The 287,062-nt window shown below is 44.8% G+C and overlaps 8 protein-coding genes across 28 annotated transcripts in view; 2 read left to right on the top strand and 6 right to left on the bottom strand.

The window, feature by feature from the left end:
• Map7d1 (MAP7 domain containing 1) overlaps positions 1-9,626 on the bottom strand; it is a 24,423-nt gene extending 14,797 nt beyond the window's left edge. For 3 of the 8 annotated variants that reach the window (XM_021160761.3, XM_021160762.3, XM_021160765.3), the window contains exon 1: positions 9,307-9,626. In XM_021160761.3, the coding sequence (XP_021016420.1) occupies positions 9,307-9,352 (46 nt within the window). In that variant the 5' untranslated portion in view covers positions 9,353-9,626. The remainder of the gene's footprint in view (positions 1-9,306) is intronic. The other 5 variants (XM_021160763.3, XM_021160764.3, XM_085838953.1 and 2 more) reach the window with 2 other exon arrangements.
• Positions 9,627-15,669: 6,043 nt separating this feature from the next.
• Positions 15,670-29,542, top strand: Trappc3 (trafficking protein particle complex subunit 3). Its single transcript, XM_021160279.3, has 5 exons — positions 15,670-15,854; positions 26,803-26,900; positions 27,084-27,183; positions 27,998-28,180; positions 28,812-29,542. Exons 1-5 carry the CDS (start codon positions 15,813-15,815, stop codon positions 28,929-28,931), a joined length of 543 nt encoding a protein of 180 aa, XP_021015938.1. The 5' UTR covers positions 15,670-15,812; the 3' UTR covers positions 28,932-29,542.
• Positions 29,543-48,768: 19,226 nt separating this feature from the next.
• On the top strand, positions 48,769-76,854 carry Col8a2 (collagen type VIII alpha 2 chain). Its single transcript, XM_021161162.2, has 4 exons — positions 48,769-48,897; positions 58,355-58,400; positions 71,397-71,599; positions 72,178-76,854. The coding sequence occupies exons 3-4, from the start codon at positions 71,413-71,415 to the stop codon at positions 74,094-74,096; spliced, it is 2,106 nt and encodes a 701-aa protein (XP_021016821.1). The 5' UTR covers positions 48,769-48,897; positions 58,355-58,400; positions 71,397-71,412; the 3' UTR covers positions 74,097-76,854.
• A 1,223-nt stretch (positions 76,855-78,077) lies between these two features.
• On the bottom strand, positions 78,078-84,074 carry Adprs (ADP-ribosylserine hydrolase). 2 transcript variants are annotated; one of them, XM_021160007.2, is made up of 6 exons: positions 83,827-84,074; positions 80,449-80,545; positions 79,992-80,199; positions 79,733-79,917; positions 79,333-79,433; positions 78,078-78,897 (listed from the first exon to the last, which is right to left on the bottom strand). In XM_021160007.2, exons 1-6 carry the CDS (start codon positions 84,050-84,052, stop codon positions 78,605-78,607), a joined length of 1,110 nt encoding a protein of 369 aa, XP_021015666.1. In that variant the 5' UTR covers positions 84,053-84,074; the 3' UTR covers positions 78,078-78,604. The 2 variants fall into 2 exon arrangements, with proteins under 2 accessions (XP_021015666.1, XP_085695078.1); XM_085838952.1 differs by having other exon boundaries at positions 79,733-79,851.
• Positions 84,075-84,488: 414 nt separating this feature from the next.
• Positions 84,489-87,962, bottom strand: Tekt2 (tektin 2). Of its 3 annotated transcripts, none has more exons than XM_021160682.2 (11): positions 87,918-87,962; positions 87,418-87,487; positions 87,087-87,292; positions 86,878-87,003; positions 86,516-86,721; positions 85,961-86,104; positions 85,707-85,821; positions 85,475-85,582; positions 85,175-85,318; positions 84,927-85,006; positions 84,489-84,774 (listed from the first exon to the last, which is right to left on the bottom strand). In XM_021160682.2, the coding sequence occupies exons 3-11, from the start codon at positions 87,240-87,242 to the stop codon at positions 84,561-84,563; spliced, it is 1,293 nt and encodes a 430-aa protein (XP_021016341.1). In that variant the 5' UTR covers positions 87,243-87,292; positions 87,418-87,487; positions 87,918-87,962; the 3' UTR covers positions 84,489-84,560. The 3 variants fall into 3 exon arrangements, with proteins under 3 accessions (XP_021016341.1, XP_021016343.1, XP_021016342.1); XM_021160684.3 differs by lacking the exon at positions 87,918-87,962 and adding an exon at positions 87,856-87,875; XM_021160683.3 differs by lacking the exon at positions 87,918-87,962 and adding an exon at positions 87,570-87,643.
• A 15,979-nt stretch (positions 87,963-103,941) lies between these two features.
• Positions 103,942-184,360, bottom strand: LOC110293760 (protein argonaute-3). 5 transcript variants are annotated; one of them, XM_029475685.2, is made up of 19 exons: positions 184,094-184,360; positions 171,890-172,061; positions 163,139-163,259; positions 159,096-159,304; positions 158,050-158,186; positions 138,409-138,543; positions 133,082-133,169; positions 132,810-132,957; positions 131,606-131,725; positions 129,718-129,840; positions 128,555-128,688; positions 126,467-126,651; positions 118,028-118,187; positions 116,515-116,605; positions 113,694-113,888; positions 113,006-113,140; positions 110,723-110,824; positions 109,567-109,766; positions 103,942-108,506 (listed from the first exon to the last, which is right to left on the bottom strand). In XM_029475685.2, the coding sequence occupies exons 1-19, from the start codon at positions 184,110-184,112 to the stop codon at positions 108,398-108,400; spliced, it is 2,583 nt and encodes an 860-aa protein (XP_029331545.1). In that variant the 5' UTR covers positions 184,113-184,360; the 3' UTR covers positions 103,942-108,397. The 5 variants fall into 5 exon arrangements, 4 of the variants coding, with proteins under 4 accessions (XP_029331545.1, XP_029331544.1, XP_029331546.1 ...); XM_029475684.2 differs by having other exon boundaries at positions 109,567-109,708; XR_015047315.1 differs by lacking the exon at positions 103,942-108,506 and adding an exon at positions 110,359-110,580 and having other exon boundaries at positions 109,621-109,708.
• Positions 184,361-189,816: 5,456 nt separating this feature from the next.
• LOC110292125 (protein argonaute-1) lies at positions 189,817-223,168 on the bottom strand. Of its 4 annotated transcripts, none has more exons than XM_029475688.2 (19): positions 222,925-223,168; positions 218,121-218,304; positions 216,135-216,255; positions 215,356-215,537; positions 214,817-214,953; positions 214,453-214,587; positions 214,233-214,320; positions 213,575-213,722; positions 208,855-208,974; positions 208,369-208,500; positions 208,110-208,243; positions 203,533-203,717; positions 197,853-198,012; positions 197,587-197,677; positions 196,702-196,896; positions 195,989-196,123; positions 195,153-195,254; positions 194,633-194,832; positions 189,817-194,402 (listed from the first exon to the last, which is right to left on the bottom strand). In XM_029475688.2, exons 1-19 carry the CDS (start codon positions 222,947-222,949, stop codon positions 194,294-194,296), a joined length of 2,583 nt encoding a protein of 860 aa, XP_029331548.1. In that variant the 5' UTR covers positions 222,950-223,168; the 3' UTR covers positions 189,817-194,293. The 4 variants fall into 4 exon arrangements, with proteins under 4 accessions (XP_029331548.1, XP_021014899.2, XP_085695077.1 ...); XM_021159240.3 differs by having other exon boundaries at positions 208,378-208,500; positions 222,925-223,166; XM_085838951.1 differs by lacking the exons at positions 216,135-216,255; positions 218,121-218,304; positions 222,925-223,168 and having other exon boundaries at positions 214,817-215,035; positions 215,356-215,404.
• Positions 223,169-240,456: 17,288 nt separating this feature from the next.
• Positions 240,457-285,211, bottom strand: LOC110292285 (protein argonaute-4). Of its 4 annotated transcripts, none has more exons than XM_029476146.2 (18): positions 285,140-285,211; positions 276,539-276,704; positions 271,392-271,512; positions 268,568-268,749; positions 268,266-268,402; positions 268,033-268,167; positions 267,101-267,188; positions 264,162-264,309; positions 263,658-263,777; positions 263,388-263,516; positions 263,062-263,195; positions 261,588-261,772; positions 259,981-260,140; positions 255,529-255,844; positions 255,262-255,396; positions 245,640-245,741; positions 245,178-245,377; positions 240,457-241,612 (listed from the first exon to the last, which is right to left on the bottom strand). In XM_029476146.2, exons 3-18 carry the CDS (start codon positions 271,494-271,496, stop codon positions 241,504-241,506), a joined length of 2,385 nt encoding a protein of 794 aa, XP_029332006.1. In that variant the 5' UTR covers positions 271,497-271,512; positions 276,539-276,704; positions 285,140-285,211; the 3' UTR covers positions 240,457-241,503. The 4 variants fall into 4 exon arrangements, with proteins under 4 accessions (XP_029332006.1, XP_021015184.1, XP_085695075.1 ...); XM_021159525.3 differs by lacking the exon at positions 285,140-285,211 and adding an exon at positions 284,497-284,765; XM_085838949.1 differs by lacking the exon at positions 285,140-285,211 and adding an exon at positions 284,274-284,453.
• Positions 285,212-287,062: the final 1,851 nt, after the last annotated feature.

The following is a 287,062-nucleotide window of genomic DNA, read 5'->3' as shown; positions in this document are numbered from 1 at the left end:
TACCTTTTCTGTCCCCACACTCTGAGGTGATGTCATCCAACATCATCCCTGTGCTGACAGCAACCAAATTTGTTTCTCCAGCCCAGACATCTCCCCGGAGGGAGGACCAGTTTCAGTCCTGGAACTCCCTACCCAACACCCGGGATGTTTCAGACACCCCACATGTAACCACTCCCCCACTTCAGGTCTCCCCAGCGCAGCTACGGCAGCTCCTCAGATCTGAGTCATTTCACACTGTCTAATTCCAGCAAATCTTTTGGGCTTGTATTTTCAGAATGTACCCCAAGTTCCATCACTTTTCACAGCCTCCCATTCTATCGCCTTGGCCCAGCCCTGTTCCATTCCTGGCTCCACCCCCTAGCTCCTGTCTCAACACAACAGCAGGGGAGATGGATTAACAGTAAGTCAGATCACATCACCATTTCCCTGAAATCCCCAGAACACACCCCATCTCATGAAGATGAGAACCCCAAGGGGCCACCCCATTCTGTGGCTCTCCAGGATGCCCTCTCCCTCGGAAGCCTGTTACTTCTTGGACACCTTTCTCCCTCTCCCCCGGAGTTCAGTCCCTCCAGTCACAGTCCCTTCTGCCCCTCTCTGCCTTGGGCTGCAACTTGCAAGTCTTCAGTAGGAAAGACTGCCTCCAGATGCAACTCATTCCCTAACCCCCACCTGTCTCAGGTCTCAGTGAGGTCTGCCTTGATTTAACTACAAGCGGAGGGCCAGTGAGATAGCTCAGTGGGTAAACACACTTGCTGAACAAGCCTGGTAGGTAACTTGAGTTTCACCCCTGAATCCCATAGAATGTCAGTGTATGCACACACATCATACACATATAATAATAAACTATGCTCTACATAAGCATTAAGGACATTTTTTCTCAGTACTTGGGCTTGAACCCGAAGCCGCTGACACTCTGAGCAAGCACGCTACCACTGTGCTGTGTCCTCAGATTTTGTGACTTTTATCTTGAGACAGTGCTTCACTAACTTGCCCAGCCTGACTTTTGAACTCATTCTAGAGCCCAGACGGGCCTTGAAATTTTGATAGCTCTGCTGCTCCAGACAGCTGAGTAACTGGGGTTCCAAGCCTGGGTCAGCAAGCTTCCCTATTTCCTTTTAGTGATTTTTTAAAAATTTGTGTGTGTGTGTGTGTGTGAGAGAGAGAGAGAGAGAGAGAGAGAGACAGACAGACAGACATATGCCCATGCAGGCCCTAAGAGATCCCTGGATGCCCTGGAGTCCCCACAGTTGTGTGCCAGCTGACAAGGGTGCTGGGACCAGCTCTGATCCTCTAGGAGAATTTCCCACAGAGCCATCTCTTCAGTCCCCTGTTTTCTTCATTCACATTTGTCTTATTATTTTATGGTAAAAATCATTTTATTCCGAGGCATGAGAGCGGGAAGGGGCAGAGATCAGTGAGCTCTGATGTCCCTGGCAAAGCAGGATCTTCTAGAACTGGTCACCACAGAAAGCCTCTTCTTTGGTGCAGGGTCCTGCATCATATGTGGCCTAGGCTGCTGGTGTCCACCTCGGGAGTTCCAGCCACCCTCCTGAAAACCTGGGACAACAGCAGTGCATTTACACATTTGGCTCACAAACCCCATCTTAACAACATCCCCACTACCGACCTATGATCCCCCAGGGAGACAACTGTCTCATCTTATCTCTAGCACCAACAGATCTGGGGACCTATATGCCCTATAAACACTTGGTAAGTGACGGAGCCCCACCCTGGCAGAAAGCATGGCCAGTTCTTACCTGGAGGAGCTCAGAGCCCTGCTCTACCTCACCCACCCCTACTCTGCTCCCCACTGAACTCTCGCAACCTCAATGGTGTCCCACTGTTCTGAGGATACAGGTGAGATGCTGGAGCTGAGTCCCCAAGTCTGGCAAAGTCTTAAAAGCCAGCTCCCCTATCCCTTTAAATCCCTGCTTGCCCACTGAACTCTCTACCTAAAGACCTCTCTTTAAAGTCTGACAACCATCCAAGCTCCTTCTTGCCACAGGGTGTTTGCTCCGTCCCTTCTTTCCATTGTTAACTCTTGCTTCTCCTCTGGTTTAGTCGCCATTTCCTCCGAGAGGCCTTCCCTGGCTTCTCTGAGTGGCACAATGTCCTTTACTACACACAGCTGTGGCTTCCCAGCATCTCTTTGGAGTGCTGTCAGACTGTCAGAACCCACATCTGCTTAGCTCACTGCTCCAGCAGCAGCAGCAGCTACAACAATGCCATGTTTAAGGAGCCGTTCACAAAGAGCTTTGAATGACAATGAAATGCCACACCAGGAGGCCACCCTAGCCTAGAGCAGGTGCCTGAGAAGGAAACACAAAGAACAGATCTGCTGGATGTGGTGGCAGACGCCTTTCATTTCAGCACTCCTCTGTGAGTTCGAGGCCAGCCTGGTTTACACGGTCAATTCCAGGATAGCCAGGAGGGACTACAAAGCAAGTTCATGACAGCCAGAGCTATATAATAGAGAGACCCCGTCAAAAGAAAGAGAAGCAAACAAACAAACAAACGAAAACCAAACAGATATGTGGCTATGGATTTTGAAATGATAAACATCGAAAGGAAGAAAAGACCCCCATCATAACAGAGTTTGGGCGGCTCCCTGGACAAAGGCACTCAGGTAGACTTTCACAGAAATAATGAATGTTTACTCCAGCAGCTGAACAAGAAAAACTTCTCAAGAGGCAAACAGGACGCTTGGAACTACTTTTGTGACCTGGCAGGCTACTGACCCTGAATACAGATATTCCCTCAGAATTCTGCCAACCCTGACAAAATGTCACCGGGATGGCATTATCTGGAACGGCCTGTGTTAAGCCAAATTAATTCCTGGGTTAATTATCTATACAATATGGTTGATTCTTTTCTGATTATTCACCTCAATCAAATATGATCTTAGGTTACTTAACTTTATCTTGCCTTTGGACTGTGCCAGGCTGGGAGGTTTCAGCCACTGCCAGTTTCCCTCTGCTGTGTTGATATCCACCAGAAGTATTTGCTAAGAACTGGATAAGCAGTAGATAATTTGTATTTATTTCTTGGCACAAAAAAACATTTGCAGGGCAAAGGTGCAGGATCCGGTTGTATGGTGATGTCAGAAGGCCCCTTCTTTCCAGGAGCCCCTAAATGGACTTCTGACATCATTGGGGTCTGCTGAGAGATGGGGGTCAAGTCCCCAGTGGATCTGCTGCATGTGTGGGGGGCTACCCACTCGCAGTCCTTTCAGACAGGTTTCTGCTGCCCTAACTCCGACTGGGCTAATGGTCCTTCACAGCTCTGATCTTAGCCTCACTTTTCTGCCTGCCTGCCTGCCATCTGCAGCCCATCAGTGGAAAAACTCATTGAGAGGCTGAGCCTTAGTCCTCTCTGTAGTACATGCAGGGCATGCCCGACATACATAGGAACCCTGGGTTCGATCAGTGAACACCTACATACATGGATGGATGGATGGATGGATGGACGGATGGAAGAATGGATGGACAGACCTATGGTGGGAAACTACCTATACAATGTGTAGTCACCCAGGGATGGTAGCATATGCCTATAGTCCCAGTACTTGGTAGGTGAAGGCAGGAGACTCAAGTGTTCAAAGCTAGCCTCAGCTACAAGAATCCCTGTCTTAAAAGACAAAGCAAATGCAGAGCAGTGGTGGCGCACGCCCTTTCATCCCAGCACTTAGGAGACAGAGGCAGGGGGATCTCTGAGTTTGAGGCCAGCCTGGTCTACAGAGCAATTTCTAGGACAGCCAAAATGACACAGAGAAACCCTGTCTCAAAAAAAAAAAAAAACCAAAACCAAAACAACCAACCAAACAAACAATAACCCAAAACAAGACAAACAATCAAAAAGCGAAAGAGTAGAGAGTAGAGAGTAGGACCTCCAAGGTGCTTCTGGGCAGGGATGTCTCTCTAAACCCTAAATGTCAGGACTGTATGAAGGCCCTGCTGTCCTCTGCCAAGTCCTAGGCTATGTTCTCTTATGTCACTCGATTCTCGTGACTATCCTAAAGGGAAAGTACTAAAGATCCCCTACTCCTTCACAGGTAAGTTAACTGTTAGTCATACTGACTAGCGTGGCTGTGTCAGGGGTAGGGTTTGAACCCCGTGTTACCTGATGACAAAATCTTATGTCATGCTGTTCCTGCCTGGTGTCATGGCATCCTTTCCCCAGGCTCCTGTCTGCTCCCTAAGAAGGAAGTGACTGGCTGGCTCCCCCAGGGAGGTTCCCCCACAAAAGTGAAGGGTACAGATGGGGCAGGCAGGCCCTGAGCTAAGAGCTCAGGAATGCAGGGTAGGCAGGCTCCTGCCCAGGCTGGCCAACAGGAGGCAGGGAGTGAGGCCCCAGACCAAGGAGTGGAAGGGAGGTCCACTTCCACTGCGGCAGAGCAGAGCAGTCTGTCAAGTGAGAGCTGAGGGAAGCAGCACGTTCATCCTGGGAGGGAGGGGATGCAAAGGAGGCAGGACAGACAGCTAAGTACCTCCAGGTCGTGCAATGGCTTCTGAGGTGTCAACATTAGACCTGATAGATGAGGACAGGAGGACAGGCAGGGAGAGAGCAAAGACAAACAGAGAAAGACAGTTATACACATCAGAGACAGACAGACAGACAGACAAAGACAAAGAGAGACACACACACAGAGACAGGAGAGAGACAGAGAGAGAGAGCACAAGGCACAGAGACAGAGAGAACCCAAGAGAGAAAGCAGACCACATAGACAAGGGCGCACACAATGATGGGCAAGCCACTCTTGTGTCTCTCTCAGATAAGAGACACGGGATTCAGAACTTCACAGGCACAGAAATGTACACAAGGCTTGTGCCACGTCCAGCTAAGTATATAACTCCATTAGTTCATCCTGTCTTTGTTTCCATCCTTAGGGGGTATACTATTACCCCACTTTACACACCAGAGAAGCAGATTCTGAGAATTAAGACACTTGCTAGGGCCACACAGTTGGTGAAGGATAAAGGTGGGCTTTGCAGTCAGGTTAACTGTCCCCATCTGCTCTCACTGCGATGGGATGGGGTGAGGGGTGTCCCCAGGTCTCTCCTCCTGGAAAGATCTGGGCTGGGAGAAGGGGATGGCTGGGAAGGACAACGCCTTGGGAAGGGGGATGCCTGGATGCTGGGCCAGGACAGGTGTTCCTAAAGAGCAGCATAGCCTGGCCTGGAGGAACTAGGCAGTTTTGTAAGCAGTACACTGGGAAAGGCCAGCCTCCCCCCAGAGGTAGGAGGCAGGGTCCTGAAGCTAGGCTGAAGCTTCTGCAGCCTTAGTGAGACAGAGGCTCTGAAGGAGCGCCCTGGCAGGCCGGGCGGCCATTGTTCCCTAGCCTCCAATCAGGAGCACCCACTTCCTGTTATTTTAGGCAGCAGGAAATGACCCCATCCAGCGGCCCAGGCCGAGTCCCTCCCTCAGCCCCAGCCCATAGCCTGGAGAACTTTAGCTAGAGCTAGGCTATCATTCACCACTAAAGTTCAATTTATTCAGTCTCCATCCTGACAGGATTCACAGGGAACCCATGAGCGAGCGACCAGCGTCTGCAAGGAGAAACGACAGGGGGCACCAGGGACCACAAGGCCCACAGAAGGACATTCTGGAAGAGACGTGGCCAGACCCTGTCGCTGGCTTGCTTGGTCACGATGATTCTGTATTCAGATTTGATGCTGAAACGTCAACTCCTGAGGCTGCCAGTTCCTAGCTATGTATGTGGCTTTGGGCGAGCACCCTTACCTCTCTGGGTCTCATCTATAAAATGGGGAGAAAATGAGTCCCTCCTCATGGGAATGTCATGAGGAACGAAGGAGAGAGGACACTGCCCTGGCACAGTGAAGGTCGTGAACAAATGGTGGGTGACGGGGACAGGAACAAGAAATGGGGGTTTGGAGAGCAAAGGAATCACCTCCCTCCCTAGGTCCACGTCTCCCCTGACAACTCAGGAGGAACAGCAATATCATGTTCCCTACTTCAAGCTCCCCATTTCCCTTGGGGGAAGAGCTGCAGCTGAGAGGTGATGGAGAAAACACTGGAGGCTGTGCCCCCGGGTGCCAGGCAGAGCTACCACCAGCCAACAAAGCTACATTATCTAAGCCTGCCTCGCTCACGGACTCCCTCCCTGGCCCAGAGAGGACCCAAGGATATGACTCCCATGCTTATGGCTGGCCTCCGTTCAAGCTCAGTCAGACTTGAGACTAACTGTACTAACTGCTCTGAGGGCCTCCACGCTGGTCTGGGCCCTGCTTTTGGCTTCCGGCTCTCTTGCTCACCTCTGCCCCACTAGTAGCCAGTGGCCATCTGCAGGGCTCCAGAAGGGCTAAGCTGGCCTATGTCCTTATTCCTCATTTGCATATGCGTGACTTCACATTAGAGGCTCGTTAAAGGCCTCACACTGAGCCCACCAGTCCAGTGAGGGGGACTGTCCGGCAGTGGGAGGCGTCAACCATGTTGGCTGTTGCATGGATATCTGCAGTCCATTGGGCCGGTCTTCCCAACTTCTGAGGGGTGTGCCACAAAGCCCATGCTCTGCGGCACCACATTGGCAGGCAACCATGGTGCTTGCCCTTCTTCAGAGAACACATCTGTTCCCCATCTAAGTCAGAATAGGTTCTGACTGACTGCATTCACCACCTCAGCGCAACCAGCACCCGGCTGTCACATGGTGGGGCCACAGGACAATGTGCAGAGACCCGAGTCCTGTTTTCTCTCCTCCTGCCAAGGCCCTACATCGGGGACAGCACAACTTCTCTCTTGTCCAGGTGCCCTCCAGCTCCTCACATCAGTCTAGGTGTCCCTCGCCTGGAATTCTGCCCTATTTACACCGACCCCTCCCCCTTTCAATTCTCATGGTGGTCCATCTGAGGTCCTCAGACCTCTGACCGAATTAGAAATGGTATCAATAAAACACAAGCCTATGCTGGCATTGACCGAGTACTAATTGTGTGCCAGGGGCTAAGTTAAAGAGCCTGGTGCCCCTGAGGGGTCATTTCTAGCACTATTCTTACTTTCTAGATGGAAAAACTTAAGACTCGGGTTAAGAAACACCCCCTGCCCCCATCGCCCAGTGGAGGTTATGACGTGGAACTCATCGATTCTAGCGTCTACACTCTGAGCTGCTTCCCAATCCCCGCCCTCCCCCACAGTTCACGCCTCCCCACTGGCACCAGTTGTAATGAGCCTAACCACAATAATGGTAATCACACTTTACCGAGGGTGTCTGGTGCCTGCATGCCAGCTTCCTTCAGGTTCATCATCGCCCATCGACCACAAGAGGCTCACAGCGCAAACCCTGATCCATGTTTTCCCCGGGGGAACAGAATCCCTGGGTCCAGGGCAGTAGTCAGGAAACAGCTGTCTGGGATTTCCATCCAGGCCTTCGGACTCTAAAGGGGATGCCACCCTTGTCCCCCTACCCCATGCTGTCTGTTACAGCTCGGTGTTCAACTAAGCATCTGAAGAAAGCAGGGTCACGTCACCAACACTCAGAGCCCTAGACCACTGCCCCATACTCTCCCCGGTGCATGCTATGGGCCTGTCATTTACTCTCAGGAAGCCTTGGCTTTGGTCACTTTCAGATTCTCAATGTGTAAAGAGACAAGCCATGATCCTGACCCAACCTGTCCTGTAACTCCATCTAGATCCCTGTGAATAGAACAGTTTTCTCATCCAGACCTCTGCATGTGGCCCTCAGCACTCACCTAGGCCCTCAAGTATTGCCAAGCATCCCACCCCTGCCCCCATACACAGTCTGGGCCACTCATCCAAGTGCCCTAATTATAAACCAGCCCGGGCTAAGGCTGTGTCCCTGCCCTCATTTGGGCTCTCGTGCCGAGAACTCTCAGGTGCAAAGTACCAGTAAGCAGATGGCTAGACCAGGCTGGGCCTCCCTAGGTGTCCCCTCTCAGGCTCCGTGGAATCAAGACAAACTGGACCACCCTCGTTGCCAACACAGTCTGTAAACCTCCAGAAGCCCACCACTTTCCACTTACATGTCATAGATCCCCACCAAGCACCCACACGGACACAGGGAGGAGCCCATCCACAGCCAAGCAGCCCCACCTCATCCTGGGTGCTCTCCACCCCTATAGATATGCTCAATCCGGGGCTCCACACCCCAGGGGGCAGGGAGGTGACAGGATTAGGCTGGGAACTCTCTGGGAATGTGGGGATGACTGTGTGAGTGGATCAGGTCTTGGGTCCTCAGTAATCGTGCTTTTCCCTCCCCTTCCAGGAAGAAAGAGTCCTCCCTCCAACGCGGGGCCCAACCAGAATTCTGTCCCCACCCCCTCGTCAGCTGCTCCCAGATAGAATGGGGTTTGCAGAAGTCCAGGACACTGGTGGTTGGTGGGGTGAGGGGTGGAAGGGAGAGCTTTGGTGGTCTAGGGCATTGAGACTGTGTGTGTGTGTGTGTGTGTGTGTGTGTGTGTGTGTGTGTAAAGCATCCAAAAACCTCAGTCTGAGGGAATGATGTGGCATGTAGGGAGTGCCATCCTTGAGCGGTCACCTCATTCTACAGAGTCCGGCCCAAAGAAGTGACGTGGTGCCGGCAGACCTCTGTCACTCCTGTCCCAAATCAGACTGGGTGGGCTCTGAAGTAGGCCTGGCTTTTGGGAAGGCGGCCCACTCCCCAGCTCCCACCCGCGCCCCAAACAATACCGCCTCCCCCTCCCCCTCGCCTTTATCCGGCGGGTTACTTGGCAGCCACCGCTAAAGACCTCCCCCTCGTCTCCCTCCCCTCCTGGTCGGCCCACAACAGCAACAGGCCCTTTGCGCGGCAGCTGGACGGATGGGGTGGGGGCGAGGTCTGGGCCAGGGCCTGGGCGTGGGGGTACGAGGGCCTAGCTTCGGTATGCATAGTTCCAGACCTGAGAATCTGGTCCCCTAACACACATATTAAGGCTAAGGTCACACGTGTCCTGGGAGGATGGAGAAGACAGTAGCTCCAGCTCAGTAAAAGAGGATCTTCAGAGTCTGGGGTGGATCTCGAAGGAGAGTGGGGGTGGGGAAGAGAGGATGGCACCAGGCTGCGGCAGAAGGGTCACCCCATCGAATCCCTAACCGGGTTCCCACGGATCCCGATGCCCCGTGCTTCCCGGCGCGGAGGTTGGGGGAGGAGGCAGCTGTCAGAAGATGCGTCCGTGGCCCCGAGCCTCGGCAGCCGCCGCAGCCTTTATTTTTAAACTTCTAAGTGGTCAGAGGGCGCGGCGGGGGAGGGGTCCCCGCCCAGCCGCCAGCCTCATCCTCGGCCTCCCTGCAGCTACTCGGTCTCCCTCCGGGCTCGCTCTCGTGTGGCTCCCGGCTTACCTGCGGGTGCGCCCGGGCCGGGCTCCACTCGCGGGCCACTCTCCATGGCTGCGGCGTCACTGGAGGTTTTGGGGGAGGGTCTCAGCCGCGGCGGCGGCGACGGCCGGAGGCCAGGACCAGGGTCCCGCGGCGCATCCCGCCTGGCCCGCCCAGCGGGCAAAGACCCAGAGGCGGCCGCGCTCGGAGTGGGAGAGGTAGAGGCCGGTGGCTAACGAAGCTCTGAGTAGCCAGCTACCCGAGGTCGGTCCTCCGCGACCGCGATTCTGCTCCTTTGCCCCGCGCCGGCCCAGTCCTGGTCGCGGCCCAACCCTATTGTACCGCCCGGGCTGGGCCTGGCCTCTCCGAATGTACCAAGTGCGCGGGGGACGACCGCCCCCGCAGTGATGGAGTACGGAGCCACCACGGGCACAACCAGAGGGCTCTGACACCGCCCTGCGATGCAGCTCTCGGAACCTCACGATGCTCCTTCTGTGATCGCCGCAGGGCGGACGCCGAGCTGGGGGCACGCTGCCGGCCACACTGTGTCCCCCTGCAGCCGCGCGTTGGTACGTGCCGCGCGCCTGAAGACTATGTAGGGAGCTCTCGGGTGACTCACCCGCCGCTGGGACTGGGGGAGTGGGGTGCTGGGTTGGGATCCCCTATTCTCACTCTGGATGCTAGAGGCTCTAGCGTGCAGTCTAAATTCTCTCCCAAGCCTGCCTCAGACAAAAATCTTTCTGGGGGGACGTTGCAACGCCTGAAGAACGGTCTCATGGAGACTCCTAAAAGGGCTATCCTTTCTCTTTTCTGGTGATGGCTGCGAAGGCGCTTTTCCTCTTGCACCCTAGGGTTGGTGTCTTCTCTGTTTCTCTGGGAGTAATTACAACCCTGTAAGGCGCTTTACTCAGGTCTCTAATCTGCTGGGGCCCTCCCTGATCCAAACTGGGTGGTCCTATCCTTGAACCTCCCCTACCTTCATCCGAAGACCCCCATCCCCCGCCCCCACATCTCTCCAGAAGGATTTTTCTTTCCTATGGCTCGTCGCGATAAAGAGTAGTAAGCCTCACTTCACCCTCCTCCCCGAAAGTATTCGGGGCTCTGGAGTGGGCTCTCCTATCTCCTGTTTCAATGCCCGCCCGCTGAGGTGAGGGCCTCGAGCCAAGTCAGGCTTGGCTTGGGACGGGGTGCAGGGAGCTTGCTGGGAAGGTGGATCGATAATAGAGATACTGGTGCAGATAGGACCAGACTGGAGGGAGGAAGGAGGGGCCGCTGGGCTCTGCCTATCCTAGCCCTGCTCTTTGTCCTGACCTGGAGGTCAGTTCTCTAGTTGTACACAGATTAGGGCCAGGGAGGCACTGTCTCTCCTTCCCCTTCCTAACCACTGGACCCTCCTTCCTTAGAGCACCTCCACAGAACAGTCATTCCAAGGGAGAAGGCAGGGAGTACGATTCAGGGAAAGGGAGAGGTTTTAAGGCAACCTAGCAGCAGTCTCTATCCCAGTAAGTGTAGTAAGTAACTGGCGCTTTGAACCCTGGTTTTTGGGGGGGGGGCGGGTTGGGGAAGATTCGCCCGAGATGGAGGCTGAGTGACTTTAGAAAAGGATGGCGCTAAAGGCCAGCAATGAGAGTGACAAGTCTCTTGAAACTCTAAAGTTGATAAACAGCAGTAGTGGATGTTGGGGTGCAGTGCAGCCCACAGTGGCTGCCTAGCGTGCACTAAGCCCTGGGCTCGATTTCCAGCACTACATCAAGCAGGTGTAATGGCACAGGCAGGCAATCTCGGCACTTGGAAGGTGGAGGCTGGAGGATCAGACTTCAAGACAGGCTTCAGGGGGGAAAACGGCTAAAGGTGCTTTCAGCCAAACCTGATGATCTGAGTTGGATTCCTGGAACCCACATGGTAGAAGAGAACCAATTTCTGCAAGTTGCTCTCTGATCTCTGCACTCCTATGTAGAATTAAGAATATAATTCATCCCGGGAGGCAGATTTCTGAGTTCAAGGCTAACCTGGTCTGCGGCTTGAGTTCCAAGACAGCCACTGCCAGGGCTACACAGAGAAACCAACACACACACACACACACACACACACACACACACCAAAAAACAAAACAAAATAAACGAAAGAAAAAAATATATTTAGATTGGGACTCACTGTGTAGCCCTGGCTGGCCTGTAACTCACCCAGTATACCAGAATGGCCTCCAATTCACAGAGATCCATCTTCTTTCTCCCTGGTGCTGGAATTAAAGGCACATGCCACCAATTTTTAGAAGTAAGGAATATAATAAAACTCCCTTTAAATAGTATTATAATAATAAATAAAAACCCCTGGTTATGGGGCAATTTTGAGGGCAACTGGGATGTATGAGGTGTGCATCACAATAAATAAAAAAAAAAATTAAATGGTGCCATGAAGTATTTTGAGGGTCATTGTAAAGATTAAGTAAGATAATGCAAATGGAGTACTTAGCACAGGGCCTGGTATATAGGAAATGCTGAGTACATATGATGATGACGATGATGGGAACTCAGATATAAAAGAGGATTAAGATGACCTTCCATATTTGCTGTTAGTCATCCCATCTGCAGGATGAGGTGGTCACATGGATACTAGAGTCCATGACTGTCTCTTGTGAATCCAGAGGTCTAAGGTTTACATTGTCCAGAGCTGGACATAGGCTCATACTGAGCCCTGCAGAGAACCCAACAAGGGGCCAGCTGTCTGGGCTGGTTTTCCTCCTACCTCCCAGTCCTGGGATAAAGATGGGAGTGGTGAGATTCCCACAGTGGGGAGAGTTCAGGAATAAAGAGGGACAGTGGATTTAAAGGAGCCTAGGAGCAAGAGATTCCAAGCTGGGGAAGATAAAAACTGGAAATCTGCACTTGTATCTGATCATCTAGGACTGGCTTTGGGGAGTTCTCTGAACCAGGCAGGGGTAGCTCAGGTGTGTGGTGGTCGGTCGGCTGCATCTACAGTCCTCCACCAAAGGCATGTTTGCATTCACACAGACACTTTCTCTGGGGGGCATTTTGGTCAGTGTTTAAGGACACTTTGGTTGTTACAACGGAGGGTGCTATTGGCAGCCAGTGAATGTGAGACAAGAATATGGCTTTAACAATCCTACAACCCTGTCACAACAGAAAATTCACGGACACAGAATGCCTGAGGTACCAAAGTTGAGGAACCCTTGCCTCAGCCTTTAGTACTGCAGAGCAGCTGGGTATCTGAGAGGTAGCCAATGGGAGGGGCAGGTTTCCTGGCCAGCAACAGCTAGAGCGTTCTGGCACAGCTGAAGGGCCTATATGGAGCCTGGGAGGATGCCTTTTGGGGAGCCAGGGCAGTGCTATGGCCCTATAATGCGTTTGGGGTAGGCAGGCGGGGTAGGCACTTCTCTTTTCTCCCTGTAACTGACCAGGAGCTCCAGCCCAGCAATTGATGATTAACAGATTTATTTATTTGTTTGCTATTTATTTATTTAGAAGAGATTGGTGCCTTTATGTTTAAGGGTATAAGGGGGCTCCACATGCCTTCTCAAAGAAAGTGCAATCATGGGTACGTGTAACATCTGGGGCTGAAGCCCCAAGAGGATATCCTGCCCATTCAGCTCGAGGCAGGGAACTTTGTCGGCCTCAGCTGCCCGGGGCAGTCTCCTCCCCCTCCACGGAAATAGACAAGAGCGAGTGAATCGTTAGTTTCTCCACCAGGCTGGGCTAGGGTTGGGGAAATTCCCTGAGTGGAGATCAGGATGATGTCCCCTTGCAAATCGTCCTAGAAGGAAGGCTGGAGCCAAAGCGCTCCCAATCGCCTAGTTTTGATGGGGCAGAGCCCAGGATGAACCCACCCAGTACCGAAGAAAACGGTTAGGATATTTAACTCAGATACAAATCTCAGGACTAGGGCCTGGGATGCTGCCTCCACCCCCACAAAGTAGGAAGTGGGAGGAGCCTTTTGGGGGGCAGCGGAAAGTGCAGCCACCAGATTCTCACTCCCGCTCCACCCCCACCGCACAGCACAAAGAAGAGGAGGGGCTGTGACTTAGACTGCCTCTTAGCCTCTAGGGCCCGCCGCTTGAGACTGGGACTGGGAAAAGTCCTTCAGGGTAGTAGTGACCAGCTGCCTCTTTCTCCCCCTACAGCTCTTGAGGAGGAAGGGAAGAGCAGAAGTTCCTAGGCAGGAGGAACTAAAAAATCTGTACTACAGAGGTCAAGCCTTTGGGTGTCTTGGAGGAAGTCTTTTTTCAAGCTTCTACTAGGGATGAGAAACAACTGGTCCTGGGGTCTCTTCTCCAATTTCCTTTTTTTTTCTTTTCTTTTTTCTTTCTTTCCTTTCTTTCCTTCCTTCCTTCCTTCCTTCCTTCCTTTCTTTCTTTCTTTCTTTCTTTCTTTCTTTCTTTCTTTCTTTCTTTCTTTCTTTCTTTCTTTCTTTGAGACCGGGCTTTTTGTAGCCCAGACTGGACTTGTACACGCTGTGTGACTAAGAATGACCTTGAATTTCTTACGTTCCACTCTAACTGCCTTCTTTTCTAGGGAACAGGAGATGAGGGTCCGGAGGGATATCTGGTTTCCTAAAAGTCTTACTCCCTACAGGTGGTAGAGAGGGAGAGGGAGGGGTTGGAGTTCAAAATTGAAGGGAGAAGTTCAAGAACTTGGGGCCTGCTGTGTAGGGAGTTCTGTCTTGTTTGTGCTGGAGATGAGACCCAGGGCCTTGCCCATACAAAGCATGTGCTCTACTCCTGAGCCTTGACAGCCACCCCAAGGAGTTTTCAGGTTGCAGTCTGAGCAAGGATGAGACCTTACAGATCAATACATGTGCCCCGCCCCCACCCTTAATTCAAAACTGATGACTCGGAGAACTGTCCCAAAGAGAAGGCAGGGCCAAGTTCGGGAATCAGAGGCGGGGGGGGGGGGGGGGGGATAATCAGTCCGTGAGAAGTCAAGGAGAGGCTCCACCTCCAGTCTGTCCAGAACCGCCCTGCTTGACAGCAGGCTGGGTGGGGTCAGGCGGCTGCCTGTGACTGTGACTCAGGTTTCTGTGGGCAGCCAAGGCAGCCGGCAGGGAGGAGCCCAGACCGACTGACAGGCTGGCCAACTGCTGTTTTCACCTCAGCTGTCCCCTCTCCTGGGAATGAAGGAGGCTCTGGACTAGCCTCACTGCTACTCTCCCAAGGCTACAGACCTCTGTCTTTCTCTTCTGCTCCCTTCTACAGACCCTCATGCAGCCTCCTGAGGTCGTGCCACAGGATGGAGAATCGGGGATCTCTGCCTCTAGGGAGGCCCCGGAATGTCTGTGCTACAGGGAGAAGGCTATAATAATGATTGGTCCTATACCCTCAGGGAAAGACTGGGAGAAACCCTTGCCCCCCTCCAGCCTTCTCCTAGCCTAGCTGGCTCAAAATCTGGACTTGTCATGGTGAAGGCCAGGTGGTACAGAATAGTATATAGTTGCTGCAGAGACAGGCAAGCAGGCTGAAGCGAGGAGACCTGAATTCCAAGCACAGTGCCCACAGGGCTGACCACTAAGGAGAGACGGCAGGAGCCAAATCCAGAGGGCTGTGGTCAGTGATGACAGGGCTTTGCCTTGGTGAAGGGTAAGAAGGGTTTGGTCAGCTAGCACATTCCTCAACGATTGTTGGGCTGTGTTTGGATTTGTTGGACTGTCTTGATAGTGTAGCTCGAAGGGAATCACATTTCCTCTGTGCCTTTTCTGTGCCCACGATCTGTGCTCATGTCTCATTAATATTTACAGCAACTGAAAGAACTTCAGCATCTGGCCTCAGATGGCAAGCCTGGGATTAGAACTCGGCACTGAGTGCCACCACAGCTGGCATCTTGGTTTTTCTGGGAACTAGGCAGGGTAGCTGTTCTAGAAAAGGGACGGTAAGTGATTTGGATTTGTTTAAAAGCCCCAGGTGTAAGGATGCAGGGCTTGGCTGTATTTGGGGTTTGAGAACAGATGGCAGTTGGAAGAGAAAGCCGTTAACTATCTTGACACAGAGTATGTGGTCATTCAAACTTTTTATAATGAACTTTAAACCTCTGTGTGAGCCATCGCTAGTTTTCCAGGACATCCTGGGCGCTTCTGGAGCTGATCTGCAGCAACAGAAAACAGTTCGAAATAGGGACTTTCCAAGACCAGTCTGGGAGAGAGAAGAATTTGCAGAACATCACAGTGCCAGTCGTGGGGGAGGAAAATAAGGACACTCTGTGGACAATGTAGGACAAGGTGCGGATGCCACCTAGCGGCCATAATGGTGCAGCCACCCCGGCGCTGGTAGCATTCCGGAGCTGCAGCTCGCGCCGAAATACGGGTGGGACTTCCGGGTAGAACTGCCGGATGCTGTAGTCTGACTTTGGTCGGCCGAACCACAAGTCCCGGGGTCCTCTGCGCCACACGGCGCAGGCGCAGTGAGGAGGGGCCGGTCAGTCCTAGACGCTGAGGGGCCGCGGCTGGGTTGAATCGGCGACTCCCGGGGTCTGGGATCTGGGTTGTGAGGAGGTGAGGTGAGGCGGCACTGAACGGTGGGCACCATGTCGAGGCAGGCGAACCGTGGCACGGAGAGCAAGAAAATGGTAACTGAGCGCGTGACCCGGCGGGCCGGGCGGAATCGAAGCTTCCTGGGAAGGGGCCTGGTGCTGGCGCTCCAAGTGATTGTCAAATGAGCCCTGCTGTGAGCTGTGGGATGGGGAAGTCCCAGTGTGGGTCATTCCCCAGGCGTCCGGCGCTGGGGCAGCTTGGGGGACCCCTGAGTTGCCCCTCCGCCCGCTACACCCAGGTCTCTCGGGGTCGAGTGTATCTCTGTGCTAGACCAACAACAGCGACGGTAATCAATAACAGTACCAACCATTTACTGATCTTTTACTGTGTGTTTGGTGCTAGGCTATTGCTTCCATTATGTCATTATCACAAGGTAACCCCTTCTAGGTGGATAATGTTATGGCGTTTTACAGCTCAGGGAAGCTTATGGGACATCCAGATTTACACTTCGGAAGAGTTAGGATTTAAGCCCACGCCCCTCCATTTCCACAGTGAATATTTCAGCTTTTCACTATGCTTTGGGCGTTGTGAGACTTAGACAGTGGTCTTGTCAGAAGGGGACTTGCCATGTAACATTAAGGAGTGAGCCGGCCTAAGTATTCAGTGGCCCCTGTAATATCAATTTTCTCCAAATCCCAAGGAAAGAGACTTTCTTGTCAAGTGTTTTTTGTTTGTTTGTTTGTTTGTTTTTAGTGTATTCTTTGCAGAACTGCCCATGCTGTGCCTTTGTTTTGGAGTTTCAAACTGAACATCTGGGAGCGGAGCTGTAGCTCCAGTTGGTAGAGTGTCTGCTTAGCATGCACAAGGCCCTGCGTTGAATTCCCAGCACCACATAAACTAAGCTTGCTCATGCATGCCTGAAATCCCAGCCCTCCGATGATGAGGAAAAGGGTCAGGAATCCAGAGTTGTCCTTAGCCAGAGATAAGATGGAGGCCAGCGTAGGCTACTTGAAGCTTCTACTTGAAACCATTTTTAACACACAGAGAGTGTTGGGGGTGTGGGGTGTGGGGCTCACATCAGGTTTGGGAGGTAACTCAATGGCAGGACACATATGCAGGATACTCTGAATTCAGACTTCAAAAAACAGCGGGACCAATCCGAGGTTGCCTGCCTGCTGACTAGATCTGGAAACCTATGTACCCCACTCTGGACAGTATGATTCAGTATGATTAGACTTTGTGTCTTATACCAGGAACAGCCAGCACAGATGGAATCCCTGTTATTCCAGGCTAGTTCTTCCCCACCCCACCCCACCCCACCCCCAGAGCTGAGGCTCTAACCCAGAGCCTTGTGCTTGCTAGGCAAGCGCTCTACCACTGACCTAAATCCCCAAGTCTCTAGGCTGGTTCTTTATAACCCTCGGACCACTTTCAAGACACGATGACAGCAATGATTCATCTCTACACAAATATTAAATTACACAAACACGAACTCAGTGATCAGAGCTGAGTTGGACCCTAGCACCCACCGCAAAGACAAAATGCAAAAACCCGACATCATATACACACATTTCATATACACACATTTGTTTGTATTTTCCAGGGATTTGTGGGCCTCAGTGTACGCTGGGGATGGTAAGAATCAGTTTCAGGGGACCGAGCATGTGACTGAGAAGTATACACATGCACAGCGCACACACACACACACACACACACACGCACACACGATGGGGGAGATTTCTGGAAGAAATAACAATAGTTAAGAGTTTTGTGCTAGAAAACAATGTCATCTAGAAGAAAATATATACACGTTCCTTGGCATTTTCAAGTGATTATTAGTTTCTTTAGTTACAAAATGGGGGCTGTGGTACCCAAGACTAGAGGAAAGAGTGTTAAATTTAAGGGGATGGTGTTTCCTTGGTGATAGGAGCAGACACTTATTCCTTAGTCTCTGTATCCCGTTATCAGTATTTGTTTGATTTCTCCTGGACTCAGTATTGATGTGGTTTGTTTGAGCCAGGGTCTCTCTACATAGCTCTGGCTGACCTTAAACTTGCTATGTAGACCAGGCTAACCTGCTCCTTTTGTTTTCAGTGTGTCCTATGAGAATGGGAATTCAAGCAGGGCAAGGGTCTGCTCCAGTCCTAGTGTCTAGAACAGTGCCTGCCACTGGGAGTCCATCCGGCGAGTGAATGAAGTTAGGGACTGCATTTTCTTACTTGGTTCCTGCTGATTCTACTCCGGGCTTGCCGCATGCTCCCTCTGGCTACCTGTGTGTGTTTGAGACAAGGTTTTTCTGATGATCCAGGCTCGCTTCCAACTCCTGTTTCTCCTGCCTCTTATTTCCGCAGTTCCGGGGTTACAGGCATACCTAGCTCACCTTTTTTTTTCTTACATAGATTTACTTATTTATTCGGGGGTGGGGAGGGGGCATATGTTAGGGTTACTACTGCTGTGATGAGACACCATGATCAAAAGCAACTTGGGGAGGAAAGGTTTATTTCATTCACAGTTCATCATCAAAAGCACTGTGGGCAGGAAAGACCTGGAAGCTGGCCCTGACACAGAGGCCATGGAGGGGGCTGCTCACTGGCTTGCTCATCATAGCTCACACAGCCTGCCTTATAGAACCCATGATCACCAGATGAGAAATGGCACTGCCTACAATGGGAGGGGCTCTCCATCAATCATTAATCAAGAAAATGCCCTACAGTCTTATGGGGACATTTTCTCAATTAAGATTCCTTCCTTTTAGATGACGATAGCTTGTATCAAGTTGATAGAAAATTAGCTAGTACAGGTAGGATATGCCACAGTATGTGTGGAGGTCAGAGGACAACTTGGAGGGGTCCCTTCCCTCTACCCACCATGTGGATTCTGGGATCTAACTTAGGTTATCAGGCACAGCAACTGGTGCCTCTGCCTATGAGCCAAAGTACCTGGTTCTGACATGTCCTTCTTTGGGGACAATACCCCTCTAGTGGCCCTCTTCCAGGTAGTCCAGCCTTGAGCACACAATTACTGTATTTCACATAAACCTTCCAAGACCTAAAGGGTTAATGTGCCCAGGTTATCTGATGTCTACTTTTTTTTAGTCCCTGATAACCAAAACAGTCCATCTGTCCACCAAACTCTACCTGAGCACCAACTGTGAGCAGAGCTCCTTGGTGTTCCAGCCTACCTGCGATGGTAAATGCAGAGATGAAGTCCTAGACTCTAACTGTTCCCAACAACAGGGATATTGTACTGGCTGGGACTGGGTCCTGTTTTATTGCTTATTTGCTGACACCTCCTCTCACCAATGCTGGGGATTGAACTCAGGGCCTAGGCACATGCAGGGCTAGTGGCCACCACTGAGCCCTATCTTCAGTTTCTTCATTGTTTCAAACACCAGCCAGCTTCAGCATCTTTTGAAATTTTCCTGACCTTAGGATGGTAGCAGTGGTAGATATGACATTGTAGGGCTGTGGGAGAGTAACTAAAAATGTATGTAAAGCTGTCAGCATACTGGTGACACTGTCAGCTGGCCTTCTTAGCGTTATTAGTCCTTCCCTACATTCAGGTCTTCACACTACACCACCTTAGTGAGCCTTCCCTGATGTTTGTTTTTTGTATTGTTTTGGGTTTGTTTGTTTGTTTGTTTGTTTGAGACAGGGTTTCTCTGTATAGCCCTGGCTGTCCTGGAACTCAGTCTGTAGACCAGGCTGGCCTCGAACTCAGAAATCTGCCTGCCTCTGTCTCCCGAGTGCTGGGATTAAAGGCGTGCATCACCACACCGGGCCCTGTTTTTTGTTTTTAACTGTCTCATAGCTCCACTTCTATTTTATTTATTTTATGTGTGTGAGTGTTTTGCCAGCATATTTGTCTGTATACCATGTGTGTGTCTGGAGGAGGCCAGAAGAGGGCATTGGTTCCCATGGGCCTGGAGTTATAGACAGTTGTGAGCCTTGAAGCCTTCATGTGGGAACTGAACCCAGGGCCTCTGGGATAGCCACCAGTGTTCTTAACCACTGAGCCATCTCACCAGCCCCACACCACTTCTATTTTAAAAGTATAGACCTTTAAGTTATATATTCAAATTGAGCATTGTTCTACATAGGCTAGGTTCATATCTGAGGCTGGAGGCAGACTTGCATATTAATAGAAAATGTGGGTAACCGGAGTCAGGAGCCCCCCATTCCCAGACTCCAGGCATGTCTCCTTTGTGGCCGTGAGCACAGCTGTCCAGGACTCTGCCGTTTCTCATTGGTGAACCGGGGGGGGGGGGGGGGGGGGGGGGGAGCTGCGTGTGTAAGGAGTGTGCTAACATTGTAATTTGCATATAATTTGGCAGTCATGGTGGGCGGAGGCTCTTGGAGTCTTCATCTAAGGACTCATTAATAATGGAAGGAGACTCTCCTGATTTAGCCTCTCGTGCCAGCTCTCAGGACTGGTAACTGCTGGATTGTCTCCATCCATTCATGCTCAGGCCTTTCCAGTGCCAAACCCCTGACTTTACTAAAAACCGACTCCCTCCCTAATAGCCTCCTTTCAGTCGGCGTATCTGGCAAATGGTCTCTTGGAGACACCCCGCTCTGACTGTTTTAGTTGAGTTCAGAGAGCTTCCTGCGCCCAACATTGATTTTCTTTGACTCTAGTGCAGCTAAGATTTGTTTTAATTGAGGGGGCTTATTAATATTGCAGTTATGGGGTAGAGTGGACACACTGAACACTGCCTGGGAAGCATTTGGATTTTGTCCCCCAGATTACTTTTTCAGTTCGTAGTTGTTTAACTTTGAGCTGATGACTCCTCAGTCCGGTCTCAGCGTCCCTTCTGGGTTGTTGCCTTTCCTTTACTGAGGTTTTATGAGAGGCAAAAATGAGATAATGAAATGGCCTGTTCTGGCCAGGCATGGGGGGTGGGGGGAACTTTTAATCCTAGCACTTAGGAGGCAGAAGAGGTGGCTCTCTGTGATGTGACTTCAAGGCATGCCTGATCTACAGAACAAATTTCAGGTCAGTCAGGACTGCATAATGAGACTGTCTAAAAAAGAGAGAGAGAGGGAGATGGAGGGAGGGAGGGAGGGAGAGAGAGAGAAGAAAGAAGGAAAAACAGAGGATTGTTCTTGCAGTAACCCCACCACAAGGCACGTGATGTGGGAGAACACAGAGTTATAAGGTCCTAGGCCTTAATGCTTTGGATTTTTTTTTTCTTGGAAGTCTTGCACAAGCCTCTATTCAGAAAGGAGTAGCTCAGGGGCAGGGAGTAGCTCAAAGACAATCTTGATCAATGGCTCACAACCACCTATAACTCCAACTACAGGGGGATCCAAGACCTCTGGCCTCCTTGGGCACCTACACTCACATGGACATATCTACCAAAGACGGACACACATACACATAATTTAGGAAGGGGTGGGAGGAGAAGCCTGCCAGGACCGGGTAGTTTACTGCAGTCCATGAGTACTGAGCTTGCTCCACAATATCACGCACACACACCATAAAAACAGAAAAATGGGCCAGGCGTGGTAGTGCACGCCTTTAATTCTAGCACTCGGGAGGCAGAGGCAGGCAGATTTCTGAGTTCGAGGCCAGCCTGGTCTACAGAGTGAGTTCCAGGACAGCCAGGGCCACACAGAGAAACCCTGTCTCAAAAAAACTAAAATAAATAAATAAATAAATAAATAAATAAATAAATAAATAAATAAAAATAAAATTAAAAAAAGAAAAGAAAAGAAAAAGAAAGAAAGAAAGAAAAAAAATAGAAAAATGGAGCCAGCAAAATGGCCCAGAGGGTAAAGGTAAGCGCCCTTGCCAACAAGCCTGATGATCTGAATTTGATCCTTTGGCTCCACATGGTGGAAAGAAAGAATGAATCCTGCAAACTATCCTCGGACTCTTCAGCAAGCACCATGGCATATGTACGTGCACATAAGTTAAATAAATAAGTAAATAAATAACTGTGAAACACACACACATACCAGACATGAAATGGAAGTGTGTGAGAGGAGCTGCAGATACTAAGATACTAAGACCAAGAATAAAAATACCAAGTCGGCTGGCAGTCGAAAAGGCACTATTGGAGTTGAACTGAGAAATGTGTTTGTGATGCTGAGGATCGAACCCAGGGTGTTGGCCGCGCCTGGCAAATGCTCTGCCACTGAGGTACATCCCAGCCCTGGAAACAAACACATTAACAACACATTCAGACCAGTGGATTCCCTCAGAAATAGCCCATTTAATAAGCTCCTGCATAAAGACACAGACCTGTATTTTTTTGGTTTTTGTTTTTTGTTTCTTCGAGACAGGGTTTCTCTGTGTAGCCCTGGCTGTCCTGGAACTCACTCTGTAGACCAGGCTGGCCTCGAACTCAGAAATCTGCCTGCCTCTGTTATTTTTATTAACAAGCTGCGTGCACTAAGCTGGGCAGGCTCGGAACTATTCTAAGCCGTAAGCCTGCCCAGTTCCCAGCCACATGGTCCTTTACCTTTAACCTGAGTCTTGCCCTGGGTCACCCTGGTCTGTGTGTATCCTCATGGCTGCTCTCTCATTGCGAATCCTGGTCCCTCCACATGGTCTCTCCACACCTTCTCCTTCTCGTGGTCTTTCTCTACCTTCTGTGGTCTCTCTGGAACCTCCTCACTGGGATCGGAAGTCCTGTCCCATTCTCTTTTGCTCAGCTAATTGGGTGATCAGCTCTTTATTAAACCAATTAGGACAGAGAAGAATTTTACATAACTCTGAGACAGGTGATGCTTCATAAAAATAACAATACCAAAATCTGGCCTGTCCTCAAGTTTCCATCCAGAAATCAGCATTTGAATAATGCAGAGGCAACCTTTACACAATGCACAAACCTTCCCCCAACATTTCCTCCTTTTAGTCCAATAAAAGATTCTTTCTCAGCCGGGCGTGGTGGCGCACGCCTTTAATCCCAGCACTCGGGAGGCAGAGGCAGGCGGATTTCTGAGTTCGAGGCCAGCCTGGTCTACAAAGTGAGTTCCAGGACAGCCAGGGCTACACAGAGAAACCCTGTCTCGAAAAAACAAAAAACAAAAAAAAAAAAAGAAATTTGGAAAAAAAAAGATTCTTTCTCTTATATTAATAAACTATATATAATAGTAACAATTATGAAAACTTGTCAATTAAATTACATTCACAATGTCTAGTCCATTTGTATTTGGTAACCTTAGAAAAAGGACTCTATTTTCTATCCATCTTGGTGAGTTTAGAATTCTGTATTTAAAACATTTTCTATCAAAACTTGTACATATAAACCTATGAATAACTTGTTAGACCCTAAAACATTTTCTCAAATCCAAAACAATTTAAGCTTAGTTATAAGACTATTTAGCCTTCAACTCCGTCAGAGACCTGAGAAAGAATAAATACCGAGTATGCAGGAAATGCAGAGCAAGCTGCTTCCAAAACTAAGGGAATGACAGAGATAGCTGGCTGCCTGGACAGTCACCCACATTCTTTTCTTTGTCGTTGGAGCATCTATCTTCGGCCTTCTGGCCCAGAATATGACAGACTTTTTTGTAAAGCAGTAATATTAAAGGGCTTGCCCACCTTGCCCTTGCTAAGTTCAGCAGTCGATTTCCCTGCCTTTCTGTCCAGTTTGGACAGCATTCTGTGTACAAGCAAGGGCAGTGTCTTGCCCAATGTCTAGCTGACCACATCTGGAACAGACTCATAAGGGGGTTCTTAATGCCCATCATCATCATCTTCGAAGTAGAATGGGGGTACTTCCAGGGACAGACATGTCACTGTCATGAGAAGCCTTTTATTAAAACATCTCTAAATGCCATATTCTGTAGATCTCTGAGGTTTTTGAAGACCATCTGTCTGTCTATGGTATGTCTGAATTGTTTCTAGCAATCTACTGTCTGCTTAACTTTGAAAACATCTATAGCAAGCTAAATGAAACTTATTTCCATAATTAACTGAACTAGTATCTAACATGACCATAAGTTTGATTGACTATTAACTTTCATTTCTTATTTATCCTAAACAGTTTGTAAAGTAGCTTTCAAAGGGATTAGAATTTAACATTGCATTTTTAAGAAATAGGTACAACACCTAAAACAAGAGTGGAGACATATATACATAGTATGTTGTAACAAGATATAACCTTAAATCTGTATCAATATACAAAGTCTGTACCAAATATAAAATATTTGGCTTATTAATGGTTTTTGGTCTAAGAGTAGATTCAGTAGCCGGGCGTGGTGGCGCACGCCTTTAATCCCAGCACTCGGGAGGCAGAGGCAGGCGGATTTCTGAGTTCGAGGCCAGCCTGGTCTACAGAGTGAGTTCCAGGACAGCCAGGGCTATACAGAGAAACCCTGACTCGAAAAACCAAAAAAAAGTAAATTCAGTAATCTATGCTTTTGCCAAGCCTGGCCTGCTGGATCCACTCTTCCAGCCCCGGAATCAGCATTTGAATAACACAAAGACAGCCTTTACATGGTGCACAAATCCATCCCCCAACAAACCTCTGTGAGTTTTAACTTGGTAGGTCTGTCATAGCAGTGCCCGACTCCCGGAACTGACTCACTGGCCTAGTTTGCTTTGTACTGATGGGATAAAGACCCTGGGTTAAAGCATTTTGGGGAGGAAATGGTTTATTTGTCTTGCATGATCCAATCAGAGTCCAACATTTAGGGTAGTAAGGGAAGGAACATGGAGGCAGGCACTGAAGCCCAGACCAAAGAGGACGGAATGCTGTTTCCTGGCTTGCTCTTTCTATCAGCCCAGGGCCACCTGCTCAGTGTCACCACTGACGGTAGGCTAGCCCCCTCCCACGTCAGTCATTGATTAATGACTAATTAATAATGATTAGTGCTAGAGTGCTCAGTGGTGACCAGGGTTCAGTTCTCAGCTCCCATACAGTGGTCCACAGCTATCCCTAACTCCAGTTCTAGGGTTAGCATTTGCCCTCTTTTGTCCCCCATGGGTACCAGGTATGCGTACAGCATCACATACTTACATGCAAGCAGTCACCCATACATACAAATGTTCTTAAAATGTTAAAAGTCATTAATCAAGAACATATCCCACCTGTTTACCTACAGACAGTCTGATGGAGGATTTTTCTCAGTTGAGGTTCCCTCTTCTCATATGACCCTAGTTTGTGTCAAGTTGACAAAAAACCTAACCAACACAGTAATAGAAACCAGTTTGGAGCAGCCTTGTGTTCCAGGTATATGAAATGTGTGTTCTTGGACTGCTGAGATGGATTAGTGAGTAAGGTGCTTGCTGCTAAGTCTGACAGCTTGAATTTGATCTCTGGGACCCACATAATAGAAGGAAAGAACTTACTTTCTTTTTTTTTCCAAAAAAAAAATAAGATTTTATTGTCTTAGATGCAAATATAGTTTTAAAAATGCATTGTAGTGTTGGGTACAGCTGGTGGAAAACGTGCTTGTCGACAGCAGGCTTCAAGAGGACCAGGCTCAGGCGAGCAGCCCCAGGGATCTCTTGTATAAATGAAAGCCACCCTACCCCAGGTATAGCTACCTCCTCAAAGGAGCTCCAGACCATCACCAAAGCGTACAACATACACTTTTTTTTTATTACGTATTTTTCTCAATTACATTTCCAATGCTATCCCAAAAGTCCCCCATACCCTCCCCCCCACTTCCCTACCCACCCATTCCCATTTTTTGGCCCTGGCATTCCCCTGTACTGGGGAATATAAAGTTTGCATGTCCAATGGGCCTCTTTCCAGTGATGGCCAACTAGGCCATCTTCTGATACATATGCAGCTAGAGTCAAGAGCTCCGGGGTACTGGTTAGTTCATAATGTTGTTGCACCTACAGGGTTGCAGATATCTTTAGCTCCTTGGATACTTTCTCTAGCTCCTCCATTGGGGGCCCTGTGATCCATCCAATAGCTGACTGTGAGCATCCACTTCTGTGTTTGCTAGGCCCCCACAACATACACTTAAAGAACTTACTTTCAAAAGTTGTCTTCCGACCTCCATACACAATCCTGGTAAGGACGTGTGTGTGCACATACACACGAACACACACACACACACACACAAATGTGATTAAATTTTATTTTTATTATTTTATTTTAACTTTTTTTAGTTTTCTAAGACAGTTTCTCTTTGTAGTTGTGGCTATCCTGGAATTTGCTCTGTAGACCAGGTAGACTCACATTGCCTGCTTCTGCCTTCTAAGTGCTGGGTTTAAAGACTTATGCCCTATTGCCTGGCTTTATTGTTTTATTTTTAAAGATTATTTAATATCTTGTATATGTGCCTGCATGAGTCTATGTGTACCATGTGTCTGCAGGTGCCTGCTAAGGCAAGAGGGTGTTGGACCCCCTGGAAAGGGAGTCATAGGTGGCTGTGAACCACCAGATGTGGGTTCTAGGAACTAAACTCAGTCGCTCTGGAAAAGCAATAGGAACCCTTAACCAATGAACTACCTGCCCCCCAATATTGTATCCTTAGATTTGCCCAATTTTTATACATATACCAATGTTTCAAAGGATCATTAATTCCCCCCACCCCCACCCCACATTGTTGACTTTGAGGAGAAGTTGCCCTTAGGGTAATTGGCTCTCGGGATCTTCCTTCTCTGCCAACTCAGGTTCTCCCATGAGCAGCAGAGATCCCAAGCCTTGGGAGTACAGCCCAAGTCCGTGTCAGGACCCTCTCTAAGGTGAGGGGAAATCAGCCATTGGTCACACCTGCCCTGAAACAGAGGCAGGTGCTTTGGCTCTGTCTTTCACTGACTCCAGTGAGTGGCTGTTCCTTCCACTCCAGGTTCAGGTGACCCAAACTGGCAGCTGTGGCAGAGACCAGGTTAGCAGGGGCTGCTGCTGTCTTAGAAGATGACTGTGAAGTGCCTGATGTGCCATCTATGGCCAGTTCACAGTGGGTGTGGCTGCAGTCCTGTGGTGCTGGCCACTCCTCAGGGGTGATGTCTCCAGACAGAGGCATCCAGGTGGCTTTCCCTGGAATCCCAGTGGTTGTAGCCAGGCTGGTCCAGACACTCCCTGAACCTTTTGTGCTGCTTGGTCCCAGTTGCCTTGTGCATTTCTTTCAGAGTTCTGAGCTGTTCACGCTGACCTATGGAGCGCTTGTCACCCAGCTGTGCAAGGACTATGAAAACGACGAAGACGTGAACAAGCAGCTGGACAGAATGTGAGTGAGCGTTTCTCACAAGAGGCAGCCGTGGCTCTGGCACGCTGCATCTGGTCGGTTCTGTGAAGCTAGCACAGGGTGTGGGGGTGTTATCCCATCTCCTTCTTTAGCCGACATCAGCATCGTGCTTAAATATAAGGTGTTCTGACCTTGTAATGACCTGTTCTCTGATTTCCTTCCAAGGGGCTACAACATTGGAGTCCGACTGATTGAAGATTTTTTGGCACGGTCAAATGTTGGAAGATGTCATGACTTTCGGGAAACTGCAGATGTTATTGCTAAGGTCGTTTCCCTGGGCCACCTGTCCCCCTGAAGCTTGCCATTGCGGACCCCTCTCACTGTCTTCCTTAGTCTCCCAAAAGATGGATTCGACTAGGCAGCTCTTTGGACCAAAGCAACCTTCTTGGTCCTTCTTGGTGGTTTGGGAATAACCACCAGCCAAGAGTGGCTGGGCTCTTACTTGTGTGTTGCGGTCTCGGTGTAGCTGTGTGTAATGGCGTGTGCCTGTGATCCCATACACGGGAGGCAAACTGCAGAGTTACAGCAAGTCTGTGTTTGGTCTGCCCTGTATGTGAGTTCTAGGTCAGCCATGGCTACACAGCAAGATCCTACCTACAAACAGACAAAGCTAGCACGTGTGTGTGCCTCACTGAAATTAAAACTCAATTTCATCCCCTGTGAAAGTGGAGCCGAGTGCCGTGGAGGTTTGAGAGTGTGCATTTTGGGCAGATGATGTGACTCAGGCCTATAATTCCATCACTCTGAAGACAACCGTAGGACAGTTGCGGCAAATTCTAGGCCAGTGTAGACTGTGTAGTCAGCTCTGGGCCAGCCTGAGCTATAGAAAAAAGTAAAGCAAAGATAGCCGACCTCAGTGAGACTTCACTTCAAGGCAGCAGCCTTCCGGTGGGGCAGGCAGGCAGGCAGTGAGTCAGTGCTTTGCTGTATGGTGCCTGAAGGAGAAAGAGGGAGTGCTTGTGGGCGCTTCTCTTTCCCCAGATCTCTAAAGATTCAGAGGCCATGGCTTTGTCCTCTGACCCCTTCCCAATGGCATAGTTGTCACTGTTCCCCATTGTGCTGTTGTGTGTCCCCGACAGGTGGCGTTCAAGATGTACCTGGGCATCACTCCAAGCATCACCAACTGGAGCCCAGCTGGAGATGAATTCTCCCTCATCCTGGAAAACAACCCGCTGGTGGACTTTGTGGAGCTTCCCGATAACCACTCAGCCCTCATTTACTCCAACCTCCTGTGTGGGGTATTGCGGGGAGCCCTGGAGATGGTGAGTAGAACATCTCAACCTCCCACAGCATCTGAGCTCGCTGGCTGTTTGGTAGCTGCATGGCTGAGAGAGGAGAGAAAGGGTTTTGGCTTACCCAGCCTCCAAGGGAATCGCGCTGCCGAGACAAGATCCAAATCAGACACCTCTGCCTAGTCACTCCCTCCTTCCTGACACTCCCGAGACGGTGCTGCTCCCTGCAAACATGGACGGTAGCCCTGTCTTCCCCTGGTTACCTGGGCCACAGTCTAAGTGGCTTGAGGGCTCTTGCTTGCTTGCTTGCTTGCTTGCTTGCTTGCTTGCTTGAGGTCACTGTCTTTGGTGTTAGAGTATTGGGGCTGGCAATCCTGTCTCTGTGGGAATCACTCCCTTTAAAAAAAAGTTTGGAAGTTTTATACATTTATATGGTGAATTTTAGCCTCTCTCCTCTCCTCTCTCTCTCTCTCTCTCTCTCTCTCTCTCTCTCTCTCTCTCTCTCTCCCTCCCTCCCTCCCTCCCCCCTCCCTCCTCCCCTCCCTCCCTCTCTCCTTCCCTCCCTCCCCTCCCTTGCTCCCTCCATGGGCATTTCTGATCTAGCCTCACTGAGGGGTTCCCCACAGGCTATGGTTTGGCATCTGTCCATTCTATTCCTCAGGTCCAGATGGCTGTGGAGGCCAAGTTTGTCCAGGACACTCTGAAGGGAGATGGCGTGACAGAAATCAGGATGAGGTTCGTCAGGCGGATTGAAGACAACCTCCCAGCTGGAGAAGAGTAAGCATGTCTAGGACGAGGATGCCTGCTGGGGTGAGAGAGGCAGGCGCTCGCTCACTTCCTCTGCCCCTGGAGCTCAGTGACTTTTAAACCGATGTTATATATTCTTCTAACCTTATTTCCATCCTCCATGCTAATAAAGAGCAGACTGATTGTCTGCCCCACAAGTATGCACCTCAGAAGGGGGTTCTTTGCTCCATTTCCCTTCAGAAGGGCAGGAGGTACTTGCCCTTGGTTGGACTAAGAGAGCTCAAACCATTTTACATTCCTGTGAATTTTCCAAAGCAAAGCCCACTTTGACCCCATTAAGGGACGAGCCTGATGCATCTGTTCCCGCGCCTTCATGACGCCATTGGCAAATGGCTGTAGGGAATCTTGGGTTGTGGAGGGGAGGGAGAACGCTGGGAAGGGGTGGGTAAGAATTGTTGGCTGTAGTGACACTGTAGTCTGCCAGGCCACGGAAGCCAGTCCTGCCGGAAACACCGGCTTCTGGGAAGCCGCCCAGGTCTCATTCCTCCCTGCTGTTTGGAGGCAACATCTCCTCTTTTTACGGAGGGTCCATCCTTTTTTCTTACAAATTCTTCAATAAAGACACATTCTTGAGTGAAGTCCCAATCCTGTCCTGTTTTCCTTCTGCTCAGCATGTGGAGTTGGACTAGAAATGAGTGTGGGAGCCGTGGGGCCTGCGAGCTGTGGGGCCGGGCCCTGCCTACAGCACACAGCAGATGCTGGATTGATTCTATCTGGTCGATGATTCTATTTTCATTGGTGAAAGCCAAGGTCCAGCCGCCTGAGGTCGTAAAGCTGTCAAGTGGAGGGAGCCCGCAGGCTTTGAAGGACACACAATCCCTGTTCTTGACTGAAGTTCTGATGGCTTACTAGCTCTTAGGGTCACTCTCCAGCCTTGGGGCTTAGGATAGCTTTACCATGAGTGCAGAGGATTAAATGTAGGTCTCAAACAAGCCAGGCAAGCGCTCTGCACTGCTCATCCCCAGGTCCCCACACATACACCTTTGCAAGCATCTGGCGCACACCTTTAGTCCCAGCACTCCAGAGGCAGAGGCAGGCAGATTTCCGAGTTCAAGGTCAGCCTGGTCTACAAAGTAAGTTCCAGGACAGTCAGGGGTACACAGAGAAACCCTGTCTTGAAAACAACAAACAAAAACTTAAGAAACGAAACAATAAAAGCTCCCACTTGTTTACAATAGGATTTAAGTTGTCTAGGCTGGTCTTGAATTTGTAAGCCTCCTGCTGACTGGATATAAATCCTTTTCACCAGAGCTAGATAGATGGTTAAAATGATACTTTCTGTCTATGTGTGTGTGTGTGTGTGTGTGTGTGTGTGTGCGCTTGTGTGGGCTCTCATATGCCCACATACTGTGGCCTGCTGTGGAAATTAGAAATTAGAAGATAACCTTTGAGACTTGGCTTCTGTCACCCCATGTTCTGAGGTTCAAACTCAGGTTGTCGAGTGTGGCAGCAGGTGCCTTTATCCCAAGCCTTCTTGCTGACTAACAGTTAGTCGTTTTTGTTTGTTTGGTTTTTTACAGGGTTTCTCTGTGTAGCCCGGCCTTTTTTTTTTTTTTAATGTTATAAAATTAATTTATGTGTATGGATGTTTTGTCTGTGTGTGAGCTACTCTGTGGGTTCTGGGAATGGAATTGCAGGCCCTGGAAGAGCACCCAACTGTCTTAACCACTAAGCCCTCTCTCCAGACTCCAGGTAACTCTTAAAGGGAGGGGCAGAGGTTGTCTCAGGCCTGTTCTTTGGAGCAACCTAGGGCACAAATTTTGGCCAGGTTATTGGGAAACTGGACTGAGGCTTGCCCTGGTTAACACGCCCGAGAAGAGCGTGGCAGGTGCACCATGCTGGGAACATGGCTTGGTTCATGAGGATCAGACCAGGGTTCTGAGGCCTCAGGGACAAGGTGGTTTGCACAAGACTTCCCTCAGCTGTGGTAGGCCACTGGGGAATGACATCACATTTATCCCCCCCCCCCGCCCCTGTAGAGGGAGGGTGACCCTCTAGGATCCCATCCTTGGAGCCTCTTTCTCTCTTCCTGCAGATACAGTTGGGGGCTCCATGGCAGACCCTTTGTGTTGGTCAGATGGAGTTGGTTGGGGCTCAGCATAATGCCATAATCCTGTCATACCAGATGTGAATGAATGAATGAAGGGGTGAGGAGATTGGGATTCACAGGAAAAGCTCTGTGTAGTTTGTGTGGACACTGTAAAAACCCAGCTCCTGCCCTGTTCTTTGGATGGCGGCTCGTCCTTCTTGTTTCCTCTATGGGTGCCACATTCTGCTTCACAGCAGCCATTTTGGCATGAGGTTTTGGATATCTCCTTTCCCAGAAATACCTTAAACATCATGGGAGTTGCAAACCATGGAAACAGGACCTCTGTAGTTGGTTTTTCCCACCTACATCCCCACAATTGAGCTGTATACACGGAGGGGGGTGCGGGGGAAGGGTACTAAAGGGTAGAGAGGGGCTGCCCCAGCATCCTAACTTCCTATCCCCCCCACCTTGTGTTCACCCCTGTAGTTAATGAAATGTAGTTCAAGCACCCCTCAACCCTCCCTGTTATACCATCCACTCTGTTCCAGCAAGATGAGGCAGGATGGAAATGCCTGACTAGTGAGGAGCTATTCTGGGGAGCCTTAACCTCTAGCCATGCTTTGCAGCTCGTAGCCACCAGAGGTCACCAGAGCATCCCGGAAAGTGACTGTTGGGACTCCAGGGTTTGGTTTGGTTTTGTTAATTTGCTCAAAGATGCACCTGGTGGGGTAAATCTTAGAGGCTTGTCAAAGAGTCGAGTCTCCTTCTCTAATTACCCTCCATGAGACCCAACAGCAAAGCTCAAGGGGCCACCAGGCTAAGCGTCTGCCTGCTACACTCAAGGCATTGGAAGAATCTATTGGCCAAGGCTCTCTGGCAGCACACACTCAGACTGGCCTCCTGAACTGTATGAGCTAGCGCAGAGCCCTCCCTCAACCCTTCCTGAGTGGAGTCCAGAGCCCCAGCCCCAGGACTGGACCCTGATGTAACTGTGTAAGGAGCCGTCCTCACATTCGCCATTATAAGATGGCACTGACACCTGTGTTCTAAGTAGTAAACAAACCATCTGCACATGCGCTGGGGTAGTTTCCCACCCCATGTGCTCTGCCTTTCCCGTGATGACAACTCTGGCTGATGGGCTGCAGCCAATCAGGGAGTGACACTCCGAGGCGGAGGACAGTCCTCCATAAAAGGGAGGGGGCTCCGCCATCTGTGGCTCTCTCTCTGTCTCCTTTCTCCACTGGCTCCTGATGGGGTAAGCAATAAAGTTTGTACTGCAAAGGATTCCGGTTGCCCTGAGCGTGTTCTTACCAGGGGGACACACAAAAGCGGCGGGCAACAAATGGTGCCGGAACCCGCGAACTACTGCATCACGGGGAAGGAGCGGTTAATGAAGTGTTCCCACAAAACAGACTGTTGAGAAGGATCCGGCATGGGTTCAGAACTCTTCAGCTGGGGAACGGAGCAGAACCAGAACTGCTGGGATGGGACGCGTGTTACAGCTTTACAAGGTATGTCTAGTCTTGAACTTTCTCTAGTGTTAAAAGCCCTTTTATTTCTTTTCACATGTCAACAAGTGGTTAAGGCAGGGTGGAGAATTCTGGACGAAATTCAAGACAGTCTATCAGAAGTAAAGTGGGGAGAGATTAGAAGGAAAGAGGAGAGAAAACAAAGGAAAAAAGAAAAGTTAATGTCAGGGAAAAATACCTGGGGAGAGATTGGAAGGAAAGAGGAGAAAAGAGATGAGTTTAAGGAGCCAGTTCTTAATAGCTGTGAATCAGATGAAGAAATTAGCCCTTCTGAGGAAACAGACTTGGAGGAGGAAGCAGCTTGTTATGAGAGAGAAATGCGAGCTTATAGGTCAAGAAAAAAGCCAAAAGCGACTGGCAAAGGCCAGCTTGCTGCTTGGCCTCAGGGCAGTCAGCTTCAGGGTCATAGTGCACCTCCGCCCTATGCGGAGCCCCCGCCCTGCGTAGTGCGTCAGCCCTGCGCAGAGAGGCAGTGCGCAGACTCGTTCATTCCAAGAGAGGAACAAAGGAAGATGCAACAGGCATTTCCGGTCTTTGAAGGAGCCGAGGGTGGGCGTGTTCACGCTCCGGTAGACTATACACAGATTAAAGAGCTTGCCGAATCGGTCCGTAAATATGGAGCCAATGCTAATTTTACCTTGGTGCAGTTAGACAGGCTTGCCGGCATGGCACTAACTCCTGCCGACTGGCAAATGATTGCAAAAGCCGCTCTCCCCAGTATGGGCAAATATATGGAATGGAGAGCACTATGGCAAGAGGCTGCACAAACTCAGGCCCGAGCAAATGCTGCCGCTTTGACTCCAGAGCAGAGAGATTGGACCTTTGACCTGTTAACGGGTCAGGGAGCTTATACCGCTGATCAAACAAATTATCACTGGGGAGCTTATGCCCAAATTTCCTCCGCGGCTATTAAGGCCTGGAAGGCGCTCTCCCGAACAGGTGAAGCCACTGGACAATTAACCAAGATCATCCAGGGACCCCAGGAGTCCTTCTCAGACTTTGTGGCCAGAATGACAGAGGCAGCAGAGCGTATTTTTGGAGATTCAGAGCAAGCCGCACCTCTGATAGAACAGCTCATTTATGAGCAAGCCACACAGGAGTGTCGAACGGCCATAGCCCCAAGAAAGAATAAAGGCTTACAGGATTGGCTCAGGGTTTGTCGAGAGCTCGGGGGACCTCTCACCAATGCAGGCTTAGCGGCTGCCATCCTCCAATCCCAAAAACGCTTCATAGGCAGAAATGATTGGAGGACATGTTTTAACTGTGGGAGGCCTGGGCATTTTAAGAAAGATTGTAGAGCTCCAGACAAAAAGGGGGGGACCCTCACTCTTTGCTCTAAGTGTGGCAAGGGCTATCATAGAGCCGACCAGTGTCGCTCTGTGAGGGATATAAAGGGCAGATTCCTTCCCCCACCTGATAATCAATCAGCTGATGTGTCAAAAAAACGGGCTATCGGGCCCTCGGTCCCAGGGCCCTCAAAGATATGGGAACCGGTTTGTCAGGACCCAGGAAGCAGTCAGAGAGGCGACCCAGGAAGACCCACAAGGGTGGACCTGCGCGCCACCTCCGATTTCCTACTAATGCCTCAAATGAGTATTCAGCCGGTGCCGGTGGAGCCTATACCATCTTTGCCCCCTGGAACCATGGGCCTTATTCTCGGCCGGGGTTCACTCACCTTGCAGGGCTTAGTAGTCCACCCTGGAGTTATGGATTGTCAACATTCCCCTGAAATACAGGTCCTGTGTTCAAGCCCTAAGGGCGTTTTTTCTATTAGTAAAGGAGATAGGATAGCTCAGCTGCTACTCCTCCCTGATAATACCAGGGAGAAATCTGCAGGACCTGAGACAAAGAAAATGGGCTCCTCTGAAAATGATTCTGCCTATTTGGCTGTATCTTTGAATGATAGACCTAAGCCCCGCCTTAAGATCAGCGGAAAAGAGTTTGAAGGCATCCTTGATACCGGAGCAGATAAAAGTATAATCTCTACACATTGGTGGCCCAAAGCATGGCCCACCACAGAGTCATCTCATTCATTACAGGGCCTAGGATATCAATCATGTCCCACTATAAGCTCTGTTGCCTTGACATGGGAATCTTCCGAGGGGCAGCGAGGGAAATTCATACCTTATGTGCTCCCACTCCCGGTTAACCTCTGGGGGAGGGATATTATGCAGCATTTGGGCCTTGTTTTGTCCAATGAGAATGCCCCGTCGGGAGGGTGTTCGGTTAAAGTAAGAAATATCATGGCAAAGATGGGTTATAAAGAGGGAAAAGGGTTAGGAAATGAACAATTAAAACTGGGCCATATTGAACCATCTACCTCACCTTGGAATACTCCAATTTTTGTAATTAAGAAAAAGTCAGGAAAGTGGAGACTGCTCCATGACCTCAGAGCCATTAATGAGCAAATGAACTTATTTGGCCCCGTACAGAGAGGTCTCCCTGTACTTTCCGCCTTACCACGTGGCTGGAATTTAATTATTATAGATATTAAAGATTGTTTCTTTTCTATACCTTTGTGTCCAAGGGATAGGCCCAGATTTGCCTTTACCATCCCCTCTATTAATCACATGGAACCTGATAAGAGGTATCAATGGAAGGTCTTACCACAGGGAATGTCCAATAGTCCTACAATGTGCCAACTTTATGTGCAGGAAGCTCTTTTGCCAGTGAGGGAACAATTCCCCTCTTTAATTTTGCTTCTTTACATGGATGACATCCTTCTATGCCATAAAAACCTTACCATACTACAAAAGGCATATCCTTTTCTACTTAAGACTTTAAGTCAGTGGGGTTTACAGATAGCCACAGAAAAGGTCCAAATTTCTGATACAGGACAATTTTTGGGCTCTGTGGTGTCCCCAAATAAAATTGTGCCCCAAAAGGTAGAGATAAGAAGAGATCACCTCCATACCTTAAATGACTTTCAGAAGCTGTTAGGGGATATTAACTGGCTCAGACCTTTTTTGAAGATTCCTTCCGCTGAGTTAAGGCCTTTGTTTGATATTTTAGAAGGAGATTCTCATATCTCCTCCCCTAGGGCTCTTACTCTAGCTGCTAGCCAGGCCTTACAAAAGGTGGAAGATGCCTTACAGAATGCACAATTACAACGTATTGAGGATTCGCAGCCTTTTAGTTTATGTGTCTTTAAGACAGCACAATTGCCAACCGCAGTTTTGTGGCAGAATGGGCCATTGTTGTGGATCCATCCAAATGTATCTCCAGCTAAAATAATAAATTGGTATCCTGATGCAATTGCACAGCTCGCCCTTAAAGGCCTAAAAGCAGCGATCACCCATTTTGGACGAAATCCCTATCTTTTAATTGTACCTTATACCGCTGCACAGGTTCAGACCTTGGCAGCCACATCTAATGATTGGGCAGTTTTAGTTACCTCCTTTTCAGGACAAATAGATAACCATTATCCAAAACATCCAATTTTACAGTTCGCCCAAAATCAATCTGTTGTGTTTCCACAAATAACAGTAAGAAACCCACTTAAAAATGGGGTTGTGGTATATACTGATGGATCAAAAACTGGCATAGGTGCCTATGTGGCTAATGGTGAAGTAGTATCCAAACAATATAATGAAAATTCACCTCAAGTGGTAGAATGTTTAGTGGTTTTAGAAGTTTTAAAAACCTTTTTAGAACCCCTCAATTTTTTAGAAGTGGCTGGAGTGATTAAGCCTTCCAGTAAAGTTGCCAATATTTTTCAGCAGATACAATTAGTTTTGTTATCTAGAAGATTTCCTGTTTATATTACTCATGTTAGAGCCCATTCAGGCCTACCTGGCCCCATGGCTCTGGGGAATGATCTGGCAGATAAAGCCACTAAAGTGGTGGCTGCTGCCCTAACATCCCCGATAGAGGCTGCAAGAAATTTTCATAACAATTTTCATGTGACGGCTGAAACATTACGCCGCCGTTTCTCCTTGACGAGAAAAGAAGCCCATGACATTGTTACTCAATGTCAAAGCTGCTATGAGTTCTTGCCAGTTCCTCAGGTGGGAATTAACCCACGCGGTATTCGACCTCTACAGGTCTGGCAAATGGATGTTACACATGTTTCTTCCTTTGGAAAACTTCAATATCTCCATGTGTCCATTGACACATACTCTGGCATCATGTTTGCCTCTCCTTTAACCGGAGAAAAGGCCTCACATGTGATTCAACATTGTCTTGAGGCATGGAGTGCTTGGGGAAAACCCAAACTCCTTAAGACTGATAATGGACCAGCTTATACATCTCAAAAATTCCAACAGTTCTGCCGTCAGATGGACGTGACCCACCTGACTGGACTTCCATCTAATAAAACAGAAAGAGGAGGCTCTACCCCGAGTACCAAGAGTGTCTGTGTCTACAGCACTTTTACACTCAATTTTTTAAATCTTGATTCTCATGGCCATACCGCGGCTGAACGACATTGTTCAGAGCCAGATAGGCCCAAAGAGATGGTTAAATGGAAAGATGTTTTAAATAACAAATGGAAAGGCCCGGATCCTATTTTGATAAGATCCAGGGGAGCTGTTTGTGTTTTTCCACAGAATGAAGACAACCCATACCAGAAAGACTCACCCGAAAAATCCAGACTGACCAAGGGAATACTGATGTCCCTCGTCTTGGTGATGTCCAGTGCGACAACAACAAAGGGAAAGCAGCGTTGGGAGATACAGAATTGGACGGCTAAATTTGAACAGACCCTTTGAAAATTAAGACTTGCCCCATGCACTTGGACCTGTCCCTGACCTAAGGACTATCTTTTCAACATTTTCCTTCTTTAAAGAATGGGTGGGGGTGGAATTATTTGGAGCTGTTCTTTGCTGTGGATTAGTGTTGCTTCTTTGATTGGTCTGTAAGCTTAAGGCCCAAATTAGGAGAGACATGGTGGTTATTTCCCAGGCGCTTGCAGCACTAGAACATGGTGCTTCCCCTGATATATGGTTATCTATGCTTAAGCAATAGGTCGCTGGCCACTCAGCTCTTGCACCCCACGAGGCTAGTCTCATTGCACGGGATAGAGTGAGTGTGCTTCAGCAGCCCGAGAGAGTTGCACGGCTAAGCACTGCAGTAGAAGGGCTCTGTGGCATTTATGAGCCTATTCTAGGGAGACATGTCATCTTTCAAGAAGGTTGAGTGTCCAAATGTCCTTCCCCCAGGAAAAACGACACGGGACCAGACCAGGACCCCTCCGGGTGATGAGCCTGGGAGGAGGTTTTGTGTACGGCTCCTTTACCTGCACACTGGGGATTTGACCTCTATCTCCACTCTCATTATTATGGGTGGCCTATTGCTCTTAAATAAAAGAAAAGGGGGAGATGTAAGGAGCCGTCCTCACATTCGCCATTATAAGATGGCACTGACACCTGTGTTCTAAGTAGTAAACAAACCATCTGCACATGCGCTGGGGTAGTTTCCCACCCCATGTGCTCTGCCTTTCCCGTGATGACAACTCTGGCTGATGGGCTGCAGCCAATCAGGGAGTGACACTCCGAGGCGGAGGACAGTCCTCCATAAAAGGGAGGGGGCTCCGCCATCTGTGGCTCTCTCTCTGTCTCCTTTCTCCACTGGCTCCTGATGGGGTAAGCAATAAAGTTTGTACTGCAAAGGATTCCGGTTGCCCTGAGCGTGTTCTTACCAGGGGGACACACAAAAGCGGCGGGCAACATAACTGTCCTCTTCCTGCCCCAGACCCCACCTTACTGAGGTCTCCACATCCAGACTGCACCTCCTGGGAGGTTGGCCTTCCTCACTGGGCATCCGAGTCGGTCCAAGAAGTGACGGCAGCAGAGGCCTGAGGAGCTGAAATCGCATTAAGTAAAATTAAAATAGTCTCCTAACAAGTGGTTCATTGTGGCGTGTGAGAGGTGGGGTGTAGGAAAGCATCCTCCGTCCTCCTGGAGCTTAAGTGCTACCATGTGCTGTTCCTTGGAAACCAATGCTAGTGGGAGGGGAGGGTGGCGGCAGGCGGAGACACGTAGTTACCATTACCGCTCCTGAGCCTTTGATGTAAGGCCAGGCCTGACCCCAGGACAGCCGCTGGCCATTGCAAGGGGAGCTGTGGGGTTCAGCACATTCCTGGGGGCAATTTACACTCTGGCAGGAGTAGAGGAAAGTTTCTACTGTGGAGAAGGGAAGGGGGCTACTGCAGTAGAGCTTGGGGGGAAAGTGTTGTAAGGAACGGTGGAGGGAGCCAAGGCACAGGGCTCCCTTGTACCTGGCTTGGGTGGAGGCCCCTGTTGGTGCTTAAAGCACCTTCTTACCGCACTGGCTAGCCCAAGTTAGCCCAGGGGATGCTGGGAAGCAGCTGTTCTTTTCCTGATGCTTCTGGCTGGGACAGTCAGCTGAGCCAGCGACTCCAACTGAGCTGGACCAGAGGAGGGGCCGGGAGGAGAGATGTGCCGGGGCAAGAGAGCACATGTGAGCATGGACACACATGGTCTGGAACAAGCACTAATATTTATGGGGGAGCCGCTGTCTGCCAGTGCTGGGTGAGCTGCTGCCTCAGAGCATTACAACCTAATGTTCTGGGTTGCAAAAAGGAAGGGCTGAGGTACCTAGCCGGTACTTGGTACATGCCGCATGTGAACCCAAGTAATCAGGGTTCGAGCGTTTCCCTCTGTCTTGTGCATGTTGTGGACGCGTTTGTGTTTCCTTGTGCTTGTTTGTGTGGAAACCTTTTGACATTTTTATTTGTATTTTGCTGCAGCAGGGTTTCCTGTAGCCCAGAATGGCCTCAGGCCTCAAACTTATCTTGTCAAAGAGGATAACCCCAAAACTGATTCTCCGGCCTTTGTCTCTCTAGCGCTGGGATTGCAGACATGTGCCACCAGAGTTTGAATATTTTCTTTAATTAAAATGTAAGCTGGGTGGTGGTGGCACATACTTTTAATCCCATCACTCAGGAGGCAGAGGCAGGCAGATCTCCGAGTTTGAGGCCAGACTGGTCTACAGAGTGAGTTCCAGGGCAGCCAGGGCTACACAAAGAAACCCTGAACACACACACACACACACACACACACACACACACACACACAGAGAGAGAGAGAGAGAGAGAGAGAGAGAGAGACTGAGAAAAGGCCTGCAAAATAGCTTAGCGTGCAGAGACAGGCGTTACCAAGCCTGATAACCTGAGTTTCACCCCCTAGAACTTACATGCTAGGAGAGAATCAATTCCTGAAAGTGGTCCTCTGATCTCCCACATGTGCTGTGACACACGAGAGTGTGCGCACATATAATAAATGTAAAGACCAGAGGGCTGGAGAGATAGTTCAGTGGTGCAGAGCAGTGACCGCCCTTCAGAACACACGGAGGCTCACAATGAGCTCTAACTCATTTTTCAAGGAGACAGAAGCCCCCTTCTGGCCTGCACAGGCACCAGATGTGCACATGGTACACAGATTTACACGCAAGCAAAGCATCCACACATTAAAAGAGAAAATGTTTTGGCAGGGCAGTGGTGGCTCACACCTTTAATTCCAGCACTTGGGAAGCAGAGGCAGGTGGATCTCTGAGTTTGAGGCCAGCCTGGTCTACAGAGTGAGTTCCAGGACAGCCAGGGCTACACAGAGAAACCCTGTCTCAAACAAACAAACAATAAAAACAAAACAAAACAAACAAACAGATCTATACTTACTGGCCTAGACTCAACCGTATTTGCCAGCAGCTTCTGCCCATTGCTGTAAGCAGTGTAAGGGGAGGAGAAGCTGAAAGTGAGAGGTGAGTGGTCGCAGCTCTGCCCTCTGTGGCCGCTGGACATCTGTTGTGGATGCTGAGCCTGTGTTTTCAGGAAATGCCATTAAGAAAACACTTACTTGCTGTTTGAAAGGTGCGACAAAAGAAGGTCAGTGTGTCAACTTCTTAGCGTAGACAAAGTAATCCCTGATTGGCAGTTATGATTAATGTGGCTGTTAGCGGGGAACTGTCTTGCAAAGCCAGCATATGGATACATGAGTGTGTGAGGAGGGTTGTGGCAGGGTAGTCTTGTGAAGATGTCATGTCTGTGTTGCTCATTGCTGAACCCCCAAGCACCTAGCAGAGCTTTTCAGTACAAGGTATGCGCTCAGTAAATGTTCACTGAGTGCTGACTGTGTCAGAGGTGGAAAGGCTCTGAGGAAGAGGAAGATGTGGGTAAGTCTACAGGACCCCGTGCATAATCGGGGGACTCGGTACAAAGTGAAAATGTGGAGCCAGGGGGATGTGGCGGCAGGCAAGGTCCTCTCGTGTGCATGGAGAGTCCACACAAATCCAGACACAGTGGCACAGGCCTGATAGTCTGATGTAGGTAGTGGTAAACAGGAGACCCTGTCTGAAACAGGATGGAAGACAAGGGCTGACACCAAGTGGTTAGCGCTGGACTTCCACTTCCACACCATAGCATGTGCATACCCAAGCTCACACACACACACACAGAGAGAGAGAGAGAGAGAGACAGAGAGAGAGAGACAGAGAGAGAGAGAGAGAGAGAGAGACAGAGAGAGACAGAGACAGACAGAGACAGAGAGACAGAGAGACAGAGAGAAACAAAGAGAGACAGAGAGACAGAAACAGAGAGAGAAAGACAGACACAGACAGACAGAGACAGAGACACAGAATCCTTTGTTTAGAAATTATTTTGAGGGCTGGCAAGATGGCTCAGTGGTTAAGAGCGCCGACTGCTCTTCCGAAGGTCCCAAGTTCAAATCCCAGCAACCACATGGTGGCTCACAACCATCCGTAATGAAATCTGATGCCCTTTTCTGGAGTGTCTGAAGACAGCTACAGTGTACTTACATATAATAAATAAATAAATCAAAAAAAAAAAAGAAATTATTTTGAATTTCAAGATGATTAGCAGGGCTAGATGCCCACATTAGTGGGGAGCCCTGGGGGAACCTCCATAGTCAGCTCTTGACTCCACCTGTCTGTCTATAGAGCATCCTTATTCCTGGCCCTTCCCCTGGAACAATTGCCAACTTGTTGAGGAGAGTAGAGGGCCTGCCCCAGGGAGCATGAAGACAGGAAGGCTGCTCAGTGTAGGCAGGTCAGGAGACCACAGAAGACAGATCCAGTGGCCTTTAGATTCACACCCCCTGCCAGAAAGCCCCTCCAGTGCCTGAGAGCCTCTTTCTGTCTTCTAACCCCCAGAACTCACCTCCCACCTTCTAGCAGGCCACCGGGTGGTCTGGGCACATGTGGTCACATTTAGATGTTGATTGAAGCAAAATTGTTATAAGATTAGAATAGTTAAGGTAACTTTAATTTCCACTGCATTACTGGGATTTTTGAAGCTGGAGCTAAGAATCCCCTGGGGTGGAAACTGTACAAGGGGCGGAGGGCGTGGGGGTTGGGGAGAGAGGTGGGGGGGAGATCTCCATTTTCCTCAGCTGTGGAGAAACAGGCCCTTGACAACCAAAATGGCTGAAACCAGCGAGCTAGAGGAGAGAAGAGCTTCCTAGAATCTCAGAACCAGGAGTCCGGGTCGGTCGGTCCTCTAGCAGCTGTAAGAGTGGGGGGCGGGCCCTGGTGGAACAGGAATTTGCCAACGCCACCCCCCTCCCAGACTATTTGCGTGCCCCGGGCCACACATCTGTGCAAACATCCCTTCCCTCAGTTTGCCAGACAGAAGGGTGGCAAAGGGGGGTGTCTTATCCAGGGCCTCAGCGGGCTCCAACTGGAGCGGCTGGAGATGGAGGGGTGCACGCGCGCGCGGGGGGGCTGGGGGGTGCTTTACATTGGTATAACAAAACAAATTTAGGAATGGAGAACCGTGGTAATGGAAACGAGGATTAGTAACATGAATTGTTGTTAAATGTTGGTGATAAAGATTCCTGACATTTATTGTAAGTCAGCGCCTGATTTTGTCTGAGCCACTACTACTCCCCAGACTTTTATTAAGCCCTCTGTTATTATTCTCTCTCCCTCTGGCTCGAACAGTGTTCGTTTCTCACAGTTCTGAAGGTTGGAAGCCTAGGATCAGAGTGCCAGAATGGTCGGATTCTTGGTGAAGCCTTCCAGGCTTAGACTTACAGACAGACTTTTGTATCTTTAGGCGATTGGCACAGTTGCTGTATCTTCAAAGAGACCCTCTGGCACAGGGAGAGTCCCTGGGACGCCAACTCACTTCCTTCTCATCTGTGTGACCACCATGAGTAAGACAGTTAATCCCTCTAAGCCTCAGTTTCCCCACTTGCCAAGCGGAGACATTAATACCAATGACCTCAAAGTGTGCACCGAGTGCCACAGTCGTTAGGGACTGTCCCCCATAGTTCCCTCCTTTACAGAGAAGAAGCTTGAGGCTTTAAGAAATGAGGCTGCCACGCTGACACCATTGCATACACTAGCAAGATTGTGCTGATAGGACCCTGATATAGCTGTCTCTTGTGAGACTATGCCGGGGCTTAGCAAACACAGAAGTGGATGCTCACAGTCAGCTATTGGATGGATCACAGGGCCCCCAATGGAGGAGTTAGATAAAGTACCAAGGAGCTAAAGGGATCTGCAACCCTATAAGTGGAACAACAATATGAACTAACCAGTACCCTGGAGCTCTTGACTCTCGCTGCATATGTATCAAAAGATGGCCTAGTCGGCCATCACTGGAAAGAGAGGCCCATTGGACTTGCAAACTTTATATGGCCCTAGTACAGGGGAACGCCAGGGCCAAAAAGTGGGAATGGGTGGGTAGGGGATTCGGGGGGAGGGTATGGGGGACTTTGGGGATAGCATTGGAAATGTAATTGAGGAAAATACGTAATAAAAAAAAATATATATATAAAAAGAAATGAGGCTGCTTGCCCCCAATCACAGAGGTGGCACTGGACCGCAAACTAAGGCTGATCTCTGAACCAGGAGGCCCATGCCTGTCCTGTGCTGCGGGGGCTACATAAGGAAGGATATCTGCGTGGTCTGGTTCAGTGTAACCACCCATACACTTGGTACCTCAGCTCAGGACTACAGTAGTCTCTGAGTCCTCACCGGCCAGCCTACAATCCTCTTTCTTATTTATTTATTTATTTATTTATTTATTTATTTATCTTTGGTTTTTTGAGACAGGGTTTCTCTGTGTAGCCTTGGCTGTCCTGGAACTCACTCTGTAGACCAGGCTGGCCTCGAACTCAGAAATCCGACTGCCTCTGCCTCCAGAGTGCTGGGATTAAAGGCGTGTGCCACCACGCCTGGCCCTCTTTTTTTTTTAAAAAAAAAAAGATCTATTTTATTTTATGTGTGTGGGTGTCTTGCCTGCATGCACAGATATATGTACTACATGCACCCCGCCTGTCTCCAGCCCCCAGCCTAAATTCTAAAAACAAACAAACAAAAAACCCCCAAAAACCCAAAACTTAAAAAGTTATTTGTGGGGCTGGTGAGATGGCTCAGTGGGTAAGAGCACCTGACTGCTCTTCCAAAGGTCCAGAGTTCAAATCCCAGCAACCACATGGTGGCTCACAACCATCCGTAACGAGATCTGGCGCCCTCTTTTGGAGTGTCTGAAGACAGCTACAGTGTACTTACATATAATAAATAAATAAATCTTTAAAAAAAAAAAGTTATTTGTGTGATGTGTCTGTGTGTCTGTATGTGTATGTATGTGTATGTATGTGTATGAGTGTGTGTGTGTGTGTGTGTGTGTGTATGTATGTATATGTCTGTCTGTGTGTAGGTCAAAGGCACTGGTCTTCTCCCTCCACCTTGCTTTAAGGCAGAGTCTCTTGTTATGCTATGGTCTCAGGAGGGGTTGGTATTCATCTGTTTTGGGGGTAGAGGAGGGTTCTTTGACTTGTTTCTGTAGAAATTTCCAGAAATGTTGATGCACTCAAAGCACACAACTACCACCTTCCCACCAGTCGTGTCTGTGTGGTCACAGTGCCCGCCAGTCGCGTCTGCGTGGTCACAGTGCCCACCAGTCGTGTCTGTGTGGTCACAGTGCCCACCAGTCGTGTCTGTGTGGTCACAGTGCCCGCCAGTCGCGTCTGCGTGGTCAGTGCCCGCCAGTCGTGTCTGCGTGGTCACAGTGCCCGCCAGTCGCGTCTGCGTGGTCACAGTGCCCACCAGTCGTGTCTGTGTGGTCACAGTACCCACCAGTCGTGTCTGTGTGGTCACAGTGCCCGCCAGTCGCGTCTGCGTGGTCAGTGCCCACCAGTCGTGTCTGTGTGGTCACAGTGCCCGCCAGTTGGCCCAGAGAAATGGCTGAGGGGCACTAGAACCTGCCCCTCCACCAACTTTTTTTTTCCTTAAATGTGGGTTTCAGGAGTCAGACTTGGACTGTCAGTTTTGCAAGGGAAGACTTTTACCCACGGACCTATCTTGCCAGCCCAAGCTTCTGTTTTCTTTCTTTATTAAGCTTTTAAATATGTATGAATGTATGTATGTATGTATGTATGTATGTATGTATGTATGTATGATTTTATGTGTATGAGTGCTCTGTTGTGTGTATACTTGCAGGACAGAAGTGGGCAGCAGACAGAAGAGGGCATCAGATCCCATTATAGATGGTTGGGAGACACCATGTGGGTTGCTGGGAATTGAACTCACTCAGTGCCCTTAACTACTGAGTCATCTCTTTGGAGACCTCCAGCTTCTGGGTTTAAGACAGACTTTCTCTGTGTAGCCCTGGCTGTCCTGGAACTCACTCTGTAGACCAGGCTGGCCTAGAACTCACAGAGATCCAACTGCCTCTGCCTCCCTAATGCTGGATTAAAGGTGCATGCCATTACCACCTGGCAGTTTCTGATTCTTCTCTTAAGCTTCTGACTCAGAGAGGGCCAAGGAACAGGTTGCCAGAGGCAGAGCTGACCACAGTTGTCCAGATACGACCAGAGGGAGCAAAGATAGAATCGTCTAGCTGCTGAGCTGGGCAGACTGGTCAGGAGTCTGGCCTAGCCTAGCCTTGGAACTGTCCTCTGCCTCTGGCTCATCCAGGACTTTTATTTCTGGCCTTTTAGTTCTAATAGGAGACCATGACCATGAGGCAAGGCTGTCTCAATTTCTGGGCAGCAGGCTGGGGTCAGGTTGCTAGAGCCCACCGGGTATACAGGGCTCTTTATGCTTAGTGAGCTCTAGGAACACAGGACCTAACCATTCCTGGCTGGTTGCAGTACACTGGGCAAGGGAGGAGAAAGGGCCCATTAGGAGTGGTCTGTGGCACTGTGACCAGGTCTGAAGGGCTCGGGGGACATGGGAGGGCTATATCAGGAGACTCAGGGTTGGCATCCCCATGCAGGGCCAGCTGGGTTTGTAGCTCAGTGTGGGCTTGCATGTGTAATGAAGCCCATGGAAGCCAGAACTCGCAGCAGCTTAGCCCTTATCTGTCCGTATCACTCATACAACTGAGTGATCTATGTGCATTAAGACATGATGTGACCCTCGCAGCAGTCCCTGAGAGCTTTTGGAATGAGGAAACCGAGGCACAAGAAGCTAAGTGATTGGTTTCAATGGTCTGTAGCGATGTGTTGGCACTTGGATTTGAACCCTGGCAAGCTAATTCCAGAATCCATGGTATCATCTTCAATCCCTGTGGCTTAGTTAGCTCCAATCCCCTCTCTGAATGCTCAGCCCCAATCTGAGTCGCATCGAGGACTTGCTTTTCACACTAGTGATGGGGGGAAGGCCCCAGCTGTCCATCCCTGCCCTGTCCTCTTGGCTGCCCTGACATGGATTCCCCACCTACCCACCTCTTCCTCAAGCAAGGCTCCAGCTTAACTTTGCTGGGCTGTCTCAGGCCAGAAAGCAAGACCCAAAGACCTCCCTGGTAGCCCCCAATTTGAAGGATGGGATGGAGTACGCCCAGGCTTGGGGGTGGGTGGGGGTGAGAGGCGCCGCTGAATAGTGGTGGGGCTGCTGTGTACCTTGGCAGGGGGACAGCGAAGTGGGAGGCCCTTGGAGGGCAGGCAGGAGGGGAAAGGGGAGAGACTGAGACAGCCCTGGGCTCTCTCTGTTCCTTGTGGTGTCCTGTGGATCCCTCAGCTCCTTGCAGTTTAGAGACATAGCAACCCTCACCCAAACCTCTTGCTGCCTCGGTTCATCTAAACTCCTCTACTCTCGCCTCCACCTCTTTTCCTAGGATGGCTCTTCAGCCTCTGCAGCCTGGCTACCAACCCTGTCCCCGACTCTAACCACCTGCCTGTAGCTGAAAGGGCCACTTTTCTGTGAGTCCTGCCTGCTCCAGTGGGTCTCTTTAGCAGTCTAGAAAAACACTGGCTTTGGGACTGTTGTTCTCCTGGCTCTCGGTTTCCTGCCTCAGCCGCACCTCTCAGGGCTTTGCAAGTCCCTCTTCTGTCTGGGTGGATGCAGGTGACCTATGCTGTGTCCTGGGGTTGGGGGTGGGGTTGTTCCCCCAGCTTCTGCATGTCCCAACAAGCACTGGAAGCCCACAAGTTCTATTTCCCTTTTGGATCCTTGGAAGTGCCACAGACTCCCATTGCTCCCCAGATACTTTCCTGGGCTTTACCATTCCCAGGCCACTAACCAGAAACCCAGACACCTCCCTCCCTCCCTCCCTCCCTCCCTCCCTCCCTTCCTTCCTTCCTCTTTTTCTCTCTCTCTTTCTCTCTTTCTTTCTTTCTTTCTTTCTTTCTTTCTTTCTTTCTTTCTTTCTTTCTTTCTTTCTTTCTTTCTTTGATATGTTGCAGTGATGAAATACCATGACCAAAGCAACTTGGAGAGGGTTTATTTCAGTTTATATTTCTAGGTGACAGCCCATCACTCACTGAGGGAAGTCAAGGCTTGAAAACTAAAACAAGGCAGGAACCCAGAGACAGGAGCTGATACAGAAGCCATGGGGGGTGCTGCTTACTTTACTGGTTTGCTCTCTAAGGTTTGGTTTTGTTGTTGTTGTTTGGTTGGTTGGTTGGTTTTTCGAGACAGGGTTTCTCTGTATAGCTCTAGCTGTCCTGGAACTCACTCTGTAGACCAGGCTGGCCTTGAACTCAGAAATCTGCCTGCCTCTGCCTCCCAAGTGCTGGGATTAAAGGCGTGCGCCACCACTGCCCAGCCCCCGCTTCCTAAGGTTTGCTCATGCTGTTTTCTTTCCTTCTTTCTTTCTTTTTCTTTTCTCTTCTTCTTCTTCTTCTTCTTCTTCTTCTTCTTCTTCTTCTTCTTCTTCTTCTTCTTCTTCTTCTTCTTCCTCCTCCTCCTCCTCCTCCTCCTCCTCCTCCTCCTCCTCCTCTTGTATTTGTTTTACTAGACAGGGTTTCTCTGTGTAGTCCTGTCTATCTTGGAACTCTGTGGACCAGGCTGGCCTTGAACTCACAGAGATCTACCTGCTCCAGGCTCCTTAGTGCTGAGATTAAAGGCATGTGCCCAGTGCAGCCGCCGTTGCTGGTACCACCACCACCGGTTTCTGCCTGCTTTCTTATAGAACTCAGGACCACCAGCCCAGGGATGGTCTCCACTGACAATGGGTTGGGTCCGCCATCACCAATCACTAACTAAGAAAATGCCTTGCAGTTGGATTTTATGGAGGCATTTTCTCAATTGAGGTTCCCTCCTGTCACATAACTCTAGTTTGTGTCAAGTTGACATAAAACTAGCCAGCACACAAGATCTATGTTGTCTTGGCTTTCCTAGAACTCACTAATATAGACCATAGCTGGCTTAGAACTCAGAGATCTGCCTGCCTCTGCCTCCTGAGTGCTGGGATGAAAGGGATGAAAGGCATGTGTCTCTCCCTCCCCTCTTTTAAGACACCTCTCCCCAGCTCCCAAATCCTGTCTATTTCATTGCTGCAGCTCCTCTCTGGGATGACCTTCCTTCCAAACTGCATATCTAAATGTTTGGACCATCCCAAGACTCCCCGTGGCCCTGTCTGTTACCTGTGCAGCAGCGACCTGGCTCTTTCAAAGCACAGATCTGGTCACTCCAGAGTTCTCCATGGCTCCCCATTTCCCTGAAGGTAACATCTAACCAACTTCAGTAAGGCCCTTGCCTGCCTGTGTTCACTACACCAGCTCAGCTCACCAGACCCTCAAGACCTCCTTTCCTTCCCGCTGAGTCCTCCTAGCTCAACCTAGGTCACCGTGTCGGGGGAATCTTGAGTCTTATGTGGATTCCTTACGAATGGTGCCCCATGGACCACTCCGTGCGCCCCACCCTCTTTGCAGCGCTGTTGTCTCCTAGACCTGCAGCCGTCTAGGGCAGGGGTCCGCGGAGCTCCGAGGCTGCTAGCCCGCTGCGCTGCGGACGGGCGGGGCGCGCACCCTTGGCTGTGGCTGTGGAAAGAGCAGGGCGGAGGCCCCGCCCCACCGCGCCCCTCCCGCCGCCCGCCCACTCGGCCGGGGCGCGGGGCAGCGGGCAGAGCGACGCGGAGTTCTGGCGGTGCGGACCCCGACGACGCCCTGGCCCCGAGCCTGCGCCATCCGGGTCGCCCTCGAGCGCCGGAGCGCCGCCCGGAGGCCGCCCTGCAGGTAAAGGCGGGCAGCGTTGCGGGGGTTTTGGCTGGGCCCCCCCCCCCCCCCGAGGGCCGGATGCAGCCAGGTGTCCAGCCCCGACGGGACGCTGTGCCTCAGGCCCCAGTGCGAGGACAGGACCTGGAGGTGACTAGCGCTGGGGGTGGGCCGGAGGATGAGGGGGTGCTTACCCGTCCCCTGGACGGAACGAAGATAGAGCCCCCTGTTTCCTCCCTCTCCAACACTGGTCAGTGGCTCCGGGTATGTTACGTCGCTTCACCTGTAAAAAAAAAACGGGAATAGCAAAACTGCCTTCGAGGTGAGGTTGAGGAGAGAGGGGGAGGTGAAGGGAGACTCAACGTCTACCTTACCTTCTCTCCCCATCTTTCTGCCATTTCTGATTCTCTGGCGACCTCCAAGTTACTTGGTTTTCTGTCTCTACCCCCAAGTTCTTTCTATTTGGAGTAACCTGGCAACATCTACCGACACTGAAGCCTGAGGCTCTGAGGAATGTCCCTGCCAGAGGCTCTGCACCCCCACGCCCATTGAGACTTGTAGGGATTGAGGAGGTTGTGTCTGACCAAAGGTGGCTGGGGTCCCAGGTCCTTGGAATAGCTTTCCGGTGTCTCCACCACACGGAGCCCAGGAGGCTCCGAGGTAGAGAACAGCTATCAGCCAGAAGACCTCTGGAGTTGCACCCAGGACAGACGGATCTGAGTTTGCTTGGAGTGTGTGTGTGTGTGTACGGGCGCATATCTGCTAGAAACACTTTGTCCGGGAAAACAGCCTAGATTCCTCAAACAGAAATGCATCTGACCTTTCGGGGTACCCTGCCAGCCCAGAAGTCTTCCTTCACTTGCCTGCCATGGAAGCTGGGGGCGGGGAGGATGGAGATGCTGGAGGGTGGGCAGATGGGGTCTCTCCGTAGAGATAGTGGATCCTCTCTGGCCTGAGCAAAGGGATCCACCCCTGCCGGGGAGGAGTGTGTGTGTGTGTGTAGGGGGGTCACAAAGAGAGCTGGTGGTCTTGGTGGGGAGTCTGGCCTCCCCTTGATCTAATGAATACAGATGGAGACATGGATACACAGAGCCCTCTAAAAAGATAAGTCACATACAGCCGTGCTCGCTCCCTCCCACTGAGACTCACATATAATCACACACTGAGGAAAGACTCATTAGACACACAGGACCACACTCTTACCACAAACGCTAAAGCAATGACACGCATGTGCACACTCGGTCTCCAACAGACACACAGCAGCCCCCATGTGGTCCAGCCAGACATATTTCCACAGGATAGTTGTACACACACACCGGTTCACACTCTACATGCTCACTAGGGTCTCTCCGGTTTCACTTCGTCTACCCCTGTGCACATGAGCGGTTCCACTTTGGCCCAGAGGAAGGGAAAGAAAGGAGGGAAGGGAATGCGTCTCTTAGCTAGAGGGAGGGAAAAGATACCAAACCCGGCTGTCAGCCCAAGCCCCCAAACCCCACTGCTTCCCCTCTCTGGGCCCCAGCCAGACCAAAGGATGTGAGTCCAACTTCCCTGCCCTGCTGGCCCGAAGCTTACTCCAGAACCTCAGTGACAGGCATGGGCCTCTTTGTAGGGAAGTGGCGGCTCAGAGGAGCAGGTCCTGAGGCTCTTATAGAGTTGGGTGGATGAAACAGAGGCACCGACATCTCTCATATGGAGTGCACCTATGGGCTCTGGGGAGAGTTTCTTTCCATTGGGTCACACAGTAGGGAGTTGAGGGACCATACTGTTTTGAAGTCAGGGTTCTTAGGTTATTATCTAGAGACCCGGTGTGAGTTGCCTACTGGTACAGCCTGGGAGTGACTGACTGTTCCATGCTAAACATGAAGGAACCCATTCTTCTAGGCAGGGAGATCTTGGCGGAGGCCAGACAGTGTAAGGAGACAGGTAGCTAAGTAAGAGAAATGGTTGCCATGGGGATGAGAGGAGGCATTGATAAAGATGTACCCATCTTGGGGGGAAGGGGTGGTGGTGGCGCATGCCTTTAATCCCAGCACTTGGGAGGCAGAGGCAGGTGGATCTCTGTGAGTCCGAGGCCAGTTTGGTCTACAGAGCATGTTCCAGGACAGCCAGGGCTACCCAGAGAAACCCTGTCTCAAAAAGCCAAGGAAAGGAAAGGAAAGGAAAGGAAAGGAAAGGAAAGGAAAGGAAAGGAAAGGAAAGGAAAGGAAAGGAAAGGAAAGGAAAGGAAAGGAAAGGAAAGGAAAGGAAAGGAAAGGAAAGGAAAGGAAAGGAAAGGAAAAGGATATACTCATCTGATTATGGGATCAGCAGAGGCCAGGCTGGGCCCTGCACTACAGCACTGTGGCCTGTGCTCACAGGAGGCATGAGATTGGCTTCCTAAACTATAAGGATTGGGAACTGGAGCTGGGTATAGCCATGAGTTGGGGGTTGTCTCTAAAAGACACTGAGTGTGGACAGAAGCCAGGGGACATCTAAAAGTGCACACATACACACACATACACACACACACACACACACACACACACACACACACACGCACGCACACACGCACGCCCAAGGGAAGCCACGCTCTCTGAGAGAGAATTTTAGATCTCTCTGTTCTCTGATCATCTCTAGAGTAGGGAAGGTATAGACAGCAGATCTCCGGTGAAGAGATATGCAGGTTCAAGAGTTGGCCCTGGCACTGCCTGTCTCTGTGCCTCAGTTTCCCTATTGTCAAACTCCCTTTCTGGCACTATTTTTTTTTTTAACCTGCAGAAAAGTGAGGGAGGGGTGGTCCCAGGTACCTTTGTCATACAAGTAACTCCTAGAACTTTCTGAACAGTATGCCCGCCACCTCTGCCACCTCCCTGATTGGATCAGGAAGCATAGATGTACTGACCTCGTATCATGCAGATTCTTCGGGAGTTTTGACTGAGAGATTAAACATTCCCATGAGGATGGATGGGTGCGTCTGTTCTTAGAGAGTAGAAAGGCCTGGGGGGGGGCAGGGTGTCAGGGAGCTGGTGAATACCTTGCAGGGAGAGCCAGGCCAGCATTACTGGCCATCTAGGGATGGGATTAGAGCCTTAGGAGAGATCATTTGAGATCATTAGCAACCAGAGGCAGAAGTAAGAGACAGGGGAGGCCTGGGCTCAGGCCCTTCTCTCACAGGCTTATCAGGAACCTGGGGTGGAGGGAACCTCATCAAACTACCTTAAGCTCTCTCATTTTTCCCTTTATTTATATAAAAAGATTTTATCTATTGTATGGATTTTTGCCTGCATGTGTGTCTGTGCACCACATGCATGCGATCAATGCCCTTGGGAGCCAGAAGTGGATATTAGATCCCATGAAACTTGAGTTACAGACAGTAGCTACCGTGAGGTCCTAGGAATTGAACTCGGGTCCTCTGGAAGAGCAGCTAGTCCTTTTAACCACTGAGCCGTCTCTCCAGGCACCCTGTAATTTCAATTCCTCTTTCTGCCTTATTGAGAGAGTGTAACAGTGATGCGGATTTATTGTTTGTTAGGCCCCCTGTTGACATAGTTCTAATCCTGTAGAGATAGTACAAGGCAGGGATTGATGGCTCATCCAACAAAGCTGGGTAGGTCAGTAGTCAGCGCACTTGCTGAGCACAGGGCTGGACCTCCCAGCCAGGTCTGTGATGGCACCCACCTCTGGTTCCTTCTCCCTGGCCTGATTGTCTTCACTTTGGGAAAGGAGTGGACAAGGTTAGCATCTTCAGCATGCCCCACATCTCTGCAACACATTTTTGTTTTCCCCAGAGAGGAAACAATGAGTATCTGCAGGTCAGGCCCATGGAGAGAGTTTGGCACAGAGAGGGCTGGGCTGCTGTTTTTTAGTAACTGAGACCTCTCAGTGATGCCTGGCAGGGACACCTAATGGTAAGAGACGCTAGCTTCTTCAAACAAGGGCTCTGAGCCTAGGGTCTTGGCCTTACCTGTCATCCCTGTGAGACTTCAGTGGCTATGCTTCTGAGATGGGTCAGTGATGCTGGCCTGGCTCACCCTGGAAACTGAGAGGTGGGAAGCCATTTCTCCTCTGCAAGCTCCCAGAAGCCCACTCTCCCCCCCGCCCCCCGTCTCCCTATGTGGCTAGGGCTGGCCTGGAACTCTCTGTGTAGCCTAGGCTGACCATAAATTCACCATCCTCCTGCCCTAGCCTCTTGAGAGATAGAATTTCAGGCGTGAGCCACCACGCCTGGCTGAGGCCAACTTTTTGGCACCCACCCCTTCCAGGATCCCAGTCCTTAAGACCAGGAAATTCTCCCTTCTGTCTAGCCTCCTTCTCTCCCACTGTGCTGGCCGCTGCAAAGCCTGCGTGGGCCCTCCAGGCCACACTCCTGACGGGCGACCACGAGCTTATTAGTTCGTGGCAAACATTCTTTTCATAGTTCCTGGAGCTCAGCAAATCCGATGCTTAGCCCGGAATGCAGAGCCCCGCCCCGCCCCCCCCCCCCCCCCGCGGCAGCAGGGACTGGGGAGGGGGTGGAAACCCTGGGGGTTAGCCAAAGTGGGGATGAGTTGAAGGGATGTGGCAGACACCCCCCTCCAGGAACACTCCGGCCTCAGCTTGGGGGCAGGATGGAGGGTTCTCTTCAGCAGCTTTGGACTTAGCCAGCTTGGCTCCAAGTTCTGGGACCATCCTCTACCTTCCTGCTGATGAACTTGGGCAAGTGACCCATCTGTGCCTCAGTTTCTCATCTGTAAAGTGGGATTTAGAATACCTCACAGGTCTGCTGGGAGGTGTCATGGTGTTGAAATAAGTATAGTGGATGTGTAGGAACCTGAGACTGTTTCCGTATCACTGATGAAGGAGGCAAGGTGCTGGCTGGTGAGGTAAGAACACATTCAAGGGGGCTGGTGAGATGGCTCAGCAGGTGAGAGCACTGACTATTTTTCCGAAGGTCCTGAGTTCAAATCCCAGCAACCACATGGTGGCTCACAACCACTCGTAATGAGATCTGATGCCCTCCTCCGGTGCGTCTGAAGACAGCAACAGTGTACTTATGTATAATAAAAAAATAAATTAAAAAAAAAAAGAATATATTCAAGGTAAAGGTGTGTACTCTCAAGGCTGATGACCTGAGTTCATCACACAAGCCCCTCATGGTGGGAGAGGAGAACTGACTCCCCAAAGCTGTCCTCTGACCTCCACTCTAGCCTAAAGACACCAGGCACCTACAACCCTTTTCCCTCAATAAATAAATGAATTTAAAAAAATAATAAGGGTGTGTAATATAGTCGGGTATGGTGACACAGGAGGATTGTATTGCTCTCGACACACCTAGGGCTTCATAGCAAGACCATAACAAACAGTCAAAAAGGTCAGCTTCCCACTGCCTGGTTTGTCAGGCAGGAAGATTGGGAGTTCAAGGTCATCCTTGGATACAATTGAGTTGGAAGTCAACTGGGTTAAGGAGACCCTATCTCAAACTAAACAGAACAAAACCACATGTTTTGCTCTTGAGTGGTTCCTGAACCCATGATTTTTAAAAAACAAGTAAGACTCTTGGGTCTGGAGAGATGGCTCGGCGGCTAGGGGTGCTTGTTGCTCTTGCAGAGAACCTAGATTCTTCTTTTTTTTTTTTTTAAGATTTTATTTATTTTATGTATATGAATACACTGTAGCCATCTCCAGACACACCAGAAGAGGGCATCAAATTCCATTACAGATGGTTGTGAGCCGTCATGTAGTTGCTGGGATTTGAACTCAGGACCTCTGGAAGAGCAGTCAGTTCTCTTAACCGCTGAGGCATCTCTCCAGCCTGAAGACCTAGATTTTGTTCCGAGCACCAACATGGCTGCTCACACCAACCCATAACTCAGTTCCAGGCCTAAACTCCCTCTTGTGGCTTCTGTGGGCACCAGACGTGCAGGTGGTATGCACACATACCTCCAGGCAAAACATTCATACAGAAATAATAAATAAATCTAGGACAAAAATGTTTAGATTGGGACTGTAACCTCGACCTGCCCACAGTGGGACTAGCAGTGGACCCCTCTCCAGCAGCCGTCACCTTGCAAGGAGCTGAGTTTTCTTCCCAGGGCCCTTGGGACTCCTCAGGGCCTTGTGTTTGGAATGCTGTGGTGAGAGCTGGGCCTGACACCAGGCTAGCCCACTTAGGGACTTGGCAGCTCTCAGAAGCTTCATGGCAGGGATAAAGATTGTCCCTTCCCATATCTGGTGTGGAATTTACCCGTGCAGGGGAGAGATGTCACCAGAGGAGGGAGGAGAGAATTAGGGCATTGAGAACAGAACCACATTGAAGAAAGCTCAGGCAGCGCCCTAGTGTGACCATCCACCCCGCTCCCTACATTGTAGAATCTCTGGAGGGGGCTCCTGAGACCCTGAGTAGAGGCTGTCCACTCTGTGCCCAGTGTTGCCTGTCTAGAGCTGTGCTATCTGGGTTGAGGTGGAGGCTTGGGTAGGGTAGAGTGGATTTGGCAAACAGAATCCTAATCTGTAGAAAGCCTAGATACGGGGGCTGTGGCCACTTAAGGGCTGGCCAGACCTGCCTTCTTCAAGGTAGCCCTTGGAGAGTAGATAGGACTCCTCTGGGCCTCCGTGCTCCTCAAGGAAACTGGACAGGAGTTCCGGCCTCTCAGGGCCAGGGGAGGTGGCGAAGGTATGCTGAGGGTGGGTGTTAAGGGGAGGTGAAATGGCTTCGTGTGTCAAGGGGCTTTTCGCCAAGTCTGGGGACCTGAGTTTGAGCTCAAGACGCAGATGGTGTAAGGAGAGAAACGACTCTTGAAAATTATGTCTGATCACCAAGTGTGGTGGCCCACATCTTTCATCCCAGCACTCAGGCGGCACGGGCTGTCTTTTTTTTTTTTTTTTTTTTTTTCCGAGACAGGGTTTCTCTGTGTAGCCCTGGCTGTCCTGGAACTCACTTTGTAGACCAGGCTAGCCTTAAACTCAGAAATTCGCCTGCCTCTGCCTCCCAAGTGCTGGGATTAAAGGTGTGCGCCACTACGCCCGGCTCTTGTCTTTTTTAAAAAAGAAAAGGAATGAAAATTATTTTTGGCCTGCACACTCATGAGCTGAGGCATGCACAGCGCCCCTCCCCCCCCCAAATAATAAAAAAAAATGTTTTGAAAGTTATGCCTGGGTCATGGCCAGTGCTGCTCTGTACATAGTATGGGTTTAAGGTTTAGTATTTGTTTCATTGTGCGCGCTAGATGTTCTTGGGATTTAGACACTGTTATAAGATAAGCATGTGCAGTCAGCTTTGGGCTGGACCCAGGTCTCTGACCCTGATACTCAAAGCCTTCCTCAGCTGAGCCCAGGCTGCCCTTTCAGGCAAAGCCACCTATTCAAAGCCTGGGCCAGCAAAATGGTTCAGCAGGTGGTTCCAGCAGGTACAAATGGTCGCAGTACAAGCTCAGGGGCCTGAGTTTGACTCCCAGAACCCAGAGTGGAAGGAGAGAATCAATCCCTCCAAATTGCCCTTTGACCTCAAGCACACATGTGTACATGGGTTCATGGGCAAAGATTTAAAGGGAGGAGGTCGTTGGCTCAGTGGTTAAGACAACTTGACCTTGAACTACATATGTAGGCCCCGTCGCTGAAGATGACCTTGGGTTTCTGATCCTCTGGCTTCTACCGTTTAAGAACTGGGATTACAGATATGTGCTACCACACTGAACTTAAGTGGTGTGTGCAGTGTTGGGGATTGAGTTCAGCGCTTTTGAGTTAGGCAGACACTAACAACCAAACTGTACCCTCAGCACTAGTGTGTGTGTGTGTGTGTGTGTGTGTGTGTGTGTACGTGCATGTGTGGTACTGGGGATTGAACCCACCTGCCCACTGAGCACTATCCTATATTCCTGGATTTTTGTTTGTTTGTTTGTTTAAATCCCATTGTCCCTTGTATATGTTCAGGATTTTGCCACACACCATACCTTCAGTTCTCCCAGCCTGGATGGCCAGTCCTCACCTCCAAACAGTTCAATTCATGTTGATAGCCAAGACTCAGATCCACCTTGGATCCAATACCCCACCCCCACCCGCAGTGAGGAGGAGCTGGTGGGCAGGAGGCTGGTATGGAGAGGTACAGACTGCCCATCTGGACCCCAGCAGCCAGGCCAGGAGCTCAGAAAGTGGTCTCTGCTGGGGTTCTGGTGTTTACTGTAGCCAGGGTGTGGAGGGCTCAGCCAGGTGGAGAGACGGCCAGGAGCCTCAGGCTTTGGCATCAGACTGTTTGTGCAGCCGCAGAGAAGGCCAGGCTGTCAGAGTTTCCATGGGATAGGGCAGAGGCAAGCAAGCAGCTGGGGGAGAGAGTGACGCAGCCTCCTTCTTCCTGCCAGGTGGGCTGGCTGGGTGTCCCCTCGTTATCCACTCAGAAGTCATGTTTAGGTCTGGACAATGGCCCCCGACTCCTCTATCTACCTAGACAAGGGTTTTTACAAGAATTTTGAGACAAGGTCTCATGTAGCCCCTCAGCTGGCCTTGAACTCACGTTGTGGATGAAGATGACCTAATTCTACTGTTTCTGCCTCTCGAGTGCTGGGCTGACAGGCGGGTATCAGGCACCATGTCAGACTTATGCAGTACTGGGGATGGAACCAAGTGCCTTGTGGGTGTTAGGCAAGCACTCTCCCATCCATCTTCCATACTGAGCCCTGAACTAGGGCTATTGACAGAACATGGCACAATGTTCAGTTGAGACTCAAGGGAGCTGGGAGCTCCTCCATCCAAAGTTCTGGCTCTTCCCACCTCCCCACACCACTGCCTTAAATGGCTCCCTTTGATTTCTAGTGAAGGCAAGTGTGACTTCCAAAGCTTGTCTCTCTGATGGTATACTCCCAGGTCCTGCTGGTCTCCCACTCTAAAGACTTGTAGACCCTCCCAGAACCTCCCAAGAAGTTTCCTACAGCCTGAAATTCCTTTACTCCCGCCATCTGCTGCTCGGATTACTATTCATCTTTCAGAAGTCAGCTTGAATGTCCCTTCATCTTCCACAAAGCCTTTTAGGGGAGCTCACTGGGAATTGGAGGGACAGTGTGCTCTTCCCTGAGCTTCTACAGCCCAGGGATCTTACTTAGCCAATTGTGTGTGTTGGGGCTGGCCTCGAACTCACAGAGCACTGAGATTAAAGGGCCAATCCTTTTAATGGTGATGGCTTTTTGACTGATGCTCCCAGCTCCTACAGGGCAGGGGTGGAAACATCGGTATGAACGTCCCTAGATGACCACTTTCCCATCTTAGGGGCCCGTCTCCAGCCAGTCCTAATGGAGGGCCAGAACAGGGCACACAGAAGGGGTTTCCGCAGTGCCCCAACCCAGAACTGTCCCTAAGTGCATAGAATGAAAGAAGAGAGGTTGAGTGTGGCACTGCCTGGCAGTAGGGGTCCCGGGCAGAGGAGGAGGTCTGCTGGGCTCCTGGTCAGGTGGTGACTAGCTGGGGGTGGCTGGTTTCCTGCGATTACTCCAGGAATCCTCTCACTGCTCTTGTCCTTTATTCCCCCCAGGCTCTGCCTGTCGTAGGACGTTCGTGGCCCCGCCCACCTAAAAAAGGTAAGCTAGTTCTGGGGCTGGGTTTTCTGATACCCAAGGCTTGTTCGTCGCCCTGTAAACTCACTGGCTCCTGAGGCAGTAGCAGCCCCTCCCTCGCAGGCGCAGGGTGCCCTTGTCGCCGGCTTTTCCTGCAGGTGACCTCAGCTCCTTGTGCTGTAAAACCCCGGCCCAAGTCGGAAGCAGCTTTTTCTCATTTGTGAACTATCTCGCCGCGCTCCCTGGCGCGGCCTCGTTTGCTTGGCCCCGCCTGAGTGCATTGGCCTGGCCGCACTCCCGCCGGCTCCCTCCCTGCCCAACCCGGCCTCTCCCGTTGCCGCTGCCGCCACCACGCAGGGAAGCCGCGAGGCCCAGGAATCTTGGCCGGCTGGAGCGACAGCGGCCGAGGGTGGCGCTCCGGAAAAGGCTGCAAATGGGAACCAGAAGGCGAAGAGCTGGATGGAGACTGAGGCGGTCCGGACTGCCAGGCTGGTGGCTGGGTCTGGAGACCCTCCAGTCTGTTTTGGTCAGAGGCTCCCCAGAGCTCTGCTGGAAGCTAGCTCGGAATGGCACCCGCTGAGGCCGTAGCCCCACGATGGAAGGAGCCAGCTTTCTTGGCTACCTGCCTGAGGGCGCCGCGGCTGTGGGTCATCTGTCTCAGCCTGGACAATTCTTACCTCCCTGGTTGGAGGTTTGGTGGCAAGGAGATGCTTCTCCTGGGGCTGGCAGGTGTCTAGACTCAAGTGGGCAGAGGCCAGGGGCCTGGCATTAAATGTAGTCACCTGTAAGGAGGAAGGGCATTTGGGTTAGCTTTCTAGCATTTGGGAGGCCCGAGGAGTCAGGAAGAGCATCAGAGGCCAGTCCCTGATCAGACTCCCTAGGGCTGGGCCCCAGGTAGAGGGTAGCATGATCAGAGCCTGCCCTGGAGCCCCAGCTGCAGGCTTTCTTGAGTATTTGTTGAATTATATGCAAGAGAGGGCTGAGGTGGGGTATGAGAGGAGGAGGCTGGGAGGGCTGCTTGGAGGAAGAGGCACTCCGGAGGGGCTTGGGAGGGGCTTTGAATGTGAAGTTTGATTGGAAGAGAAAGGGAGAATGGGGGTTGGAGGCAGAGAGGGCCCTGTAGGCAACTATGGGAAGGTGGGCACCCAGGGCTGTGGAGGGCTTGTCTGATCCCAACGTGGATAAACCAGCTCTACCCACAGGTCCAGGCTTTCATCTGTAGATAGATCCCGTCTCCTAGATGCCTTTCGGAGACTGCAGAGCTGGTCCCCTTCTGGGTGAGACATGTGCTCTGCCCATAGTTTGCATCATTTCTGCCAACATATGACCCTGATGTCTCCCTCAAATCTCCTTCCAGGGCTGTCCCTAAGCTGCAGTCCCCTGTGCACTAGGTGTGGAACACTGGGGCCCTTGAGTAGAACTGTAGCCTGGTAGGACAGACACCACGAGCAGAGGTGTACTCTTGAGCTCACAGCCACCAGGTTGATGATTTGCCAGGGAGCGCCGAAGCTTTAGGACAGCCCTTACCCACACATTTAAATTAGGGTGGCTGAGCCAGAAAGATCCAGTAGACCCCCACCCCCAGTTTCTAGCCAGACCTCATCGCGGGAGTCAGACCCACAAACACACAAGCATGGCCTGTCCACACTGGCCTTGCAGAAGGACAGAGCTGTTACTCACTCAGGGAACAGACACCTCAGTTTGTCACAAGGGCATGGGAGAGGGTTGAGAGAGTCACTTGCATAGGCAGTGGAGATGGTGACAGAGACACACAGGGCTGAGTGGAAGGAGAGACAGATGCTGAGATGTGAGTGAAGAAGACATGGAAGAGGACTTAGATGGTTCTCAGGGCCCCTCCCCAGCCCTTAGACACGGAGTATGTTCCCACAGTGGGACCTCAGTGGCAGTTCACACAGCAATGGACCTTCTCTCTGCAGCCTCCTCCAGAAGCCACACGAAAGGCAGAACAACAGAGATGTAGCCTGGGAGTGCCAGGGAGCCATTAGAGAATTCACAGCCAGCAAGAGTCATGGGCAGAGCTGTGGTAACAGGCGGTCCACAGTCAGGACTCATCAGCCTAGCCTCGAAGCCTGGCAAGATGCAAGTGTTGGACCTACACTAGCCACATCCGTCCTGACAACCTGGTATAGGCTGTGGTTTGAGAAGTGTTGTTGAAGTCCCTGTAGAAAAGGTGGGGGATGGAGAGATGGCTCAGCGGTTAAGAGCCCCGACTGCTCTTCCAGAGGCCCTGAGTTCGATTCCCAGCAACCATATGGTGTTTCACAACCATCTGTAGTGGGATCAGATGCCCTCTTCTGGACAGCTATAGAACTCATATACATAAAATAAATAAAGAAATCTTAAAAAAAAAAAACCCAGAAAAGAAAAGAAAAGAAAAGAAAAGAAAAGAAAAGAAAAGAAAAGAAAATGTGGAGGATGACAGACAGGTTAAAAGTGGAGGTGAAGTGACAGGGTTCTGTGGCTGTCCTGTGGGCTTTAGCACACACATGTACACACACACACACATGCACACACACGCGCACACACACACACACGCGCGCGCACACACACATAGACACACACACATGTGCGCGCACGCACACACAATTTTTGGAGATAGGGTCTCATGTAAGTCAGCCTAGTCTCTTGAACTCACTATGTAATCAAGGATGACCTTGAACTTCAGAATCTCCTGTCTCCACTTCCCCAGTGCTGGAATCACAGGCGTTTGCCACCACACACCCAGGGTTTTGTGCATGCCAGACAAACCCACAGACAGCTGAGCTTCATCCCCCTGAGCCCTTGGCAAGGTCGTTTATCAAACCTTTGTGGGGTGGCTGGATTGTGCCAGCCTCTGGGCTGGTCTTATTTGTTTGTTTGGTTTGGTTTTGGTTTTTTGAGACAGTGTTTCTCTGTGTAGCCCTGGCTGTCCTGGAACTCACTCTGTAGACCAGGCTGGCCTTGAACTCAGAAATCCACCTGCCTCTGCCTCCCAAGTGCTGGGATTAAAGGCATGTGCCACCACTGCCTGGCTGGTCTGGTCTGGTCTGGTCTTGTTTGTTTGCTTCTTTGCTTTTCAAGACAAGAGTTTCTCTGTGTAGCCTTAGCTGTCCTGGAACTCACTCTGTAGACCAGGCTGCCCTAGAACTCAGAGATCTGCCTGCCTCTGCCTCCCAAGCACTGGGATTAAAGTTGTGTCAACCACCACCTGGCTGTGTATTTTGGAGTATAAGGTCTCTATCCTAGTGAGACTGTGGGGAAGGGGTAGAAGTCATAGGGAGGGATAGAGGAGACTGGACTCCATAGGGCTGAATCTGTGGTTTGATGAAAATGGGATGTTATGTGTAGTTGTGGCTATGTACAGGGTTAGTCTCTTCTAACCCTGCCAAGGCCTTGTAGGGGTGTAGAGTCTATATTACCATATAAGGAAGAAAGGGCCAGCGATGATGTTCAGACTTTTATCCTGGGCACCTGGGTTGCAGGGGGGAAAGGAAGTTGGGAGGAAATGACAGACATATGGGAAGGCGGGCATATGTGCGGGGGTGGGGGTGCGGGGGTGGAGACTGGAAACTGTGCCAGTACTCGGTGATGGAACAGGATCTGGGGACACAGGGAGACCTGAAACTACATGGACAGACTGGAGACCATGAGCCTGAGCCAGGTGGGGGAAGCCTGGCTCTGCAGGCGGGGGAGGAAGAGGGTGAAGAGACCCAGCCTGGGGTCAGGCAGGGATATGCCTGGACTGTGGACGCGTGGGGCAAGAGGCTGGCAGCTGCATAGGAGGTGTCCACAGCGAGACCCCTGAGGTGAAGTCTGGCTTTCACCACCTTCCTTTCGAGGACTCTGGAACAGGGAAGAGCCTGTGGTGGAGGCTGAAGGCCCCTGCTGCTGGGCTGCGGCTGGGTCATGTCCTCTGCTTACCCCTAGATCCTTAGCTCAGTTGTCATCAGCAGTCCCTACAGAGAAACCTGGCCAGTGTTCTCTCTCCCACTAACCAGGGAAAGGTCTAGAAGGGCAGAAAAAAGGACATTCAGACTTCATTCCTCAAGATCTTACGCTTTGGATGGGGGCAAGACACCACTTTGTATCCAGAAGGTATGTGGCTGGACTGAAGGAAGGAGTTCCTGGCCATGAAGGACAGGCTGAGGCAGCACATCTGGAGGGTCTGGGGACTCCCATGATCTCAGTTGATCTTTTTGCCGAGGACACTGGAGGTTCAGGAAGGTTAAGCTTGCCCATTAGTATCCTCCTGCCTAAGTAGCTGTGCTGGGAGACCAAGCTTGAGGAGGGTTAGGAACTGCACTCACCTGACAGGTGAGGGAAGACAGAGCTAGGAGACACCAGAGAGAGGGGAAGAGGCTGGGGAGTGGGGACCAGGCATCGGCCAGGGGCTCTGCAGAATGTCTGCACCACAGGAAGCGGCTCACAGCATACCTGTGGTTTGGCGGACCGGCCGCCGCGCCTCCCCGCCGCTGCTCGCGGAGCCGCCGTCTGGGGTGCTGGGGCCTGGATTCTGCTCGGGTCGGGTTCCACCCGTTCCCACCCCGGGGCGGGGTCACAGCAGCCTCACCCTGCGCCCTGTCTCCGGGCCCCTCCGCACCAGGGACCAGACGGCTCGGTCAGGGGTGGGGTGATGGAGCGGGAACACACCTGGGACGCGACCCTGGGGAGGGGTCCCGGAGGGGAGGGGTCGGCCAGCGCCTCCTCCCACCTGGGTCTGGACGCCCTGGGGCGCCCGCTCCCAGCCAGTCTCCTCTGCATCTGGGAGGAGGCCAGGCTGCCCCAAAACGCTGACTTGGACGAAATGGTGTTTTACGGCGATTTGTTGAAAAGGGGGGAAATCCCCGTTAAGGACTTGCAGCTGTCCAAACACCGCGTCTGCCCCGCCGCCGCCCGGGCGCAATCCCCTGAATCAGCGTCTCCTGAACGCGTCCCACCTCCGCCGAGGCTCCGCGCCTCTGCCATCCCTGACTTCGATCAGTCCACACCTCTGGACAGGTCACCAGAGACCCTGATGGCTTGCCTAAGCCTCACAGCCAGTCGTGGGCAGAGCTGGCTGGAGCCTTAGGATTCTCCTCCTGATCTTTTGACACACACGCACACCCCAGCTTGGCCAACCATCCCTGCTGGCAGATGAATTGTTCCCTTTGCTCCACATTTCTGGAGCAAGACTAGTCGGTCGGTGCAGAGACACTCTTCAAGTAGTCACCGGGGAAATGCTGGAGCGAGTTGTTGCTGTGTTCTTGATGATTGATGGATTGAGGTAGTCTGGTCTCAAACTTGCCAGACAGTCAAGGATGACCTAGACATTTCTGTGCTCTTCCTGCCTCTGCCTCCCTCCCCCCGCCCTGAGGCTACAAGTGTGTGCCACCGTATGCATCATGTCCTTTAAGTCTGACGGTGAATCGAGTTGGTCACTCATTGTGGAGCTTCGCTGTGTGCCAGCTTGGCCGTGTGGGGACAGGGCGAGCAAGAGTACTAAACCAGGACCTAAGAGCCAATCCTGGCTCCACACACCGAGGCTGTGTGAGGCAGCCAATGGCTGGGCGTCTCCAGTATGCCAGAGCAAGTGAGAGTTATCCAGGTGGAGACATACCAAGGCGGCCGAGGCCACAGAGTCCCCGGGCCTGGCACACCGGCCCACACAGTGCCACCTCTAGGTCATTGGCTCTTTTTTCATCCCTGAACAGGCTCAGCCTCCGCTCCCCAGCCCTATGCCCAGCTTGGCTGAAAGAAAGACTTTTTTTCCCTGCCATTCTCTGCTTCCCTGCCTGGCCTGACTCCTGGAATGTTCCAAGCTCTCATGGCAGGAAATCCTAGCGGTTACAGTTTTGGTTTGTCACAGGTCTCTGTCCTAGCCCTGTCATTGCTGTCCCCCAAGCTTTTGCAAGCATCACCATGCTTCTCTGAGCCTGTCTCCTCAGTTGCAGAAAGGCCCTGACATCACCTTCCTCATGGAAAAGGCCACAAAATGAGCAAAAACTTCTAGGCCAGTCGGGCAGTGGTGGCTCGTGCCTTTAATCCCAGCACTTGGGAGGCAGAGGCAGGCGGATTTCTGAGTTCGAGGCCAGCCTGGTCTACAAAGTGAGTTCCAGGACAGTCAGAGCTACATAAAAACCTGCCTCGAAAAGAAAAAAAAAATGTCTAGGCCATGCCGGACACAGCATTTATGGGTTATATCTTTCTTCACTCTCCAAACACACACCTAGCATCAGACCTGGTCCCTGACTTCATGGAGGGAGTCCTTCTCCCTCTGCCTCTTCTGCTCTCTCTCCCTTCTCTCCCCCCTCCCCCCCCCCCTTTCCCCCTACCTCACATACACACACCAGTGTTGGGTAGAAGACATTGGAATGAACATGCTAGGAGCTATGGGGGAGGAGGGAGGAAGTCCCTTCCTGTAAGACCCCATCCCAAGCAGAACTCAAGGTTGCATTAGCCCTGGGTGCTGGCCCTGCTCCTGGCTAGCACTGGGCCGTTTCCTTTGGTAGCATGCCTGCTTCAGTGCCTTCCCGGCTCTATCCTCCATTAGCACTAACCATGTATAAGAAACAGGTTGGGCCTTTCCAGAGCCAGGTCTGTCCCAGGTCTCCTTGTGATGGTGTCATGACCTTTAGGCTCTGGCCTTTAAAGTAAGCCAGGAGCCATCTTGGCTTCCTCTGATACCTGCTGTGCACTGGGTCCTCTTCACCTGCTCCCCAACCCCTGCCTACCCACCAGACGGTACACTCTGACTCTACACAGCTCTGTACAGCTCGCCCAGAGTGTTCCAGCTCAGACAGCCAACTCAAGAGGGCCCTGCCCTGTCTGCTCAGGAGAGGTGAAGAGGTAGTGGCAGGGACTGGGCTCCTCTGCCCAGGTTTAAAGTCTGCCTATAATCCTAGCACTTGGGAGGCAGAGGCAGGCAGATTTCTGAGTTCAAGGCCAGCCTGGTCTACAGAGTGAGTTCCAGGACAGCTAGGGTTATACAGAGAAACCCTGTCTCAAACAAACAAACAAACAAACAAACAAACATTTTGCCTGTAGCATTGTTAGTGAGGACTTAAGACCCATTTCCTCTTTCTAGACCACAGTAGTATCCCCATAGGCTTTAGTGAAGGTTATATGTGAACTGTCAAGATAATAACGCCAGACCTGGGTAGGCGGTGGTGGCGTACACCTGTAATCCCAGTGCTCAGGAGGGAAAGGCAGATGAATCTCTGAGTTTCAGGCCAACCTGGTCTACAGAATGAGTTCCAGGACAGCCAGAGCTACACAGAGAAACTCTGCCTTGAAACAAAGCAAAGCAAAGCAAAGCAAAGCAAAGCAAAGCAAAGCAAAGCAAAGCAAAGCAAAGCAAAGCAAAACAAACAAAACACATAGGGCTGGAGGGATGGCTCAGTGGTTAAGAGTCTGCTCTTCCAGAGGTTCTGAGTTCAAATCCCAGCCATGTGAGCCCACATGGTGGCTCACAACCATCTGTAATAGGATAGGATCTGGTGCCCTCTTCTGGCGTGCACATGTACATGCAGACACAAAACCACAAGAGAATAGAGCCAGCCCCTGTGCATTGTAGGTTCGCTGTGTCTTGGCATCAAGTCACAGTCATTAAGACAGGTGGCCTGTGCTGGGGAAGGTTCCTAACGAGGCCTCGGCTTCTGAGCAAGACTTTTATAGTCTAAGTAAGCATCTCTCCCCTCTCTCTACCTCTTCCCTTTCTCGGTTTTCCTCTCCCTCTTCCCTCTGCAAAGGATGGAACCCAGGGCTTCACACATGCTAGGGAACCCCTAACCCTGAACTGTACCCTAGCCTTAAGATCCTCTTTCCACCTCTATAGCTCAAGGGAGCTCAATATGACCTTTACATGAACTCACTGGGCTCCGTGAGAAGATCGGCTTGAGTTTGACACACACAGGGACCCTGTCAGGTCAAGGCTCAGGGAGAGTAGGGGTCCTTTGAGGTCACAGAGCTGGTAAGGAGTGGGGCTGAGATTTGAACCTGGGAGCTGGGTGTGGCTCCATGGACCTTCCCTGCAGCCTCTGCTGAGAGGGATGAGAGGGAAGAGAGCTGCAGCCTAGCCCCAGCACAGAGGGTTTGGCTTCCTCAGGCTCTGTGGAGCCCAGGGTAGGGATGGAAGGGAAGCGCTTCTTCCCTGGATCTGATCGGTGAGTTCCAGGACAGCCAGGGCCACAAAGAGATCTTGTTTCAAAAAACCAAAAGAACAAAACTAAAATAACCAAACCAAACAAACAAAAAACCAAAAAAAATGAAACCAACTCCCCCCCCCAAAAAACCCCCTCAAACCTCTCCCCTTAAAAAAATGACAGCCGGGGGCTGGTGAGATGGCTCAGTGGGTAAGGGTACCCGACTGCTCTTCCGAAGGTCCGGAGTTCAAATCCCAGCAACCACATGGTGGCTCACAACCATCCCTAACGAAATCTGACTCCCTTTTCTGGAGTGTCTGAAGACAGCAACAGTGTACTTACATTAAATAAATAAATAATAATAATAAAAAATGACAGCCTATTGATATGTAATTCATGTACCCATTTAAATGTACAGAACACAGAACAGGGTTGGATCTGTGGCGCAGTTGGTAGAAATGCTGCTTAGAATGTTAGAAATCCTGGATTTAGTCTCTGGTACTGACTAAGCTAAACTAGGCTCCGTGGCTCACACCTGTAGTCCCAGCACTCAGGAGGTGGAGCTGGGAGGATCAGAAGTTCAAGGCCATGCTCAGCTAGGTAGTGAGTTTAACGCCAGCTCAGGAACCCGAGACACTGTTTCAAAAGCAATTAGTGTACAGTGCAGTTTTTATTTTTAATTTAAGACAGTCTCACTAAATAGTCCTTACTGACCTGAAACTCACTATGTAAACCAGGCTGGCCTTGAACTCACAGAAATCAGCCTGTTTATGACTCCTGAGTGCTAGGATTAAAGATGCGTGCCACCCTGCCAAGTTTAAGTTTTAATTTAATTTAATTTTTTTATACATGGGTGTTTTTCTTACATGCATACTCATATTAGCACTGCCTGATACTAGCAGTGGCCAGAAGAGGGGGTTGGATCCCCTAGAACCAGAGTTACAAGTGTTTTCCAGCCAATGTGAGCCCTGAGTGGGCAGAGTCAAGCTTGTGTCCTCTGGAAGAGCAGCCCGAGCTGACCACTGAGCCATCCTGCTAGCCCTAGACCTTAGCTGTGATTACAGTTCATGCCACCAAACCATCAGTTTTCAAACATTTCATCACCCCTATGCAGAAGGCTGTATCTGTGAGACTCACTCCCCATTTTCCCTTCCTTCAGCCCTCAACAATCCCTGATCTACTTTCTGTCTCTATAGACCGCCTAGTCTAAGCATTTAAAGGAAATGGATCTAAGCTGGGATGTAACCCAGTTCGTAGAACTGCACGTGAAGCCCTGGGTTTGATCCTGAGCCCACACACTGGATGTCACCCGTGTCATTCATGCTTGTTAAAATTCAACATAGTTATTGAACAGAAAATATGTGCCACTTCCTTTTTAATTTGTGTATATTTGTGTGTGTGTGTGTGTGTGTATGTTTGTGTATGAGCACACATGCAGAGGCCAGAGGAGGTTGTCAGACATATAGCCATGGCTGACTTTAATTTATTTGTTTGTCTGTTTGTTTGTTTTTTGAGACAGGGTTACTCTGTGTAGCCCTACCTGTCCTGGAACTTCCTGCTTAGCTCAAGGTTGGCCTCAAACTCACAGAGATCCTCTTGCCTCTGCTTCCCCAGTGCTGGGATTAAAGATGTGCACCACCTTGCTTGGCCTGGCCACTTTTAAAAAAAAGTTTAAACATTAAAAAAAAAAATTTTTTTTTAAATTTCATGTGTTTGTGCACCATGTGTGTGCAGCGCCCACAGTGGCCAGAAGAGGGTATCAGATCCCCTGGAACTAGAGTTTCAGACAGTATGAGCCTCAGTGTAGGTGCGGGGAATGAACCTGGGTCCTGTGGAAGATCAGCCTGTGCTCCTAACTGCTGACTCGTCTCTCCAGCCCCTGCAGTCACCTTATTTATCTTCTGTTCCGAGAGAGTATCTTTGGGAAGAGTGTGTTTATATATTCTTTCCTGTTGCTGTTTCTGCTGGTAGCTGTTTTGTGACACAATGACTTCTCTTAAGGAAGATCACTCTTGGAAAAGATCACTTCTTTAGTCTGGGAATGTGTCTCAGCTGGTAAAGGCTAAGCTTGGCATGTGCAAAGCCCTGGGTACAATCCCTAGCACCCCCTAAAACTGAGTTTGGTGGGTCACACCTATCATCCCAATACCAGGCAGGTAGGGGCAGGGGTCAGGAGTTCTCAGTCATCCTTTGCTGTCTACCAAGCAGGGGAGGGGGAGGAAGAGGAAGAAGAGGAGTAGGAGCAGCCAGCCAAGTGTGGCATCATGCACCTGTAACCGGAGCAGGAAGAATCAGGAAGATCTAAGCATGCTTGAGGTCAGCCTGGTCTATGTGATTCTGGGCGAAATAGAACTACACAGCAAGACCCTGTCTCAAAAACAAAACAAAAAGGGAGGGCAGGTTTCAGATTACCTGCAGCTAGGGGAGATGGAGATGAGGTGGATGTGGGTGGGGAGCAGGCCTAGCTGGAAGGGCTTGAGCCAAGTGCTAGGCTTGGTCCTGAGCCTGGGCAAGGGAGCCATGAAATGGAGCTAAGGAAGGAGGGGAGCAAGCTGGGAGAGATGTGGATGTGGAGCCCATGAATTGAGATCTCTTCCTGAAGGCATCAGACAGCTGTTTTGATTGGGAAAATGAAAAGAATTTGTGAAACGAGCTGGAGAGATGGCTCAGAGGTTAAGAACACTGGATGCTCTTCCAGAGGTCCTGGTTCAATTCCCAGCACCCACATCTGTCTCACATCTGTCTGTAACTCCAGGTCCAGGAGATCTGACACCTTCACACAGACATACATGCAGGCAAAACCCCATGGTGGGGCATAACCATCTATACTGAGAGATCTGGTGCTCTCCTCTGGCATGCAGGCATATATGGAGGCAGAACGCTGTAAAAATAATAAGTAAATATTAAAAAAAAAAGAAAGAAAGAGCCAGGCATAGTGGCGCACACCTTTAATCCCAGCAGTTGGGAGGCAGAGGCAGGTGGATTTCTGAGTTCAAGGCCAGCCTGGTCTACAGAGTGAGTTCCAGGACAGCCAGGGCTACACAGAGAAACCCTGTCTCGAAAGAAACCAACCAACCAACCAAACAAACAAACAAAAAAAACACCACCACCACTACCAAAAAAAAACAAAAACAAGAAAGAAAGAGAGAGAGAGAGAGAAAGAGAGAGAGGGAGGGAGGGAGGGAGGGAGGGAGGGAGGAAGGAAGGAAGGAAGGAAGGAAGGAAGGAAGGAAGGAAGGAAGGAAGGACTTGTGAAGCTGGGCAGTGGTGGTGCACACCTTTAATCCTATCACTCATATCTGAGTCTGAGACCAGCCTGATCTAAATACTAATTTCCATGACAGCCAGGGCTCTACACAGAGAAACAAGCAGACAGAAAACCACTTTCTGTCACCTACATGGGGTTACAGAGGGTTGTGAGCTGACACATGGGTGTTTGGGTTGGAACCCGGGTTATCTGGAAGAGCAGTCAGTGCTCTAAATACTCAGCCATTTATTGCCCCAGCCTCTATGCCCAGCTATGCCCTTTTTTTTTTTAATTTATTTTATGTTCATTGGTGTTTTGCCGGCATGTGTATCTGTGTGAAGGTGTCAGATCCCCTGGATCTGGAGTTACAGACAGATATGAGACAGATTTGGTTGCTGGGAATTGAACCAGGGTCCTCTGGAAGAGAAGCCAAGAGAGCTCTTAATCTCTAAGCCAAGCCTGGTTTTAAAAAGCATTTTTTGGAGCTGGGCAGTGGTGGTGCATACTGTTAATCCCAGCACTTAGGAGGCAGTGGCAAGTGGATTTCTGAGTTCGAGGTCAGCCTGGTCTACAGAGTGAGTTCCAGGACAGCCAGGCAGGGCTACACAGAGAAACCCTGTGTCGAAAAAGCCAAAAAGAAAAGAAAAATATTTTTGGATGCACCAAGTGGCTCAGCTGGTAAGGGCACTTGCTGGGAAGCCTTATGACTTGAGTTTGATCCCCGGGATCTACATGGTAGAAGGAAAGAACCGACTCATGCAAGTTGTCTGATGACTGCAACATTTATATGTGCCCCTCTCTCAAACACATAAGCAAAACGTAATTTAAAAGACACTTAAAAAAAAAAAAAGGTAGTGCATTGTGTGGAGAGCGTGCATACTGTTCTAGCATCCCAGTTAGGTTTGTCTTCATCTGGGGCTGCTATGGATCATGTAATGCCATGGACATTTGCATACAAGATTTGTGTAGACATATTACCCTGTTCTATTTGCCCACACTCCCTCTCTGGTGAGTATAGTATTCAAGCTGGCAGAACCCAGCCCTTGTTCTCTGAGCTCAGCTAAGGGCTGTGGGTAGCTGGGACTTGAAGGGCTGTGCAGCTGTCAGAAGGCATTTTGGAGGACAGGGACTTGAAGGATAAATAGAAGGTAACTGAGGCTCAGAATCACGAGGCTACTGGGGCCTGGGTGCTGTGCTGTAAGGAGTTCTGGGTGACAGTAAAGGTTACAGGGAGAGGAAAGGAAGGCGGGGCTCAAGATAAGGCCTTGGCTTCTGGAAGTATGGAGTCCAGATGGACATCAGCGTGATGGGGAATTGCAAGGAGCCAAGTCAAGTCCCAGACCTGCCTCCCCTATACCATCTGGGTGCTGGGGTTGGCAGTGACCCCAATATGCCCGTGTGAAGATGAAAATTCACATCTCTGAAGAGCCCCGGTGGTAGGTGGTAATTGGCAGGAAGCTGGCCTGCACATAGATGGCAGGGCCCTCATCTTGAAAAGGTTTGCTTTGGTTTGCTGAGGTCGAGGTGCTTCTCAGAGATTTAGCAGAGAGTACATACAGACCAGTGACTGAGATTTGCTTTTGAATAACAACGGATCTTAGCCTGTGGTCCTGGTGGCTGGTTTGGTGACAGCCTTCCTTCTTCTCCCTGCAGCCCATCCACAGACGCCATGCAGGGGGCTCTGATGCCCCTGCCTTCGCTGCTGCTGCTGCTGTTGCTGTTGGGGTGTGGGCCAAGAGTGTCCTCTGGCGGCGGAGCTGGGGGTGCAGCGGGCTATGCCCCGGTCAAGTACGTGCAGCCCATGCAGAAAGGACCCGTGGGACCGCCTTTCCGAGAGGGCAAAGGCCAGTACTTGGGTGAGAGCCTCCCCTACTCTCCCGTATCTAAGACCGCTCCTCCCTTCCCTAAATCCCTCCAGACCCTCTAGACCACAACTCCTCAGGGTGCAACTGAGATCTTCCCACCTTCATTTACTCTTACTTCGACTAGTCCAGGGATTCTCAGCTTTACAGGGCTGGAAACTGGCTGTGGTTGGCTGGTGCAGGTGGTCTTATAAGGGGGTGGGGCCGGGCAGGAAGATAGGTAATGAAGCAGCTTGACTGGTCTGTAATGCGGGTTATTGGCGCCGCCTGGTGGTGGGATGGCCATCAGGTCTTGCAGCCAAAAATATTCTAAGTTCATTGGGCAAGGCCTGGCTGGGAAGTTGGGTACAGGGAGTTCTGGATGAGGACACCTACAATGTTCCCAGGATAGCAACGGGACAGGGACAGCTCTAGACGCCCTCCGATATGGGGGGACAGCTCTGGGAGTGTTCTCTGTGAGCAGATACTTTGTTCCTCCACATTACTCTTCATATTGCCATGGGGGATTGGATAGATGAGGTACCCAGCTTCCATTGTCCAGATCTCTGACTGTCCCCTTCTCTCTCTTTCAGAAATGCCTCTACCGATGCTGCCAATGGACTTGAAAGGAGAGCCAGGTCCCCCTGGGAAGCCGGGACCTCGGGGTCCCCCTGGGCCACCTGGCTTCCCAGGAAAACCAGGCACTGGAAAACCTGGGGTCCATGGACAACCAGGCCCTGCTGGCCCCCCTGGCTTCTCCCGGATGGGCAAAGCTGGTCCCCCAGGGCTCCCAGGCAAGGTTGGACCACCAGGGCAGCCAGGGCTACGGGGGGAGCCAGGGCTACGAGGGGACCAGGGCCTCCGGGGGCCCCCAGGACCCCCTGGCCTTCCTGGTCCCTCAGGTATTACTGTCCCTGGAAAACCAGGTGCCCAGGGGGCTCCAGGGCCTCCAGGATTTAGGGGGGAGCCAGGACCCCAGGGAGAGCCTGGGCCCCGAGGAGATAGGGGCCTCAAAGGGGATAATGGAGTGGGCCAACCAGGGCTGCCTGGTGTCCCTGGACAGGCAGGTGCCCCTGGGCCTCCTGGGCTGCCCGGTCCAGCTGGCTTGGGCAAACCAGGTTTGGATGGGATACCAGGAGCCCCAGGAGACAAAGGTGATTCTGGCCCCCCTGGGGTTCCAGGTTCTAGGGGAGAGCCAGGAGCTGTGGGTCCAAAAGGCCCTCCTGGGGTAGATGGTGTGGGGATACCAGGGGCAGCAGGGGTGCCAGGGCCACAGGGTCCAGTAGGGGCTAAAGGAGAGCCAGGGCTCCGGGGCCCCCCTGGCCTGATAGGCCCTGTTGGCTATGGGATGCCAGGAAAACCAGGACCTAAGGGAGACAGGGGCCCAGTTGGGGCCCCAGGGCTCTTAGGAGACAGAGGTGAGCCAGGAGAGGATGGGAAGCCAGGGGAGCAGGGTCCACAGGGACTTGGGGGTCCACCTGGCCTTCCTGGGTCTGCAGGGCTTCCTGGTAGACGTGGGCCCCCTGGGTCAAAGGGAGAGGTAGGACCTGGAGGTCCCCCAGGAGTGCCTGGCATTCGAGGAGACCAAGGGCCTAATGGCCTGGCTGGGAAGCCTGGGCTCCCTGGTGAGAGGGGACTTCCTGGGGCCCATGGACCTCCTGGACCGACTGGGCCTAAGGGTGAGCCAGGTTTTACAGGTCGCCCTGGAGGGCCAGGGGTGGCAGGAGCCCTAGGACAGAAAGGTGACTTGGGGCTTCCTGGGCAGCCCGGCTTGAGGGGTCCCTCTGGAATCCCAGGGCTCCAGGGCCCAGCTGGCCCTATTGGGCCTCAGGGTCTGCCAGGCCTGAAGGGTGAACCAGGCCTTCCAGGGCCTCCTGGAGAGGGAAAAGTAGGGGAGCCTGGCTCTGCTGGTCCCACAGGGCCCCCTGGAGTCCCTGGCTCCCCAGGACTCACAGGTCCTCCTGGGCCCCCTGGGCCTCCTGGGCCTCCTGGTGCCCCCGGAGCCCTGGATGAGACTGGTATCGCAGGCTTGCATCTGCCCAATGGTGGCGTGGAGGGAGCTGTACTGGGCAAAGGAGGCAAGCCACAGTTTGGGCTTGGTGAGCTGTCAGCCCACGCCACTCCAGCCTTTACTGCAGTGCTCACTTCCCCCTTCCCTGCCTCGGGCATGCCGGTTAGGTTTGACCGGACTCTCTACAATGGCCACAGCGGCTACAACCCAGCCACTGGCATCTTCACCTGCCCCGTGGGAGGGGTCTACTACTTTGCATACCATGTGCATGTCAAGGGCACCAATGTGTGGGTAGCCCTGTACAAGAACAACGTGCCGGCCACCTACACATACGACGAATACAAGAAGGGCTACCTGGACCAAGCTTCGGGAGGGGCTGTGCTCCAGCTGCGGCCCAATGACCAGGTGTGGGTGCAGATGCCCTCAGACCAGGCCAATGGTCTCTACTCCACTGAGTACATCCATTCGTCCTTCTCAGGATTCTTGCTCTGTCCCACATAACCCGTGGGGGGGCCCTGCTGCCCTGGCCTCCTCTTCTTTAGGGATAGAGAGACCTTTCCAGTTACAGAGATTTCCATCGGAAGGAAAGAACCAAAAAGCTCAACAGGGGCAGCGGCGGCCTTCTTCTTGCCCCGAGAAAACTGACCTGCTTTCTGTAGGCTGAAGTCGTTTCTGGAAGAGGGTGGCCTAATTTCCTTTCCCCCAGGTGCACTGTGGGGGTTGTTCCTCTGTTCTGGACCTGCCTGGTCTGCAGGCAGCACCCCAGAGTACTCAGCCTGGGCCCCCTCGTGAGTCCTGGAAGCTGCTGGGAGAGATGGTTTTCCTGTTGGCCTTCGATGGCATGGAATGAGCCCAGGGCTTCCTGTGTTCGCTGGGTCTCTTCCAGCTCCCCGGGAGCCTCCAGCATCTGATACGACATTAGGTTCTCTGAGGTTTTTGTTTCCTGTTGGGAGAAAGGAAGAAGGGAATGGGGACCATAGAGGCAGTCCATATGGATAGATGCCTGGAGTGATGTTGTGAGCTCAGACCAGTCCTGGTGGGGACAGTTGTATGGCCTCTGGAAGACTCCTGAAGCAGTCATCTGTGGAGATCAGTGAGAGGACATGGGTCAGGGGCAAGCTGGTCACTCTTCTGTTTCCCTGGCTGTCTCCATTGGCTCTAGTTCTTCAGTATGAGGGTAGACACATGGGCTGAGACGGGACTCTGTGTAGTGTCTATACAGATTGCAGAGCCAACCAGGACTGATGATCAAGCAAACACGATGCCCCTCCCTCTTTCTTCTCACCTGCTGGGGGGTTGGGGTAATTCAGACTGTTAGGGGAGGCTTGGCAACCCCAAACTAAGTGTCTTCAAGGCAGAGAGCCTCTCGTTGGGCCCTCTGATCACAGGCACACAAGCTTGTGGGTGAAGACCTCTGTTTCTCCTTAATAAGAACCATGCTGTGGGTATTTAGTGTCTACTAGAGGGGCTCATCTGCGGGCACTTCCTCCCTCTCCGCCCTCCGCTTCCAATTTCCTGTTCGAAGCAGTAGAGGGCCCAGGAGGCTAAGGCTCTGAAAGAAAGGATGCCAGCAGGCCCCACTGGAATGAGCCGGCTCTGGAGGCTCCTACCCTCCTCCCTAATCAGGATGCTCCTGCAGGAAACAGGCGGGCTTGCTTCCCAGCTGGGCTCAATGCTGGGGGTAGGGATGGTGGACATTCTTCCTAATGTAGGGATGGCTGCTTTTTCTGGTTCATGACTTTCTCCAGCCCTCACCTAGTCAGCCCACTTCCCTGACCAAGTGGGAATCTGGGACATCGAATAGGCAACCCAGCTTGGGCTCCAATTTGGGCACAGTCAGCTGCCCGCGTGACACACTGAGGAGGAAGGCCTAGACTCCTTCCCCCAGCCTGCAACTGCAAAGCAGCCTAGTGGACCTGCTCACTTCAGTTTCCAAAGGGGGATCTGCCTGCGACAGCAAGGAAAAAAGTTCTGCCTGGGACTCTTGAGTCCTTTTTTTTTCTGCCACACCTAAGAGGACCAGCTAGAGACTCCCAGGATCCCTGTGGGGCCTTTTCAGTCTCCTCCTTCCCCAGGTCAAAGCCACTAATCCAATGGGTTCTGGCAGTAAGAGATTAGTCAACTCCCAGAGGGAGCCCTGAAGGCTGGCTCAGGGCAGAGCTGCCAGACCCCACCCCGAAGCCTTTAGGGAAGGATTGGAGCTGTAGATGTCACTGACCAGCGTTGACAAACAATGTCAGGCTTTAACTATGACAACTCCACTTACCCTGTGCATTTTTGTATTTTGGGTCTCTTTTTTTTTTTTTTTTAAAGATTAAGGTTTCCACTTGGGATTTCATTTCTAACCTGGTATAGGAAGTTCCTCTCTATTTACCACATATCACACATCAGGTTCAGGGAAAATGCACCGGGAATCAGAGAAAATGGGATTTCTTTTTGAAAAGACAACGACAGTCCTGTTATTGACCACCCCCAATAAAACCTGTTGTAGAAACACCATGCTCTGACTCCGGCCTCGATACAGACATGTTTCATGGGCAGCCAGTTGCTTCTCTAGCTTCTCATTCAGGCTCCCGAGGCCCTTAGAGCACTGCCTGCTCCCCTGCTGCCGCCTCAGCGCCACCAGGCAAACTCGGAGGCAGTCTATGAAACCCAAGAAGGGCAGTGGCTGGAGCGGGATTGAACTTTGCTGGAACATTCCTGTAAGCTCTCAGGAGCGGTGGAGCATGACAGTTGGCTCGGGATCTCAGGGGCCAAGTTACAACATCTGATACAAATTATGAATGAAATTGTGAGTCTTTGGTCCTGAGGATGGGCTTGGGCTAGGCCCAGTGCTGAGGACAGGGTAGAAGGCGCTGTGCTGTGCAGAAGCGTCTATTTACAGCTTGCTAGGCACAGGAGCAGCACACTTATGTCCTTGGCTCTGAGGATCTGGGACATCAGATCCTGATACAAGCCACGTCCTTCTATCTGCTTACCCTGATAGAACCTCAGTTGGCAGGAAGCCAACTGCCTGACATGAGTCATGAAACCTCAGGCCATCCACTGAGCTAGCTGCACAAACTCGTCCCTTCACTGAACCTGGAAGGATGCTCAGAGATCATCCTCATGGTTTATGGGAAGGTGTCAACTGTCTTTTGTTGTTGTTTTTGGTTTTTTTGAGACAGGGTTTAACTATGTAGCTCTGGCTGTCCTGGAACTTGCTCTGTAGACCAGATGGCCTTGAACCCAAAGATCTACCTGCCTCTGCCTCACGAGTGCCAGGATTAAAGACATGCACCACTATGTCCAGTTTCAACTGTCCTTTATAATAGATGCTGTACAAAACTTCCGTCCTGGCCAAGGCTGTTGTGTTTATAAAAAGATAGAGAGAAGCCGGGCGTGGTGGCGCACGCCTTTAATCCCAGCACTCGGGAGGCAGAGGCAGGCGGATTTCTGAGTTCGAGGCCAGCCTGGTCTACAAAGTGAGTTCCAGGACAGCCAGGGCTATACAGAGAAACCCTGTCTCGAAAAACCAAAAAAAAAAAAAAAAAAGATAGAGAGAAGGGATGTGTTTTGGAGGAGGTGTAGTCAGGTATGGGGGAAGGGGTTGTCTCGGTGGGCCCATGCTGAGGCATCCCTTCCCCCTGAGGGACCAGCCACATGACAGTGTAGTATAGAATAGAGTTTATTCAGGGCATGGGGAGGAGGGGAGTTAAGAGGATAGTAGAGTCAGGGAGAGAAAGAGAGAGAGAGAGAGAGGAAGAAGAGGAAGAAGGAAGAGGAGGAGAAGGGGGAGGAAGAGGAAGAGGAGAAGGAGGAGGAGGAGGAAGAAGAGGAGGAGGAAGAGGAGGAGGAGGAGGAAGAGGAGGAGGAGGGGGAAGAGGAGGAGGAGGAGGAAGAGGAGGAGGAGGGGGAAGAGGAGGAGGAATAGAGGCAAGCCATGAGCATGTGGAGAGGGAGGAAGGGAATGGGGGAAGGGGCAAGAGGACAGAGGGGTAGCAAGAAGGCACGAGAGAGAGTGGAAGGGGCAAGCAGCCCCTTTTATATTGAGTCAGGCATACCTGGCTGTTGCCAGGTAATGGGTAGAGCATACCTGACTGTTGCCAGGTAACTGTGGGGCGGAGCTAAGAGATATAGGAAGCATATTCCAACACTTAGCTCATTGGGATGCACCTGGAATGATACCATTCCTATCAAAGGTGGGTGCGGTGCGCCTCCTACAGGGTCCCTCTTCCTGGTTCAGCCAGGCCTGGACTGTTTGAGGAAGAACAATCTGTTTCTACCAAGTGTCTCCGGCAAAGCACTCGTCCACATGCCTGGACACTGTGTGACCTCCAACAAGTCATTGTCCATGCCCACTCTGCCCTTCCTGGTTGGAAGTGGACTACGAGCCATAACACAGCAGCTACTGCCTTGTGTCCCAGTGCTGGAAAGGTGCAGTCCAGGCAGGGAGTTACTACTTAAAGACAATCCACGAGTGGAGACAGGAACAGGACATGCTGGGATTTATAAAAAACTGTTTATTGCTGCAACTTCCACCAGAAGCTGTCAAGGAGCCCACTGCAATGAGGGGCCGGGCCGGGCAGCCAGTGGATGGGCTGAATGCCAGTCTCAGGAGCCAAACAGCCTGCTGCTGGCTCCACCCACTCAGCACTAGGCTGTCACACTGGTTAGAACCCAACCGGGAGATAGGATCCTCCCAGAGGTCAGTCCACCTTCCCAAGTTCCATGTCCTGGATGACAAAGAGTGCTACCCATACCCCTCCGAAACAAGACCTGCCCTGGCCCCTCATATTTCTGAAGACCCTGGGTGTCATACAGCCCTGCAGCAAGCCAGAGCTGCAGCCCCAACAAGGCACCAGCTCCTCTCTGTTCCACAGGCTGTCCCAAGATTCCAGCCCCAAGGGTACCTTCAGCCTGCCCTCTAGGATTGCAGAGCAGGTGAGGCAACCTAAGGGAACTGTGGAGTCCAATCTGAGTTGTCCTTGGTCCTGATGGGTCTGACAAGGCCACCGAAGCTGCAGCCCTTACGAGCTCTCCTGGAAGATTCGGTGCAGGCTCTGGGCCAGGACGTCTGTTTCCTCAAAGCCTTCACAACTTTGCTGCCAGCTCTCCGGCACCTGTTCCATCCCATAGTAAGCTCCAGCAATGGCCCCAGCCATGGTGGCTATGGTGTCTGTGTCCCCACCAAGTGAGATGGAGTAGATGAGAGTCCTCTGGAGACTGTTGAAGGTGGAGGGGATCTCGGGGTGAGGCTCCATGCAGCGCAGGAAGCAGTAGATGGCGGTGGGCACAGATTCAAAGGCGGCAATGCCATTCCCTGTGGGAAAGCCAGGGCACAGGAACTTGACCTTGCTTCCTGCCAAGAGCTGGCACTCCCGGCTTTGTGCAGGGCCATGCCTGAGACCCCAGGCTCTATTGTGAGACTACCTGGGACCCACCAAGCCTGCTGGTGGCCAGGCAAGGGTCCCACTTAGTCCTGCACTCAGCTTTGATCCTTGCTCTCTCTCTCCAAGGGCTGTTGAAAGGCGGGTCACTGTGAAGGACTCCACACAGTGCCCAGGGCACAGGTACCAGGCAAATTTACATCCATAACCACACTAGAGGACAAACTGGCTGCCAGCTGCCTTTTCTGGGGATACTGATTGTCAAGGCTGCAGGCACCATGTTCAAAGCCCAGCCAGGGGCCCTACAAAGAGGAGCTTTACTGTCCCAGGAGCCTTCTCTGCTCCAAGGTCAGCAGGGGTCCACTCACCTAGCTCGGACACCACTTCCTCTCGGCTCACCACGTCCTGGTCCAGCAGTTCTCCGACCTTCTTCAGCCTGCTGGAGTACGGACGCTCCTCCATACCCAACCTGGGGTTTGGGAAGCAATTTCAAAAAGGTCAGAGTGAGCAGGCAGACACAGGCAGGGGGATCGAACTCGGAAGAGGAACTGGGGACATCAGGTCCCATCCAGGCACATGTGCCTAAACAGTGTTGGGAGGGAGAAGTGGTCTGTTGTCTGAGGCTCTGAGGCAAAGGGGCCTCTTCTAACCACTCCATAAAGTTCCCAGTGAAGAGCGGAGGGTTTGGCTTTGAGGCAATGCCACCCACCCACCCCTGCCCTGTGCGCACTCTGACTTGCCTCGGACCTCGCTCCAGCCTATACTCACTCCTTGGCGTCCAAGACTGACTGGGCATCACCTTCCAGCTCCTCCATGTGGTCCAGAAGCTGCTCGAGGAAGTGCTCACTGGATGATACACCCTGCAGAGCGAGGTGCACAGCCAGGGCCTGCAAGATGGCACCGTTATAGCCCAGGGAAGAGGCATGGGTCAGCTGGGCCGAGAGCCGGGCAAACTACGGAGAGGAGGAGTCACTGTCACATCTCTACAGGCAGAGTTGGGAGGGGGGACTCTGTGACCAGCCTGTACCTTCTGTACGTCCTGGACACTGCTATAGGCCAGCGAGATGCCTGCTACCCGCATGGCGCCCCCATTGCCATAGGAACCCTTCCCGTTGAACTGGGCCCGGGCAGGCTCATAGACATCACGGCACTTGGGATTCAGAAGTTTCTTGAAGACAGTGATGACTCCGGCCCCATACCCTCTGTCAGGGTCCTTCTTGTATTCCTGGGCAAACCTGGTGAAGAGAAGGGAGGCGGATGAGAGTTTCAAACGTGCCTCTCGGGGCTAGAAGAAAAGGCTGGGCTGGGTTGGAAGGTGCTAGGTGCCTAGGGAGCCTGTACCAACAGTGTTGTCAAATGTTTAGCCTGGGGAGCAGATGTGAGCCAAGGAAAGGGTCCTGCTGAGGGAAAGGGTGCTGAGTACATACAGGTCCTGCTCCTCTCTTGAGGCCTGTCTGCTCTCACGCCAGGGTTACATCCCTCACCTGTGAGCCATGTCCACCTCATCGAAGGCCTCCTTGGCCAGCAGGGACTGCACCAGGGCCCTGGTCATGGCAGTGTCATCTGTGTAGTACAGTGTCTCTGCAAGGAAGAAGGTGGAGGGGTGAGAGGGTGAGAGCCACCCACAGGGCTGCGGTGGGTGGAATGAATGCTTGTTCCTCTTGGTGGTCCAGCAGCTGACCTCTACGATGACCTCATTGTGACCTCTTATCCCTTCCTCCTGCAAGCCAGGAAGTGTTCAGACCTCAGCCTTGGAACGTTAGCAACTGTTTCTTACAAGGCAGGCATGTATATACTGTATACACTATAGTGTAGTACACAGTAGCTATCTTTAGACAGATCAGAAGAGGACAACAGATCTCATCAGGGATGGTTGGGAGCCACCATGTGGTTGCTGGGATTTGAACCTGGAATCAGGACCTTTGGAAGAGCAGCCAGTGCTCTTAACCTCAGAGCCATCTCTCCAGCCCTGATTTCTGAAGGGAAACTTTCCACTCCCTTCCTCCCTCCTCAGCATCTTAGCCTGCTTGGACTATATACATTTCCCACCTCCAGTGTGGCTTTACGCAGTGCCACAAATTCTTTTTTTTTTTTTTTGGTTTTTCAAGACAGGGTTTCTCTGTGTAGCCCTGGCTGTCCTGGAACTCACTCTGTTTTTGTTTTTTTTTGTTTTTTTTTTTTTTTGTTTTTTTTTTGTTTTTTGTTTTTTCGAGGCAGGGTTTCTCTGTATAGCCCTGGCTGTCCTGGAACTCACTTTGTAGACCAGGCTGGCCTCGAACTCAGAAATCCACCTGCCTCTGCCTCCCAAGTGCTGGGATTAAAGGCGTGCGCCACCACGCCCGGTGGAACTCACTCTGTAGACCAGGCTGGCCTCGAACTCAGAAATCCATCTGCCTCTGCCTCCCAAGTGCTGGGATTAAAGGTGTGCACCACCAAGCCACAAATTCTTAAGTAGGACACTGCCTTCTTTTCAATTCATTCGATCTGTACACAAGTCTCTTCCAGCTTGCTCCCCTCCTTTTCCATCTTCCATCTCACGGCTCCCCTGCCCAAGGCTCAGGACCAATCAATCCTAGCACTTGGCTCAAGCCCTTCCAGCTAGGTCTGCTCCTCACCCCCACCCACCTCATCTCCATCTCCCCTAGCAGTGGGTATTCTGGAATCCCCCCCTCCTTTCGGTTTGTATTTGGATGGGTATGTCTGCCTTCATGCTTATCTGTATACCACATGCATGTCTGGTGCCCAGATGGTTGTGAGCTGCTGGGAATTGAATCCGGGTGCTCTGGAAGAGCAGACAGTGCTCTTAAATGCTGAATTATCTCTGCAGCCCCCTTTGTTTTTGAGACAGAGAGGGTGTCACTGTCAGTAGTTCTATCTCACCCAGGGCTGTGTAGACCAGGCTGACCTCAAACTTGCTGAGATATTCCCACCTCTTTCTTGTAAGTGCTGGGGGCGGGGGTGGTGGTGGTGGTTCGGGGTCACATGTGTGTGACACCACACTGATATTCTTAGTACTTTTTTTTTTTAACCCCCCGAGACAGGGTTTCTCTGTATAGTCTTGGCTGACCTGGAATTCACTCTGTAGACCAGGCTGGCCTTGAACTCAGAAATGCACCTGCCGCTGCCTCTCAAGTGCTGGGATTAAAGGAGTGCGCCTGGCCCTATTCTGGTACTTCTAACATGCCACACTCAAAGAGGCTACTAACCTGCTAGCATAGGACCTTTGCTTCACTGAGAGAAGACAGTTACAGAGAATGGACTCTTCTAATGAGTGCCTCCTGGATCCTTCAGATAGTTAGTCCACTCCCTCCTTGTTGTTCAAACTCCATTTCCCCTCTTTCCAGGTGGCCCCTGTGTCCCACGTTCATAGCTGTAAACATATTCCTAGTCTCTGCCAGCCTGGTCATAGGTAAAGGTCACCCTCGCTCACTGGGGTCAGGTGTTGCTCTTTGCCCTTCTCTCTATATGCTCAGCACACGTCTGTGGGTGAGGGGGCACTGTGTGTCCTCCCTTCCTTTTGCTCTGTGCCCTGGTCTTCCTGAGGGAGCCGTTCTTCTTTAGTCCTAGCTGAAGGACTGACCTCCTGCCTAGTTAGATGGCGACTTGAAGGCATCCATCTCTTATTGCCAGTCCCTTATTTAGGACTGGGCTCCAGACTCAAGTTGCAATGTTCGTAGAGTTGGAGCAAAAGGAGAATCTCTCTCTCTCTCTCTTTTTTTTTTAAAGATTTATTTGTTATATGTAAGTACACTGTAGCTGTTGTCTTCAGACACCCCAAAAAGGGCATCAGATCTCATTACAGATGGTTGTGAGCCACCATGTGGTTGCTGAGATTTAAACTCAGGACCTCTAGAAGAGCAGTCAGTGCTCTTAACTGCAGAGCCATCTCTCCAGCCCCAAGGAGAACCTCTTCTGCAGTGCTACTGGGACCATACTGTAGGAAAAGGAGACTGCCAAAGTGAGCTACCCCCAAAAGGGAAACTCAAGGCCAAGAGGAACCAAGCAAGCTAGTTAGGAGTTGGGCTGAACTCCTGGACTTAGCACTGCTGGAGGCCAGAACTTCCTTTGGACTCTCTTTGTCAGTTCTTTTCACTCAGACCCTCTTAAAATGTGTTTCCTGCAGTCACAGGGTCCCAACTACCACTCAACCTAAAACACACCTTTTTTTTTTTTTTTCCATCTTACCAAACCATAATGAAATAAAAATTGTCTTATCTCTGCTTCCTTTAACACCCGTTTTGCATGTTCTCGACCAGCTCGACATGGTTTTCTGGGTCCAGACTACCCTGACTTTTCTGTAACACACCAGTGTCTCAGTCTTGAAATTCTTTCCTCTGGTTTTGTTACCATCCTTCCTACTTCTCGGCACACCCCGTCCTTCCTCGCTCCTTCCCCTACCTCTAAATGCCTCTTAACTCGTGGAGTCCCCTGGGGTTCTGACGACGGCCCCCTTCTACTATGTTACATGCTCTTCTGCTGACATCTGACCTGGAATCTGAGGACAAGCTGCCTTTGCAAGCGAAAGGAAGGGACATGTCTTAACAGGCTAGGGACAGCCCTCGCCGACGCCCACATCGGGCCAGCAGCTTGAGAAAGCTGGCCACGACGGAACTGGCCACGCGGGATCTGGCTCTAGCCAAGGTTTTAGGCGATGCCTGCGCCCTGAATGTGGTCATGGCTGGAGACCTACAACCACGGAGAGCTGGAGAAAACCGATCCGGTCCAGGGGCCTTCAGCCTCGTGACTTCGCGGGAGCTCGCCGCAGGAGCCTCCAACTCGGCTGCCTCGTCCGCGCGCGCGCGCCCCCGAGTCTCGGTCCCCTCGCCCCGGGGTGGGGACCCGATCGGTGGTGCCCCGCCCACCTGTCCGCGCGCTGCCCGGCGTGCCCGGGTCCGGCTCCAGGCTCTCGACGTGACTCAGGACTGATGCCAGGCTGACGGTATCGTGTGCCTCGTAGACAGCGCCCACGCAATCTCCCAGCAGCGCGCCCGCCAGGCAGCCTCGGAAGCGCGAGAGGGAGCGGGCCGCACCTGCCCCGCAGCCGCCCGCCGCCGTCATCGCTGCCGCTGCTGCCGCCGCCGCCGCCATCCGCGCGCGGACTAGTCGCCACTTCCGGCACCGATGCTGCCGCCTCCTTGGTCGTCTCTCCCCGCGGCCCCACAGCGCCTCCTTGTGGCCCGGAGTCTCAACCTACGTCCTACCCCACAGCGCCACCCAGCGGCTGGGAGTCTCAGAGCCCCGCAAGTACTCGTATGCTTCGCTTTGGCGCTCCCTACCTTCCCATTTGTAAAGGGCACCACAAATGCGGCCGACAGCTCCCTAAAGTCCCGAGGAGGACCCTTTGAAAAGCACCTGAACAAGAATGTTGCCCACTCAAAGCCACTGCTGCCCCCGTATTCCTTCTGGAGTCGCTTTGGACTCGACCCCTATGAAGTCTAGGCGACTCCATCCCTCAAGTGGACTGTCTCACTCGGTCAGCCACCCTCATGGGGTAGCAGAAAAGAGCCTGGCTTGAGAACTCCATTTTTATTATTTTACTGTCCCCTCACTACTCCCCCCTCCCACCAATCTTGTGTCTTCCCTCAGCGGCCAAAGCCTAGGTTAGCTCCAGCTGGCAGATTTTGAGTGGACTCAGTGTGCGGTTTGTCGTGCGCGTGAAGGTGTCCACCTGGGGCACAAATTTCTCAGCTGGCACCGTCAGCTTGCGTCGGGTGTCCATACACTTGGTGTCCAAGAGCAGGGTGTTGGTCTTGCACGCAATATCAGCCTGTATCCGGGCCAGGTGCTTGAACAGGGCATCCAAAGCATCCCTGTAACGGAAGGCATCGGGCGCTCAGAGCCCTACATCAGGCTACAGGGGCCAGGACATCTCACCAGCATAAAGCCCAGAGGGACCAACAGGCAGTATGGCCCCATGGTTGAGCAGTGCCCCCCACAATTCCTGCCCACTCTCTAAACCTACTGTGTTTGGGCCAGCTTCTGCTTCATGGTATTGATGGTTGCCTCCAACTGGTGGACTTCATCAATGAGGCCATACTGTGTCTGGAGGCAGAGGGGCAGGATGGGGTTTTCAGTTCAGCCGCGAGACCCTTCAGCTGGCCACATAGCTGCCTTGGACCAGAATGCTTGTTCCACAAGAAACGTGTGCAGAGGGGTAATACTGAGGTCTCCTTAGCAGACATGGGTGGTCCCCACCGAGGCCCCTTGTACCTGGTCCCGGCAGAGCTCCACATTGGGCCGGTAGGTTCTGGACTCCAGCCGGGTATGTGCAAGCTTCAAGTTCATCATCTTTCTACGCAGGTCCTCCTCCAGGCGCCGAATGTCTCCCTGCAGCTCGGCTATCTCTTCTAAGGTCTGTGGCAGACATTACTGTTCTCCACCGGCAAGACTCACACTAGAGCTCCCAACTGGAGCTTCAGGGCAGGGTTCCTTATGCCCTGCCTCACAGCAGGGAGGGAAAGGCAGGGCGGTAGGGTTGGGGTAGGGTTAGGGAGTGGTGGTGACACTCACATTTTTCTCTTGCCACTTGAGCTCACTGTAAAAACTCTCCATTTCCCGAAGCCGCTTCCTGAAGGTGAATTCTGTCGCAACCCTCTGAGCGTCCAGTTCATTGTTGGTCTGCATGAGGAAGGTGAGCCAGGCCAGAAGAGGGTGTCATGGCCTTGGGAGACTGCTGTTTGAAGTCAGGGGAAGGGATAACATGTGGCCAGTGTGGAAAGAAAGACAGAGGTGAGTTAGTCACCTGAGCAATAGCTAGGGCAATGGCTTCCCTCAACTCTATGGCGGCTTTCATTTCGGCCTCTGCCCGGTTCTTGTTGAATCGAGTAAATTCATCCCACTCCTGCAGTGTGGTGGAGCTGTGGAGGCAAGGAAACAATGGGGGTCACTGGGACACACGAGGAAACAATGGGGGTCACTGGGACACACAAGGAAACAATGGAGGTCACAGGGACACACAAGGCACACAGCAAGGACTGACTGAAACACTGTTCTTACTCTTTGGGGACGCGTGTGGGGTTGACTTTCAGAGAGATGTTTGGGGAGGTGAGGTTGAGAGAGAGGCAGCCCCTGTCGATCTCCAGTGTCTCCATTTTGTCCCGGTGGTCAGAGTTGAGTTGCTGCCGAATTTCCTGTAGGAGACTGGGGAAGGAGAAGGCACTGGAGCCATGGCCCCCAGGGACTAGGACGCGAGCCTCACTGGACTGCAGGGATACTGAAGGTTTGTGGTATGTGCGTGTGTTCGCATGCTTGTGTGTGTGTGAGATGATGCATGTGCTGCTGCCTCTAAGACAGAACAGCCTTATGAGTGTCCCTCAGAGTGTACCTCAGTCACAGGTATGTGACTTCACATGCACGCATGAACATTTACAATAAGGGGGCCAAGAGCAATGGTGGAACTTTCAGCCGTGGAACAAAGGCTACCTAGGTTCCTGACAATGAGTAGGCCTTGGAAAGCAAGTCCTCCTGCCAGAAGGCTGTGAGGGACAGAAAGTATCATCCAGCAAGTCCCATGACGTCACCGGGTGCATGTGCCTGCTGCCCCCGCCTCACCAGAGGTGCTGGAAGGCCTGGCTAATCTTCTCCTGTAGGATCTTCTTGGTGGCTTCAATGACTTCCACCTCTTTCAGCAGCTCTTCCTCCACAGGGTCCCTCACCACATCAATGTCTCGCCGGCTCTCTCGCAGAGTCAGGCACTCGATGGCCACATCCAGAGGCAGGTTCTTGGCCTGTAGGTTATGCTCCGCCGATTCTTTGGCCTAGAAAGGGAGAGCACGGGGATTGGTGGGGCCATGCTCCGGGAGAGCGCGCCCATCCTCACCTCAGCAGAGGGAATGGTGTCTAGATCTGGAAATGGGGTAGGAGGGGTAGGCCTTGCCATCAGAGCCTGCGGATGCCCAGCCCTGGCTCCCTGCCTGTGTCAAGCTATCGATCTCAGCATCTAAATCTGTCAGACACTTGTCCAGCATCTCCTTCCACCGGTTGACAGTGTCGATCCTCTCAGCCAGGCGGGTCCTATTGTCATGTTCATCCCATACAATCTGGAAGAGACAGAACCAAATAAAATGGATGTCTGTGGTTAAGGGCTCTTCCATGGCCCATGGACCTTAGCGGGCCCACAAACCTGATTGTTGGTCTCGTTGCGAAGGATCCGGGCCTCCTGGCGTATTTGGTGGGAAGCATCTCGCTGCCGCTCTGCATTGGTGGACAACAGGTAGCTGTTGGTGCGCCAGTCGGAGAGCCGGTAGCGTTCGCTGGGCTTGAAACTTAGTGTAGCCATGGCTAAGGAGCCGAAGGTCTGAACCCCTTAGGCCTGTTCCAGATCGCCACCTGCAGAAGAATAGAAAACCCGCCTTTTCTGGACCCCCTCTCCCCAAGCCTTGGCCTCTTGGCTCTAAGCCCTTTCCCGCAGAGTCTGCTGGGAAGGTTTCCAACTCAGCCCCCCTCCAACTCACCTCCTGTGAGGTATTAGCAATCAAGCTGTATTTCCTCAGTGGTCTGTCTTCAGGCACAAAGCCCTGGAGCCTGCAGATGCAAGGATGCACGTAAAGGAAAGGATAAAGTGTGTGTGTGTGTGTGACTACTGAAGGGATGGCAGGGAACATACCCCTTAATCCAGTTTCCACCCCTACTTCCAACAATCACTCTTTCTCAGGCTGTGGGCCAGGCCCACGGGGGATCCGGGAGAAGAAACCTTGTTTCCTTTCCAGGGTGGACTGGGCGCCACACCCAGGCTTTAACCAGCTATCTGGGTAGGGAGGGAGGCCGGGTCCCTTGCCCCGCCTGGTATGGAGGAGGGCTGGCCGCCTGGTAGGAGGAGCTGGAGTCAGAATTTAGTGTCCAGCAGTATCCTTCCCGCGCACAGGCTCCGACTTTGGGGTTTCAGTCAATACCCGGGCCTGAAAACTGGGTTAGGAGGTCCGCCCCGGCTGCTCCGCTCGCTGCATCCCCTCACCTGGCTTCCCCTCTCGCCCTCAGTGCCCAGGTCTGAGAACTCCTGTTGTTTGCGGCTCTGGTTGCCGAGCAACCGCCCCCTCCTCGCGTGGTCACCTGCGCCCCTGCGCTGTCACCTGGGCCTCAGCTTAGCCAGGCAACCGTGCAGCTGCGGATCTAGGAACTGAACATTTTAGTTTTGATCAACAGTTTACACTGACAAGATTTTAAAAGTCTGGCTAGTTCATAGGAACAGTAAAGGCTTCGTTCTCAGGCTCGCTTTCTTTCCGGGGTCTCCTTCCAGAAATAGGTGGTGTAACAAAAAAATATATCTTGGACACACATCTAAAACATATATATATCAAACGAATATATATGTTTTATATATAAAACATATATGTCAGGCTTGCCGAGCCTGACACATCACCTCAGCAAAAGCTGAGCGTCCTGGTTAGTGCACAATTGTAATCCCAGCAGGGACCGGCAGGCAGCGTGTGTTATTCCTTCCAATGTAAAGAAGTGTAAAAATAGAGGTGTATGGACTTGGCAGGCAAGTGGAGGGTGGGGCTGCCTTCTAAGAAGTGGGAGGTGCTTGCTTGTAGGGGGAATCCATCCTGCTCGCTAGTTTCTAAGACCAAGAAAAGTAGAACAGATTTAAAAAACAAACAACAACAACCCCCCAGATTTCCCCACTATGTAACCCAGGCTGGCCTCAACCCAAACCCTCCTTCCTCCGCCTTCTGGGTGCTGGGATTACAGGTGTGAGCTACCACAGGCTCTTTTGTAGACTCTGATATACAGCTCATAAATGGGACACAAACAGGAGTTGTTTGTTTGTTTATAGACAATTTGTGTAGCTCTGACTGTCCTGGAACTCACTCTATAGACCAGGCTGGCCTCAAACTCAACAGAGATCCACCTGCCTCTGTCTCACAAGTGCTGGGATTAAAAAACCTGCGCCATCACCACCCAGCTGTGAATAGGAGAGTTGTTTTTTTTTTTTTTTAATGATTTTTTAAAAAGGTTTACTTATTTATTTTATGTGAGTACACTGTAGCTGTCTGAACCTACTACAGAGTTTGTGATGGATGATGGGGCTTTTTTTTTTTTTTTTCTCGAGACAGGGTTTCTCTGTGTAGCCCTGGCTGTCCTGGAACTCACTTTGTAGACCAGGCTGGCCTCGAACTCAGAAATCCACCTGCCTCTGCCTCCCGAGTGCTGGGATTAAAGGTGTGCGCCACCACTGCCCAGTGTGTTAAGTCTTTCAAAGGAGATCACAAGGCACAGGGGCCAGGAAGAGCCCGGCCTGAGATCACAGCAATGTGTGCTTCACAGGAGGACTACCTGACTCCAAGAAACAAAACCATCACACAAAATAAATTTCCTATCCCACATCAGTACAGACACCTACTGAGGAGATCCCACCGTAAAGCCACGCTGACGTTTGTTGTCCCTGGATGAGCATTCGGCACAGCTCTTCCTTTTATGCTGGTCTCCTTTCCTTTCAGATGATAAATGCCATCTGGTGTGAAATCCCCTTCCAGCAGAAAAGTGGGAGAATTTTGCAACTAAAGGAATTCACAAGACCTCAGGGCTTCCATTAGACTGTACCATAACAAATAAAGAGCTGGCTGCTGAATGGGCAAGCATGTGCCAGGAACTCGCCAACGTTGGAAAATCTTCAGCGGCGTGTTCACACACCACACAGGAGCCGAGCTCACTGAAAGTGATGACCATCACAGAAAGGATACGATACCAGTTGCCTGGCGTTGCTAACACAAAGTGACAGAACAGGATATCACTCCTTCTAACATTCATACATACTATGTATGTGTGCCTGTAAAGGCGAGGCAATTCTTTGCTACGGAGATACACTAATCCCTCTCACTCCTTTCTTCCTGGCTAACCCATCAGTTGACTGAACTCTGGCAACAGTTTCTTCCCTTGGGCAGGATGTGTGGGAACCCCAGGAGCTGTGAAAAGCAGGGCTACCTCACCATTCATTCATGGGTTTTTGCTGAAGCCACCCCAGCGCCATCATGTGCGTTTATTTATTTCTGTCATAAAGTGTTTCCAAATAAGCAAGTTAAGGCTGGGCACATAGCTCAGTAGTGGAACACATGCTCTGATTTTATGAAGCCCTAGGTTCTGCCCCTAATGTCCCCCCAAATTAATTAACCAATTAATTTAAAGATCCATCATTTCCTCCAGCAATCAATTTGTCTATCTATGGCGGATTTCTGAGTTCGAGGCCAGCTTGGTCTACAGAGTGAGTTCCAGGACAACAGCTAGAGATATACAGAGAAACCCTGTCTCGAAAAACCAACAAAACAAAACAAAACAAAACAAAACAAACAAACAAAAAAAAACCTTGACATTACAGTGTGAAATGTGGGCAGAATTTAGCACAGAGTAGAGGATAGCACATTCCTAAGGACTGAGCATGCTCAGGCTGTGCAAGCAATGCACACCAGCTGAAGGGACAATGACTGTGCCCGTCTAGAAAGGCTTTATCGTACTGCTGACAGCTCCAGAGCACACAGCTCTTCCCAGGGGATTTTGCTCTGTCTAGGTGTTAATGGACAGGCCAGTTTAGCATTGACTCTTGAGGATGGAGCAGTGGAGGGTGTGCCTTTGTTCTTTAGCAGAACTCCTGCTGGACAGTGATCTTACAGGATTTAGAGTTCCTGAAGCCAGATGGTTATCCATTAATGCCCTTTCAGGGTTTTTTTGGGGGTGGGGGGAGACACAGTTTAGGATGTTCTCCCTTGCTAGCACCAGAGATTTGACTCAGACCCTGTTCTTCAGCCCAGTGGGTCTGCAGCTCCTGGCTGTGGTTTTACCGACCCTGACTGTCCGGGAGCTTTCTGGATTATGCAGGATCCTAGAGACAGACCACAAAAACAGGAAATCTGAAACCTGAAAAGCAAACCATGCAGAACAGCCACACATATAAAATTTGGGTGGGCTGGTGAGATGGCTCAGTGGGTAAGAGCACCCGACTGCTCTTCCGAAGGTCCAGAGTTCAAATCCCAGCAACCACATGGTGGCTCACAACCATCCGTAACGAGATCTGGCGCCCTCTTCTGGAGTGTCTGAAGACAGCTACAGTGTACTTACATATAATAAATAAATAAATCTTTAAAAAAAAAAATAAAAAAATAAAATAAAATTTGGGTACTTCTTTATTTTGATTGATAGTTCTGGGTTATATAAGCCTCCCCCCCCCCCACACACTACACATATTCCTTCCCCTGATGCATCTGGTTTTAATTTTATGTATGCCTAATTTTGCATACTAATTAGGGACTTTTCTTCGAGGACACAGTTTGTTTTACTGCCTATTTACCTACAACCAGTCTAGGCTGGATGAGCCAGCTTAATCCTTATCCTCATATGTTTAGGAATATTTTTGAATAAGGCTGTCCATTGAAAGGTCATTGGTGTTTGTTAGAGACAGAGAAACTCATTCCATTTTGGGGGTGGAGTGGGTCTTGTGCACAACTTGATGCAGGTGTGGTCCTAGGTTGTCAAGTGCATTGTTGGGGGGGGGGCGTGTGTACAGCTGTGGCTCAAACCAAGTGGAATCCCAGGTAGCTAGGATATTCCCTACGCCTGTCTGCCTATCACCATGCCTGCTTTATGCAGGGTGAGGGGTCACCCAGATCTTTTTTTTTTTTTTTTCCTGAGACAGGGTTTCTCTGTGTAGCCCTGGCTGTCCTGGAACTCACTTTGTAGACCAGGCTGGCCTCGAACTCAGAAATCCGCCTGCCTCTGCCTCCAGAGTGCTGGGATTAAAGGTGTGCACCACCACGCCCGGCTGTCACCCAGATCTTTATGCAGGTTCTCAGCCTGAGAATGCAGAGACTTTTTTTTTTTTTTTTTGGTTTTCAAGACAAGGTTTCTCTGGGTAGCCTAGAATCCACTCTGCAGATCAGGCTGGCCATGGACTCACAGGAGATCTGTCTGTCTCTGCCTGGGATTAAAGGATTATGCTACTACCTTCCGGGGAGAATGCATAATTTTTAAAGTGATTGATATTTAATCAAAAGAAATGGGACCAAGGGATGCAATCCTGTGCTTACTTAGATATACATGAAGCTCTTTACAGTACTTTAGTAATCGTTCAGCTGATGTACTCTGATAGAAAAGTCATGTCTCAATGAGTGTCGCCCATAGCTAGCCACTGACCACAGCTGTGTTAATGTCTGTAGAGGACGTTGTGCGTTGCTTACACAGCCTGGGTGGAGAGGTCAGTTGTACCACTGTTTCCTAAGCTCTTTCTTCAGAGTGGTGCTGCCTAGAGGCAGACAGAGTGTTCCTCAGCTTTACATCTCTTCCCTGTGGCACACTCTACTCTGTATCTTGACGGCAACGGGTATTATGAAAACATTGTTTTTATTTTCGAAGATTATTTCTATTTTTTGTGTGTCTCTCTGTGTGTTTGGACACGTGAATGTAGGGGCACGAGGAATACAGAAGAGGATGTTAGAGCCCCTGGAGCTGGAGTTACAGGTACTCGTAAGCCACCTGATATGGGAGCTGAGGACCAAACTTGGTTTCTCTGAAAGAGCAGTAAGCGCTCTGAACTGCTGAGCCACCTCCCCAGCCTGCTTGGGATTTCTTTTCTTTTTCTTTTCTTTTTTTTCTTTTTTTTTTTTTTAAACCAAGTCAAAATCTTTATTATCACTTACATACGTCATAAAAAGGAGATATAAAGAATGGATTAGAGTTGTAAAAATAAATGACTAGTTTGTATACTCAGTTTACAGGTGGTTATGGGGGGGTCCCACATCCAGCACTTCAGCCTGGTCAAGTGGCTCTGCGCAGACACACCACTGGACATACTTCTTGAAGCTCTCAGGGAAGCACAGACAGATCTTCCAGTAGGAGGTGTGTCTGTGCTCAGCACTTGGAGGAGCTGGTGTGTGAACAGGACCCCTGGATATTGCAGGAGCACCTAGAATCTGTGCTAAGAAGAGGTGTGGCTGGATATTAAAAATTGAGTGTTAACTACCCTCTGGAAAAGTATCTCCGACAATGACAAGGTGTAAATGTTAAGACTGCCCTCCATTCTTGTGTTTGTCCCTTGCAGATGATCAGAGTTCCCTTCTATTCTGAACAACTTACTAACTTGCTTCCCGAATTATAGCCAAGATTTAATCTGAGGTTTGCTGGTAAGCTTGACTTTGCTTGTTGGAGACTGGTATCTTAAGAGGGTTGTGATTTTGAAATGTTTTTCTACTCTCATTAGATTTGTCTGATACTGACTAGCCCTGAGGTTGCCGTCAGGTGACAGACGCACTTTAGGTTATTTGGAGTTTTGTTTGAGAGTGTCAGTAGCTGGGGGCTGGAGACATGGCTCAGTAGGTAAAAGTACTGCTCTTCAAGAGAACTGGGCTTCAGTTCCCAGCACTCACATGGTAGTTCACCACTGTCTGTAATTCCAATTCCAGGGGACCTGACATTCCTCACACAGGCAGAAACACGAATGCAAATAGAAATAAATAAATCATTTTAAAATGGACAAAAAAGTATCAGTGATGTAGGGGACAGGGACAGGGACAGGAGGTACATTCCTGTCACCCACAGTAGCCAGAATTCCCAAATCTTTCAGGAACCTTGACTCAAGTCAAACGGTCATTGTAGCTTCAACTTAGAAAAGAGAGTTGGAATTCTCCAGTATGAACATGAGCTGAGGTTTATTAGAAGATCTCCTTATAGATTTTAAACATGAGAATTGAGAGCTCAGAGAGAAAGACATGCCCCAGAGCATTCATGTGGGCTTCTTTGATGAGGAACACTGCTATCTTTACAGGTCATAGATAGGGGCTGGGTGGGTTTGAAGCTATTGTCTGGGGGCACCCAATAGGATTAGAATTGATAATGTTAAAAAAGTCTAGCTCATAGGATGCAGAATGGTGAATTATCTTTATTGTAAATGAAGTCATGCTCATTAAAAAGAGTTATTTATTATTATAATTGTTGTTGTTGTCTTGTGTTTGTTGGTCCATTTATGCCATGGTGCCCACATAGAGGTCAGAGGACAAGCATCAGGAGTCAGTTCTCTAGTTCCATCCTGAGTTCTGATGACTGAGCTTAGGTCAGGCTGTCAGGCTTGTTTGGCCAGTCTTCTACTGACTGAGCCATCTGGCAGGGCACTATAAACAAAGTCAACAGTCTTGTTTGAGATTTCCAGAAGTGTCTGGGGAAAGGAATGAGGCCTTCTCTATCCAAAGTCATATACATTCAGGTCTTGAGGCTGGAGTTGCCACTATTTTTTGCATAAAGGGCTGTTGTGTTAGCAATGGTCACAGTAAATGTGCTGGAATTCTCTCCCTCCCTCCTTCTCTCCCTTTTTCCAGACAGGGTTTCTTTGTATAACCTTGGCTGTCCTAGAATTAGCTCTGTAGACCAGGCTGGCCTTGAACTCAAGAGATCCACCTGCCTCTGCCTCCCAAGTGCTGAGATTAAAGGCATGTGCTACCACTGCCTGATAGAATTCTTGACTCCCAGTTAGTCAGACTCCTGACTAAAGGGCTTTTCCTCCCTGTTACCCCATCATTTTCTCTGTTTTTCAGTCTGTCTTGGGTTGTTTGTTAAGGGTTTGTAATTATTCAAAAGTATAATATATTTTTGATAGGTCTATTTTTATAAGGGTTTTCTTGTATGTATTTGTATGTTCCACATGCATGCTCGGTGCCCACAGAGGCCAGAAGAGGGAGTCATATCCTGCAGAGCTGGAGTTATAGAAGCTTATGAGCTGCCACGTGGACCAAACTGTTTAAAACCAACTTCTAGCTCAACTTCACACATAAGGTTTTGAAATAATTTTTTAGGGTAGGATAAACTAAAGTAGAAAACTTAATACCAAGCTAGAAATACTGAAGACAAGCACTTTTGATTAAAAACTTTATTAGCTTTCTGCTTCTCATAATCCCACATCATCTTTAAGGAGTTAACATGACAGATCAGAGCCTGGTCCCCAGTACACAGTGAGAGAATTCAGCATTTGGTGACTCTGACACGTGATCACATAAACCACCCCCAGGAGAGCCCCCGTTCCTCTTCTTAAACATGACCGACAAGTATTAGTCTGTGTCTTTTCTGATCCCATGTAACTTACAGATCAGACCTCCACTGTCTTACCCGGTGTTAGCATGAAGCCAAATATGTAAAAAGGCAGCAGCTAGACAAACATTATGAAATGCTGCAGTCTAAATACTATAGTAAACTATTCTTTCTTATGAAAAGCCAACGGAGACTAGGAGGCGAGCTCAGGCATTTGACAGAGCTACTGCAGGAAGGGACGGTGAGGAAGGGGTCAGAGCCCCATGTTGTTCTCTGGTGTCAGTAGGAATATTTGGCAAGAGCTGGGAGTAGAAGAGGGTGGGAAAGGTTACTCTGAATTTATGCAATATTTCAGTTTTAAAACATTCTGTTAACTTTGAAATAGAAGTTCACATCTGTAATACAAATAGGCACACATGGTCAAGGTGATTAAAAGGTAAATTTAAAAGGCTACCCATGTAGACGATGTTTTGCAGGTGTCACCCCCCCCCCATCTTATAATTTACAGTTCACTCCTCAGAAAGGTCCCTTTAAGAATGTTAGTTCTTCACCCATTACTCAGGGTTTAAAAGCAGCAGCAATTGTCTGAAGCAGGAGCAGTTAGCAACGCTTTGTGTAGAAGGGAATCTTGAGGGAGGGGTAGGGGTGCAACGGAATGGTCAGACTGCCATGTTAGTCTTCCCAACTTGAAAGAAACAACATATTATTCTGTTTATTTAAACTTAATCCATAGAGTGTTATAAAGTATTTATATATACATACATACATACAAACAGCACTGTTTTCCACAGCCTACAAATGCACCCACATATTAATTCACAAAATGATACTTAGAGGATACAGTAATACTTTTATGGGTCCATAACGGAGAGAGACATTAAAGCTACACATTACAGTAAAAACCATTTAACAGTGCTCTGATATATCAGTGTTAGCTATTGCACTGCACACGGTGCCGTTTTTTGGAGACAAGGTTTTGCTCCATGGCCGCGACTGGCCTGGATGATCCTCCCATCCTTCTGCCTTCCAAGGGCTGGGATTACTGATGTAGTCACCACACTTAGCTTTTTCTCATTTTTAAGCATAAAGTTCCTCAACTTCTCACCTTGTATTTCTAATTGTTCTATTCAACTAACAACAGATGTCATATTTGTTAGCAAGAAGTTGGAAAGGCCCAAATGCTTGAAAGAACGAGAGGTCACTATTAGTAGAGATAAGAATAAACATTGAATTCATCCATACCCTGTATACTTAACATACATTCATTTTTCTTTAAAAACAAACCCAAAAGCAACAAACTCATCTGTTGCAAAAAGGAATTGTTTATACCTGTGGTGACATGCCTTTCCTAGAACCCGGAGTCCTACCTTACAGGAAAATGGTTTTTCTATTGAAATGTAAGGGCCCTGCCTGCACTCCGTAGGATACATGGGCCATACATCAATATCACCTGCGGCCGGCCAGTCTCTCTGACTTTTGAGAGAGGGTCTCACTAAGTAGCCTTGGCCTCAAACTTGTGTTCTGCCTGCTGCAGTCTCCTGCGAGCTGGGACTAGAGGTGTCCGGCTTATGCTCTAGCTTTTATAGATAAATGATGATGGGAGTTTTTAAGGTGAAGCCAAGTGACAAGTGAAATCAGGACACTTTGCTCTTAGAACCCACCCACCTCTCCAAGGGAAACGGACCAAGTATCTGCCAAGGAGCACTGGGGAAGGCCTGGCAGAACAGCAGCTGAGGTGGACAGGAAACACAGGCACCTGGAGACAAGGGGGCAATAAACTCTGGGAGCCTGATGGCCTCCCCAATAACTCAAAGTGCAGCTGCGACTACTTTAGCACCACCGAAAGGAATTTAGTTTTGAAAACTTATGTTTTTGCCAGCGGTTAGTACAAAGAAAAAAGTGTGCCCACTCGCTGACCTCTGGGGAAAGAGCTAGGACACACCACATCACGATGCCTCCATGTCTCTCATGCTTGTCTCATAAAGAGACCAACAGGAAAGGAGCCCTCAGACCCTCTCTACCACTCTGAACTTCTGAATAGCTTTTTCTCTGGGGAAGTCAAAGGTTATTCACAAACTGATTCTCAAGGGGACTTGGTGAGGTAGGTGAGGGCAGGTGCCACCACTCCAGGGAGACAGGCAGAGAGGGGAAAGAAAATGCCAGAGGTCACAGAACAGATGAGTGTCAGAGCCAGTGTGAGTGACAGGCAAGTCTCTGGCATATGCTCTGTCTGCTGACCTTTCTACTCTCAAAGGCTTAATCATTTCTTAATAGCCCCCTTTTAGTGAGACCTTTTAACAGTCACATTGGTTACAGCTCACACCTGACTAGAGATGGGTTGAATTTTTAATTTTTCTAGAGACAGGGTCTTATATTGCCCAGGCAGGCTGATCAGAAACTCAAATGTATGACCCCATGCCTGGTATAAATTTATGTTATTTTACTTATGTGCATATGTTCCCACTGTGGCCAGGAGGGGGCATCAGACCCCCCCTGGGGTGGGGGGAGGTTGGAATTCCAGGCATTTTGAGCTGTCAGTGTGGGTGCTGGGAACTGAATTCTGGTTCTGACAGCACAGTAAGTGCTCTTAACAGTTGAGCAGCTCTCTCTAGGCCCTAAAAAATGTACTTTTTGTATAGCATTTTTTACACACCAATAAATCAAATGTGACAAATATATCTATATAATAACTTTAAGTAAATAAATATGTAAGAGGAATGAATAGTTTAAGAAAGCAAGAAATGTAAATTAGAAGGAATTGTCTAATATTGATCCATTCAACCTATTTAAAAAATATATACTTAAGAAGCCATGTACTGGCCGGGCGTGGTGGCGCACGCCTTTAATCCCAGCACTCGGGAGGCAGAGGCAGGCGGATTTCTGAGTTCAAGGCCAGCCTGGTCTACAAAGTGAGTTCCAGGACAGCCAGGGCTATACAGAGAAACCCTGTCTCGAAAAACCAAAAAAAAAAAAAAAAAAAAAAAAAAAGAAGCCATGTACTGGAGCTAGAGAAAGTACCCAAGGAGCTAAAGGGATCTGCAACCCTGTAGGTGGAACAACATTATGAACTAACCAGTACCCCGGAGCTCTTGACTCTAGCTGCATATGTATCAAAAGATGGCCTAGTCGGCCATCACTGGAAAGAGAGGCCCATTGGACTTGCAAACTTTATATGCCCCAGTACAGGGGAACGCCAGGGCCAAAAAGTGGGAGTGGGTGGGGAGGGGAGTGGGCTGGGGGAGTGTATTGGGGACTTTTTGGATAGCATTGGAAATGTAATTGAGGAAAATACCTAATAAAAAAAAATGAGCCTTTCAAAAAAAAAAAAAAAAAAAAAGAAGCCATGTACTAGCCGGGTGTGGTGGTGCACACCTTTAATCCCAGCACTTGGGAGGCAGAGGCAGGTGGATTTCTGAGTTCGAGGCCAACCTGGTCTACAGAGTGAGTTCCAGGACAACCAGGGCTATACAGAGAAACCCTGTCTCGATAATCCCAAAAAAAAAAAAAGAAGCCACGTACTAAAATAAGTCAGAACTTTCTTTTTCTTGGTCTGGAGCTTGTGACTAGACTAAATCGGTCTCAAAATCAGAGATTGCCCTGTCTCCTAGTGTGTTTTGATTAAAGGTATGTGTGACTATGCCTGGCTAAAACAGTCTTCTCATCAAGCAGGACCTCCTGGCAAATGGCCCTTCTTCCCCAACTATTCTAAAGACTATTCACCCATAGTAGAGGCCTATGTAAACTGCCTGTAAACCCTTGTGTTTAAAGAAAAGAAAAAGTTGTGCCCTGGGCTAAGAAGGCACCTGGAAAACTTTCAGACAAAAGAGCCCACCAGTTCGTGCTTGCTGTTCTTGGTGGTTGTTTCTTGGAAGGGGGCAGGGGTGGGGGCGGGGGTGGGGGCAGGTTGGTGCTTGCCATGCATGTGCTTTGCCACCCGAAGTACACCGCTTGCCTATACCTGGTACAAGGCAGGCTTGCAGGCCCTCATCTCATCAACAGTGAATCATTTTCTGACTGTGAAAAGAGAGGTGTTTGCACTTAGTCATCACCAGAGATCAAGTGCATTGCTATAAAAACCAAAGCTTCCTCTTACTAACTCTTTGAGACCAAACTGGATGCACTAACCAGATGAACAAACAACATCCTTCCTTCCTTCTAACTCACCAGTGTTTTCCCCAGGAAAATCTGACAAGGCTCAGGAGAGACCCACCAAAGTTATAGTAACGCCAGGCTTCTACTTAAGGATGACAACTTCATGTGACCTCCTCACTATAATGCAGATGTTACTTTGCCAAGACCAGGCACAGCTCTGGGTTTGGGACAAAGAGCTAATACAAACCCTTCCTTGACATCTGTGTCAAACAGCAGTAACTGCTCTGTTACCTGTGAATTTGGAAAATACTAATACATGGTTTCTAGGATTCCAGCAAGGAAACTGTCTCCCATTCCCCTTCACTCCTGCTTGCACAGCTTTACTGGTCAGCGTCTTCAGATTCCTTCCTGTTTCCACAGATCCTTCAATAAGGGTAGAGTCACACACACATACGAGACTGGAACCATTCCTTCTTTCAGCTGAAGATTATCAAACAGCTAAGTCTAGGCAGTTTTGTTTTTTGTTTTCTTTTTTCAAACAAAAGTCATGAAGATGAAAACTTTAGGCATGAAATACCAGGCTAATTAATTTCCCTATCCAGTCTCTGATGAAGCCTCGATGCAAGTTTCCTAGGACGGCCTCCATCTCAGTACATAATCAAAGAGAACCTTGAACTCTGATCCTCTTGAGTGCTGGGGTTACAGGAATGTACCACCAAGCCAGTTTGTGAAGCACTAGGGATTGAACTTAGGGCTTCAACCATGTGAGGCAAGCAGTCTTTTGCACGAGCTACATCCCTAGCCTGATATAGCCTCTTCAACTGCAAACACAAAATTACAGACGTGCACATGGTCCATTACTGGGAAGAATAAAACAAACACAGGGAAGCCTTCTGAGCAAGGTGCACAGATTTTTTTACTCACAGGACTGTTCTCAAAGGTTCTTTTATAGATGACCTACACTTCCCTGCACAGATACTCGGCTCTCAAGAGGTGGACTGTGAACTTAAACAAACCACCCAGTATTTCATTGTTGATGTGGCACCGATGGGTGCCAGGTATCTGGGTGTGTGGAGCCTCCCACGGAAGCTCAGGTACCCAAAAGCTTTCAGAAAAGAAAACTGGATTTCGGACAGCCTCAAGAACATTAGTGTAAAAGGATGCTATGCCCATCTACTTGGAACAATGCTGACATACAATAAAATTGAAGACACAGTGGTCAAGGTGACCTAGCTATCCTGGGGGAGGGGTGGGGGGGAAGAGCCACTTGACCCAGTCTCTCCTTAACAGTTAACAAGATAAAAAATACCTTCTGATTTGCAAGTACCTAAAGCCTTCCCATTTCCCCCTTCTCGCTGGGAGAACAGAATATAGTGAGGGAAGTGAAAGGCACTGAGCCTCAACGGTTTTACATTTAAAAATTCAAGAACGGATAAACATTCTCTTTTCATTTCTCACAGGAAAGAAAAAATTCCTTAGCAAGCAAAGTAGGAGTGTAAAAATATAATGGAAATATTTTACCTTCTTAAGAGAATACATATTTTTTTATATTCTTATATTTAAAGGAATTAATGTGCCAATATAAAGGAGACTGATCTACTAAAAAACTGCAATGATTGTATATACTTGAAATTAATATTCTATAATCATACTTTTTATTGCTTTTCAATTAGTTCAGGTTATTATTTTGTTTTTGGTGTTTTGTTTTGTTTTGTATTTTTGGAGATAAGGTCTCACTCTGTGGCCCTGGCTGGCCTGGAATTTACAGAGGTCAGCCTGCCTCTGCCTCTTAGGTGCTGGACCATCACTTCAGGCCCTCTGAGGTCAGTTTTAATCAGCCGAAAGACTTTTTATCATTCTGGCTTTGCTCTTCCCAGATCCCTACACTCTTTTTCTTCACTGACACTCAGGGTTGAACCAACTTTAAAACTATTCTAGGAAAGTTCAGGGTAGCAAATCTTCCAAATAATTATGGGTAGGAAAACGTCATTTGGAAATTAATTATCAACAACTTATATGTCCTTTTCCATTTGTCTTCCTCACTATAAAAATGAATCACAATCTTGAGCAATGTGCCTCAAGCTAAAAAAAAAAAAAAAAAGAAAAAAAAAAAAGAAACCAAACAATCTTTTATTTGTCAACTTCCCTCAAACTGCAATCAGGTAAAATAAATCCAGTTTATTAATGCTTGTTTGCTCCCAAATGAAGGAGAAAACCCAAACCTAACGTACAGAGAAGCCCTCCATCCTATCTACATATAGAAATTCACCTAAAGACTGTCTTTAATGCCCATTGTATAAAATACTAAATATTCTAAAGTAGAAAATAGTGCTAATGGTTTATTGGTAAAAATCCAAATTCTATGGAATTAGTAGTTTGGTTGATATATTAACATGCTATCTCAATTTCTGCTAATATCACAACGAAAGCGAAAAGCTAGATTATAGCTATAAAAATAAAATACCTTAAACCCAACATTTGGGCAAAATGCAAAAGTTGCACACAAATTGCCAATACATATAAACATCACTATAGAAAAATTAAAAAATAATCTTAAAAATAAACTAATAATTGCTATTAAGACATTATAAAAATGATGTGCGAAAATGTGCGAACAGCCAGAGCTCAGCCCAGACAATCAGTGTAATGTTACTGACATTCTTACATAATGCTGCAGACAAGGTTACTGGGGGTGGGGGGTGGGGGCGGGGGGTGGTGGCTTCTGTGTGTTTTTAGTATGGTTATCTTCTAGAGGAATGGTCACTAAATTCACAGGCAGGAATTGGTTAAGTTGGTCATTTAGCTGTTTACTGCTTCTTGCTGTAAGAAAAAGCTGCGAGCTTCCTAACAGATGACCGAGTTCTTAGTGGGCTTGAATGGTTTCACTTTGCTTATTCCTACAGCCCAAACTGCATTTTTTCTTCCCCTAGTGCTAGGGATGAAATCAGGGCTTTGCATATGCTAAGCAAGCACGCCTACTCTTCCAAGGAGTACACCCTCAGACTGTTAAATAATTGACCGTGCCCTCTTCCTGACATTTTCCACAGTCCTTCCACCCTAAAAACCAGGAACCACTTAAAACAGTCATTATTGTCTAAAACCCAAAATCTCCCTAAAGCCTGAGCTGTCCTGTTGCTTTCTCGGTTAAACTGGTGTCAGTGATGTAGCTCTTCCTATGTAAGCACTGTCCTTAAGGAGGAGTCATCAGGAAAGGTTAGGTCGGGAGGTAACCTGTGCTGAACCTGAAGAAGCTCCTCACTGTACACAGCTCCTGCCACGGCTCCTTTGCCGTGGGGCACTTACTACAGCATCTGTTATCTTATATATGTCATAGACACTTCAAACATAGCTGAGAATTAAAAATTATATGTTCAAATTTACAAAATTAACTCGGTGAGCATCAACTTAGACACGTTATTACAGAGCTCCCTTGGTTCTCTAGACCGGATTCAGGACAACAAATAACACTATTTATAGGAAACTGACATCTTCTTAGTATTCTCAATTATCCTAAAAAAAGTTTAGCTTTATATTATTTGAAAAACAAAAATCTACAGCACCATCTTCAAAAAAGGCACTTTCTGAGAACCACCTTGCTTTTTAAAAAAAAAAATGACTCAGTGTCTACCCTGAAAAACCTCTTTACTCAGACCCTAAAACAATAGCAGGCTCTGGTGACCTTAGGCACTGATTTAAAAAAGGAAGGGGACCCACTAGCTGGCTGGCGATTTGAGAAGATCCTAATTTTGTCATCTGTTTGCTCTCTCGAGCTTTATCATGGTCTTCTACTGGGAACCCAACCCTTCACCCTGGGGTTCGCCATCCCCATTAAAGCTGAAGTCATTAACTCTCATGCTTTAAGAACAAAAGATTCTTAAGAAAATTCTGGGGCACTCCTTTTGATGGGTGAAGTACACTTCATCTGGCCATGGACTGTATCAACAGAAGCCTTGTTCATCTTAGAGTTGCTGACTTACAGGGAAAATTAGAAACATAAAATGTAATGTTAAGCCGGGCGTGGTGGCGTACGCCTTTAATCCCAGCACTCGGGAGGCAGAGGCAGGCGGATTTCTGAGTTCGAGGCCAGCCTGGTCCACAAAGTGAGTTCCAGGACAGCCATATAGAGAAACCCTGTCTCGAAAAAAAAAAAAAAACAAAAACAAAAACAAAATAAAATGTAATGTTATAATCTTTTTTCTTTTGTGATATATTTTATTGCTATATAATCACCTTCCTTCCCTGGGACTCAGCCTGGGTTTAATTAATCACAGCATATTTATCATTGCCAATATGTTTTAGAGGCAATTCTTTCTGATTTCTTTTGTCTTGTGTTTTTCTTTTTGGGGGCAGGGGGTTTGGCAAAGTTGGGGGACACAGTATCACTATGTATCCTAGACTGGCCTCAAACTGCCCAGGTTGGTCTTGAACTCCAGATCTTCTGGTTAGGATCATAGGCATGCACTAAGCCCAGCTGCCTTTCTGATTTCTATAGACTTAAAAATTGCAACATTTAAAAGTACGCGTGTGTGTGTGTGTGTGTGCACGCGCGGGCATGCCACGCTGGTGCACACATGAATGCTGGTATGCTTGAGCCCAATGGGTGGTGCCATGGCATGTGTATAAAGGTCAGAGGGCAAGTTATGGGAGCTGGTTCTGTCTTTCCACTGTTTGGGTTCCAAGGATTGAGCTCAGGTTTTCAGGCTTGCTGGTGCGTGCCTTTACCTGCTTAGCCATCCCCTTGTCCTCTGTATTGACCTTTACATAATTATTCCTGGCTTAGTTTTTGACTCATAGAATCACAGAAATATTCTGTGTTAAGTGGAAAGGAAAATGAAGACACTCAAGTCAGGATTATAACAAGACTCAGGAAGACCTCACTCAAGTTAAACTTCTCCAACTATTTTTATTAAAGCTTTGAAAATATCTATGAATTCTCAAAAAGGATGAAAGGGGCCAACACTTCACGAATGTTGGACAAGTGAACTGTCTTTCTTTGAGGAACTCACACAACTTCTAAGAGACAAGTGAACTACACGGAACTGCAGCAGGAGAGTACCTGCAGGGCTGAGGTAAACAAAGTCTTTGCTGTGTTTTGAGACATGGTCACATGTTGCTGAGGCTGGCTTTGAATTACTGATGCTCCTGAGGGCTGGGCTTATAGGTATACCTTAACTTGGCTTAACTGAACATATAACTTAGTTTAATGACACCCAGTCAAAATTATGCAGAGATGTCAGTTAAACTTCTTGGCAAAACATTACTCTAAACATTTGAATCAGACAGGGAACAAACTATTCTACCAGTGTCCAAAGTGAATTTCCTAAGAATTAAGCATCTGAAAGCCCCACCATGTGTTTTGGATAGATAGCTCTCTGGGCTTCACTTCTATGGCTGTTCTCCAAGCGCTCACACTGCCTGTGACTGAGATCTTGAAGCCATTTCTACTCAGCAGCAGCTGGTTTTAATTCCCCAAGACACACTTGCCACCCTACAATCTACAAGACACTATGAAAGTCATTATTAGGCTACTGGCACCATAGAGAGCCTGGCTTAGAAAACTTGTTGGGTCTTTTGAAGGTGAGGAGTCTCTCTGCTAGAAGGTAGAGATGAATCTTTATCAAATGCCTTCCAAAGCACATAGAACATTCCTACTGGAGTCCCTTCCAGATTCTCTTTAGGAACAAAAATAAACTAATAGGTCATAAGCAGAGGAACTTCCAGACTATTTTTTTCCTGGAAAATTGTTAGAAGATAATTATCTATTAATAAAATAAAAGGCCATCCGTATGTATATGGAAATGTGCCAAAGCCCAGGACTGAGAAGACTGAAGTACCCTCATGTGGACTGTCAATGTAAAAACCCTACGTTTCTAAAGCAAAGGTATTCTGTAACTAAACTGAAGCCAGCACAGTTTCAAGTACCTGCTGTTCGTTACCTTCATGTTCTATGTCCTTAAACTTATCTAAGAAACCAAAAGTGTCTGACACCTGCCTGGCATGTTGCTTGTCTCCTTACTGTTTAGTGCAATAAATGTCAGGCTCTACCTCAATAAATATAGCAGCTACAGAATTATTAATATATGGTATCAATGCCAGTGCTTAGATACTGTAATATAGACATGTAACATGCACACTCTATAGACACATTTGCCATCAAGAATATACATTAAACTCTCAACTCTTCTAAACAAGAGAGTCGATTCTATAAGTTGTTCAGATTGACATTTTAGTCAGTTTTATAAGTCATACCATAAAAAAACAAAACAAAACCACAAGCTGACATTCATCAACGAGGAGCAAGAGTACGGTAGAAGAGAAATGTTACTATGGCTTCATGATGTTTAAACTGAAAGGAACTTAAGAAAAAGATTAGGAATTCTAACCAGAAATGGAAAAATAGTATAAATTTCAAGAAGTATTTTCTATAGGCCTTCTTATCTTAAAATTCTAAGCATAAAGTTTGTTGGCATTAAGTTTGGTATAACAATTTATTAGTAGGCAAAACAGAAATACACTATACATATTCTAAGTTAATTATCTTAAACTAGCAAGACTGAATAATATAAATGCATTCTAAAAAAGAAGCCATTTAAAAGATAAAACCTTATATTTTAGAAAAAAAATTCTTCCCCTTAAAAAATCCTTTTAAATAAGAATTAAAAGTAAGGGCTTCACTCTGGCATGTGTGAGACCAAAGGTCAGGAAAGGGGCAGGGCCCATGCGACTCCCTAATGCTCCTCATGTGAATGTGCAGGGGCTGGAAAACATGTTTACTTCTACTGAGCAAACACAACCCAGACAAAGACTTTGACCACGGAGCCTGCACCACTCTATTCTCTTGGCCATGCTCCCCGACAGCCAGGCATCATGGAAGGAGCCCCGTGGTTCCACCTACCAGAGAGGTTAAGAAGACTGCTGGAGGCCAGGGGCTGGAGGCCAGCATGGGCAATAGAGAGAGACGTTGTCTCCAGAACAAGCAAGCAAACCAACCCACCCCAAATATGTTGTAAGGAGTTTTCTTTTGCCAGGGTTGAGATGGGAATATTTTGGAAGGAGAAAAATGTATAAACCACATGATATCCTTTGTAAACAGTAAACAGCTTTAAAACAGTATTGAGGATCGCATTTTAGATACTTCAAAGCAATAAACATATAAAATACAGTACTTTCTTTAGTGTTCTGGCAAAGGGACAGAAGAATTCATGCCTGTAGGACATGGCTCAGATTTTATATTGAAATGTAGTAAATTGGCAACAATGTGGACTAAAGAGAGCAAATGAAGACATAACTGCATTCCTGTTCATGGCGGGGTTGCGTGGGGTGGGGTGGGGCTCTGAAAGGCAGTGCATTCCACAAACATCTGTAGTGTCTGTCCTCAGCGCCAGGGTGGGGACAACAGAGAAAACTCACATGCAATGTTCATGACTTCAAAGTGCAAAGTCCCCTGACCCTGCCATTACTGAGGAGCTCAGCTTTGACAGCTCCAACGTCACTAAGGTTATTCACTAAAGAAGTGGAGAAAACTACGTTTCTTAAAGTTTTCACTGTATTTCGGAAATTTTACTAATTTTAAATGACCAAAGTCCTAATTTCCTTCATCATTGCCATCTTACTTTTAAAGAGAAAGTTATACTGGTAAAAGATAGAAAAAAATCATCCTGTATCTTCTCAGTTCCTGTTAGTCAGAGCAGCACAATTCTTCAATAAGTAAGAAAAAATTTAAGCCGGGCGGGGTGGCGCACGCCTTTAATCCCAGCACTTGGGAGGAGGAGGCAGGCGGATTTCTGAGTTCGAGGCCAGCCTGGTCTACAGAGTGAGTTCCAGGACAGCCAGGACTACACAGAGAAACCCTGTCTTGAAAAACCAAAAAAAAAGAAAAAATATTTAAATCTTAAGCTGTTCACTGTCATTTTTAAAAACTTAAGTTCAACTATGCTTTAATAGGTTTTACTCCTTTGGCTAAAATTTTTTTAAGGAATTGCTTTAAAACTGAAAATTATGAAGCTCTTCTTCTGAAATTAAGGCTGTATTACTTTGTTCCCTTTAAACTACAGATGTCTGTTCTTCCTGTTATCCACGATGAGGACAACAGACACGACTTTCCTGTAAAATTGCTTATTGCACTAAAAGAGAGCAAAAACTGTCTTCATTCTTAAACATGATTCTAGTTCTAGAAAAGATATAGCCAATATAGTTTATAATTATTAAAGCACTATTCTAATGAACATAAAGGCAAAGGGAGCTATACTTCAACATGTGTGTGTGTGTATATATTTATATGTGAGAAAATCACATTAAGGTATAAGGACAGTGAGTAAACTAGCAAAAAACCAAACCAAACCAACCCCAATTCCTTCCTTTTTCCATCCTATAGAGTTTTGGAGGAATTTCCAGGTATAACTCATACAAACAGAGGCTTCAGAATATTTGCACTGATCTGAAAGATGTCCGACAAGGTTTCGTATTTATAGCAGCTTTAACAAACTTACTACAGAAAAGAATCCCCAGGTTGCCACTGTTTCTAAACACAGTGCACATGTGATAAATCCAGAGAAGGGAGCAGATGCTCACAAACATAGCGTCAAGAGCTGAGGACTCCTGTGTGAGAGAAAGGAGCTAGGAATAGGGACATAAAGTAAAGCCAGAAGTCTAATTTGTCAAACTTTCCTTCAAGGGAACCAGATGTATGAACACAGGAATGTCACTTGTAGCTATAGGGACCAAAGTATAGATGCTGAAGGCAAGGGAGACAGTAAAGGAAATGAGTGCGGCCTAAGGAGGGATATAAGGAAAGAGAGTTCTCCAGGGAAATGAACTATAAGATATACACACAGACACATATACATCAGTAACCTAGATCTAGATACATATGCACATGAAGTAATGTGAGGGTATTGAAAATACAGACTCCTTTACAAGAATAGATGCACATTACTTTTTCTGCACATATAACTGAACAATCATTATTTGTGTAATTGTGTGTTTTTAAGCCACCATTCACTTTTTCTTTACTTTTTTGCAGAGATAGTTGTGCTGCTAAGCAACTTGAGGTAAAGGCATTAAAAGGGTTAGACTGTAAGAAGTAAGAATAAACAACGGTGATGTATCTTCTACAGGAGACGGCAAAAAAGCAGCGGGCTGGCTCCCTAGTGTACAATGGTGCTGCATTCTTTGACGGTGTAAACGATTTTCCTTGGATCAACTTAAGGACCAGACCTCTACATAGTACTGGCTTCTGTATGGCTGGAGGCCTCCCCAGCAAATTGACTCCATTGGAAACATACATTGTATGTTGATTCACTTTTCATCTCTTTGTCTCGGAGAATAAACTTGGACTTGTTAAGCGAAGTACATTGTGCGTAAGGTATCTTGGTGAATCTGTACAGCCTTGGCAAGAGCTTGTGGATCTCGCCCATTGCTCTGTCCTGAAACATGGCTTCCTTCAGCACTGTAAGAGATGGGTTAATGAACACAAACATTCTGCTCCAATATAATAACTCTGAAGAATATTACATATTGTAGGAAATTCCAAAAATACTAGAAAATAGAGACTCATGTAGTAAATTTTGTGTCTATCATTTAGCTTCAATATGGCCAATTCTATTTTGGCTCTTTCATTTTCTCAGGATTAATTAGAAACAAATCTCAGACACCATATCATTTTGTCATATATGTATATGTGTGTATATATATATATATACACACATATACATATATACACACACACACACACATACATATATACATATATATATACATACATATATGTGTGTATAAAATCAATCTTGCTAGGATAGTTTGGAGAAGCAACTAAGTCACTAGATCATTCTTTTTTTTTTTTTTAAAGATTTGATTTTTATGTGTATGAGTATTTTGCCTGCATGCATATAATAAGCACCATGTGCATGCTTGGTGCCATGGATTCCCTGGGACTGGAGTAACAAGACAGTTGTGAGCCACCGTGTGGATGCTGTGTATCAGACCCAGGTCATCTAGAGGAGCAGCCAGAGCTCTCAACCATGGAGCCATTCATTTCCCCAGCCTCAGAACTTCAGATCACTAGTAAGCCCACATAGTATTTTTAGTAGAAAACTGTAGTTTGGGCCATCAATTGTCATCGCTTTTGACACAGTATACTGGCTGTTTGATAGCCTGTGAAACTTTTTCTTTTTAAATTAAATTATTTTATTTATTTACATTCCAAATGTTGTTGCCCTTTCTGGTCTCCCAAACAGAGGTATATATGAACATAAAAAACAGTCCAAAGAAATCACACTCTGTTTGGATTTGGTTTAAGAATTCCCACTTTTTATTTATTTATTTTTATTTTTTTGGTTTTTGGAGACAGGGTTTCTCTGTATAGCCCTGCCTGTCCTGGAACTCACTTTGTAGACCAGGCTGGCCTCAAACTCAGAAATCCGCCTGCCTCTGCCTCCCAAGTGCTGGGATTAAAGGCGTGCGCCACCACGCCCGGCCAAGAATCCCCACTTTTTATGGATTTATTTTACCTGTCATGTTCCTTGTCCACAAGATGATATCTGGCTCTGAATGCCACCAGGTGAGCGTAATATGCTGGTGCAGGGATAGAAACAGATCTTGTACAGCGTACGTAAGTGTGACAGAGCTGGTAAGTGAGCAGCTGAAGTTCATCTGCAGTAAAGAAGTTGTCATCCCATAAAACATGATAGTGTGAAGGACGGCTGGTACCCTATGGAGAGGAAATGGTATACTCTGTTGATTATTAAACTTTTTCTTTTTTAGGTTTTTTTCATTGGTGAGCTGGCAAGATGGCTCACTGGCTAAAGGTGTGTGCTGTACAAGCCTGGTGAACTGAGTTTCTTTCCCAAATCCCTCGTAAAGGTGTAGAGAGAGAACAGAATCCAGAAGGCTTCTGGACTGGACAGAAGGCTTCTCTGACTTCCACATTTGTGCGATGCTATGTTAACATTCACATATATAACCCATTTCATTGGTGTATATTCACTGTGCATAGCACTTGGTTCACAACACATTCATGTAAGTACGTACCTTACTTTGAGCATCCTGCCTTCTGTCCTCCCTTCCCTCCCCCCACCTCTCCACTCATCCCCCACAGTCTCACCTCTATTTCCATGTCATCTGTACATTACATATCCTCATAAGTCTAAATGCTTTTTATCTATTGCGATCATTTTATTTTATGCATGTGGGTGTGTTGCCTGCTTGAATGCCTGTGCAGCCTGTGCACGCCTGGTGCCTGTGAAGGCTGAAGAGAGCACTGGATTCCCAAGAGCTTGAGTTACTACAGACGGGTTAGTTACCATGTGGGCGCTGGAAATCCAACCTAGGTCCTCTGGAAGAGCTGCTGTTTTCGAGACAGGGTTTCTCTGTGTAGTCCTGGCTGTCCTGGAACTCACTCTGTAGACCAGGCTGGCCTCGAACTCAGAGATCCACCTGCCTCTGCCTCCTGAGTGCTAGGATTAAAGGCGTGCGCCACCATGCCCAGCTCACTAATTCTGCTGTTTTCATTAAGATATTTCCCTCTTAAAGTAAGGAAAAGGAAGAAATTCACTTACTAAAACTTACATGTGGAAAACACTAGGAACACAGAGAAGAGTATTATTTCTCTTCTTGCTGAGGAAAATTGAGGCTCTGAGTGAAGACCTTCCCTGAGAGCAGGCTCACCTGTATTCCAGCATGGCTACAGAGATAAAAGTCGAATTCATACGGGTGAGTAATGTCGGTATCCACCGTGGTTCCAGCTGGGATGTTGCCGCTTCTTCCAACCTAGATTTTTTTTAATCAAAATTTAAATCAACAAGACAAAGGAAAAAAATCAGAAAGTATATTAAAAATGTTAAAAAACGTACACTAGCCGGGCATGGTGGCGCACGCCTTTAATCCCAGCACTCAGGAGGCAGAGGCAGGCGGATTTCTGAGTTCGAGGCCAGCCTGGTCTACAAAGTGAGCTCCAGGACAGCCAGGGCTATACAGAGAAACCCTGTCTCGAAAAACAAAAATACAAACAAACAAACAAAAAAAAAACGTACACTGACCTCGCATTTCACTACTTTTAGCTTGAAATACTACTTAAGTAGCTATTAAGTACACCCCTTAGTTCCTAGCCTTTTAAAATTTATTCTTGTTATTTTTATCATTATTACTATTTGATTTTCCAAGACAGAGTTTTGTTGTTTAGCCTTGGCTGTCTTAAAACTAGTTCTGTAGACCAGCTAGCCTTGAACTTACAGAGATCTGCCTGTCTCTGCCTCCTGAATGCTAGGATTGAATGTATATGTTATCATGCCCAGATTAATTATGACTCTTCTTAAAAAAAAAATCCCAGCCTAATAAATTAGTAACATACCATATAGAAGCTGTACATATTTAAAGAGGAAACAGAAGACCTGGATCTTCATGATAGTTCCAGTTTCTACATTTATGCTCTAGGGCAGTAGTTCTCAACCTTTAATACAGGCACTGCAACCCTTTAATATAGTTCCTTTTGTTGTGATGAGTCCCAACCAGAAAATTATTTTTGTTGCTATTCATAAATAATTTTGCTAGTTATGAATTATAGTGTAAATATTTTTTGGAGACAGAAATTTGCCAAAGTGATTGCAACCAGATTGAGAGCCGCTGTTCTATCTAGAACAATGTATTTTGCCTCTCTGTTTTCTCAGCTATAAAAAGCTTCCATCTTTTTTTTTCCTTCCCTTTTTGGGAATTGAACCCATGGTCTGAAATGTACATTACATCTAAACACTCCACTAAGCTTCATCACAGCCATTATTAGAATTACATAGAGCATGAGAAGTAAGCATGGACGAGCGGCATTACTAATCACATCTGTTCATTGTCATTCCACTCACGTCAGGTTTTCTAGGTATAAAAATTTACTAGTCATTTAGAATTGAAGGCCTTTAACAACCGGGAGGCTGTGATAAAAATCACTGAACCTATTAGGTGGTCTACCATGATGATTAAAACACTCTGTGGTAGGGTTGGAATAATGGCTCAGAGGTTAAGAGCACTAGCTGCTCTTCCCAAGGACCTGGGTTCAATTCCTAGCACCCATGGTGGCAGTTCACAACTGTCTGTAACTAGATATACAAGCAAGCAAAATACCAATGTACATAAAATAAAATAAATGAATTATAAAAAAAGAACGCTGTGGGGCTGGAGAGATAACTCAGCAGTTAAGAGCACTGACTGCTCTTCCAGAGGTCCTTAGTTTGATTCCCAGCAACCACATGGTGGCTCAGAACCATCTGTAATGAGACCTGATGCCCTCTTCTGGTGTGTCTGAAGACAGCTACAGTATACTTATATATAATATATAAATACATCTTAAAAAAACAAAAAGGCCAGGCGTGGTGGTACACGCCTTTAATCCTAGCACTTGGGAGGCAGAGGCAGTCGAATTTCTGAGTTTGAGGCCAGCCTGGTCTCCAGAGTGAGTTCCAGGACAGCCAGGGCTACACAGAGAAACCCTGTCTTGAAAAACTAAGCAAAACAAACAAACAAACAAACAAACAAAACAAAAAACCCACTGTGTAGTACTTAGCTTGGATTTGAGGACTGCTTTTGTCAGTGCTTTCTCTGTAACCATTTTGAGAAATTACTTAGTTTCTTCATTTTCAAGACAAGGATAATAATAATATACATTATATATACTATGCATTATTATATGTAATAATAGTTGCATAATTTTGGGGGATTAAATCAGTTAAACTAAGAACAGTTAAACATAGACTGAGATGCAGCGCAGTGTACATGAGCATTCATGAGGCCCCAGCATGATTTCCAGCAACACAAAAAAAGAGGAAGAAGGAAGGAGACAGGAAAGGAGGGAGAGGAGGAGAGTCAGGGAGGAGAGAGAGAAAGGGAAGGGAAGAGACAGACACTGGAAGCTTGGTGGCAGGGAGGGAGCTTGGCTTAGAGAAGTACTACACGATGTAAAATTACCCTTTCTGTTCTATCAGCACAGAACAACCGCGTATGATGTCTCTTCTGAACAACAATGTAGGTTATTCCAGGTTGATAGTCTTTTTCTAAACTGATACAGGCCTCTCGAATTGCCAGTAGCTCATAATATAATACCTAGAAAAGATACAGTACAAAGATTGAATATAGCCAGTTGCTTCTTTTACAAATTCCAAAGTAAGAGAATGATTTAACTTCATGATCTTTTTGTTTTCAAGGATCATTTCATTTAAAGTTATGTATATGTGTGTGGGTGTGGGTCTGTGCACATGAGTGCAGGTGCCCTGGATGCCAGAAGACGACATCACATCTCCTGGAGCTGCAGGTGGTAGTGAGGTGGTGGTGGGCACTGATGTGGGTGCTGGGCACAGAACTCAGTTCCTCTGCAAGAGCTGCAAGCACTCTTAACTGCTAGGCCACCTCTCCGGCCCACCTCATGACTTAACATCACATACTGTACAGCTCAATATTCTTCTGCAGTTCATTTAACCACGAGCAGAGCAATGAAGGCTTACATAGCCAGAGGAAGATTTAAAAAGCAAAATCCTCTGATGCATCAGTTTTGATTTGACAAACTTAAAACTTCAGATGTTCACCTTCAGAACTGATATCGCATCATAAGCTCAGTATTTGGTAGACTTATGGTCTAACTATATCCCAGGCAACCAACCTGTCGAAACTGCCCTTCTGAAACACCATCCCGATAAAAGATTATACGAGTAGGTTTGAATCGGGTTGACTTATAAAATTGGATGAGCAGTTCCCGGACCATGGAGGCCAAGTCCTGGATGATTTCCTGTCGGGGTCTCTGAACTCTTACTGTGGCACAGTATCTGCTTGGATGGGCGTCCATACTACCTACAACCTAGTGGGGAAAAATGAGAAAAAATTAATCAAAACTAAACTCTCTTCATTTACATCCATATTTTACTGAAGCCTGTTCATCATTATTTATTTTAAAAATAACAAAAATTAGACAATTCCTAGTAAAGAGCAAAATAAAAGACCAGAATAGTGTCAAAAACAATTAGGTAGTATTTTTTCTATTTTCATGTGTGTGTGGTGCTCATGTTTGCATATCCATATTTTGTATGTATTTGGACACATGTATAATGTTGTCCTTACATGTGAATGTGTGTGCATGGAAAGGCCAGGGGTTGCACAGTTATAGAAAGAGAAAGCAGGCAAATTACAATAGTAATGAGATTTAAGGAATAAAGTTAACAGATTTAATAGGTATATTATACCTATTTGTACCCCCATATCAGAATGATTGACCTTGGCCAAAAACTCTTCAACCCAAAGAGCAAGAATTAAAGTTAGTTACAAGAAGATCGTTAAAGAACTACATTAAAGACTATGACCCTCTAAAAACCAACCAACCAACCAATCAACCAACCAACCAACCAGGGACTGGCTGAAGAAATGGCTCAACAGTTAAGATCACTGGCTGCTCATGCCAAGGACCCTGGTTCAGTTCCAAGCACCCACATGGTGGCTCACAATTGTCTATTAACTCCAGTTTCAAGGACCTCTGGCCTCCATGGGGACTGCACACAAGTGGTGCAGACACACACACACACAGACAAAAACATATTAATATATAGAGGGATATCGTGTATATTGTATGGATGTATTTATCATCTGTCAATTAAAAAAACCTATGGCCTATAGGAAAGGGTAGAATAGAAGATGGGACATCTGGGAGGCAGAAAGAATTCTGGGATAGAGCCAGGCTTGGGAGATTCTTGCCCAGGAAGATGTGATAGACACATGGTAGCTAACCATGGGTAACCAGCCACATGGCAGAATATAGATTAGACAAATGGGTTGGGGGCTGGAGAGATGGCTCAGCTGTTAAGAGCACTGACTGCTCTTCCAGAGGTCCTGAGTTCAATTCCAGCAACCACATGGTGGCTCACAACCATCTGTAATGGGATCTTCTGGTGTGTCTGAAGACAGCTACAGTATACTTACATACATAAAATAAATAAAAAGGAGTAAGTGGATTATTTTATTTTAATGATTTTAGTTAGAGAAGAGCCTAGCTATATAGTCAAGATATTTGTAAATATATATTGAGTCTGAGTCTTATTTCTGGGAGCATGGGACTAGGAGGAGGAACCAAGACAACCTTCTACATACATAAAATAAAAATAAAATCTTAAAAGAGAAAAACCAAATTACCCAATCAATAAGGTGATTGGTGAATAAAGTGAGCAGGCAGTTCTGAAGAGAAGAGACACAGGGGCAGAGAGAGAGAGAGAGAGAGAGAGAGAGATTGATTGATTTAGAGAGACAGACAGAGACAGAGACAGAGACAGGGAGGTACACTCAGCAAGCAAATGCAGCTGCAGCCAGACTAACAGCCTGAGTTTGATCTCTGGGATCCACACGGGAGAATGAGAATCAACTCCTGCAAATTGTCCTCTTCTCTCCACATGCATCCGGTAGTAGCGCTAATGCGTACCTCTCCCCAGCAATAAATGCAATAGAAAAAGAAGAAATACAAATGGCCAACAAACACTTGACAAATGGTTCAACATTCTTAACCTTAAAGGAAATGAAAATAAGTCTTGGAAATCCATCTCCCCCAGGCAGAGTGGCCACTGCCACAAATAAATGACAATAAACGTTGGCTACAGTGTACTGAAAGAGGAGCCTTATCCACTGTTGGTGGGAGTGTGAGCAGCGACAAGTGAAAGCAGTAGACAGGTTTCTCAAAATACTGAAAACGGAGCTACCATATGACTGAGTTATATCACTCTTGGCTACACACCTGAAGAACTTAAAGTCAGCAGACCACAAAGATACCTGGGCTTACATGTTTATGGTTGTACTATTCACAATAGCTAGGAAACTGTACCCGCTTAGACATTCATTGGCAAATAAATGGATAAAGAAAATGTGGTGCAGGGGCCAGTAATCTTGGTTAGTGTGGGTTTCAGGGATGGTCAGGCTTGGTGGAAGGAGAGAACCAACTCTACAAGTTCTCCTGTTACATGCCCTCCCAACAAACAAACAAACAAATGTGATACTTGCACACACAATAGAATTTTATGCAGATGTAAAGAAAAATGAAATTATGATGATCAGAAAAATAGATACAAATGGAAATCATTATGTTAAGTAAAATTAAGCCAGTCTTAGAAAGACAAATACCACGTGCTCTCTATCAAACATGGAACCTAAATTTAAAATTAGATAGATAGATAGATAGATGGATAGACAGATCTATCTATGTATCTAGACAGACAGACTAACTGGGAGAATAGAGACCCAGCTGGAGAAGGGAGGAGACTGCAGAGGGCAATGAAGGAGGAAAGGGACTGAGAACAAGAATACAGGCTCATGTGTGACAATCCCAGGATGAAATTCAGTGCTTGGTATGTTAACCCCCAAAAATTAATAAGAAAATACTAAATTTTGAAATGTGGAAATTGGTGCTGGTCTAGGTTTTCAGTAACATAGGCCTGCCTGGAGGTACTCACAGCAGCAATGGAGGGCTTCTTTCCGTCACCAGCAGGTGGGTGTGTGACATCTGCGCCCAGGAAGATCACTGGTTGCTGGAACACAGAAGGTCTTAAACACATTTTTTTAAAGGGTTAGACAGTTCATTTGTTTCACCTGTTTCACATGATTGCAATATAACTGCACGCCACTGACAGTACAAAGGAAGCCTGGGCAATCACCAGACAGCCTACCAGACCTGAATTGCTGAGTAACTTGTTTTGTTTTGTTTTTATTCCTACATAGCCTTGGGAGTCCTGGGAATCACTACATAGACCAGGCTGCCCTCAAACTCACAGAGATCCTCTGCTTCTGCCTCCCAAATTCTGGGATTAAAGGTGTGTGCCAGCATGCCCATGACTACCTCTTAACTCAGGAATCTCTAGTCCATGAAGTAAAGCTGTTATGTCTCTCTGGCATCTTGTGAGATTTATCAGGTTTTAAACAATGGTACTATGGTTGTAAAAGAAACTAATGTTATTATTCTCTGTAATGGGAAAAATCATAGGTTTCTTCATAGTATCCCAATAATTTTTATGAATTTAAAAAATCTTCTTAGCCGGGCGTGGTGGCGCACGCCTTTAATCCCAGCACTCGGGAGGCAGAGGCAGGCGGATTTCTGAGTTCGAGGCCAGCCTGGTCTACAAAGTGAGTGCCAGGACAGCCAGGGCTACACAGAGAAACCCTGTCTCAAAAAAACCAAAAAATAAATAAATAAATAAATAAAAAATCTTCTTACATTTTTAAGTCTATGGGACTTAAGGACAAAAAGAATCAGCAAGCCTTTGACTTTTAGTTTTAGTCTATTTTACATTTTCAGGCAGAGATTATAGGCGTCCACTATTTCCTAATCCAAAGAATACAATTTGAATATATATTTAATAATCATGAAGTCCTAGCATTTTTTAAATTTCATTTTAAAACTTCATCCTTTAGAATTGAAAGGGCTGGGGCTGAGAGATGCCTCAGCAGTTGTTTGCCCAGAGGACTCAGCACACACATGGTGGCTCACAGCTCTCTAACACCAGTCCTGGGATCCATTATCTTCTGGCTTCCACAGGTGCTGCACACACATGTGCACAGAGATACATATAAAATAAAGGTTAAGATATTTATTAAAATATTGGCTTCTTAGTTCTTGAATGTATTGGTTAAATTCTCTGCCTCATTTATAAATCTCATCTCCTGTTTAACAAGACAGGGTCTCACTGTATAGTCCTGCCTTGGCTTGTAACTCACTATGTATACCAGGCTGTTCTGGAACTCTATATGCAGACCAGGCTAGTCTCAAATGCACAGAGATCTACCTGTCTCTGCCACCCAAGTGCTGGGGGATTAAAGGCATGCATTTAACCATTTTGTCTCCAGCTCCAACAATCTCTTAATCTTGTTAAGATTAGTTCACAGGCAAGAATCACTAAGGTTGTCTGTTAATATCTTTTGTAGTTATTCAAGCTTATGGGGAAAAACAAAGGATGAAAAAGAAAAGCTTACCTTTGATGAGGTACAAGAATATTATTGATTCCTCCAAGTTTAACATTGATCTTTAGGCACAAGTTTGAAAGAGTTTGAGGAGATGTTTTTATTACATTCTTGACTTGCACACACTGTGTGGCCATACCCAAAAGTGTATCTCCTACACGTTTCACTTCCGCTATGGGACAAATGCAAATGATTCAGTCAGAAAAGAGGACACATAAAAAATTAATTCCCCCCTGACAGTAAAGCTATGAAGGATCCCTTGAAACGTATCACCATTTGGTAGGGTACCTGAAATTATACCAATATTAATACAACAATAAATAAATTAATTTTTAATTAAAAAATAAATCATTAAAATGCATGAAAAATTTAAGCACCAATTTAGAATTTATCTATTGGTTATTTTGTACAAGAAAAGTATATTAAAAAAATCTAAACTTTTAGCCAGGCATGGTGGCACACATCTTTAATCCCAGCACTCAGAGGAAGGCTGTCAGGCTTGCATGACGAATGCCTTTACTTGCTGGGCTATGCTGACAAGCTCCCCTAAAATATTTTTAAAGCTGAAGGAAGAAAGAAAAGGCCTTTATCAATTTTAAAGGATTTTAAAGTTGAAGACAATTAAGATGCAGAAGAAGGGGTGGATCCAGGAGGAGCAGAAATTCATTGTATACATGTATTAAGTTATGAAAGAATAAATTAAAATATTAAAAAAGATGCAGAGAGAAACTGTAACTTAAAACTAGTACTATTCAGCCAGGTGTGGGGTGTACACCTTAAATTCCAGCACTTGGAAGGCAAAGGTAGGAAGATCTCTGTGTGTATGAGGTTAGCCTGGTCCCAAAGTGACTAGCCAGAGCTATTACACAAAGAAACCCTGCCTTGAATAATGAAAACCAATCAACCAACCAACCAACCAAAAAAGAACTTGTACTATTCTTGTAGAGAATCTGAGCCTCAAGTGGCTCATAACACCTATAACTCCAGCTCCAGGAAATTGTACACCTCTGGCCTCAATGAACATCTATACTTACATTCAAACACCAACACAGACACACACACACACACACACGATTTTTTTTTTTTTTTTTTTTTTTTTTTTGGTTTTTCGAGACAGGGTTTCTCTGTATAGTCCTGGCTGTCCTGGAACTCACTCTGTAGACCAGGCTGGCCTCGAACTCAGAAATCCGCCTGCCTCTGCCTCCCAAGTGCTGAGATTAAAGGCGTGAGCCACCACGCCCGGCTACACACACACGATTTAAAATGAAATAGATTTTCTTTTTTAGTGAAGAAAAACTGTGTGTGAGTGTTCTGTCTGCATGTCTGTGCACACATGTGCATCTGGTGCTTGAGGTGGCCAGAGAGGGCATCATATTCAATAAAACTGGAGTTACAAATGTCTGTGGGGTTACATGTGGGTGCTGAAAGTTGAAACCAGGTCTTCTGGAAGAGAAGCCAGCGCTCTCTATTTCTGAGCCACCTCTCTAGGGATACCCATGATACATGCCTGGCCTCAGCAGCTTTCCTTAACTGTGTATAGAAAGATTCCATAACCCTTTCTTGCGTTCTTTTTTGTTTGTTTGTTTGTTTGTTTGTTTTTTTCGAGACAGGGTTTCTCTGTGTAGCCCTGGCTGTCCTGGAACTCACTTTGTAGACCAGGCTGGCCTCGAACTCAGAAATCCGCCTGCCTCTGCCTCGCGAGTGCTGGGATTAAAGGTGTGGGCCACCACGCCTGGCTCCTTTTTTGTATTCTTGACTCGAAAGCCAGAACCATGTGGCCAAAGCTGCCAAGTTCTGATGCTTGCTGGGGCTGAACTTGGTGGTCTCATTCAAATACATTTTCATCAGCTTTCTGGTTTTAGTGGTTTTCTTTGTTGCTTAAGCTTTTCTTTAATTCCTTTTCACAAGTTGGAAATTTATCTGAGTGGGGTCTTGCCCTGAGGTTACCATTCCCTTTATTCCATTTAGCATCAGGCTTTTCTTTAAACCTTTTATCTCTCTGAGCACTAGGCGCCCCAACATCCACATTCTGTGGCTCCCTTTTCCTCAATCTGTACAAGCATTTTTCCTTGCTCAGCTTACTCAATCTACATAAGAATGACCACTAATAACCACACAACACAGTCAATACTAGGCTGTCTTGAAATCTCCTCCTGTCAATGCCATTAATCCAACTCTCTTCATTTAGTCTTGGGCAGCTTTTTTTGGGCGGGGGGAGGGGGTAAGGGCAAAATGCAGCCACATTCTTGGCCAATATACCACAAGAATGGTTTCATTGCTATGAAAAGACACCATCTCCAAGGCAGCTTTTATAAGGGCAAACAATTAACTGAGACTGGCTTCCAGTTTCAGAAATTTAGTCTTTTATTATCATGGTGGGAAGCATGGCAGGATTCAGGCAAGACATGGTGCTGGAGGAGTCAGGAGTTGTACATCTTGATCCACAGGCAGCAGAAGGAGACTGTATGCCACACTGGGCATAGCTTATGCATAGGAGATCTCAAAGCCCATTCCTACAGTGACACACTTCCTCTAATAATACTACACCTACTCCAACAAGGCCACACTTCCTATAGTGCCACTCCCTATGGGCCAAGCATTCAAATACATGAGTCTATATGGAGGGCACACCTAAGCAAACCACCACAGCTTATTAAGTTCCACTTGAAACATTCAACTGCTTTCCTAATCCAAAACCCCAACGTCCACACTCCATCAACAAGCAGCACACTCAGGACTGTCATAGCAGTACTCTGCTCCCTGGTACCAACTTCTGTCTTAGTTAGCGTTTTATTACTGTGAAGACACCACGACCACAGCATCTCTTATAAAAGAAAACATTTAATTGGGGCTTGCTTACAGTTTCAGAGGTTTAGTCCACTGTTATCACAGTGAGGAGCAAGGTGGCATGCAGGCAGACATTAACTGAGTTTAATATCTAGATCCACAGGCAGCAGGAAGAATAAAGTCACTGGGCTTATCCTGAGCTTTTGAAACCTTAAAGACCACCCCAGTGACAAACTTCCTTCAACAAGACACACTACTCCAAAAAGGCGACATGTCTAATCCTTTTCAAGCAGCGCCACTCCTTGATGACTAAAGATTCAAACACATGAGTGTATGGAGCCATTCCTACTCAAATGACCATAGATGGCTTCAGATTTTTGTTATTGATTGAGACAAGATTTCTCTGGGTAGCTCTGGCTGTCCTGAAACTCACTTTGTAGATCAGGCTGGCCTCAAATTCAGAGACCCAGCTGGCTCTACCTCCTGAGTGCTGGTATTAAAGCCATGCACCACTATGCCCACTGCAGGTCTTTGGTATTTCAAACAATGCTATGAATTAACCTTTATTGTTTTACTTCATTTTATCTTCAGGGTTCATTTCTATAAGTAAAATCCAGGATTCAGAGGGAGATTGAGTGGTATGTAAGTATGTGTGTGTATATATACATATAAAATCTTTATAGCCAATGACAGACAGAAAATTCAAAAATCACTGTATTTATTAATTTGGTGTGTGTGTGTGTGTATGTGTATATGAATGCCACGTGCACGTGTGACAGTCAGAGGACAACTTGCAGGAATTGGGTTTTACTTCCACCATTTGTGTTTCTGGGATCAAACTCAAGCCATTAGGCTTGGAGGCAATACCTTTACTCATTGAGCCATCTTGCCATACCTTAACAAAAATGTCAATGAACAGCTAGAATCTAATACTAGTATTATAAAAAGTATGGTATATTTTAGTCAACAGATACTGCTCCTGCCTCTGTTTACTTTCTACTTGATAAAATTGAACAATACAAAAATGAAAGCAAAATTAAAGGTTTTATATAAGATACTAAGAAAAAATTTGATTTTTGTCAGGGAGGTAAGAAAAAGCTTTTGTTAAAATTCAAGTGAATAGTTTGCATTTCCTCTTGGTGAAGCATGGGAAGTGGAGTACGACAAGCAACACAGGTAGGAGGAAGAGAGGGAATGGGGTCCTTGTGGGACCTGAAAATAAAGGGAGATTACAACAGAAGCAACACCGCAAGAGCTTCTCAGACTGGGGCAGGGGGTCACTGCTGAAGCAGAACTAGGACTTCTGCTGACTTCTGACACGGTCTTTTTGTCACCTTCTCCTTTTGGTTACAGACATCAGAATTACTTAAACAACCAGAAGGTTACATTCTGCACAGAGGCTCTAGATACATATAGTGACACCATCAGACTTGTACTAGGGACATTTCCATTCTTGTTTTTACATTCTTTTCTACTGGTCTAGAAACAAGCAAGACATTTTTCAATTTGCAAAAAAGCAGTAGTATAATCATATGAGGATATATAAATTCAAGAACTAAGTGACCTATCAGTCCTTAGAGAAAATGTGGAGGAACCTTGAATGTACATTGCTAAGTGAAAGAAGTCTATTAGAAAGACTACATAGCAGGCAGACAGCAGTATACCTCAACAACAGAGATGGGTTGGCAGGGGTGGATCGCACCTTTAATCCCAGCACACAGGAGGCAGAGACAAGAGGATCTCTGAGTTTGAGGCCAGCCTGGTCTACAGAACAACTTCTAGGTCAGCCAGGGTTGTAAAGAGAAAACCTTGTCTTGAAAAATAAACAAAACAAACAAACAAATGAAAAAGGAAAGAAGAAAGAAAGAAAGAAAGAAAGAAAGAAAGAAAGAAAGAAAGAAAGAAAGAAAGAAAGGAAGGAAGGAAGGAAGGAAGGAAGGAAGAGAGACAGACAGAGTCAGAGAGAGAGAGAGAGAGAAAAGGGCTACATATAAAATGATTCCACTTTGTGACAATTTAGAAGAAAACTAATAGCAATAGTAAAGAAATCAGTGGCTTCAAGGACTGAGGGAGGAAGGGGAATGATGAACAGAGGAATTTAAGAACAGTGAAAATGCCAAGCAGTGGTGGCGCACGCCTTTAATCCCAGCACTTGGGAGGCAGAGGCAGGCGGATTTCTGAGTTCGAGGCCAGCCTGGTCTACAGAGTGAGTTCCAGGACAGCCAGGGCTACACAGAGAAACCCTGTCTCAAAAAAACCAAACCAAACCAAACCAAACCAACCAAACCAACAACAACAAAAAAACAAAACAAAAACCCCCAACAGTGCAACTCTTCTGTATGGTGCTGTAATAGTGGAGACCTAGCTGCCAGACCTATGCTGTTCAACATGAACAGTGGACTTTAATGTAAACTGTGGGCAATGCATTAATAATTAATAATGTTTACAGTATGAATGCTTTGGTTCAGTAAATCAAACACATTAAGGAGAAAGGTTAGTCTGTGCAAAGGGCAGATAACATAGGGGAACTCCCCAGACTATTTGCTCAATTGATTTGTAAATCTAAAGCTATTCTAAGCAAGTATATTTATTTATTTAATTTGTGCATGTGAGCCGGGCATGGTGGCGCACGCCTTTAATCCCAGCACTCGGGAGGCAGAGGCAGGCGGATTTCTGAGTTCGAGGCCAGCCTGGTCTACAAAGTGAGCTCCAGGACAGCCAGAGCTACACAGAGAAACCCTGTCTCGAAAAACAAACAAACAAACAAAAAAAAAATTTGTGCATGTGTATGTGTTTACATGTTGGTGTGTGCACATGTGTGAGAAGGCCACAGGCCAGCCTTCCCTGTCATTCATCAGAAGCTATTTCATTTCTATTAGAAGCAGATGAATATAAACTAGGCAAAAACAAACAAACAAACAGTTTAGAGGCTAGGAAGATATTTGCTTCCCACCAACAGTATGTAAGAGTGCGTACTCATTCAAATTGTTGTCAAGAATAGGTATTATTATTATTGATAAAAATTAACTTATGGTGATGGTTTGTATATGCTCAGCATATGGAGTGGCACTATTAGAAGTTTTGGCCCTGTTGAAGTAGGCAGGGCCTGTTGGAGTAGGCATATCACTGTGGGTGTGGGCTTTTAAGACCCTTATCCTAGCTGCCTGGAAGCCAGTATTCTGCTAGCAGCCTTCAGATGAGGATTTAGAACTCTCAGCTCTGTCTGCACCATGACTGCCTGGACGCTGCCATGCTCCTGCCTTGATGATAATAGACTGAACCTCCGAACCTGTAAGTCAGCCCCAACTAAATGTCCTTTTTAAGACTTGCATTGGTCATGGTATCTGTCCACAGCAGTAAAACCCTAACCAAGACACTTAACTCTAGTTAAAATTTCTTTAATGATCAGGAATACTGCATAGCTTTGTTTTTAGTGCTAGGGACTGAACCTGGAGTGATATACATGCTAGGTGGTGAGTGCTTTACCACAAGCTATATCCAGAAGATAAATTAATTTCTTTGAATAGGTAGTTTGAATTTGAAATACTGAATTGCAGACTAAGAATACATGTTTAGGGGTTGGTGATATAGCTTACTTAGTAAACTGCTTGCCAACATGCAAGAAGCACTGCATCATACAAACCCCTGAGCACACTAGTGTGCACCTCTTCTGAGCCAGCACTCAGGAGGGAAAGCAGTAAGATCAGAAACTCCAGGTCATCTCCAGCAACACAGGGAGTTTACGGCCAGCCTGGGCTAGAAACCCTGACTTTTAAAAAGGCTCATAAGTTAATTAACTAAAACAAAATAAAAGACTAGAAAATGTTTCCTTTGTTGAACCAATATGTTAATTTTTTTTTAATGATAAGCTAGTATTTACTGTTTCTGTTTGCTGTGTTCTGTTGATTTTAAATTTACTATATTAGTGATATAATATTTTTTGTGTGGTCAAATGTAACAATTTTTCTTTGTTATTTCTTTTATTTTTGTTTTTGGTCTTGTGATGGTAGGAACCATCTCATAACCAAGCATTTGCCTATTGAGCTTCAGACCCCTTCTTTTGTTTCTTTTTTTTTTAAATTATTTTTATTCTATATCGGTGAGTTATTTAAGCAGCATGGATGTGTTTGCACCACATGCATGCTTGATGCTCATGGAGACTAGAAGAGGGCATTAGATCCCTTGGAACTGGAGTTACAGAGAGCTGTTAGCTGCAATGTGGGTGCTGAGAATTGAAACTGGGTCCTCTGGAAGTGCTCTTAACCACCAAGTCATCCGTCCAGAGCTTTGCCACCCAACTCCCCCATTTGCCGCCCTCCCTCCCTCCCTCTCTGTATGTAGAGGTGCTCATGCATATATGTGTATACACATGTGTGTGCAGATGTGCACTTGAGTGTGGAGGGCCCGAAGTGGATGTGAAGTGTCCTCTCCAATCACTCCCCATTTTGTTTTACCAGACAGGGTTTCTCATTGAATGTAGAGCTCATCATTGGACTGGCTGGACAGCAAGTCCAGAAATGCCTCTTTGTGTCTCCAGTGCAGAGACTATAGGCGCATGCTGCAGAGCCTGACTTTTTATATGGGTTCTTGGGGATCAAAATCAGGCAAGCACTTTAAACTAATTGAACTATCTTCCTACCCTCACTTCTGTCATTTCTAGTATAAAATTATTTCACTACATTCAATGGTTTGCAAGTTATTATTTTCCTAAATATTTTTTCATGATTCAAGGAATTAGATTTCTTCTATTAATCTCACAAAACTTTTACTGTGTATACAATCATATAGGGTTAGGTATTAAATTATCCTAGCTTCACAGGTGAAGAAAGGAAAGCTGTGTGCAGTTACCTAACTGAGTCACATCACACAGGCAGTATAGCCTGCAGTATCTGCACTCTGAGCAACAGTATAGCTCCACAATCTGTGCTGTAACCCACTACCTCCTCCTGCCACACAAGTTACTCTGACGACATTTCATAATGTGACTCTTCTGAAGCTCTGCTTGGGAGGTCTCCTTTAGGTACTAAGAGTCATTTCTCAGAGTCTCCTTTTACCATTTAGCTTATAGGCTTTGCTTTAAAGTAATACTATGTGAGGTGTTTTGGTTGTTGTTGTTTTTCTGTTTTTTGTTTGTTTTGACATGGTTTCTTTGTGTAGTCTCGACTGTCTTGGAACGCATTCTGTACACCAGGCTAGCCTCGAACTCAAGAGATCCTCCTGCCTCTGCATCCCAAGTTCCGGGAATAAAGGCGTGCACCATCACTTCCCAGCTAACACATGATTTGATACTATGCTACAAATATATTTTAGTATCTGAAAATTTTAGGTTATCTAATTCTAAAAACAATGTTAAGCAGGAGAAGGAAAAAATTGCAGTATTTCTGTTGTTGCAGTGCTGGAGATCAAATCCAGGTCTGTGCACAGCTTTAGGCCAATGCTCTAGCAATGAGTTGAACTCTCACTAAAGAAAAATGCATTTTTTTTTTTTTTTTTGGTTTTTCGAGACAGGGTTTCTCTGTGTAGCCCTGGCTGTCCTGGCACTCACTTCGTAGACCAGGCTGGCCTTGAACTCAGAAATCTGCCTGCCTCTGCCTCCCGAGTGCTGGGACTAAAGGCGTGCGCCACCACGCCCGGCAGAAAAATGCATTTTTAAAATATTCTTACCATACACTGGCGTCTTCCCGGGCAGGATGACGATAATGAGCTGCAGTCCTGAGTAGGTGTTCTTGAGATGCCGGAACATGGGCTCCACGCTGTCTGCCCCCTGTGCGTATTTGCAGAAGCATGGCTGGCCCTGGATGGGCATCCCTGCATCCTTGGAAATCTTCCGAAGCTGGTCTGTGAAACCTCTGAAGGTGAAACCAGAAAAAATTGTCTAGACATCAAAATGTACCAAATATTTTATCTTTTGTGTGTGTATAGTATTAAGGATTGAACCTACGGTCTGTGTGTGTTCAGCAAGTTCCAAGTCTACCAAACACCAATGAAAAGGTTTTTTTTCTTTCTCTCTTATTTTATTTATTTATTTTTTTCAGAGCTGAGGACTGAAACCAGGGCCTTGCCCTTGCTAGGCAAGCGCCCTACCACTAGAGCTAAATCTCCAACCCCATGAAAAGTTTAAGAAAGAAATGGAAGCTGGGTGGTAATGGAGCACACCTTTAATCCCAGCACTAGGGAGGCAGAGGCAGGTGGATCTCTGAGATTAAGGACAACCTAGTTTACAAACTGAGTTCTAGGACAGCCAGAGAACATAGAGAAACCCTGTCTCAAAAAAAAAAATCATTAAGAAAAAGGAGGAGAAAAGAAGAGGAAGACAAGAAGGAAGAGGAGGGAGAAGAAGAGGAGGAGGAAGAAGGAGAGGAGAAAGAGGAGGAGGAGAAAGAAATAGCAGATGAAGCAAAGATCTGTGTGTTTGCCTGATATAGAAAAGGCCATCAGATTACTAACATTAAAGGCAACAGAAGGTACCAGTAATCTATAGTGGCCTTCCTTTGTCCTTTGTGGATATGTTCAAAGACTCCCCAGTGGGTCTGGGGAGATGGCTTAGTTGGTAAAAAATTTACTGTGTATATCTCTACTGTCAGCACTGAGGAGGTTGAGACTGGATCCCTAGGGTTTGCTGGCCAGCCAATCTAACTGAATTAATGAATCCCAGATTCAGTAAGAAGCCCTGTCTCAAAAAATAAAGTGGAAGGTGATTGAAGAAGACCCCTAAAATCGCCAGGCAGTGGTGACACATGCCTTTAATCCCAGAACTTGGGAGGCAGAGGCAGGAGGATTTCTGAGTTCAAGGCCAGCCTGGTCTACAGAGTGAGTTCCAGGACAGCCAGGACTACAAAGAGAAACCCTGTCTTGAAAAAAAAAAAATCCCTAAAATCAACTCTGGCCTCAACCTATCTGTACACAAACACAGATAATACATGTATACATATATATTCACATACAAGACTCCCATTAGATGTTTAAAGGTGTGGATGGTACTAGACCCTATATTTTAATTCTTCTTTGATCTCAACCAGTGGCTATAATTTTCGAAGTCCCAGGTATAACAAGTAAATTTATTACCCCCTCCCCTTCCTTCCTTCTTTTTCCTTTTTTGGTTTTTCAGAGTTTCTGTGTAGTCCTGGTTGTCCTAGATCTCACTTTGTAGACCAGGCTGGCCTTGAACTCAGCGATCCCCTGGCCTCTTCCTCCTGAGTGCTAGGATTAAAGGTGTGCATCACAACACTCACCTTTATAATTTCACTATAAAATACTCATTTTTAATGTACATTGTTGAAACTTCAGCAATTTTTTCTTTCCTTATTAAGTCGACAACCTGGTGGATAATGCCCAGTAATTGACATCTTTGGCTGACTTCTGGCCTGTACATGTAGAAACATGTACATCCACACACATCTGCAAATGTGTGGGCACACATGGATACACACACATTATTGTTGAGACTGGGTCTTGCTAATTTATGATTCTCCTGCCTCAGCCTCCCATGTAACTGGAATGATAGGTGATCCCAGCCGGATGGAAAAAATAGTTTTAACGGTTCACTGGTTAAATATATTCCATACTGAGGCAACATTTGTTAGAACATGAAGTGAATCATTTAAAACTGAAATAGAGGGCTGGGGTATATAGTTCAGGGATGCAGCCTATTGGATGTACAAGGTCCTGGGTTCACCCATAGTGACATAAAAAATAATTAAAAAAAAATTCAAACATAAAAGGTCCCCAGACCAAATCTATGAAACACCTTACTTCAGTATTTCTTCTCTGCACTGCCTCTGTGTGGCAAAGCAAGCGATAGCCCACATTTTGATTTCAACTCCTGTGTGGAACTGTTTTCCTCGCATGTCCCACACTCCGTGGCTGGGTGTGGCTACTGTCCGGTTCTGGAAGAGAAATGACATGTGAAAAATCAAAAACTTTCCAAAATAATGCATTTCAGGCAAGCTCAGGTAAGCACTTCAAGTTCTGAACTGATAAATCCTCAGTACTCCACGTGGCGTTGACTGTTCTAAATCAATATTATTTATACTGTTAAAACCAAAAAGTCTAATCCCAGCACTCGGGAGGCAGAGGCAGGCGGATTTCTGAGTTCGAGGCCAGCCTGGTCTACAAAGTGAGCTCCAGGACAGCCAGAGCTATAAAGAGAAACCCTGTCTCGAAAAACCAAAAAAAAAAAAAAAAAAAAAAAAAAAACCAAAAAGTCCAGTAGGGAGCCGGGCGTGGTGGCGCACACCTTTAGTCCCAGCACTCGGGAGGCAGAGGCAGGCGGATTTCTGAGTTCGAGGCCAGCCTGGTCTACAAAGTGAGTGCCAGGACAGCCAGGGCTACACAGAGAAACCCTGTCTCGAAAAAACCAAAAAAAAAAAAAAAAAAAGTCCAGTAGGAGGCCAGCAAGACGGTTCAGCAGGTCTTTACTTCACATGCAGCTCTTGTCCCTTGCATGCTGACCTGGGTTTGACACCTCGCTACCCCCAGAACTCATATAGCGGAAGGAGAGAACGCGACTCTCTCACTTACCCTTGATTTGCACATGTGCACCCCATAATAAATATATATGTAAATAAAAAAATTACACTAAGCTCAACTAAAGAAATTCACCTTGAAACAAAGAAAACACCCAATGTATTATTGGAATGACAAAATAGTAAGTTTGAAACTTAGAGTACCATTCTCTCCCTACTTAGCAGATTATTTACTTATTTTCCGTATGAGTGCTCTGATGCATGTACACCTGCATGCCAGAAGACGGCATCAGATCCCATTACAGATGGTTGTGAGCCACCATGTGGTTGCTGGGAATTGATCTCAGGACTTCTAGCAGAGCAGCTGTGCTCTTACCTGCTGAGCCATCTCTCCACCCCATACTTGGCAAATCATATGTATATGATTAGAATGCTACTGATAGGCTTTACCCGTCCTCCGTACTGGAGCATAGGTGCTGGAAGTACACGTCCCGTCACATGGGCCATTTCATCCCGCACTTTAAACTGAAACTCCTGAACAAATGGATCTGTTTCATAATTTGCACTTCTTACCTAACAACAGAAAAGATTTGTCATTATTCTTAGACTTTCCCTCAATCTCTCACTATCCTTGCTAGACCCTCCACTTTTCTTCTATGCCAACTATATGTTTTGTAATAAGTATAACCAACAGTGCCCTGACTATAAGGCAGAGAATATTCTCCTGCAGACTGAGTCAGGGACTGTAGGACATCTAAGAACACCTTGATAACTCAGAACTCAATGTAGATATTAGGTTGAATAATATACTTCAACTACTTGTGATCCATGAAAATGATGATTTTAAGTAATTAAGCAATTTCAGGAGCAAGAAATACCTATCTAAAATGGGATAAGAACCTCTGACTGAGATGATGGTGCATGCCTTAATCCCAGCACTCAGGAGGTAAGGCAGGTGGCTCTCTGAGGACAGCCTGGTCTTCAGAGTGAGTTCCAGGACAGCCAGGGCTGTTATACAGAGAAACCCTGTCTCGAAAAATGAAAAACCAACCAACTAACCAAAAAAGAACTTCAGACTGGACAGTTTGGTTAGTCAGAACCAAAACAAAAAACCTATGGTTATAAAGAATCTAGGAACATAATACTAAAATTTGTTTCATGTAAAGTTTGACAGTAAATATTAAAAACAACCTTTTTCTAACTACCCGCTTTATAACTTATTTAATTTTATTTCAGTATTTTCAAGTATATTATATCATATACATTTATTTAAAGAGAAATAATAAAAACAGATTTAAAAAAAGCCATCATCAGTTATAAATGGTGTATGCTATATAAAATGTATATAACATATCCACGCGTAGAGTCAAAGAACTAATACATGGCTCTTCAGCACTGTATCCTACCAAGATACGCTATTAGCTCTTTTTCTTTCCTTTCCTTCCCTTTCCCTTCTTTCCCTTTCTTTCTTTCTTTCTTTCTTTCTTTCTTTCTTTCTTTCTTTCTTTCTTTCTTTCTTTCTTTCTTTCTTTTCTTTCTTTTCTTTCTTTTCTTTCTTTTCTTTCTTTTCTTTCTTTTCTTTCTTTTCTTTTCTTTCTTCCTTCCTTCCTTTCTTTCTTTCTTTCTTTCTTTCTTTCTTTCTTTCTTTCTTTCTTTCTTTCTTTCTTTCTTTCTTTCTTCTCTTGGTTTTTCAAGACAGGTTTCTCTGTGTAGCCCTGGCTGTCCTGTAACTTAGTCTGAAGACCAGGCTGACCCTGAACTCAGATTTGTTTCCCAAGTGTTGGGATTAAAGGTGTGTGCCACTATACGTGGTTTTTTCACGATCTCTTTTAATTCTCACAGTTTATAAAATGGTAATGTTGCATCAGCTTGTAAGGAATGGTTTTCTTTCTTTCTTTTTTTTAAAATTGGTTATTTTATTTATTTACATTTCAAATGTTGTTCCCCTTCCCAGTCTCCCCTCTGCAACCCCCCACCCCATCCCCCCTATCCTGTGCCTCTAAGAGGGTGCTCCCCCACCTACCCACTCCTACCTCACCCCTCCAGCATCACCCTATGCTGGGACAACAAGCCTTTACAGGACCAAGGGCCTCCCCTCTCATTGATGCCAGATAAGGCAATCCTCTGCTACATGTGTAGCTGGAGCCATGGACCCATCCATGGTTTCTCTTCAGATCATATAAATCTTTTGCCTTTAAATAAAAACGTATTCACTTTACATCCTGATCACTGCTCCCCCTCCTAGTCCTCCCCTCCCACAATCCTGCCCCCCATCCCCTGCTCCCTTGAGTGGCTCACCCTAATGCATTTAAATCCCATTTCAGAGTTTTGTACTAACCAATCTGCTAATTTCCTCTTGTCTATCTGGTGCAGATCTTGCTGTTGCCTTTATCATTGTTGAAGTCTGATTGTCCGTTAGTTTCTTGATACACCTTTGCCCAGCCACAATATTACAGACCTAGAAATAGAATAATTTATACAATGTATATATTTTTGTTAGAACTCACTTGCTTAATGCCAATCACATGTTAAATATAATTTTAAAGTCTATATTATTAAATCACTTCTTTTTACTGTATGTTAAACTAAAAAAGTAGAGAACAAATTACACACAATCACATAACTATAGTTAGGAAAAAGGTACACAGGATAAAGACGGAAAGAAACAGCAAAAATGCTAACCAATGGTAGAATTATGGGTGAACTTTTTTCCTACCATGTTGGCTAGTTTTATGTCAGCATGACACAAAACTCAATAAAGAAACTACTTCCATAAGATCCTGCTGTAGGGCACTTTCTTAATTAGTGATTGATGGAGAAGGGCCAGCCCATCGTGGGTGGTGCCATTCCTATGCTGGTGGTCCTGGGTTCTATAAGAAAGCAGGCTGAGCAAGCCATGGGGAGCAAGCCAGAAAGCAGCACCCCTCCACAGCCTCTGCATCAGATCCTGCCTCCAGGTTTCTGGCCTGACATCCTTTGATGATGAACAGTGATGTGGAAGTGTAAGCTAAATGAACCCTTGGTTCCCCAAGTTGCTCTATGGTGCTCTGACCAAGACATATACTATTTTATTTAATGAAATTTTAGAAAAAAAGAAGAATTTAAAAATTGTTCAAATTTCAAGATACATATGAGACTCTGATAAATCATAAGCCATAAAATCCCCTAAAACAATAATAAGGTCAGGGAGATGGCCCTGAGGGTAAAGAGCTTGCAGCATAAGAACCCAAGTTCAGATCCCTAGCATTGCATGCCTGGTGGTATATGCCTGGAACCCCAGTGCTGGGGAAGAGGGAGGGGAAAGGAAGGTGGAGAAACAGATCCAGCTGATGTTTGGGTTCAATGAGAGACCTTGTCTGGAAAACCAGATGGATAGCAATATCGAAAGACTCTTGATGTCATCCTTTGGCCTACACAAACATGCATGCACGGTGCACACACACTCACATGTGCACATACACCCATGTGCAAGCATATTCACACTTGCACACACATACAGACACAGGAAGAGAAGTTAATCATAAGCAGTGTAAAGACATTACTTCTAGTGGCAGGTATGTATGCTTCTGCTCCTGCCCCACTTGCAGACAGGGAAGGTGTGGGTACTTCAGCTGCAGTGTGTACTTTTCTTTGAAATACTGAGCCACAGTCCTCTCCACAGTTTGGCCATTTTCTAGCTGTAAAGGAAAGCTGGAAAAAAAGAAGAGCCGAGATGAACAACTCTTATCCCACTATGAGCTGGCCAACTTCCCAGCCCTTACTCAAGAGTGCGCTGCCTCGTGTCACTGCTGTGGTGAACAGCAGCTTTCCTTACGTTTGGTGGCTGGCAGGCCTTCTCGTTACATTACAAACACGGTATTTCCGTCTCATTGTTCCACAATGAGTCACTTCAACTTTCAGACCTGTCCCCAACAAGAAAAATGAAGGTTACAGAAATTCCATGAAAAATGCTTACCAGTCTGTACCACTACTATAAAACCTCTATTCTGAGCAGGCACAAAGTCTGTGACACAAGCAATGTGATTTCAGAAACTTTTACATGACATTGCTAATGAGCATAATTATGACAGACCTAATACCAATTTTTTTTTACACCGTCAAGCTCTATATTTGTTAAGAAAGAAAATCCTGTAATTCGCTAAGTCCAAAGATCAAGGGACAAAGTTCTCCACTAGAAACAAAAAATGTATTTTTACAACAAACTCAGGAGTTTTTAAACTTGGGAATGAGAACATAAGCATTTGAATAGCCTCTCATCACACTGACGGAAGATCAGGGTTTCAGAAAGTTGAAGAAGGAAGTCCTTCTAAGATTTCTAAAACAGGCAGAAAAAAAATCTGGTCCTTTTGTCAGAACCAGAGTGACATTTTTATTAGGTATTTTTCTTAATGTGTTAATTTTTTTTCTCAAAAATAGTGACTATGAGAATGGAAAAAATAATTCTTTTTTTTTTTTTTTAAAGATTTATTTATTTACTATATGTAGCTGTCTTCAGACACACCAGAAGAGGGCGTCAGATCTCATTTCGGGTGGTTGTGAGCCACCATGTGGTTGCTGGGATTTGAACTCTGGACCTTCGGAAGAGCAGTCGGGTGCTCTTACCCACTGAGCCATCTCACCAGCCCCCGGAAAAAATAATTCTTAATTAAAAAAATTATTTTGTGTGTGTACTCATGCACACATGATTGTAGGGGTCAAAAGATAATTTAAAGAAATTGGTTCTTTTCTTCCACCATGTGGGTTCTGGGGAGCAAACGTAGGTTGCCAAGCTTGGAGCAAGTGAATTTGCCCACTGTGCCATCTTGTCAACCTTCCAAGTAACTTTTTTTTTTTTGAGGCAGGGTCTCTCTAGGTACTCTGGCTGTACTGAAACTTGGTATATAGATCAGGTTGGCCTTGAACTCACAAAGACCCATCTATCTTTGCCTCCTGAGTGCTGGAATTTAAGGTATGGGCCACCACTTTCTGTTTCCTTCAAATAATTCTTAAAGTGGGTGATCTCTACTTTCTTATGGAGTCATTGACCCCTCTGAGAATCTGATAAGAGCAATGAACTCTTAGAAAGATACATATATATTACATGTGTATATACAATGTAACAGTAGTCTAAAATACTAGATCATTGTAATGCATTTATGAACTTCAGTGATTCAAGGATTCCAGGCTGTTCTAGAAAGTAAAGAAATGGGCTTTGGGGGCTGGAGAGATGGCTCAGCGGTTAAGAGCACTGACTGCTCTTCCAGAGGTCCTGAGTTCGATTCCCAGCAACCACATGGTGGCTCACAAACATCTGTAATGGGATCTGGAAAACAAATGGGCTTTGACTCCTCAGCTGAGGAAAGCCCCTGTTTCGGAGGTGCTCAGGGCTGTGCACACACAGGTGCGTGTCCTCCCACTGAGCTCTAACCCTGTCCTTTTCACTTAGTTTCAAGACAGGGTCTTGCCGAGTTGCTCAAAGTATCTTTGAATTTATTTTCCTTCCTTAGCTTTTTGGAGTTATGGGGGTGGGGGGTGGGGTGTGCCTCCATGACTGGCATATCAAGAAACCAGGAAGGTTCTTGGCTTTCTTTTTGCAGGTAGAGGATGATGACAGGCTTTCTCAGTGTAGTCCTGACTGGAACTTGTTATATAGACCAGGCTGCCCTTGAACTTACAGAGATCTGCCTTTATAGTGCTGGATTAAAGGCATGCACTACTATGCCCAGCAAGAAGTTTCTTAAGTACTAATGAGAAACAGAATTTCCTGAGATGATGTTTTACGCTTCTGCTAATACGGCAATCATTAATAATATGTTACTGAGTACAGGAAATGCAGCTAATGTGCCTGATAAACTGAAAGTTTAATTTTAATTAAATTAAATAGATACACAATTTCCTGGCTGCCATATTGGCCAAAGTAATAATCCAGGAGTTAAAATTGGACATATAATATCTATTCTTCACAGAAAAACAGACCCATTTCTAAAGTTTGGCCTAGGCTCCAAAGAGTGAGTCTAGCAGGGTACAAAATGGAGCTTTAGTTTCTGAACAGAGTAATGGTTACTATACTGTATGTAATTTTACTTTTGTATTTATAATTCCTATAGTGAAGGGATTCTCATCTGGATGTGATTTTACCTGCCCCTCACCCTGGAACATTACATGTGCATAAGTGCGTGTGCGGGTGTGTGTTGCTGTGAGCAAATCCAGGGCCTTGGCACACATTAGGCAAGTGCTTTACTAAGTTACACTCCCAGTTCGCAAGAAGACTTCTGTGACTGTTACAACTGGGTGATATCACTGGCAGCTAGAGAGTAGAAGTTGGATACTTCCCAATATTCTAGGATGTACAGAATTGTACCTATCAACTCAGCAAAGAATTACCCAGAACAAAATGTCAAGAGAAACTCTACCACAGTATAATTTGTTTTCTTACCTAATTATTAATTATAGTACCAATCACTAAGTTCACTCATAGTAAATGATATTTTCTTTTGACTTATCAGCACAAATTAGGATAGTAAATAGTTTTTCCTTTAAAAGTATTCTTAATAAAACTTAAGCCACTGAGAATTAATTTTTATTATAACTAAATTTTATTATTTCTAAAATTAAGTTTCAAATATTTATTATGTCATTATATTATAAAGGAGGCCAGAAAATACAATGGAAGGCCTTTTAAGAGGGAAACAGCGATACTATGAAGTAAGGAACATAAAAATATGTTCAGGGGAAAAACAACGTAAGTGTCTGTTGTTTGAAACATTTAACTATTTTCTTTTTTTTTTTTTTTTGGTTTTTCGAGACAGGGTTTCTCTTTATAGCTCTGGCTGTCCTGGAGCTCACTTTGTAGACCAGGCTGGCCTCGAACTCAGAAATCCGCCTGCCTCTGCCTCCCGAGTGCTGGGATTAAAGGCGTGCGCCACCACGCCCGGCCACATTTAACTATTTTCAAGTCTTCCCCATGATTTAAAAAAGTATAGATTTTACAAATGTAAATAAAGTTCTATATGCTTATAAAACAAATATTAACTAAAAGTAAATTAATGCTTTTTTATACATAAAGTTATCATACTTTCCCTCAGTATTTCTGCTGTGAAAGTACCATGAGTTATTGGTTGATTAAAAAAAAAAAGCCACTTCAAGTTATTACTAACTAGTTGGAGGTAAATTTAACTAGATTACAATCAATATACTAAAATTTATATTCATTTGGGCATAATTTATAGCAGTATTTAGCAGCTATCATCAAATTCCTTACATAAGTTAAAATCCAAACATCACTGAACAGAAAACTCTATTTTTTGAGTTCCTGCAGTGGGGTAGACTTTAAAAATCTTCATTTAAAAAAGTCTTCTTGACTTTGAATGGAGGAAAAAAAATACTGGTTTATTATTAATCAGATACAACCCAGACTTTCTACCCCAAATGTAAGATCATAGCTAACAATTAGATCAAATTCAGGGACTAGCGAATAGTCAAAATGAAAGAATGGAATAGGTAATTCTCTGCCCAGGCCCCTCCCCAAACCCTCCATCCAACCAAAAAGTTTGGCTTTAACAAATATTTAACCTATAAACTTGGCTTTACCTTCACTCTAACATCAACTTTATAATGCTTTCTAGTCAACTTTTCAGTCATTTCTTTGGGCCCCTGAGCAGTTGAAGTTAAGACCGAGTCCATGCTCTCCGGGCAGCAGCTGAATCCTTGTTCTGTACATCTTGTATTTTCTGTGATAGAGTGGTGATATGAGTTGATTGCATAGTTACCGAAAAGTAATGTATGTGACTGCATGATATCAGAGGTGGTAACTAAGCAGCAACTCGGCTAGAAACCATGGCACTGAGATGATCACATACATAATGGTAGATAATGCACTAACCTGACAATGCTAACTGCAGTTAGAACAGATTATGAAAGGACAATGATATGGTTGCAAACAGTTATCTTTAATAGTTTCTTATTTTGGAGCTTAATAACTCGAGATAGATGGATGCTTAGTGACAAAACAGGAAGGGCTTTCCTTTTCATGTTTTATTACAACGACTTTCTCTTTTTTGTTGTTACTGAATGGCACAGAATGAATGATAACTGGAACAAGCAGGATGTAGTCACCTACTCTAATTGGTTTGGGGGACTGAAAGATGTTCAGTGAACAAACTCGAATGCTTCATCAAACCACAAGCTGAAAATTATCTGCAACAAATAGGTAAAATCTTAAACAACAACATAATTATTTCTGTCTATTTAAGATGTAGCATTTAATATTAACAAAGTTTCTTATGCCTTACTAGACAATATCTGGTTTTCCTTCATGTCTATATACTACACTAAATACAGTGGAGTTACATCTTACGTGAGGATTAGATACTAAAGTCATAAATATGTAAAGAATTATATACAATCAAATTACTTTTTAAAAATTCCTGAAATTGTTGATAAAGCAGTTATGTGAGTTTTAACACAAAGCTGTAAATGCACTGTAAAATGTACAGAAGGAGCAAATATGAACAGAATAAATGGGACAATATTAAAGTAATTTTAATTTGAGGGGCCACAGAGAATACCTGTTTAATGTAATGAACATATGATGAAACACCACTGTAGTAACTATAGCTAAGTAAGACAGGCACTTTTAAAATGTACATTAAATAGCTAAGTACAATCTGGAATAACACATAAACTGGTGAACTCCAATTTCTAAAATTCCAAAAAAATAAGATTTTAAAAAACTGTAATTTTAGAAAAATAACATTAATTAGAATAGAATTCTAAGAGTGAATCAAATTCTAAAGTAGCAATATCTTTAAGCTAAGATTCTTACTGTAAAAAGATAGTATTAGAGAAACATTTTCCCATGAGACATGCTCCTCTCTCTAGCTAGTATGGAAGAGTATTCATAAAAACATAGCTGGATTACTTAGCATATTCTTCACTCAACTACTACCTAAGAAGCTACAGTAATGGATAGGATGTAACATTTTATAATTAATCTATATTCTATTGGTCATATTACATAATATGATTCTAATTATAAAAACTTTTCAATAGAAAATTGTCTTATCCATGCATTTTATAGTGAAGCTACTATAAATACTAATTAGTAACAAACTATAGAAATGATATCTGAAAGGACAGTCTTCTAAATGCTAATTAACTCACCTTTTATCTCCTTAGTGAATTTTACCCGATGAGAATCAGTCAGGGGTCTGGGTTGTTCATCAATGTTGTGAATGTCAAGCACTTCACACATGAACTGAATTACAGGTTGTGCTTTGTAAAAGGCAGTGGCAGAAACTAAGGAAAAAAATAGTATAAATTTAATATTTAAAATCAAAGAAACTTCATTCTAGGTTTCCATAATTAACTGTGTACAGTTAAAATGATCCCTTATGTGTAAGTGTGTGTGTGTGTGTAGCAATAATACATAATTAATTAATTAATATGTATACATATTACTACACACACACACACACTTACACACACACACACACTATATATATGTGTGTGTGTGTGTGTTTTCCAAAATGAAGTAAGTTGATTTCTGAGATACAAGAACAGAAAGCTCAGATACTATGGGTTTTATCATCTAACTCCTCATGGGTAACTATCTTCACAATGAAGTGTTTTATGAAACAAGAACTTGTGAAATCAAAGAATGCCCAAGTGGATTACTTCTTAAACGAGGCTTCTTGGGCTGGAGAGATGGCTCAGTGATTAAGAGCACTGATTGCTCTTCCAAACGTCCTGAGTTCAAATTCCAGCATCCACATATTGGCTCACTGCCATCTGTAATGGGATCTGATGCCCTCTTCTGGTGTGTCTGAAGATAGCTACAGTGTACTCATATAAATAAAATAATAATAAAAAAGCAACAACAAGGTTTCGTATGCAACTATGCTACAGTATCTTCTAGAGACAGCTTTCTTTATCTTATAAGGGTTTGAGAAAACAGTGATATGAATACAAGCCATAGGTCATGCTGGGAGGTATCTGCCCAGGGTCACAGGTGGTGGTTTACTAACCACCTCTTTACTAACCAGCATGATTATTTTTAAAATAGTTTTTAATTTAGATTTTGGAACTATAAAATAGTTAGAAGACCACACATATCTTTTTTTTATTCCTCTTCCTCCTCCTCCTCCTCCTCATTTTCCTACTCCTCCTTTGAAACAGTCACTCATTGTGTAGGCCTGGGTAGTCGGGAACTCAGTATGTAGCCCAGGTTAGCCTCAAACTTACAAAGATGCATCTCCTCCTACCTTAGTGCTGGAATACCATACTTAACCTTGTATTATTCTTTTTAAGATTAAAAAAATTATGAATGTATATGTGTCTATGGGAGAGCTTGTGCATGCGAGTGTACAGTGACCTCAGAGGACAGAAGAGAGTTTGAGTCCCCTAGAGCTGGAGTCACAGATGGTTATGAGCTGCCTAGTGTGGGTGCTGAAGATGGACTTCAGGCAGGAAGACTGCTCTAAAGTGTTGGACCAACCACACATTCCATTCTTTCACTAAAAAATTGTGGGAACATTTTTGTGCATAAACAAATGCCAGCAAAGTAGGAGGTGGTAACTCATGCCATTAATCCCAGCACTCATGAGGCAGAGGCAGGCAGATCTCTACGGTCACATGGCCAGCCAGGGCTACACAGTGAGCCCCATCTCAAACAAAACAAAACAAAAAACAAACAACAATGACCTCAAACCTAAAGTGAAAACATGTCAATACAGTATATACTGTACATAGATTTTTCATTTTGTTTGATTAGTTCAGCACACGCTGGCCTCAACTACTTTTTAGAGAGAAAATAGATAAAAGAAGTGCACTGTGAATAACCTGTGCTTTTGCCTTTCCTTTCATCCTACAGTAGATTTTCTTCACTAAATACTACAGTCACACCTACTGTCTCACAGGCCACAGTTGGAAGGACCATACAGACGTACTCAACAATTTCTTCTACTGTATTTTCTGTTACTCTTCTAATCACTCACTGTTACCATCTTCTAGATGACATCTAGTGACATGGGCATTTGAGATGAAAACTAAACCTAGTGATACAAGTTTTAAAATGGATGGATTGAAATCAATGAACACAGTTTAAATAAGGCAATTTTTAGGGATAAGAGATCACTGGGGCCCTTTGTGGACCTTTCAAACTTTTGTTGTTGTTTAAGACAGCATCTCATATAGCCCAAGCTAGTCTCACTCAGTCATGACCTTGGACTCCTCTATTCACCTTATTTCCACTTTCCAATATACCTTTTTAGCACCTCAAGGTACCTTCTCCAAAACTGACCACATAATCCATCACAAAACAGGCCTCAACAGATACAAGAAGACTGAAATAATTCCATGCTTCCTATCAGATCACCACGGACTAAGGCTGGTCTTCAATAACAGCAAAAACAACAGAAAACCCACATACCCATGGAAACTGAACAACTTTCTACTCAATGATAACTTGGTCAGGGAAGAAATAAAGAAATTAAAGACTTCCTGGAATTCAATGAAAATGATGATACAGCATACCCAAACTTACAGGATACAATGAAAGCAGTGCAAACAGGAAACGTCATAGCACTAAGTGCCCTGGTAAAGAAACTGGAGAGATCCTACACTAGCAACTAAACAGCACACCTGAGAGCTCTAGAACAAAAAAGAGCAAACATACCCAAGAGGAGTAGAAGGCAGGAAATAGTCACACTTAGGGCCAAAATCAACCAAATAGAAACAAAAAGAACTACACAAAGAATCAACAAAACCAAAATCTGGTTCTTTGAGAGAATCAACAAGATAGATAAGCCCCTAGCCAAACTAACTAAAGGGCCCAGAAACAGTATCCAAATCAGAAATGAAAAGGGACACATAACAGCAGAAACTGAGGAAATTCATCAGATCTTACTACAAAAGCTTAGACTCAACAAAACTGGAAAATCTAGAGGAAATGGATGATTTTCTAGACAGATACCGTGTAACAAAATTAAATCAAGAGCAGGTAAACTATCTAAACAGGCCCATATCCCCTAAGAAAATAGAAGTCATTAAAAATCTCCCAACCAAAAAAAGCCCAGGGCCAGATGGTTTTAGTGCAGAATTCTACCAGACCTACAGAAAAGCTAATACCAATATTCCTCAAATTATTCCATAAAATAGAAACAGAAGAAACACTACCTAGTTCATTCTACAAAGCCACAATTACTCTGATTCCTAAGCCACACAAGGAACCAACAAAAAAAGAGAACTTCAGACCAATTTCACTTACAAATATCGATGCAAAAATACTCAATAAAATTCTTGCAAACCGAATCCAAGAACACATCAAAACCATCATTCTCCATGATCAAGTCGGCTTCATCCCAGGGTTGGTTTAATACACAAAAATCCATTAACATAATCCACTATATAAACAAACACAAAGGAAAAAAAATCACACCATCATCTCCTTAGATGCTGAAAAGTGTTTGATAAAATACAACACCCCTTCATGTTACAAGTCTTGGAGAGATGAGGAATTCAAGGCCCATACCTAAACAAAATAAAAGCATTTTCAGCAAGCCAACAGCCAATATCAAATTAAGTGGAGACATACTTGAAGCAATCCCACTGAAATAGGGGACAAGACAAGGATGCCCACTCTCCCTGCATCTATTCAATATAGTACTTGAAGTTCTAGCTAGAACAAGCCAACAAAAGGAGATCAGGGCACACAAATTGGCAAAGAAGAATGTTCTAAATAAGAAATAAGAATTATGAACCATAAAACTAGTAAAAAGGCATTGTGAACAAAGCTTACCCAATTTAAGATTAGTAGAGACTGTGTGCAAAATGTACAAGTTAATATGTAGAATATGTGATGTTCCTAAATCCTAGGTAAAAAAGTGGCAAAGGATATGAGAAGATATCTCATATCCCAAAATCTAAAAGGGCAAACCACCATTTCATTAATAATCTTATTTATAATTAAGGAGATATATTTAAAAACCATTTTGAAGAATCAAAATGGGCACAGAAGTTCAAGATTGGTTTCACAGACTGACAACAAGCAAAAAGGAAAATGAAGGACTTAGATTACAGAATATAATCTGATAATTGTATCACAAAGGGAAAGATAATATGCAAAAATATGAAGACATGCATAGTTAATTTTAACTCAATTTCACTCTATTGGAATAGGTAGACATTCTTGAAGAATTTTACAAATATAAAATGATACAGAAATTAGAATTCTTGACGTAGCATGATTTGAGAGAACAGCAAGAATGGAATAAGGGTCAGCAGAAGAGCTCGGTGGGCAAAGGTGCTGTCTGAATGCCACCCCAGGACCCCAAGGTTGAAGAAGAGAACCAACTTCTCCAAGATGTCCTCTGACCACTGCGCATATGCCATCCTCACAAGGTAAGTAAAAGTATAATTAAAAAGGTGATGGGATCCACCTAAACATCAATGGAATGAAATAAATTACATTGTAAATACATATATAGTACAGAGTAAAATAATTGAGAAGGCACCAGAATCCAGTTAAACTGAATAATGAGGAAGTTAAGGAAGTTTGGGTAAAATGAGAGATTACTAATTACTTAAGATTGTGTCTAGATAGACAATTGGAGAGAAAATTATCAAACTAGGCAATGGCGTTATGAATGAGTCGCTGTCCAATTTGAATGTAATGCATTACTGAGTTTATTAAGCTTAATTCATTAAACTTTTATAATATATCTTAAAATACATGCATCTTCTACAAGATTTACTCATCTATACTGGTTAGAATAGTTTTGTTTGTTTTTGGCTCAGAACTGGACGTACAGCTTTTACATGTTAGGTAAATGCTCTACCACTGAGCTACATTCTCAACCCAATTCCTCATTTTTTGTTTATGTTGGAGACATATCCTTTACTTGTGTCACAAATTGTATGTTTAATTAACTAATTCATTAGGTAATAACTGATTGTTCTAGAGGTTAACCCAGGGCCTTAGGTGTTCTAACAAGTATGCAACAGGAAACAATTTTTAAAAAGCTCAAAGGTCTGGAAGAATGGCTCAGCAGTTAAGAGCACTGACTGCTCTTCTAGAGGTCCTGAGTTCAATTCCCAGCAACCACATGGTGGCTCACAGCCATCTGCAATGGGATCTGATGCCCTCTTCTGGTGTGTCTGAAGACATTGATAGTATACTCATATATGTATAAAATAAATAAATATTTAAAAAAAAGCTCAATTCCATATAAATCATTCTGTGAAATGAAGGAGCAGTGGATCTGGGGAAGAGGGAAGGAAGGTGGGGAACACGGGAGTATTGAGGGGAGGCTGCAGTTGGGATGTACTGTATGAGAGAAGAATAAATAAAAAGAACAAAAAATCATTCTGACCCTGAGAAACAACATAAAGAGAATAAAAAAAAGTTGGAAACCAAATAGACTCACTGGAGCTTACTTTTAGCCCAGTCCTCACTAGCTGTGACTTTTCTCAGTGCTATTAATATATTTATTTATTATGGTTCTTAGAACTGAACCTATGGCCTCATGCATGCTAAGTGTTATACCACTAACTTTCATTTCCAGTCCTCTGAGCTTCTAATTATCTATCTGTTAACCCCCCCCCCAAAAAAAAAACAAACAAAAAATTTCTGGAGTAGGAAAGATGACAATAGTTTTAAGAGTGTTTACAGCTATTCCAGAGGCTGAGTTTGGTACCCAGAACTCACATCCAGGCATAACTCCAGCACTAAAGGATCTGACGCCGGTTTCTGGTCTCTGTGGACACTTAACAACAAATTATGGTGTATGTACATACTGTGTGTATACACAGACACAAACACATACTAAGAATAAAGATAAGCTACCTCTCAGAGCACTGGAAATTACAATGCAAGGTACCCACTTGTGCTTCAAACATGGGAGCAACTCAGAGCACCTATTTTCACTTCCGAGTAATTTTCTACTGCCATTTTCTCATTGATCTATTGCAAGATCAATGAGTTATACTATCAATGTACAATAATTCTTTGAAAAGACTATATGAAGTCTTGTGAAAATGAAGTTAGGATTTTCACTGTGTCCAAACTGAAACTGTATGAGGACACAGGAAGGTTGGGGGTATTGCTTGATGGTTAGAGGACTTGCCTAGTATCAAATCCCTGGATTTGATTCCCTAGTACTGCAAAATAAAATATAAGTATATAAATGAAATAAACTGATACAACAGAAAATTACAGATGCAAAAAAAGAGATTTAAGTATTTGCAACATTTAAAATAATTAGGACATGTACCAAGAAAGACTAGATCAAAATTAATACTCAAAAAATATGGCAATATATGATGGATCTTGGCAAAGAAACTTTTCACAACTATAACTGAATGCTGGGCAGTTATTGGTGGGAGGTGTCTGGAAATGCTACGACTATTACTTACCCCAACAGTGTCACTTAAAAACTAACTCTTGGCGGCTGGAGAATGGCTCAGTAATTACAAGCACTGGCTGCTTTTCCAGAGAACCGTGTTTGGTTCCCAGCACCCATACAGCAGTTTACAACCATCTGAAGCTACAGTTCTGGGATCCAACACCTCCCGGTCTCCAGAAGCACCAGGTATGCATGTGGTACACACATATAAATTCAGAAAAACACTCAGACACATAAAAACCTAAAACAATCATCTTGCCAGTACCCAAGAAGGTGCTTTCTCTAAATCTCTCCCAAGCCTAACAGTGCTCTAAGAAAACTAAAATTCTTACTGCTGTACTGGCACCTTCTTTATGGATATACAATATATATGTACACCACTAATTCTAAGTTAGAGTTCCCAGTTCTTGAAATTATGTAACTGAAAACATAAACTATATGATTTTTACCAGATTTTATCATATCAATTAAATATAATTAATTTCTTCATTTTTACTAATACATGATTTTTTTTTGAGAAGTACACAACTATTCTAATTGTCTTGGTACTTTTCCTTGGATACTAAAAATGCTATCAATGGTCTCTTTCTCCTCTCCCTTTCTCCACGCCCCCCTCACACACACACACACACACACACACACACACACACACACCCCTGTATTTGAACACCTCTATCTGTGAAACTGCTGGATCACGAGGGATGTACATTCCTTTCTTATAATAGTCCTTTCACAGTTGTTTCAGTTTCTGACCTTTCACAAGCAATGCATGAGTCTCTGTGGTGGGGCAGTGAGAAGGTTTAGCAGGCAATGACTTGCTGCCAACCCTGACCTCACAAGTTCCATCCCAGGAGCCTACATGGTAGAAGAACTGACTTCATCAAGTTGTCTTCTGACTTCCACACATGCACCCTGGCACACGTTCTCACTGCACAATAAATAAATGTAATTTATGATGCCCCAGGGAAGGGGGCTATGGGGAGGTGAGGGTGGGATGGGGTGGGTAGGGGAGCACCCTCTCAGAGGCAAAGGGGATAGGGGATGGGGTGAAGAACTCTTGGAGGGGGGACTGAAAAGGAGAGTAATATTTGGAATGTAAATAAATAAAACAATTTTAAAAAATTAAAAACCAAAGTCATGTTGGGCACTATTCACAACTATTAAATATTGTTAGACAAGATTAGTCACTCTGATAGGTACATGGCAGTGATTTAAAAAAGGGGACTAGTGAGATGGAGAGAGAGAGAGAGAGAGAGAGAGAGAGAGAGAGAGAGAGAGAGAGAGAGAGAGAGAGAGAGAGAAGCAGTCCGAGAAACAGGCCAAGTCCTAGGGGCCCCGGTTGGGGTCTACATTGCTGCCCTTGTGTTCTTATAAAAGTTTGGCAGCTCATTCTCTGAAAAAGGTAAACAAAATAAAAGCTCCCCGGAAGGAGGATGCCAGACATAGTTGAAGGCACAAGATTGCACCACCAACAGGGATCAAAGTGAGTGTAAACACTAAATGCTGATACAGAAATGCCTCTGGCTAAAATCTCTAACTTGGCTTTCAGAATACAGGTGACCAGATTTAGCCTTTAGGCAGGTGTATGAAAAGGCTAATCTTTAGCTAACTTTACTTGCTCCGAACAAAGAGACCTAAGGATTACAATAGCCCAACTTCAACCACTGAATGACTTCACCCTTTCATGAAGGTCCAGGTTGACTAGACACCTTTGTACATACAGTACTTGCATTTGGTGTGTTTAGACACTCCCACTGAGGTCCTAGACATAACAGAATAATAATAGAATGCTATCTTAAGATATCCAGGAAGCAGAAAAGAGCTGTTAATAAAATAGATATTAAAAAGCGAACAAAAGTGGCGCATGCCTTTAATCCCAGCACTCGGGAGGCAGAGGCAAGCGGATTTCTGAGTTCGAGGCCAGCCTGGTCTACAGGGTGAGTTCCAGGACAGCCAGGGCTACACAAAGAAACCGAGTCTTGAAAAATCAAAAAAAAAAAAAGCAAACAAAAGGTAGAAAACTGAGGAAAACTTCTAGAAAGTAGCTCAAAACTGAGATTAAAAAGACAAACAAGTGCTAGAAAGATGGCTAGAACACTGATGTTAGCGTTTTGTTGTTGATGTTGTCTATTGATGCTTGACAAAGAAATGTCCAAGACAAAAATTAAAAGCGTGATCTCAAAATGACCACTGTAAGCCAAACAGGAAAGGCGCATTCAACCAGAGTCAACCAGAAACTAGTAAGAAACCAATCTGAAAGCTGTGCTGATTATGATACACTGAGCCAGTCTTCTAATGCAAGGACAGACTGCCTGGGAAAGCCTGACTTCCATCACAGTAAACAGAGTCAGGACTGAATGTGGAAGCTGTGAAAAAATTGGGAAGAGTAAAAGGCTTCTGACTGAATGACTGAAGACTGAGCTGTTTCCCGAAGCGCTTGCCTGTGCTGCAGCCTTGGTTCTAAACACAGTGTGCCTTGCAGCTTCATTACAGTAGAATGTCTGAGTTTTAAAGCTGGTGGTTGAGTGGCACGTGGTATCCTATGCCTTTAATTCCAGCACTAGAGAGGCAAAGGCGGGCAGATCTTTATGAGTTCATCATAGCCAGCCCCCTCCACTTAGTGAGTTCCAGGACAGCAAAAGGCTAATGGAGAGACCCTGTCTCAAAAACCAAACAAAGAATGCTATTTAAATTGCTGGCTTGAGTTTAATAATAAAAAAAATCGTTAAAAAATTTGGTTTGGGATTTGGATGGAATTTCCAAAATAACTCCTAAAAATACTTCAATTATGTCATATTATATATTTATACCAAACATTCTCAGCATTGGTGATTATAAAATCAAAATAATGATCAAATCTGATGCTCTGTTCCATGTCCTACAACATCAAATACTCAGGCAAGACTTAGTCCTCCCCTAACCCCACAACTAGCCCAGGCTGCTCTGGAACTTAGCTGAGGATGGCCTTGAACTTCTGCTCTTCCTTCCACGTCCTAGGATTACAGGCATGCAGCACCATGCCTAGATAAGACAGAATCTTTATGTAAAATTAAGTGCATATATTATTATGCAATTTTTTATCTTTAACAAAAGGGGATTAATAGTATAATTATTTTAAATTATTTTATTTATAAGTATTTCATTTATCACGAGGCTTCCCTAAGGGAGAAGGAAAGAAGAAATTCCATCTACAGACAACATGACTGTCCAAGAATTCGGTTCTTGTCACCTTTTCTAAAGGTTTCAGATTAGCTTTACTACAATTATACAGACAAATCTCTGTATCTCCTACCAGTTCTGCTTCTGTGGTTGAACTCTTGATATAGCTGATACACCAGGCTTATAGTTTATTTGCAAGTATAACTTCTTTAAAAACTTCGTAGTTTCTGGTCTATTTATTTCTAATCAGTTCCATGTGCTGGTAAGTATACCCAAAGTTTTTGCTTTTCTGGACACAGTTCTTAAGCCTGCTTTTTTTTTTTCCCCAGCAAAATCCTTGGAATCTGCTCCTTCCTCTCCATCCCACATTAGACCATCACCGTCTCTTACCTGAACTAGTGATTGAAAAGCCCTTACTGGCTTCTCAGATTAGCCTTTTTCCTCTATCTATTCTCCAAACTGCTGCCAGAGGTCTCTTTCTGGAAAACAAACATGATTATGTCACTAGCTTTCTTAAGAACTGGTGAAGTCTCCCTATGACAGGTTTAAATTTCCTTTTTAGTTCATTAACTCCTGCTTTTATTTCTTAGTTCCTTCTAGTCTCTTTGTGTTAATTTTCTAACATTTTTAGATAGATGCTCAGGTTACTGATGCATTTCTTCTGTTCTAGCAGGTCATTAAAGTTTTAATTTTTTTCTAAGCATTGCTTAAATCAATCATACACATTTTGATATATATTATTAGCTATCATTCTGTTCAAAATTCAAATTTCCTTTGTGATTTCTTTAACCAATGGGTTATTTAGAAATCCTTTATTAATTCTGAAAGCTAAAGTTTAAGTTTTGGTAGAAACATAACAGCAATTTAGCCCCAATTTCTTCATTTTTTTCCCAAGATACTGTAAAGATCAATAACAACAACAACAAAATGTTTAGAAAAGTAATAAGATTAAGTGATTAAAAATCCCAGAAAATGCCACATTGTAAGTATATATGGCCCAGAGTACTCAGGACTAGCAAAATCTATACAAGAAGTCATATCTGAACACTGTAGAATGACAAGAAGTATACGGATCTATGGGGAAATGATACATTTCACTTCCACAAAGGAAGTGTCCTAGCTTCAAAGTTGTGTGTGGAATGAAATGGACTGGGGACTCTCAGGTAGAAAAAGGGAAAGGATGTATAAAAACGTGTTATTAGGGTGCATGGAAAGTAGTTTAAAATCGACAGTCTCAGAAAAATTACCTTTCTAAAAATGAACCAGTTATGATTGTTTTATAATTTCTTATTTTGAAATAATGTCAACTGTATAGGGAAGTTATAGACTAATGGCAATGCAGAGGAACTCAGAGTGCAGCACTTACATCACTGAAAGTCCTGGAAAGCAGGGAGACAGGAGTGAAGCCATCCACCCTTTTGGATGGAGTCTTCAAGCAGAGAGAGCTGGAAATGTATGTTGCTACAAGGGTACAGCTAATGTTCCTCCTACCATCATCTACCAGTGGTTTCAAAGGATACATCTCAGTCAAATATAGGTTACAAAAAGAAAGTAAGCATCCACACAGAGGTAGTATATAAAAACTGTAAAGCTAGACATAGAGGCACATCTTAAAACCCCAGCACTTGACACTTGAAAGGCTGAGGCAGGAGGATGGTGAGTTTGCAAACAACCTGAGCCATACTATACAGTGAGACTTTACCTTCAAACAAAAAATACTAAAAAGTGGTGCATTATACCTGACAAATGAACGGAGCATATGGCAAAGTCGGTGAAGATTACTTTAAAACATCAAAGTCCTTAGGGGCGAAACTATATTAAATTTCTTTTTTTTTCCCCTTTCTTCTTGTTGATGAATTTTTGTTGTTTTTCCTAGAGACAGGATCTCACCATGTAGCCTTGGCTGGCCTGGAACTTACTATGCAGATCTGCCTGTCCTGCCTCCATAGTGCTAAGACTAAGGGCATGCACTACCATGACCCACTAAAAAGATCTTAATGAGATCATGGAAAGAGCTAAAAGCAAATACTTTAGCACTCAAGGAAGAGGGCTGGTGAGATGGCACAGCAGGTAAAGGCGCTTAGCACCAAGCCCGATGACCTGAGTTCTATCTCCAGGACCCCCCCATGGTAGAAGGAAAATGAGCTCCTACATGGTTTCCTCTGACCATCACATGTGCCAGGGCATGGACTTACACAGACACATCCATCTACACACAAGTAAATGTTTAAAACAATAACAAAACCTGAAGGCAGATCTAACATGTCAATATAATACCACATACCACAAAAGGTACAGTAAGAAATACAATGGGTACACATTAAAATTTTTTTCATTACGTGTTTTGAGACAAGGGCTCACTAGGTAGTACAGAATGGTTAGAACTCACTCTGTAACTCAGTCTGTTCTAGAATTTTCAGTAATCCCTCTGCCCAGTCTACTGAATGCTAGGATTAAAGGTGTGCAGTTATGGAAATTTTGTATCTGGCAGAGCAGTCCCTTAAGAATAAAGCTATCTATAATATGCAAGAACTCAAATCCCACTCAGATAAATCCTTGTGGAAGAAACAACTGGAGGATGAACTGAAATCAACAAGTGACAGGCCACACTCCAGTGGAGGGCTGGTCAGAAGCACCATGCAGTCAATGGCCGACAAAGGTGCGAACAAATGTAACCACAGCTGACAAACAGAACACACTCCTGTGTGCTCTAAGGGTGAAAGACTATTACATATAAGTAAATAAGAGAAAATATAAACAGCAGAATAAACTTAACAACTCTACTGCATATTTAGTAATAGGTATGATTCAAAGTTAAAAACCTTAAGCAAAATTGGGGCTGGTAAATGGCTTAGCAATTGTATTCAGCAGACCACAATGTTAATCCTAGATCAGAGACAGAGGAAGGATTTCTCTGATTTTTGTGAGTTCAATGCTAACTTGGTCCACATAGCAAGTTCCAAGCCAGCCAGGGGTAAAAATCCATTCCCTACCTCAAAAGCAAGCAAGCAAACAAACAAACAACAACAACAAAAAACAGAAGAAAGAGGGAGGAGGAAATGGCCTTTCTCATACTGCAACCACCACTTTAAGATCACATGAAACAGAGTGGGACACTTTGACCTATAATTATAGGACCTGAAGAATGGACATATGAGTTACATAAAAACCTGTCTCAAAAAATAAACAAAAGCCCCAAACAAACAAACCACAGAATACACACCCTTTAAAAATTGAAAAGGCAATGGGGGAGGGGTGAAGATGACACAATTTGATAAATCAAAAACGTCTATGTGGCTCAGTTCATCTACTAAAGAGAAAAAAAAAAACAACCAACAAAACATCAATGAAACAAGCACTACTGACCTATGGAGTAGAACCATTCTATACTATATCACGATGTATCTGTGGGGCTGGAGAGATAGCTCAATAGTTAGGAAAACTAACTGCTCTTGCAGAGGAGCCTGATTCAATTTCCAGCATCCAAGTGGTGACTAACAAAATCTAGTACCACGGAATCTGACGCCCTCTCCTGGCCTCTGTGTACCAGCCATGACATCATGGAGGTAAAACACTCACACTCACTAAAAAAAAAAAAAAAAAAAAAAAAAAATCTTTCTGTAACTGCTTGCTTGGATTATAATCCTTTAATAAAAGAATATCAAACTTGTCCAAGAGATATAAAAAAGAAAGCCCCATTAATCAATAGCATTTAGAAAGCAGAAGTTACTGGATATAAACAAGATAAACAGCAGATTCATGATGGTGCTCACATTTAATCCTAGTGCTCGGAAGGCAGAGTCAGGCATATCTCTGTGAGTTTAAGGCCAGTCTGCTCTAAGGATTGAGTTCTGGGACAGACACAGAGTAACCCATCTTGAAAAATCAAAACACACCAACCAACTAAACTTTAGTTTAGTTTTGTTAACCAACCAACTAAACAAACAAACAAACAAACAAACAAACAAACAACAAATCAAACTGAAACTGAGGATTGAGTCTTAAAACTTCAGAACAACAACAAAAAAGACTTCCCACATTCTCTGATTAACAACTTATTGAAACTAGATATTTATAGCAAAACGAGAAAACAGAATTTAACTTAAAAGTTAAGAAGACTCCTGGAGGGATATATATAAATATTAATAAAAAAATAAAGTCTCTTTAACAATATGGATTAGAGGGGAAGTTATGGGGATCTATGGGGGAGACCCTAGCTGAGATTCCTACCAGTAGGGGATACAGAAACTGAAGTGGCCACCTCTGTTAGCCAGGCAGGACTTCCAGTGGAGGGAGGGGGGCATCAGTCCACCCACAAAACCGTCAACCCAAAATTTGTCCTGCCAACAAGATGTATAGGGATAAAGATGGAGTAGGGACTGAGGGAACAGCCAACCAATGACTGCCCCAACTTGAGACCCATCCCATGTGAGAGAGCAAACCCCTGACACTATTAATGATACTTCTGTTATGCTTGTAAACAGGAGCCTAGCATAACTGTCTCCTTAGAGACTTCATCCAGGAGAGATTCATTAAATAAAACATGGGTAAAATAAAGATTTTATAGTAAATAAATGTGACTTGTGAAAGTAATCAGAGATAGCCTGGATACTGATTTTTTAAATTAATTTACTAAATTAAAAAAATTATTTATTTTTATTTGATGTGCATTGGTGTTCTGTCTGCATGTGTGTCTGTGTGAGGGTGTCAGATCTCCCGGAACTAGACAGTTCTACATTGCCATGTGGGTGCTAGGCATTGAGCCTGAGTCCTCTGGAAGAGGAAGCAGTGCTCTCAGCTGTTAAGCCACCTCTCCAGCTCACAGATATTGATTTTTATATAGTAAATAGAGGAAGTTTTAGAACCGCCCACCAAACAAAAGGAAACAAAACGAACCAGGTCACAAAGATTTTCAGGTGACATCTAGTAAGAGCTGATGATTTTAATACTATTTCAAAATTGTTACAAACTTTAGAAAATGGAAGACATTTAGAAAACTTTACAGGAAATAAAATGTTAATATCAAAAATTGAAAAAGGCTTTTATAGAAAGAAGCCATGTGAATCTTACTTAAACATTTGAATTTAAAAAGAAAAGCATGTTTGTAAAAAAGAACTGTTGTCATCAGTTGCTCTATAAACACTAAAAAGGCATACAGCAAAATTTAACATATATTCTGTGTGTGTGAGACGGTGTGTGCACGCATGTGGCTACAGAGGCTCTGGAGTTCCTGAAGATGAAGGTCCAGTGGTCATGAGGGGCTGACAAGACTGCTGGAAACGGAATAACAGTCTGCTGAAGAACAAAGACATGTTCTTATAAAGGGGCCATCTTTACATACATTTTTGATGAAAGTATTTATGAAAATAAGACAGCAATCCTCATTAACAGTAATAGAACAATGGCCCTAACAATAATAAAAAAACATGCATGTGTGCATAGTATTTATTAGAGAAACACTGGAAACGTTTTTCCTAAAATGAAGACTAATAAGAAGATAATCATTGCTCTTTGCTACGATTGTATCTAAATTAGTCACTATGATATGACAAGAAAAAATACAGGTAAACCTGTTACTATGTGTAGACCACACGACTGTAACATAAAACGTCAAGAAAATCACTTGAAACAATTATTCAAAGTATGGAATTCAATTAATAAGGCAGAAAGATTAAAAAGTTACACACAGAAGTTAAAAGTCTTAAGATCCAATGTAAGAACCAGTTATATCAAATATTAAACAAACCCCATGAAATGTTAAACCCATTTAATACCAACAAAATGCAGGAAATGCCCAGGAATACCAAGAGAGAGTAAACTATACGTGAGGAAAGCTTTTCTGAAGCAACAAAATACAAGTATATAGTATGCTTTTAGACTGAAGGTTAGATTCAACACCTTTTAGAAACCAATTTGTTCTAGTTTAATTGTTAAAATAATGAGATCTCTTTTTTCCTTTCTTTTTTTTATTGGGTAGTTTCTTTATTTACATTTCAAATGTTATCCCCTTTCCCGGTTTCCTCATTAAACTAGCCAGAATGAGGGGGAAAAAAAAAAAGAGAGAGATCTTTGTAAAAATAACCTGTGTTCTTGCATACTGGATAGAGACACAGTATTTTTAAAACTATCATAAAACAAAGAATAGTCTTGAAAGCATGAGAGTAATCACATAAGTCATAATGTTTGTCAACAAGCAAACTTCCATGTATAAAAACACAAATCAACAAAACAAAATAACCACCCCCTATTGCAAAGATCAAAAGACAAGTAACGGTTTAATTATAGGCCTTGGTCAATAAAGCTTCTTGCTGCATTTGGCAGCAGCTAATGCAAGACTCGTAACTGGTCCAAGTGCTGAGACTAAGTGACAGAGTGGTCAGCACTGAAAGGGACCTCCATATAAACTCGGAATATCGCACAAGAGAGGTAGTGGGAACGGCATGAGCTGGAGGAAGGGAGAATAGTGTGAAATGCAGACTTCTGGATACTGCATGGCCATCCACTTACAGCAACCGTGATTATTTATTCAAGATCAAGTCAGTCTCAAAACTTAGGAAGGCCTAAGCCTAGTTGAGGAATTCTGGCAGCTGAAGACTGCTGGAGGAGGATGAGTAGTTTTCACTGGGGGCACAAGCAGCTCCAGTGGAGTCCCTTACCCTTGCACAGAGTGGCAGCACTAACTGAAAACAGCAAGTTATTAAAAAAGAGAAACAAGAAGATGGGCAGGGGATGAAGTGTCAGGGAAACTGGAGGTAGGAAGTAAGGAGCATATATATCTATATATATATTCATTCAAAATATATTTTATACACTCATGAAATTCTCAATAAATTTTAAAAAGAAAGGAAAAAAGAACAAAATACGCAAACCAACAGATTATTAGGGTGTATGGCTAACCAAATCAAGGCCTTGGGCTCTATTCTTTTTTTTTTTTTTTTTTTTTTTTTGGTTTTTCGAGACAGGGTTTCTCTGTATAGCTCTGGCTGTCCTGGAACTTACTTTGTAGACCAGGCTGTCCTCGAACTCAGAAATCCGCTTGGGCTCTATTCTTAGTACATAAAAATAACAATATGTAAAAGTGAAAAAGAATGAATCACAGGTGGCCTGTAGTAGTGAAGAACTATTTGTTTTGTTCTTAGGCAGGTACAGTAAGTAATCCATGCCTATACTCCTACAGCTGGGGACTGAGATTGGAGGACAAAGGCAGCTTGGACCACATAGGGAGGTTTAAGCTCGGGTGAGCCACACATAAGAACCTGTTTGCAAAAATTAAGACAAATAAATCATCAACAACAAAAATCACTTAAAATAGCAAATTTAATTGGCAAAAACCTAAGAGTTTGATAGCACATATATGTTGTGGATAGCCCTGGGGCTAATTATACTTGATATTAATTCCGTTCTCCTGTGAGTGGCTACGAACAGGGACTGAGCCAGCACTCAGGTGATTTCCTGTAAACCTGCAGCTAGGGGTTTTTTTGTACAATAAAGGAGAGCTGATGATTGGGCAGATAAAAGGGAAGGTGGAGCGAAAGGGGAGAGAGAAGGAGGAGAAAATGGAAGAGAGAGAGGACACAGAGGAGGAGGAGGGAGGAGGAGAAAACTGGAGCAGAAGCACATGGCCTGGAGAAACCGCAAGTCCTAAGGGGTCTCATAGATGTGGAAGATGGTAGTGTAGCTGTGGATCTGCCCAGTCTAGGCACACAGCGTGTAATCATATGAACTGTGTCGTGTTTTCATTGCCGGGGCATATTTGGGAGGAGATTTACTGCAACACATATATAAGGGAACAAGTCTTCTGACTGGTGGATGAGAAATAACTATAGCCTTTATAGAGAGGAATCTGGAAATATTAATTTTGTTTTGTTTTTTTTTTTCAAGACAGGGTTTCTCTGTATAGCCCTGGCTGTCCTGTCTCTGTAGACCAGGCTGGCCTCGAACTCAGAGATCCACTTGCCACTGCCTCCTGAGTGCTAATATTATAGGTGTGTGCCATCACTGCCCTGCTTCAAAATTCTAAGTACATTTACCGTTGACTTATCAGTCTCATCTCTGGTAATTTATCCTATTCATATGTTAAATATATGTAAAATAGTATTTGGAGATAGCACATAATTAAAAATATCTCTAATACACATGTAAAAGGAACTGGCTAAACAGTGTCTCTTATTATTTCTACAGTGGCAAAACTGCTAGAAAAAAATGAGGAAACTCTGTGTTGATTTAAAAAGATTCAGGGACCCATGGAGGAGGGATGGCTAATTCCATATACGAAGCAAGAAACATGATGAACCTCGAACATATTGCTGTGCTAGGGAGCAAGAGAAGTATTAGTGACTTATTAAATGGAGACCGTGCCTTGGAATTCCACTGAATACAAAAAGATTAGAATGAGAAAAGTCACCAGTTGGCAATCTCTAGTGAAATAAATGGTCCGGGAGCAATGATCAATGACACTTGCGTAACTGCCAAGTTAAAGGAGAGACCTCTGTACTCACTGCCTGTTTGTTCTATGGATTCATCTTTGCACCACCATTTAGACCCCCTACTAGTACCGTCTCCAAATAGGACATAATACAAACACTCATATCTTCTACCCAAAGTGAATTAAACTTCTAGGGATAACTTCTTTTTCAGGAAATACAGAGGATTGAGAAACCCAGTCTTAAGAAAAGAAAGACAAAATCAGATTTGGGTATATTCTACAATACAGTTTCTGAAGGCAGCCAACAGAATTTTAGAGAGGAAAGACAAGGGCAGGGGAAGGAGAGTGAGGTGCAAATCTTGTTCATTCTGATTCAGACCAATTACACAGAAAAAGACATATTTGGGACCATGGAGAAATTTGATTTTGCTGGCCTGCAGGGCTTCTGAAATATGAAGCCTCAGGGGATGGGAATCAGGGGTGGGGGAACCCTCTAGAAAGTACCTGAGACCTGGGAGGTGAGAGACTCTCAGGACTCAAAGGGAGGGACCTTAGATGAAATGCCCTACAATGGGGAGAGGGGACTCAGAGTCCACCTCCAGTAGAAAGACAGGCTATCAAGTGAAGGGATAGGGTTGCCATCCCATAGTTAAAAACTCTGACCCAGAATTGTTTCTTACAGACAGGTGTGCTTACAGACAGGAGCCTAGCATGGCTGTCCTCCGAGAGGCCCAACCAACAGCTGGCAGAGACAGACTGACAGAGACAGACATAGGTATTTATACCCAACCACTGGTCTGAAGTGGGGACCCCTGTGGCTCAATTAGGAAAAGGCTAGAAGAAGCTGAGGAAGAGGGCGACCCCACAGGAAGACCAGCAGTCTCAACTAACCTGGACCCCTGAGATCTCTCAGACACTGAGCCACCAACCAGGCAGCATACACAAGCAGGTCCAAGCCAGTCCCACCCTCTCACTACCTCCACCTCCCCACCCACCCCCCGCCTCGCCCCCCCTTTATATAGCAGAGGACTGCTTGGTCTGATCCCAGTTGGAGAAGATGAGCCTAACCCTGGAGAGACTTGAGGCCCCAGGGAGTGGGGAGGTCAGGTCTGTCAGGGTGGGGAACATGACATCCTCTTGGAGACCAGGGACAGGGGTGGGGAATTGGAAGAGGAATTGTGGGAGGGCGGACCGGGAGGGGGTAATGATTAGAAGGTAAAAAAAAAAGTAATAAAAATTAAAAAAAAAAGAAAACATTACAATTTTCAGTGGTATATTAGAATGTGACTTAAATATTTGCAGAGAGGAAAAAAGCAAAGTAGAAAATTTCTGACAAAATGAATAATGGCTACATACATATGGCAGTTTGCCATATTATTCTTTCTACTTATATGTAAGCTTGAAAATATCTGTAGGAAAGCACCTAACAATAAGAATGTAATTAGTAACAACAGGAATGCCTGGTTACGCTCACTAAGACCAACACTCTTCTTTTAAAGATAGGAATTTTATAATGAAAGGCCGACTTAAGAGTAAAGAGAACAAAAGTCAATTATCTGTAAGATAAAATGCTCAAATGATCACATCAGGGCTCTCTACACATCTTCATGTGCTGCTTTAGGTTTAATAGCATTCTCACACAGCTTCTGTATGAAGGGTTTACAAATGAAATATAACAAAAATATTAAGGTTTTATTAGGTTATCATTCATAGTATTACTTTAAGACACCAGTACATATAACTGTATAAATAAAACCGTATATACATGCCATACAGAAATCAACTACCCAATTCAGAATATGGTTTTAGTTCCCTTACCATCAATATTTAGCATCATTTTCCACATGGCAGGCCGAACAGACTGATGGAATCCAAACCATACTTCCCTGCCCCCTCCCAGAGGGTGGTCATATCCTTCTGGAGCTGAGAAAAAGGAACGCCCCACAGGCGTATATCTACAAAATTAAAATGGCATGTTCATTCCTTTCCTTCTAAGACTAACAAATAAATCTGCAGGACAGGGGACACTAAAGAAAGACAGTTTATTATACTGATACTTTTACACACACAAAAGCATAAAGTAAAGAAATTCATCAGCAGCCTTCTCTGAAATTGTCTATTTTTAGAATCAGTTTACAAAGCAATTTATTTTATTTATTTATTTATTTTAAAGGCAAAGACTCATTGTGTAGCTCTTGGAAGCCTAGAACTCACAATGTAAACCAGGCTGACCTCTAACTCATAGAGATCTGCCTGCTTCTGCTTACCAAGTGCTGGAATTAAAGGTGTATGCTATCTCACTTGTCCCTTAAAATAATTTGCTAAAAATAAGAACATTGCAACTTTAAAATAAATGTTAAAGAGTAAGTTATTTCTACAAATATGTTCAAAGACATATATTTGACATATTTAAATCCAAAAATATGAAATGCTAGTGTGATTTTAAAAATAGTATCTCTTTCTCCTTTTCTCCCATGCAGGAGTCCGAATGCAGGACCTCAAATATGCTGGGCCAATGCTCCACCCCTGCCCCCCATTACCAGCCCAAGAGTAGCAATTTCAACATAATCTGACACTACTGTATAAAATATAAAATCACTTTTAAAACAGGTGACTTAAGCTCATAGTATATCTGAAAATGTCAGTGATTCAGGACTTAGAGGTTCTAAGAAAAAAGGTTATAAATTTCTCTGTGAAACAATTCATTATATTAGCTAAGCTAATGATGGAAATTTTACATGATACTATTGTACAAATGAAATAATGAAAAACATACAGCATACAAAGGATAACCAAGAAGGCCTATACTGCTTTCTTAGAAAGAAGCCTTCAATCTAAAGAGACAAAGAGCCAGTACCACCTACTTCATAGAGGGGAGATGTCGGAGCACCACATCAACGGCATGGACGGGGTTAGTGCTGATAGGCTTGTCTAATTCCAGTGGCTCAGGCAAAGTCCCTCCAGTCAGTACTTCATGTAGTAGGTGCCAGCTGACTCGAGACACAAATTTGACTGACACCTTGAAAGGTCGATCTTTTCCACCTTCCCCAGGTAATGTAACATCTAAATCTACCTGTTAATAGCACAAAACCCAGGTGTAAAACGTTGAAAGAGATAAATGTAATTATTTAAAATTCAACTTATAAAAACAAAACAGGATTTAAAAAATCTTAATGCCAGCCGGGCATGGTAACGCATGACTTTATTCCCAGCACTTGGGAGACAGAGGCAGGTGGATTTCTGAGTTCGAGGCCAGCCTGGTCTACAAAGTGAGTTCCAGGACAGCCAGGGCTACACAGAGAAATCCTGTCTCGAAAAAACAAAAAACAAACAAACAAAAAAAATCTTAATGCCAAATGAACAGAATCAAATTGCCAAGGCTGGTTGATATCTATGGGAGGCCTCCCCTTTTCTGAGAAAGGGGGGATGGGGAGTAGGTAGGGAGGTGAGAGGAAGGGACTGAGGAAAGGAGGGAGAGGAAGCTGTGACTGGGATGTAAAGTAAATAAATAACTTAATATAAAAATTATAAAAAAATTAAATACATAGTTTATTCATGGCAGTTACATTCATTCTAAAATCACTGGAAACTAAATATACTAACATTCTGGCAGCTATAACAAAAGAATAAAGATCTTTTTGGAACTGTCATCTGATCATTTCTCAGCCATATTATTAAATGAGCAACCAAAATATGAAAGACTATGAAGGACAAAAGCTGTTGTATGAGAAGAAAAAAAATGAGAAAATATTCATGAATCTGCTTCCTTTTGCAAAAAAGAAACACAAGAAGGAAACATGAACCAGAAACAAAGAAACTGGTTAAATTCCTCCTGTAGGGAATGGATTGGAAGAGATAAAAGGAAAGGCAATGCTAGTGTATTTTGGGGGTGGAGTCTTGAGTTTGGGGAACATTCTAAAATTCTAAATGCTCAGGGTATCATGTCAGCTACGTGAGAGGCTGAGGCTGAGGCTGGAAAATCACTTGACTCATAGATTCAAGATCAAGAAGGATAAGCCAGGGGCTGGTGAGATGGCTCAGTGGGTAAGAGCACCCGACTGCTCTTCCAAAGGTTCAAAGTTCAAATCCCAGCAACCACATGGTGGCTCACAACCATCCATAATGAGATCTGACTCCCTCTTCTGGAGTGTCTGAAGACAGCTACAGTGTACTTACATATAATAAATAAATAAATCTTAAAAAAAAAAAAAAAAGAAGGATAAGCCAGATATGATGATTCATGCTGGTAATCCCAGTACTCAGAAAACAAAGGCAGCCAGGAGGTGGTGGCACACAGCTTTAATCTCAGTACTTGAGATGCAGAGGCAGGCATCTCGATCTCTGTGAGTTCCAGGCCACCAGCCTAGTCTACAGAGTGAGTTCCAGGTCAGCCAGGGCTACACAGAGATCTTTTCTCAAAAAGAAAAGAAAAGGGAAAAAAAAAAAAAAAAACCAAAACCCAAACCCCAAAACAAGCAAGTAGAGGCAGGAAGATCAATGCAAGTTCAAGGCTAGATTTTAGTCTACATAACAATTTCCAGATCAAACAACAACAACAACAACAACAAAAATCCAAAAACCCAAGACAAAAAACCTCTAACAATAAAGAAAAAAAAAAAAACTCTAGCATAAACAGAATCAAATGAATACAAACATTTGAATACAAAATTAATAGAGAAAACAATCCTTTCAAGCATAAATCACTAATTGCTAAAGAAAATATAAGGATTAGATCCCTAAAGGTTATTTCTTGTATAAAAACAAAAAACTCTGCATCAAGGTGTACAACTGATAGGGGAAAGAGTCTACAAAATGTCAAAAACAAATTTGTAAAGTATATATGTGAAAAGGGGTTAACATCCAGAACATTAACCATTAACTGCAAAAACAAAAACCTAATTTAAAAACTGGACAAAATATTTGAATGCACATCTTAATGAACATAAAAATGACCAATGGATACATAAATATCACTAATTTGGAGGGAATCCAAACCACAATGCAATTGGACCTGGCTGTACAGACTTGTAATACCAGCTCCTTGGAAAGCAAAGGCAGGAGGATTTTAAGTTAAGATGCCAGCCTTGTACTATAGAAAGGGTCAAAGGTCAGCCCTGCGTTATACAATGCGACCTAAATGGTGTCTATCAACAGAAAATTGATAAACAAAATGTGTTATATAAATGTAACAGATTTATTACTCAGCCTTGAAAAAGAAATTCTACAATATGGATATAATTTGAAGACTTAATGCTAAATGAAATAAGCAAGCCAAAAAAGGATAAATGCTTCATGATCCCATTTACTTGAAGTATCTAGTGGTGTCAACTTCAGACCCAGAAAGGAGAATGTTAGTGGGCACGGGTTGATGGGAATGTTTAGTAGGTACAGAGCTTCAATTTAACAGGATAAAGACAGTTAGTGGAGTGGATGGGGTTAATGGTTATATAGCATTGTAAAGGTACTTGACAGCAGTGAATTGTACTTTAAAGATGACTAAGATGCTATTTGTACTTTATAATTGAAAACAAACAAACAAAAAACAAAAAGAATACTTCCCCTTAAAAGACTAAATACAAGGAGAAAAGGAATATCTTGGTAGGAAAAGCTGGCAGAAATCAACTTAACCAAATGGTTAAAGTTAACATTATCATTAATGGAACAAATATATAGTATGTACCTCTAGGTACAACCACAGTGATAAAAGAAGAACATTCTTGCAATATTATGGCCAAAAATATATAAACAAAACATAACCAGGGGGCTGGTGAGATGGCTCAGTGGGTAAGAGCACCCGATTGCTCTTCCGAAGGTCCGGAGTTCAAATCCCAGCAACCACATGGTGGCTCACAACCATCTGGAACGGGATCTGACTTCCTCTTCTGGAGTGTCTGAAGACATCTACATTGTAATTGCATATAATAAATAAATAAATCTTAAAAAAAAACAAAAACATAACCAGGTAGAAGGAGATAACAAACACATTTCAGGGCCAGTTGAAAAATAACTTGCCTATGATATTCCATCTTGTTTACATCATAAAAGAAAAGAAAAAGGCTAGAGAATTGTTCCATAATAAGGACTAGAGATGTGATGCCTGTTAGCATGATCCTGGACTGGATTCTTTATCAGAGGAGGGCAAGACACTAATGAACATAATTAAAACAATGGGCAATACTAGAATATGAATTATAGACTAGAAAAAAGTCTTATGTCAATATTAAACTTAATTAAGTTGGTAAATAGAGTATAGTTTTTAATCCTTACTGTTAGGGAACAATATATGTTTAAGTATTATTAATGAGCATAATATATGTAAGCCAAGTGTGAATGGATTCAGGAAAGCTAAGTATGTATGTGTGTTCTCTATATTAATATATCAACCAATAGTGAAAGAGCAAGAGAGAGTAAGAAAAAAAGTTAAGATCAGTGCAGCAAATGTTAAAGGCATTACTGAGTCTGAGTGAAAGGTATGTGAGGGTTCTGCACTGTTCTTGAAGCTTTTGTGGTAAACCTGCAATTATTTCAACAGAGATTTAAAAATGATCATAGTTACACAGATTGTAATTTAAAATGGTAGTAAAATAATTTAAAGGGAGATATAGGGGCCAAGGAAATGGCTCAGTGGTAAGAGTACCTGGTCTTGTAGAGGACCTAGGCTTGGTTCCCAGCACCCACAAGGCTGCATACAACTAGCTATAACTCCAATCACAAGGAGTCAGATGTCCTTTTCTGGCCTTCTTGGACACTGTATAAACATGGTGCATAGACACACATGCAGGCAAAACACTCATAGAAAATAAGAATAAGTAAATTACATAAAATAAGAATAAATAAATCTAAAATAAGAATAAAATACAGGAGACATAGCACAAGTGCAGCTCTACAATAAAGAAACACATCTTACCCCAGTGGTTGCCACAGGAAGTGGATTGGCTGTGTAAAGGCTTCTTTTTCCATCATAAACTGGTCTACGGTCTCCAAATATAGTCACTTTAAAATGCTGAACCATTGAATCAACTACTTCTCTAAGAAAGGGAAAAAATACATTCACATAACCCTCTGCAAGATGAAACACAAAATTATCAAATGAAATTGTTCCTGGAACTGTTTAATGACCTTAAAACAAGATTTGCTTTCAGACCACAGCTTAAAATAGCAGAAAGATTGATTGCTGGCAAAGGATGACACATATTTCTCAGACCAAAAAAATAAAAAGAATAAATCCAATGAATTAATCATTTGAGGATACTGTTGATTAGAAAACTACTATTAGAATTTGATTCAAAATCTCTTTCATCTTCTCTAAGCTCTCCCCAACTATTTACCTTTCTCTCTCAAAAAAAAAAAATGTTCTTTACACTGTGCTAATACATCTTGTTTGTATCTCTACTTAGAACAGTCAGTCTATCACACCATAATTATATTCTTCATTCCTACAGTGAGTTCTTTAGAGCAATGAACACATCTATGTTCCTTACAGTCCCCACTCTTACAATACACCTCATCAGGGAGGGTCTGTGAAATGTCCAGCTGGGAATGGAGCTCAGCGGTAGAACACTTGCTAGCATAGACAAGGCCCTATGCTCACTCCCCAGTACCACAAAGAGAACACTCTAGTTTCATTCAGCAACATTATGATCCCAATATATAGTAACATGGAAAGGTATTAGAGACTTACATTTAAAAAATTTTAGTCTCTAGAGAATTATACCAAATACCTACAAACCAATATATTGTTTTACTCACAAATGCTTTAAGACAGTGAAAGATACCTAAAGAAATATATGCCAATTTATGTCTGGAGAGGAAGTGTTTACACACTCTCAATACATCACAATGAGAGTACCCTGTACAGTACTGGTATGATTTAAAGTAGAATCAAAGATTAAAATCTAGCCCAGACAAGTAGGAAGGAAAGGGAGAGAAGAAAGTCAGAATTTTCCATAACAAGAAAAGAAACCAAGCTGACTTAATTCCCAGGAAAATTTTCTACACAGAATGAAAATCTCTATTTCCTACCCCGTTTTTCGAATTTTGTGTTTTACTGAAAACTGTTTTAAATCAATATCATGTCTTTCATGTGTAATGTGACACCAAAGATTTGATTCATCTATTAACCTTGGGGTTCAACAAATTTCAAAGACTTTGCTATTTAAAGTTTCCTCTTGTGGCTATTAAAAAGTCCAATTTTTAAAAAATATATATCACTGCCAAATATCATACAAATATATCATACAAATCTCATTTGTTAGATTTCTTTTAAACTCAACAATTGTTTTTAAGCTTACTAAATCCTAGAAGCCCAAACCACTCTAAACATCAAAATGGCAGAGGCTATTGAAACAGTAGGGCCAGAATATCTCAGAGATAAAAACATCCTGGTTTGATATACAGCACACGGTAGTTCCTTAATAAAGTTTTTAGTGGTGGACAGTTGATCTATTTCAGTGACCTCCCAAAACTGAGTAGAAAACATCTAAAGTTGAATTGAACAACATTTCTGAGTGAAATCTGGTTTTATTTTGTTATTACTTCCATTTAATTAATGGTGCCTCCATATTCATCAATTTCCCCAATTTGAAACCTGGCTGATCTCTTTCCCTGATGACTTGATGATCCTACTACCTCTCCACAGCATAAGTAACTTTCCAATCTGAGTTACTACAACCTTACAATCCTACTTAAAATATATCACAGCTAAATAAATCCTTATGCTATTCTTTTATTCCTAAAGTACACATGCCTGGTTTAGGGCTGGGTGTGGTGGCCCATGCCTTTCATCCCAGCACCCTGGAAACGGGGGTGGGGGTAGGGAGAGGTGGATCTCTAGGAGTTCCCTGCCAGCCTAGTGGACAGAGAAAGAAAAACAGAAGAGTTGAGTTCATCATTCGTGTCAGTTCTCCACACAGAGACCCCTCTAGCTAACTGATGTCCTTCCTGCCGGCTCCACTTCCTATGTGCATCCTCCTAAGTTATCCCTTCTGATGCCCTTGGTAAGCCATGTACTCCTATGTGTTCCTACCTTTACCTTCCATATGTGATTTTTTAAAAGTACTGCTGTGGCAAGACCAGTTATTTTTTCAAAATAGTTATTTTTCAAAATTATTTTCAAAGGCTTCATCTATGAAAAGCAATTGTAAATGATTTTAAACTCACTTGATTCATTTCTGATATAACATACTCTACATTATTTAGCTATTCTCCCATCAAGTAAACTTATTTATCTAGCTGACAGCTATGAAAGAAACACAGCTGCAATGCATCATTTCCATGCATGTATCCTTATGAACTGATGTAAGAATTCACCTCTGGTTATGTACCAGAAAAAGGAGTGTAGCTCAAAACGAATTTTATCAATGAACTACTATGAATAATGAACTACTGAATTGCTCTCCTAAATAGTTATAATAATCAACACACCCTTTGATGTTCTATTTTATTATGTCTCAGTCAAGATTTTGCTTTCTAATATTTACTAGCCTGGTGGGCATGACTTAAAACCTTTTTAAATTTAGCTCTCATTCATTATTAAGTAATTTGAACATCGGAGTGTGTTTCTACTCTTCTGCAAATGCCCTGTTTGTTTCCTTTGCACCCATTGGAGTTCTACATTCTTCCTGTTGAACTGAAGACATCCCATTTATATTCTATATTCACAGTCAGGATTAGTCACTATAACAATCTTTGCCCACAACTGTTTTAACATTGACTACATACCTGCTTAAATGAACTCTTAATTTTATATTCCTGAATTAATCCATTTGTTCACCTGTGGCTTCATACTTTTGAGTTGCTGTTCAAGAAATACTACCTCAATACAGACTGCATATTCCTTATCTGAAATGCTTAGAACTAGAAGCATTTAAAAATTTTAAATCTTTGCATATATATACATATATATGTACACATAATTGTTATTTCTCAGCCAGAAAGAAAAACAGCTGGAGGAAACATGATGGAACAAGTCATACACTAAATGACTGAACCAGAAACAGATGTCCAAGCGTTACATATTTTTACCTTCACAACTGGAAGCTAGAATTAAAAAAGTAAAGTATACATCCCCATAGCCATTAGCAGGCCATGGGACCGGACAACATAAAGGAAAAAAAGCAATCTGTATAAGAAGCAAGGTTGAGGAATGCTATGACTATGTTCAAGATACATATGGAGCTGGAGATAGCTCAGTGATAAAGGAAGCATTTGCTGTTCTTACAGAGAACTAGGGTTCAGTTTTTAGCACCCTTATGGTAGCTCACAACAGTCTGTAGGCACACACATGGTGCATAAACATTCATGTAAAACACTCATAGACATAAAATAAAGCCAAAAGATAGACATATACGCAAAAGCCTCAATGAAAATCATTAATTGTGGTGGCTAGTTTTATGTCACCTTGACAAGCTAAAATCATCTAAGAAGAGGGAACCTCAATTAAGGAAATGCCTCTATAAGTTCAGGCTATAAGAAAGCCTGTAAAGGCATTTTCCTAGTGATTGATGAGGGAGGACCTAGCCCACTGTGGGTGGTACCATCCTTGGGCTCCTGGTCCTGAGTTATAAAAGTGGGCTGAATAAGCTATGAAGATCAAGTAGCACTCCTCCATGGCCTCTCCATCAGCTCCTGCCTTAAGGTTCCTGCCCTGTTTGAGTTTTTGCTCTGACTTCCTTTGATGATGAACAGTGATATGGAAGCATAAGCCAAATCCTTTCCTCCACAACTTGTTTTTCAAAGGTCATGGTGTTTCATCACAGCAACAGAAATCCCAAGACTATGAAATATTAAATGTTAAAATTACAATTATGCAAACGCAAAAATAAAAAAGAAATAATGCTCATCAGTTAGAATTTATTTAAATTATTTAAAGGAAGAGTTTATATGTTTGTGTATATGTGTGTGGGGTGTGCAAGTATATATAGGTGTGTGCATGTGCACATGTGTGTGCATGAGTGTGGATGAATGACCTAAGGGATTGAACTCAGGACCTCATGCTTGCAAAACAAACACTTGGAGCACTCTCATAGACCCTCACAAATATGTTTGAAGTATAACAGAGGTTTTTCAAATAATAAATGGATAAAACACAGTGCATTATCATCAAACATAATAAACTGTTTTTCTTTTTCTTTTTATAAATAATAACAGGTTATCATCACTCTATAGCCTAAAGCTGGCATCAAATTCATACCAAACCACCTACTTCAGCCTTCCTCCTAAATTCTGGATTACAAGTGTAAGCCAACACCCCTAACTTTTAAACATTCTAATCCCAAGAATGAATTCTACCAATTATCAGGAACTATTAACTGAGTTTCAGTACAGTATAGTTATAGAATATCTGTCTTCTACTTTAACAATAGAAGTGGAGAAGTTGGGAATATAGTGTCTTGATTTCTTTGTTCAAATGTAGAATTTCTAGCAGAACATTTGTGTGTATCATTAAAACAATTTCTGAGCTTTATAAGACATGAGACTAACATAACTAAAATACATAAGAGTTTTGAAGTGGAAACTTATGGCTTCTTTGGGAAGTCAGTTGTGTCTGATGGTGTTTTGTTGGGGCAAATATGTAAAGGAGTGTTGTCCTAAAATGGACACAGGTGAAAGGATGTTCTGCTAAAGCAAGCATGTAAAAGGACACGTGATGAAGGATTCTTCACTAACAGCACACATGTAGTGATTCACCTTACATTGCATAGCTGAGCTCTGTTTGTTGTGACTCCATAGAGAGAAATGCACCAAAAAACTTCTGGTGGTTCTGGCGGCTTCTTGCCACTTCCTCAAACTCAGGCTGATTGGCAGAGTGATTTCAGCTGATGCAGACTCATGTGGAATTTTGTTAAGATAGACTCACATGCTGAGGCAAGACCCATGGAGGACACATGATGTTTGAAGGGAGTATAAATAGGACCCGATGGACTGTGAGAAGGCTTGTATACCTACCTAGCTACCTTTGCAACGCTTCTGGGTCTTGCGCCTTAGCTTCACTGAAAGGCATGGCAAAGAACTTCTCCTGGCCTGATCTCTCCTAAGGATTTGGTTAAGGCCTTGGAGTTTCTGCTGAGTTATGTCACTGCTGATGAGTTTTGTTTGCTAGCTGACACTACTGAACTGAACTGCTGGTATATCTGTGAAGTATTTGCAAGTGGATTGAGCTGCCACTGCTGAATCCTGTGAACTGATCGACTGATTTCCTGACAACACAGATTGGGTTTTTTTTTTTTTGTTTTGTTTTTGTTGTTGTTGTTGTTGTTTGGTTGGTTGGTTTTTTTTTTTTTTTTTTTTTTTTTGAGACAGGGTTTCTCTGTGTAGCCCTGGCTGTCCTGGAACTCACTTTGAGGACCAGGCTGGCCTCGAACTCAGAAATCTGCCTGCCTCTGCCTCCCGAGTGCTGGGAATAAAGGTGTGCGCCACCATGCCCGGCATGACAACACAGATTGGATTTGCTTCAAAGAACAAGTTCTAAACAGGTTCACTTCCCCTAATAATCTTTCTTTTCCACTACCTCTGGTGGGTGGTGGGCTAGAAGGTAGATTAAAGCATTTAAGAGCTATCATTAAAAGTAGGGTTGAGGGCTGGACAGATGGCTCAGTGGTTAAGAGCACTGACTGCTCTTCCAGAGGTCCTGAGTTCAATTCCCAGCAACCACATGGTGGCTCACAACCATCTGTAATGGGATCTGATGCTCTCTTCTGGTGTGTCTGAAGACAGTGACAGTGTACACACATACATGAAATAAATAAATAAATCTTAAAAAAAAGTAGGGTTGAGAAAAAATTTAAGCTTATACATTTTAACTTAAAAATTTTAATTATATTATTTATTGTGTGTTTGTGTAGGTAGGTAGGTAAGAAGGTAGGAAGGTAGGTAGGTAGGAAGGTAGGTAGGTAGGTAGGTAGGTAGGAAGGAAGGAAGGTAGGTAGGTAGGTAGGTAGGAAGGAAGGTAGGTAGGTAGGAAGGTAGGTAGGTAGGAAGGTAGGTAGGTAGGAAGGTAGGTAGGTAGGAAGGTAGGAAGGTAGGTAGGAAGGTAGGTAGGTAGGTAGGTAGGTAGGAAGGTAGGTAGGTAGGTAGGAATGTATGTAGGTAGGTAGGTAGGTAGGAAGGTCGGAAGGTAGGTAGGTAGGAAGGTAGGTAAGTAGGTAGGAAGGTAGGTAGGTAGGAAGGTAGGTAGGTAGGTAGGTGCATGTGCCATAGCATGCATGTGGAGGCCAGAGGACAACATGAAGGAACCAGTTCTCTCCTTCTGCCATGTGGGTCTCAGGTAATCAGGTATAACAGGGACCTTTATCCACTAAGCAATCTTGCCAGCATTTTGTTTGTTTTAGATGAAGTCTTACTGTGTAGCTCAGGTTGTACTGGAACTTGCTATGTAAACCAGATTGTCTGGAACTCAGACATCCACTTTCCTCTGCCTTGCTGCAAGGATTAAAGGTGTATGCCACTGTACTAGGCCAATCAGCCCAACATTTTAACTTAAAAAGAGTGTTTAAGAAAATAATTTTGGGTATGTTGAGTCTTTTAGAAGGCTACAGCCTACCTTCCCACTCTTACCTCAACTAGCACTGCCTTCATCTTAGTACCATCATCCTGTGGTACACAGACTGTAAACTCTAACTTAATGAACAAGTATTTCATTTCCACACTTACAGATCTTGAAGAAATGTTTAATGTCTCCTCAGGTTCCCTCCCATACACGTTTAGCTGGACAGACCTGAGGTCCTACTTCTAACACGTATCAAGTTTAGTTGTTGTGACACCACTCACCTCTTTCAAAGTACATACATTGTTTTAGATGTGCATATTAAACTTGCTCTCTTTTTTTGTTTGTTTGTTTGTTTGTTTGTTTTTTGTTTTTCGAGACAGGGTTTCTCTGTATAGCCCTGGCTGTCCTGGAACTCACTTTGTAGACCAGGCTGGCCTCGAACTCAGAAATCCGCCTGCCTCTGCCTCCCAAGTGCTAGGATTAAAGGCATGCACCACCACTGCCCGGCAAACTTGCTCTCTTACCAAATGATCATTTCCTTTCTTTTTTTATACATTTAAAAAATGTATTTATGTGCCTAAGTGTCTTGCCTGCGTGTATGTCTATGCATCATGTATTACCTGGTGCCCACAAAGGCCCAAAGAGAGTGTTGGATCCCCCAGGAATGTAGTTACAAATGGTTGTGAGCTACCTAAAGCAGCCAGTGCTTTTAACTGCTGAGCCATCTCTCCAGCCATAAAATAGTCATTTTAAATCAAAATAAACCAACCAAACAAAAAGTAGATGAAGCTAACACATACACCCAAAAGCAGAAAATAAGTGTGGAGAGCAAGTCTGCAAGAAGCTGACTCACAGAGTGACTCACAGTATTTCCTGGGTATCTCACCATGAGAAAGCCTCTGACTACAGTGCAAACTTTTTTGGCTAGAGTAACTACTCTAGTATTGTTATTAATGTCTTACTGTTACAGATCTGTATATGTAGCATAAGAACAAGAAATACCTCATGCTCAAGAGTTATTGGAAAACCACAGTCACTTAAAAAGAAGGTAACTGTGACATTATAGAAGGTAGAACATAATCTTTACATTAGATAGATACAATTTGATGTGGCTTTATCCATTTTGAAAAGGTTAGCTAGAACTAACTGCTGCATTTTGACCCTTAACTATTTTGGTAATACTCAGAAGGAATTGAAAAAAGGCCCATGGTGACCCATGTCTGTAACACCAGCATTCAGACTGAGGAAGAAGGAACTACCTAGTAGCAACACAAAAGACATGCTTAGGATGCTTGGCCAGATTTCAAACATGTGAACATGACTCAAACCTTTTTGTTTTGTTCTTGTGCTTTCTATTTCAAAAGTGGATATTCAAATATATATTGCACACACAAATAATCAATATATAATAGTATATTGAAAGAATCTATTGCTCTTTTCAGAGGTCCAGAGTTCAATTCACAGCAACTACATGGTGGCTCACAACCATCTGTAATTGGATTTGATGCCCTTTTCTAGCATGCAGGTGTACATGCAGATAGAGCACTCATACATAAAATGAATATATCCTTTTAAAAAAAGATTCGATTGCATATATAAATATATGCATATATAATCATATATTACATACATACTCATATTACATGTGTATGATTATAACATGTTATAATTTAATCAGATTTTTATGTCTTTTCCAAATATTTTTATTTTAGACTTCCCTTGACTATATTTATAAGTCTGCTTGTTCTTATTAATTCTTTTTATTTTATTAATTCACTTTCCATCCTGCTCACAGCCCACCTCTCTCTTCAAGACAGGGTTTCCCTGTGTAGTCCTGGCTGTCTTGGACTTAGTCTGTAGCTCTGGCTAGACTTGAATTCAGAGATCCACCTGCCTCTGCCTCTCAAATGGGGCATGCACTACCACACCCAATGCTTAAACTTTATTTATTACCAAAGGAATAACATGTAAGGTCATAGATAGTGAGATAATCTCAAGAACATTTGAAGATTTTTCTTATCATCTACTGAAGTACAAATTTCAAAACAAATTATCATGTATTTCTGGTCAAAGTGTTATAAGTTAGTGTTATTTAAATATGTAAGACAGTCATAACCAATTTTCTAGGGCAAATACAAATAGCAAATGTCAGCTAAACTCCATGGTTCTTACCTGTTCACTCTTCGAGGACACTTGTCTGGTTTGATGTCAACTTCATAGAGGTAGACATCAATCTTTGGGATTTCAACTTGAAAACAGTTAGCCAACAGTTTAATGGGTTTGCCCATAGTGCCATACCCAGGTCTTCTGGGCACTATGAATAGGGGCTGGGCCCCAATGGGTCCTGTCAGGGAGAAGAAAAAAAAAATTCACACAGTTAAAAGCCATATTTATATAATCTTACAGTAGGTTAGAACTATAGGTACAGCTGATAAATGCTTAAACTTGGTCCTGAAAGGTGACATTATTCCTAACATTTCAATTTCTTTCATCTCATCTTATTCTCTTCATTAAAAACAAACAACTATGCTCTGGAAAGGAGAGACAGAAGAACTATGCAAACTCAAGTAAGCCAGTACATATTAGACCCAGGTAGCTGGCACTAACAGTAAAATACATCTAGACTAAAGTAAGACCCAAACCCAAAATAAAAAAAATGAAAATAAAGAATACAACTTCAGATAAAAAGTAAAACGAATACTCTTTGGTTGGTGGTTTAGTCTCTAGGCACTCTGGGTGGTCTGGCTGGTTGCTACTGTTCTTCCTATGGGGGCTGTAATCCCCTTTAGTTCCTTCAGTCTTTCCCCTAGCTCTTCCATTGGGGTCCCCAGGCTCTATCAGATGGTTGGCTGTATCTGCTACATATGTAGCAGAGGATGGCCTTATCTGAGATTAATGGAGGCTTGAAGCCCCAGTGTAGGGGGATGCTAGAGCAGTGAGGCAGGAGTGGGTAAGTGGGTGGAGGAGGACCCTCATAGATGCAAAGGGGAGGAGGGAGAGGGAGAATAGAATGAGGGTTTGTTGAGGGATAACCAGGAAGGGAGACTTCATTTGAAATGTAAATGAATAAAATTATTATTATTATTAATAACAGCAACAACAACAACAACAATAATAATAATAATAATTAAAGGAAAACAGAGGCTAGAGTGGATGAAGTGTTCACTGTGTAAGCACAAGGACCTGAGTTTGGGTGTGGGGAGAAACCCATGAATGGATAGGTGTGCCTAGAATCCCAGCACTGAAGGCAGAGACAGAAGGCTCCCAGGCACCCGTGTGCCAGCCAGTCTTGCTGAAACCTCAAGCTTCAGGTTCAGTGAGAAAGTATCTCAAAAAAATAAGGTGGAGGGGCTGGAGAGATGGCTCAGTGGGTAAGAGCACTTGCTGCTTCTGTAGTGGACGTGGGTTCGGTTCCCAACACCCACACAGTGGTTCATAATCATCTATAATTCCAGTATCAGGGAATCTGATACCTTGACTTCCTTAGACACTAGCCATGTACATGGTACGGGCAAAACTCTCACACACCCATACAATAATTTTTAATTTAACCTACACAAACACATATATACATAAGCATAACACACACACACTAAAATGTAGACTACTTGAGGGCAGTATATGGCTGAAATCCTAACACTTAGGAAGAAGAAACAGAAGAATCAGGAATTTAAGGTCAGCACTGGGTACACAGTGAGTTAAGAGGCCAGCTTAGTTTACATAAGAACTTGTCACAAGAAACAAACAAACACAGCCGGGCGTGGTGGCGCACGCCTTTAATCCCAGCACTCGGGAGGCAGAGGCAGGCGGATTTCTGAGTTCGAGGCCAGCCTGGTCTACAAAGTGAGTGCCAGGACAGCCAGGGCTATACAGAGAAACCCTGTCTCGAAAAACCAAAAAAAAAAAAAAAAGAAAGAAACAAACAAACAAACAAAAATGACAGAGGAGCTGGGCGTGGCTTTTCATCCCAGCACTTGGGAGGCAGAGGCAGGCGGATTTCTGAGTTTGAGGACAGCCTGGTCTACAGAGTGAATTCTAGGACAGCCAGGCCTACACAGAGAAACCCTGTCTCAAAAAAAAAAAAAAAAAAAAAAAAGGAAGAAAATCAATCTATAACAGTAATTAGATGACAAAATGATCAAAAATGATTTATCTGAAAAATAAACTTCAAGATTTTTACATTATATATATTTAGTCAAAATTAATTTATATATATTATGTATGTGTGTAAGTGTGTGTGTGGGGGGGCTAAACAGGTAGATGTCACTGGACAACTTGAAGGAGTCAGTTGTCTTCTTTCATCATATGGGTCCCAGGGATTAAACTGAGGTGGTCTGGCTTGTCAGTAAGCACTTTTACTCACCGAACCACTTCACTGACAAACTGGAAATTTCAAGCAATACTGATTTTATTTAAATGAAGAAAACCACTTAAATAAACAATGCCAGATCTTTTTTTTTAAAGGAATCACCAGAAGACATTAAAAAAATCCTGACAATAAATTTGACAGTGATGAAATCGGCAAATTACCAGGAAAAGACAGTTTACTGACACACAATAGTATCTTCTGATAGAAATAGAAAATGGCACACTATAGAAAAATGGTACACTCTGGAAAACTGTACAGTGTTTTGTAAAATACCAGCAGAAAGAAGCTGGAGAAGTGGCTCAGTGGTTAAGAGCACTGGCTGCAGCCAGGCAGTGGTGGCACACGCCTTTAATTAGGCAGAGGCAGGCTGATTTCTAAGTTCGAAGCCAGCCTGGTCTACAGAGTGAGTTCCAGGACAGCCAGAGCTACACAGAGAAACCCTGTCTTGGAAAAAAAAAAAAAAAAAGAGCACTGGCTGCTTTTCCAATGGACCAAGGTTGGATTCTCAGTATCCAAATGGCAGCTCATTATCCTCTCTTTAGAACTTCTATTCCAAAGGATCTGATACCCGCTTCTGTCCTCAACAGATGATGGGCACATACATACATGTTGCACAGAGGCAAAACGACCATATACACATAGATAAGTAGGTAGGTAGTTAAGTATGTACATACATACATACATAATGTGGAAAGAACAGAAAGAGTATGGGCTGGAGAGATGTCTAAGCTGTTAAGAATATAGACTGTTCTTGCAGAGGGTTCCAGTTCAGTTCCCAGCACGCACAGTATGTTGCTCACAACTATCTATAATCCCAGCTCCTGAGATCTGATGCCTTCCTCTGGCCTCTGTGGACACCTGTACTTATATGTACATGTACTTATAAATATGCTGCCACAGGACTCACACATACATGTACACATAGTCAAAATGAATCTTGAAAGTAACAGAGTAGCATATGGTACAATAAGTTTTTACATTTTGTTTTGTTGCAAATCTTCTGTCATTGGTAGTTTGTCTGGGGAAGGGCGTACATATGCTTGCTGTGGTACATGTGTGGAGGTCGGAGGACAACTTTCAAGAATCACTTCTCGCCTTTCACCATACGGGGCCCAAGGATTGAACTCAGATCCTCAGACTTGGTGGCAAATGCACTTAGTCTAGTAGACTACATCAATGTTGGGATTATATGATCCAGTAATTCTACTTTAGGGGAGGAAGGTATATGAATGTGTGTTTGTATGTGTGTGTTTAAGAATTTAAAGGAAAAAACTTGAACAAAGATAATTTAACATGAATGTTTATTGGAGCATTATTTACAACAGCAAAAGGATAAAAAGCAACTTAAATGTTATGGATTATGGATAGGTGTGGAAGATACACCTAATGGCAAAGTATTCAACCTTAGAAGAAATTCTTGACACATACTACAATATAGACCAACTTTAGGACATAATATTAAGTGAAATAGCCAGTTACAAAAAGACAAGCACTGTGTTACCACCATATGAGATATGTATAACTTCTATTTAAAAAAATCAGAGAGAAGGCCAGCAAGAAGGTTCAGTGGGTAAAGGCACTCGCTGCTAAAGCTGACAACCTGAGCTTAATCCCCAAACCCACAGGATGGAAGAACAGAATCAGCTCTACAAGCTGCCTCTTATGGGTGGCTTCCTCTCCAGACACAAAATAAGAAATAAACAGTCTTTTGCTTTGTTTTAAAGACAGGAAGAAGAAGGTGGTGCACGACTTTAATCCAGCACTCAGGAGGCAGAGGCAGAGGCAGAGGCAGTTGGAGAGCAGCCTGGTCTACAGAGTGAGTTCCAGGGCAGCCAGGGATACACAGAGAAACCCTGGCTCAAAAAACAAACAAACAAACAAATAAATAAGACAGGAAGAAATGTAATTGTTAGGGGCTATGGCAGGAGCCAAGAGGAAGTAAATTTCAGTTTTCCAAGATAAGAATTCTAATGATTGTTTGCACAACAGTGTGAATGCACTTTATCACTAGTGAGCTATACATTTAAGTGTATAGAAGATAAATTTCATGGTATGTGTATTTTACCACAGTTAAAAAAAAAAAGTCTAGCTGAGGGTGGTGATACTTCTGGAAAATGCTTCTTGAATATTGGCTTTAATGTGACTTCCATCACGTATAGTTCTAATTTTGTTAAAAAATTTTTCTTTTTCTATTTTGGTTGAGTATATTTTTGTGTTTTAATAGCATAAAAATTTAGGTTCTTATATTTATTTACTTACTTATGTGCATATCATGGAACATTTATGGAGGTCAGAAAACAGCATGTGGGAGTCAGTTCTCCCCTTCCATCATGTGGAGTCCTGGGGATTGGCCTCAGGTGATCAGGCTTGGTAACAAGCACCTTTACCAACTAAGCCATCTCACTAGCTTACCTGTGTATCTTTTAATAATTTCATTTATATATTGAGACAGGGTTTCTCCACATGGGTACTGAGAATCAAACTCAGGACCCCAAAAAGAGCAGCCAGTGCTCTTATTCACTAAACCATCTCTCCAGCCCTCAAATTATGGAAATTTTGCTTTAATATTCATAGAATACCTGCTCTACCAATCTTATTTCTAGGAATTTATACAATAGGCAGCACTGAACTAGTATTCAAAGATTTGTGTACTATGTACTAAGATACTTGCCAAAGTTTTATCCATAATGAAGAAAAAGATGGAAAAATCTAAATTACCACCTATAAGACTGATTAACATATTAAAAATTAAATGTATATACCCATAAAAGTTATCATTGCGAACACATAGGTATAAATAATGACATCGGGAGAATACTCATGATACATGATTTAATAGTAAAGGTAGAAGTAAAAACAACATGACAAACAGGCCAACTTTTTTTCTCTCCTCACTGTCCCCCAACCCCACAGGATTTCTCTATGTAGCCCTGGCTGTCTTAGAACTTGCTCTTAAACTCACAGAATTCCTGCTGCCTCCAAAGGTGTGTGCCACTACCGCCAGCAACATTTTTTTTCCTTTAAGTCCTTCTATGCTTGCTTTGGGATTACAAGCAATCACCACCATGCCAGACTGATAGTTTTATGTGAGGGTTAGAATAATATTGTTATATAATGTTATTTTTGCATTCCTTTATAGTTTTGCTTTTTAAAACAAGGAATATGTATTTATTGGTCTAGAGTTAAAAATGTTTGTTTCAAGCTGGGCAGTGGTGGCTCACGCCTTTAATCCCAGCACTTGGGAGGCAGAGGCAGGCGGATTTCTGAGTTCGAGGCCAGCCTGGTCTACAAAGTGAGTTCCAGGACAGCCAGGGCTACACAGAGAAACCCTGTCTCGAAAAACCAAAAAAAAAAAAAAAAAAAAAAAAAAGTTTGTTTCAGAAAAGTAAATGTACTAAGTTCATCTCCAAATGTAACTGAGTGGAAGGCCTGTGGTTTCTGCCTGCTGTGTACAGACTTACACTAGTGCAAATGTAACTGAGTGGAAGGCCTGTGGTTTCTGCCTTCTGTGCACAGACTTACACTAGTGCACATTAGCACGAACCTTCTAGTAAGCTCCTATTTGCCAGTTTCAAAGTCCACTTATTTATTTATACATAAACTCGCCAAGAAAGACAGTGGCTGTAGTCATATTCTCTATACCTAGACAATCACTTACACAATATTAAACGTGTTAAGGGTTAAGTGCCTCAGATGTTACTATAGGAAGAAATCTTTTGAAGAATTTTCTCCCTTGAAAATAAGAGTAAATATTAATATTAATAGATTTTGTAATCTATTAACTATTTTTAAAATTCAAATAGATATTATGAATAACTTATGCTGTTAGAAGATTTAGAAATCAGAAGAGTAGCAAAATAGTATTAAATAAAACTAAAATAGTACATAAATTTATTAATTGTGAAATTTTTCTTGCAAATTTCCTTCTAACTATGAAAAAAATCTAAAAATATTTCATTTATTCATGTTTATATTGCATAATTTCTGATTTCCCAAGAATCTGAAAATTATTAAAAGAATAAAATAAGTATATGATATAAAATGAATACTTACAGACTATTTTATTAAGCTGATATTCTAGACAAATGTACGAACCAATCCACAAAATCAATATAAATATAAACTAATATATTATGTATAAAAATAAACTAATATATTAATACCAACATATTAAGCAAAATTTGACCGAATTAAAGGAAATAGCATCTATTTCTTTTCATTCATTTTAACTGCTTATCAATCCACAGAAATCTACATTTATAAAGTAAGAGAAAGCATTAGTTGTTTGAATCTCAATAGTCTTTTTTTTAAATCATTGGCTAGCCAGAGAGAGTCATTAATATTAACAGAGATAATGGTAGAAAACCACAGCAACTCCCAATACAGAAAGGCTGTTCACGCATCCTAACAGCATAATCATTATGGTAGAAAAACACAGAATATTCTTTCTCACACCGTTTTGCTAATGAGCCAAGAATGAGGGTCTATGAGTATTCTAGAGAAGTGAATTAGAAAGTAGGAATGTCTGCTAAATGTTGTTCAACCTAGCCCTCTGAAACTGAAAAGGACAAGAAACAAAATCAGCTGAGAATAAATTATCTTTTTAGTTTTACTTTCCTAAGAACAGATCTATAACTTTGGCCTTTTTTCTCTTATATATTAACTATTTAAAACAAATTACATTTTAAGGTTTAAGTGCTGTAAAAGAAAGTTTTGTTAAATTAACAAAAACACTGGCTTCAGTTTGTCTTTCAGGTATCTTAAGAATTTAGAAATCAAATGAATCTAGATATCTATAATATAAAGTAAAATAATTTTCAGCTAGAATCCAGCAGCTAAAGACAATTTGGCAAGAATTCCTCTCAGAGCTAGGATTTTTTCCATATATACAAGCGAGAACTAACTCTTCAGGAACTCTCCCTTTATAGGGCCCCTGGCTTCTTGGCATGCTGTTTGGCCAGGCTTACGGAGGAAACAAACAAATACAGTGTTCCCAATGAAAAATATAAACTAACATACATGAAAACCAACTTATTAGGCAAAATTTACCCAGAGAATAAAAGGAAATAGTATCTATTTATCTTTTCATTCATTTTACTGTTTTTCAAGGCACCTTTCTTATGGTTGACTAGTTTCTAATTTGATTTTTAAAAGTAAAAATTAGTTGTGTCATAGTGATAGGCTCATGGGTATTTTAAAATATTTTCTTTATGTTTATAAGACTACATTTTAAGCTACATACGTTTTATTTTGTCTTGTTTTTACCTCTTCTTTAAAGTTTAACATTTTTGAGACAGGGTCTCACTATATAGTCCTGACTGACCTGAAACTCACTATGTAGACTATGCAGTCATAAAACTCAGAGAACCTGCCTCCCCCTTCTGAGTGCTGGTCACCACACTGGGGCCTAAAGTCTTTATTTAACAGAAAAAAGTGGGTGATTATATTCAAAGTACATTATATACACATATAAAATGTTATAATATAACCAACTATTTTATATATTACAAACATAATTTCTTTAAAAAAAAAAAAGAAAAGTGACATTTGTCTCCTTTTTTTTTTTTTTTGGTTTTTTGAGACAGGGTTTCTCTGTATAGCCCTGGCTGTCCTGGAACTCACTCTATAGACCGGGCTGGCCTCGAACTCAGAAATCTGCCTGCCTCTGCCTCCCCAGTGCTGGGATTAAAGGCGTGCGCCACCATGCCCGGCTTGTCTCCTTTTTACTATTCTCTCTGAGTACTCTATCACTGATAGAAAAATTAAATTCTAAAACAATAATCAAAATAAGCTTGTATGGTTTTTGTAATTCAAGTCTAATGCCAGTCTTAAGTAGCAAATTCTACAATGTTATAGTGGCCATCTCAGGACAGCAGCAAGAAAACAAACTTTTAAGTGGTAATACAGTAGGAAAAAATTAGTACTTCCAAATTCACAACTACCACACAAAGGGGCAATATAACATTGTTCCACCCCAAACAAGCCATACATATAAAATGCTTACAGTAATGATTACTTCCCAAAGTATGGATTGTTTTAAACACTAACCTGAGAATCTGATGGCACTGTGTATGTCAGTTATTTTGAATCTCTTACTCTAAACCTCTTCTTCAAACCCTCCCTTTTATTTGGAGATGGAGTCTGACTATGTAGCCCAGGATGGCTTCCAAGTCAAAATTCTCTCTCAGGCTGAGATGACAGGAGCACCCCATCATGCCAGACTCCAGTCTCATTCTTCATTTACTTCCAGCTTCCTTTACATTCAGCTTTTATTCTTCTGAAATCTGGACCCAAATGGGCCTTTGTTTCCCTCCCCATACTGTTTGTTTGTTTATTGAGTGTGGATGTCTGTGTGGATGGGACAACTTTTGGGAGTCAGTTCTCTGCTTGCATATGAGATCTGGGTCAGGCTTGGTTGCACGTGCGTTCCTTTTGCAAGTGCTTCTGACTCAAAACATTTTCATCAATAAAAGAAATACCGGGCTCTAACACAAAATTAAAAGTTTAACTTAAGAGGGCTGGAGAGATGGCTCAGCAGTTAGAGAACTTCCTGTTCTTCAAGAGGACCAAGGTTGGGTTCCCAGCACTGACAAATGGCAGCTCACTACACTCTAATTCCAGTCCCAGGGGAGTCAATGCCCTCTTGTGGCCTCTGTGAGCACCAGACACACACATGGTATAAGTGACACATACATGTAGTCAAACACTCATTAAGGTAAAAGTAAGTAAAACTTTTTTGCAAGATTATATAAAACTATCAGCCACAACAACTCTACTTACATAGTAGTAATTTATGATTAAAAATAAGTGGCCTTTTCACCTCCAATGTTAGGGATGGAATTTGGAGTACACTAGGAAAGCAGTCCATAACTGAAATGCCCATCTTCACATAGATTATTAGAGAATATTTACATTTAAGTATAATTCCTTTCTGAATAACAGCTGGGCTTTACCTAAAAATATAAACTAGAGTCCTAGGGTTCAAAATAGGTAGTGTTTACATGAACATTGCCTGATTTTCCTGTTCTCATTTTATTTAGAAACAAAGCATAGCCCATTTATTTTATTTAACTCAATTGTAATTAGACCAAAAAAAGTTTTATCAGATTTATCCCTATGGAATTATAAACATAAATGCCAAATTATTATTTAAAATGAGTTATTCCCTTTTTTGTTGTTAAATTGAAGTTGAGGTGGTACTAATTAGTGGACTGTATAGGACAACTGAAAAATGCCTTACAGAGCTAGGCATGATGGCATACAGCTTTAATCTACACAAGGAGACCTAGTTTCACAAATAACCCTTGTAATATTTCATGCAAATAGGAAAGAAAGAATAAATATTTTTAGTAAGGAATGCTCTATCACTAAATAATTACATGATAATTATATTTGATATCCTCTATTGCACTAAAAGGAAAACAGAATTTGAGACCCAAAATTTCAGTACTAATCTAATAGACTGTTAGAAAGCACCTATATCTATTTTTTCACATTTAAGATTTATTATATTGCTTTATGTGTATGAATGTTTTACCAGCACGTATGTATGTGCACTATATGCATGCCTGATGCCCTTGGAGGTCAGGAGAGGGCATCAGATCCCCTGGGACTGAAGTTATAGTTTTGAGCTACCACATGGTGCTAGGAACCAAGCCCGGGTCCTCGGCTGGAACAGCAAGTGCTCTTACTTGCTGAGCCATCTCTCCAGCCCACATATCTAAAAAATGTCAAATCTGAATTTAAAACCTAGTTGTCTATTTTCCTAAGTATGTTTCAATTTCACGATTACATAAAAATCGCAAAAACAACACAAAAAACTCTCTCTCCCTTTTTCTCTGTTTCTCCTTCCTTCCTTCCTTCCTTCCTTCCTTCCTTCCTTCCTTCCTTCCTTCCTTCCTTCCTTCCTTCCTTCCTCCCTCCCTCCCTCCCTTCCTTCCTTCCTTCCTTTCTGTCTCACTATGTAGCTCTGGCTGGCCTAGAACTTACTATGTAGACTAGACTGGCCTCAAACTCACAGAAACCCACTTGTTTCTGCCTTCCAGGTGTTGAGGTTAATGCCATGGAGTCTCCACACCCAACCAAAAGAAATATTTTGATAACAACCTTCAGCCTGATATTAAACAACAGTCAGTCACACATAAACTTCACTGAAGAACAAATTTTATATTTCAAGATGGCCAAGCATGGCCGGTAGAACTGTTTTGGTTGTTTTTATTCAATTAACAATTTGGCTGTTTTTGTTGTTTGTTTGTTTGTTTAAACAGGGTCTCACTAAGTAGCCCCAGCTGGCCTGGAACTCTCTATGTAAACGAGGCTGGCCTCCAACTCACAGAGACTGAACCATCTCTGCCTCCTGAATGTTGGGACCGAGGTGTGAGCCAACATTGCCAAACTAGTTAATAAATCTTAACTATACCTACCCTGAGGTGAAGACATCAACTGCTCTATATTTTATCAAAACACCACCCAAAAAGAAAAGGTACATTTTACTTTCTGAGTCAGGCTTAGCTAATTTTATCAGCTGAGTAGTTGGCCCGATACCACAAATAATCAACACATGTCAATATTTTCACATGAAAAGCCCAAATAGGGGAAATACTCAATTTGGAGGAAAGATCTTCAAAAGTTTTAGGTAGATAATTAACACAACCTTAAATGTCCTATTTAGTTTTCCAGGCTTGACAACAGGGTAGCTATGTAAAAATCAGAGAACTGGAAAGAATCAGATAGCTTATAAAGTAAAAGCAGTACAGACAGAATGTAAACTTTTAAAGCATGGAGAATACAGTCTGGAAACACAGATATTGATAATAAGAGTCCAAAACTTCACAGCCTAGACATATTTCACTGTTAAGAAAATATGAGGAAAAAAATGGAACATAGAAAGGGAAAAAATGGTAGACACTGAGTGGAAAGAAATTCCACATAATAATGGAAATGCCTTTTTGTATCCCTTCGACAATTATGCCCTGAACCGATTTGAAGGCCTTCTATGTTGCTAGTTTTAGTTTTGGGTTTTTTTTTTTTTTCTCTTATATTTGGGGACCTTTCAAATTGGCATAATGAGATATGAAATTCAGTGACTTGCTATAATATAATAACAAGCCAATCCCCCAAATATATGAAAACAATACATTACTGATCTTGTGGATGAAGAGAACTTTCAAACTGGAGAACAGGGTGACTGCTGGGCCAGCAGGCCGTTATGTAACACCTATTTCATGTTACTCTATCAATTACTTTGGAACTGCTGACTACTTTTTCCTTTTTAAAGAAAAGCACTATCCAGGCCGGCTTCCTTTTCTCAAGACCTCTATTTTTTTTTTTTCCCCCTCAAGAGACAAATCCTAAATTTCAGATTTCCAGGTATATGGCAACTTCTGTGTAGGGAATAGAAAAATAGAGGGGAAATAGTGTCAGCATCCCGAAGCTCTGCCTTCTACATAAGCAGTGGTCCAGAGTGACAGGACATCTCCGAGCTCCTCAGAAACTACACACCCCACTGTCACAGACACTGAGAACCAGGGGTGGGAGCAATGCCATCTTACATCTGACGTCTCCCGAGCACCAATTAAAAACGATATCACATTGATTATCTCAGAGCATCCTCAAACTATACTAAGAGGTAGATAAGGGTGATATGCCTGTCTTGTTCTGCATCCATGGGACACACGACCCGGTTAAAGGACAAGCGCACCCTTTACATTTTCAACAAGAATTCCAAAAGCAAGGGCAAACTTCTCTCCATCCTCAGGGGAAAGCACTTTAGGGGGATGTCATCACCTACAGAACCCCAAATTTAACCCCTCCTTGTAGTTTCGCCAACTCAATGACCCCAAGAGTGTAGGTCCCGGAGCTGCGGAGAGGCCACCCGCGTTGGGCCTGAAAGCCCGCAACTCCCTCATTATGTGCCCTGACAGCACCTGAAGTGGAAGGAACAAGGATGCTCAGGGGACAACGTCGGGGTAACGACCCCACCTGCCCTGTCCCGCAGCTCGCCTCACCTGCGGAGCCGATTTCCATTCATGGAGCTGGGGGGAGTGCTTCACGAGAGAAAGGTGCCACCACAGAGGCGAGGAGCGGACGCCCTCGGAAAGCTCAGAACACAAGAGGCACAGTCGGGGGAGACAGACAGCCTGCAGCGAGGTAAGAGCGGCGACAGTCCTGAGTGAGGACGCTGGAGCCAGGTCCGGAACTTGCGTCGCCTACAGCTGCTGACGCGTGCAGCTTCCCGACCCGCCAGCCGCCCCGCCGCCGCTGCCGCTCGCTTTTCCCGGTCGCCCCCGGAAGCCCGCTCTCGTCACTTCCGCTCTCCGGATCGCGCCCCGCTCTCCCTCCCGGTCCGCAGCTCGCCTCAAGCCAGAGCCTTGCGGGAGCAACAACGTCTGGGGTTCTGTGGGCGGGTGAGCCCGTGCCTGGCTGGGGCGGAGCCGCGGATGGGCGGTCGCCCTGCACCCGCTGTGCCTGACGGCGACAATCCCGAGTGAGAGGCCAGCTTTCCCCGTGCCAGCCTCCCAGTTGAGGACCGCTGCTTGAGGCGACGTCGCTGCCAGCCCGCGGAGCTTACCTGAGGTACATCCTACCTGAGAGTGGCGGGTGACCAGCCAAGGGCATCCTCCCTCCCAGCTCCGTCTGCCATACCCGCTTGGAGCACGTGCACTAGGCGGTGACCACAAGTTCAATATAGTTTTTAAACGGATGAACAAGAAACGGGACGTTCCATGAATACCAGATGGAATTATGTTTATGTTTAAACAGTCTCCTAATACATTGAGGAACCTAAACGACTTTCCAGTGTTTAAACACCTGCTAAACCTTCTCTTCCTTGGGACTCGAGACTTTTACAGCCAAATTGGTCAGTCTCCAGTTTCCCCCGATCCGATCCGGTCTGGTGCTTTTCTGCTGACTGGGAACCTTTGGGAGACTAGACCCAGCTCATTATCCGGCAAATAGTCCGTCTTTTAAAAATACTTGGCTTCGTGAAACCAGATACTTCATGCAAGCTTAGCAATGATTCAGTATTTTTCCCCGTGTCCCAATGAACCAGTAATGTTTTGACATATATTTCTTTCTTTCTTTTTTTTTTAAGAGAATTGAGAAAGATTTTATTTTCACGATCCCGTTTTGGGTTTTTGGATTAGTCACTTTATCTTTGGACTTTAGTTTCCTCATCAGAAAAACTGAAAGACCAACATGTAACAATGCACACAGAAAACAAACAAACAAACAAAAAAAACCCCAAAAACCTCCCAAATGTTAGTAACAAAAATATTTACTATAGTTACAATTTTGAGGCACTTAATAAATATGCTGACTACATAATAAACATTTAATGCATGGAAGTGACTCCAAGCCACATCTAGCACACCAATTCTGCCTCTCTTCCTGTTGACTGAAAATACTCTTAAACATCCCCAGATGAAAGAGCACATCTTAAAAGTCATGTTCAAGCTCTGATTATATACAATCCATATTGACCTAAGCCATAAGAACTAAATCTCAGACTTGTGCAAGGACCTATCCTACCCCCAATCTCTTGATTCTGGAACTAGTTCTTTGAATGAATGCAAGCTCAACTAGCTTCCAGAAAAACATGGTGTGGTGACAAACAGCATGCTTTTATTTGTTTTCAAATGTGTGTGGTGGTGTCTGATCTATGCACGTCTGGTGTCACGGAGGCAAGAAGAGGGTGGCAGATTCCTGGGACTCGAGTTGAAACAGTTGTGAGCCATCGTGGGTGCTGGGAAGCACTTAGGTTCTCTGGAAGAACAGCCAGTGATCATAACCACTGATCCATCTTTTCGAAGGTGCTGCCTTTTTTAACACTATAGGAAGATTTGCATCCTTAGAGTCAGTGAAATCCAACAAATGGCTATGATGGGTTCCTATCTACTTTGGCTTTTACTGTTTTAGGGTAACCCCCCATGAAAAACTCATGAATTAAAATTTAAAGTAGGGAGGCAAAAAGGTCTAGGAGCTTCTTGCCGATGAAAAGTTGTATGAGGTTTTCCCCTGGCCAAATACTGTTTGGGGTAACTGATTTCCAAATGAGCCTAATCTTCAGGACATAGAGTTTTGTGTATCTTGTTAACTGCCACACCTTCAGTACCAGAGCAATGCTTGTTGCTGTCCTGTAAGAGCACATTAACTATTTGCTGGCTGGCTGGCTGGATTGTTTTCAAGGATAGGGCTCAAGAAGTCGGATAAAACTGTGGGCTTATGTCTGATGGCATTGATGGTTTTCAGAAGGAAGAACTATAAAACAGTACAAAGTCTCAGGTGCACAGGAAGCAGTGAACACTGCGCACTGAGCACCCCAGCAACCACCTCAGCCAGACAATGCAAAATTTCTTTAAATATGACTAAAAAAAAAGCATGAACTAGAAAATTTAGAAAGACAGTAAATTTAACTTTACATTAAAAAATTGGACATAAAAATGGGAAGTTTTTTCCTATTCAAAATGAAAGGCAAGCCATGGGTTAGGAAAAATTATGTTATGTATGTACACATATGTGTATATATACACATATTATCTCCAACAAAGAACTTATTTCTTGAATTTTATATGCTTTCATAGCTCATTAAGACAACCAACCAAATTTAAAAAGGAGTAAACTACACGAACCACCCAACAAAAATATCAGGGTATCAAATAGTTACACAGATACATGACAGTCACCATGACAAAGCACATTAAAATACCAAATGCTCAGTGCATTTCAAACTTCCTACAGTAACGTGTGGTAAGGCCTTGAGGCCTACAAATGAGATTCGGGGATTTAAGAATACTCACTTTCTTCCCAACTGCCACTGTTATTCTACAGCCCTTCATGTGTCTGAAGTCTACTTCCTGTGTTAGGGAAGATACACCACTAAAAAATGACAGCCCCCACCAGTCGTGTAAGAACACACGGAGCCAAGGCTGAAGGCTCTCTACTACTCTCCATATGCCACGGTACCCACCCAACAGTCCTTACCTGCTTCTGTCTTGTCAGACATAACTAACTGTCCTAGTCCTTACGATGCAAAGGATAAGTCCCACTAATGTCTTATAAAGGATGACTTTGCTTTCCCAGTGGCATGAGAAAATGAGCCAGTGAGACATGAAGCCTGAATTGCAATGGCATCCAGAGGAAGATTTCTTTGTTTTAGAAAGAAACACTGTAAGGGGAAAAAAAGTCCTAACTTCTGACATGGCTGCTTTGAAGGATTGCTTCTTTCATGTTCTCTGCATATCTTCCCAAGCGTGTAAACCTTCCTCAGCCTATAGTCAAAACAATGTCTGGGAAATGAGAATCCATTTAGTATTCCAATGCATCATTACTGAAGTGATATTGACAGCAGCCTGGTAAAGCATGACCGAGGCTTAGAACTTCTAAGTACGATCTTTCACCATAACGTTAACCTCTAAACCCTAACTGCCGTAAGATTCTAGCGTCAAAGGCAAGAGGGAAGATTGTTCAACCAGTACTAAAAAGGCTATCTGTACTGGCTAGTTTTGTATGTCAACTTGACACAAGCTGGAGTTATCACAGAGAAAGGAGCCTCCCTTGAGGAACTGCCTCCACGAAATTCAGCTGTAAGGCATTTTTCTCAATGAGTGATTAAGGGTGGGAGGGCCCATTGTGGGTGGTGCCATTCCTGGGCTGGTAGTCCTGGGTTCTATAAGAAGCAACGGATTGCTAAGTCTTTCAAAATAGAAAAACAAAAACAAACACCTTCTGTGTCACTGGGAGGTGGTGGTGCATACCTTTAATCTCAATGCAGAGTTCTAGGCTAACTTGGTCTACAAAGCAAGTCCAGGATAGTTAGGGATCTGGTACACTGAGAAACCCTATCTTGAAAAACCAAAATAAAATAAATTTGTCTTATTTCAACCAGGAATATGTTGTTCAAGTTCAACCAACTTCCTTTAAGATTTGCAACTGGAAGGATCCTGGTGTCTAGGCGGCCATATCCCAGAGGAATTTGACAGGTGGTAACCAAAGGCTTAGTGTTATAATTTGCAAAGTCATAACACTTGGCCTCCAGAGGACAGCTAGACCTATTATATGTACACTGTCTGCCAGTGATAATTCCTCAGTGGCTCTCTGCCAGAATCCTCCTCTGCACCTTCTTCCCCAGTGTTGAGAAATCAGTGTTCTAGTAGTACTAGGGAAGATACCAGACCTTTCAAGCTCAACAACTATGCCACCAGCTTAAGATACAAACCCAAGAAACCCCTGAAGTTGGGGGTGAAAGTATCTGAAAGATAATTTGCTGACACCAAGAGATCTTTTCCTACTCTGCTCACCTGAAGATGCAGGAACATTACATTTTGGCTTACTTCACGTTCAGGATTATAGACGCCATCCCTTGTGTTTTTGTTTGTTTGGTTTTGGTTTTTGAGACACGGTCTTACTATGTCGCTCTGACTGACCTGGAACTCAACGTATGCATCAGGCTAGCCTTGACTCAGAGATCACCAGTCTCTGCCTCCCAGCTGTTGGGGTTAAAGGTGCGTACCACCAAACCTTGTCTCAGTATCACTTCTTGATTTGCCCCCCCCCCCCGCCCCCGCCATGTTCTCCAGCTCATTTCACTCATCCTCAAATTCATCAGTCTTGGTATCTGCCGTTGTCTTGAGATGACAGAACAGAATGTAGTTTGTTCCTAGGGGTTCACAGTCCTTGGAGAAGACAAGTTTTAGCAGTAAGTACAGCAAGCTAGGTTCTGTCTAGTGTAGGAGCACACAACGCATAAATAAAATTAGGACTAAAATTAGGACTTTTTTTCTCCCAAGAACAAAAGAAATTTGAAAGTGGTGGTGTTATCTGATGGACAATTTGGAAGTCCTAAATTGCTTTTCTGTTCTATTTCTTTCTCCACCTTATTTAACCAGGCCAAAATAAGTTACCAGTTTATCTAGTGGTGACTTGGCTGTCACCTAGCTTCTGACTCCTCCCCATCCCCAAGGCTGGCTGTCCAGTGTATTTCTTTTTGTAAGTGGTTTCCCTTGCACCTGAGGCCTTAGCTACCTTTTACCCAGTGTGAATCCGGTACTTCTACCAGCAGTTTCCCATCTTGCCTAAGCACCAAGACTGTTTATTGGTAACTTTAATTGTATTCCCCAGGAATCTCAAGATCCTTAAGGCTGGCAGGTTATCGTAGGCCTTCAATTCCAGTACATGGGTGGTTGAGCTCAGACTGTGAATTTGAGGGTCACCAGGGAAACGTAACAGAACCCTTAAAGAAAACTTTGTACCTGAGGCTAATTATCCTTTCTTGAGAGATGTACTAAACGCCTTCTATAGTCTCACTGACCCCATCTTAGTAAGAATGTCTCAGTACACTCATGTTCAAGTAGAGACTTAAGCTCTACATTCTACTACTCATGTCCTATTAATGTTCTATTCTGCTTCTCAAATGTTCCCTCCGTTCCATCTTCACTGTTACAGCTTCAGCCCAGCCACTTGTAATCTTTTGTATTGGGGGACTCCGTGACCAATGACGTCCCAAGAAACTTTAAAGACATCCTGTTTTTTTTCTCATTTTTGAATTGTACCTACCTTCTCCTCCCACAATATTCCCGGCACAGTGTTTTGCATGTTTGTGAAGTGAAGAATACAGAGAGACCCTGTGCAGTGTGACTGCATGACAATCTATTATTCCACCCTAAAACCTATGAGAGATGTAATTAATACCAACCGTTTATTTTGTGGTGGTAGGAAAAAAAACAGACTGCACTTTAGAAATAAAAGCCACTGTTGTTTTTATAAAACACAAGATTGTGCTGCTGTTGCTTGCTTGAGAAGGGAACTGTACATTACAGCTGCTGGGATAATTTCACAATGGACGGGACAGGGTACAGCTCAAAGCAGGACACAAACACAAGTCTCAATGGGAAACAAATGCAAACAAGTACACAGCTGCGGGGCTCCAGGGACATTTCCCCATCCATGCTGGACTTGAGAGGAATAAAAAGTTTAGAAAATAAAGTGAAACCCAGAGTAGTCACACATGCCCACCACATGGCTGCTAAGTGCAACATCATACACCAGTCAGGCTGGACTGTGTGCACAGAAAGTCAATTCATTTCTCCTTATTGCTATGACACCAGAGGACTCAGTGCACTCAGACACATTGTCTTTGCTTACACAATTCTTGGAGAGTTTCTCATTTCCCTTTTGAAGGAAGGAAACCACCTTCCTTACATTATTGTTTTGAGCCCATTCTTTCCATTCCCTTTCCTGGGCTATCATACAGCAGCCAGAGGTTCTAAGTCAGTAGGAGCAGAGTAAGGGGAGAGCACCAACCCAGCCTCTCTCGTGGCTCAGGGAGAAGGCAAGTCCTAGTAAGTGGGGAGAAAGAGAAAACCAGAGAATCCCCCTTTCCCAGCCTGCTTAGAAGGCCGAGTATTAGAGTGCCTCGCGCATCCCTGCCATGATCCCTGCCCAAGGAAGGCATAATGAACTACCATCTAAAGCCCAGTAAATTAAAAAACAAAACCAAACCTTTCCTCCTGACAGGAATTGGCTAGGTAAGAGGTGACTCTTCTATCCTGAAAGGGAAGAAATTCCATCCTCCTATGTGATGCCAGATGCCAGGTCTACAACACTCAGCAGCCTTGTAGACTTTCTATGGGCCAGCTAGGAAAACTGTGTCCCTGGCATCATTCATAGAATTCTGGTTAAAAAGAACCTGTTCGAAAGCATTGCTGCTCAGTCACAGAGGAGCTATGTTGCAGTTGAGAACTAGATTTTTAGAACAGTTTCATACTCTGTTCAACTTTAGTCAAAGTCCAAGGACAAGTTCCCAGTAACAGTAGCTCCAGGCCGATCCCAACAGGCTGGCAATAGCACCTCAACCAATCGGTCACACTGGACTGAATTCAAAGCAGCAGTCTCCTTCACTGCCTCTTCTCCAAACCCCTCCACAGAACGGAGAGGTGTTGAACCTGCCAGAAACCCTACTAGTTTTTTCAGTTAGACAGGCCTGCTGCTCTGACCTAGTGTAAGCTTGAGGACAGTGCAACCCAGGGCTAACACCACTGGGCATGAGAAACAGGATTTTGGTCTTCTGTAGTCAATGAGCTAAGCCTGACCTTGACAACTAACAGTGGGATCATTGCAGCCATGCAGAGAATTCATTATCACACAGGCAGACAGGCAGGCAGGCCAGCCAGCAAGCAAGCTGAGGGAAGAGGGAGAAGGAAAAGGAAGGCAGGGAAGGCGAGAAGAGGAAAGGGAAAGCTGAACAGTGGGGGTGGGGTGGAGGCATGGGAGGGAGTTGGGGGAGGAGAAAGAGCTGTCTAAGATGAGGCTGGAATCCTCCCAGAGCTCGGTACAATGCACCACTTAAACCAAATCCAAACAAGCTGAGGCTTGGCAACACTGTGTGTAATGTGTGCATACTGCCTTTAAATGAGAAGAACCCACATGGTCAGTAGTTAAGTCTCAAAGAATTATTTAAAATCACAGCAAGATCTGTCACCCAAGTCATTTTTCTCAGTCTTTTTTATGGAGACATGGTCTTGCTACATAGTGCACACTGGCCTGGAATTCACTGAGTAGCCCAGGTGGACCCTGAACTTGCAAATCTTCTGCTTCAGCCTTAGTGCTGAGATAACAGAATTACAGACATGGGCCATCGTGCCCAGCATTCTCTTGCTTTTATTTCATGAATGGCACATAAATACCAAAGGACCGAAACTGCTTTTCATTCTAGCTTAAAACCCAACTGGAGAGAGTGAGGCAAAGAAAAAAGGAGAAAACAAAATCTTGTTGCTGGGAGTTGTGACAGCCACCTGTTCCCTATGGGCATCTGCAAATGCTGGTGAATGATTGGACCCTCCTGGAGTAGTGCCCTTAATCCAAGCCCCCAAATGTACCCAAGTTGACAGCACACTGTCTGCGAAGAGCTCCCTCCCCAAAGGGTGATGGAACACGAAGTAGACTGTCTATGAAGGCGATGGACAGGGCAGATGGAGTGTTGGCATCACTCTGTTTAGGCACTTGTGTAAGGAATGTAGGCTCTCCAGTGAGCTGCCTCTTCCCAGAGCCCTCCGTTCTGTTCTCCGGCTGGGCCTGTGCCCATGGGGCACTCCATACTGTAGCCAGCAGAAAAGTACAGGAGGAACTACTGAACAGTCCTGGGCTTTTTCCATAAGGAATATTTGTGCTACCTGTTGGGAAGTTACTGAACAATGTAGCCAGCCATAACTGAATCTGGACTATTTGCATAGCAAATCTGGGTCTATACATGGGCTCTTGGGGAAAGGTTTTGACTCCATAGGCCAGGGTTCAGACCTTCCTTTCTCCAGCTGGCCTCTAAGCCTGGGCTAGATCTAAAATATCATGGCTTCATCGCCAGAGTAGGGCAATCCTAAGCTCAGGCTCCTCAGAAGGGGAACCTGTACATGGAGGTTCAAATTCCCCATCCCAAGCAATAATGCAGGAAGAAAAAAGAATGGTCAAGGAAAGAGGGGCCCTTGCTTCAACATCAGCAAGGACAAAGCTAGAACCTACTTCTTTTCCAGTCCTGCAAGACAGCTGAACCCCAGAACCTCAAGAGAGGGGTAGAAAAAGAAAAGCCCATGCCACCCACTCACATGCCCTAGTGGGAAACAAGAAAATTTCATTTGTGTAAACAGAAGCAAATGGGAGCAGCAAAATTCCCCAGCCTGTCCAGAGGACGTGCTAGAGTCTCCGTTAGTCAGGGATCAAAGGACAGTCCAGTCCAGAAAAGGGGAAGATGCACTTACAGGGAAGAGGGCAGGACAGCGCCATGGAGGGAGGCTGTCTCGAGAACAAGGTTTTGTCTGCACAGAGGAAGGACAGAGGCTGAGCCCCACCTTGAGGAGACAACTACCCCCTACTTAGCTAGGCCAGAGCACAAGTCAGTTCCACAGTTCCCTCTTACGGCTCCATGTTTCTGGGATGCAGACTCATCAGGTATGGGAGGGAATTTCCAGATTTTGGCAATAGACTCAAGTTATGGTATAAAAATAACATTTAGGTTTTTTGTTTTCTTATTTTAGCTCTTACGATCTTCTGCTGTAAGACACCCCAGTTAAGAAATATTAGAATGAGACTTTACCATCAGGGGTAAAAGAAGCCAAGAATGAGAAATACTATGACAGTAACTCTAGATCTGGCAGGGTGGTGCTGGGGCCAGGGAAAAGAGGAGGCTAAAGGGGAAAGGCCAAGGGCCAGTCATCTCAGCAGCTCGGAGACTTGTCACGTCTGAAAGTGCAAATGTCAATGGATTTTAACCATCTTGAGGTTGTGACCTTTTTTAAAAAGCTCAATGATTATGGAAGTCAATTCCTTCAAATGAAAATTAGCTGGCATTCTGGCTGGAGGCTCGCTGGCATTGGGCTATTTCTTCCCTCCCTCCCTACTTCCTCTCCCACCCACACCCCACCCCACAGAGAAAGGTACAAAAGGTTGCAGTTCTGCAGCATTACCGTTACGGGAAGGCACTGGTTACCCACCAGCAGGCGGAAGGAAGACAGGGTCATGTCACCTCAGAGCTAAGTGCCATAGTGCCTTAAGTGTTACGAGGGCTGGATGTCTGTCAGGGAAGAGGTGTATGGGGTAGAGAATGTGGAGAGGAATGATGGGAGGGGGTGGCAGCTGGGGAGGAGCAACCCAAACCATTAGCATTAAAAATCTTCCTACAAAGTGGATTCTGAACCCATGAAAACATCTAGTATTCTAAAATATTGATCTGAGTCTGTTTTCCTTTTTCTTCTTTAAACAAATCTAGACCTTTTCTGATTAAGGCTCCTAAAAATCCCTGCCCTCTTCCCACCCACTTTCTCATCTAGAACAGCAAGCCCAAACATACCAGCATTTGACCACAGGGCTGCAGAGCTGCCCCTAGCAAGCTGTTGAGCATGAGTCTTTAGCACTGTGAGTCACATGAGACAACTGTGTGTATGGTGGGCACTAGTGATGCCCCTTTTGGTCCAAGGGGGTCGGATATGACAAGATGGGGAGAGGGGTGGAGGACAATGAGGTTGCTATCAGTGATTTCTGGCTGGTAGTCTGTCTTGCTGGTCCTCTTCCCACCCTTATACCCCCTCTGTAGATAGAAACAAGGCCTCCTATACTCCTTCCGACCCCACCTCCCTCTGCCTTGCTTCCTCTGGATTTGGGTGGTACAGCTCCCAGGGCTTGGAAAGCTTTCTTCTATCCAGTGAGGTAACAGCGTTCTGCCTTCAAGCGAAGTACATGGTGCGTAGAGTATCCTGGTGAACCTGCACAGCTTTAGCCAGGGCCTGGGGGTCTCGCCCATTGCTTTGCCCCGATATGTGGCTCCCCTCTCCACTGAAAAGAAAACATATAAAAAAGTCTTTCCTGGTGAACTGAACTGCTGTTAATCTCTCGCCCATGCCTACAGTGCCAATTCAGATACCAAATTAAGAGAAAACACCAACTCAGGTTTAGATAGAGAAGCCAAGGGTCTCAAATTGGATAGCATACACTTCCTTCTATCAACAAAAAGTTCAAAGGGTTGGTACAAAAATGGAAGGAAAAAGCAAACAGGTAGCCTTTACCTGTCATGTTCCTTGTCCACCAGGTGGTATCGTGCCCGGAAAGCCACCAAGCGAGCATAGTAGGCAGGTGCTGGGATAGAGACAGAACGTGTGCATCGTACGTAAGTGTGGCACAGCTGGTATGTCAAGATCTGGAGTTCATCTGCTGTGAAACGGTTGTCATCCCAAAGGACATAATAATGGGATGGTCGGCTGGTACCCTAGGTAAAAAAGATGGTAAGTGGGCCCTGATTGGACAGAGTGGATGCCTGCTGACAAAAAATTTTTAAAAAGCAAACAATAACAACAAAAAACAAAAAAACACTTCTAATTAAGAATATGTTTAGGTTGCATGACCATACCCCACCACCCATAAGAGGAATAATACACAAAATCAAATATTATAAAGCAACCTACAATACACTTGGGGTTAGCTAACGGTCATTTTATATACTCAAATACAACAAACATATTCTAAATGCAGTAGGAATAACCAATTAATTCTTAACCCAATAAAGCCCCCAGGAGATGGCCCACCTACCTGGATGCCTGCATGGCTGCACAGATAGAAGTCAAACTCAAATGGGTGGGTGATGTTGGTGTCCACAGTGGTCCCTGCTGGGATGTTACCACTCTTCCCAATCTGGAGAGACAAACATAACCAATATCCCAAGACCTGCCTGGCCCTGACTGGCACCTTTACTGGATTCTACTCTTACTCTCCCAGAAATCAAGAACAAAGAGGTTTATTCTCCGAGGGAACTAAGTCTTGAAATAGTGGGCTTCTAAAGTCAAGTGTTTGAATCCTGGTTTCACCATTTACTAGTTGTGTGATTCTATCAAGCCATTTAACCTTTCTTAAGTTAAACGGAGAAATCAGCAGTACCTACTTTACAGAGCTGCTGTGAGGAGACTCCTTGAACAGTGAGTGTGTGGCACATAGGAGAAGTTCAATAAATGGTAGTTCCCTTTCCTTTCTCTGGGAGCTGGTCTATATAAGAGGTCTAGACCAGAGAGCAAGGAGAGGAAGTATGAGGGAAGGAGGAGGGAGGGAGGGAGGAGGGAAGGAGGAAGAAGGAGGGAGGGAGGAGGGAAGGAGAAGGGAGGGAGGGAGGAGGGAAGGAGAAGGGAGGGAGGAGGGAAAGAGGAATGGAGGAAGAGGGAGGGAGGAGGGAAGGAGAAGGAAGGGAGGAGTGAGAGAGGAGAGAAGGAGGAGGGAGGGAGGAGAAGTGGTGGAGGACAGGCCACAAAGCCAGGGGAAACAGCCAGGGAGGACACACAGGAAAAAACTAAATTCCCAGACTGTATTTCAAGGCTTCTCTCTCAAGGTACAGGGGACAGGAAGAGGGCATGGGTGGCCTCAGCTTCTTCACTCACCCGCTCATTCTTGTCAGCACAAAAGAGGCGGGTGTGATGGCGCTTCTGTACCACAATATATGTGATCCCAGGCTGGTAGTCTTTTTCCAGTTTGATGCATGCATCTCGGATGGCAAGCAGCTCATAGTGAAGAATCTAGGCACAGGGTGAAGAGGGAGAAAAAGGTACATGGCCCTTTCTTAATTCAAAGGCTTCACTGAACTAAAAACATCCCACTTGTATGTGGCTTTTTGCACATGACCTTTATAAGCTGATGCTCAACAATTAAAACTGATGAGTCCTGACAGTACATCTGAAAACCTTTGCTGGGAACCTTGGCTTCAGGAGACAGTACCTATCTACTCCTTGCAAAAAGAGACCTTACATTAAGACACAGAACTAGAAAGGTGTGGTAGCACACACCTTTAATCCCAATGCTCAGGAGAAAGGACAGGAAATCTTTGTTAAGTCAAGGTCAGCCTGGTCTACACAGTGAGTTCCAGGCTGGGCAGAGTGATGTAGTGAGACCATGTCTCAAAAGAAAGGAAAAGGACCACTAAATAGCCTCAGCACTACCTAGGAGCACTGAGAACTGAGTGCTGAAGCAAAAGTCCACAGATACTTGCTACCACGGCTTCTCAGTAGTGCTCTCTGGCTTTTCCCAGCGCCAACAACCTTGAAAAAGTAGTCCTCTGGCTTCAACAAGATAATGTAGCAGGTACCGGGAACCATACCTGGGGCAGCTGCCCCTCAGGGACTCCGTCACGGTAGAAGATGATGCGGGTGGGCTTGAAGCGGGTGGACTTGTAGAACTGGATGAGCAGCTCACGCACCATATAGGACAAGTCTTCAATGATCTCCTGCCGTGGGCGCTGCACACGCACGGTGGCACAGTATCGGCTGGGGTGTGCGTCCATGCTGCCTACCACCTAACAACAGACCCCAGAATGTCACCTTCCTTTGCTCTCAAGTAAGGGGTCTGAGGAGGGGTCTCTGAGTAAGAATGCCCTCCAACTGGATGAGTTCACTCACTGTGTTCCTAGAAAACCTAGACATCAGAGACGGGACCTATCTGGCTGCCATGCAAAAGGGATGATAGGAGTTAGGAGCCAATAAGCACCAGCTTCAATCTGTTCTGCCAGGCAAACAGAATTGAATTACTCTGTGATCAGAATGTTGCAGGCAAGCACCCATTCTCGGTCTATGGCCAGCAGGACATGAGCATCAAGAATGACCTGGAACTCCACAGCCACACTCACAGCTTCATTTTGTATCACTTTTTTTTCTTCATTTTTTTCCTGTCAAATTAAGTGCCCTAAGGGACTTTAAAAACTTAAGTGCTCTGAATATCATAGGGAGTGGAGAGACAGCTACTCCACCAGATGGTCAAAGTGAAGTAAAAGAAAGGCCAATCCTGCAATCAGATAATTCCCTTAAAAGAGGTTTCAAAGTCACCTCCTTACCACTATCAAAACTGGAGCAAAACCAAAAAATGAGCACACAGAAAGAACAACTGATGGACAGCTTCTGGCCACAGGCTATGCTCTCACGCAGTTAGGTTTACAGGGGTGCACGGAAGATCAGGGCTTAGGGACTTAGAGTTGAGAAGAATCACTCACTGCTGTGATAGAAGGCTTCTTCCCATCTCCAGCTGGGGGGTGTGTAACATCTGCTCCCAGGAAAATCACTGGCTGTTGAAAAACAGCAGAGCTGAACAAGGAGAGAAAACAAAAAGGTGAGGAATTGAGTGTTCTTTGTCTGGCACCATCTGGTGCCCATTCTAGTCTTCTGTCTCTTGTGTCTCTGTCACTCTGCCTGGAAAGTGTTCTTGTCTTTTCACCTCTCCCCAGGAGGTCCCCATGAAAGAGCAAGTAAGCATTCATACCGCTGGTGTGGGACTAGGATGTTGTTAATGCCACCGAGTTTGACATTGATCTTGAGGCAGAGGTTGGACAGAGTCTGAGGTGAGGTCTTGACCACATTCTTCACCTGCACACACTGTGTTGCCATTCCCAAGAGTGTATCTCCGACACGTTTCACTTCAGCTATGGGAAGAGAGAGGAAACTGAATAGTGCATTTGGCATTTTGCTAAAAGTCTACAATGTCACATGGTATAAAAAAATAACAGTGGTAAAACAGAGTTGTTAGAATGTGTATATAACACGGGGTAATAACCTAGTCAGGGGTGTATAATGATTGAACTAAAATCTGGGAAGGAGGAGTTGTTTCAGAGAGAGAGAGACAGAGAGAGAGAGAGAGAGACAGAGACAGAGACAGAGACAGAGACAGAGAGAGAGAAAGCACATGCATTCCACACAGAAGGGTAACATGCAAAAACATCCTGAGCTAGATAGGATAGTTCACACCTATAACCCTATAATGCCAGCAACTGAGAGATGAAGCAGGAAGAACAGGACATTAATGGCAGCTTGAGTTAAACTATTAAGAGTCCCAAAACAAAGAGCAAGCAACAGTCTACCTGAAAATAGTAAAGTACTTTTGAGAAATTAACTGAGACAGGCGGTTGAGGGGCTGGAATGGGGAAAGTAACATAGCTCGTGTGATCATGCATGAGTGCCTGGGTTCAGTCCCTTGCACACAGAAGGGCAGCTGAGTTGTCGACATGGAAACAAATGGGTTCAAGAGACGGCTAAGGAACCTGGCTATAGACTGTACATATGGGAAATGAGCTTTTATGGATGATTTTATTAATAATTTTTCAGTCTCATACAGAGTAATGGGTTGCATTATGGTATTTGCACCCATGCTCCTTGTTTATGGATTACTTCCAAGGCTTTAGTTCTCCTAAGGGAAACAGACCCTACACTCCTTTGAGTTTGAGAGCAGTAAGGGTATCACTAGGCAAACGGGCATGGTAGTTGGAAGCTTTTTTGTTTGTTTGTTTTTTGTTAAGTGCAAAATTTGTGAAATAGTGAAGTACAAGTAGTAATTAAAGGCACACTCTTCATGGGGTCACTAACAAAGTGAGACAGTTTGAGCAACTCCTAGGATGGGGAGCTGAAAAGCCCACAGCCAGGCTGGATCTGAACCTAGAAGAAAAACCCATATTTGCAGAACAAGCTAAAGAAGACAAGTCTGCAAAGGAGGGACGCTCAGCAGACGGAACTAGGAAGAAGCCAAGACAGTGTAGGATTATGAATACCAAAGGGAAAGAAGAAACAAATAATTAACAAAGCCAAATGCACCTGAGAGATCAGGTGAAATGAGAACAATAAATATTCACTTATTTAGTGATATTGAAAACCAAAAAGTCAGTGTGTAGAAATGAAAACTGTTTTAGCAATGCCCAATACAAAAATGACGTAAGATCAAGGAAGAGTTTGGTATGTTTTCAATGGAGCATATTTAAAAGGCTAAAGAAATCCTTTTAGCAGAGAAGTTAGTTGTAAATCTGTTCTTTGGAAATCAACATTCAGAAAAGTCAGACAAAATATCTTTTTGCACATGCTAACCAAAACTCAGGGGACTGGAACATCAGAAAAGGGGGAAATCCCAGTCATGAGCTATCTGCTGTAGATAACGGTGCCCATGTCCACTGGCTGATTCCAGGAGTATGGAGAGGGCTGAGATTCCAGCCTCTACAATAGCTGTGGACATCTACCAAGGAACAGCAAAGCAATAGGATGTTTGCTCCCTTTACAGATAGACTGCCAAATGAGAAACATGCAAAAATAAATAAATAAATAAAAATAGCATTAAAATAGTATCTTCAAGATGGACATGGTGATATATATAATATATACCACACACTCAGAAGGCTAAGGCAAGTGAATTGCCAAGGCAGGGGTCTCAAAAAACAAAACAAAACAAGGAAAAGAGGAAAAAAGAAAGAGCAGAGATGATGTATGTGATACAAATGTATATTCAACATAGAAAGTATAGAATGCCTATAAATCAGTAAGTAAAAGGCAGCTAAGTAAATAAAAATTGCCATGAATAAACAAACACTTTACAAAACATAAAAGACAGAAACATCTAGAGCTATTGAATACTGATGGTGGAGTAAAGTCTGATACACTTAAAACCCATTCCTAGACCTAGCTCTACACAAACAGGCACAAGGGCTCAAAGGATACACACGAACATTATTCATAACAGCTAGAAACTAGGAACAATCCAAATAATCTCAACTGTGGAATGAAACGAAGCATAAAGTACCTTATATTCACACAATGGAAACATAAGTAATTACAGCTATATATAATATGGAAAAAATCTTACAAATAGAATGTTAAATAAAAGAAACTAGACTCATTTAAGAAACACATACATTATAATTCCATTTGTATTAAGTCAAAAAATAGGCAAAATTAATCCAGTATTTGAGATGAGAACCACAGTCACCAAATGAGGGAGGGGTTATACTGAGGGACCCCAGGGACAGCAATGTTCTATACTAGGTACACTTGTTACAATGCCATGATACTTGTGGGGGAAAAAAATTAGGCTGAATACTTAAGATTTATTTATAGGGCTGGAGAGATAGCTGGGCAGTTAAAAGCACTGTTTCTAATATTTTTAGCTCCCCTTTTGTCTATTAGATTGATACTATTAGCTTTAAAAAAAAACTATAAATGTACATTTATTGCTATAAACCTTATAAGAATTTTTAAGTCTTTAATTTATTTTTTAACTTAAATTCTATTCATGGGTGTTTTGCCTACATGTATTTCTGTATACCACGTGCATGCCTGGCGCCCAGAGAAGCCAGGACGAGTTGCCAGATCTCCTAGAACTAGAGTAACAGATGGTTTTAAGCTGCCATGTGGGTGCTGGGAATCAAACTCAGATCCTCTGGAAGAGCAGTCTAATATAGAGAGAAAAAGGAGCTAAAAATATTAGAGAAAGAACATGCTGAATACCCAAGGTTTTCCAAAACCCCACAATGTCAACAGGACCTTGACATGAACACCACAGGGACAGTGTCATTTTTACTCACACCCCCCCCCCAGGAGGGAAGGTAAAAAAAACATCTTTTCCTTTCATCCAAGGGGGACATGAGTTGTAACCAACTTCCCTCTGTAAGGAATTATTAAAATTACTGTCATCAGTGAAAAATTCTACTTTAGCTGTGTGAATCAGAGAGCAGAGTTAGATCTACTTTATGCTCAAAATAAAATCAAGCAGCCAGGTAGTGGTACTGCGGGCCTTTAATCCCAGCAATCAGTAGGCAGAAGCAGGCAGATATCTGTAAGAGTTTGCCCTACAGAGTTCCAGACAACCAGGGCTACACAGAGAAACTGTTTCAAAACAAAAAACAAAAAGCCCCAAACAAACAAACAAAAAAAATCAATCAAGGCCACAATTGATCAAATTTTAAATAAACTAAAGGAATTCAAAAGAGTCACAGTGGAGCTAGAGAGAAGACCGAGGGGTTATAACAGCATCTGCTCTTTCAGAGTACCTAAGTTTGGCTGCAACACCCTTGCTGGGCAGCTTGCAACAGTCTGTAACTGCAGTTCCAGGAAACGTGGCACACTTCTGTACTCACATGCTCGTAACACATACACATACTTTAAAATAAAATACATCTTTAAAAAAAAAGAAGCCAGGCATGATGGCACATGGCTTCAATCTTAGCAGAGGCAGAGCCAGGAGGATCTTTGAATAAAAGGCCATAGTGAGACCCTGCCTCAAACAAACAACAACAAAAGGACATATTTCTCCTCTAGGGAAAAATGACCAAAATATAAAGTAAGCGTAACTTAAACTAGGTTTTGGGATGCAGAGAGAATGTTAGGGGGAAGAATGGCAAAAGGAGCGTTCGGACATCCAAGCCAAGGGGAAGCGATACGGGCAGAACACAGCCAGAGAGGAGAGCACAGACAGGACGAGCGGTCAAACCTTCCCTCTCTACCAAGGAATCTGCTAGATTGCCTGTTATATAATCCACTCGTGAAGCTCAGAGAGAGTGGCAGTTTGCCCACATTGGTTGACTGGTGGAAGGACTGAGGTTGGGTTCTGTTTCAGGACAAGCAATTCTATAGTAGGCTTATTAAGTGAACCACACAGGAAAGAGCTGAAAGGTTAAAAAGTAGGAGGCCTGAAAGCCCTTTCCTACTGAACGAGACCAGTGATGTTATGTTGCTTAAAAAAAAAAAAAAGTCGGGCCTGGGGAGATGGCTCAGTGGTTAAGAGCACCGACTACTTTTCTGGAGGTCCCGAGTTCAAATCCCAGCACCCACATGGTGACTCACAACCATCAGTAATGAGATCTGATGCTCTTCTGGTGTGTCTGAAGACAGCTACACTGTACTTACATACAGTAATAAATAAATGTTTAAAAAAAAAAGTCTGATTTATTAACCTATTCACCAAAGATCTGAGAGACTGGTGACGGCTCTGGAGGGTGTATGGCAGAAGGTGCTTTCACAAAGCCTGACGACTCAGTCCTATCCCCAGAACTCATTCATCAAATAAAACAACCTATTCCTCAAGTTATACTACCGCACAACTGCATGTGTACGCACACACACACACACACACACAGAGACTGAGTAAGTGAGTAAACAAATAAATAAATAAATGTTTTAAAAGTTCCTTGAGAAGAAAGATTAGAAGAGATAATCAAGGCACCTGCAGAGGGGAGAGAGGACAAACAGGCGCTGCCGAGACTTCTAGGACTGGTTTCAGATTATAGTGCCATATCATAGTAATGGGCGGTGGCCAAGGCAACCAGAATGAGTGAAAGACAGACAGACAGACAGACAGACAGACGACAGACAGAAAGGGACAGAAAATCTTAAACTACCAAGCATCCCTGGTAATGAGAAACATAAAGTGAGAGGAGAATGTGTCTGGAAGTCAAAGGAAGGAGGGACAGAAGCAGGCCCGCAGCCTGAGTGGTGGAGGAGAAAAGTAGACAAGATGGAGGGAGACAGGCTAAGGCTAAGTGTGCATACAGAATATGAAAACAATGCTTTCAAAAGAAGAAAAACAATAGAAAAAAAATGCTTACAAACATTGCAAAATGGTTGCAATGGGCTTTAGAACAGTTCATCTGCAGATGCTCAGAGGCACCAGGACTGGCTGGGAACAAAAGCCGAGCAGGGAAGCAAAGGACCAGAATGGTCGGAGGCAGGAGGAGAAGGGAGGACAACTGAGGAAGAGACTTTCAGAGCCATTCATAAAATAAAAACAAGGAAATGGGGAAATGTCAAAAAAAAAAAGTCCACGCTTCTCAGCAGAATCACCTCAGCTGGAGCTCATAATGTCCTAATAAATAACACAGTCCCAAATGACAGCCATCTGGCCTGATCCTTCTCTGTATCCAGCTACCTCAGCCTTCCAGGAAGATGCTGTCATGTGGCATCCTGGGAAATGTGATGGCGTGTGGACAGGTAAGCAAAGTGGAACAACTCAATGGTTCACACAGAATATTTCTCTGATTTAAGAACATAAACAACAAACAAACAAACCACTGACATTAATGGCCATCTCTGGGGAAAGCCAGATCTCCCTACTGACTCCATCCTAGAGGTCCTGAGAGGGCTACTGTGAAATGAATCCTATTGTTATTATCACTGTCCCAGGGGAACTGTACCATACACTGGCGTCTTCCCGGGCAGGATGACGATAATGAGCTGCAGTCCTGAGTAGGTGTTCTTGAGATGCCGGAACATGGGCTCCACGCTGTCTGCCCCCTGTGCGTATTTGCAGAAGCATGGCTGGCCCTGGATGGGCATCCCTGCATCCTTGGAAATCTTCCGAAGCTGGTCTGTGAAGTTCCTGTAACACAAACATGGTCATGGCAGGAGGTAAGAAACCCCAGTCCATCTGATGAACCTAATCTTGGGAGATTCTAACATGAGGGACCCAACCACAGCGGATGTAAAAAGTACATTTATAGTGCAGTTAAAACAAGGCGGTCTGTTCAACTAAAGAGAACGAACACCAAGGGAACTGAAGGTTCTAGTCCTGGGGCTTGCGGGAAATCTCAATGAATAGATAGCCTAGACACAACAAGCCCCCTGCCTAGGCTGAGACCTGTGGATGCCTGTACTTCATTACATGCCCAGAGGGAAAAAACAAGACAGATGTGTAAGTGTACAGATGAGGGTCAACCAGTGGTGAAAGCAGAGGTGCTCAAGGAAAAGTCCAACTCCTCCTTCCCCACTGGCTGGCTCACTAAGGAAAAGAGCCAATTATTAAGCACACCTCATTCCTCTGACTAGGTTTTATCCTGAGAAAAACAACAGAGTGGTAAAGAGGGATGTAATACAGAAAAAAAATAACGAAGCTACCGTAAGTATACAAAAATGTGTGACAAACAATTTAATTTGTAAAAGTCTTACTACTTGAAGCAAAAACAATCAACAGTAGAGTGTGGGCCTAGAGTGGACAGGTCATGGAGTCACGCTCAGCGCTAAATAAACTTAGTAATTGATAAAAGCAGTGATTTGCAAAAAGAACAGAAATGAGTGTTTCAAAAATATGTACCACATATCTATCAATGACAGTTCAGGAAGTATTTTTCACAGACTTAAAAATAGGTAAGGTAAAGCCGGACGTGGTGGCGCACGCCTTTAATCCCAACACTTGGGAGGCAGAGGCAGGCGAATTTCTGAGTTCGAGGCCAGCCTGGTTTACAGAGTGAGTTCTAGGATAGCCAGGATTAAACAGAGAAACCCCGTCTCAAAAAAACAAAAAAAAAATTGTTTGTATATTTAAGACAAAGTACCTCTGTATACCAGTCCTAGCTGTCCTGGACTGGACTCAAACTCATAGAAATCCTCCTGCCTCTGCTTCCTGCATGCTGGGATTAAAAGTGTGCCCCACCATGCCCAGCTTATTTTTTTTTAAATGAAGTAAATATGATAAAACTCTGGCTGTTGACTGTGCATGCAGACTCTATAATCTCTGTTGTTTCTGTTGTTGTTGTTGTTGTGCTGGCTAACTTTTCATCAGCTTAACAAAAAGCTAGAGCCATTTAAAAGAAGGGACCTCAACTGAGAAACTGACACCTTAAGAGTCATCTGCAGAAAACTATAAGGCATTTTCTCAATCAGTGATTGATGCAGAGGTCCCAGGCCAAGGGGGTGGTGCTACCCTCAGGCAGTATGATCCTCTGGTGCATAAGAAAGCAGGCTGAGCAAGCCAGGAAGTGCAAGCCAGGAAGCAGCACCCCCACCCCCAAGGTTAGGCTCCTGTCTTGAATTCCTGCCCTGACTTCCCTCAGTGATGACTGTAAGCAAAATAAACCCTTTCCTTCCCTAGTTGTTTGTGGTCATGGTGTTTTATCACAGCAAGAGAAACCCAAGACTATTATTTTGGTTTTAGAGACACTATATAGGCCTGGCTGGCCTGGAATTTGCTGTATGCCACCCCACATGGCCTCAAAGAGGAGGCAGTTTTGGCATTTTGAGTGCTGAGGTTACAGGTATGAGACATCATGGCAGTCTAACTATATTATTTTTAAAAAAATATTTGTTAAACAACAACAACAAAAAAAAAAACCTAATAAATAACATCCAAAAACTAGAACCTGCAGGTCTCAAGGCATGCATGCACTCATAAGCCCAACACTGAGAGACTGAGCCAAGGCCACCACGAGTTCAAGACTAGCCTGAGAGGTACAAGTTGACACTCCATCCCAAAAATACTGTGTCAACACTCTCACTCAAAAAAATTAAATAAAAACAAACAGAGAAATGAGTGAACTAATCCTCACTATAAGCTAACCATTGCTTCCTATAAATAAGTGATGGGGCTCTGATGGACTGCTGAAGATATTTCTTCCTTTACACTGCTTCATATTCAACTGTAGCTACCAAACATCAACCAAATTTTGTTTTACCAGATTTCATTAATAATGGGTCTTTACTTCAAGAAATGGGCATTCCTCTCTTCCCTCCACTACCACAGTATGAATAGAATACTGTGTCTGCTGCTAGGAACGAAAACATATTGAGATATCTAGAATGTGCAAGGCGGTACACTAACAGACACACCAACAGTGATAAAGACAGACAAAAAATTAATAGGATTGAATTCGTTTATCCATCATTGACAAACTTCTCCATGACTGCAGTCTCCATCTCTCCCAGTGTTCTCTGTGACAGGAGGCTTTCTCTATGATTTGAGTCCTGTGTCCTCCTCAATACTTAGTTAGGAGTGTTTGCTTCATTTACTTTCCAAGCTTTCTAAGTTCTATTTCTAATTTCTACTTTCTAGGCACAGTTCCCACAAAGTCTCCTCTACAGCCATGGCTGAAAACTCAGGAATCCTTATCTTTGATCCAGAACCATGCATTAAAATAGTTAACACTCATACACGAACCACTTTTTAAAAAATCCCCTATATGTATCAGCCACTAAGAAAAAAAAGGTGCCTGATGCATTGAACTCCAAACCTGAGAGAATAGGTTTATCAGTTCCTGGTAAACCCCAAAGGCCAAAGCTATAGATAATTCAAACAAAAACAAAGCCAGTACCAATACCAACAACGTCCCCCCAACCCCCAAGAACAGACAAAGTAGACCAGGGCAGGACAAAGAAGGAGGAAAAGATCAGCCCATTAATGAGGTGACTGCTGCTGGACAGAGCTGGGAGCCCCTCCAGGACTCTTAGGGACCGTCCACACAAGGCCAGATCAGATACAACAACAGCAGCCTTCATGACTCTTAGGGACCATACACACAAGTCCAGACCAGACACAACAACAGCCTAGACTGAATCTAAAGAATCCAGGAAAGGAGACCAAAGGACAGACAAGGAAACAAGGAATTACAGCTATGATGGTGGTGGCTAGCTGCATGCCTGTGTAAGAGAAGGGAGGGCTCGGGCCTTGAGGGCCTGGATTCAGCGGGTTGCTGCTAGAAGTGATTCTTATAAAGACATCAAAGGCACAAATCTCCATTACCTTTGCCAACACCAAACCCCTAACTTCCTCATTACAGAATACAATAAAGAATACAATAATGATCACAGCCACAGAACCCCCACTTAAAAAGACAGCAGAAACCGAACCATTATCTTTTATGTGTATGCACTTTTTGGTGTTTTAAGATAAATCAATAAAACTTTAAAAGCATAAAGACTACAGGAAAAGTGTCAAGTGACTTTTCTACTTATTTATTTGCCCACTCAGGCTGTTACTTCTTTAATCTGTTTCATTAAGCTACTTGGCAATACCTTTGCTTCCTTGCTGCCACCTACACCCAGGCTCTCGGTGATGATGAGTGGCCCAAGTTCATGTGCACCTACAGCATCAATCAGATCACTTGGATCTGACTTAACCATGCTGTTGACCACGGCTCAAAGGACCTGCTGATGGTGCTTTACAGAAACACTCTCTCACTCTCTCACTCTCTCTTTCTCTCTCTCTCTCTCTCTCTCTCAGATCTGATTTGATCTTAACTCTGAACCTTTCTTGATCTGTACACTTTGGACAAGTTATTTAACCTCTTTCAGCCTCAGTCCCTAAACTATTACCATATATGGTGGTTTGAGTGAGAATGGCCCCCACGGTTAGTAAAGCTATCTGGGAAGGAATAGAAGGGTAGCCTTGATGGACGAGGGGTGTCTCTGGAGGTGGGCTCTGAGGTTTCTGAAGACCACTACATTCTCAGTGTCATGCTTGTGGACCAGATGTGAGCTCGCAGCTACTGCTTCATGCCTGCCTACCTGCTGCCCCACTGTGGTCATGATGGTCATTGACTCACCATCTGGAACTCTAAAGCCCAATAAACCTTTTGTTTTATTAGTTGCCTTGGTTGTGGTGTTTCATCACAGCTATAGAAAAGCAACTAAAACACCATCTACTCACTATAAAAATGAAAGAAAGTACATTAGTCACTTACATGTACTGTTAGCATAAATACTAGTTATTACCACTGCTATTTATTACCAGTTATGACAATTAGAACAATAAAATGACTCAGGCCTACCTTAGGAGAGTCATACCCTAAAAATTCATCTCTGAAATACCTATGGCTCCTGAACTCATCTGACCACATACAGACAGAAAAGAACAGGCAGACACGTAAGTCAGAAACAACAACGTGAAAGAGTTAGAAGAGGAAAGGCAGATCACCGGTCAGTTCTGGCACCTAGAGGTTGCTCTGGGATCCTTCCCACTCACCCAACCCCAACCCCAACCCCTACCCTCTACCATCCTTACTTGAGCACCTCTTCTCGACACTGTTTCTGGGGTGCGAAGCAGGCGATGGCCCAGACTTTGATCTCAATCCCATTGTAGAACTGTTTCCCGCGCATGTCCCAGACACCTTGGTTGGGTGTAGCAATGGCCCGGTTCTAGGGATAGGCAGAGGGGGCGCCCAGGTGAGCCTCAGTAGAGCCATGTGAGGAGGGAACCAACGCCCCTGAGCTGTGCAGCCCAACTACCCCCATATACCCCAGAGACTTTGTCTGGCCCTGACCCTGCTCACCCGGCCGCCATACTGCAAGATGGGCGCCGGCAGCACACGTCCCGTCACCTCCGTCATGTCATCCTTCACTTTGATTCCAAATTCCTGGATGTAGGGATCCAGGTTGTAGCTGGCATTCTTCATCTGTAGGGTAAAAGAAGGAGATCTCATGAGACCAGCAGCTTGGCAATACTGCTCCTATTCTGGGTCCCAAGGAGAGAGCCCGGAAGAGAAAAGTAGCCCTTAAAAGGGTGTGGGAGAACTAGAAGATGAAGGGAGGGGAGGTGGAAATGGAGTTGTTATAAAGGAGAGAAAAAGAGAAAGAAGAAGCTAAAAGCCCAAGAAGCAAGACAGCCCTGCAAAGTCCCAGACAGTAAAACTAGACTTGGGTTTTTCTGAAGGAAGGCCTTACTAGACCGACCACTAAAGCATCTATGCTACTAAGGGCCCCAAAGGCTCAGTGAACAGCAACACGCATTGTTCAGCAGTCCTACTGACCAGGCGGCTGATCTCCTCCTGTCTGTCTGGGGCCGACCTAGCTGTAGCCTTTATCATGGTTGAAGTCTGGTTGTCAGTCAGCTTCTTAATGCACCGCTGCCCAGCCACAATGTTACAGACCTGAGGAAACGAGACAGACAAATAGTTATGGCCTGAATACAGCCCATGCCTCGACAGTATCTTAGCTATCGACTATGGGAAAAGAATTACAGAACCCTCTCGGTAAAAATACACTGTGACCAGAAGTTTGGAATCCAGGATGGATCTATGATCAGGTCTCATATGTTAAATGAGAATAATTACCATCCTATCGGGTGTCTAGAGATTAAATGCAGCACTTAAAGAACCGAAGAGCACAGTTCTGAAACACTGCGCTCAGTAAATTACAGCACACATTATTATTTAACAAGGACTAAGTACACGGATCTTCTGAATATTAAAATCCCAGTATACTATAAGCAAATCAGATCCCTATGGCAGCTCTCTAGTGGAAGAAGGAAGTTAGCTGCTCCATCTGCAACCAACTGAGAGGAACAGAGATGGCTAAAAATTCTTGAGCCCCAAGGTATCAAAGTACATGAATCACCATTTCCTTCTGTCTTTTGTGTGTTGGGGAGGACAGGCATACACGGCGGTATGTTCAGAGACTGAACTCAGGGCCTCGTGCATCCTAGGCAAGCAATCTACCAACTGAGCAGTACCTCTAGCCACAGACATCACTGTTTCTATTGGTTGGCAGTGTTCTCTGTTAGTATGATGAACATCCTGCTACTTGGCTCCTGTTCTGCGCTCAAGATGAAGATCAAAATAATGCCTAGTGACAACTAAGACCTTGGCTTCTAATCAGGACACAGGGACTGGAAAGCTTAAAACAGAGGGGAAAACCAATTGCTTTCAGAAGGCTTATGTTTGAAGTACAGCTTTGTAATTCTAAATGATGTTACTTTGGGCTAGTCTCTTTTGTTTTTCTGTTTGAGACAGGGTTTCTCTATGCAGCCCTGGCTGTCCTGGAACTCAGTCTGTAGACCAGGCTGATCTTGAACTCACAGAGATCCGCTGGGCTAGGCAGTTAACTGCCATGAGATTCAACTTCTTTCACCTCAGCTCCGATTAAAAACAAATAAAAATCCTGCCTGAGGATGTAGCTGCTTCTGCAGGGTCAGTCAGTCAGTTTGTCAGTCAGTCTGCCAGTCAGTCTGCATGCACTGCCTTTAGTTTCTAGCTCCATGGAGTCACAGTAAACCGTGGGAAGGACAGCCAGGCCAAGGCCACCTGCTTTTAAATCCCACATTTCAAAGGATTCACTGCACACCCAGAACTGTAGTGAAGCTTATGGGACCCCGTAGCTTAGCTGCTGAACAGCACTGCCAGAAAACTAAGAGGAATGCGGAGAAACCGGAAGTCTGCGCATTGCTGGTGGGAATACAAGCCCGGGAAGCTGCTGTGGAAAACGGCACTGTGACTCCTCGGTACTGTGATTCCTCGCTCCATCACATATACAATTACCATATGAGCCGGCAACTCTGGCTATGTACTCAAAAGGAGAGAACGGGGTTTGTGCAGCTTTGTTCCTAGCAGTGTTATTTTCATAATTGCTATTCATCAGCATTAGAAAATATGAGCCAAATGTGGTATACACATACAGACTGTATTACGCCTTAAAAAGGGAGAGAATCCTAACATACCACAACATGGGTAACCTTGAGGACATGATACTAAGTAAAATAAGCCAGTCAAAAAGGCTACGTACGTGGAGAACCTAGAGAAGCAGTCAGTTCCTAGGGGGAGGAAGTAGAGCAAAGAGCGCGTAGGCAGGAGGAGGTGGGAGGTCGGGTGTTCAAGGGTGTGTTTCACTTCCAGATGAGGAGTGGTGAGGGTCACACAGCAGTGTGAAGACACTTAATGTCACAGAACTCAACACTCAATGCTTACAGTGGTAACTTTCATGTTATACACAACTGACTACAAGGAAAAGATTAATGCAGGAATGAACTGACTTGACCATGATAGAGTCTAGTGATAGTCTCTCCGTGGCCTGAATAACTACAAGAAACTCAAAGACCTAGGTTGGCGGCACTGGCTGTTTTTAGTTCCTAGCTGAGAGGCTTCAAATACCCCATATTCTCTTACTTAAACATGGATTCCTAGGATAATGAAGGTAAAACCCACCTGACTAGAAAATGCAACCCTCGTTCACTGCCGACAGGACTGTAAAATGGGAGATGAGTCTGGGAGCACTTAGGACGTTACACAATTTTGTATAATGTCACTCTTACACATGTAAGCAAGAAAAATGAAATGAGTTCAGAGAAACAAGGAAATGAATGCATGCTTACGGCAGTATTTTTTCTATCAGCCAAGAAGTGTAACACAATGACCATCAATGTTGAAGACACAAAATGATGTAGGCACAGATGAGAATAACACCCTGAGAGCAATGAGGATGAATCTTGGAACAATTATGTTTAGTGAAAGAAGTCAGTCACAGACAGGCCTGGTGGTTCATGTCTTTCTTTAATCCTACCATTCCAGAGACAGAGGCATGTTTTCCGTGAGTTCAAGGACAGCCTGGTCTATAAAGCGAGCTCTACAGCTGTTATACAGAGTAACCCTGTCTCCAAAAGCCAAAAGGAAGGGCTGGAGAGATGGCTCAGTGGTTAAGAACACTGGCTTCTCTTCCAGAAGTCCAAGGTTCAATTCCCTGCACCCACATGGCAACACTTAACTGTCTGTAACTACAGTTCTATGGGATCTGACAGCCTCATACCTATGCACATTAAATAAATTAAAAGGGAGAAGAAAAAAAGGAAGGAAGGAAGCCCCTTATAAAATGCACGGTTTGTTTACATAAGCAGGCAAATCCAGAGCTGGAAAACAGTTTAATGTTACCAGCGAGAGAAGTACAAGCTTTCTTCCGGAGGTGATAAGACATCCTGGAATTAAACATTGGTGATTCTGCATAACTCTGATACTCTAAGAACTACTGAGTTATACATTATCATATCTTTATGTCAATTATATCTTGATAAAGCCATTTTTTTTAAATCTTCCACACAAGATTCAATAAATCTGGCCCTCCACCTCGTCCACCACTGTCACCTATAACTCACTCTCCCGTCACATACTACAGCCCTCAGTCTGTCCCTCAAAAAGATCCAGACATCTCCCTTTAGAAGCTGTTCCTCTTGCCCGGCAGTTTGTCCCTTTAAGTCCCTGCTATTATTACAAGGATGGTGGCCATAATTTGGAACTCATATCAAATGTCTCCTAAAAGAGGCCACCTGTGACCCCACACCCTTACTTCTATCCCTTGACCTGTAATATGTAAAAGTTCCATGAGAAAGAAAAGACTCTCTCTCTCTCTCTCTCTCTCTCCTTATAATACTCTCTCTGTCCTGAGAGTATTATTATCGTCTTGCTGATGGCTGCATTTCAAAGGTCTGTGAAGTATAAAGGCATGAAAATCTGGAGAGTTAAAACTTTCCCAGAAGATAGCATATTAACCAATGGGGCAACAGGATTTACATCACAGGTTTTCTCCAGAATAAGATAAAACTATATTTCCAGGTCACTCATTACCCCTAACTGCAAACAGCAGGAAAGAGAAATTAAGAGATAACATGTGTGTGATTATCCGAAATCTCTGTCCTGACCAATTGCAAAATAATAAATATAATAAGGCTGGGGTGTGGCTCCGTTGGCACAGGCCTTGCCTAGCATGGGTTCAGTCCCCAGTACCCCATAAGTGAGTGTGGTAGTGTATGCCTAGAATCTCAAACCCTGGAAGGAGAAAGGAGGATCAGAAGTTCAAGGTTGGGGGCTGGAGAGTTGGCTCAGCAGTTAAAAGCACTGATTGTTCTTCCAGAGGTCCTGAGTTCAATTCCCAGCATCCACATGGTGGCTCACAACCATCTGTAATGGGATCAGATGCTCTCTTCTGGTGCGTCTGAAGACAGTGACAGTGTACTCACATACATAAAATAAATAAAATTTTTTTTTTTAAGTTCAATGTTATTCCTGTCTAAATGTGAGCTAAGGCCAGCCTGAGCTGGAGACATGTCTCAATCAACCAATCAACCAATCAACTAATCAACCAGCCAGCCAGCCAGCCAACCAATTAACCAACCAAACAAACAAACAACCAGACAGACAGACAGACAGCCAAACAACCAATTAACCAACCAACCAACCAGCCAGCCAAACAACCAACCAATTAACCAACCAAACAGCCAGCCAGCCAAACAATCAGTTAACCAACCAACCAAACAGCCAGCCAACCAACCAACCAACCAGCCAGCCAGCCAACCAGCCAAACAACCAATTAACCAACCAACCAACCAGCCAGCCAGCCAACCAACCAATTAACCAACCAACCAACCAGCCAGCCAGCCAAACAACCAATTAATCAAACAAACAAACAGCCAGCCAGCCAACCAACCAACCAAACAAACAAACAGCCAGCCAGCCAGCCAAACAATCAGTTAACCAACCAACCAATCAACCAACCAACCAACCAAACAAACAAACACAGCTTGCCTTTCTGCCTAGCAGTCCTAGAAGATGAAAATAAAGCCAGGAATAATAAGAAAAGAATTTAGCAAGTAGGAAGTCCATACTTCACATCAAAGCAACCTTAGACCTTCCTAGAACATCAACTTCTCAAACTTGAAAATGAGAAGAGACTGTGACTGTCAGCAAAGCCACTCTCTGGCAGCCTTACCTCGAGGGGCAAATAGGTATGCTTCTGTTCTTGCCCAACTTGTAGGCAGGGCAGGTGAGGATACTTGAGCTGAAGGTTATATTTCTGCTTGAAATACTGTGCCACAGTGCACTCCACAGTCTGTCCACTCTCCAGCTGCAAGGGGAACCTGTTTGGCGGAAGGGAAGGAAGTATCATAATCCAGCATCAACCCCACCTCTCTACAGCCACAACCAAAGACCGCCTCAGGCCTCGCTTCATCCTCTTACAACACTGGCGCTCATGGGAAAGCAAACATTCCATGGCTTCACTGGAAAACCCCAAAGATGATGGAGACATTCCACCAAAGCCAGCAATCTCACTCATCTGTATTTCTAAAGCCTGAGTGGAATAGTTACTAAAAATAAGAGTCCAGCATAGCCTGGGATCAAAAAAGGGACCACAATACTTTATTTGTTCAAACCCAACACTAATTGGGGGACCACGCATGTTTTGCCGAGGAAGAAACCAAGAGATTGAGAAGGGAAAGTCATGGAGGGAATCAAACAACCTGGGGAGGTCGGGAAGAGGATGCTCATCTTCAAGGACAGGCTAGAAAAGTCTTACTCTGACAACAGAGAAGGGAGTGGGCTGCAGAGCTTAGCCGTCTTGACCATGCTTAGCAATGCTGCCAACTTACGTCTGATGGCTAGCAGGGCGGCGGGTAACATTACACACGCGGTATTTCCTCTTCATCTGTCCACAGTGGGTCACTTCCACCTTCAGGCCTGAGATACACACACTGCTTGTTAAGGTTGAAACAGATTGCTCATGTTCCCTCACTGGCCTTTCCCAGAGGGATTTCCTCTTAGGATTGGAGAGAGCAGCACTTTCCCCTCCCCACTCGGGTGGGTCCTCACCTTTTATCTCCTTGGTAAACCGAACACGCTGGGAATCCGTGAGGGGCTTGGGTTGTTCATCTATGTTCCTGATGTCCAGGACCTCACACATGAACTCAATCACTGGCTGTGCTTTGTAGAAGGCAGTGGCTGAGACTGTGGGGACAGGGGAGGGATAGCATGGCTCAGATTCTTTCAGAAAAAAAATAAATGAAGGCATTACAATTTCTATTCTCTTCTTTGTAGGGCACCAGGATAGGGACGGGGCGTGCCGGGGGCTACAGGAATTAGAAGAGGGGTGTGGTTGCAGAGTCGGGAGGGATGAGGCTGGGAGTGTGGTGGCTGGATTTAGGGTGCCCCTGGCTCCATAGCTCTCCCCACTCACCATCAATGTTGAGCATCATCTTCCACATGGCAGGGCGCACAGACTGGTGAAAGCCGAACCAGACCTCGCGCCCACCCCCCAGCGGGTGGTAGTAGCCCTCAGGCGGTGAGAAGAAGGAGCGGCCCACAGGGGTGTACCTGGCAGGGACAGGCAGAGAACTGGTCCCTCGGGCACAGGCCCCCACCCTGTGAGGCATCCTGGGCACGGAGGAGCCCTGGCCTGGAAGGCAGGACACCAGGGCTTTAATGCCAGCTCTGTTCTTGGGCCACTAGTAAGACTGACCTTGTAAAAGTTTCTACCTTTCTCTCTGCCCTGGAGAGATAGATGGAGTGAGGCCAAAAATGGTATCTAAGGATGGGGCCAGGGGTCTAACCATCTAAGTATGTGTATGTATATATACTTGCCTGACACATGCATGGTAGACCTTCAGTTCCTTTTTCCCAATGACACACTGAGGGACCTTAATACATGCTCACTCCCTCCTCCCCCAACAGCAGTTTTACCAACACTGTCGCTTAGATAATAACTATACTCAGTACCTCATAGATGCCAGGTGCCTCATGGCCACATCCAGGGCTTGCACAGACTCCAGGGGCACAGGGATCTGGCCACTGACCAAGGCTTCATGCAGCATGCGCCAGCTCACAATGGCTAGCCACTTGATGGAGACCTTAAAAATTCTATCCTTCCCTTCCCCGGGGATTGTCACCTCAAAGTCAACCTTCAAGATAGAAGAAAGGAAAGGATTACTATCACGCTGCCACAGACTAGTCTAGTCACTGTCTCCCACTCCACAAGCTGCCAAATCTAAGCCACCAAGGGCTCACACTAAAAACCCCAGAATAGGGCTGGTGAGGTGGCTCAGCAGGTAAGAGCACTGACTGCTCTTCCGAAGGTCCTGAGTTCAAATCCCAGCAACCACATGGTAGCTTACAACCACCAATAATGAGATCTGACACCCTCTTCTGATGCGCCTTAAGACAGCTACAGTGTACTTATGAATAATAATAAATAAATCTTAAATTAAAAAAAAAAAAACAGAATAAAAACCCACACCCAATCTCCACAGATGATGCCCCAGTGCTTCTGGCCTCCTTAATCTTGAAGGAAATTCTTTGGGTCCTTTTATTTTATTTTATTTTTAAGTCTAATTTAATCTCACTGTTTAGGGATAGGCACACAGTACACGAAGCATCTACCCTGACTCATCATGCCCCAAAATATACTTTTCCACACAAAAGAAAAGAAGGCTCGCTGGACTCACAGACTCCAGGTGGGCTCCCTGGGCTCACAGACCTAGCGTCAGCCCTGGCCTTACCCTCTCATTGCCAATGGGCAGTGCTGTGACCGTGTAAATATTCTTCTTTCCATCATACACAGGCTTGCGATCCCCAAAGATCTGAGGTTTGAAATGCTGGACCATGTATTCCACCACCTCCCTGCAAAAGACAGGCGTGGCATGTGGAAGCTGAGAGTATCACTTCAGGCTTTTGGAAACGGTTCAAAATCGAGGCAATGTCGCATGAATTACGCTGCTTTTTAATGTCTACTCCTCGGCAGTATGCCTCAAGCCTCAACATTCCTATCAATCGGCAGGTTTGATTAAAGTCATCTTCTGATTTGTAGTCTACAGTGTAGCTTAAGACCCACACTTCTGACAACCTCGGGTGACACTGTTGGCCCTCAGTTCACCGAGACCCCCAGAGACCTCCTGAGGGGGAAGGACCTGTTCTCAGGTCTATCCTGAACCTTCCACAACCTCTAATTCCCAGTCTGCCGAGCAAAAACAAAACGAAAAAGAGGAAACGCTCTGAGCTAGCCTAGACATAATAAAATAAAGTATAGAATAATTCCTCTCTCTGGCTCTCTAAACTCTTACCACAGTTTTCTCTCCATTATCACCTTCCTCTCATTCCCACACCTATGTTCTTCTGACACTGCCTCTAGGAATCGACAATGTCTCAATTTAAACTGCCTTGTGCCAGTGGCTCCACTCCTCTAGGACTTCTATCTTACAGATACATTCATGCATGGGTGAAAATATGTATCTTTATATAATACTTAACAGTTTCAATCTTGTTGCAAAGTTTAGACTCAACCTAAATATTCCACAATAGATCAAGAAAGTTATGTGGCCACCCCAAGGACTACCTAGGGCACTATGCAAAAGGATAAGGCAGATCTAAATATACTAATATACACTATTTTCCAATATATGTGGATAAACAGAAAAAAATGGACAATAAAAAATGGACAAAGTATATAGGATATTATATGTGTTCATACATTACATATTATATTGGCTGGTTTTGTGTGTCAACTTGACACAAGATGGAGTTATTGCAGAGAAGGAAATGTCTCCATGAGATTCAGCTGTAAGGCATTTTCTCAATTAGAGATCAAGGGTGGGAGGGACCATTGTGGGTGGTGCCATCCCTGGGCTGGTAGTCCTGAGTTCTATAAGAGAGCAGGCTGAGGAAGCCAAGAGAAGCAAGCCAGTAAGCAGCACCCCTCCATGGCCTCTGCATCAGCTCCTGCTTCCTGACCTGCTTCAGTTCTAATCCTGACTTCCTTTGGTGATGAACAGCAATATGGAAATGTAAGCTGAATAAACCCTTTCCTTCCCAACTTGCTTCTTGGTCGTGATGTTTGTGCAGGAATAGAAACCCTGACTAAGACACGTATGTATACATAACATTAATGCACATATATTGTATTATATGTAATACTTGTACAAAATCAATGTGTATATGTATATACACATATACAATAATATGTAATAATGTAATATTATATGTGCTTGCTAAGAATATAATTAATAATTAATAATAGTAATTGATGATATATTACTATAGAATGTTTTATATATTCATGACTATAATATTAATGTACATATATTAATGTATGCTCGCAGAGAAAAACATCTGAAATACACTCAAGATTGTAGAAAAAATGTTCTAAGAACAATAATTTTTCACTGCTAATTCCTAGTTTTTAATTGTGAATATGACTTTCAAGTAATAATAAACCAATTTAATCTGCTTCTTCTTCGACTAACCCCTCCAACTATGCATTCCACAACATCCCCTGCAAGCAAGAACATCCATCCTGTTCTTATTCCCACCAGAACTCCTTTCTCTACCAGCTGCTTTAGTAAGTCTCTAGTCTCTGTGCTCATCCACGTCAGCAAATATTAGACTACGCTCCGTGCTACACTCCGTCCTTACAGTTTCTCTAGCCGGCATGCTTCCTCTTTTCCCTGTTTAATAAATTGGACTTGGTGCCACCTGCGGGCATCGCTTACCGGTTGACTCTGCGAGGACACTTATCCGGCTTGATGTCCACCTCGTAATGGTAAACGTCAATCTTAGGAATGTCCACCTCAAAGTAATTGGCCAGAAGCTTGATTGGTTTGCCCACAGTGCCAATGCCAGGCCGGCGGGGTGCCTGAAACACCTGCTGCAGGGGAGGCAGGTAGGCACCTGCAGCTGTGAAGACAAAGACGCCAGTGAGGACAGAGTCTGGCAGTCTCCTACCGTGGTCAGACGTGGCCCCTCAGACCAAGACCACTGGTCTCTTTCCAGTTTCCTAACCCGGCAGGGGGCTTCCACTAGCTCAGACACTCACAGGCTCACTGGTTTTTCTGGTGGCTTATTTCGCTTTTATTTTTGTTTTAAACCTTTCTTCATTTAGGAAAAAGTGTATCTGAAACTTCATCGAGTTAAATGTGTAACGAGTTCCCACTGCATCAAGAAAAGTAGTTAAGTCTGTTTCCTAGTTTTACAAAACCCTTTCTTCCTTCTACACTAGACTGAGATACCTGTCTCTACCGGGCATCTGGCAGATGGAGAAGGCTCTATTCTGTGCTATGAGAGGCTTACTTCACTCATTACCATCCAGAGCACAAAATGGCACAGAACTTTGTGATTACACCCTCTGCTAATGTGGACAGGAGAATGACCCCAAGAAATCCAGGCTGGGAAGGGCAAGGCCGGTGCCTGAGAGAGGATTGAGATATGGAATGGCTGGCTCTGGAGAGACATAAAGAGAAGGGTTGAAGGACAGCATCTGCAGACTAAGAGGAGGCTGCCAGGGTGGGAGAGAAGGTCGGATCTGGAGGACACAAGAGAAAACAGACATGAAGGGGGTGGGGGAAAGGGTGCAGATAAGGCTAGGTGAGTTGGATTGGGGTACAGGGAAAAAAACTATCAAGATGTAAAATGAAGAAACGGGAGGAAAGAAAAGCTCACATGAGGAAGAAAGCTGGAGGCTCTGGAAGGAGGAAGAGCAGTATGAGGGGAGACAGCAGGTCAGAAGGGGAGTAAACAGCACTTTCCATTCTCCACAAATCTTTCCACACAGAGGGTCCAGACAGCAGAAAGGATCGATTCAGAACAGAAGGGGCCCTTGGGAAAGGCTAGGATAGGCCGGCTTCTCTCTCTCTCTCTCTCTCTCTCTCTCTCTCTCTCTCTCTCTCTCTCTCTCTCTGTGTGTGTGTGTGTGTGTGTGTGTGTGTGTGTGTGTTGACTAAGTGGGGCCTTTGTCCTCAGCTACTATTGTTCTTGCCTGCAGAGGACCAGCCCAGGTGGAAGAGGGATAAACTCAGAACCTCCCTTTACCCAGAGCTCTGCTTTCATAGAAAGGACTGGGGGATGGGGCAGGGGTGGAGGATACGGAGCATATCTTAGGCAGGGGGGTCAGAAAGAGCACCATTTGTGGGAGGTGCACACTTTCCAAAGCTGAGGGACTTCACTCCCTCTAACCACCTGTCAAATCAGCCCCAGCCCCTTTCTGCAGAGAATGCAAGTCCAACCCAAAGAACTCAGCGGCAAGGGAACTAAACTAGTCACACCTATCCCAGAAAGAGCTGAGCGGACACTGCATACAAGCCCACTAACAAACACCCCTCTTTAAAGTTTACTGTTCCACATACACTCACCATCCTCAACTCAGTGTTTCAAAAAGAGGGACCATACTTGACCTAGTCACAGCTCAAGCTACTGCCGGGCATAGAGACAGGTACTTAGTATACCCATATGAAATAAATGAACAAGTCTACCCATAGGCACACCACAAGAGTACACAACCACAACCACGCTTGCAACGGCCCCGAACAATCATAAACTCTGCATGGGAGAAGCACTTGCCCCCTTCCGGATAGATCTTTCCCTTTCCCAAGTTCTAGGATTCCATTCACCTTTTGCCTCCTAAACTGAAAAATCAGTTGAAATTCTGGGAGAAAGACATCCCTCAAGAACCAAGGGCAAAGCAGAAATTATAGAGTGTGAGGTGAGACAGACACTCCCCTCAGGGCGCTCTCCACCCCAGAAATGGACAGCACACCAGTGCCCGCCCGAGAGCACTCTCCTGTCCAGGATTCAGGGAAAATGGAGAACACATCTCCACTTCATCCCCCAAACTAGGGAAGAAGGCAGGAGGAAACAACTACCTCTCTGCCATTCTGTCCCCAGGAAAGCTGCACAGCTGTACAGAGTCTCTACTCCCCAACCTCGCCCTGCCCCCAGCTTTTAGTCTGAGAAAGGAAGACACTTCCCCTCAGACCCAGACAGGGACAGACGGCCACTTTGTGATGCAGATGAGGGCCCCAGCACAGAGGACAAAGCTCCAGCCTAGGGGGAAAGGGGCGGGGCCCTTCCCTGCAGACAAAAGCAAGAAGGGAGGGGCCCTGAAAATGACACTCCCCCTCCCCCATCCCCTACAAGCACTGAGAAGGAAAAGTCACCGAGCTCAAGGCCCAAGCTCAGGATTCCTCCCCAGCGACTCAGGGGCTCACACACCTTCTAAAGAAGCCAGCAGACTGCTCAGAGGGTGTGTACCCTCAGTCAATCAGGTGGTGGGCCAGAAAGGACTGAGGCCGAGCTCCCCAAAAATATCCGTCCACAAACATTAACCACCCACATGCATAGACACAAATTACAGAATAGGCACATGAGTTTAACCATATGCTCACACTTGAATGATCTGAGTCAGTTAATAAACACACTCTCAGTGTCAGGGCCTCCAGACGCCAAGCAACTGCTGCCTTCACACAGATAAGTCGGACAGCACCTCTATCCTCAAGGCACTCTCAGGCCAGTCCGCATGCCTGAACACACCAGTTCACTGAAGGCACATCTGGACATGAGCAACAGTGTTTTGAGTCTTCTCAGAACAATACTCCAGCACCTTCCAAGAGAACAGCAGTCCAGCCCCAGAAGGAAGCAGTTATGGGGTCCCTCCATCAGAGTTCCCAGCCTGAATTTTAATTCCGTCTTTTGGTGAGGCAAAGCCCACGCCACTAGTATTTTCCCAATGATCCAGCTGACTCCAGTTCTCCAGCCCTTCACCTAGCAGCTTCCTTCTTTCCTGTAACAAACAAGCCCCCTTTCTTCATCACCCCAGAACCCATCAGACACTCGTCAGGATAAAACCATTAGCAATTCAGGACATTAGCTTTCGTCAGTCTGTCTGTCTGGACGTGGGTCCTACTCTATCGTCCCTGGGTTTGTTGGTAGTAGTTTCCAACCTAGAAAATAAGCATTTACACTCTACCTAACAAGGCTATCTGTGTTTGGGAAAATATAATCAGTACACATTACAGATCAGTTCCTCCTCATATATATATATATGTATGTATATATATATATATATATATATATATACACATATATGTGTGTGTGTGTGTGTGTGTGTGTATCCTCTAAACAGGAAAAGTAAGTTAGAGCTATTATCAGGTCAATGCTGCCCCACCCCCAACATCTTGCTTCTTTTTTCTTCTCTCTCTCCCTCTTCTCGCCCCTCTTTGGTTTTCTTTTGTTTTTTGTTTTTTTGTTGTTGTTGCTGTTTTTATTTTTGCTTTTTTTTTTTTTTTTTTTTTTTTGAGACACTGTCCTGGAACTCGTTCTGTAGACAAGGCTGAACTTGAATTCATTCATCTGCCTGCCTCTGCCTCCCCAGCGCTGGGATTAAAGGTGCGCGCCACCAGTGTCTGCCTAACAACTTGTTTCTATCAGGCAGACAAGCTTGGCAGCTTTGAGTCTAATGACGTGCTCCTGACATGGGAAAAGATCCACTAGGAAATAGGAGGCACAGGTATATAGAGAGATTATATTGTGATATAAAGAGTCAATTCATGGAAAAGGAGGGCACTATTCTCAGATTAAAAGCTCCCATCTCTTCTCAGGAGTGGTCTAGAAACTTGAAAAACATGTGGGCCTAGTTTCTCAGTGACCAACACTTTCCTAAGGCCTATCTTCTGAGAGAAGTTGCTCGTAAAGCAAGGCTTTGGTCCCCGTCCATCCTCATGCAGCAGAAAATGTACTCTGGCAGTTGACCTCGACCCTTTCTTTGGCAATCTGCTACTCCGGGATTTAAGGACCAAGTGTCAGAGACACCACCCCCCTTCACCCAAGACAGAAGGCAATTCCCATTTGTACTCTGCCAACAGAATCTGAGAGACTGCACACTCCTCCTAAACCCAGGGGCACAGGAGGGATACTCCAACAGCCACGCCCCCACCACATAGGGCAGCCCTTCAGGCTGGTACCTCCGCGCATGCTCCCGCGCCACCACTCAAGTCCCCAATCTAAGGGGGGAAATCCCTGGTCTAAATCCCCACCCACCGCCCCCTGACCCTCACCCCCGCTTCAGGCCCAGCTGGGCGGAGCTCAGAGGCCAGCCCCGGCGCCTACTCCCCAGAGACATTAGCTTAGCCCTGCCCAGCACGGCCGAGCCCCCGCCCCCCGACAGGCGGTAGTTCCAGGCCCATCTGTGTCGCCCCCCTCCTCTCCAGGACACCTGGAGCCCGCCCCCCTGCCACCTGCCGGGCCTCCCCATAGGCCTCCCCAGACCTCACCGAAGGACACCGTGCATTCAGGCCCTTCTCCCAGGTTACTTCCCACCCTCGGGACAGTATACTGCTTCCTAGGACAAACAGCCCGGGTCTCAGATCTTCACATGGTTCTCAGCCGGAACTGCATACAACCCCCTTCAAAATGGGCCCCCCATCCCCTGAGAGCCCCTCTCCTCACTCTGCAACCATGCTCTATGCCGCGAGAGCCCATAGGGCTTTGGAATACACACTGCTCCCAGTCCCCAAGGGCCCTTACCTGCTCCCGAGGGTCCCGCTTCCATCCCATATACCCGTGCGGAGGACAGGCGGCCGGGAGACTGAGGAGTCCAGCGTGAGGGGCCTAGGTACCTCGCACTTGCACTGCTCGGGCTCCCGGGCCGGGCTCGGCTCCCCCCCGAAGCCCGGCCGCTCGCGCTGTCGCCCCCGCAGCCTCCGTTGCCGCCGCCGCGGAGCCTGCAGCAGCTCCCCCTGCTAGCGCCTGAGTAGCTGCCAGTGCGCAGGCGCGACCGATGGGCCCAGGGGGCGGACGGGAACGAGTCAAGCGGGGCGCTCGACGGCAACAAAGGCCAATGGAGAGGGGCGGGGGCGCGGGGACCGTGCAGCGGCCTCTGGCGGCCACTCGTAGCCGTGCAGCCTGGCGGGAGGGCTCCAGTGGCGGAACCGCGCAGTGGCGTAAGAGGGGAGGGGCTGGGCGACACCCCTTCCCCGGCTGCAGCCTGGGGCCCTGTCTTTTCCCTATAACAGATCTCTGGAAACCTACCCACAGCCCAGCTATCAACACAGAGCCTGGCTCCCACCTATTCCCAGACCCTCTCCCCCTCCAACACCCAATCACTCAAAGGCCCTGCCTCCCACCTCTCCCAATCACCCTCATCCTTAAGTCTTGACTGCCTCTGCTAAGTCAGTCTTTCTGTGTCCCTAGTCGCTGATCTCATTAATGCCACCCACCCTTCCAGGCTGCGTGCCTGGCGCTGAGACCACAAATGTGTTAGAAACCTTGCCTATTCTGGCCGGTGTAACAGTTTTGACACAAGTGTGGTGACAGAGCTCTCTATCTGCAGGAAGCACCTGCCTCCCCACTTTTTCGTGTGCAGAACCCTGCTGATTTTCTTTTGCTCCTACCAAATCTCTTAATGACGTTTTGTGTCAAACCCCAAAGGCTAATTTCCTATTATTTCCCTGCAGCATCTGACACTATATAGCTCTTTAAAAAAAAAAAAAAAAAAAAAAAAAAAAGACTTTCCTTGGCTTTCACATTTTCTTAAGTCTCCTAATGTCTGTCCTGAAGAGCTTTCTTCAGTGGCTCCCCTTGTTTTGTTCACTGTAGTTCTGACCTGAATTTTATATTCTAGTCTCCCCTTGCCTCTTCACAGCTTCATCCACTTTTAGTGCCCAAATATCTATACGTTACAATGTTGCAGCTTCATATTTCCTACTGTCTGCTGGACAGCTCCAGCTGGATCTAACAATTCAAACTTAAGTCCAAACCTAACCCTTTCTTTTTCCCCTACAAAATACATGTATTTGTCCTGTCTCAGTGAACTGCATCTCCATGCCAAAAATATCGGTTCCTGTCTCCCTTGTCTATTTGCTATATTCAACTGTGTCTTGACATGCTTACCTTATGAAGTGCTCTCAAAAGCATCCCCTGTCATTCTCATAGTTTCTAGTGTGGGTACCCTTTTCGTACCTTGCCAGGAGCATCACAGCTACTTCCTTGTTAGTCTCACATAACCTTCTCATTTGGTCTGCTGCACTGATGGGGTAATTACAGTGAGACCCAGCTCAAACGTAACTAACTTACACACACACACACACACACTTTTTTTTGAGACAGGGTCTCACTCTGTGCTCTTGGCTGGCCTGAGACTTGTTATATAGATCAGGTTAGCCTTCAAATCACAGTGTTCAGTTTCTTCTGCCTCCCAGGTGCTGGAATGAAAGCTGCCCACCACCACTCCCAGCTTCTATGTATTTTCAATGTTCATCTTACATCGGATGCTATACAAAGGAGTTTAGGAGATGGATGGTGTTCACACCCCACTAGTGAGATGAACTTGAAGACATCCATTTCAGCATGCCTAGCTTCCTTTCAGCTTGTGAGTTGCCTTCGGAGTGAGTCATAGACCTTATGCTGAGTAAAAGAATGTATGTCTCAGATGGGTGGGGTAGCGCAGGCCTTTATCCCAGCAGAGGCAGGCAGATCTCTGTGAGTTCAAGGCCAGTCTGGTCTACTAAGTATGAGTTCTGGGACATCCAAGACTGCACAGTGAGACACTATCTCAAACAAACAAACAAACAAGCAAGCAAGCAAACAAACCTCTGTGTGTGTGTGTGTGTGTGTGTGTGTGTGTGTGTAATAACTTGCAGATATGGCTAAGCTGGGGGCCACACTAAGGACTAGTGCTTTCCAGGGACTAGGAAGAAAGCTCTAGAGCTGGCTGTCTTGGCTTCAATCCTTAACCTGCCATTCACTAACTATGCAACATTAGACAAACCATTTTGCTTTTCTGTTTCTCACTTTCCTCTTGTGTAAAATGGTGGTGCTGTAGTAGCTACATCATTGGCTGTTTTGAAAATTACAAGAATTAATAAGACTTCAGAACAGAGCCCAAAGGGATGGGAGCACAGGAGCAGCTGCTATCAGTCACTATCTACCTCCCACACAAAAAGTTCCTAAAAGATGGATCATATCAGATACATTTCTGCCTCATTCGCTGTTAAGCAAATATGTGCCTATGATAATTAGCAAATTTGGATTTAGCTGAATTAAATAGAGCATAGAGAAAACAAAAAACAACATTTAGAAATAGCAAGACCTTTGCCTGGGTTAAGACCTTTGCCTGGGTTAAGACCTTTGCCTGGGTTAAGTGAGTGGGAAGGAAAACATCCCCCAAACGCCGGAATCTCCCTCTGAGTCTCCTTCTGTTAAGACTCAGCCTTATGTTTATTTTAAGGAAAGGAACTGATCACTCCTTTGACTGACCTCCAAAGGGTACAGTGGTGTCACACTCTGGCCCAGCTGTCAGAGTTTTTCTGCAGACAGACTGCCCCCATCATTAGGATGCCCGCCCCCATCTCAGCTAAGTAAAGGGGTAGAAGGAAATTCAGAGAGCACTTTGTTTTTCAGGCTGACACACTCAGGGTCTCTGGTTTTTAATTATTAAATTATGTTTTGTTTTGCGTGTTCACACCGTAGCATATATGTGGAAGTCAGAGGGCAATCTAGGTCACAGTTACCAATCTCAGGTCATGAAGCTCGGTGGTGGGTGCATCTTGCTGGCCACTCAGTAACTCTAAATATACATCCCTGGAACTCTCCTGGCGCACTCTCCTCCCCGTTCAACCCTTTCATTGTCCACTGCCAACACACAGAGGGCCTGCCTTCTGTGTGTGCCAGTCTACTCACCTTTCCTCTCACAGCTTCTTAGAACTGAAATAGGAAGAATGACAGAAAAAAGAAAGGAAACAAACAAAACAAAAACTGTATCCCCATCTGTGCTCTCCTCTTCTAAACATTAAAACCATTGTAGCATACAGGCACAGTGGTACGTGCCCATACTCCAGCACTCATGAGGGCAAGAGGATGAGAATCTGTTGAGCCCAGGAGTTTGCTACTAGCCTGGGCAACACAGTGTGAGACACCTGGGGTGGGGGTGGGGGGGGGGTGAGGGGAAGGGAAGGAAACAGAAGGAGAGAGAGAGAATAGAATGAGAACAAAGAAAGTAAATGGAAAATTCAAGGAAATCAGTAGTAATTGACTAGTAATAATTAAGAACAATGATGATAAACTATCCAGTTTGATCAAGAAATAAACAGGGAGATGTTTGTGATCTGTATTAGGAAGTGCATCTGATAAGAAGCCATATCAAGTGATCCGATACAGCCACCAAACCCGGATGTTATTGTGGATGCTGGGAAGTGCTTGCTGATAGAAGCCTGATATGGCTGTCTCCTGAGAGGCTCTGCCAGAGCCTGACAAATACAGAGGAGGAAGCTCACAGCTAACCATTGGACTGAGCTGGGGGGGGGGGGGGGTTCCTGATGGAGGACGGACTGAAGGAGCTGAGGAGGTTTGCAGCCCCATGGAGGGAGCAACAGTGCCACACACACAGAGCTCCTGGGGATTGGACCACCAACCAAAGAATACACAGGGATCGACCCATGGTGCTGGCCACATATATGGCAGAAGATGGCCTTATTGAACATCAGTGGGAGGAGAGGCCATCGGGCCTGAGGGTATTCAATGCCCCAGTGTAGGGGAATGCCAGGGTAGGAGGATGGAAGTGGGTTGGTGGGGGAGCACCCTCAGAGAGTCAGGGGGAGGGGGGAGGGGGCTTTTGAAGGGGAGACCTGAAAAGGGAAAAATATTTCAAATGTAAATAAAGAAAATATCCAAGAAAAAAATTAAAAATAAAGATTTTTTTAAAAAGAAGGAAAAAAAAACCCAAAAACCTAGTAAAGGAGAGAGACCAAGTCCTCAATGCAAACACAAACTAAAAGCAGTAATGACTGCAGGGCTTGGTACTGCAGCCAAGCTTAAGCATCAGCCTTCCCCCTCCCCCAGATCTTCATACTCCAGACAAATAAAGATGCAGACGAACAAAGATACAAGGATAGATTTGAGCTAACTCTACAATTCAGAAAAACAACACAGATGGTAATTTCAATGAAGCCTTCAGTATAATGACAGAAACACATGGGTGTGCCGTAAAAAGTGTAAGGAGATGAGTCTAATCCAGCCTAAGATAATCAGGGTAAGTTTCCTAGAGGCATGAGAGAAATGAGCAGAAATTAACCAGGCAAAGGAGGGATAAGAGAAAGGTGTTAGCAGAGGGTGCAAAGGTCAGAATCAGCACACACCACTGGAACGATCAGTATTCCTAATGCTCTAACATAAAGATACAAGCAAAGCAGTAAGAAATACCCCTACCCGCTTGCCCCAGCCAGGGGAGGGGCTGCGAAGGCAACAGGAGCTGTCCCTGGTTCTGACACTCAGGCTGGAAATCAAATGACTCACAACAAAACGTATGGCTTCTGTAACATACCTGCTCCCAAACCCCGAACTCCGCCTGGCAGGATAGGAGAAGCTAGACACTTTGGAAAGGCCACCTCTGGGAAGAACGGCTAAGTCCACGAACATTTTAGTCTAAGAACGATAGCTCTGCTACTGACATTTAGGGCCATTCTTCCCATTTGACTTCTCAGTAACAGCAACTCAGTAACTTCAGATGTCTCTGAAGGCCCCAGGGCTCAGCATCCCCAACTCTGAAATGCTCCAATCTGAGGAGACTCACAGCACAGATCAGAATATGTTCAGTATATGATGTTTAGTATATGAAAACCACAAGTTTGTTATGTCAGATACCAGCACAATTAGTTACCATACCAAAGAAGGGGTGTAGGCAAAAATAATAATAATAATAATAATAATAATAATAATAATCAGAGAAAATCATCTGTCCTACCACAGACGCAGATGCACAGCTGTATTATATCAAATGAATCCCAAACATGGTAGCCAACAACAGGCTATCTTAACTCTTAACCACTTAGGAAATGTGAACAAACAACTTAACTTCCTTTTCTGTTGTTCTCTCTTCTATCTGTCCTGCCCCATCTCCTCTGCTTTTGGTACCAGAGACTGAATCCAAAAGGATTCCCACTCGCAAGCACTATAGCACTGATCTGTGTTCCTATCCTATAACAACCCAGCTCTCAACCCAGAGTTAACTTGAATGTTATCATGCTGTTGATTGGTGGTAAGGTTCGATGCAAAATTAATTCCTATTATTGTTCATTAATACATGACAGAAGCTCAATGGGAAATAGTGACAATAACCACGGCCTCTGTATACCAATGGGCCAAGGAAAAGTGTAGTCTACATAAACAGAACCATATAATTATCAATGACACATAAGAAAGTCAGTATGAAGCAGGGCACATGCCTTTAATCCCAGTACTTGGGAGGCAGAAGCAGGTGGATTTCTGAGTTCGAGAACTTGCCCAAGCCTGCAGGCTAGTATAATCAAATCTCAGATGTTCATCATCTAGATATAAGAATAATAAAACAAAAATTCTTATTTTTGTTTTGAAAGAAGGCAATTCTGGAATTCATTATAGCCCAGGCTGGCCTTGAAGCAATCCTCCTGTCTCCGTTATCAGAGTGCTGAGATTACAGGTGTGAGCCACTATTCCTCCACTAAGTGGTTTCTTTTCAAAGATTTATTTATGTGAAGTATATGAGTACACTGTAGCTGTCTTCAGACACACCAGAAGAGGGTATTGCATCCCATGACAGATGGTTGTGAGCCACCATGTGGTTGCTGGGACCTCTGAAAGAGCAGCCAGTGCTCTTAGCTGCTGAGCCATCTCTCCAGCCCTAAGTGTTAGGTTTTTGTTTTTTTAATTTAGTGAGTGTGTATGCACATGTGTGCATCTCGTACACACATCACAGAGTAAGTGTAGAGGCCAAAGAACTTTTAGAAGTCAATTCTATCCTCTACCATGTGGACTTAGGGGTCAAACAGGTTCGGAAGCATGAGCCATCCTGCTGATCCTAAACGTTGTTCTTTTTTTTTTTTTTTAAGATTTATTTATTTATTATATGCAAGTACACTGTAGCTGTCTTCAGACACTCCAGAAGAGGGAGTCAGATCTCGTTACCGATGGTTGTGAGCCACCATGCGGTTGCTGGGATTTGAACTCCGGACCTTCGGAAGAGCAGTCGGGTGCTCTTACCCACTGAGCCATCTCAAGTGCTGGGATCAAAGGCGTGTGTGCCACCATGCCCGGCTCCACTGCCCTCTTCTAACTTCCTTGAGCACATACAAATAAAAGTAAATTTTAATCTCTTTAAGAATATATAAGCCGGGTGTGGTGGCGCACGCCTTTAATCCCAGCACTGGGGAGGCAGAGGCAGGCGGATTTCTGAGTTCGAGGCCAGCCTGGTCTACAAAGTGAGTACCAGGACAGCCAGGGCTACACAGAGAAACCCTGTCTCGAAAAACCAAAAAAAAAAAAAAAGAAGTAAAAAAAAAAAAAAAAGAATATATAGAAATGAGCCAGCTACAATGGCTAATGGATATGATCCAAGTAGCTCAGGAGATTTAAGCCAGAGAGTTATGAGTTCAAGAACAGCACAAACTACTTAACTGAGTTCCAAACCAGCTTTGGTTGCAGAGAGTGAGACTCTATTAGAAGTCAAAACCAACCAACCCTAAAATAATGCATATACAAGGCAAAACAGTAGATACATAAAAGGAGTAAGGCAGAAAAACTGGTCTACAGGGGCTGGAGAGATGGCTAAGCGGTTAAGAGCACCAACTGCTCTTCCACAGGCCCTGAGTTCAATTCCTAGCACATGGTGGGAACCACATGGTGGCTCACAACCATCTGTAATGGGATCTGATCCACTCTTCTGTTGTATGTCTAAAGACAGCTACAGCATACTCATATAAATAAAATAAATAAATCTTAAAAAAAAAAAAACCCACAGTCAGCTATTGGATGGATCACAGGGCCCTCAATGGAGGAGCTAGAGAAAGTACCCAAGGAGCTAAAGGGATCTGAAACCCTATAGGTGGAACAACAATATGAACTACCCAGTACCCCCGGGAACTCGTGTCTCTAGCTGCATATGTATCAGAAGATGGCCTAGTCGGACATCAGTAGAAAGAGAGGCCCATCGGTCGTGCAAACTTTATCTGCCTCAGTACAGGGGAACACCAGGGCCAAGAAGTGGGAGTGGGTGGGTGGGGGAGTGGGTGGGGGACTTTTGGGATAGCATTGGAAATGTAAATGAAATAAATACCTAGTAAAAAAAAAAACACCCTGGTCTACGAGGTATCAAATCTTATTATATAACTGTAGTATTAAGACAATGGGGTAGGAGCCTAAAATTACATAAGATGGCTAGTACCATTAAATACATCAATTATCTCTCAACCATATGAGATACCTTCCATCCATGAATGACTGAAAATGCCCATAGAATTGAAATCCATACATACTGTTTTCACACACACACACACACACGTACATACACATACATACACACACCCTTGATAAAATGTATAAATTACTTAGTCACAGTAAGAGATGAACAACATTAATAACATAAAACAATCTTAACAATCTGATGCAACAAGTTAAGCAACTGTGTTCTCCTAGCTGCCCATCCTATTATACTTCACCTTTGTACATAAGGAAGTACTTTACTGACTCCCATTTGGGAGATCTGAATCGCCACTGCTCTGCACACTGTGGCCATTGTTACGTAAAATAAATACAAGCATTCCAAGACCACAATGGCCAATCTAATATCTGCGAAGACCACCAAGTGATTAACTGGTAGGTAACCTACACAGGCTACAAACACGGGCAGACAGGGCTAGCCAGAGAGATGCCCACCTTGCAGGCTGAACAGAGCAATCTCCATGTGAATGGTGAGCAATTTAAAGCCTATGCGCTGTGTTTCTAGTTTGCTCGGCAGGGTTTTGCAGCATTGGAAACGGAACCCAGACACTCAGCGCGATGCTGCTCTCCACTGAGCTATACTGCCAGCTCTTTTTTCATTTTTGTCTTTCTGAGACAGAGTTCCACTAAGCTGCCCAGGTTGGCTTGGCCCTCACTTTGTTAACTTGTGGTTTTTCTGCCTCAGCATCCCCAGTTTCTGGGATTACAGGTTTGTGCCACCAGACCCAGCTTGAAAACTTCAACTTGATGTTTTCACACTGTGGATGACAGGTTAACCCAAACCAGGGAGATAAGACAGGAGATAAGGGAGACTACAGGTCAAAGTCGAGAGACAGACCTTGCCAAAGTAATACTGGTGTGGCTGAAGGGACAATACAGCCACCAGTCAAGGGTCAGACTAACCAATAACAGAACCAGGGACCAACTGTTTATCGATACAGAAATCACTAAATTAGAGCCCTGCCTTACTCCACACACAAAATCCTGAAAAAATGTGTGAAGAAAAATGTGTAAGGCACTTGAGATGATGAAGAAGTCCTACGCCACAGAGATACTAACCACTCAAAACGACAGCAAGAGTCTGCGAAGGCTGCTCAGAGGCTAAGAACACTCACTGTTCTCCAAGGGACCCAAGTCTGTTTTCCAGCGCTTATCTAGGGGCCCATAACTGCCTACAACTACAGTCCAAGGGGATCTGATGCCTCTGGCTTCCACACAGACACACAGAAACAGCACACACACACACACAAAATTAGAAATAAGTGTTTTAAAAGTCTTAAAAAAAGACTATTAGCCGGGCGGTGGTGGTGCACGCCTTTAATCCCAGCACTGGGGAGGCAGAGGCAGGCGGATTTCTGAGTTCGAGGCCAGCCTGGTCTACAAAGTGAGTTCCAGGACAGCCAGGGCTATACAGAGAAACCCTGTCTCAAAAAAAAAAAAAAAAAAAAAAAAAAGACTATTAATACAACTAGATTAAAATTAGGAGTTCAAATTTATTAACAAATACCAAAAATAAAGGGAAGACAAGGTAAAAAATGGATAACATTTGCAATATATCAAATGAACAAATAATGTAGATAGATAAAGATAAATAGACAGATATTGAGAATTATAGGGGCTGCAGAGGTAGCTCTGCGATTAAGAGCACTAATTGTTCTTCCAGAGGACACAGGTTCAATTCCCAGCACCCACATGGCAGCTCACAACTGTCTATAACTCCAGTACCAAGGGATCTGACACCCCCAGACAGACAGACATGCAGGAAAAGCACCAATGCACATAAAATAAAAATAAATTAAAAAAATTTTTAAAAGAATTACAACCCAGTAGAAAGCAACTATATCATTTTAAGGAAGCAAACTGTTAAACATGGAGAAGGGCTAGGAAGAAGGAACGTAAAAAGTTCAAGGCGTTAGGGGGCGGTATGTGGGTAAAGCACTTGGAACATAAGCATGGAGACTACAATTTGGATACCCAGAACCCATCCAAATGTCTGCATGGCAGCCACCTGTAATTTCAGTACTTAGAAGGCAAGAACAGAGACTCTCCAGAGGGCTAGCTAGCCTAGCCACAACCAACTCCTGGAGTCCAGGACTACCAGTGAACTTTAACACCTGGCCCTTTTCTCCAGCCCAACAAAGTACATCTGTTTTAAGGATACAAATGCATACATTCAGTAAGACAGAAAAGCAAGAGGGTGGCTGCAGAGTTGGTTCAGCTATCAAGAGCACTTGTTGATCTTGCAGAAGACCCAGGTTTAGTTCCTAGGACCCATAGAGTGGGTCCTAGTTATCCTTAACTCCAGTTTTAGGGATCTGATGCCCTCTTCTGACCTCTGGAGGCACCACACACACACATACAGGCACATGGACATATATGCATGTAGGTAAAACATTCATACACATGAAATAACATATATAAATCTAAGAAGAAAATCAAGGAAGCTAGAGGTGTGACTCAGCACTGCCCCTGCAGAGGGTCCCAGGTCGGTTTCCAGCACCTACATCATCAGGAAGCTCACAGGCACCTGCAGCTCCAGCTCCAGGGCACCCAATGCCCTCTTTCAGCCTCTACAGACACCTACATGCACAACAAATACACACAGAACCAAATACGTAAAGACAAACCAAACATTTGGAAAAGCGAGGAAATGGGAAACCAAGATTATAGTTACAAGAGGAAAAGAATGGAACCAGATTAGGAATGAATCCACACAATACTTTAAAGGGTAAAGGCATAAAACACAACAAAAAAAGTAATGTTCGCTTTCTTTCTGTCCACCGGGAAAGCAGAATTGTGGCTAATACTGATTCTTACCTTATTTTGCTTTATAATATACATGAGATAAATATTCTTTGGCTTGACTTTAGACAAATAAATTAGTCTCCCTAAACCGTTATTTTCTGTAACGGGGAAAAATGGTTCCTATACTTATAGAGTTGATGAAAAATTGCATTTATTAAATACGACTCCAAGAATGGGAAGAAGTTTTAATGAGAACAGATAAACAAAAGATTTGTAGAGAGGCATCCACTAGCCTCCATCTGACCAACAGAAGATTCACTTCAGGAAAGAAGTGGGGTTAAAAAAAAAAAGCAAGAAGAAATAACAACTACAAAAAGTCTTTCTCCGATTATTTTCTTTTTCCGAGGTTGAGCTTCACTGTGTATCAGAGCCCTGGCTGTCTTGGGCTCACTTTGTAAACCAGGCTGGCCTCGAACTTACATAGAAAGGCTGCCGTTGCTTCCCGAGTGCTGGGATTAAAGGTATCACCATGCCCAGCTTTCTCAGCTGTTTCTACTGAAGAAACATTCTGCACGCTGAACACTGAGAAGAAAGCATGGGTCAAAGAGAAGGTAGAGCCAACATAGACCGGTCCTCCACTCACCCACGAGGTCTTCCCCACCCTCAGGAGCCCACTTTCCATCAGCTTCAGCACTTCAAACTGAAGAGTTTAAGTCACTTGCCTGAGTGTGTCCTTGAGAGGATGGCTTGAGAGAAAGAATCGCCCTGAGTTCTGAGAGTCCAGAGAGCGAACTCATTAGCGTCGTGCGGAAAGCCTTTACACACCACGTGGCTTTCTCCTTTCCCCACCAGGCTTGTGATTGGTGAGCTGGGGGTGGGAGGGCGGGAGTGGGGAAATGAGCATGCGCCATCTAGCCCCGCCCTTCCTCCCTAATCACAGATCTTAGACTGTGTGAAAGCCGGTGTTCCTATCAGCGAATTCTTTTCAAGCTTATTTGCTATTCCGCAGACTTGTATTTAAAATTTATAATATGCTTAATTAGTTGCTTAATAAATTACTCATATTTAATAAAAACAAGGGGCTTGGAAAATGGCTCAGTGTTTGTTGAATGAGTACGAAGCCCTGAATTTCATCCACAGTACCCACAAGGACACTGGTCTCGTCTTAATCACAACTGATTTCTCAGACTCAGCCAGCCAACATCACTTGTCCCAATAAACGAAGGAGAAATAGAGCTCCTGTGCTAATTCCAGCCACCTGAAATTCTGTACCTGGTGATAGCCCCTAATCTGTTCCTAGTAGCCACCATTCCACTCTACTGCTAAACCAACTATTTGACGTTCTGCACGCAGGTGAAGTTATGTAGTGCTTGCCTCTCTGTGCCTGGCTTGTTTAACGTATTGACCGTCATTCCCATCCACGTTGTCAACAAGTCAGGATTTCATCCATTTAAAAGAATCATGTCCAGCACTTGGGAGGCAGAGGCAGGCGGATTTCTGAGTTTGAGGCCAGCCTGGTCTACAAAGTTAGTTCCAGGACAGCCAGGGCTATACAGAGAAACCCTGTCTCGAAAAACCAAAAAAAAAAAAAAAAAAAAAAAATCATGTGTATGTCTACATGTCTGTTTGTGTAACAAGTATATGTATATGTCTGTGCATTGAGTGTATGTGTATGTCTGGTGCCCATACTAGGCGGAGGAGAGCAAAGGATCCCCTGGAACTGGAGTTACAGAGGACTGTGAGCCACTTTGTGGTTGCTGGGAATTGAACCTGGATTTTTCTGGAAGAACAGTCAGTGCTCTTAATCACTGAGCCATTTCTCCGGCCCTCAGCCATTCTCTCCATGGCTGAATAGTTTTACACCACTGTATTTATATGAAGGTTCTCAGTGTGACAGCTTAAGCTGGGCTAGAACTTGTTATGTAGACCAGGTTGGGCTTAAAACTCATCACAATCCCTCTGCCTCATAAACTCATCAGTTCTTCTCTAAGATGCATTCCTTAGGCCAGTGAGATGGCACAGTGGGTGACGGTGTTTGCTGCCAAGGCTGACGACTTGAGGCCAACTCCCAGGAACCATATTGATCAAAGGAGAGAACCAACATCTGTAAGTTGTCCTCAAATTCACAGAGATCTTACTACCGACTGCCTCGGCTTACTGAGTGCTGGGATTAAAGATGTGTGCCACCACGCCCAACTCTTCTGGAAATGTTTCTGAAACAGTTCTAATCAGTTCTTCTTTTGCTTGGTAAATTTATAATTGCTTTCTTTTTATTTTCTTTGTAAAAATACCTCTACTTTGATCCCATCTTCTCTGTAAGAACTTGCCACTAGCTTTTGGAGAATATCAGTACAGGCGAAATCAGAGCCAAAAAAGAGGAAAAGACAGCAGAGGCTCACACCCTCTAGTGGTGCTGCTCAGTCTGTCGCTCCCCTATTTGCTGGTCACACTGAAGGGAGTGGAGTCATTGCTGGCAGTGGTAAGGTCTGTTCCTTCCAACCCTTGTAAACCAGGGAAGAACATTAGCATGATATACAGATGGTATGGAAGGGAGGCCACTCGTGAATCACACAAAAGAATGAGATTTCCATATAAACGAGAGATTCTGTCTCCCAAAAGAGGAGTTTAAAACAAACAAACAAACAAACAAAACAAAAAATACCTAGACATGCTTGGTTGCTTGGTGGCACATGCCTTTAATCCCACCACTTGGGAAGCAGATCCAGGCAGATCTCTGAGTTCCAGTCCAGCCTGGTCTACAGAGGGAGTTCCAGGAAAGCCAGGGCTACAAAGAGAAACTGTGGCTCAAAAAAGCCAAACCAAACCCTAAACAAACAAAAACAAACCGAACATTTCCAGACAACTATAGCTAGTCTGATCTGCTATGAGGAAGTAATGTGCCTAGAGCCATGACCTATCCCACAGTTGCTAATATTGTAAAGCCTTTCTTGACTCCCATAGCAAAGCTAATTTCTGTCCAGAGAATCTGCCATTTTATGCTCAACAGTAGGTGCGATACAGTTAAGCAAGCATGCATTCAAATTATAGCTTTGCCACTCAGTGATTGCATATTTAACCTCTTGGAAGCTGACTGGCTGGCTTTATTTTTGCTGTGCTAGAGACTGGACATATGACCATATGCACAAATTAACTCTGCCCCAACCCAGTAGTTCTTTTTCTTGAAAATGATGATTCCACTATTAACCCCAAAGAGTTGTTGCTAAGATTAAAGATGTCCCTGCTAAGTGTCTAACAAGCAGGCACTCAAGTTAACTGTGCTGCCTCATTAGATATAAGTACACTGTCGCTGTCTTCAGACACACCAGAAGAGGGCATCAGATCTCATTACAGATGGTTGTGAGCCACCATGTGGTTGCTGGGATTTGAACTCAGGCCCTCTGGAAGAGCAGTCGGTGCTCTTAACCACTGAGCCATCTCTCCAGTCCCGAGAAGACTTTTGGAAATCATGCGCTGGGTGGACATGGTAGTTCATGTCAGTAATCTTGGTGCTCTGGTGACTGAAGAAGTGTGAGTTCACTATCAGCCTGACCTACACAGGGTGACCTTGCCCCCAAAGCAAAGAGGTCAAAAGACTGGAGACTCCCCGTTTTGGGTAAATTTGGGGACATTCTCTAAATAATTAAGTTGTAAGTAGAAGTATCTATCCACAGTGTCTTGTCTTTGAGACACAGTCTAGCAGTTTGACTGAGAAATGTCTCCCGCAGCTTCAGGCATCTGGATGACTGGCTCCAAGATGGTGGCGTTGTTTAGGAAGGCTTTAGAAAGGTGCAGCCTTGTTGGAGGAAGTTCGTCACTGGAAGCAAGCCTTGCCTCATCTCCACATCCCTTTCTGCTTCATGCTTGTGGTTAGAGATGTGGGTTCTCAGCTTCTCACTGAAGCTGCCTGCTGCCATGCTTTCTACACCATTGTGAACTCTCCTTGGAGAACCATACACAAAGAAAATCAACAAAACAGTTCCCCCATAGGCCATTGCTGGTCCTGTTCTGTTTTATCCTATCAGAGAGAAGGGTAGCTATTACACAGGGTCCCTCTCTAAGGCCTAGGCTAGACTCAGAATCAAAATAATCTTCCTGCTTCCGTCTCCTAAAATTTGAGATTACCTCAATGTTTCCTTAAGATATGACTTAACCAGAACTAACCGTTAAGAGCAGTACCTAGAACCTTGATGAATATTGTCAAAGTTTCTGTATGTGAAGTGTTCTTGGAGTCCTTCAAAAATTCCCAAATGCAATTCCTAAATATAGGGAGACCCAGAAATTAAGCACAATTCTCAAATAGATGACACTGTTTAAAGTGGTCATGTCTGATGCCATTACAGTGTATTCCATAGTTACTACACAACTGATGAGAAAAACAACTTTCAGCACAAGAATGTCAATTTATTCCCCTCCCCACTTTTTGGACACATAAACACAAAATATCCCCACACGCCAAAAAAACCCAAAACCAAAACCATTAACAATAACAAAAACCTCTGCAAAATTTAAACAACCATTATCTTATCTCACATAGGGATACAAACCCTTCCTTAATAGCTTAGAAAGTACCTCGTATCGCTGGAGATGAACATCCAGTCCAAAGTAATAAAATACATTTTAAAACATTACAAGTCTAACCATACAGAAACCATACCGTTAGTCAGATGGACAAACACAAACATTTCAGCCAGTAGACACAGAAAGGATATGACTATGTCAGTAGGAAGGAATAAGAAAATGGTTGAGCAGTAAAGATCTTTCCTTTAATTCCTGGAGTTGAAGCAGTATCCGCATGATGCCCTTAACCTCTGCTTTCTTAAAAATGAAAGCAGAGCAGCCACCTTGCCACTGAGCAAGAGAATCTCAGAGCATATCCGTGGAGGGCAACCACAGCGGAGTAGAGAGGGTGAGCCTGGTGAAAGCAGTGCATTGCCTTTTCCCGCGGGAAGGAGTAGGTAGCTGAGCCAGGTGGGTAGGCTTTGACCTAGGATATGGGCTGGACCCCAGATCCTGAGGTACAGACCCATTTAGAACATGCCTGCTTGTAAATCATCTTTGGAAGCAGCACATAGAACTTACAGTAAGAACGAAGGTGGTTCACCTGCCCAGAATGCTGACTGCATCAGCTCAGGATTCAACAACTAACAACAAAACATAATTGGTTCAACACTTGGGTCTTTCCAGTTCTTAATGTCCTATGCTCCCTAGCCCCAAAATTGCCATTCTTTAGAGTCGCCACCCCCAAATCTTCCACACTACATGACAGTACCTAAACAGGCTGCATTTAAAAGAACCAAACAGCCTAACACTACTTCTAGAGAATGCACACCTCCCAGTGATAGACACATGCATAACAACGCAGTCAGGTTTGGGGGTTTTTTTTGGCGGGGGGGGGGGAGGTACCTATTTGAATTGCCAATCCCAGTTAAATTAAAACTATGCATTCAGGTTTGCTTATGGTGGTATTACTGCAGTTCTGATTCTCAAGTGATCGCCTCTGGACTGTTCACCCCTCAGCAAGTTTCCCCACCCCCAGTAATCCTAACTCTTTCATATTTCTTTCCACTTGCCCAGAACAACGGCTTCACACGCTTATTGATACCGTTTTTCTACAAAAGTTGGTCTCCTGGCTTTTCCTCCAGCTCCACACGGATTCACCTCAGCATACCAGGACCCACAGTGGTGTTTCGGGCATATTGTTCATGGGCAAACCTACAACTCAGTTGAAGGAACGTGGATGGGGCTTCCGGGCACACAGCTCGCTCACTGTTCCATCCTGTTGGAAGATGGCTAGAGTTTCTTCTGTGCATTGTCAACACGCAAGCCCGAGGCACTCCTGTGCAGGTACGGTGCCTTCTGGTCAGCTGCCAGCCACCAAGAGTTCTTCACATCACAGACTCCAGGCAAGTTTTCCTTTTCCTAAAAAAGCTTCCTTTTTCCCCCTCCTCTTGGGTCCTGAATGTCTGTGCTACAGAGCATTTTCTGTGCTTTCCCTAAACAGGTGTGAATAAAAGCGGCAGTCAGCCATTCATCAACATGTCTGGATTTGTATAATCCAAGTGAGGTATTTGCAGGAAAAAAAGGAAGATCTTAGGGAACGGACGTCTGCTGCCTCTTCACTCCTGTGCTGTGCTTCAGTCATGGGACTTGCGTTTTGCCACCGTCTGCAGAGATTAAGGATGTCTGTACCCATCCGCATGTGCTGTAGGACTAGACGGACATTATAAACTGTCTCGGAGACCAGGCTCAGCAAACACCAGTGGCACTGCTGAGCGACTGCACACAGAAATGTAAACATGAACGTATCTACACACTTGCTGAAGCAACCGAAGGGAAACAGTGCTTTCTATTGCTGGGATTATGAGAGGGCTCATTTAACAGATTTGAACCTTGGACCAATTAATGAGTTCAAGGAAACACCCTTTCCCATTTGATCCAGTGTTTCCCACCAATGGTTTCTACACCGAGACTGCAAAATTGCTTTTAGCATGTTGTGCCTGTCTCTTCCTTCCCCAGCACCCTCCTCAGCCATGAGGAGTGTGGCTCTACAGAGAGCCTCTTACCTTTCACTCCTTGCCCTTCCAGGTTAGAGTAAAACGTGGGCTGGAAAGCCTGGGTGCAACTACCTTGACTATGTAACACTTGTCCTTTACAAGGTATTATCTACACTAAATACAGACTACACTTCCCCTATGTTCTAACTGATACTTGCTTTACATCAATTCCCTTTGTTTGGACAAGAAACGGAATCCTGTCTTCCTGTGAGGGAATCTAGAATCTATTACAGAAAAAGAAAAACAACAACAACAACAACTTCTACAGAGTTTTAGTTGAAAAAGAGAAAGGCAGAGCCACCAAGCACATTTCAGGCTGTCTTGTAGGCAGCCGTGTGCGCACCCCTGATTCCCAGAGAAACTAGGTTTTCACTGGCTGGTACTTTCTTTTCAAGTGCAGTACTGCTCAATGTGCCTTATACATTGGCAAAGCCTGACCGATCACAAAGCATCCTGGTTCCAGCTTCTTCTTTTTTTTTTTTAAAGTGACAGGACTCTGACTATAAAATACGTTTTGTTTTAAAAACAATTATTTAAAAGGACATTGAAATCTGTGTCTTTATAAACTGGTTTCAGAATATCCCAGTTATGATATGTAAGAAATAGTTGATAAAATCATACTGAAATCTCATCTAGAAAACTATGTCAGGAGAAAGGGCAAGGGCCTTACAAATGCTTATTGCCAAAGTTAACTTTCTATGAGAGAAGTTTAAAGATCGTTCAGATCTAACACACCACACAGCAGCATAAAATGGGCACTTTTGAAGATGTGGAAAAATACTAAAAGCTAATTCTCTTTTTCCAAATATGGAGAACATGGGTACTTTTTACCATGGCAGTGTCATCTGTCCCTGTGACACACATCACATCTGCTTATGTCACAGACTCACAAAAGCCAGTCAAGTAAGGAAACTGCCTGTTCGAATCTGCAGCCAAATATAGTGCAATTGCCGGGCAGCCTGTACCCCACAGTGCAGGCCCGAAGAGATCAGTAGAGCAGTGAAGGTAACAGAGTTCTGTAAAACTTTCAAAAACTGATAATCCTTAAAGGCATTGACAGTGGCAAAGTCCAAAGTAAGAGGTCTATGGACCCAATTAAAAAGTTACATGGAGATGATACAGGCCGTTTGGCTTCTCTCTCCCACTTATGCACACCATTCAATAAACACAGAAAAAAGGAAATGCTCCTCTTATAAGACTAGATGCGGTGAATACCACAGCTAGCAAAAGATTCCATAGAAACCCTTCTTGGAAAGTCCTTTAGAAAGTCAAGGCTGATCAGCCTTTGCACGTTGAGGTAAAAATTCTGCCCAGTGCATCAGAAAACATAATCCATGAGTATCTATTTCTTTAACAAAAAAAAAAAAAAAAAACCCAAATGGCTCAGTTTTGTTGATGTATCTATCAGACAGGGCTGCAGAGCAGACGCAGTGCAACCATCCTGAGCTGCTGGTAGGGACCGCCTGAAGTCATTGTGGCACTAAGAGAGGCATTAGGCTTCGGAAACATTTTGAGGATGTGTGAGATGCCAACTTTGTTGAGTTCTTTTCCAAGACTCTCAGGCAAAATACATAGTGTGCTGGGTATCGTGGTGGATCTGCACAGCCTTAGCCAAGGCCTGAGGATCCCGGCCGTTGCTCTGTCCTGACACGTGACTGCCTTCCGCGCTGTAATGAGAACAACACAAGAAAGCAGGCATTAGCAGAGGACATTGAAAGTTCAGTATTTCAAAGAGCACAGTCTTGTATTCAAGAACATCTTGGCTGAAGCCTGGGCTACTGAAACAATTTATGTTTCCTTAGACACGTTGGTTCAACTGAAAAGTACAGTACAGCTTATTTAATGGGTGGCTGCAATAAGTAATTAATGTTCACAGAAACCAAGTGTCTGAGAGCACCTACGTAAGGACGTCACTACGTAAGGACGTCAGTGCCCTCTCTCTGCTTGGTCTCTTCAAGCTTCAATTACAAGTCAAGCCCCTCTTAGAGACTGTTCTGACTTCAAAGTCCAGGTCAGGGTCACCTAGAAAGTGTTTTCACAGAGGACTGTGCTTTCACACACACACACACACACACACACACACGCGCGCACACACGGAAGCTGAACAACGCTCTACTCAAGGAAGAAATAGAGAAAGAAATGAAAGGCTTTTTAGAATTTAATGAAAATGAAGACACATCATACCAAAACTTATGGGACACAATGAAAGCAGTGGTAGGAGGAAAACTCATAGCTCTGAGTGCTTCCAAAACGAAACTGAAGAGAGCTTACACTAGCAGCTTGACAGCACCCCTGAAAGCTCTAGAACAAAAAGAAGCAAATACACCCAAGAGGAGTAGATGGCAGGAAAGAATCAAGCCAAATAGACACAAAAAGAACTATACAAAGAATCAACAAAACCGGTTGATTTGAGAAAATCAACAACATGGATAAACAGAGGGCACAGAGACAGTATCCAAATTAATAAAATCAGAAATGAAAAGGGAGACATAACAATGAAATATTTCTTAAGATAACTATTCTGTTTGTTGAATATCAATAGTTGAAAATATTAAAATCATGTTCTACAAATATCATGGAAATATTGTTGATAATTTTTCTCACTGTCTTGAAATTAGCATTTTCTTAATGTTTAACTTCAAAGAGTTTTTGAAATTTTTGCTTTTTTTTTTTTTTTTTTGGTTTTTCGCGACAGGATTTCTCTGTGTAGCCCTGGTTGTCCTGGAACTCACGTTGTAGACCAGGCTGGCCTCGAACTCAGAAATCCGCCTGCCTCTGCCTCCCAAGTGCTGGGATTAAAGGCGTGCGCCACCACATCCGGCTAATTTTTGCTATTTTGAAATTATTAAAATACACTTACTGATAAAATAATTTCTCTTCTAGAAACACTGATAATCTTTTTTAAGTAAACTAATTATTAGACAATGTACACAGATATATAATGCATTTTAAATATTCTCTCCCTATGTCAGGTGGTATCATATAAGAGCTTTTGAATATATTTCTTAATGATTCATTTTTAATATTTAATGCTCTTTTATTATGCTTAGCTCCCAAAGAATATTTTGTATGTTTTGAAACAATTTAGTATTCAACATTAGATATAGGATCCTCAGTTATGGATAGTATTAAATATTCATTAATGGTATTTTTAGGGTATGAAAGGATACGAATACAAAAGTTGAACAAATTTTAATGTATGATTTGAATCTCAAAATACTCAATATTATTAATATGTTTAATATATAAAATGAATTTAAATAATAAAAAATTAAGAAAAAAATGAAAACAAATAAAGCAAAACAACCTTTATGTAGACTAAAAACCCGAATACCGTGCTTTTCTTTTTTTTTTTTTTTTTTTTTTTTTAAGACTTATTTATTTATTATATGTAAGTACACTGTAGCTGTCTTCAGACACTCCAGGAGAGGGCACCAGATCTCGTTACAGATGGTTGTGAGCCACCATGTGGTTGCTGGGATTTGAACTCTGGACCTTCGGAAGAGCAGTCGGGTGCTCTTACCCACTGAGCCATCTCACCAGCCCCCGTGCTTTTCTTTTACAGTGTTAGACACAGGGAGTGAGAGTGTTAACTGGGACATTTCTAGGTATTCTCAGGTGCTTTACTGCGATGAGATCTTCAAGGAAAAGAGTGTTCTCCTCCTCTCTTCTGCCTCCTTCTCCTTTTCTTTTCTTTGAGTAGGAGCTTACTAAGCAGGCTTCACTGGAGAAGCTCACAGAGACCCCTTGCCTTTGAGGTGTGCACCTCCATGCCTGCCTTTGAGGTGTGCACCTCCATGGCTGGCTTAGCCTCGTTCCTACTTGCTAACACTGTTTCTGACATTAATGAGTCTATGGGCCTAGCTGAGTGCTCACAAGTTCTAAACATACATCTTGGGGTACCTTGTACCATAGAGTCTGGCAAACCATCTCTTTTTGGATACTGAAGATTCAATCTCGGGCGTCACGTGTGCTGAGTGCAAGCTTTCTCTTTGAATGCTGATGCTACCCCAGTCACCTCTGACCTCCCCCTCTGCTTCTCCACTCCCAGCCCTCCAGCCCAAGAGCAGCTTTTACATTTAGCAAAGACAATCTTGCTCCAACACAGTCTCCACTTCATGTCTGCTGTTCCCTTTAATATGCTCCAGCCAAAGAGAACTAACTGCTCTCCAAACCATCACTCTCTCTCTCTCTCTCTCTCTCTCTCTCTCTCTCTCTCTCTCTCTCTCTCTGTCTACTGTTCCCTCTGCCTGGAAAATCCTCTTTCCTTTGCAAAGCTAAGCCCTGCCCACCCAGCTATAGTCTCTAGCAACCTTCCTCTGATTTCCCGCTGCATGGTTATCTACACTGAGTTAGACTACTTGTCAGTTTTATACTCACCTTTATCACCTCCATACTGAAACATAAAATCCCCACAGGCAAGAAACATGGCTTACTAATCTCGGCATTTTCTAGTACCTAGCACAGTACTAGGCATATAGTACCAACTAAATGTATTGCATGGATGAATGTATATTAAAGAATGCAAAGTGTAGAGCCACAGCTGGGAGCTTTCTGTAATAGTGTATATTTCAATCCCTTACAGAAATAGACTTGCAGTGGAATGTCTACTATTTAGCAACCGAATTAAGACTTGGGGAAGAGCCCAGAAACTGTTACACTTCACAAATGGCCATTTGGGAAACAAAATTAATACAAAGAGCTTGTTTGGCCATTTATTAGTAGCTCAGTAACAGGTCGAAACGTCTGAGTCTCTTGAGATCCCTATCTGGGAATGAAGACAGTCACTTCTGTTTCCTAATAAGCCCCGACTTACTCTGGTCAATTCTGGATTGTACTGGAAGCAAAATGAGCATGGCAGGACTGCTTCATGCATGAAGTGGAATGCACAGTCTGTGCCTGCTCTGATGACTAGAGCAGGGTGCTCTGCCCACCACCTTTGGAGGCTGCCTGGGACTTCAGCAGAACTGAGATGCAGTTAGTTCTATGTCAAACCACAGGCAGCTCCAAATGAGACTCTGTTAGAGACACAAGTTCAAACAAGTTTGAGCACTTCTTGGACCAAAAGTCACATTAAAAGTTCTCAAAGCCTCGTGCAGTTTTAATTGTTCCTTGCACGCTGAACCTTAAAAAGACGTTTAAATCTTTATAGGGGTTTCCTGTAAAGCCTGTTGTTTTTAAAAAAAAAAAAATGCTTATACAACTGGAAGGGACTTTTATTCAGGAACTTGCCTGTCATGATCTTTATCCACCAAATGATACCTTGCCCGGAATGCTACAAGCCGGGCATAATATGCAGGGGCAGGAATGGAGACGGAGCGCGTGCACCTCACGTAGGTGTGACAGAGCTGGTAAGTCAGTAGCTGTAGTTCATCTGCAGTGAAGCAGTTGTCATCCCACAAGACCTGGTAATGTGAAGGACGGCTGGTTCCCTGGAGGGAGAGTTTTAGGATTAATGCATTTCTAGCAGGACTTGGCTTCCTAAGAGACAAGTGGAATTGAAATCTAATTATTAAGCTCAACAGTATTTCTGCCTCACCTCATACCTACAAGTCGATCCCTGCATAGCAGTCCTGAAACATAGCAGTTCACAAAGCCGGGCACAGCGTTTAATGACAAGTCTACTCAAGCTAGCTGCTGAGCTGGCAGGCATTTTCCTATCAGGTCAAAGATCTGGACTAGTTTACAAATTACCTGAATTCCTGCATGACTACAGAGGTAGAAGTCAAACTCAGATGGATGTGTGATGGTGCTATCCACTGTGGTGCCTGCTGGGACATTGCCACTTTTCCCCACCTGTTAAAGAGATACAATTTTTAAAAATACAATTAACCATCTAAATAACAAGCTGGTTTAAGGCCACTTCTTTCCTTTAACACATTAATTGGCAATATGTTAGTAGACTCCTGTTATATGAAGTCTCAAAACTAGATTAATTCAAGATATTAAGCCAGACATGGTGATTCATACCTGTAACCTCAGCATTTGGGAAGCTGAGGCAAGAGGATTGTTCTGAGTTCAAGGTCAGCAAGGTCAACTTGGGCTTCAGTGTAAGACCCTGCCTCTAACTTAAAAAAAAAAAAAAAAAGTTGAGTCCCTTTGTAACTTTTCCTTAGGCCAACCTTTTATCTTAAAAGCATAGTCTCAAACAAGTCTCCAGAGCCTTTTTGGGGAATCCAAATAATAACTTTATCTATAGTTTTGTGCATCAATATTGCCACATGTTTACAGATGACACTCCATATGCAGAGAAGGGGAAAGCAACATTTAAGGAATGGAAATGTGGCCCGGCTATAGAGTTCATGCTTAGCAGGAGCGTAAGGAAGACCCTGGGTTCAATCCTCAGCCCTGCAGCAAAGAGAAAAAGACAAACTTTTCCAGAAAAAAATGACCTGCATTCCTCATCTGAAAGAAAAAGAATTCCCGACACACACAGCTTTCAGTAAAAGATAACATCAAGTTCTTCAAACTGGTTCACCAGGTTCAACAAAACTAATGTTTATATGCTCAGTCCTATGTCTTTGTCCATGTCTTCATGTCTATGTCTACATTTACGTCTACGTCTATGTCTTCATCTTTGTCTATGTCTTTGTTTTCATCTATTCTCTGTCAATGTCATGTCATGTCTTTATGTCTATTTCTTTTTCTATGTGATGTCTATGTCTATGTCTTCATCTTCGTCTTGGTCTTTGTCTTCGTCTTTGTTTACGTCTATGTCTTTGTCATGTCCATTTCTACGTTTATGTCTGTCTATGTCTAGATAGACGTTCTAGCACATGATTATCAGAAGCCTCTGATGACATGGAGACTGAGAAGATAGTTCAGAGCCAGGCCAGTACTCACAGTCTTGAACAGAGCAGAATATCTTTGTGTCCCAATCTAATCATCTATAAAAATCAGGTCATGACCTTTTGCATTTCTAAAACCCTAAGGCTCTAGAAAGGGGATCGGGACACTGCAGAAATGCACTGAACAGCAACAAATTAAATTTTGTTTCTGTCAGCTTTACTATGAGAAAGTTTAATAGCATGGAGGCATATGTTTCCATAGGGTTTATTTGACTACTTTCTAACTACTATGCCTTCCTTCAAGCTGTGAATTACATAACAATGCATATAAGAACTTGGAATACAGAGCAGTCTTCCTTCAAATTCATATCAAGCTTGGGTACCCAGCTGAAGCAGAGAAAGCATAATGAGTTACAGTAATTCCTGCTTATCTCAAGTTATGGCTTCAGTTACTTGTGGTCAGCCAATGCTCAAAATATTAGCACAGTGCATTGGAAAATGGAGATACTTTGTGAGAGACAAAAACACATGTTGCTTTTGTTACCTCTGTGTTTGTTTTTTGAGACAATATCTGTTGTATTACTTAGGATGGCCTGCCATTTAGTAGTATGGGTGGTCTTGAACCCACAGTTCTTTTATCTCAGTCTCCTGAGTGCTAAGATTACAGGTTTGAGATACCATGACTGATTCACATAAGTTTATTACAGTTTATGGCTTCCTTTTATTATTATTGATCTATACTATGCCTAATTTATAGTTTAAATGCCACAACAGGCATGTATGTTTAGAAAAAAGTGTCTGTCGTGTGTGTGTGATGTGGTATGCCTCTTTGTTGTGTGTATATGTTGTGCATGTGTATGTATGTTATGTGTATGCATGGCACATGTGTTCTGTGTGTGTGTGTTATATGCAGTGTGTATGTGTTGTGTGTATGTGCATTATGTTTGTGTATGTGGGGTGTGGAGTGTGTGTGTATATGTTTTGTGTGAGTATGTGTTGTGTACTCTGTGTGTGTGTGTATATATGCGTGTTTGTGGTGTGTGTGTGTTTCAGGCACCCACTAGGAAGTCTTATATCCCCTGTGAATAAAAGAAACAAGAACATACTGGGTCTAGCATTTTTCCTGAAATGTGTCCTGTAGGAATATTGGTTTTTACAGTATACTTAAGTGCTTTTTGTCAAATGTGAGGAACTCTGCGTTAAAGCACAGTTTATAAGGCTGTTTAGAGAGAGAAATACAGCTCAGAGGATAGCACATGCCTGCCACATGTGAGGCTGTGGCTTCAGAGTCTAGTGACACACACACAAACACACACACCACACACACAAACACACACACACACACAAAACACACACAACACACACACTTTTCTAATGTGTAATTTCTCAAAACCACTGTTTAATCACGTATGATATTTAAGAAGAGAACAAAATAGATGGTGTTTCCAAACTTATTTAACCACAGAATGTCTTTTTAAAAAATCTCTAGGGATGTTGAGTGGTAGTGGCACACAGCTTCAATGCCAGCACTTAAGAGGCAAAGGGAGGGAGATCTTTGAGTTTGAGGCTAGCCTGGTCTACAGAGTTCCAGGATAGCAAGAGATACACAGTGAAATCCTGTTTTGAAAAACAAAACAAAACAAAACAAAACAAAAAATCCAAAAACAAAACAACAAAAACAAACTCTAGGGTTCTACAGATAAAAACCTAAAGCTATGTCAGTACAATGCCTGGGGCGATGGGAACCAGACACACTGAACTCAACAATTATGGGCTTTGCAAATGTTAAGTCTAAGAGCCAATGGCAGAATGGATAAATGAATGGACTTCCACAACACACGCACTTTGGTACAGAGTGATATAGGTAAAGGCACTAGAATTGCTGGGAGGGAGGGAGGGAGTAATCACACTGTATCTTATAGCTTAAGGAGGAGTTGAAAAGGAAGGGGAGCCTGGTATGGTAGCACACACCAGAACTCTCAGCACTCAGGACACTAAAGCGTGAAGGTTGCAAGTTTGAGGCCATCTTGGGTACACAGTGTCTTAGTCAGGGTTTCTATTCCTGCACAAACATCATGACCAAGAAGCAAGTTAGGGAAGAAAGGGTTTATTTGGCTTACACTTCTATACTGCTGTTATCACCAAAGAAAGTCAGGACTGGAACTCAGGCAGGTCAGGAAGCAGGAGCTGATACAGGGGCGATGGAGGGATGTTCTTTACTGGCTTGCTTCCCCTGGCTTGCTCAGCCTGCTCTCTTATTGAACCAAGACTACCAGCCCAGAGATGGCACCACCCACAAGGGGCCTTTCCCCCTTGATCACTAATTGAGAAAATGCCTTACAGTTGGATCTCATGGAGGCATTTCCTCAACTGAAGCTCCTTTCTCTGTGATAACTCCAGCTGTGTCAAGTTGACACAAAACTAGCCAGTACACACAGCAAACGTTGTCTCTAAATAAATGAATAAATAAAGTGGGATAAAATCTGAAAACACTAGATGCATCCTGAGCCCAGGATAATGGATAAACTGTAGCTCGTCCATATTGTCATGTCTGAACTCAGCAAAGGGTGGCACACCTCAATACACTATACTAAATAAGAAAAGCCAAACTCGCCGGGCGTGGTGGCGCACGCCTTTAATCCCAGCACTCGGGAGGCAGAGGCAGGCGGATTTCTGAGTTCGAGGCCAGCCTGGTCTACAAAGTGAGTTCCAGGACAGCCAGGGCTATACAGAGAAACCCTGTCTCGAAAAACCAAAAAAAAAAAAGAAAAGCCAAACTCAAAGCTACATGTTTCTATTCATATTTATACGGCACCCTGGAAGAGGGAAAATTATAAGCAAGAAATAAATTCCTATCATTGTTGCTTAATCAAAAGTTAGGGTCAGGAAAGGGTTGAGTACAAAAGGCTTTTCTGGTGACCCCAACCTGTGAGCCTGGCCAGTCAGGAAATGCAAGCAGGAGGACCTCAAAGTTAAGGATTGTTCAGGTTACAGAGTGACTTCAAGATCAATCTAGGTAAATTAGTGAGACCTTGTTTCAAAATGAAAGGTAAGGGCTGGAGAGATGGCTCAGTGGTTAAGAGCGCCGACTGCTCTTCCGAAGGTCCTGAGTTCAAATACCAGCAACCACATGGTGGCTCACAACCATCTGTAATAAAATCTGATGCCCTCTTCTGGAGTGTCTGAAGACAGCTACAGTGTACTTACATATAATAAATAAATAAACCTTAAAAAAAAAAAAGAGAGAGAAAGGTAAAAGGGGCCTGGATGACAGCACACTTGTTATATGTGTGAGACCTTAGAGTCAATGTCCAACACCATTTTAAAAAAGATTCAGTATAAACAGAACTATATGCATTATGCCAGCAAGATTTTGCTGACAGGACCCTGATATAGCTATCTCTTGTGAGGCTATGCCACTGCCTGGCAAATACAGAAGTGGATGCTCACAGTCATTTATGGGATGGAACACAGGGCCCCCAATGAAGGAGCTAGAGAAAGTACCCAAGGAGCTAAAGGGGACTGCAACCCTATAGGAGGAACAACAATATGAACTAACCAGTAGCCCCCAGAGCTTGTGTCTCTAGTTGCATATATAGCAGAGGATGACCAGTTGACCATCAATGGGAGGAGAGGCCCTTGGTCTTGGGAAGATTATATGCCACAGTACAGGAGAATGCCAGGACCAGGAAGTGGGAGTGGGTAGGTTGGAGAGCAGGGCAGAGGGGAGGGAATAGGGGACTTTCGGGATAGCATTTGAAATGTAAATGAAGAAAATATCCGATAAAAACAAAACTATCTGCATTAGTCTGAATCATAAAGTCCAACTGTTACCTAAAAAGGCACTTAACAGTATACTTTAACATAAACAACAAAAAGGCCTGGGATAGATGTGCTCATTCCAGATAAAGAAATGCAGTGGAAATGGGAGACACCGTGAGGACACAGTGGAAGAAGAAATGAATGTGTTGTCTTGGCTCCCCAGAAAAAACATGAAGGAGCAAAGAAAGGTGTCTTGTAAGCACTGGAGGACACTTGGAGCCTTCTGAGCAGTGGGGTTTGTTTTAGAGCCCAACCCCTGAGAGCAGGATGAAGGAGCAACGGCAACAGAGACTGCCACGAGTCTCCAGCCTAGGGTAGTGGAAACACTCGAGGAGAGAGAGATTTGGGGGCAGAACATAGAAGACTATTTGGCAAACTAGACATGGCAGGGACAATAAGGCAGGAGAAGAATTTAAAAATGACTCTGGGGCTGGCGAGATGGCTCAGTGGGTAAGAGCACCCGCCTGCTCTTCCAAAGGTCCAGAGTTCAAATCCCAGCAACCACATGGTGGCTCACAACCATCCGTAACGAGATCTGGCGCCCTCTTCTGGAGTGTCTGAAGACAGCTACAGTGTACTTACATATAATAAATAAATAAATCTTTAAAAAAAAATAAAAAATAAAAAAAAAATAAAAATGACTCTAAGTTTGTAGTTTGGCTAACATAAAACCCAGTGATGCCAAGCAACAGAATCTAAGGAGAAGTAGGAGAGGTTTTGGGTGGGGATTAAGCAATAAGTGGGAGGTTTAGACGTGTTTTGCTTGACATGCTTATGGTAGACTGTATCACTGATGCCAAATATTTCTGTACCACTCCCTGTGGAAGATTATAAAGTTCCACCCAGCTACCACAGGAGTGGCCATGTAAATTGCTTGTGGTCCAAAATGTGTTACTTCTGGGCAGAAGCCTTAAGAGCCAGCACCCAGCTTGTCTTTTCTTTTGTCCCTTCTGCTACACTGACTGGCAAGCTTCCAGATAGGCTCTGTCAGCCTAGGTTCCAGAGGGAGGACAACAGAGTCACAGCTGCAGCAGGGACACAGTGAATGAGTGATATGAGCAGGAAATGAATCGTTGTTGCTATCACCACTACACAGCAGGGGCTGTGGAGAGTGATGTGAGTGATGCTCAGGGAGCATCTCAGGGACAATATCTTGTAGACAATTCAAAGTACCAATCAGGAGTCAGACAGAGCAGTATAAGGTGGGGATATGGATTTGGTGTTGATAAGCAAGTGAGCCTAGAAAAGTGGATGGGATCAAACTGAGAACGAGAAGAAGTAAGGGAGGGCTGAAGAGCTGGCTCAGTGGTTAAGAGCGCGTGGTCTCTCAGTGGTTCCAGGTCTGATTCTCAGCATCTACACTCCTCACAAACATCTGTAACTGCACACCCCATGAATCAGTCCCCCAAGCCCCTTCTGACCCCCGCGGGTATTAGGCATGAATGTGGTGCACATACATACATGAAGCAAAAACACTCATACATATGCAATAAGATAAACAAATCTAATTTTTTTGAAGTAAAGGGAATCTGACTGCAGAGACAGGTAGGAAGCCTGGAAATTCATATTGCTAAAGCCAGAGAAGGCTGTGCTGCCTTAAATGTGGCTAAGAGGTCATTGTGGGAATCTGACCTGGTTGGAGGTGAACAAGGCACAGAGGCACAATTTTAGTTCTCTCTTCAACTTCCTACTCCCTGAAAATCCCAGTATGAAGTCTGATGTGAGGAACAGACGGCATGTCAAGTGACTGTTCTTCTAAAAGGGAATTTATAAAGTTAAAAAGAAAAGGTAGCCAGAGAGAGGGAGAGCAGTTACCAATGCTGACTGGAGGAAATGAGGAAGAACTGAACAACTTGTGGAGTGAGGAAGATGAGGGCCTGTGAGCTGGCTGAGTGGCTGATGACCTGCATTCCATCGCTGGAACCTAGATGTCACTTGTCCTTTGACCTACTCACACACCTACACACACAAGAAATTAACTGACTAGTGTGGCAGCAAGCACTGAGCCACAGGCACGGATGCGGAGATGAGCCTGAGATGTGAGGAGGAGATGAGGAAGAACAAGGTCACACTGGGGAGGAGAGGGCAGGTGAGCAACGGACACATCCATGCCTTCTAGGTCCTAGCTTCCCAGACAGCACAGGCAGGATTCTGAAGGCAGCTATGCCCACCACGACACAGAAGAAGGTAGGTCTTCGTTATCATTAAGACATCATGGATAGGACTTTAAAAAAATGGGATAAGCACTTAATGGGGGATAGAACAATGAGAAGAGGTTCACAACGTCTTAAGGTTTGAGATTTGCTCTCGTGTGTGTATAACACGGCTCATGACTGAATACATGGTTTGTTCAGCCAGCAACTCCCATCAGTCAGTCGGAGCAAAGCAAATGAGCAAGTAGATGTATTCTGGAGTTGGAGGCAAGCAAGAGAACTGGAGATATCGGTCAGGGTATAAAGTAAACTACAGAACTGGAGCACCGATCCTGGATGATGGCAAAGAACAGAGCTATAGGATAGAAAAATAATTCAGGGTCTGGCAACAACAGCTCAGAGGTAAACTGCTTGCAAATCTATTTGAGGCCCTGTGTTCTATCACCAGCACTGAGGGTAGGGGTACAACAATTCAGGTCCTGGATTTCCTCTCCACTCCACAGTGGACAGCAATGGACAGCACGTTTACATCGGGACAGAGAGGAAACCATGGCAATACAAGATGGGTGGCAGGATATTTCCTGCTTCAGTTTCAGGCAAGCATTCAGATGATCTAGATTAGCAAAGCCTAAGAATTCAGAGTCAAAGCTAGAGCAGCTGGAGGACGAAGATTTACGGTAAACTGGCTGGCAGACCTGGAGATGATGGGGGAAAGAACGCCTGTCTCCTGCAACTCAGAAACCAAAACCAAACATCTGGTTCCTGGAAAAGAGACAACTTTTGTCCTGGAAAACAATGGGAGGAGCCAGCCAGCTTGATGATCAAGCAGCAGAGCAGGTCTGAGCCTTCCTAGGCTTGAGGGAGAGCAGGGCTGCATAAATGAAGTAGCATCATAGAAAGTATCCAGAAAGCAGCCATCTGACATCCAAGTACTCTTGGAACTTACCCACTTTAAACATAAATATTCAATCATGAATAAAATAAATAGAAATGTTTTTTATCAAGGGCTGGTAATTATACCCCAAACAACACTCACTTATGAATTTAACCTTTATCATACCTCTTGAAATAGATTTTATTTCTCTTTTTTCTTAGACAGGGTCTCAAGGACATAAGCAAGCCTTGGATGTGCTATGTCACTGAAGATATTCAGTTCTGAGGAACTGAATGCAGGGCTTTGTGTGTGCTAGCTCCATCTCCTGCACTTGCTCCTTCTTTGGAGACAAGATAACTCAGGCTAGCCTGCCACTCATGATCTTCTTGCTCTACCCTCCCAACTACTGGAACTACAGCTGTGTAACCACCATGCCTAGATGTTGTTCACTATCACATTTCACAGGTAAGAACACAAATGCTCTTCGCTTTATGAAGGGATTATGTCCAATAAGGTCATTGTAAATGAAGATTTCACCTAACCTAGATAACCTTCTGAATATCATAGCTTAGTAGTATAGCACATTGCAGTCTGCCTACTGTTTACTCTGTGACAGTGGCGACACTATAAGAGATCACTATTAAAGTGCAGTTACTACAGAATGCAGACTGCTTTCACAGTAACATAAAACTGGCAATTCTAAAGTCTGGAGTTGGAGAAATGGCTCAGCATTTAAGAGCTCGTGCTTCATAATCCTAAGGGCTGGTGTCCCAGTAAATGCCTCTAACACTAGGTCTGAAGTGGGGCCAAGGCAGGAAGAACACTGGGGGCCTAGCCAAGAAAATGCAAGCCCCAGGTTCAGGGAAGACCCTGCCCCAAATGAATAAGCAGAGAATAGTAGAGGGGGACACCTAATGCCTGCTTTTGGTCTCTGTATGCATGTACAGATGCACACACCTACACATATTCACATGCACACATGCAAATAAGTAAGTAAATACATACATACACATATATACATGCATACATACTTACACACACATATACTTATATGCATGCATACATACATAAATGAAAAATCTTAAGTCAAATTATCATAAATTTTCATTGTGGCTTCGAGAAGTAAAGTCTCTTGCCTGTGATTAATAAGTATGACATCATAATTCTTCCAAGTAGATACTCCAGTAATTCCCTAAACTGATATAAAATCACGGCGGTGATTCTGCCTTACACCCTAGAACTATCTATCGCTCATGCATTCGCAGTAACAAGCAGCAAAAACCCACACGTGAAAGTTGACTGATGGACTACAAGCAGCTGCCTGGAGCTCCCAACACGGTGACTTCATAGTCATGACAGACTATCCCCTCAAACTGTGAGCCCAAGTCAAATTTTTGTCTGGGGTTTTGTTACAGTGATAACAAAAGGAACTAATCTATAATTCTCCAATGCCCTCTCCAAAACTGTAGAAACCTGCATTTTAGTCCCACGAGAAAAGCATTCATGCTTAACACTTGTGCTATCTAGATAGAACTGGCCATCTAAATTCAAGTGTGGTTAATACATGGTTTAAATTATTATTCGACACAGGGGTTTTAGGGGCTACTGTAAACGCCTCCTCAAAGCCACATGTACTTGCCACGCGGTCAGATGAGGAAGCTCACAGCATGTCTCCTTACCCTTTCCATTTTGTCTGCACAGAAGAGTCGTGTGTGGTGCCTCTTTTGTACCACAATGTAGGTTATTCCCGGCCGATAGTCTTCCTCCAAGCTTATACATGCCTTTCGAATTGCTATTAGCTCCGGCCAAGCTACCTAGGAGACAGAAGGGGAATTTTATTTCATGGAGAACTTGCCTAGAATCCCTCAGGTCTCGGGTCTCCAGTGACAGGAAGGAGGGCGCTCTGTCAGAGTGCTGGTAGGATGGCACTGGGCTGATGGGAGCACCTGCTTCATCTGTCCCTCGGATACCCCTCCGCGGTAGTAGATGATGCGTGTGGGCTTGAAGCGCGTGGACTTATAGAATTGAATCAGCAGCTCCCGAGCCATGCTCGTCAGGTCCTGCACGACCTCCTGGCTGTAGAGGAGCTCCTGGGCGATCTCCTGTCGAGATGTCTGTACGCGGACGGTGGCACAGTACCGGCTGGGATGGCCGTCCATGCTGCCCACCACGGCTGCAATAGAAGGCTTCTTCCCATCCCCAGCGGGCGGATGAGTGACATCTGCTCCCAGGAAGATGACAGGCTGCTGGAACACTGAGGGCCTGTCCGAATTTAAGAAGACAGTGGCATCAATGAGTCTAGAAAAATATATCAGCAGAGATAACTGCAGGTATAATCTTAGAAACGAGGACCCTCTGCCCATCAGGAAAGAGCACTAACCTTCCAAAAGCCAACTCTCTTTAACTGGTGAAATTTAGAGAAGAGGGTCAAATCCATTCTTATCTGCTTCACATAGACTTATGCTATATTTATTTATAATATATTATATATGCTTAAATTTTATACATAATATTTATCACTTAAACCATATATTTTATTTATTTTTATTTGCATATATACCTACACAAATATAATCTCTACAAGAGTAGGAATTTTGGAGCTGGGCAGTGGTGGCACATGCCTTTAGTCCCAGTGCTTGGGAGGCAGAGGTAGGTGGATTTCTGAGTTTAAAGCCAGCCTGGTCTACAGAGTGAGTTCCAGGACAGCCAGGGCTACACAGACAAACCCTGTCTCAAACAAACAAACAAACAAACAAACAAAAGAGTAGGAATTTGGGGGCTGGAGAGATGGCTGTTCTTCCAAAGGTCCTGAGTTCAATTCCCAGCAACTACATGGCGGCTCACAACCATCTGTAGTGGCATCTGACGGCCTCCTCTGGCCTGCAGGGGCAGATATGCAGATAGAGTACTCATATACATAAAGTATTAAAAAGAAAAGGAAAGAGTAGGTATGTTGTTATATTGTAGTCATTACTAGTACCTAGAATCTTGCTTAGCTCATACTTGGCATTGGATAAATATTTGTTGAAAATACAAAATCAGTCAGTGTCCCAGTTCTTCTATCTAAGGACAAAGATGAGAATTGTATGGAAGGTTTCAGCTTCACCTTCTGTCTAAAACAGCAAGTGGCCAAGGCTACAGACTACAGCCCTTAGAGAAACTTTTCACATCTAAGAGCTCATATAAAAATAGTATTTTGGAGTTGAAAGGCAGATGTTATTATCTTCAGAGACAAGGAACTGAGGACCAGATATGTTAAAAATTCACATTGGCAGCAATCCCCAAATCTCTCAATCCTGGCCAGTACTCTGTTGACCCCAGCACCACCTTGCCTTAACGTTTGGTTACTCCTGAACTAATCTGAGAAGTCGAAACTTAAACAAAAGCCCATCACTTGGCTTGGAGAGAACTCAGTCTCATTAGGCCTCTCTGAGGCAGGCCGGGGGGCCGGGGGGGGGGGGGCGGGGGGAGGTTGGCTCAGTGATGGAGGGCGGATGCAGTGGCTGACACCCAGCAGCAGCACAACAAAGTGTTCCTTAAATGTCACTACTTAGAGCTGGGCATGGTGATAGGCACTCCAGCACTCCAGAAACAGAGGCAGGAGGATTACTACAAGTTTGAAGCTAGCCTGAAGTCAATGTAGTTAATTTCAGGCCAGCTAGGGCTTTATATGAGACCCTGTCTCATATAAAATTAAGTAACAACAATAACAAATTAAATAACAAAAATAAATTTGCTTATCAGAGTATGATACAAAGCACAGCACAGGTAACATAGCTGCAATACCTATATACTATCAAAGACTTATAACCAGAACTACATAAAACTGTGACTACAAATCAATAAAATTATCTCATAACGCAATATAAAAATGGGCAAAGAAGCCATGTCGTAGGCATCTGTAGCTCCAGCTGCTCAGGAAGTTAAAATTGCTTTAGCCAGAAGTTCAGGCTCAGCCCGGGCTCTCCCTACCTCCCTTCCCTTCCTCCCCTCATCTTTTCTTTCCGTGTGGGACTGGAGACCAGTATGTGCTTGTGAAATGCTAGGCAAGTGTTTACCACCACGCTACAGCCTCTGCCTTAAGAAATCTGTTGCTTTATCCCCCTCCCCATTCAGATGTAGATATGGTAGCACAAGCCTGTAATCTCAGCTACTTGTGAAACAAGATCACTTAAGCAGGGTCTCAGTGTGTAGCCCTGGCTATCCTGGACCTCACTATGTAGACTAGGCTGGCCTTGAATTTATACAGATTTCGCCTGGCTCTGCCTTCCAACTCCTCTGATTAAAAGTGTGCACTACCAAGCCTGGCAAGACTTGTTTTCTAACTGCATGCATGTGCCTGTGTCCGTTTATGTGCACTTCATGTATAGATGTCCTCAGAGGTTTCAGATTTCCTGGAACTCGAGTTACAGACAGTTGTGAGCTGCCTGATGTGGGTGCCTGGAACTGAACTTGGATCCTTTGCAAGAACAGTAAGAGATCTTAACTGCTGATCCATCTCTCCAACCAAGCCCTTCACTTTAACACGAACCTGGACAGAACAGATTCTGTCTCAAATAAATTAATAAACAAGCAAACTATTAATAAATCAGAAGGCAGACACTCAAGGTCCTTTTCAGTTAATTATCTCTCGACCATTTTAGTCTCCATGAAACTCTGAGATCCTATCCTAAAACAAACAAAAAGTTAACCAGACAGACAGACAGACAGACAAAAGAAATGAACTGGCACCTTACAGAAGATGCCCAACGCTAACCTGAAACATGCTTATCATCATCAATCAGGGAAAAGCACATTAAAATCATGGGAAGATGCTATTGCTTTTCATGAAAATGGCTACAATTAAAAGCACCGATACGCCAAGTATTGATGATGGTCTGGAACGACTGGAACTCTCAGTGGAAATGTAAAGTGGGAGAGACAGGTTGGAAAATGCCTGACTGCATCTGTTAAGGCTAAATCTGTGTATTCTCTGTAACTCATTCTCTGTAATGCAGCAATTCCTCACTTGGAGTCCCACACAAGAGAAGCAATGCTTATATCTATCAATACTGTAGAACTGCACAATGAATATATAATATTGATCAAAGAACAGACAAAATTATGTGAATTTTACCTACTTAATAAAGTAATCCATAACAATGAAAATTATTTAAATGCAACAATGTTAAGTGAATTGCACAAACATAATGTTAAGGAAAGGAAGATAAGCCTGACAGAATGCTACACTCCTTTTGTCCCAGCACTCTGAAGGCAGAGGCAGGCAGATCTCTGTGAATTTGAGGCCTGCCTGGTCTACAGAGTGAGTTCCAGGACAGCTAAAGCTACACTGTTTTAGAAAAAAAAAAAAAAGGGAAAATAGAGAAGAAAAAAGAAGACAAACTAAACAGAGCATACTGCCCCAGTGACTCTGCTTACAGGAAGGTGACTGGTAAACAAGTCTATATGACAGGTCAGGGATAGTTTCTTTTGAGGTTACCTGTTTATATGTAACTCAGGGTTTCATGTAATAAGTAAGCTCTAGACCAGTAAGCTACAGCCTGGCCCTGGGAGTTAGCGAGTGACAAGAGAGAGCTTGATAGAGTCTGGAAATGCTTCAAGTCTTACTGGTAGTGGGTACATGTGTTTACATACATTACATAAGAAACAGCCATTGAGCCAGGTAGTGGTGGCACACGCCTTTACTCCCAGCACTTGGAAGGCAGAGGCAGGCGGATTTCTGAGTTCGAGGCCAGCCTGGTCTGCAGAGTGAGTTCCAGGACAGCCAGGGCTACACAGAGAAACCCTGTCTCAGAAAACAAAACAAAACACAACAAGAAAGAAAGAAAGAAAGAAAGAAAGAAAGAAAGAAAGAAAGAAAGAAAGAAAGAAAGAAAGAGAGAAAGAAAGAGCGAGCCATTGCGATGCATGTTTGAGATGTTTTGTTTCTCTGCTTTGCACTGTGGGAATGAGACCCAGGGCCTTACACACACTAGGCAAGTGTTCTCCCACTCAGCCACATCTCGGACCTTGATTTTATTTTTTGTTTTGTTTTGAGACAGGGTCTCACTGTGTAGCTTTGGCTAGCCTGGAGCTCAATCTGTAGGTAAGGCTGGCCTGGAACTCAATGGCCTGCTTCAGACACCTGAGTGCTGGGATTAAAATATGAACTATCACCTGGCAAATAAATCCTTGGGGGTTTTGTTTGTTTTTATTTTAATTTTGTTTTGTTTTGGCTTTTTTGAGACAAGGCCTGGATATGTACCCTAGTCTGGCATGAAGTTCATGATCCTCCGATCCTCCTGCTTTATTTTCCCCCAAGTAATGGTGGTGTGTGCCATCATATCTGGCTGGAAAGTGTGTTCCTTGTCATAAATGACATACTTTAGATTAGTAGGAAAGAGAAGCCCCGAACTTACCTTTGGTGAGGCACAAGCACATTGTTAATCCCTCCAAGCTTTGCGTTTATCTTCAGGCAAAGGTTGGAAAGGGTCTGGGGCGAGGTCTTCACAACATTTTTGACCTGGACACACTGTGTGGCCATACCTAGAAGGGTATCTCCGACACGTTTCACCTCCGCTATAAAAACAAGTCAATAAATTAGCTCCCTTTGAAAGGCTTGGTCACCTGATTACTGTGAGTGAAGGGCAAAGACCAGAACGTTTACAGCCTGCACACAGGGCTCCGTGCGTGCGAGGCTCAGGTGCCAGCACTTTTCCTGCTAAACCCTCAGAGCAGCCTCTCCTCTTCTCCTGCCTGCAGCTCTGAAAGCCAGCCCACTTCCTTTATCCTTCTGGTGCTGCCTGCCTCCACTTGCTCGGTCCCCTGAGGTTTCTTATCCCTCAGAACTGGTCTGGTGAAGGAATTAATCTCCTAGCTCCACCCTCCTCAGAGCACACACCACCCTCTCAGTTTTACTTTGGTCCCCTAAACATTAGAGATTAATAAGAGGTGACAAAAGACGCAGATAGAGAGGATTAGAGGTGTGTGATGAAGCTTAGGGGCTGGTGTGACCTTACAGTCTAACTCAGATGGTCACCAAGAGAAAAGCCTGTCACTCATCCCACAGCAGATACAAACTTACCATATCTTCTTCTAGAGCAGCAGCCCCCTCACCCCCAACTCCAGTCTACTGCCCCGTTCTGATATTCCTAAGTGCTCTTCACTAGAATGTTCTGCGCCTTCCAGCTCCCTGGACTATGGATGGCCCACACAGCATTTCCCACCAGGTTGGGTAAAGCTAGTTGTACCCAGATGTAGAGAGGGAAACATGGTGGCCAGCAACTTTCTAAACAGTGTCTGCTCTACTAAGTTGGGTCTCAGAGTGAGAAGGGTGTGGTTACATGGAGCAGAGGCCATTGACTATTGCGAATAGACAGCAAAGAAGAACAAGAAAGGAATCTTGGCCTGGGTGTGGCTCAGTTGATACAGTGCTTCCCTACCATGTATGAAGCCATGAGCTCAGTCCCCAGTACCACCTAAGTCAGCTGTGGAGTTACATTCCTAGAATCCCAGGACTTGGGAGGTAGAAATAGGAGGATCCAATGTTCAAGGCCATTCTCTATCACATGAGTTCAAGGCAAGCCTACATAAAATCTTGTGTCAACAGGAAAGGGGAGAAGGGTTGGGGGAGAAGAGGGGAAGGAATGGCAGAGCATATCATCATGCCCCAATCCCACCATTTTCCAAGGTTTCAGGGAGTTTGCAAAGCAAAGTCCTCTACCACTGAGCTATCTGCCTGTACACACGCCTGAGTCCCTGTGGCTTAGACCACTAACAACGCACAGCTGGGACCGTGCAATCACCTAGCTTTGTCTGTCATACCTAGGACTTGGAATCATCTCTCATTCAACATTAAGTGTTTATACTCTTATAGTAAAGGCACATGCTTTTAATCCCAGCACTTGGGAGGCAGAGGCACGTGGATCTCTGTGAGTTTGATGCCAGCCTGGTCTATGGGGTGAATTCCAGGACAGTCAGGGTTACACAGAAAAACACTGTCTCGAAAAAACACAAGTGTTCATACCATATACTGGTGTCTTCCCAGGCAAAATCACCACTATTAGCTGCAGGCCCACATATGTCATTTTCAGATGTTTAAACATGGGCTCCACGCTGTCTGCACCTTGAGCATACTTGCAGAAACATGGCTGACCCTGGATGGGCATCCCTGCATCCTTGGAGATTTTACGAAGTTGGTCAGTGAAACTCCTGTTAAGATAAAACCAGCGGTACACAGCGCTTTCATTTTCACACGTAAACAAACACAAGTCTTTACGCAGTTGCCAAAAACAGATTGGCAGTTGTACCACAGCAGTTAAAACAGAACAATCGGTATTAGTGAGCTAACAGGTACCAGTCTGAAATTTTTTTACTATTTTTTGTGGTACTGGAAATGAAACCCAGAGCTAAGTATGCTAACCAAGCATTCTACCACTGAGCTATACCTTCAAACCCCATTTTTAATTTCTAAAAAAATTACAGTTCATCTGAGCTTTATAGACTAGAATAGCATTTATATTTAAAATATTTTTTAAATAATCAAATCAGTAATTCAGAGCTTAAAAAAAAGAAGAGGGTCCCAGTTTCGGGTAACGCATATTTTGATAAGGCTGGTAAAGGCAGAGTAGGTGAGCTTGTGTTCAACTCAGAACATGTAAACATGCTTTCATATTCAAGTCTGGATGTTTAGAATTAGAAACAAACTTGCAAGACAGATTTGGTTCAAGAAACCAACAATTATTTTTTCATTCTGAAGTTTAAATTTTGGATTTAAGAAATTATTTAAATCTATACATAAGCCAGGTTCTCACTATTTAGTCTTAGCTGGCCTGAAATTTGCTATGTAGAGTTAAGTTGGCCTTAAACTTGCAGAGTCCCATCTGCCTCTGCCTCCCTAGTGCTGGGATTAAAGGTGTGAACCACCAGACTTATTATCAAAGTAACCGCTTTTGTACATTTGCCAATGTCCTTCCTCTAGGGTTCCTTGGCTTCACCCCAGTTCTGTGTCTGGGTTTTCTTTACCCTCCTCGTGGCCTTCCTTCCTCACACAGAAGGTGCATCTGCACGAGATGACACAACTCTGAGGCAGTTCTCCTGCAGCAAAGCAAGCTCACCTAGTGAGTTACAACTGCCAAAGAAATGCTAGTTCTCCTTTCCCCGGGAAAGGCGCGATGCCCGTGGAAAGGCTCTCCTAAGAATAGGAGAGTTTTTCCAAATGGCATTGCTCCTGCTCTGTCTATTTCACAGCTTCTGGTGAACCTCGTCACCAGGTCCTACTTGAAATGTGTAGACGCTGAGTCAGACTCTCAGAGAATTCTCAGTTTACAATACAGTGCAGGGTCTTGGCTGTAGAGGGGTTTTGTTTGTTTTTATTTTAATTTTGTTTTGAAGACGTAACTGGGCATCGGGGGTCGGTGCCAGTGTACCCAGCACAGACACAGAAAGGTGGCATGTCATATCTAGAAGGAGTATTACTGAGCTGAAGACGGGATACTCACTTTAGCAAATCTTCCCTACATTGTTTCTGAGGCGCAAAACAAGCCACTGCCCATACTTTAATTTCAATGCCAGCATAAAACTGTTTTCCTCGCATGTCCCAGACACCCTGGCTGGGTGTGGCTACTGTTTTATTCTTTAAAAACAGAAAACAAAAAAAAGAAACAAAAGAAAAGAGAAAAGATATTACAATCTAAGACCATTTTTATGTTGAAGGGGGACAAACAAAACTTTATTTGGTACAGTAGAAGTCAGAAGCAATAGAGAGCACTGACTACAGGTAAATTCAAAGGTGCATTTATTTTTGATTGGTGTGGAAGCGGCTTACCCGGCCTCCATACTGCAGCATTGGAGCCGGAAGCACCCTGCCTGTGAGCTCTGTCATCTCATTGTGCACAACAATCCCAAATTCCTTCAGGTATGGGTCAGGTCCACCCACCATGCTGTTGCTCTTCACCTAAGGAAATGGAAAGCCTGCATCTATAAGAGCAAACAGGAACTGTGTCCCCTCCGGAGCTGTTTATGCTTTTTTAGGTTTTGTTTTGTTTTGTTTTTTTCAGCTCACAGATGGCTAATCTTGAAGACACGCCTTACTGACCAGTCTACTGATTTCCTCCTGTCGGTCAGGAGCAGATCTTGCCGTGGCTTTGATCATGGTGGATGTCTGATTGTCTGTGAGCTTCTTTATACATCTCTGTCCTGCCACTATATTACAGACCTGCAAAGAGACAAAGAGAAGCTGGGTTTCATAGAAATGGGCTTCTATGCATGAAGTCTTTGTCTATTTCCAGGAACAAATAGTTATATAATAAATTTATATGCACAGGATTCTTCAAAAAGACTAAACTCTGCCACAAGTTTATAACACCTTGTTTGTTTGTTTTTTAAGACAGGCTTTCTCTGTGTAACCCTAGCTATCCTGGAACTCACTTTATAGACCAGGCTGGCCTCAAACTCACAGAGATCCAGCAGCTTCTGCCTCCTGAGGGCTGGGATTAATTAAAGGCATGCAACGAGACCCACCCAGTCCGAGTGCTTAGAGGTTAGGTAAGAATGTCACTTGGCTCACCTCAGGGGCAGGTAAGAATGTCACTTGGCTCACCTCGAGTGGTAGGTAGGTGTGCTTTTGCTCTTGCCCCACTTGAAGGCAGGGAAGGTGGGGGTGTTTCAGCTGCAGACTATACTTCTGCTTAAAATACTGAGCCACTGTACATTCCATAGCTTGGCCATTCTCTAGCTGCAAAGGGAAGCTAGGAGAAAGAACGTCGATTTAAAACTTTTACTTCTTTAACAAGTAAGCAAAGCCTACTAACATTTTCTATGTTGGCTAGTCACTAAAGAAACAATGGCCAAGGGCTGAGGCTGTGGCTCAGAGGGTAGAAAGCTTGTTTCACATGCACAGAACCATGTGTTTGCTCGGCAGCACTCCATAAGCCACTTAACTAAACACAGTGGTACATGCCTATAGTTCAGCCCTTAGGAGATGTAGGCAGGAGAACCAAGAGCTCAATGTCATCCTCACTTACATAGGAAGTTATAGGCCAGCCTGGACTATATAAGACTCTCAAAAAGGGCTTGGGGGAGGCAGCAAGATAGCTCATTAGGTGAAGGTTCTTGCTACCAAGACTGACAAGTGTGTATGTGAGACAGGGATTGGGGGGGAGAGGGGGGAGAGAGAAAGAAAATGCAAACAAACAAATAATGAAAGAAAGGACAATGGTCAGGGCTAGGGGCCAAGCACAGTGAAGGGTGTATGTGCAGAATGCATAAAGCCTTCTGTTCAATCCCCAGACCACCACCAAAAAAAAGTCTGAGTACTCCAGTGAAGTCATTTTAGTATTATACCAGAACAAGTCCAATGAAATTTCAATTTTTGTTGAAGCTGAGAAAAAAAAAAAACCTTTAATTCAAAAAAATTTTTTTTTCCACAGAAGACCTAGGTCTGGTGGCTCACACCCGAAACCCTAAGCACTCAAGAGAATGAAGCAAGAGAACCACCTCATGTTTGAGGCCGGGCTGGAATATTTATGTCCACTGTGTGCATGCCGTTGCCTCTGAGGTCAGCAGAGGCCCACGGATCCCTTGGAACTTGAGTTATGGACACCTGGGAGCTGCTCTGTGGGTGCTAGGAACTGTATCCTGCTTTTCCGCAAGAATAACAAGTTCTTCTAACCACTAGGCCCTCTCTTCAACCTATCTTGCTGGCTACTGCGATGTATACTTGGAGTCATCCACATAATTTTATTTGCTCAAGATAAACTTTTTCTAAATGAATGACTATAGTTATTGAGGCCACGTTTTTAGACTCTAAGATTTGAGATTCCTAGCCAAGGCAAATTATGTAGTTTGGAGGCAACAAGACTAAATACACAGGTTAGGAAGATAGATTAAGAGGTATAAAATAAAATAAAATAAAATCCCTCACTTTACAAGCCCGATATCCTGAGTTCAATCCCTGGATCATATGGTAGAAAGAGAGTAGCAACTCCTAAAATTTGTCCTCCGACTTCCACATATATGCTATGGCATGCTGGTGTGTGTGTGTGAATGCACACACACACACACACACACACAAAGAGAGAGAGAAACAGAAAGAGACAGGGACAGAGAGAGAGACACACACAGAAAAACAGGGACAGAAAGAGAGAGACAGACAGCAAGGAGAGAGAGAGGGGCAGGGGTGAGGGAGAAGAAGAGGGAGAAGAAAAGAGAGAGAAAACCATGGACACAAAGTTATAACAAGAAAAGAATTCCTGAATAACCCAAATCATGTAAGATTGATATGTATTTAAACACTATTTAGGAGAGCCAAAAGCCAATCTTTCATGTCAGACAAAAGGTTAGTGATCCTGAGGACAAGAATGCATCTGCCACATGCAGTAAGTGCATGGGCACTTCCATACTTATTCTCACTTAGGCACAGAACTCAATGCACCACAAGTTGTGTGATTAGAAAAGCAAGATTGAGTAAGAGGAAAAGAACACACTGCTAGAGACAGGCACTAATAGCTGAGAGCAACATGGAGCTATAAAGGAAGGGAGGACAGCTACACAAATATTCAAAGCAGTATCTGTCTTCCAATGAAGGCCTGTATGATGGCTAGACCCTAGTAGAGTCATCCTGTACTGAAAATAACAACAGTATAGTAATTGATTACAAGTATTGTATTCCTTTTTAAAAGTCTTACTTGTGTTTGTATGTACATAGCATATGTGTGCATGCGTGTGTGTGCATATGGAGGCCAGGGGTCAACATGCAGCCTCCTCGATCACTTTGCTTTTTGAGAAAGAGTCTCTCGCTGCACCTAAAGAGCACTCAGTCAGTGACTAGGCTGGCTGATGAGCAAGCTCAGGGATCCTCCCATTTCTGCCCGGCTCGCGCTAGAGTGTTCCCCACCATGCCTAGGTTGTCTGTGGGTAATGGGGATCCAAACTCAGGGGCTCGTGCTATAGAGTAGGTGCTGTATGGATTGGCCATCTCTCCAGGCCCTGATGATTACATTCTTAAATGTTAGAAGTTGACCTATGTTTAGTATAGGTAAAAGGTATAGTAAATCACAAGTCCCTCAAATATCTTCTAAAGCTTTGATGGTAAGTCAAGACTCCTGTGATCCTGAAAACCACACTACTGTGTACCATCTTCTCCAATGATGTTCAATAGCTTCCTCTGTTATCAAACTGGTATCAAATTTTACTGTTCATTTGGGTTTCCTTTCTTTATCTTTTTCTTTGATTTTGTGATTTTTTTTTCTCTCTGTGTAGCCCTGGCTGTCCTGGAACTCACTTTGTAGACCAGGCTGGCCTCGAACTCAGAAATCCATCTGCCTCTGCCTCCCAAGTGCTGGGATTAAAGGCGTGCGCCACCACGCCCGGCTCATTTTGTGATTTTTTAAAAAAAATTTTTTTAAGACAGGGTCTTTTGGGATAGTTCAGGCTGAACTCAAACTCACAGCAATCCCCCTTCCTCGGTCTCATCTTAGAGATTACAGGACTAAACTGTCATGTATGGCTCCCATATTATTTTACATGTGATCCACATACGTTTGATGACTGGCTGGCCGTCTTGTCACATTACAAACTCGATATTTTCGTTTCATCTGTCCACAGTGAGTCACCTCAACTTTAAGACCTGAAGAGGAGGGAGGGAGGGAGGGAGAGAGAGAGAGAGAGAGAGAGAGAACCTAAAATATCAGTTTTAATTAAAATCATAGTTAAGAAACTAGATTCAAATATTGTCTTTAAAAAGTCAACGAGTGGCAGGGCATGGTAGGACACATCTTTAATCACAGCACTCAGGAGGTAAAGGAAGGCAGATCTTCGTAAATTAGAGGCCAGCCTGATCTATAGAGTGAGCTCTACAACGGCCAGAGATATGAAATGAGACTCTGGTTTTTTTGGTTTTGTTTTGTTTTGTTTTGTTTTGTTTTTTAAAGTCAATGAGTGCATTACTCTGGAAAGAATTCTCATGCAGATAATAGAGATTTGTCCACATACATGAAAAGTTAAAAAAAAAATACAGAATAAGAGTTACAAGAATATGGCAACAATTTAATCATAAAGAGGCAAAATGTCTAAGCTAAGTAAGTTAAATTAGGCCCCAGATGGTCTAAGATGTTCAACCATTTTTTTTTTTTTGAGTCAGGGTCTCTACACAGCTCAGATTAGCCTTGATCTTGTGATCTTCCGGCCACAGGCTCCTGACTGCTGAGATTCCAAGCATGCAATACCAGGTCTGGCTACATAACTGACCTCTAATTCACTCATTCAGTAAGTTTGTATAAGTACCAATATGTTCTGGTGTGTATTTTCAAGTCTAAGTATACACTGACTAACACAGCTAAAGAACTTATCCCAAGTCCCACTGCTAGGACGACGTAGGCTAGGAAGAGAACCCAGGTCTGTGGGGCTCAGGTCCAGATGACACACGTACTGTGCTACACTCAAGTCACGATGACATTATCATGAATACCTACCCCTGATTTCTTTGGTAAACTTGACACGCTGGGAGTCTGTTAGAGGTTTCGTCTGCTCATTGATGTTCTGAATGTCTAAAACCTCACACATGAACTCAATGATAGGTTGAGCCCGGTAGAAAGCAGTTGCAGATACTAACAAACAGAGAAAGGGTACTTAAGCATCAAGGCAAAGTGAAGGACCCAAACTAAACGAACAAAAAGCAGAGTTAGCAGATGGAGTTCCAACCCACCATCAATATTGAGCATCATATTCCACATGGCAGGTCTCACAGACTGATGAAAGCCAAACCAAACCTCTCTGCCCCCTCCCAGAGGGTGGTAATAACCTTCAGGAGGTGAGAAAAAAGACCGGCCTACTGGAGTGTACCTGAAGAGACAAAGGTTTGAATACTTCATGCAAGACATTTGGACATCAGTTTGAGAACTGAAATCAAGGTGGAATGGTGATTTATGTTGGAACTCTTGTATGGCTAAGAATTATCTGTCAAAAAGGCTGATATTTGTGGGAAGGGATCCAAAGTAAGGTACTGACCTCATAGAGGGGAGATGCCTTGTAATCACATCAAGTGCTTGTACTGAGTCATCTGGGACTTCATTCAGGTGTCCTGCTAAAGCTTCTAAAAGCAGCTGAAGGCTCACAACTGACACCCACTGCACAGACACTTTGAAAGTTTGGTCTTTACCCTCACCTGGGAGGGTCACCTCCATATCAATCTAGGGAAAATACATACATACAAACAGGTTTGTAATGGTTGTAGGAAAGACCCCAAGAATATTCCATATGGCATATGCATAATGGATATTTATCTTAACACTTTTTATAAATGCAGACCACTGGAAATTCAATTTTCAGTAAGTAAATAAATAATTTAATAGAAAGTATTGTACAATAATTAAAAATAAGGGGCCAGAGGGATGGAATCGTAGGTAAATGCTATGCCACCAAGCCTAATAACCCGAGTTTGATCCTGGGCCCCACATGGTAGAAGGAGAGAAACAAATCCCACAAGCTGTCCTCTATCTTCCGTATGAAAGGCAGGCATTCATGGCAGGCATGAACCCATCATACATACATACATACATACATACATACATACATACATAATACATACATAAATACACAAAGGTAAATAAATTAAAAATTTAAAATAAATAAATAAGGAAAACACTACATTGCAGATGAACTTTATAAGCATTATGCTAAGTGAAATAAACCGAACATGGAAAGACAAATACTGATGACTCTACTTAGATGAGATACTCAGAGTGGACAGAGTCACAGAAACAGAAGGTAGAATGGTGGGCTCCAGAGCAGGGAGGGATGGGAACTACTGCTTAGTGGGTAGAGTGTTTCTGTTTAAGATAACAGAAAAATTCTTGAGTAGATGATGGCTACAAGAATACAACAATGTGAATGCTCTTAAGAACAGAGTGGCTGGGGCTGGAGAGATGACTCAGCAGTTAAGAGCACTGACTGCTCTTCTGGAGGTCCTGAGTTCAATTCCCAGCACCCACATGGTGGCTCACAACCATCTGTAATGGGATCTGATGCCCTCTTGTGGTGTGTCTGAAGACAGTGTTGGATCTCCCGGAAGTGGATTTACAAATGGTTATGAACCACCACGTGGGTGCTTAAGAATTAAATCCGGGTCCTCTGCACGAACAACAATGGTTCTTAACCACTGACCATCTCTCCAACACTACCTTTTTAAATTTAAAAGTACTTCTTGAAAGTCAATGTTTAGAATATTTTCTTCCTTATCTTTTTTTGTGTGTGAGTGCAGGTTCCCACGGAAGCCAGAAGAGAGAGATGGACTTTCCTGGAGCTGAAGTTATAGGCAGTTGTGCTGCCTGATGTCAGTCCTGGGAACCAACCTCAGCCCTTGGAAACAGCAGCAGGAGCTCTTAACTGCTGAGCCATCCTTCCGTACCTTCTCCAAACGCTTATTACATCTGTTTATTTATTCATTCCTTTATTGTCTGGTACAGTTTGTTTGTATATGCTCTGCCCAGGGAGATGGTGTGGCCCTGTTGGAATATGTGTGTCACTGTGGGGGTGGGTTTTAAGACCCTCATCCTAGCTGCCTGGAAGCCAGTATTCTGCTAGCAGCCTTCAGATGAAGATGTAGAACTCTCAGCTGTGCCTGCACCATGTCTGCCTGGACACTGTCATGCTCCTGCCTTAATGATAGTGGACTGAATCTCTGAACCTGTAAGCCAGCCCCAATTAAATGTTGTCCTTATAATAGTTGCCTTGGTCGTGGTGTCTGTTCACAGCAGTAAAACACTAACTAAGACAATGAGTATATACATGTACATATTTGTAGATGAGTATGTAGTATGGCACATGTGTGGATATCAGAGGACAACCTGTGGAGTCTCCTCCCACCATATAGGTTCCCAGGGATAGAATCCAGATTTCCTGGCTTGGATTACACTACACCCACCAAGCCACTTCAGAATCCCTAATGTTAAAATATTACGGGCTTACAATACCCTATAACTCCCGCTCCAGAAGATTTGATGCCCTCTTCTGACCTCTGTCAGAACCATATGTACATGTCTACAAACTCACACACAGTCATTTGCATAAATATAATTAAAAGATATAATTTTTCACTGTTTTGTTTTGTTTTGTCTTGTTTTGACTCAGAGTCTCACTATATAACCCTGGCTGGTCTGGAATTTCCTAGGCAGACCACACTGGCTTGGAACTTGCAGAGATCCTCCTGCCTCTGTCTCCTAAATGCTGAGATTGGAGATGTGCACCACCTTACTTGGCACTTTTTTTTACTATTAAAATACATGCTAAAGAGTGCGCTGTGGTACTACTCTCCTAAGTGAAGCTAGGAAAACCCTGTTATTACATTTAGGCAGGCAGTACACTGTTCAAGTTCACTGTGAGTGTGAAAAATATGGACTATATGTGAAGTCAGTGTAACTGCAGGGCTCCTTACGTCTTGCTCTTGCTTCCTTACCAGCGAAGACACAATGACTGTGGGAAGTGTAACCAGTCTATCATCACTGTCCCAAGAACTGAGGTGAAGGAGGCTGTGAGTGGCTCAGTGGTTGAGCAGTCACCACCATGTGTGCTGCCCCACAGCAAGAAGAAGAAGAGCAGCAGGAAGAGGAGGAAGCTTGCCAAGTGCTCAGCGAGAAAACGTGCCTGCAACAAGCTTGACTCTTCAAATTCCATCTCTGGAAGCCACACGGGGACCAACTCACAAGCACTGCGGCATGAGCACGCCTCGCAGCGGTACTGAAGGAACAAAAGTACTGACGGTGACCCAGAAGGAAGGCCTCTGCCATCTGCAGCTGCCACTGAGTAACCTTGAGTGGCCCCTGCTGGGACTTACCCTATCCCGTCCGATTGGCAGTGGGTGTGCTGTGTACATGTTTCTTTTGCCATCGTAACCAGGCTGCCGATCTCCAAATATCTGCATCTTGAAGTGCCGCACCATAGTGTCTACCACCTCCCTTAACAGTAATGGAGACAGAGGCAGTTAGCTTTGAGAAATGATCAACAGAAAGCTGCTCCACGCTTTCATCTTGACTCTGTGTGGTGCCACTAGAAAAAAAGCCAAAAGTCACAAAGATGACTCAAGTAATGAAGAAAACAAAATAACTTAAAGAAGGTAACAACAAATGGGCACAAGTGGGCACATAGAACACACCTGCAATCCCAATGCTGGAACGGTGGAGGCAGAAGATCAGGAGTTCAAAATCCTCCTTGGCTAAATACTGAGCTTGAGACAAGCTTGGACTACATGAGACCCAGTTTCCAAAAAGAAAGAAAGAAAGAAAGAAAGAAAGAAAGAAAGAAAGAAAGAAAGAAAGAAAGAGAGAGAGAGAGAGAGAGAGAGAGAGAGAGAGAGAGAGGAAGAGAAGAAAAGAGGACCAATGAGATGGCTCAGCAGATAAAGCTAACCCCAGAACCTATAGGTAAATGAAGAAAACCAATTCTCTCCAGTCATTCTCTGACCTCCACACATGCCACAACACACACACACACACACACACACAAATAAGAATGTAAAGAAAGTAACTATAGCTTCGTAAGAATAATATACTTAAGGCATCTAAGCTTTGTGTGGATGTTTACTACTAAATGATGTTTCTTATAAAACCAGAATCCTTATCAAGAACGTTGGTCTTGGGGCTGGAAAGACGACTCAGCAGTTTGAGCCCTGACTGCTCTTCCAGAGGTCCTGAGTTCAGATCCCAGCACCCACATGGTGGCTCAGAACCATCTGTAATGGGATCTGATGCCCTCTTCTGGTGTGTCTGAAGATACAACGGTGTACTCATATGCATTAAATAAAAAAAAAATAATTCTTTTAAAAAAAGAATCTTAGAAGGTCTTAGAATAAAGAATAGAACTCAGAAACTTGTAAATCAATATATCCAAGATGCATGGTATTCAAATGAGTAGGTCAACCCCCTTTTCTAATGCTAATGTTTATTATTCTGCATACTACCTTGTTTTATTCCAAAAAGTTCCTAGATAGTATAAACAAAAAATGCTATTAAATATTCTCACTCCAAAAGAGATTACCGATCTAGTTTGTATTAGACAGAAATCTCAATTAGTCACGCCTGGCTCCATTTCAGTCTTGCATACAGCGGTTTACTCTGTGCAGCTCCTCAAGTAAATGGCCTGGAAACTGGAATATGTAACACAAGACACAGACGGATCCGAGTTCACAGTGTTGTCAGTGCTAAAGCCAGTGAAAACTGCCAAAGCTGATGTCAGGACACTTTTGAAAGAGACCAAATTCATTACATACAGATCCAAGCCGGGCAGTAGTGGCTCATGCCTTTAATCCCAGCACTTGGGAGGCAGAAGCAGGTAGATTCCTGAGTTCAAGGCCAGCCTGGACTACAGAGTGAATTCCAAGACAGCCAGGGCTACACAGAGAAACCCTGTCTGGAAAAATGAAAAACAAACAAACAAACAAACAAACAAAACAGATCCAAAAATCTGATCAGCATCTGAAAGATGTAGAAAAGATCTTGCAGAATGACAAACATATCTAGTACTGGACTGTGTGCCCGAGGACAGGAGGAAACTAATCATGGCCTACGTTGATGACCTGGATCGCCGCGGTCCGCCCCCTCCTCCTACAGCATCAGAGTCCACTAGACGATCAACAAAACAATTCTAAATACCCTTCCATGGGCTTGCTGTTAATTGAAAATGCTTACATGGCCAAATTTTCAGGTTTTTACAGATATGTGCATTGGTCAGCCTATTGCAAAACCACCTGACGAACAGAAGGAGAAGCGGTCGTGGGCAGTCTCGGGACAGAACACTGAAAATAGTTAATGCTTTTCTTTGTGTCGCATGACTGACATACATACTCAAATATAGGTTGTCTGTAGTAAATTTAAAATCTCGAAGCTAAAAATCATCTTTTCATAAGTTGTGGAAGCCAGTGACTTGGTGATGTTCTTATTAGCAGTGTTACTCAGCAAGACAGGAGAATTTGTGGTAGGAGCTCGAAAATACCACAGACACCAGGAAAACTGAAGTTGGAATTTGTTTTTTATTTTGTTTTTTTAAGCAGGCAAAAGAGAAAACCGTGAATTGAATTCTTCCAGAGACTATGAATAATATAAGGACATACTTTTAGCTTTGTCTCTAAAGAACAGTTTAGTTGTATTTGTTCATGTATGTGCTTTGATTCTCCCCTCTGGAGTTACAGGCCAAGTCCTGTTTACCCTAGGAGAAGATGTATTTAGTAATTTCTTTTCAGGTATGAACCACATTTATAACTAACATATTGGCCAGAATGGAATCCTGGTTTAAACATTCTTTATTCTCCACTGAATGATCTCTACCAATATTCTCAATTAGATAACAAAACTCCCTTTCTGGGTGTTCCTGTAAACTACTCCTGTTTGAATGTTTGAACTTTTGTTTCTAAAAAGTTTAATTTTAAGATGTTTGAATGCTGAATTTATGTACTTGAACTACAATAAACCAACCCATTTGTGTATGTATGTATATATAGATATAGTTAGATAGATAGAGATATATAAGTATATCTATATACTTATAGGCCAGCCTGGTCTACAGAGTGAGTTCCAGGACAGCCAGGGCTATACAGAGAAATCCTGTCTCGAAAAACCAAAAGAAAAAAAAAAAAAGATAACTCTGTGTGTGTGTGAGTGTGTATGAGAGAGAGTGTGTGTGTGTGTGCATGTGTGTGTGCACATGTACTCTCTAAGGAGGCCAGAAGAGGGTACTGGATCTCCTGAAGCTGTAAGATACCCCATGTGGGTCCTGGGAACCCAGCTCCAGTCTTCTCCAAAAGCAAAAGGCATTCTTGACTATCTCTCTAGCCCCTACCTTACCAACCTTATTAAGCTCCATGTTTGTGAACTGTATCCTAACTCAAATATCACAGCCATCAAAACTATAAGTGAAATCAGTAGGAAAGCCACACTTATAAACAAATCATGAGAAAGAATGGTAGATAGAGAAATGTAATCTAATATAGTCTCACTTTTTAAAAAGCTAACTTAAGAGCTGCGCATTCTTTCCATATTAGAAGAGGATAATTTCTCAGTTTGTATTCCTTATTTATTTATTTTGAGACAGGGACTCATGCAGCCTAGGCTGACCTTGACCTCTCCCTAGTGTGGCGATGACACCTGGTTTGTGAGATTAAATCCAGGGGTTTGTGGATACTGACAGGCATTCTCCTACTGAGCTACAGTTCTGGCCCCATCCCTGCTTTATTTTTCATTATGATATGTTTTATTTGCTGATTTATCAAGTTTTGCCCATTAGCATATGGACATCTCAAAGCCCCAAACATCAGTCCTCTCCCAGGCCTAGAAGGTCGTTTCCCTGTTCTACACCTGCTTAGTTAGGAAGGCTCCAGGACAGGCTCCTGCAGCTCACTCCTGGGCACCTGTGTGTGTGTGTGTGTGTGTGTGGTACCAGCCAGCCTGTCAGCTGAGCACCAGCGTTTTCGCTCCTTCTTTTTCTTTCTCTTTCTTTTCTTTGTTTTGGTTTTCCGAGACAGGGTTTCTCTGTGTAGCCCTGGCTATCCTGGAACTCACTCTGTAGACCAGGCTGGCCTCAAACTCAGAAATCCACCTGCCTCTGCCTCCCAAGTGCTGGAATCAAAGGCGTGCACCACCACTGCCCGGCCTCTCCTTCTTTTTCTAATCATATTCTTTCAGGGTTTTCAAGAAGCTAGCTCATCTCTCAAGAGAACTTCATGTATTCAGTGTGCCCATTTTCTTGGCAAGATTCTTGTGGAGGCCTACACCTAGCCCTCAGGGCTGTTTGGAGTCTTACTCTCTGTAACCATGTTCACATCCTACCTGGATCTCATTCAGTATTGTGCTTTACCAACAACATACTCATGACTCTCAAATGCCTACTTTCAGTACACATCTCCCCTAAATCTAATTTCACATATTCTGTGATCTAATAAACACCATGACCTTAGCATGTCTAGCGTATCTTGGGGCTAAAGAGGTAACTCAGCAGTGAACAGTAGTTAAGATTCGATTCCCAGTTGGGCCGCTCAAAACTGCCTGTAACTCCAGCTCCAAGGGAATCTGACATCCTCTTCTGGTCTCCATGGGCCAGGACACACACACACACACACAAATAAATAAATAAATAAATAAATAAATAAATAAATAAATAAATATTTAAAGCACATGTCCTCACTCAGAAATTTAAAACTAGAAGATCTGAATTAAAAAACATTGTAAATCAATGCTTGTCTGGGCTGCATATCAAGACCCTGTCTCAAAAGATGAGTGATCTCTCTATCTGGGCTGAACAATCACGGGCTTATACAACACTAAACTATACCAGAAAGCCAAATTATTGCAGTATAATTTTAATTTTTAAAAGGATAAAGCAAAACCAAAAAAACCTCCCTAAACATCGCCACATAGCTCAGTTGGCAGCAATGCTGGAGTCTTCGGGTCGGAGGCTGCTGGAGTCAAAAGACCACATGGAGGCAGAGACAGGGAAGCGAGTGTGTGCGTGCTTTTGCTACAGGGCATCTTCATATGGGCAACCTGACCACACCCACCAGCCAGGTCACTTCATCAGACCCTCTTGACTAATGCTAGAAACAAGCAGGGCTTCTCCTGGAGCTTTCTTCAGTCCTTTTTTTTCAAGACAATCCTTACATCATGATGCTAGCTATCATGTACAGTACAAAGCGATAACATCTAAACCTCCAGATAACTCTACTTCCCATACACTGACAGCTTCACCTACTGTCATAAACTTCTGGTACCTTTGATTGATGATGACCAATGTTCACTTTATCAAAGACCAGGTATTTACTGATAGATCAATGCTATATCCAGCAGAGTTACCAGGACAACCGAAAAGGATCATGGCATACACTTACTACTAGGGTAAAACAATGCCTACCTGCTGAGAGACTTCCAAAGACAATACGATACTTAACACACTGTCTGAACTATATGCACTTAAAAGTCTACTCTTTCTGATTCTTACCTGTTGACTCTACGAGGCCGTTTTTCTGGTTTAATATCCACATCATAGTGATACACATCTATTTTAGGGATCTGAACCTGAAAATGATTGGCTAACAGTCGAATTGGTTTCCCAACGGTTCCAAGGCCAGGACGCCGAGGTGGCTGGAAGAGGCTGGCTGGAGGTCCTAAAGAGATTGAAAAAACATATATTGTGCTATTTGGTAATGAGAGGAATAATGACAGTTAAAATTATTGAGGTCTTACTTATCCCTGAACATGTTCTGATATTAAAAAAAAAAAAAAAATCTTGGATCTGAAGCTGAGGCTCAGAGGCTAAAAGCACTGGCTGCTTTTCCAGAGGACTCGGGCATTGTTCCCAGAATGACAGCTTACAACAGTTTGTAACTCCAGTTCTAGGGGATCCAATGCCTCTCTTCAGACCTTCATGGGCACCAGATATACATGGGATACATTCCTGCATGCAAAACACTCACACACATAACTTTTAAAATAAATATGTCACATTTTAATTTTTTATGCATATTGGTGTTTGGCTGCATGTGAGGAATCAGATCCCAGAAACTGGAAATACAGACAGCTGTGAATTGCCATGTAGGTGCTGGGAGCTGAACACATGTCATCTGGCAAAATTATATACATTAAAAAATAACATGTAGGGGCTGGCGAGATGGCTCAGTGGCTAAGAACGCCGACTGCTCTTCTGAAGGTCCCGAGTTCAAATCCCAGCAACCACATGGTGGCTCACAACCATCCGTAACAAAATCTGATGCCCTCTTCTGGAGTATCTGAGGACAGCTACAGTGTACTCATATAATAAATAAATAGATCTTAAAAAAAAGACTTCTTTTAAAAAAAATAATAACATGTAGCCAGGCATGGTGGCATGGTTGTACACACCTGGGATGCTAAGGGAATATACTTAAGAGCTCAAAGACATAACCCTGTCTCAAAAAATAGCAATAGGGGCTGGTAAAATGGCTCAGTAATAAAAGACTTTACTGCCAAGTTTGACAACCTTATTTTAATACCCAGGACTGACAGCATCATAGGAGAGAACTGACTCTAATGCATGCGCGCGCGTGTGCACACACACACACACACACACACACACACGCACGCGCACACACACACTGAATGCATTAAAATAATAAGGGGATTGGAGAGATATCTTAGCCCTTAAAAGCACTGCCTGCTCTTCCAAAGGACTTAGATTTGATTCCCAGAACTCACAACTATCTGTAATTCCAATGACAGCTCACAACTATCTGTAATTCCAATGAGAGGTGAGCTGATGCCCTCTTCTGGCTGCTGTGGGCACCAGCTATGCACATGGTGCACAGACATACATGGAGGCAAGAGACTCAAACAGACAAAATATGATTAGTAAAATTTTAAAAAATAATTATAATACAAAATAAAACCAGGAGCCAAGTAAGATGGTGTTTATTTAATTCTGGCACCTCATAGGCAGAAGCAGGCCAGCCAGAGCTACAAAGTGAGAATCTGTCTCAAAAAAATAAATAAATAAAACAAAAATAGGGGCTGGTGAGATGGCTCAGTGGGTAAGAGCACCCGACTGCTCTTCCGAAGGTCCAGAGTTCAAATCCCAGCAACCACATGGTGGCTCACAACCATCCGTAACGAGATCTGGCGCCCTCTTCTGGAGTGTCTGAAGACAGCTACAGTGTACTTACATATAATAAATAAAATAAATATCTAAAAAAATAAAATAAAAAATAAAGTGAAGAAACTGACACTTTGTAAAAAAAAAAAAAAAATAGAAGCCGGGCGTGGTGGCGCACGCCTTTAATCCCAGCACTCGGGAGGCAGAGGCAGGTGGATTTCTGAGTTCGAGGCCAGCCTGGTCTACAAAGTGAGTGCCAGGACAGCCAGGGCTACACAGAGAAACCCTGTCTCGAAAAACAAAACAAAACAAAACAAAAAAAAAATAGAAAGAGGACAATATCAGGTATTCTCATCTATCATCTCCACCTTACATTTTTTTTTTAGATTTATTTTATTTTTTATGTGTATGAGTGTTTTGCTTTCATGTACATATGTGTACCACATGCCTGCCTAGTACCGTGGACACCAGGAGAGGGCATCAGACCCCTTGGAACTGGAGTGAACCACCATGTGGGTACTAGAAACCAAGCCTGGGTCCTCTACAAAAGCAACAAGCGCTCTAACCCACAGAGCCATCTCTTAGGTCCCTCCACCTTACTTTCCGAGACAACATCCCCCACTGAGCTGACCATGTGCTTTTTACATAGGTGCTGCAAATCCAAACTCAGGTTCTCCTACTTGCACTGCCATCTCCCCGGGGCCCACAGAGTATAGTAACATATGTTATACAATGAATAATCAAAACTCATCGTTTACTAGGCTATTTTACCACAGCTCTTTCTCTCCTGTCCCCTTCCCCTTCCCCTTTCCCTTTCTTCCTTCTCCCTCCTGACCCCTATCCCCCCCCTCAAAACTGAACCTCTGTTAACCTTCTTTGGGAAAGGACTTTGTAGACACAGCCTGCAGGCACTCATCTAACCAATCTCCCTCTAATGAGAATATCAAGTGGACACTGGCCTAAAAAATAAGCATCTTCTCCATTATGGATAGGCACTGAGCAAAGTAGGCTGTGGTTACAATGGAAAGTTACAAGTTCTCTTACTAAAGTGACATTTTACTGGCTGAGAAGCCACTAAAAAGGGAAAGCTTTGAAATACTTATCTGCTGTGGTCCAACATCACTTAAGGACACCACAGCAAATATCTTCATGGAAATTGTATTGACAAATCGCCATGTACTAATAGTTAAAGTATTGAAAAATCTCTTCACATATTCAATTTCTTGTTCATTTCCTCCTAAAGTCTAAACTTCAGAATGTAGTTCAGATGCAATTTTCTAAGGAAGATCTATCCCCTGAATACACAACACCCTGTGTGTAGGGTAGGATTTAGCTCAGGTGTAAGAAATCACCTGTGGACCAGCAAGATGGCACAGCAGGTAAAGGTACTTTGCTGCCAAACTCTTGAGTCTAATCCCTGTGTCCGCATGGTGAACGCAGTGAACTGATCACACACACACACACACACAAACACACACACCAAACATAATTTTTTGTTTTGTTTTGTTTTTTTGTTTTTCGAGACAGGGTTTCTCTGTGTATCCCTGGCTGTCCTGGAACTCACTCTGTAGACAAGGCTGGCCTCAAACTCAGAAATCCACCTGCCTCTGCCTCCCGAGTGCTGGGATTAAAGGCGTGCACCACCACTGCCCTGGCTTCCAAACATAATTTTTAAAAGGATCAAGTTGTTATATTGTCCTGTCTTCTGTACTAGACTTACACAAATTCTTAAAAAAAAAACTAGAATTTCAGTTCTGGTTCCCAAAACCAGTAAGCTGTATGAATTCCATACATGTGGAAGAGCAACCTTAAAGCCAGGTAGAAATCAGAAACCTCAGCCCTAATATGCAAAACGTGACAATTGTTCTTCAACAGTGCAAAAGCACGTGGCATATGAAATGCATCACTGGGATGCACTGGGGTGTGGTAAGGCAATTACCAATCAACCCAATGAAACCATGCAGATAAATCAGCCTTGCACAAAATACAAGTAAGCAATCACTGTAAAATAAAATTACAAAGAATCCAGCTTAAAAGGAGAAATTGGAAGCAGAATTGAATCAAATGAGTTCCCTAGGAAACAGATTTGTAACAGTCACTGGATCTAAGTCTCCCATTTCTTCCCTAGATTTCACAGGTCTTTGATTATCTATACTTCTCTAAAGTACTTAAATGGCAAAGGGATTGAAATAAAAGAGGTTAAATATAAGGTTGGGAGTACAGCTCATTGGTAAAGGATGCCCCTATAGATACAAGATACAACAAGATACAAGATATAGATACAACACCCTAGGCTGATCCTTAGCATAAAAAAAAAAAAAGAAAGAAAGAAAGAAAGAAAGAAAGAAAGAAAGAAAGAAAGAAAGAAAGAAAGAAATGTGGGCTGGAGAGATGGCTCAGCAGTTAAGAGTACCAACTGCTCTTCCAGAAGCCCTGAGTTCAATTCCCAGCAACCACATGGTGGCTCACAACCATCTGTAATGGGACCCAATTCTGGTCTGTCTGAAGACAGCTACAATGTACTCATATAAATTAATAAATAAATAAGTAAATCTTTTTTAAAAAGTAGAGTAAACTATTTTATGTCTCTTTTTTTTGACACAAGAAAGTCAGGTGAGTGACCACTTCTCTAAATAACCATAGATTTTTATTTAGAAATGATATGCTAGCCGGGCAGTGGTGGCACACGCCTTTAATCCCAGCACTTGGGAGGCATGAGCAGGCAGATTTCTGAGTTCAAGGCCAGCCTGGTCTACAGAGTGAGTCCCAGAACAGCCAGGATTATACAGAGAAACCCTGTCTCAAAAGACCAAAAAAGGAAAAATTATATTTTAAAAATTTTACTTCAAAAGCCAGTTTCTTTGAGTTAGGCAAACTATCTAACAACTATCTACTTAATAAAAAAAACATAGTAGCTGAGCCTCAGGAACCAAACGATCTGGATTTGAGTTTGGTTCTAGTATTACCATTTCCTAACTGTACAGTATCAGGCTATTATTTCCGAGTTTCTCTATAGTTCAGGTTCCACTTTTATAAAACAGGGGTAAGTGGTAATAATAGCATCTATCTCACAATGCTATAGTGAGGATTCCAGGAGATGACGTCCACAAAAGGCTTAACAGTACTTTGTAATAGTTATGCATTCAATAAGTGTTAGCTATTGTAACAGCTGCATAACGGTCAGAGTTAATAATGCTCACAGATATTCGGGTTTTATATTGGGAGCGTCTGTAGGACTTTGGACAGTCAAAAAATTACATTTTCTGAAAACAAGATGTTTATGACTTAACTCAGAATGAATGAGATCAGCCTTGAATAAAGAGGGTGTTAGAGTAAATATAAGATGCCCCACACTTTGGCCCTCATTTTCCCACAGAGCTATGAGTCTCGATGAAGTCATTTATACTCCTCGAATCTCATTTCTTCATTTGTAAAATGAAAATAGATAAATGCTTTGTCTACTTCTCAAAGGATCAAATGGGTTAATAGGATTTGCTCGTCTGTTTGGTTAGCTGGTTTGTTAAATGGTTGGCTGGTGAGGTTTATTGTTGTTGCTGTTTGTTTTGATAGCTTCTTCCTCAGTGACCTAGGCTTTGGACTCCGTAATCCCTCATCTTCAGCCTTCCAAGTGCTGAGATCAAGTTATAAGCCACCCAGTACAGCTCAAATGAGCTCATAATTATTAAACTATCTTCTTAGAAAGAATTATTTATTTTTGTATGTGTGTACATATTTTTCTTGCATGTGTGTCCATGTACCACATATATGCAGTGCCCACAGAGGCCAGAAAAGGGTGTTGGCTCCCCTGGGACTGGAGTTACAGGCAGTTGTGAGGCACTATGTGGGTGCTGGGAATCCAACCCAGGTTCTCTGGAAGAACAGCCAGTACTCTTAACCACTGAGTCATTTCTCCAGCCCATATAAAAGTATTTCACAAGTTATAAAGTACTAAAAAGGACTGGAGGGCTGCTGCTCAGTGGTAGGACATTTGCCTATTATTCGTGGGTCTCAAGCACTACAAAAACAAACATAAATAAACAAGCCAACAACTACGAAAAGCATGCAAAAATTAAGGTACTAATCACTATAACCAAAATGAATGAGATGATGAACCTGGGCCATGACAGAGGAGTGAGCAGGACTAAGAGGCCTCCCAGGGATTGCTAAAGTGCAGAGGACCCAACACACTAGAGCTAGGCCCTCTCTAATGGAAGCAAAAGTGCTTCTTAAGTTCTAAAAACAGCCTAGAAGTAACATCCCACCAAATCCATGGGCTCCCTCTGTTCCCAGTCCATGCTCAACAAGTAACTGGTAGTACTCGTTAGTAACTGAGTTTCTAAGGTGGATACCAAGAGTCTGCTATAGGGCACACAGGAAAACATTATTCAACGAAGAAGATCTATGTAAAATTTTGGCTTAAATCATTGATGCCTTTTAAATAGGGTGAATGAATATTCATTTTCTACAAATCCAGCATTTCTGAGTAAACTTCCAAGTCCTCTAACCTGCAAAAACCAAAAGCAAAGCAAAGAGGGTGGGCAGCTGGTTTCCTAGGCAGCTCCTTAGTGAGTCTTTCCATGAAACTCAGCTGTACGCACAGTTACATCATCTCTTTCCATTTCAGCTAATAACTGCAACAATTGCTTCAGTTTTAAGTTACTCATGGGACGGAAGAAAAGAAACATTTGTTGAACATCTGTACTGAACTTGACAGGACTTTGCACAAACGTCAGCTTTCATTCTCACACTGTCAGTCTTATAGCACATTAGCCTTGTCTTAGAGAAGAGGAAACCGAAGTTCACCATAAGTAAGTTGTGGGGAAGTGGAGGTGGGGGTTGGGGGATAACCCAAGTATGAAATTACTATATTAGTTTTGAATAGAAGTTTGGTACAGTCCTAAAGCCATAAGCATCCCTTTATCTATAGGAACATGTCTGAAATAACAGCACAATATGCTGAGGTTTATCAAATATACATAACAATATATTTGACAATCTGTAACAAACCAATGTGTTTTTTTTCCCTTTAGAAACAGTCTATGTAGTCCAAACTATCTTCAAGCTCTTACTCTTCCTCAGCCTTCCAAATGCTGAGATTATAAGTATGCACCACTAGAGCAGGCTCAAACCTGTTTGTTTATTTTATAATCAGGATCTCAAGTAGCCCAGGCCTACCTCAAACTCACTTTGTAACTGAGACTGGCCTTGAACTCTGGAGCTCCCTGCCTCCACCCCAGAACTGTTTGGATTATAAGCATATGCCACCATGCCCAGCTAAGCCGATTTATTTTTTAAAGGCCTATGACATTTGATTATGTGGGCTTTTTAAGAAAACCTTAAGCAGCAAATAAAGATAGGATTTAATCACTCAGTTATGTAAATATGTTCCAAGTTAACAAACCTGCAAATTTTCCAAATGCAAAAAAAATAAACCTAATTTTCTATGAATTTAAAAAACATACAACTAAGTCTACTATGTAGACAAGGTTTGAATATGAAAACTAATTCCATCAGTGCCCCTAAATCTTGCCCTACTTAGCCAAGCCATTGGCAACCTGTTGTAGGGCTTGAGACAGGAGCACAAGGAGTATTCATAGAGTTTGGAACGCTTCCTTGGGTTGGAGCAGAGAGAGAGAGAACCAGGAGCCACCCATAGCCAGCAAAGAATCACAGTTTCAAAAACAAATTTTCGTTTGATTTTAACAGCCTCTGATAACCCAATTAAAAGGGGACGCAGGGCATTGATGACCGGGCTGGAGAGTATTGGCTTGTCATTCCACAGCACTCTGGGACTGACAAACTGACAGATACCAAACTTCAGGGTTTTGGAAAAAGAACGGGCATTCCTCCCTTTGGCTTTCAGGGTCATGAGTGAGTGGATCTCTCTTCCCCATCTAAGGAACCAGATGCCAATGCTAAAGAAAACAGGGATTCTGCCCCACACCAAGAAAACCCTTGACAGAAGGTAGAAGGCCTTCCAGGTTTCGGCCGGGCCTCGGCGTGCCCCAGACACACGGTCCCATTTGAGGCCCCAGCTAGCCTCGCGGCGACGGTGAACAGAAATCTAAGGTCCGAACAGGTCTGCCCTACCCCGGGGGACTCGGGTCACCTCTTGAGCCTCCCTCTCTTAGACGGGTCCCGAATAGACCTTGAGTCTTCAGCTGGGGCGTGGCCCCCGCCCCCCAGGGACGAGGGCATGGGACCCCTTCCTTCCCGGGGCCTGGCAGCCGGCAGCCGGGTCCGCGCGACGGTCGGGCAGCGACAGTCCCTTCCGCCGGTCTGTCTGCCCTCCCGAGCCCCAGGTCCGACCCTGGTCCAAACGCGCTCCTCACCGGGTCCCAGCGCCTCCATGGCGGCGACGGGGGCCGCCTCGCTCCGGCCCCCAGCGCCTCCCGCTCCGGGCCCCGCCGCCGCCGCAGCGTAACGCTTGCTCTCCGGAATATTGGCGCTGAAGCGGCGCCGCGAAGACGCGGGCGCTGGGCAGGGGGCGGCGGCGGCGCCCAGTCCGGGGACAGGGACCCGGCTCTTTAGCGGCTCTTCCGGCCTCAGCGACAACAAAAACAATCCCGGCCGCCGCCGCCGCCGCCGCCGCCGCCGCCGCCGCCGCCGCCGCCAGCTGGAGCGGGAGCGGGAGGCGGCGCGCGCCCACCGGGCGGGGAGGGGGCACCAGGCGCCTGCGGTCCGGGGTCCCGGCTAGCGAAGGGGGCGTGCGCGGCCCCGCACGCGCGGGGTCCAGCGAGTCTGACCGAGGCAGGGGGGCGGGGTGCGGCAGGGACGGGCGCGCGCCCTGGGGGCCGAGCCCAGAGGACGCGTCAGGCGCGCGCCCGCCCTTCCGCCAGCGGGCCCTCTCGCCTGCGGTCCCGCAAGCCGCTCCGCCGGTCCCCGCTCAGGCAACCTTCCTCCAAGTCGCCATCGAAAGAGCTGGATTCCAGTCCTTGATGACCCACAAGCCCTCCACTTCGTCCTGAGACTCACCTTAGGAACCTGTTCCCCATCGCCCCACCACCACCACAGATGACCCCTGGACACCTCAGGCACAACCGGTCCTTCAGTCACCTTCAGTCATTCCTCCTACCCCACCCCCACCCCCACCCGGGACACCACATATCCTGTCACCTTCCTTCCCTGTGCAGGGAAAGGAGGTTCTGTTTTGGGTCCCAAGACTGGTCAACATGTCACCAAGGCAGCAGGTAGCTCAGCGAGTCAAATATCATTAAAGTTTCCAGTCAGGACTTCCAGTTAAGACACGACCATAGGCTGTCTGGTCAACTAAAGGGGCAACGGCAGTCTATTAGTTAAAAAGGCACAACACTCTCATTCTAGTTTGCTGGAGCCCGCCATTGGGTACCACAGACGGTGTAGCTTAGTACAACAGAAATGCGTTTTCTCTCAGTTCTGCACACCGACAGTCTAATGAGATCAAGGCAATTGGGGGTGGGATTTTCTCCTTCGGTTGTAGAAGTCTGTCTTCCTGTGCTATCACACAGTCTTCCCTTGGTATCTTCTATCCAAACTGCTCCTTTTCGTTTTTGTTTTTGTTTTTTAATTAATTTATGTGTTTGAGTGGTTTTTGCCTGCATGCATGTGTTTGTGCCTGGTGCCTCCGGGGGCCAGAAGACCAAATCGCATCCCCTCGATCCAGGGTTACAGATAATGTAAGCTGTGTAGGGGCTGAGAATCAAACCTGGGTCCTCTGCAAGAGTGTCAAGTACCCTTAACCACTAAGCCATCTCTACAGCCCCCAACTTCTTTTTCTTATAAGGAAGATGGCTCAGTGGGTAAAGGTACTTTATAACATTGACAACCTGAGTAGGAAGTTGGAGAGTTCAAGGCCAGCCTTTGCTACCAAAGAATTTAAGGCAATCCATGTTTTAAGAGACTCCAGCCCAGTGTAGCCTTTAATCTCAGCACTAGGGAGACAGAGGCAGTTCAGAGCCAATCCAGTTTACTTACGTAGTGACTTCTAGGACAGCCAGGAATGCAGAGTGAGACAGAGGAGGCAAAGACAGGCAGATCACTGGAGCTCACTGTACATACACACACACACAGCACATACACATAACATACACACACACATACACACACAGATATATACATACCACATACACACATAAATACACACCACACACATACACACACTTACACATACACCACACACACATCACATACATGCACATACACAAACACATGTATGCACACACACATACACATGCACACACATATACACACACACACACAGAAAGAAAGAAAGATAAGAAAAACTGGTGTATAACTACAAGGAAAAGAAAAGCCACTGTCTAGAAAGAAGCTCAAGGGGTTTGTTTCCGTTTGTATTTTGTTATTGCTGTTTTGAGACAGGGTCTCCCATGCCCCAGGCTGGTCTAGAACTTGCTGTGTAACTAAGGATGACTGCTGATTCTTCTGCCATGGGTTCTCAAGGGCCGAGTTACAGACATGTGTCACCATGTGTCACCATGCCCAGGATGAAGCTCACAGTTTGTTGGTTTTTTTAAAGTTTTGTTTTTGTTTTTGTTTTTTTTTTAATTATGGGAATGTGTATGGGTTTGACTGTGGGTTTGTGCGTGTGAATGTAGTACACACGGAAGTCGGAAGAGTGCTCCTGGTCCTGTGAGGCTAGAGTTAAGGGTGGTTATGAACTGCTGAATAGAGGTACTGGGACTTGAACCTGGGTCTCCTGAAAGAGCAGCACACACTCTTTTGTTTTGTTTTGTTTTTCAAGACAGGGTTTCTCTGTGTAGTCCTGGCTGTCCTGGAACTCATTCTGTAGACCAGACTGGCCTAGAACTCAGAAATCCGCCTGCCTCTGCCTCCCAAGTGCTGGGATTAAAGGCATGCGCCACCACTGCCCGGCTGAGCCCCAGTTTTTAAATGGTTGAG

The sequence above is a fragment of the Mus caroli genome, unplaced genomic scaffold (genome assembly GCF_978045245.1).
Source record: "Mus caroli unplaced genomic scaffold, Mus_caroli_1 scaffold_6, whole genome shotgun sequence".
Lineage (NCBI taxonomy): Eukaryota > Metazoa > Chordata > Mammalia > Rodentia > Muridae > Mus > Mus caroli.
Note: the sequence above shows the minus strand (reverse complement) of the source record. Positions and strands in the feature narration are given on the sequence as shown.

Excerpts from the sequence above, each read along its gene's own strand:
- LOC110292125 (XM_029475688.2), bottom strand. The coding sequence starts at position 222,949 with ATGGAAGCGGGACCCTCGGGAGCAG. Across the intron at positions 218,305-222,924 it reads AGCGGGACCCTCGGGAGCAG|CTGCAGGTGCCTACCTGCCT; the intron begins GTAAGGGCCCTT and ends TTGTCTTCACAG. Across the intron at positions 196,897-197,586 it reads AGAAGCCTTCTATCACAGCA|GTGGTAGGCAGCATGGACGC; the intron begins GTGAGTGATTCT and ends GTCTGTTGTTAG.
- Tekt2 (XM_021160682.2), bottom strand. The coding sequence starts at position 87,242 with ATGGCTACACTAAGTTTCAAGCCCAGCGAACGCTACCGGCTCTCCGAC. Across the intron at positions 86,722-86,877 it reads AGATCGATAGCTTGACACAG|GCCAAAGAATCGGCGGAGCA; the intron begins GCAGGGAGCCAG and ends CTCCCTTTCTAG. Across the intron at positions 85,319-85,474 it reads TCAAGTGGCAAGAGAAAAAT|ACCTTAGAAGAGATAGCCGA; the intron begins GTGAGTGTCACC and ends TGTCTGCCACAG.
- Trappc3 (XM_021160279.3), top strand. The coding sequence starts at position 15,813 with ATGTCGAGGCAGGCGAACCGTGGCACGGAGAGCAAGAAAATG. Across the intron at positions 27,184-27,997 it reads CTGCAGATGTTATTGCTAAG|GTGGCGTTCAAGATGTACCT; the intron begins GTCGTTTCCCTG and ends TGTCCCCGACAG. Across the intron at positions 28,181-28,811 it reads TGCGGGGAGCCCTGGAGATG|GTCCAGATGGCTGTGGAGGC; the intron begins GTGAGTAGAACA and ends TCTATTCCTCAG.
- LOC110293760 (XM_029475684.2), bottom strand. Across the intron at positions 131,726-132,809 it reads ATACATACCTGCCACTAGAA|GTCTGTAATATTGTGGCTGG; the intron begins GTAATGTCTTTA and ends TTCTATTTCTAG. Across the intron at positions 116,606-118,027 it reads ATTCTTGTACCTCATCAAAG|ACCTTCTGTGTTCCAGCAAC; the intron begins GTAAGCTTTTCT and ends AATGTGTTTAAG.
- Col8a2 (XM_021161162.2), top strand. The coding sequence starts at position 71,413 with ATGCAGGGGGCTCTGATGCCCCTGCCTTCGCTGCTGCTGCTGCTGTTG. Across the intron at positions 71,600-72,177 it reads GGGCAAAGGCCAGTACTTGG|AAATGCCTCTACCGATGCTG; the intron begins GTGAGAGCCTCC and ends TCTCTCTTTCAG.
- LOC110292285 (XM_021159525.3), bottom strand. Across the intron at positions 268,168-268,265 it reads TATGATGCTCAATATTGATG|TATCTGCAACTGCTTTCTAC; the intron begins GTGGGTTGGAAC and ends TCTGTTTGTTAG. Across the intron at positions 263,517-263,657 it reads AGGAGGAAATCAGTAGACTG|GTGAAGAGCAACAGCATGGT; the intron begins GTCAGTAAGGCG and ends CCATTTCCTTAG.
- Adprs (XM_021160007.2), bottom strand. The coding sequence starts at position 84,052 with ATGGCGGCGGCGGCGGCAGCAGCGGCAGCGATGACGGCGGCGGGCGGC. Across the intron at positions 80,546-83,826 it reads GCCGGGCAGCGCGCGGACAG|AGACACTGTACTACACAGAT; the intron begins GTGGGCGGGGCA and ends TCTTCCTTGCAG. Across the intron at positions 79,918-79,991 it reads GTGTCCAGGACGTACAGAAG|TTTGCCCGGCTCTCGGCCCA; the intron begins GTACAGGCTGGT and ends TCCTCTCCGTAG.